Raw genomic sequence first — 288,358 nt, 5'->3', positions numbered from 1 at the left:
TGCAAGTGACAATTACACTGATTCGAGGGTGAGAGACCCCAATCTTATGCTCCCTGCCCTAGTTAGATTTTCTCTTTTGTTATATTTGTGCTCACGCCATCCACCGTGCTTTCCCACTGGCCTTTTACAACCTCTGTTTTACATGTAAAGCTCATAAAGATTCACGCCTAGCAGGAGAAGGTAAATTGGTTGCATATATAAATCAAATGGTTGTTTTTGTATAAATGGGAGGACAGTGAGAGCTGAGGCTGCTGGCACCAAAGTGATGGGGAACAGCACGTAGCGGGGAGAGGAAGGGATCACTAAAGCAGTACAAGAGGCACTGTCCTTCACCACATCATCATGTGTCTGCATGCTTTGATCTATGATAGATATTTCATGCATGCAAATCTTGACTTCCTGCTGCAGTCATCAAATGATGAATGCATATGCGGAAATTAGTTTCACAACCATAAAGATCTAAGGGGATAAAAAGAGGAGCACTCCTTTATTTGTGCGGCCATTTCTGCTTGGATGCTTTCCTTGATATAATGCTTTCCCTTTGTCATATATTTGGAGATGCAGGTTTTCTTTGTCAAATCTTAGGAAGCACAACAATGGCATTATCATATTCAAGCCAGAAATGCTAAAGAAAAAAAAATGTAGCCTTTTCTGTATTGAAGAAACCCCCTCCCCCCTTACTTGTATCATGATTTATATTCATTTTTACAGAAATCATAATTTGTTGGATGAAAATGCTGTTCTACAAGTTCACCTTTAACATACTAAATCTCTACCATTCTGGGCCCAGTGCCACAATTCTTTTTTTTTTTGGCTGCAAATCCATTTATTCATTGAAATCATAGTACATTCAATCAATTGACACATGCTGTGGCTCCCTGTGGCCTCGTGGGTTTAAAAATGTTCTTGTATATCAAATGATTATGAAAAATCTGTGAGTTAAATATGTTTCTTCAGTGTTCTCTATTTATAAATTCTGGAGACGTGCATGCTCCTTTAAAGGATGAATCAAATGGAATGAAGCTGGCCATTAGAGGGCACTTCATACTAATTGGAGCAATGACTCATTCGTTTGCATTTTTTTTTAACCTTCTCACTAGAATGATTAACTAAAAACAGTGGCTTTTTCAGAGAACATGGAAACTTCGTTATAATTGCCAGCCTCAAACAGCTATTGGTCAGGGTGGTCTTTCAGCAATTTGAAATGTCATCCTCGAGTGCCAAAAATGCTCTGTCATCACTTTTGCAAAATAAACAATTACCTTTGTTTTGTCAGAAAAGGCTGCTCACTGCATGGAATGGAGATCCCTCTCTGGGTCATGTTTCGTGAATGAGGCACCTTGGTCTTCCCAGACCCCTGACAGTTAAAATTGCCTGCCATAATTACACTGTTCCAAAATGAGGAGTATAGTCAGGGCTGAATATGGCACTAAATACATGAGAAGCTGAGTGAAGACACATTGCAACAGGTGGCCTGCCAACTGAGAGAAAAAAGAACTAATAGTGCAAGTTGAAGAAGAGTTATGCCACTCTAAGCCCTGTGAGTTCGAACTTTGCTTATAATTGCACTGTAAGCCTTAGAATTTATCATATTTTCTGGCCAAAGCATCTTTCACAATGTATCTTTCTACCCACTTCATTGATGCAATGCCAGTTTACTGGGACAATTGGTTACTTGGGTAGGGTTGCCTGACTGCCTGGTGAAGGTGCGAGTCCCCCAGTGTCAGGCCCCACCTCCCCGCCTTTGATCAGCTGGCCAGTGCAGGAAAATTTACTCTGAAAAAGAGAGGAAATTCTCCCTTGTGCAGTGATGTGTCTACATAATTGCCCGCATGACTCAGAAGAAGAAGACTATAGATTTATACCCCGCTCTTCTCTCTGAATCGGAGTCTAAGAGTGGCTTACAATCTCCTTTATCTTCTTCCACCACAACAGACACCGTGTGAGGTAGTTGGGGCTGAGAGCTCTCACAGAAGCTGCCCTTTCAAGGACAGCTCTTATGAGAGCTATGGCTGACCCAAGGCCATTCCAGCAGCTGCAAGTGGAGGAGTAGGGACTCAGACCTGGTTCTCCCAGGTAAGAGTCCACACACTTAACCACTACACCAAACTGTCACTCTCTCAGAGTGACACTATCACATCTGGGACATTGGGGGTGATGCTCTGGTATTTGGGCAAAAACTCTATGGGTAGAAGTCAAATATACTGTAGAATTTTTGTGCAAATACCAGAGCATCCCAGCATCCTGGAAATGGCAGCATTATTTCTGGGTCATGTGGGTAGACATAGACATAGACACATCACTACAGTTGAATGGGCCTCCCTGATGCTCGCAGTAAGTCCTCTCCCCATCCCCTGCTAGTTGCCAGGAGGAACCTGGCAAATCTATACTTAGGTGAAGCAGACAGCATTCACATTTCAAATACTAATTTGCTTTCATGTTTTAGGATTGGGAATTAAGATCATAATAGCAGCTCTGCTGAAACACACCAGTTGTCCACCTAGCCCAACATCCTGTTTTTGCACAATGGGCAAGCAGATATCCTAGAAGTGGAACCCAAAGCCGCCTCCTGTAGTTGACTTCCAGATGTTGGAATTCAGCTGTTGGTATTCTCTGAACACAGGAATCCCTTTGTGGCTAATAGATAAAATAGATTTATCTTTCATGAATATGCCTAATTCTCCTTTAAGTCCCTCTGCTGAAAACCATGAAGTCTGGAGTTTCTCCTCACCATCCTTTCCAGAATTCTGGGCTGTATCCATCACCTGTCTGCCTCTCTTTCTGTTGCTGACCCTGCCTTGTTTTTTCTCACTATTAAGCTGTTTTGCTTGATGACAGCGACTCCAAATGTGGGAATAATCCAGTTGAATTGGAACATTTCCTTACATTCCTTCCTTTAGTTCTATCCTTTAAAAATGTTCCTAAAATAGAGGTCATAGAAATTGATTCCATGAATGCAATTTTTTAAATAGATCTTTTATCCATCCTATAATATTCAAGGGGAAGGACACCACCAGCACACTTCTCAGGTTGCTCATACTGGAAAAGTAGATCATGTGGCTTTCATGCAGTCGCTGCACTGAATTTTCCTTCCTGTGCCATTTTTTCTTTCCCTTTTTGCCAGCACAAACTTCAGGTTGCTGCATTCAGCTTGGGACAAATCTTGATGCAGCCCATTATCTAACTGGTAAACACTGCAACAGTGGGGACTGTGACTTAATTGGAAAGATGCATTGATGCAAAAAAGGGTACTTGGAGCTGTTACTGAAACTTTCTACACCTACTTTTTGTAAAGACAAAAGAGTCATTGCTGATATTAACTATTCTCCCTGATCTATATTCCCATTTTTTAAAACCAAATGTTGGACTGGGAATAAGAGGCATATATGGAAAGCAGGCAGGAGTGAAGTCTTAGATTTCTTCCTGCTACGCCATTGAATGAACAGTGAATGAGCTAATTTAAGCAAGCACCAGAATGGATTTCTTATCCCAAAAAGTGCATTAATTGAAGTCTGATTTAGAAATACAATACATCTTTTACACTCAGCACCTTCCAAATTAAAACATATCCCCCAAATATTTCACAAGATTAGACAACCTAGTTGCAGAGATAAATAACTGCAAGAGGGAAGAGTTGCTGCTAGCTGATGCTTAGCAGTGAATATGGCACAATTACATTACTATGCAGGCATTATAGTGACTATTCAATGCATGCTGAAAACTAAGAAACCATTGCCTATGTTGCTGCCTGGTTCACCACCAGCTTGTGGTGATCTGGATGTGTGTATCCACCAAGAAGTGCAGTTGGAGGATCTGTACAGGCATGTAAAAATGTTGACCTCTTTGCCATCCTCCCCAGTTGACTCTGTATGGCCAAGTCACACTTGGAGCCTTTTAGCCTGAACACACTTCATTGATACCATGGTCATCATGATATGAGCTTCTAGGTGAATCTGGTATAATGGGGACTTAATGGAAATTCTTCTGCAGGGTCCTCTGAATGCTTCTCAGTTCAACAAGTGGATCTGGGTGAGTTATGCTGTGAGATTCTCCGAAGCAGGATAAAAAGTTTGCTCTGCTCACATTTTGTTTTGTTTCACTACTTACTCATTATCTATGAACCAGTTGAGAAAGACAAATCACAAATGTGGAAAACCTTCAAGTTTTCTAGTCTAGTGTTTCTGGTTTAAACACTTGGAATTTTTCTGGGTGGAAGGGTTTTATATCCAAACATGCTAAATCAGCAAGCCACATGGACCTGTGACCCAATGCTGAGTGTTTGCTGGACCAAAAAGACCAGCAGTTCTCAGCAACTGTACTCAAGGTACCACTTCTTCTACATCTGTTTTACTTTGTGATTACTTCTCCAGTTGCTGGGGAAGTGCTGTCTCAATATGCCATTAAACACATACTCCTCTAGAGAAGGAAATGTGTCAGCCTGCTATTTTGGATTTTTGTTTTGTAACTGTGCAGAACCACAACTGATTGTCATCTGCAACACCTGCTGTTCTGTAACGTCTGAACTGTGCCTGTCATCAGACTGAAAACCTCACTATGAGCTTGTCCCAGTAGAAGTCATAGTGTTCTTTATGTTAATAGACCATATGCAATACCATATGTTCAGTGATGATATCTAGCTCCCCACACATACTGAATAAACTCACGTTTGCTTCCTCTCTTTGTTACATGGTATACTACCACAGATTTGCACAGCATTCCTCTTAAATCTGTATGATTTGATGAGATCCTCTGTGCCTGCCTTTCCTGACAGCTATTCAGATTAGTAATGGGCAAGATATTTTAAACTTAATTGCTACATGTATAGGTGTTTTCATGGATGAGTTCACCCTTTGAATTGTGCTAGGAAAAGAAAGGACTTCTGACATTGCTAATTTTTACAAATTCCCAGGCTCTCCGTGAAGAAATCTGCTAGAAGTAAGGTGACAAAAATCAGTATAATTATACTATAGCTTATTTGGGATTTCAATAGAGCTTTTGTGGAAATCCACAATAAGAACACTTAAGCTAAAAGGAAGCAAGGTTTTGGTATGGTATATAAAAAGGCCTTACAGAGGATAAAATGCAAAAATTAATATTTCAATCAAGGGACATGGTTGAGGTTATTACTTGGGTCAGATCCATTTCTCAGTTACTCCAAGGAGACCAGTATTTTGCGAGGCAATGAAGGTTCACCAGTTTATCTCACAGGGCTAGTAAGTTTTTGGTGCTGAGAACTTGACAAGATATATTTTCAAACTACCACCTGAAGAACTAGATCAGCAAGGCAGGTAATCTAGGTGTTTTCCATTCTCAAAAGGGGGGGGAGAGTAGGAAGAGGGCTCTATGGACTGTTTGGACCATGACCACTGATGGAAAGATGTTGATACTTTCTAAGGATAAAATGAAGCAAATACAGATTTCATGGATTTCAACATTCAATTTGAGCTGCCTGCTCAGTAGTGGAGATGATGGATCCAATTCTCATTAGGCTGCATTTGGGTGGTTGCTCTCTTCACCTCCCCCCCACCTTTGTGTGTATTTAAGTCTTACTGATTTCTCACAAGCATTGCTCCACCCCCAGGCTTCTGTTTTCCTCTGGTGCAAGTAATCGATTTCCCAGCAGTTGTTCCATAGGCACATTTAGATGTGCGGCTCCCTCCAGTTCCCCTCACAGTTTCCTAATCCTTAAAAGATAACATCACAAAGCTGCAAAGGGAACTGAAGGGAACTGTGTTTCAAAATGTGCCCAACGAAGCAACTGGTGGGAAATTGCTTGTTTGCGCTAGGGAAAATAAAAGCCTGGGAACAGAGTAATGTTAGTGAGAAATCAGTATCTCTGTATATATATACATTAAATACTAATGTCTAAATTTGACATGACTTTTGTCACAAGGTATTGGCTTCGATTCCGCAGAATATTTCTGGGGGGTTGAAGAATTTCTGCTGACGGAGCACGACTTACTCTTCTTCCACCTCCTGCTGCAACCCAAAATACCCCTGAAATGTATTCTGGGTGGGGCAGGTCCCCTTGTTTCTCAGGAGTGGAATGTTGGAGGGCATTTTGGGCTGTTGTGGGAGGGGAAGTAAGAAAGCCAACTTCTGTGGGTGGAAATCCTTCCACATATGGAAATTGCCCTGCTAGATTGAAAAACAATGTTTTTGAACAAACAGAGTAAAAAAATTCTAAGGGAGGCAGAAGTTCTACCTCATGGTGCTCTTTGCGTGGGCTTACTACAATGGGATCTGTCAGCTGGGCACGTAGTGAAGAAGTGTCTATGGTTGCTTCCCTTGGCAGTTCACCAGAGGTACAGCCTGAAGTTTATTGACAATCTAGACAGTATCTATTGGTATGTATGATGCCAAAGGATGGCTCTTCAGAGTACCATTGCAAATGACAGAGATAGGGAAGAGATTCCAAAACCCCCAGTCTGCTTTAAATTCTACCAGGAGACTTGATGTGTCAAAGAAAAACAATATCTAGAAATGATTGCAGATGTTCAAATGACATTATATGGGAGGACTGCAATGGAATGGTTTTCCATTTTCTTGCAAATATATCTTTGGCACTTATGTTTCCCCTCAGCAAAAATAAAAAATAACATAAATGCTTGGCTTTTTATAGAACACTGTCTAATCTGGTGGCAACCTTTAGGTGGTTTATTGATTTAATATTTCTTCGGAGACACTATGAAGTACATGGCCCATGGACTGTCCTGGGCTCTGAAAGGTGATTTTGATGGTCCTGTTATGCCTATCTGCTCTTGGCACACAGGCTCCAGTTGTTGTGGTGTTGCTTTTAATTTAAATACAGCTTCTGCTGTGTTTATGAGCTATATTTTCTCTCAGTATTTGGCAAAGGTTCAGCTCTGCCGCCTTTGGTGCGCAGTCCTCATGTGCGTGCTGAAGCGAGCCATTTCACGGTGAAGTAACCCGGATTTAATCGAAGACTGCCTTGGTGGAGTGTTGTAGTTTAGTATATTGCAGCTATAAAGGGTGGGCTGGCAGAAGTTCTAAATTCTGCTTTATTTATTACTGAAAGCTAATGAAGCAAAATGGATTCATGTTAAAGTGCCGCATGAATGTTAATCTTCCCAGATGGCAAGAAGTGGAAAGTGATAAGTGGTTAACTAAGACTTACTTAAGATTCATTTAAAATTTTCAAGTAGACAGCTGAATGGCTAAGTCAGAGGAAGAGTTATTTAGTTTCAACACTGCTTAGTGAAAAAAAAGGAATAAAACTTTGCATGGCCCCAAACCACAACACAGGTCCTCTTCCTGGGTCCCTCTCATCAGCCTCTTTCCCAGCTGCTACTTGTGTCTCACCAGATTCCCACCCTGTACGCATCTCCCCATGGACCCACCTGCTGTGCCTGTGTCTTCCTCTATGATCCTTGGCAACTACCAGGGCTTTTTTTGTAGCAGTAACTGCTTTGCATATTAGGCCACACACCCCTGATGTAGCCAGTCATTCCAGAGTTTACAGGGCTCTTAGTATAGGGCCTACTGTAAGTTCCAGGAGGATTGGCTACGTCAGGGGTGTGCGGCCTAATATGCAAAGGAGTTCTTGCTACAAAAAAAAGCCCTGACTACAAAAACTACAAATTGGTTGCTGCTATTTGCGACTTCTTTTCCTTTCATTTTCCCTTTAGCATGAATGTAGGCAAAATCTGAGTGCTAAATGCAAATCTTGATTGTGTCCCTAAATCTTCTTTGGGTTCTGCCCAGCAGGAACTCATTGGCATATTAGGCCACACCCCCTGGCACCAAGACAGCCAAAGCTGTGTTCCTGCTCCAAAAAAAGACCCCGATTCTGCTCCTGTTCACTTACTTAGGGACCCTGAAAAGCTACTTGAAACCTATTGAAGAGATATCTCTTCCCATCAGCCATAGTTTAGTACCCTTGTATTAATCTATGAGGGATTCGAAAGAATGGAACACCGGTATGGTTATTCTCATGTCAGTATTTCCTTGATCTTCGATGAGTTTGCAAGCTGATTTCAAGAGTGCTTGAGTGCATAGTATTTCCTAGGCTTTATGAGTACATCACCAGTTTTTGACAACAGTTATGACGCAGGAGATTATGATCTCCTTTAAAGAAATATTTTATTTGAGCAATAGCTGTAACAATGGGAACCACTGCATTCCACAGTACAGAGATAGGGGATTCATATATAGTGGGTTGGAAGGGAATTATACTGGTGGTAGAAACATATAGAATGCAGCTCTCTTATTTGTTAAAAAACCATTAGATCCTGGGGTTTATTAACACCTGTACTGATGTACATTAGGTTTACAAGTATTATCAGCATTGCAGTGTTGTGTCTTTAAGTTTTGCTCGATGGGCAGGAATAGGATTACAGCTGCATTCCACAGTACAAGTGAAACACTGTCATGCTGGCATAGTAGATTTATGTCATTGTTATGTACTACCCAGGGCTGGTCCTAGATCAGATGGTGCTCCAGGCAAATCTGGGTTGAGAAATAGCTGGAGATCTTGGAGGTGGAGCCTAGAGAGGGTGGTTTAGGGAAGGGATGGACCTCAGCAGGGTATATTGCCATACAATCCACCCTCCAGCCAAGGGTCATTTTGTAGAAAATAGGTGGTGGACAATGTTCCCTCTAAGCTGCAGAATCTTGTGAACAAAAATTATACTTTGTGAGCGACTGACATTAAAGTTGTGAGCCACTTGCATTAAAGTTGTGAGCTACTTGCATGAAAGTTGTGAGCTACTGCATAAACTAGTGTGCTCTGGGGTCATCCTTCCTGAGCTGAGACAAAAATGTGGGAGCTGGAGGCTAAAAATCTGTGGGCTAGCTCACACTAACTCAGCTTAGAGGTAACACTGGTGGTGGAGTTATGCTACTCATTAGCATATGCCCCCTCAGCCAAAAGCAATCTGATGCAAGAAAGGAGAGCCTGGGTGAGCAAAGCCTGCTTGGGCTGGCTAGAAATCCAGCCAGCCCAAGCAGGCCTCACTCGCCTGGGGCTCTCCCGGGCCGTCCTCCCCCCAGTCAAAAGGCCAGCAAGCCACCCACCGCTCAAAATCACATAAGAAGTGGAGAAAGGGTGGAGCGCGGACTTTTCCAGGGGTTAATGAGGGCTGCAAGGGGCATGATAAAGCTCCTGATGGCAGGCTGGCTGCCTGCTCTCCTAATTAGGGTTGCCAATCCCTAGAAGGGGGCAGGGGATCCCCTGGTTTGGAGACCCTCCCCCCGCTTCAGGGTTATCAGAAAGCAGGGGGAGGGTAGGGAAATGTCTGCTGGGAACTCTATTATTCCCTATGGAGATTTATTCCCATAGAAAATCATGGAGAATTGATCCGTGGGTATCTGGGGCTCTGGGGGGGCTGTTTTTTGGGGTAGAGGCACCAAATGTTCAGTATAGCATCTAGTGCCTCTCCCTAAAATACCCCCAAGTTTCAGAATGATTGGACCAGGGGGTCCAATTCTATGAGCCCCAAAAGAAGGTGCCCCTATCCTTCATTATTTCCTATGGAAGGAAGGAATTGAAAAGGAATTGTGCCGTCCCTTTAAATGTGATGGCCGGAACTCCCTTTGGAGTTCAATTATGCTTGGCACAGCCTTGATATTGGCTCCACCCCTAATGTCTCCTGGCTCTGCCCCCAAAGTCTTCTGGCTCCACCCCCAAAGTCCCCAGATATTTCTTGAATTGGACTTGGCAACCTACTTCTAATCCAGGGATTGTTATGCAGCTGCACCTACTATTCAATGGACAAGGTAGGTTGGGAGGAAGAGGGGAAACCCTCAGAAAGGCTCAGGAGCTGCACTCCTGTGAGCTCCTGCTGAATGTGAGGCCTGCCTCCAGCCATTTTCTTCAGGGGTGAAAGTAACTAGGGAAATCATGGGATTGGTAAATGAAAATTAAACAATAACAACCATGATATATTTACAAAAACAATTCAATTATTTCAAATCTTTGACAAATATTAGTACAGTTCTGTGAATTCAGATGGGCATAAATATCACTCAACAGTGTTTAACAAGCACGGACCAATAACATGATATTTTTCTTCCTGGTCCTCTTCATATCAAGCAATTTAAGTGCAAAAAGCCAAGAAAATGTTCTTTATCTCTTTCTTACTCTTGTATTCAAGAAGCATAAAGAGTTACAATTCTGCAGACAGATGTTCATAGCTATTCATGCTTATGAAAGAGAACATGCAGCCAAGGAACTTAGTAGGACAAGATTCTGTGGAGTCTCCTCTCCATGTATTCTGCTCTTAGGAAGCTTATTGAAACAGGCATTTGAGCTAGCCTGTCTGAGAGGAGATGAGAACAATGGCATCTTCAGGATTTGTCTTCCATTACTGCATGCTGATTTGCCATCTGGGTATTGCGGTGACATCACTGGTGCACAAGACCATGGTTGGCAGGTAGTGATGAAGTTGCCAAGGACACTGTGGTGAAAGCTGACAGTGCTGTACTACTGTTACTTGTTACTGCAAGTATTCTGCTTCACTGCTGGAAGTGCGTATGATAGTGACTATGTCACACTGGCAAAACAGCAGTGAATTCATGGCACAGCAACTGCTGGAATTGCAGAATCACGGGATCAGCCTGCCTATCTAGTATAATTATGAATTCTTCTGGGATGGGATGTATTTGTGCAAAGCAAAGACTAATGAGGATCTACATCTTGACAGGCACTTCTGGGCACTGTGCCAGAAAATAATTGTTGTGCAGTATAAACAAAAACACTAATTAATAACAGGGCCTGTCAAAAGTGGATTAAATGTAGAGTCAGTAACAGTGTCTCAGGAAGAAACTGTTATTATGCAATGGATGTTACAGATACAATATCAAATATGCGGCCAGGTGCCAAAAGCTATTAGCCACATAATAAGTGGACGCATTGAACCACTTTAAAACAAGTATATAATTCCTTCCGAAAAATCTGAAGAAATGTGGGTGGCGTTTTTTTAATGTCAGATGAATCGTTTGTTGGCAGAACAGAAATGCTGCCCTGGTAGGCAAGATAAGGCTTTCATTATGAAGGGTCTTTAAATAGTCCCTCATAATGAAGCATGGATGCTAAAGAGAAGTACCTGTAAGGACTCCTTCATCAGCTGACACAGCAGCTCCAGGTGCACAAAGGGATATGTGAAAACAGTCCGTCCCCTGCCCCCAAAAGTTAGCAGGTTCCCAGCTGTCATTTAAAGCAGTTTGTAGAGATGGGTCTTTTATAGTTTTCTGCTCTTGGCTTCACCCACATAGGTCTGGGTTGGAAAATACCTGGAGACTTTGGGGTGGAGCCAGGAGAGGGCAGGATTTAAGGAGGGGAGGGGCCTCAGCATTGCACAATGCCATAGAGTCCACCTTCAAAGCAGCCATTTTCTCCAAGGGAACTGATCTGTGCCAGCTGGAGATGTGGAAAAACTCCAGGCCTCACCTGGAGGCTGGCAACCCAACATCCACCCAGTGACATTTCTCTTTGTTGCTTTCAGTGGAGCATCCATATATATTTACATCTAGAATATCTCTATGCTGCCTCTTCAGAGTCCTGCTTGAGGCAGTTTAGGATTAAAAAACCACTGTAGAAATCACAAGCTATTATACACAAGCAGCATAAAAGCTATCTATACAACAAAGCAGACCATTACAAAGTTGATAAGATAAAAGCCAGAGTGAAAAAGAGATGTGTTTTAGCCTGGTTTCTCAAAGAAAGTAAGGTAAGCACCGGGGGAGCCTCAAGGGGGAAGATGCTCCAAAGGTAAGGTGCCACACCACCCACCTCACCACTGGTGGTGGGGGCACAGAGAGCAGGGCTTGAGAGGCAGATCTGAACTGGAGACGGTCCCTCAGGTTCCCTGGCCTCAAGCTGTTTAGGGGTAAAGGTAAAAACCAGCATTTTTTCGTTGCGCTGGCTTTCTGCACACTTTCCTTGCCTCAGTCCTTTGAAACCACCATCCTGCCCTATGCTGCTAGAGAGATGTTTCCGGCTTAAAAAAGGTAATTGCTATAGTATTATAATGCCATAATGATCTTCTTTTACTTTGCTACTGTTTATATGCCAAACAGGAGAAAACCTCCATATGGAAAGGACTAGCTTTGTGCAAGAGATACTCATTTCTCCTTGCATGAAAATGGGAATTACGTCTCCCACCTTGCCATTTTGTGAAGGCTGTAACATATTTTCTCACTGAATGCCAGGCTATAACATTGTAAAACAGTAGCTTAGCACCCACTAAATTATTTTTAGCTGTTTATTTCCATAAAGAGAGTTAAGCAACTGCTTAAATTTCTGCCACTGAAATCAAAGAATGTCTGATCCTGCTTAAAGTGATTTGAGCATGGAAGCTGATTCTAAACCTCTGTTAGTCCCACTTTGGTTTTTAATCTTTTGGCATGAGGCAGCAACAACAGCTATGAAAATGTAATCAAACAGAAATCTGGCTCTGCTATATAAACAGATAAATCTTTCTGCTGTCTTTGTGGTTTATTCCAGCCCAAGTTTAAGCATCTTCCTATGTCACTTTTAAAAACTTCTTCTTGTGATCTGCTTGAATCCAGAATCCAAACATTTCTAGCCTTCCAGAGTTCTGTTTCTTTGTAACTAGAGAATTCCTTCTGGAAATTTTAAACATGTTTTTCAACTATTGTGTTCATTTCAGGTTTTTTGTGAGAGTCCAAGCTTATGAAGACTATGTAATGCCTATAGGGTAGTTATAAATTTTTATGTTCTGTTCTGAGGGTATATATATATATAAAATCTGTATCCAGGAAAGAGAATTATATACCCCACCCCTGCATTGTTTCTTCTCTCTGTATCCAGAATGAGAAATGGCATAGTCTTAGTATGGGGGATAGTTTACTAATATAGCTAAGGCGATCTGAAAAAGAGGAGACAACAAACAAGGTTGTATCCACACACATTGTACGATTGCTGAATGACAGCAATCATTTGCAACCTAGTTTTTCCCATGTGGACAAGCAATCCAGTTGAAAATGACTGATAATGCACAACAATGAGAAATATCCAATGATATGTGCTGCCCAAGTACCGTTTCATCGTGAAGACTCTCTTCCCTCTCCCTACCAACACCCATTAACAAGGGCATTGGGGGAAAGCAGGAAGCAGTCAGACACACTCCCAATGTCCCTGGATCACAAGCAGCTGAGACCCTAACTAGATATTACAAACTGCTCTAGTTTTCCATGTGGATTTGTAGCTATACTTTAGCTGCTAGTTCCTGGCAACAAATCATGAGTAAAAGCACAGCAGGGCCCAATTTGGATCAGGACTGTTGCATGGGAGGAGGAATTCTTGCCTTCTCCCCTGTGCTAACTGTGGTGACTGAAACAGCTTGGGGTGTGTATGTGTGGGGCGGGGGGGGAGCATAACTTTTTCTTGTGGAGAGTCAGCACATGCATTCATGCTGGCTCCCAATAGAGCAAACAACATTCCCCTTCCCAGGGCACCAGAGTGGTTTCAACAATTGAAAACAGCACAGGGGAGAATGCAGGAATTCCTCCTTCTCCCATGCAGCAGCCCCTATCTGAAATGGGTCCTGCTTAGGGTTGCCAACCTCCAGGTAGGGCCTGGAAATCTCCCACTTTTACAACTGATCTCCAGCTGGCAGAGATCAGCCCCCCTGGAGAAAAAAGCTGCTTTGAAGGGTGAACTCTATGGCATTGTACTAGAGCCCCTCCCCAAACCCCATCCTCTCCTGGATCCACCCCAAAGTCTCCAGGTTTTCAATGCGGATCTGGCAACCGTAGTATAACAGCAAGTCCCAGCGGCAAACTTGTATAGTTTTTAATGTGTAGTTAGGCTCAGGAGCCTGCAGGTCCCTTGCTGTAGTGAGAGATTTCACTGTCACTAGGTTCTCAGCTCCTGCTTCTGCTCAGTGGAACAAAACAGAGAAAAGTGCTGTTGCACCATATGCCATGATGTCAGCCTGTCTCATCCGTAAAAGCTCCCGGGGGCTGCCAGCCAATGTCTGGAAACCTTAGTTGAGACTGCCATTATGAATGAATGCTTTTATTACATTTTGTTGCTTGTATTGTTTCTGATTCCTGTGAGATGCAGCGGGTGCCAATTTTGGCTGGAAAGCAGGATAAATATATAATAAATAAAATATAGATGACTTACAGAGTGAGTCAGCAGGCTTAGAAGGGTATAACTGCATAGGATTGTACTGTTAGTTTATATACCACCTTTCAACTAGAACAAGGCAGTTTACAATACAGTATTATACAGTAAAATCAGCAGAAAGCTAACAATATACAATACACATCGATTTAAAAACAATTAAAAATCAATAAAATACAATAGGTTCTGCTGTGGAGACTAATTGCCATCTCCTGGGTTGGCAAGTAACATGTCATCTGCAAACTTGATCACCACACTGTTGCCCCCAGTTCCAGATCATTATCAATCTTAAGCCATTAACATTTACAAACTAATGTCTCAGCATAGGTACTCCTAAGACACAACCACATGTAGCCTGAAATGCAGAAAACATTAAAAGGGCACAGTTGCCCTCCAGGAAAAATTGGTATATTCAGTGGTAAAACCTTAACTATTAATTGTAACAATTAGTGGGCAAAGTATTATTGCCTTTGTTAGCTATGCTTTTTTGTGACCTAGAATCTTTTTTTTCACAGACTGTTTAGAAATAAGCAGTAATGAATCTAAGATTAAACAATATGTTGTGCATGTCCTCTAAACACTCAGCAAGCATAAGTACATCTAAGAGCAAGTAGATGTTTTCTAAGGTTGGGCACTGCACATTTATTGCAGTTTAAATATCATTAAATGGCACAATTGTCTGGAACATTGGCATGACTGTTTCTATTCAACCCTGAATGGGTTTGAAAAGATTTTTGAACCTATTAGTAACAACATGATCGGCCTGAAAGAATAGATGATCTTTCTTTGTTAACTGAAATGCCAGCAATACAAGGTGTCTTGATTAAAGACAAAACATTAGTAAACCTTGGAACCATATAAAGCATGCAACAAGATTTCCCCTTGTACACACAATCCCTTTTTATTTTTTTTTAACTGTCAGTTCGCTCTGTTTTTGTGCCCATAAGCATTCTGATTGAATTGACAAAAAAAAAAACCACCTTCAAAGCAAGTGCAGTGTTATACAATATGGTACCGTTGTGCATGCAAAACAGTGCAGAGACACAGCATGGAATACTCTTAGCAGATCATTCCTCACAGTCTAATAGCTACCATAGTTAATGTGCTGGACTAGAACAGGGGTCCCCAATGTGGTACCTCTAGGCACTGTAGCTCCTGCTGACACCTGATAAGTGTTTTCAGAAAGTGAGAAGGGCCATGTGGGGCATTTACCCAGCAAGGCTCCTGATTGGCCATTGGAGATTTGATTGGCTGTGTAGATTTTTAAAAATATTGCATTGGCAGCAGCTACCACCACAGCATAAAGATCTTCACTGTGCAGGTACCTTTAGAATTCTGACACAATGTGGTGAGAACAGCCCAAAATGGCTGCCACAGGAGCTGAAGTTAAGCTATGAAGGTTATTTTGTGGCTGGCTTCAACTCCTGCAGCAGCCATTTGGGGCTGTTCTCGCCACATTGTGTCAGAATTCTAAAGGTGCTTGCAGGCTCAAAAAGGTATGGGACCCCTGGACAAAAATCTGGGAGACCCAGGTTTGAATTCCCACTCTGTCTTGGAAGCTAGACCTTGGGCCAGTCATTTTCTCCTTCAATCGAACTTACAAGGTTTGTGTTGTGAGGAAAGGAGAAAAGCAGAGTATAAATATCCAAGTAAATTAATGAATCATCACAAATGAAGCCACGATATAGACAGAACTTCTAGTCTGCACATCTCAATGATAGTTCATAGAATGATGTTGTTTCTTTTTAGATTTTAAGATGAGAACAGTACCATCCCTCATTTTTGATCTGTAAGTTCTTTCAAAGCAAGCAAGCCCTACTTCTAGGCTTCCCAACCCTCCCGCCTTGGCGGGGGACCCCCGAATTTTCAGCCTCCTCCCCCGCTCTTAAAAAAACTGGGGGCGGGGGGAGAGAGAACATACCTGTAGGCATCATGTTGTTTTACAGCTTGGGATCCGTTTTTAAAATGTGTCCCTTTAAGGCTGCACAGGAAACAGGAACAGCCCCTCCCTTTCTTTTCCTGTGCAGCCTTGCTTTCGTTTTCACAGTGAGCAAATTCTGCTGGAAGAAGACCAAGTACGGTAAGTATTTGTGTGTGTGTATGAGAGAAAGGGGGGGCAGGGAGGGGGGATTCCCTGGTATGGAGGCCCTCCCCCCCTTTAGAAAGCATGGGGGGGAGGGAAATGTCTACTAGGCACTCTATTATTTCCTATGGAGAATGATTCCCATAGAGAATAATAGGGAATTGATCCATGGGTATTGGGGGCCCAGGGGGGCTATTTTTTGAGGTAGAGGCACCAGATTTTTAGTATAGCAGCTAGTGCCTCTCCCCAAAATACCTCCCAAGTTTCAAAAATATTGGACCAGAGGGTCCAATTCTATGAGCCCCAAAAGATGGTGCCCCTATCCTTAATTATTTCCTATGGAAGAAAGGCATTTAAAAAGGCGTGCTGTCCCTTTAAATGTGATGGCCAGAACTCCCTTGGAGTTCAATTATGCTCGTCACATCCTTGTTCCTGGCTCCACCCCCAATGTCTCCTGGCTCCACCCCCAAAGTCTCCTGGCTCCGCCCCCAAAGTCCCCAGATTTTTCTTTAATTGGACTTGGCAACCCTACCTACTTCAGAAGATGACACAAGACCTGTGAACAATTTAACTCGTCCCTTGTTGGAATTCAGATCAGTCAGGCTGATAGAGTCTTATGGAACTGTCAGAATGTGCTTAAGATCAAACTTGGGTGAGTTCACCAGGAAAAACATGTGATACATTGAGAGAGACACTAAGGAAACAGCTTTCTCTTTGGCCTTGCCATATAGGTTCTGTAGACAAATACTATCATTAAGAGATCATTTGTGTCGAAACTGTGTGACTGAACATAACAGATTAGGTGGTTTCTAAGCAGGTCATAAATCTTGCAGGTAAAGGTAAAGTTGCCAAAACTAGCTTGGAAAATTCTTGGAGATTTGGGGGGGATGTGGAGAGAAAGAACTCAGCAGGGATGTGAGGCCACAGGGCCAACCCTTTCAAGCTGCCGTTTTCTTCAGGGGGACTGCTCTCTAGCCTGGAGATCAGTTGTAATTCTAGTTGTCCCTTGAAGGTTGGCAAACCTAGCTGGAGGACTGATCGTGAAGCTACTGCATTATCCCCTTGTTGCATCCTCCCACTCCACAGTGTGCAGTAAAGCCGTATGTACATATCACGACCATGCATTTCTATGCCACTGCCCCACATAACTAGCTGCTGCTGGCAAGGGCAGGGAGATGTCCAGAAGTCTAGCTACATACTAAATTGGAGGAGAATTCAGCACTGGGGGGTGTTGTTTAAAAGGACTGCTCCATATTCCTTGTAAATTATCATTCTAGTCTTATATGCTGAGGAGGGAACATAGAGCCAGTTTAGATGATGGAGTATTAGTGTGAAAGATGACTGCCCATCCATACCCATCAAAAGGTAGACATCTTCATTCCACACTACTACAAACTTCCCAGTCATCTTTTTTCCCTATCCTTGATTTCATGTGATTAACCAAATGGCTCCTGAGTACCATTTTTACTTTTCAAATAGTCATGGAATGACAGTCTCTGTATATCTCTTGAGGTGTTATAAAGAATGGCTGACAGATGCATTCCTTGCAGAGGACCCAATTCACATCTGATAAAATGTTTTGTTTTAGATTGCAAGGCTTACCCAAGAGGCATGCTCACTAAATCAAAAAAGGCACTGTCCAAGAATGCTCTGTTCCTTCTTAAGTTGTTTAGAATTTTGCTGTCCTTAAAAATAAACAAACAAAAAATTCCAGTTCTTGGACACCCTTAATAGCCAAAGACATTAGCTCTATAATGATATGTGCAGACCCAAGCATGGTGGTGATGATGGGGTGAAAGCGTACTTTACCTGGAGTCTGGAGGGCCTGGTGGTCCAGGCTGTATGCTCATTACTATAATTTTAGTAATAAAATAAAATTTTTATTTCATGTAGCATTATGTATGGCATGGGGTGTGTGAAATTCAGGTATCAGACAGCTGCTGTAAAAAGTCGTAGCTGAGCCTGTACCCCACCTCTTCCTTGCAGGTAACCTTTGAAGCCTCAGCTGCCTCAGAGTAAGGGATGAACTTGCGTTGTGAGCCAAAGGGTCTTCAAGTTAGATCTGCATTGCACTTGAAAACCTCCCCTCATTTTTTTTACATTGTATTATAAGCCATTAAGGAGGCCAGGGAGGAATGGTGGAGAAATGGGAGAGGATTGTCTGCTGGAGATGCCTGTTTGGAGCCCTGGCCAGAAGTTTGTAGAAATCCCAAGGAAATGATATGCAAAATCCAGGTTTACTTAGAAGGAGATTTTTTAAATAAAACATCAAACTTTATTAAAGCTAAAAAACCTAAACATCTTATACACTAGTTGCTGGCTAAAAGTCAAGAATAGCATCATCAAACCTACATCCTAGACACAGAGATCTTGCACTTAGTACTCCATGGTGGAGTACTAAGAGATCTTGCACTTAGTACTCCATGGTGGAGTCTCCCTTTGAGGTTGGCAAGTCAGATATGAACTTGGGAGGAAATATTCTCATATTTCTAGATATGAACTTGGGAGGAAATATTCTCTTGGGAGTGGCCTGGCAGCCATCCTCCCAAGCAAATAGAGCTCAGGAACTAACATAACTCCAGGATGGGGTAACAAAGGCTATACAATGCCATCATGTCACTTGCAGTGCAAATTGGAAGTGATATTGTTGTGTTGGGATGCTATAGCATTTGCCAAAAACTCTCTGGAAGGTGAGCCAGCACACACATATTAATCTTCCTCCTAGTTTCCATTGGGCAGAATAGTAACTTCATAAATGCTTAAATCAGTGGTACTTACTCCACAGATCACAGCCAGCCACATTAGCAAGTACCAAAAGATCAACCAAAAAAGCTGCATTATACTTGCATCTGTGACACCAGGCCTTCACCCCAGGGAGGCTTGCAGCTTACCCATTCTACAGATGACAGATGTTTCAAGGTGAAAACTAACTGCCAACTACATGATCCACTGAGAAAGGGCCTTGTACACTGTAATGTACTGGGATCGGCGCAGTAAGAGACCAGAGTCGGAGAGTGATTTCAGCAAGCTTTACTTCAGGAACACACACACACAGACTGAGCTCTGTTCAAACTTCCCGCTCCTTTATACAATTCTTCCCCCCTTCTGATTGGTCCTTAACTATCTACATGGCTATTTACAGGGCCCTAAGGGCCTATCAGGGTACAGTATGAGCCTGGATGTTGATTGGCTATTTATGTTTCAATCCTTCCCCTGATTGGGCACGCTTAGGCCTTCTCTGGAACCCTGGTGTGGAGTTAAAGCTCTGGCTTGTTCGGCTTCCCTCCAAAAGTAACAGTTCCCTCCAAAAGTAACAGTTCTCCCATTTGAGCCTAGGACACAACACCCCTCCCCCCATAGTTCCAGCTATCGGGTGACATAGTCCTGGAGATATGCCGGAGGGCGGCGGTCTCGTGTCGAGCGTCGGAGCTCCGAGGGGACTGGGCGTTCTGACTCGGTTGGTGGTTCCGCGGCTGCAGAGCTGGAGACATCTGGGACGGCGGACCCAGGAAACCTGGGTTCAGCTGCGCAGTCGGGGGTCTCCTCCTGCTGGGCCGAAGCGGGCTCCACGGAACCATGTTCTGTGTCAGGCTCTCGGGGACTTACGTTGTCCGGATCTGGAGCCTCTGACCTTGGCTCCCCGGCAGGCAGGCGACCTCGGAGTTGGTCGATGTGTCGCCTCAGGAGATGTCCACCCTCCAAGGTCACTGCATAGAAGACCGGTCCGGTGACGTGGTCCACCTTTCCAGGGAGCCAGGCAGGGCCAGTGGTGGCATAGTTTCGTGCCCACACTGTCTCACCTGGGTAGAACCCTCTGGGGGCTTTAAGGTGTTCCGGTGCCGGTCGCCTGTCTGGGGCTCGGTCAGGGTGCAGCTTGTCCAGCAGGGTGCTGATGCGGCGGCCCATGAGGAGTTCTGCTGGACTGTGACCTGTGGAGGCGGTGGGTGTGGTCCGGTAGGCCATTAGGAAACACGCCAAGTCTTTTGGCCAGTCTGAGGGGCCCAGACGGTTCAAGGCCTCCTTTGCCTATCACTGTATGTTTTGTAATATGCTGTTAGCCGCCCTGAGCCCGCTAAGGTGGGGAGGGCGGGATAGAAATAAAATTTATTATTATTATTATTATTATTGCCGTGCGCACCATCCGCTCTGCCTGGCCATTGGTGGCTGGATGAAATGGGGCAGAGCGAATGTGCCTGATGAGGTTCCTGGCCAAGAAGTCCTGGAACACTGCGGACGTGAATGCTGTGCCGTTGTCGGTGACGATGGTCTCCGGCAAACCGTGGGTTGCAAAGATGGCCCTCAGAGCCCTGATGGTCGCCTGCGACGATGGCGAGGGCACCTGGACCACCTCCAACCACTTAGAGTATGAATCCACTAGTATGAGTAGAGTCCGCCCATGGAAGGGGCCAGCAAAGTCCATATGCAGTCTTGACCAGGGGGTTTTGGTGGATTCCCATGATTGCACTGGGACACGTGGAGGGTCAGGCCTTGACACCTGGCACGTCGGGCACCTTTTAACCCAAGCCTCAATTTCTGCATCGAGGCCGGGCCACCAGACATAGCTCCGTGCGAGAGCCTTCATGCGGACTATGCCCGGGTGTGCCTCGTGCAGGGCTCTCAGCACTTGGTCTTGCAAGGGTTTGGGGATGACGACTCTGTTGCGGCAGCCTTTGTGGGTGGATAGTTCGTCTTTCCAGGCTGCAAACGGAGTAAATTCCGGCCCAGTCGAGCCCTTGGGCCACCCCCTCCCCACCCAGTCCAAGACACGGGAGAGGACTGGATCACGAGCGGAGCGGGCAGCAACGTCGCGGGCGAGCAATGGCCTGTCCGGAAGCATGTCCATCAGCAGGATCTGATGAGCCGGGGCTGGATCGGGATCCACGTCAGGGAAGGGCAAGCGGCTCAGGGCGTCAGCATGGCCCATTGCCTTGCCCGGGTGATGCACTAGGGTGTAAGTGTAGCCGGCTAAAAAAATGGACCAACGGAGGACCCGTGGGGACAACACCTGAGGGGTCTGCCAGTCCAATGCAAAGAGGCCCAAGAGGGGTTTGTGGTCCGTATAGAGGGTAAAGGGCTGGCCGTAGATGTAATCATGAAATTTTTTGACGCCGGCCACGACTGCCAACCCTTCTTTGTCGATTTGGGCGTAGTTCCGCTCCGCCGACGAGAGGGTCCGCGAGTAATACGCGATAGGGACTTCGGTCCCATCAGGGAGTCGGTGGCCCAGAACTGCCCCCACGCCATAAGGGGATGCGTCGCATGCAAGGACCAAGGGCAGGGTCTCGTCGAAATGGGCAAGGACGGAGTTGGACATCAGGAGGCCCTTGATATCCTGGAAGGCTTTAGCGTGCTGGCGGACCAACGCCCAGGGTCGGTTCTTGTCTAGAAGCCGGTGCAGGGGTTCGGCCACCGCTGCCTTGTGGGGGAGAAAAGCATGATAAAAGTTTAGGAGGCCGAGGAAGGCCTGGAGTTCTTGCTTGTTGGTGGGCGCTGGAGCATCTCTGATGGCACGCAGCTTGGCGTCGGAGGGGTGGACCCCCTGGGCATCGATGGAGAACCCCAGGAATTCCACCCGATCCATGCCCAGGAGGCACATCTCCCGTTTGACCTTGAGGCCGGCTGTTTCAAAACGTTGTAGGACTCCTCTAAGGCGGGCGGCGAATTCTTCCAGCGAGGCTGCCGCGATCAGCACATCATCGAAGAATGGAGTGACTCCGGGGAGTCCTTTTAAAAGAGAGTCCATTAGTTCCTGGAACAACCCTGGAGCCACACTCACACCAAATTGCAACCTCTTTACTCTAAAGGCCCCCCGGTGGGTCACAATTGTTTGGGCATTGGCCGTGGCCTCATCCACCGGCAGCTGTTGGTAAGCTTGGGCCAAGTCCAACTTGCCGAAAATTTTTGCGCCGGCTAGGGTGGCTAGAACGTGGCTGACGATGGGCACAGGATATGCGTGGGCCTGAAGAGCCTTGTTGAGGGTGCACTTATAGTCTGCACAAATCCGCACCTCCCCACTGGGCTTGACTGGAGTCAAAATGGGAGTTTCCCAGGTTGCGTGGGTGACAGGCTCTAGTATTCCCTGTGCAATCAGTTTATCCAGTTCCTCCTCAATTTTAGGCTTGAGCCCGAATGGAACTCGCCGCGCTTTAAGCCTAATAGGCCGCACTGTGGGGTCAAGGTGTAGTGAAACTGGGGGACCCGTGTAGCAGCCCAAGGTGCCATCGAAAACGGCCGGGAACTCTTTGCAAACCTTGTTAAAGTCCACTCCGCCAGTCTTATTGACCCCCCTGATCTCTAGTCCCAGGGGCTTGAACCAGTCGAGACCCAAAAGGTTTGTAAGGTGGTTCTTGACCACTAGCACTTGTAGCTGGCCCTTGAACCCCTTGTATTGGACTGGGACCGGGCCCACTCCCAAGATAGGCACTTTGTTCTTCTGGAAGTCCACTAAGGTAAACCCCGAGTCCCTGAGACGAGGCCTCAGCCTGGTGGGAATTTTAAAAAATGTCTCTGTCGCTATAATAGATGATGCTAACCCAGAGTCCACCTCCATTTGGCAGGGCACCCCCCCCCCCGATCTCTACATTGACCCGGATTTTGGAGGGCCTGACTGGCGAGGGTAGGTACTGTACCGGGTATTGGTGGGCGTGGAGAGCGTCGATCTCGAAGTCTGGCTGGCCTTCGGAGTGCGCAGATCTTTGCGGGACGCGTGCTCTGGATTTGGATCTGCAGGCGCAGGCGATGTGGCCTTCCTTGTTGCAGAGTCGACAGGTGGCATTCCGGAATCGGCAGGTCTTCCGCTCATGCTGGCCCCCGCAACTTGCACATGCAGGTGGTGTCTTGTGTCTCATGCCTTGTGGGACGTGGGTGGTCTTCCTTCCTGCTGAACGATAGCCGGTTTGTAGAGCTCTGTCCTCGTCCAAGTCCTCAGTAGATGGTTCAGGGTTGATCTGGTGTGCCGCAGCCTGTCTTGTCGGCCGTGGCTCTGCTGATCTGCCCTTCTCCCAGCTGGTGGCCACGTCGATTGCCTTTGTTAGGTCGCAATCGGAGAGGGACAGGAGTTTCTGCACTAGTTTTTCATCCCTCAAGCCCCATACAAACTGGTCGAGAAGGGCTTCGTTGAGGTCTGTGAAACTGCATTGGCTTGCCACCCGGCGCAGGCTTGTTAAGAACGCCATGGCGGTTTCGCCTGCCTTCTATGTCCTTTGTCGGAAGTCCCAGTGCCGGGTGAGCTTGGTTGGCTGGGGCTGGAAATACTTCTCCAGAGCGCTGATGATGTCGTCTACCAGCGTCTCTGAGAGCTTCCTGGGTTGGAGAAGAGCCCTGGCTAAGTCCACGGTCTCCATGCCACACGTACTGATAAGCAGAGCTCTCTGCATGGTAGTCTCTGTAATCTTCCGGAAGGTCAGGTATGACTGGAAGCCTTCAACCCACGAGTCCCACAGCTTGGGGCAATCGATGCTAAAGGGCTGTAGGAGGTTGGATGGAGCCTCCATTCTTGGCAGCGCGTCTGGGCGGCTTGCGAGCTGGGGTGTGCGCAGAGCGGAGGTGCGGACCCAGATGGCTTGGATTTAGCCACCTTTCCGTGTTCCTGGTTCTGTTGCTGGTTCTTACTGGCATCCCATCCTCGTCGCCAGTGTAATGTACTGGGATCGGCGCAGTAAGAGACCAGATTCGGAGAGTGATTTCAGCAAGCTTTACTTCAGGAACACACATACACAGACTGAGCTCTGTTCAAACTTCCCGCTCCTTTATACAATTCTTCCCCCCTTCTGATTGGTCCTTAACTATCTACACGGATTGGCTATTTACAGGGCCCTAAGGGCCTATCAGGGTACAGTATGAGCCTGGATGTTGATTGGCTACTTATGTTTCAATCCTTCCCCTGATTGGGCACGCTTAGGCCTTCTCTGGAACCCTGGTGTGGAGTTCAAGCTCTGGCTTGTTCGGCTTCCCTCCAAAAGTAACAGTTCCCTCCAAAAGTAACAGTTCTCCCATTTGAGCCTAGGACACAACATACACTTTCCTAAAACAGGGACAGGTCCCACGTTGGGCCACAGGTGGCTCCTGAGCTAATGAATGGGTATCACTGTCTTAAATAAATCAATAAATGTGATAGGGAGGAGACAGACCATGTTACAGAGAAATTCTACTTAGACCCTGATGACCAATATTCCTTCTAAGCCATGGAGTCTTGTGAGCAAAAATTCTACTTTGTGAGCTACTGGCATTGAAATTGTGAGCAGGTGATTTGGCTACTGCATAAACTCGTTTGCTCTGGAACTAAGACAAAAATGTGTGAGTCAGAGGCTAAAAAACTGTGAGCTATCTCAGCTTAGAGGGAACAATGCTGATGACATATCTAGTGTGTTAATGAATGTGCATGTGCGACCAGTTTGTATTAGCAGATCCCACCCTCTACTTATTTATATTCGGTTTTAACATCTGCATAGAGCTTGTGCATGTACAAGTGCTCAAGTAAATATGCATAGGTGCCCCTCTTCTACCCTGGATCTAGTGTTTGAATGGGGCTATAATTTAGGAAATCTCAGAGAGATTGATCGAAACAAAAACAAAAGGAGACTTGATTTAGAAACAGGACAGTGTGGAAGAGCAGGTGAGTCTATTGACCCTGGAAGTGGCACATACACCCACATGAGCATGGGTACAGCTGTGGACTGTTGTGCTGCTGGTACTACCCCAGAGTTGCAGATGATGTCTAGACACCATTATTATCTTTATACAAGTCTTTGAAGCCCCGTGGAAGTGTTTGGCATTTTCTCTCCCTTTTCTCTTCCTTGTACCTTCTATTAATACTCTTTTTATGCTGTTGTTGTTCTGCCTCATCCATTCTTTGTTCTTTCGTAGGTTAATTTATCTAATTCTCAGTCAAACAGGGACATGGAACTTCTCATTAATCTCTTCCAGTTATGCTCAGATCCTCCCTCCCTTGTTTGCAATTTCTGTTGCTGAGAATGAAATACTTTTGCTTCTCCTATCACTTGTCACATGTAAAGTCAGAGTTCTTGCCTGCTGGTCATTTGACCAGGAAATAATGGTGATGAGTTTGGTTTGTTTTTATGCAGAAAAACACTTATCCTGTTTTACCCATTCTAATGTGTATTTGCTGTTCTGGGCCTAGAAACAGTGCATTGTACTGTTTCCACTCTCTTGTTTTTAACCTGAAATATGTTTTAAGTAGCAGTCACGTTAATATCCATGTGCTGCATATACCCCTTCTTCTAGAGTAGCACTTCTGTTACAAACATGGGGCAGCCTTCTGAGTACTCAACAATGGGACTGAATTGTGGGTGTCTGACCCTTCATTTTTAGGCATAGTTTCTTAGTCCATTCCTAATGAAACATTTCTGGAGTCAATCCTATTATTTTATATTTATTATTTACAGCATTTCTTCCATAAATTCAGTCAAGGCTGGTCCCACTATGATAGGGTTGACAGCCCCCCCAGTGGAGGTGGAGAACCCCCTGCTGCCCGACCCCATCCCCTGCTGCCCACCAGCTGGCCAGCAGGGGGATTTATCAGGAGAAAGAGGAAGGGCCCAGGCAATACCACTGGTGACATGATGACATCACTTCCAGTGTGCACAAGACATGATATCATCACACTGATGATATCCACGTGATGCTCTGAAATCTGGGCAAAAACTCTATGGTCAAAGCCATTTTTACCATAGAGTTTTTGCCCAAATAGTGCAGTGCTGTGATGTCACAGCATAATGATATAACGTCTAGTGCACACTGGAGATGATGTAGCCATGCCACTGGCAAAGTTGCCTGGGCCTCTTTTCTGCTCCTGGTAAGTCTCTCCTATCTCCTACCTGTTCCCAGGGTGGACCTGGCAACCATACACTATGAAGAAATGACTGACAGTATAATTATTTCAGTAAATAGTATGAACAATGAATTGGAAGTAGGCATCCCAGCCCCTCCCCCCCTTAGGGGTGGGTTTTCCTCCAGTTTCAGGGGCCTCAGCCTGCTGGCATAGAGCTGGCCAGCATGGGGATCCCTGCCCCAAAAGAGCTCTGTCACACCCAACATCACCCAGAAGTGATGTCATCATGTCAGGCCCATTGCGAGGGGAATTTGGCACCATAGAGTTTTTACCCAAATTTCTAGAGTGTCCCCCCCACAAACTGCATGATGATGTCACTTCTCCCCACTGGGAAATCCTAAAGTCACTTATAAATCCATGTATGGTTTTGACAAGTTAAGGCATCCAACTCCATATCATTAATTATGCTGGCCTTCTTACATTATCCTTGCAAGGACTGCTGTATATTAAGAGCTTGAATAATATTTACCATCTCAGATCAACTTCTGCTTACAAGTAAACAGGGACTACATCCTACAAGTGACCTACTGACTAGGGGCCTTCTTCTCTGTCCATTAAATCTGGTGTGTTGGTTTGAAAGGATTTGGGAGGTCATAAATTATATCCCATTTCTAAATACTTCACATGGTATCTATGCTACCAAGTCACATTTCAGTGTCAGCTGTTCCTTTTTGCTAGCTGATGAATAGAAACATCTCTAATACATGTGCAAAGGAATCCATAAAGATGAAGGCACCATGTAGTATTCAGTGTGTCATTTAACAAAGGTGGGGTTTATTTTGAAATGTCAATAAGATCAGATTGTAAATGGTTTTTCTTACATATAAAGAACATTTTTCTTGGCTTTTATAACAAGACAGGCCAAACAGTTTCCAAATAAAGGAATAAAGGAAACAGTTTCCTTCTGACAAATGCTCTTTACAATAAGATTGTCTGACATACATTTCTGCCCTGACATACATTTCTGGCCTAGGCTAGCCTGATCTTGCATGGTTGGTCCTGGTTGGATGTGAGATTGCCAAAGAAGTCCACCTCTGATAGTCTCTTATCTTGAAGACCCCAGGGGGTCACTATAAATTGGATGTTAGAGTTGCCAATCCCTAGTTGCCAAACCTCAGGATTCCCTGTTTTGGAGGTCCACTTCAGGGTTATCAGAAAGTGTGTATGTGTGTGTGTGTGGGGGGGGGGGGGATGAATATTCTCTGGGCACTCCATTATGCCCTAAGGAGACTGGTCCCCATAGGGTATAACAGAGAATCAATCCATGGCTATCTGGGACTTTAGGGGGCTGTTTTTGAGGTAGAAGCACCAAATTTTCAGCTTTGCATCTGGTGCCTCTCCTCAAAAATCCCCCCAAGTTTTAAAGAATTTGGATCAGGGGATCTAATTCTGTGAGCCCCCAAAGAAGGTGCCCCCATTCTCCATTATTTTCAACAAAGGGAAGGCATTTAAAAGGATTGCAGTCCTTTTGTTTAGGGTGGTAAAAACCAGCGATGATTGTGAGGCACTCCAAAGGGATCTGTTGAGGCTGGGTGAATGGGTGTCAACATGGCAGATGAGATTCAATGTGGACAAGTGCAAAGTAATGCACATTGGGCCCAAAAATCCCAGCTACAAATACAAGTTGATGGGGTGTGAACTGGCAGAGACTGACCAAGAGAGAGATCTTGGGGTTGTGGTAGATAACTCACTGAAAATGTCAAGACAGTGTGCGACTGCAATAAAAAAAGGCCAACTCCGTGCTGGGAATTATTAGGAAGGGAATTGAAAATAAATCAGCCAGTATCATAATGCCCCTGTATAAATCGATGGTGCGGTCTCATTTGGAATACTGTGTACAATTCTGGTCACTGCACCTCAAAAAGGATATTATAACATTCGAAAAAGTGCAGAAAAGGGCAGCTAGAATGATTAAAGATTTGGAACACTTTCCCTGTGAAGAAAGGTTAAAATGCTTGGGGCTCTTTAGCTTGGAGAAACGTCGACTGCAGGGTGGCATGATAGAGGTTTACAAGATTATGAATGGAATGGAGAGAGTAGAGAAAGAAGTCATTTTCTCCCTTTCTCACAATACAAGAACTCGTGGGCATTCAATGAAATTGCTGAGGATAAAATGGATAAAAGGAAGTACTTCTTCACCCAAAGGGTGATTAACATGTGGAATTCACTGCCACAGGAGGTGGCGGCGGCTACAAGCATAGCCAGCTTTAAGAGGGGATTGGATAAAAATATGGAGCAGAGGTCCATCAGTGGTTATTAGCCACAGTATATATGTGTGTGTGTGTGAATATATATATATGTATATGTATATACATGCAACATATATTGGCCACTGTGTGACACAGAGTGTTGGACTGAATGGGTCATTGGCCTGATCCAACATGGCTTCTCTTATGTTCTGTTTTCACCCCCAGAGTTCCCAGATATTTCCTGAGTTGGACCTGGCAACCCTAGACTTGATGGCACTTTACACTACCACATGCCTTTCTAAATCAAGTCAGTGAAGCATTACTTTTGTTGGTGGACAGTGCCAGATTTATTTTGTATCGTGTTAGTCATCTTGAGTCCTCCCATGGTGGATATAAATGTTTTTAGATATTTTTTTGAGCAGGAACACAGTTCCAGCTGTCTTGGCATTAGGGGATGTGGCCTAATATGCAAATGAGTTCCTGCTGGGCTTTTTCTACAAAAAAACCCCTGAATGTGTGTGTGTGTGTGTGTGTATAAAATGCATGTTTATAGGTGTAGTTGAAGTCAGAAGGAAATTTGCTATAGTACGATAATGTATGAAACAGGTAAAGCATGCAAAATGTGATACATAAAGTTTGCCTCATGCCCCAAGAATGAAGCCTATGTTTTCCTTATGTTGATAGTCCCTAACAGTTAGTGCTAAACAGAATTACACCTTTCTAAGTCCACTGACTTCAATGCATCTAGAAGGGTAAAACTGTGCTTAGAATTGCATTGGGGCAGCCCAATCCAGACATAAGTAGTAGCCGGCCATGGTGTAGCTGCTGCACCGTTAGTAGACTTCCTGAGGACTTCAGCATGCTGGAGCATGGGGAGGGGAGAGGCGTAGCTTGCCGTGAGGGAGATGGTCGCCATGGCAACACCACTGGCATAGGCACGCAAGGGAAGCGGAGGCAGAGAGAGGGGAGGGCCAACCCACCCCCCCATTGGACAGTCCTGGCGCATGCGCCGTGGCTCATGACAGTCAGGGATGGAGAGAGGTGGCCCCAGAGAGGCTGATAGCCATCCCCAACCTGCCCCCAAACAGAGAATGGAGCCAATGATGGGCAGACCATCAAAGGCAAAGGAGAGACGTTCCACCAACACGGGGAGGGAACAGGAGTGAGACTGGGCATGCGTGCACAAGAAGCCTGGGTTCGTGGTGAGGTGGGGGTGGGGGCGAGACAGGCCCGCATGGGACCACGGAGAAGCCGTCAATCCCCTCACACCCTCCCGCTGCCAGAGACTCTGCCAATGGCAGGCAGACAAGCAGGAAGTACCAAATGCAGGAGTTCGCTGTCATAGACAGTAGCTGGAATGTGTGTCTGGTAGTGAGCAGCCCAGCAGCAGACACCCCCCCCCACCCAGAGACACCCTGTGTTGCCCTGACGCCCCCTGTCACATGCGCAGAACACCTCCCCCAGGGGCCGCAGAACTCAGTGCGAGTACATAACCTGCAGAACTCTGAGTCCACTTCATAAGCCACCCCCCCAGTGCTCTGCGCACAACAGCCCTGTGGAGTTGGGTAGGCTGTCAGCCTAGGCAGGCTGAGTGGCGGCACTCCCCTCCCCTGTCCAGCCACACAGGGGGCAGCGGCTCATAGACCAGACTTTATTATTCCAGAACAGAGTGCAACAGTCTCCCTGGTGCATGATGGGCAGTCCTGCCGTGGGCAGGGCTCCATTCTGAGCAGCGGGCAGAAACAGCTGAGGGAGTGGGGGGGGGTGGAGCGACACACACAGAAGCCTCTGCTGAAGTCCCACCTGCAAAACAGAGATAGAGATCAAGAGCACCTGCAGGGGCGGCGGCTGGAAGAGCAGACAGCATTTCACCCAGGCGCTCTCTTAAAGGGACAGTCTCTGATCCACCTCCCTGCATCGGGGCAGCTGCCACACACACACACACACACACCTCATGCCCTTCCAGGGTTTGGGAATATGGCAGAGGGCAGACCAGGGAAGGGAGCAGGCGGTAGCACAGGGAAGTGGGGTCAGCAAATGCCCACTGCCGGAGCCCACTGCCTGGTTCAAGTGCTAGAGACGCTCGCACACCAAGCAGTTGAGAGCGAGGGGGAGGCCGGGGGGGGGCAGTGGAACTTACCCAGCCATGGGCGACTGTCCTCGCATGCAGAACCTCCAGAAGCCCAGAACCCGTGGAGACCTGGAAACAAGAGCAGTTAGCCCCAGGGGAGACACCTCTCTTTCCCCCTTGCAAGTCAAAGATACTGTCAAAGCAACCGCACGGTGAAAAACCCGTCACCAACGTGCCTGCCTGTCCCTCACTCTAAGTCTGTATGGCCGGGAGCTCACCAGCAGAACTTGCCGCCATGTGCTCTTCTCCCTAACAACTGAGTTGTGCAAGGTCAGAGCGGAAGTATTTCTAGGAGGGGCGGCGTGATTGGGTGCCGGGGAGGGGGCTCACCAGGCTGAGGTGCGAGGGGATTGGCGACACAATCACACTGCTCCGCAGTGGTGGAGGCAACCTTTGTTTTTGGTTTCAATGAGTGCCTATGGGACACACCGCTATTTTTCCAGTGTGACGTTGCGCCTCTTGGGGGGGTGGCGTGTCATGGGCCAAACTGCTCAGGAAGCTGCCTAAGCCTGGCCACACCCCCAACTCCACCCCTCCTCTGCCTGAACGCCACGCTGCACCTCACTTGTGCCCGCGCTCAGGCGCAGCCCTCAGGTGCTGCTGCCCTCGGGTGAAACGGCGCTTGGGCAGCCGTCCTCCCACGTATCTCCCCTCCACTGTGGCAGCACTGGTCGTACGTTGGGGCACACACTTCCTGCGCCCACGTAGCGACTCGTCTGCTCCCATAAGATTTTCCGCCCCCCCCCCCCTCTGGATTGTGCTGCAAGTGTTTTAGATATACGCAGCTCATTTGGAAACAGATGAGACTGATAAATTAGGATATTAACCCACACATTTCAAACATCACGAGGTTAAAACACATAGGTGTTTTATAATCAAAAATGTCATTTTAATAAACAGAGGTTAAAATATGTTGTAGGATCTAGAGAGAAAGGAAAATATCAAAAGGGCAGGATTCATCACTAATGAAAACCAATGAAGCTTCGGCCTAATTTATGCACCAATTAAATTGGTGCCCCTTGCCGATTGCTGTAATCTCTTTAAAGCTAGGTAAGCAAAAAAGATGGCCTTAATGGCCATGTTGATGACTCAGGAAATTTGTAACTCTGAAGGTGAGCAAGCAGAAACATTAGTCTAACTAGCACCACCCAAGCGACTCTCTCATCATTTGCTGACATGAGATATCAGAACAGTGTTTATTTAATTTGTTTTTCCTTATCCCCCCCCCCACCCCAATATACATGTGCAAAAGTTAGGCAGTTGTCAGGCAATTTGTCACCCCAGTCGAAAACGACTGGTGCTTGCACAGGGGACTATCTTTACCTTTTTAATAGATATTTTAATGGTCTTCTGTAGGCTATAGAAGTTCAGACGATCAGGTTAGCTGCTTCTTTGACAGACTCTAAGTGACACACTTAGCAGTTTTAACAAGTTTGACATCATTGTAACATCCATTAAGCCCTTTTATCCAGATATTAAGTATTTTTAAATTGGGCTGTAGTGTATTCAGATTTTTTATTTTTTTATTTTGCTTTTTGCTTTGCTAAGTTTTTCAGATCATGTAGTGTGAGATGTCATGGGCAATTATGTGGATGTCATGGACACTTTATTAAACTACAAAATAAAATGATTTAATTTTTAAAAAATTATTTAGAGGCTGAGAGGTATTTTATTTTTCAAATGCAAGAATGCAATCAAGGCTAACTCCTGTTCCCATATCAAGTACATGTCATGGTGTGAGCCATTAAAAAAACATTTGAAGGCTAAGCAGTCCTTGTCTCCAATGATGAGAGCTACAGAAGCAAATTATGGTGGGACTATCATTATGAACAAGAGGTTTTTTGAAAGTTGGGTGACACTGTGTAAAGGGAGGATCCTACCAAATCCATAACACAGTGATATTAATATTATTTTGAAGGATGATCTCAGTATAGATTGTATTTTATACCAAGAATGTGGTAATTATACAATTAGAATGTCATATTTTATTTTATTTTTACATTGGACCAAAGATTTATAGAGTGGATTCTAGCAATGATATGTCCTTTAGTCAGAACTAGAACTATTCTTGTTAGGGTAGCTAATGCCAAGTTGGGAAATCCTGAAGATTTGAAGATGGAGCCTGGTGAGGGAGAAGTTTGGAGGAAGGGAGGGGCCTCAGCAGGGTACAATGCATGGAATCCACCCTCCAAATCAGCAATTTTCTCCAGGGTAAGTGGTCTGGAGATCAACTGTAATTCTGGAAGATCTCCGGGCCCCACCTGGCAACCAGATAACCCTAAATCTTGTAATATGTTTCTTTAAAAAACATTGATACCCAATATTTAGATATCGCATATAGGACTCTCCTGATTTTTCTCAATAAATAGGATAATATTAAAAATAGTAAGGAAAGTGATAATTTGGTGACTTTGAATACCAGTGTTCCCCAACAAAAAGCATTACAAATCACTGAAGGTATTGGGGGCGGTGGGAGAACACAGTGGATATTTCCCCTTGCATTTTATATCTCTAGTAGAAATTATTTTGTGCAGGTATCCCTTTTCTTTTCCCAGCCAGATGTTTTGGTAGACAAGTGAGGAAGTCTTGGATTCTACCACAGTATTCATTGCCAGTTTGCATATGGCAAATTAGGAAATATGCAGTTCATATTCTTAGAAGGATCCTTTCCTCTCTGTCTTTTTTTCTTTTGGGCAATCCAGTTTCCCACTGTGGCATGGGAAAATATTTACTCTTTTGGAAGTCAGTTGGATCAACATTAAGGATGATAAGTTTTGAATTAAATTTTTATACAACAATATATTATCTGGAAGTATCTGTGAAACAACAATGTCAGGATGAATCATTTCCACTTACATGAAGCCAGCATATAGGAATGTATATCTGAAATATGATAGGATCCACCCTTAATATATATATTATATATATTTTATATATATATATATATATATATATATATATATATATATATATATATATATATATATATATATATATATATATAATATATATATATATATATATATATATATATATATATATATTAATATATAATATATAATATATATATATATATATATATATAATATATATAATATATATATTAAGGGTGGATCCTATCATATTAATATATATATATAGAAGCAACTCTCTTACAGACAGTTCTTGCAGCTGAGCAAAAATTGTTCTGAAACTTATCATTTTCTTGTACAAATAGGTTGTACAGTGGTTTAAGAGCCAGAGGATGATATTATTGAAGCTAAGAATAGAGCACTAAGTCAAGAAACACATTATCTGTTAGAACCCAATATAAGAACTCTCACAAAGAGAATTATTTGTACCTTTGATCGTATCAATTTGGCTTTGAAATGGAGTATTTTTGACATTGCCATTTGGTAAGTGCTATTCTGGGCATAAGAAGAAGCCAATGCCTGTATAAAAGAAAAAAAAAACAACTTCAAAGATTGGCTAGTCCATAGTGACACTTATCCGAAACCACACAGCACACAACAATTTGTTTCATGAATTCCCCTAGAGGACATTTTCCATGTGAATGCTATCTGAGTTGCAGATGTAATATCTTTTATTAAGACCAACCACTGGTAGCTCATTATCCTGCGGGTATGCATAAATCAAAAGCCTCAGTTAATTAGGGGGAGGGACAAGTGCTTAATAACCTAACTGTTGGAGTGAGTGATTCTGCATGCCTAAACATTGGGGGGGCGCTACATCACTCTATGTGCAAAAAACTGTTTTGCCCCCCAAGTCAGAATGAAGAGTCAGACACAATGCATTGGTATAAATAATGGCCCACTTTATTAATCATCATAATAAAACGGCAAGGGCACCCAAACTGCAGCCTGGTCAGGGCTAGGGGTCTCAACAGACCGCTCCCCTGCCATTTGCGGGCGAGAGACCCAGCCCCCAGCCAGAGCTGTGTGACACAGCTCCTGCCAGACCAGCCCAGCTGGGAGGCACGCCCCAGAGGGCCCAACCACCAGACGCACGTCTCAATGGAAGGCACCCTCTAGTCGAGCCTCCGGGACAGTCTGCATTCTCCCCACCCCGGGTCATCAAACCCCAAGATTGATCATGCCAGACACCAAATTCCCCAAAAGGGTAATGCTTCATGGTCCTCCTCTAGCCGCATAGTACCCTAATCCAGAAACACCTGCCAAACTAAAGTGACCATGCTATGTAGGGTAGGCAAAAAACACACCCCAGCAACTGCCAATCAGCTGGGGAGCAAAAAATTCCTACCTGGCCCCCCAAACATGAGACAACCAGCAATCGCTTACATAACAAACAGGGTGGGCGGGAGGGCCGATCGTCGTTGAGACTGAAGCAGGGAACGGAGGTCTGGCCGTTACAACAGCCTGCCCCCCCCTCAAATACATGCCCAAACAGGCTGTAGATCCTCCCTTCTCTCCCAGGGAGGCAAACCTTGCTACTGCAGCCTAGTAGCATTGCTGCAGGCTGCAAGCATCGAAATCTCCTTGAACGGGATGCCTCTCTTTGTCTTAACCTGGGAGCTGCCCTCTAATCTCTCCTCTCTTTCTTGCTTTGTCCTCTCACTTTCTACACATGGCCTTCTATGGAGACACATGTCTCTGCAGGTGTGTCCTGTAGATACAGTGCCTTCATACTGCCATTAGGGGTGTGCAAAAAAAAAAAAGGAATTACACGGATTTGGAAATACACGGGGCCAAAAAAATACAGAATACCTTGTGTTTCCTATTACCGTACTCGGAATAGCCGCATATACGCTAGATGTGCGGCTATTTCCGAATATGGGCCCCATTATACCCTATGGCCATTGAAATCAATGGCAAAATAGGGTATATTGGAAGCCACCTGGAGGAGAGGGGGTTGGAGGGAGAGCCCCCAAATTTGCAGGAGACCTGCAAGGGTGTCGGTGCGGACGCTAGCAGAGTGAGCGGTGTGATGAGCCCAACGCTCCACTACAAATCCCCCAAGTCCCAAAAAGATTGGGCCAGGGGGTCCCATTCCAGGGGCACCCAAAGAGGGTGCCCCTATCCCACCATTATACCCTTTGGGCCATTGAAATCAATGGCAACATAGGGCATAATTAGAGGCTACTGGGGGGCAGGGGGTTTGAGGGAGAGCCCCAAAAACTGCAGGGCAGCTTCAGGGGACTCCCCCCGCATGCAACCCCCCTGGCCCAAAAAGACTGCACCCATCTGTGGGCACCCCAAAAGGAACACTGCACCCAATGGTGAGAAAAAACCAATTAGAGCCACTTCCTCACTGTAATTGTCGTGGGAAAAGTGGCTCTGGGGAGCAGAAGGTTTTGAGGAGAGCCCCCCAAACTGCTGTGCAGCTTCAGGGCACTGTTCCACACAAAACCCACAAGGCCAAAAAAAAAAAAAAATGGACCAGGGGGTCCAATTCCTGGGGCACCCAAAGCCAAACCTAACTTCACACCAGAGAATCTCTATAGGACCCAAATGCACTACATCCCTCTATCTACTCTATGAACCCTGCAGGCCTGGAACCAATATAAATCCAGTTGCCAACGTCACTGGAAGCCCCACCAAACAATGGGCACATCCACAAAACAATTGCCCTTTCATCACACCCTCTCCAGCCTACAAATAGCAGCTCTCCAGCAGCCCTGGCCCCACTCAATGCACAGCAGCCAAGAAGGTCTGAGCGCCTGCTCCAGCTGCAACGCCTCTGAGGATGTTCTCCGCAGCTGAGAACGAAACGTCTGGAAGGAAAATTTTCTCCAGTAGAACACGGCACTTGATCCCGAAAGATTCTACAAACCCTAATGATGTTACCAGCCGTGAAAACTTGAATTCTTTGATGTCTCTGTATTGACCAGGAACTGGGCAGCAGGAGGCACAGGGGCAAGACCTCAGAACTTGGAAGGAAAGCTGTGAGTCCTGACCCTTCCAGTGGGCAATTACTTACAAAGGTCAGGTGGTGGTGGTGGTGGGCTACCCAGGAGTGTAAGAAAAGCCTCTCCAGGTGTTGAGAAAAATCTAGGAGGACAGGGCAGAATAGAGTCTGCAGGCTTGTTCTGCCACCACCTGTTTTAGTTGCTGTTTTATTTTGTGATAAACAGACCTGAGGATAACTTAGTTTGTATTTTGTGTGACTAGTTGTTCTTGACTGTCTTCATCTCTCTATATTACTACAGTTCTTAATTCTCTTATGACTTAGTTTCAATTATTATCTAATTTTTTAAAAATCATAGCGACATATGCATTATGGGTTTTTTTAAAGATATAGACTCCATTTTATTTGTTTAATTAATCTTTTCTCTTGAATGGGAACTCAAAGCTCCTCTCAACATTCTCCTAGGGTTGCCAGCTTCCATGTGCGGCCTGGCGATCCCCCACTTTTACAACTGATCTCCAGCTGGCAGAGATCAGCTCCCCTGGAGAAAATGGCTGCTTTGAAGGGTGGATTCTGTGTCATTGTACCATGCTGAGGCCTCTCCCCTCCTCAAACCCCGCCCTTTCCCAGATCCAACCCCAAAGTCTCCAGGTAGTTTCCAACACAGATCTGGCAACCCTACATTCTCCCCTTCTGCATTTTATTCTTACCACAGAGTTGTGAGGTCAGCTAGATGACTATGTGTGCAACTGGCCCAAGACCACCCAGTAAGCTTCCATAGTAGAGTGGAGATTTGAACCTCACTACATAAAATGGGCTTAGATTGTTCCTTTAGTGCTCTTGAAGAAGATTCTTTTTAGGTGATTTTAAACTTAATTTTGTAATGCCATTTTAAGATCTCTTCTTGTTTTTCTTATGCCTTTTATTGCTTCCCCCCCCATGCATACATTCATTCATTTTTGCTGCTTCCATTTTTAGCAATGTGTCAACTCAAAGCAAACTTGGCTATTGCCCTGAGTCAGGATAACCATTTCCTTCCCATACATGAAAAGACGTCTCACAACAAGCACTTTATGGGGTTAGGGAGAGTGAAATGTTAAAGATAATGGCTGAAATCCAGTATACACTACAATATACTTTAGGTCTGTTTAATTTCTGTGGGACTTAAATACATCTAATTGGGTAATGGATTACAGCCAATATCTATCACTTTCTATGGTCTAAAAAATCCCCAAGCAGTGGTGATTTTTAATATGGGTACAGATGGTGATTCTCTAGAGGTAAATACTATTAAAATGTTTAATGTAGTATGTATGTAAGGCAGAGACAGCAGTTTTTCAGGGCAACTAGTATTTGCATCCTGTTTTCATGTCTTTATGTTGTTATGATAGAGCTTCTCACTAGAATTCCCATAGCTAAAGTTCCACCATGAACAGGCATGTCCCAAATGAACATTCACTTGAGACGTTTGGTTGGGAGGTAAGCAAACAGACTGCTGCACCTCTGTGGACAAGAAGCATCAATATCTTAAAATGAAAGCTGAGTTTAATGAGTTTCAAAGGCACTTGTTAGTTTGGCACAGTGCAGCAAATTCCATCCAATGTTTCCTACTTGCAGAATAAAATCAGGCTAACATTCCTTGTTTTGTGAAATATAATATAGTGCTTTATTTTTTTTTTCACAGTAGAGTGTTTTCAGCCTGACACTTCCGTATTTTTTTTTTTTTTGTTATTTATAGGGTAAAATGCCACATGCCGGCTTTGTTCTTCAGACAGCCTTCTCCCTTGTGGTGCTCTCCCTTAGGATGGCCTGTCTGCCAAAAGTCAGGTCACAGACCTTTTCTATGATAGGTCCAGTCCTCTAGAATGGCTTACTAGAAAAGATGTGATGAACACCTTCATCTACTGCCTTCAGGAAGGCATGTAAGACCATTTTATTTCATAGAGCATTTGGTGAAGCCATAAGCTGTTTTGGCTGATCTGGCTGCATGTTCAACCCATTTTTATCTTACCAATGGACTGTTATGTTATTGTGTTCTTGCACACTGTAGTTGCTTGCTAACTAAGTCTAAGACTGAATGTAGTATTTTAAATAAATAAAAACTCAATTATGTCAGAGCAGAGTGTAAGAAAGGAAAAGTAAGTAAGGGAAGGAAAAGTGGGAGGGATGGAGGTTGATATTCAGTAATTTGGGTGGAGAAGGCTGTGTCTTGGAGATAGGGGTAGACTGGGCAGAAAAAATGCCCCCCCCCCCCCCGGGAGAGTAAAGAGTGAAAGAGCTTGCACAGACCCAGGGCTTTTTTTTTCGTCTGGAGCCCCCAGGAGTAGAGCTCCACCTAGGCTGCCCAGGACTCTGGCTGACCCAACATGTCATGCAGCAGCCACGTGCTCCCAGGCCAGGCAGTGTGGCCTAATATGAAAATGAGCTCCTGATGTTTTTTTTCTACCTAAAAAGGACTGCACAGACCATCCTGTGCTGTGTTGTTGCAGGGCTCAGCTGGACACCTCATTTGCTAGGAGGGGCAAGGGCTGCCCCTAGCTTGGGGTTGGGGGGGCAGCAGGGAAGTAGCCCCCCAGGCCATTGAACATATGAAGCTGCCTTATACTGAATCAGACCCTTGGTCCATCAAAGTCAGTATTGCCTTCTCAGACTGGCAGCGGCTCTCCAGGGTCTCAAGCTGAGGTTTTTCACACCTATTTGCCTGGACCCTTTTTTGTAGATGCCAGGGATTGAACCTGGGACCTTCTGCTTCCCAAGCAGATGCTCTACCACTGAGCCACCGTCCCTCCCCTGAACTTTTTCCAGTGGCCTTAATGGCCTATCTTCCCCACCTGATAAAACACAATAGAGCTGGAGATTTTTTGGGTGGAGCCTGAGGAGGACCAGGTATAATGCCATATAATCCACCTTACAACGCAGCCATTTTCTCCAGAAAAAAATGGCTGCCTTAGTCTGTAGTCTGTAGTTCCAAGAGATCTCCAGGCCTCACAAACAGAAGATTCTATGTCAATCCACACAAATATATGAAACTGTGAATCAGACTCTTGGTCCATCATGTTCAGTTTTGTCTCCTCAGACTAGCAGCAGCTCTCTAGTGTCTCAGATAAAGGTCTTTCACATCATATAATATCTGATCCTTTTAGCTGAAGATGCTGGGGATAAAACCTGGGACTTTTCCCATGCCAAGCAGATGCTCTACCACTGAGCCACAGCCCTTCCCACCTGGTATCTCCAGTTATAGAGGGCATTAGGAAAAGCCTTTCTCTGCCTGAGGCTGCAGACGTCTGCTGCCAATCAAAGTGAGCAATATCATACCAGGGCATTTCCCAGATTGCCTCAATATTCCATTTTCATTTCCTGATGTTACCAGGTTTTTTTCTTGTATCCAGACAACTGTCCAAGGTCTCTTCCTCCCAGGGTCTCTTCCTCCCAATTCTTTCTTAAACTAGTTTTCCATACCTGTTTTTTCCCATTGTGGAATGAATTCACAAGATAGCCTCTTGTTCAGAACCTGAACATTTCTAAACACCTTGTAGATTGCTGCCCAGAAAGGGCAGATTTGGGTGGTGAATCTTTTGAAACTATTTGCATGCCAACGCTGAAGCGTTTCAGGCCTGGAGGGAACCTATGCTGAAACAGTCCCATTTGGAAGGCCTGACATTAGCTCCTGCAGTTCTGCTTACGCTGGAAGCTGACTCAGAGTCAATCTTCAAGGTGAACTTGGCAGGGGGGGGGGGAAGAATTCTGCAACTCCAGTTGTTTAAAAACTGGCTCTTGAGATGCTAACAGAATAATGCAGAGAGAGACTGAAGAAGATACAGAGCCTCCATCGGTAAAGGGACAGGGGAGGAGAGAGCAATATTCTGGCTACTTGGAATGCTCTGGATCCCACATCCCCTTGCTTTACACTGCAGTAGATGTACTGAAGCCATAGTAGATGTACTGAAGGGGATCACACTCTGCCTGTGTGTTCCAGAACAAGCTTGGGCAAAACTGACATCAAGTGACACTGCTTAACTCTGAAGTAAGGCCCAGGGAAGGGAACTGGATCAAAGAGGGGGCTTTCATGGAGTCTCTCCCCCAAGAAAGTGCACAGATGCTGGAGACTGGGGCAGGCTCATCCTGGAAGTGTGATAGTGTGTGATGGGCAGGGAATGTACTTTAACACTGCTGAAATGCTGCAATGCTTCTTTGTACGTATAGGGAGGGAAGCCCTGAAAATCAATCCTCAATGTGAATGTAAATTGACAATGTGAATGTAAACAGAAATGCGAATGTAAACAGACAGAACAGTGACAGGGAGGGAAATGGGGGGAGAGTGTAAGTGTGAACTGATTGCACCAATAGCATGATCATCAGAAATGCCTTGAGTGAACATCAGAACTGCCACAAAATCCATGCAAACCTGAAAGGTGGCTGCAATCTGGAAAATGCCTAGATAGACCAATGTTCTTAGTTTTGTATGAAGCAGCTTCAAGTTTAAAAATGAAAATGTTTTTAAAATAAACCTATTGAAACCACTTCCTCTCATGGATTGCTGCCTTGTCGTGGCGAGAGGGCTTGAGCGGTTCAATGAGGCTGTGGGCTATGCCATGCAGGGCCACCCAAGATGGACAGGCCACAGCTAGAACCCAGACTAAATGTGATCCACTGGAGAAGGAAATGGCAAACCACTCCAGTATCCTTGCCAAGAAAACCCCATGAACAGAAACAAAAGGCTAAAAGATATGGCGCTGGAAGATGAGCCCCTCAGGTCAGAAGGTGCCCAATATTCTATTGGGGAAGAGTGTTCAAGTAACCACAGAAAGAGTGAAGTGACTGGGCCAAAGCCAAAGCTCAGCTGTGGATGTGTCTGATGGTGAAAGAACAGTCTGATACTGCAAAGAACAACACTGCATCGGAACGTGGAATGTAAGATCTATGAATCAAGGTAAGCTGTATGTGGTCAAACAAGAGATGGCAAGACTGAACATTGACATCTTGGGAATCAGTGAACTAAAATGGATAGGAATGGGTGAATTTAACTCAGAGGATCACTACATCTATTATTGTGGCCAAGAGTCCCATAGAAGAAATGGTGTGGCCTTTATAGTTAATAAGAGAGTGAGGAAGGCAGTAATGGGATACAATCTCAAAAATGACAGAATGATCTCGGTCCATATCCAAGGCAAACCATTCAGTATCACAGTAATACAAGTCTATGTCCCAACCATTGATGCAGAAGAGGCTGAAGTGGACCAGTTCTATGAAGATTCTATGAACACCTTCTAGAATTAACACCAAAAAAAGATGTCCTCCTCATCATAGGGGACTGGAATGCCAAAGTAGGAAGTCAAAAGGTGACCGGAACAACTGACAAGTTTGACCTTGGAGAACAAAATGAAGCCAGGCAAAGGCTAATAGAGTTTTGTCAAGAGAACAAACTGGTCATAGCGAACACCCTCTTCCAACAACCTAAAAGGCGACTCTACATGTGGACATCACCTGATGGGCATCATAGAAATCAGGTTGATTATATACTCTGCAGTCAAAGATGGAGAAGCTCTGTATAGTCAGCAAAAACAAGCCCTGGAGCTGACTGCAGCTCAGATCATGAGCTACTCATTGCAAAATTCAGACTTAAACTGAAGAAAACTGGGGAAGCCATTAGGCCATTCAGGTTTGACCTTGATCACATCCCTTATGAGTATACTGTGGAGGTGAAGAATAGGTTTAAAGAACTAGAGTTGATAGACAGAGTGCCTGAAGAACTATGGACGGAGGTTCGTGACATTGTACAGAAGGCAGCAATCAGCACCATCCCAAAGAAAAAGAAATGCAAGAAACCAAAGTGGTTGTCTGATGAGGCTTTACAAATAGCTGAGGAAAGAAGGAAAGCGAAAGGCAAAGGCGAAAAGGAAAGATTCACCCAACTGAATGCAGATTTCCAGAGAACAGCAAGGAGAGATAAGGAAGCCTTCCTGAAGGAACAATGCAAAGCAATAGAGGAAAATAATAGAATGGGAAGAACAAGAGATCTATTCAAGAAAATTGGAGAAATCAAGGGAACGTTTCGTGCAAAGATGGCCATGATAAAGGACAAAAATGGTAGGGACCTAACAGAAGCAGAAGAGATCACGAAGAGGTGGCAAGAATACACAGAAGAATTATACAAGAAGGATCTCAATGTCCCAGACAACCATGACAGTGAAATCGATGACCTTGAGTCAGACATCCTGGAGTGTGAAGTCAAATAGGCTTTAGAAAGCATTACTAACAACAAAGCGAGTGGAGATTATTGTATCCCAGTTGAGCTATTCAAAGTCCTAAAAGATGATGCTGTTAAAGTGATGCACACATTATGTCAACAAATTTGGAAAACACAACCGTCGCCACAGGATTGGGAAAGATCAGTTTATATTCCAGTCCCAAAGAAGGGTAATGCCAAGGAATGTTCAAACTATCGCACCATTGCCAGCAAGGTCATGTTAAAGATCCTACAAGCTAGGCTTCAGCAGTATGTAGATCAGGAACTACCAGAAGTTCAAGGAGAGGTAGAGGAACTAGAGATCAAATTGCCAACATTCGATGGATTATGGAGAAAGCACGGGAGTATCAGAAAAACGTCTATTTCTGCATCATTGACTATGCTAAAGCTTTTGATTGTGTGGATCACAACAAACTGTGGCAAGTCCTTAAAGAGGTGGGAGTACCAGACCACCTCACATGTCTCCTGAGAAACCTATATAAGAATCAAGAAGCAACTGTCAGAACGGGATATGGAACAACTGATTGGTTTAGAATAGGAAAAGGAGTTCGACAAGGATGTATATTGTCACCCTGCTTATTTAATTTATATGCAAAATACACCATGCGGAATGCTAGCCTGGATGAAGCACAAGCCAGAATTAAGATTGCCAGGAAAAACATCAACAACCTCGGATATGCAGATAACACTATTCTAATGGCAGAAAGTGAAGAGGACCTAAAGAACCTCTTGTTGAGGGTGAAAGAGGAGAGCACAAAAGTAGACTTGAGACTCAACATCAAAAAAACTAAGATCATGGCATCTGGTCCCATCACACCTTGGCAAATAGAAGGGGAAGACATGGACGTAGTGACAGACTTCACATTTCTGGGATCCAAGATCACTGCAGATGGTGACTGTAGCCATGAAATTAAAAGACGTTTGCTCCTTGGGAGGACAGCTATGGTGAACCTGGGCAGTGTAATAAAAAGTAAAGACATCACCCTGCCAACAAAAGTCCATATAGTCAAAGCGATGGTATTCCCAGTAGTGATGTATGGCTGTGAGAGCTGGACCATAAGGAAGAATAGATGCTTTTGAGATGTGGTGCTGGAGAAGACTCTTGAGAGTCCCTTGGACTGCAAGAAGATCCAATCAGTCAGTCCTAAGGGAAATCAACCCAGACTATTCACTGGAAGGTCAGATGCTGAAGCTGAAGCTCAAATACTTTGGCCACCAAATGAGAAGGGAGCACTCCCTGGAGAAGATCCTGATGCTGGGAAAGACAGAAGGCAAAAGAAGAAGGGGGTGGCAAAAGATGAGATGACTGGACAGTGTTACTCACAAACACGAATTTGAGCAGATTTCGGAGGATGGTGGAAGACAGGAGGGCCTGGTATGACTTTGTCCATGGGGTTGCAAAGAGTTGGACTCGACTGTGCAACTGAACAACAACAGCATTGAAACCACTAAAGCCCAGTTCTGATATATGAACTCCAAATGGCTCACAAATGCAGAATGGTTGTAAAGCCTAACATTCCAAGAGACCCACAAACATAATCAGTGTACTAAATCCATGCAAATGCTTGCCTTAACATAAATGACTTGCAGGTCTTCAATAACTGTTGCAGCTGTTTCCTGCTGTTGAGATCCTATCGCATATTATAGCACATGGATTTCAATTACCTTCACACATCTCTGACTTGGCACATTGCGCTTGGGAAGGCAGAACAGATGCTGATCTGATAGTCAGCATTTCTGTATAATAAGGCAGATATCCAGATGATAGGTGGGGGACTCTTAGATTGGAAAGCCAAAAGAGAGTTGATGTGGAACAATGATTTGCATGCTCAGTTGTTGACATTCTGAAATGAGGACACTTGTTTAAAATTATCTTACTTCTGACAGCCCTAGTGGTATAAATTCATCTATGGAGAGCAATGCAAATGTGTTAAGTGTGATTCTTGTCTGAAGAGTTAACTTGGGGGCTGATTGCAAAATACAACAAGGCACCTCTTGAAGGTTTTTGTCTTTATTCATAGCTTGGATTTTTGTTCTTGCCAAACATGCTGTCAGTGCTAGAATCTCTTCCAGGTGGTTGAATTCTACTGCTGCCTTCCATTCCAGGCATATCAAAAACAGCCAGATGTTCAAAAGATCTCCCTGGGGCACACAGGGAATGCTTTTTTCCGACCTTTCCTGCAACTTTCAGTGGTGTAAAAGCTGGAGGAAATAGAAATCCTTGGAGTCCATGTACCTGAGAAATTCAGGGCTGACGTGCTTGTTGATTATGCCTCCCCGAGAAAATCTTTTAACTGTGTAGGAGGTGCTCAACATGGCCAATGCCATATTTAACATTTTCTTACTGACGTATATCTTTTCTGGATCTCCATATCAATATAATGTTCACCTAGGCCAAAGATTGGTGGTGTGTGCATGCTGAACATGTAAAAACCTTTAAATGTGATCCTGGTCACAAGACACTCTCTTTATGCACTGCTCAGTCATGTCTTTTCCACATTCAGCTGCATGTGGGATAGCAGCACACAGGATCATGCCAAAGGATACTGCATCATTGAAATCAATTGCCTCTCAGACTTTCTCCACCTACACAGGGGGTAATTCTGTTTATAATGGCTCCACCCTTTCCCACTGTTCACTGTTAATGATGATGGTTTTGCTCCATGACATTTAAAATAATTGAGTTGACTTGCTGTGATGGACCACACTTTAAAACTTCATCAGTGCTGTGTAAACATGTGAAGGACTGTGAAGGATTAATGGCTCACAGAGCCAGAGACCCTTGAGTGACAAACTGCTCAAAGGATTTGATTGGTTGAACAGTTGAGTAGAAAGATTTGGGAACTGACTGCTGAAGAGAACTCAGTTTGAATTTAGCACTGACTATGGAAAGTTTAATTCTGACTGAGGAGAATTTAGCTTTGGCTGAAGAAAGTTTAACTCTGACAGAGAACTGGGGAGGTTAGCAAGGAGGAGTGGGTGGATCATTGATGATTCCAATTCAGGCGAGGAAAAGGGATAAATCTTCTAGTGAGAGAAGTGATTCCCTACTCAGGTGAAAGGAAGCTAGCTCCAAAAGTGGAGTCATCCCTGGTCTGGTATGCCTGGGGAAGGAATCTGGGTACTTGGTTGTAACAGAGTCTGCCAATCTGCAGGCTGAGTTTTGCTGGCAGAGCTGTTAACTGATAGCTCAAACAGAAACAAAGTCTGGTATTTCACCCCAGAAGCACCAGGAGGGTAGGCTGCCACCAAACTGAGTTAATCTCTAGCACAGAGGCCCCCAATCAAACCTCTGCCTAATTGAGACACACTAGAGAAAACCAACATCAAAATACAATAACATGACAGAGTGTAACAGCCACAGATCTTCAGGAAAGAAGAAAATAGAGAAAGGGGCTACTCAGTCAGAAAGGAAGACAAAATAGAGGGGAAAATCCTTTCTCTGAGGGAAGGAAGTAGATGAGATCATCATACTTGCCTTATTAGTTCATGGCACTGTATAATTCTTCCCCTATTCCTAGTAAGTAAGTAAGTAAAATTTTATTTGTATCCCGCCCTCCCCCGCCACAGCAGGCTCAGGGCGGCTAACAGCATCCAAAGATAAATAGTACAGTAATAAAACCTTGAATTAACATTAAAACATTAAGACATTAAAACCAATCAATACTTAATTAGAGCAATTCTAAATCTAACAGTACATCTGGCGGTAACCTTTTTGTTTGACGCTATCTCTGTCGGTTGGCATATCAATAGCAGATCCCTGAGCTGGACCATTTTAGCGTGCTGTACACTTATAGTTCAGTTGTTCATAAACGCTAACTTAAAGAGGGTAGTCTTGCAGGCCCTGCGGAACTGATCAAGGCTCCGCAGGGCCCGCACCTCCTCTGGGAGCTGATTCCAAAGGTATGGGGCCACGGCAGAAAAGGCCCGTGTGCGGGTATTTCGAAGTTTAACTTCTTTTAGCCCAGGGATGGTCAGTCTGTTTTTCCCTACTGACCTCAGTGCTCTCTGGGGCTCGTACGGGGAGAGACGGTTCCTCAGGTAGGTCGGTCCTCGGCCATATAGGGCTTTAAAGGTAATGACCAGCACTTTGTACTGGACCCGGTATACAATCGGCAGCCAGTGCAGTTCGCATAGCCCCGGCTGTATATGCTCCCATCTTGGGAGACCAAGCAACAGCCTGGCCGCCGCATTCTGCACTAGCTGCAAATTCCAGGTCCGGCACAGAGGCAGCCCCATGTAGAGGGCGTTACAGTAGTCCAGTCTTGAGGTGACCGTTGCATGGATCACCGTTGCTAGGTCCCGACGCTCTAGGAAAGGGGCCAACTGCCTCGCCCGCCTCAGACGGAAGAATGCAGACTTGGCAGTGGCTGTTATCTGGGCCTCCATTGATAATGAAGGCTCCAGTAAAACATCCAAGCTCTTTACCCGTTGCGTCGTCTTCAGCGGGGCACCGTCAAAGGCCGGGAGAGATATTTCCTTCCCCAGAGCGCCACGACCGACACAGAGAACCTCTGTCTTCGCTGGATTCAGCTTCAGCCCACTCAGTCTAAGCCATGTTGCTACAGCCTGTAAAGCCCGGTCCAGGTTCCCCGGGGCAGAGGCGGGCGGGCCGGCCGTCCATTAGCAGATAGAGCTGGGTGTCATCAGCGTATTGATGGCAACCCAGCCCAAACCTCCGGGCAATCTGGGCAAGGGGGCGCATATAGATGTTGAATAACATCGGGGAGAGAACTGCTCCCTGAGGCACCCCACAGTCTAGTGTGTGCCTCTGGGATCGCTCGCCCCCGATCGCCACCCTTTGTCCCCGACCCATGAGGAAGGAGGAAAGCCATTGAAGGGCCGACCCCCTAACCCCTATGTCGGCGAGGCGGTGGATCAGCAGCTGATGGTCGACCGTATCAAATGCCGCCGACAGATCTAGTAACATCAGCACCGCCACACCGCCTCGATCCAGTTGCCGCTGGAGGTCATCTACCAAGGCAACCAGGACCGTCTCCGTCCCGTGGCCCGGCCGGAAACCAGACTGGCACGGGTCTAGGACAGAAGCGTCATCTAGAAATTTTTGTAGCTGCAGCGCCACTGCCCTCTCGATAATTTTACCTAAAAATGGTAAATTAGACACCGGTCGATAGTTTGCTACACAACTATGAAACAGAATAGCCATTAATTCTGTTTCCAGTTTCCAAAGAACAACATATGCAACACCCTCTCAATAAGACTCCATCTCAGTCACAACAAATGGTGGATTAATTTTCAAGCTCTCCCTCTCAAATCCAAACATTCCCCTCAGAAACCACATGCTGAGAGTGGTGAAAATTTTTAATTGTATTGTAGAACCAACATTTTAAAACAAATCAAAACAGAAAAGCAGGCCCTGACTTGGATAGCCCATGCAAACCCCATCTTGTCAGATCTTGGAAACTAAGTAGGGTCAACTATGGTTAGTATTTGGATGGGAGACTGTCCTTGAAATACTCAGTTGGAAGGCAGGGGCAGGCTTATTCAGCCATCTCCCTGAATATCCTCCAGGCCGCCAGTAGCAGTCAGTCACCAGAAGTCAACATGACTTTTAGGTTCAGACACTCATGGGGAGAAAAAGCTGTACTATCTATTGCTGCACCTAAGGCTGCCAATCTCCAAGTTGCCCCCTGGAGATCTCTCAGAGTTTTTACTGATTTCCAGATTACAGAGTTCAGTCCCCTTGGAGAAAATGGCTACTCTAGAGCATGGGCTATATGGATTCATAGCCTGGTCCTTTTCCTCCCAAAATCTAATCCTCCCATGCTTCTCCCAAAATCTAATCCTCCCATCTCCAAATCTCCAGGAAATTCCCAGCTTGGAGTTGGTAACCCTAGCTGCACTGCTTGGATGCTGTGGGTGTAAAACTCTCTATTCCCTGCTTGTGATAATTCATGGGCCTTCAGCATGTCAACAGATATCCTGTTACCTACTGAGCTTGCAACAATGCCAGAATTTAATGAGAAGTGGCTCATAATTTGTGCTCTGTAATGTTTTCATGTTTTGAATTTTAGGTTCTTGTAGATTGCGAGCCAAAATACTGTTGCTTGCTTCCCCACTGTTAGCAATATTGAAATGTAAACATTTTTCTTCAGGCGAATTCCAAGTTCAAATGAGCTTTTGACTCCTCTTCAAAGCTGTCTATGCTTTCCTGATACTTCCTTTCAGCTCAGCAACTGGGGAGAACTGTCTTTAACATCTTTTCTCCTGTACCCTCTAGCTTCACAGGGAGTGTTGGATCCTGGCCCGTATTAAGGTCACCCAAGTCTCAACAGATGGGAGTTTTATGAGCCTTTGCCCTTTTTAGACCTTTTCTTTGAGCATTTTCCTACATACAAGATGCCTTGTCTTTGATTAACCTTGATATTTCCATGAGCTTGCAGCTATTCAGTTGACAGCTTTCCAACTGATCCACAGATTCTAGGGTCTTTGAACAATCTGTTTTTAGATAGGATAAATATACAGATATTAGTTATTTCAGGGGATCTACATGACTTCCCTATATGGAAGCAGGGATAACATTAATCCAGGACTCTGAATTCAAAGATCAATCTACAGGATCATCCTTGATTCCTCCAGATATGAATGATGTTGCTCCTGAAGTGTTGTATTTCAGGATTTTTTTCATTTTGTTTAAAAAATTGTTTATTTATGACAATTTATTTGGCTTCTACTGCAATTGCAATGTTATCCTTGAGGTAACTGGCCAGCCATCTGTTTACAGGAAACTGAATTACTCTGTTTTTAATGTTTTTAACTGTTTAAATATTCAATTGTTTTATATTTGAAATTGTTTAAATTTTAAGTTTGATTAATTGTTGGAAGCTGCCCTGAGCCATTCGTGGGAAGGGCGGGATATAAATCCCAAATAAATAAATAAATAAATAAATAAAAATCCTTTCAAGTGTGAGCTGGCAGAAGGCGATTACTACACCTGGTACAGAGGAGGAGATGCTGACCTGCTTTTCCTTCCTCCTCCTCCATCATTCCTTTGATCGTTCTCACTCTTCTTTGACAAGAGTCTTTGTAGGTGTGCGTGTGGCAAAACTGACAAAATGTAAGGGAAAGCTTGTTCAGTCTCAGTGATGTCCTTTTTCTTATCAAAAAGAAAATGTTAGCTGATGCACCAGCAATAATGTGCATAATACCACTTGGGAGAGATGCTTCCTATGAAAAAGCATTTCCCCAGGCAACATGGTGGCTTTTAGAGTAAGAGACCAGGATTTTTAAAGGGACACTGTGTACGTCAACTGACTACTCTTTGCAACAACCCGCTTCCTGCCCGAGAGGGGCTGTGGTTCATTCATAGGACACCTGTTTGGTATGCAGAAGGTGTCAGGTTCAGTCCCTGGCATCTCCAGTTAAAAGGAGCAGGTAGAAAGTGGGACCTTGGAGAACCACTGCCAGCCTGTGTATACAGTACTGACCTTGATGGACCATGGGTCTGGTTGAGTATAGGGCAGCTTCATGTGTGGGAAGGGACAGTGGCTCAGTGGAAGCACATCTTCTTAGGATGAAGAAGGCCCTTGGTCAATTCCTGGCATCTCCAAAAGAAAAGATCAGGTAATGTGAAAGACTCTCTGCAGGAGACTCTGGTGAGGTACTGTAAGTTTGAGTAGACAATACTGACCTTGATGGACCAATGGTCTGATTCAGTGTAAGGCAGCTTCATGTATTCATGTTCCTGGTCTTTGGTTCTCCTTGCCAACTCTTAACTCTCTAGGTGCTACTGCCTTGCCCCCCTCCGGACTGTACTTTCCTGTTCTGCTGTTCTGGATGCTCCCCAGCTTTTTCTTAAGCCTAGCCTTTTAAATGAATTGTATTTATTCACTCTGTCACCATGTGTGGATTAGAGAATGTGTAACTGAAACAGAGCAGAGCTAGCACTGCTGTAACATTTTAAGGCAAAACATACTTTATTTGGTTTGCTTGTCTAGATTGTCCCCAATATTTTGGTGCTGAGGAAAATCCAACAATTCCCTTCTCCCCTAGTGTGCTGATTGCAATATTTTGTGCAGTTCACACTGAGGCTGAATGAGCTCAATCATATGTATTTTCTCTCCTGTTTTTTCCTTACTAAAGTAGCCTGCTGCAATCCCAAGCAAATAACAGGTGATGCTTAACTTTTTCACATCTGGCTAACTTTCCACTCAGTATCATTCTCCCTTTCCACATCCTTCCCCCCACCCCAATGCATTTCCAATAACAGGGGACACTTTTTGTGTGTGTGTTTTACCACACAAGGTAGAAAACAATGTAAGGACAGCAATCTGGGGTGGAAAAACTGAGAAGAAAGCAGACCCTTCCTCAGTGGTACTAAACTGAAACTTGTAGCTTTAAATTACTGCTTTCCATTTTTAAAAAGCCAGGGACAAAATGAGCAGCCTGTCTAGTTTGGGCTTTTCAGGGCTTTTTTTAAGAAAAGCCCAACAGGAACTCATTTGCATATTAGGCCACACACCCTGACATCACCATTGTTTCACAAAGAGCTTTTTTTGTGGAAAAAGCCCGGCATGAACTCATTTGCATATTAGGCCACACCCCCTGACATCAAGCCAGCCGGAACTACGTTCCTGTGCATCCCTGCTAAAAAAAAGTCCTGACTTTGGTATTTTGGGCATCTCTGCTATTTCGCATGGCATGATGACATTTCTTTCCTCCTCTTTCTCATTCATATCATTTTATAAAACTACCAACCAAGAATGCAGATAATATTGCACTCTGTTCCGTAAAAATAAAGTCTGAGCTGTGCCCTCTGTTGTTTCTCCTGCTTGGCATCTGCTGCACGTTCCCTGGGCAACCCCCCCATCAGTGGCCTCTCCGAGGGAGTGCCTGGGAGGGTGGGCAGACTTGGTTTTGGCAGGGGGAAAGGTCTATGAGCCGCTACACTGCCCCCCGCGTGGCTGGACAGGGGAGGGGAGTGCCGTCCCTCAGCCTGCCCAGACTGATAGCCTACCCAACCCCACAGGGCTGTTGTGTGCAGGGCACTAAGGGGGGCTGATGAAGTGGACTCAGAGTTCTGCGGGTGATGCACTTGCACTCTGAGTTCTGCGACCCCCAGGGGAGGTGTTCTGTGCATATGGCAGGGGGCGTCAAGGCAACACAGGGGGTCTCTGGGTGGGGGGGGGTGTCTGCTGCTAGGCTGCTCACTCCCAGACACACATTCCAGCCACTGTCTATGACAGTGAACTCCTGCACTTGGTACTTCCTGCTTCTCTGCCTGCCATTGGCAGAGTCTCTGACAGCGGGAGGGTGTGAGGGGATTGACGGCTTCTCCGTGGTCCCGTGTGGGCCTGTCTAACCCCCACCCCCACCTCGCCACCAAGCCAGGCTTCTCATGCGCGCATGCCCAGGCTCACTTCTGTTCCCTCCCTGTGTTGGTGGGACGTCTCTCCTTTGCCTGTGATGGTCTGTCCATCATTGGCTCCGTTCTCTATTTGGGGGTGGGTTGGGGACGGCTATCAGCCTCTCTGGGGTCGCCTCTCCCCATTCCTTACTGTCATGAGTCACAGCGCATGTGCCAGGACTAGCCAATGAAGGGGTGGGCTGGCCCTCCCTTCCGGCTGCCTCCGCCTCCCTTGCGTGCCTATGCCAGCGGTGTTGCCATGGCGACTGTCTCCCTCACAGAAAGCTACACCTCTCCCCTCCCCACACTCCAGCGTGCCTCAGGAAGTCTACTAGTGGCGCAACAGCTACACTGTGGCCGGCTGCCACTTATGTCTGGATTGGGCTGCCCGCAACAGAATCCTTCCAACCCTGACAATGCTGGCAACCCTCAGGAGACTTTGGGGGTGGAGACTCACTGGAATATCATCCCATGATGTTGGAAGGTCATTTTTAGCCATGTAACTAGTAGGAACATCACCATGTCTATGGATGGTCTAGTATTCACTTGCAACTCTATGATAAAACTCTGTAGAGTCTCAGGTGAATTGCAGAGTGTCTGGCTGTGTGGTGATGTCACTTCCAGTTATGCAGCTGAAAATGATGTCATCACATTGCAGGATGGTGTTCCAGACCTGATCACCAGAGTGGAAGCAGCCACTGTTGGGAAGGTGGGAGAAGAGCTCCCCTGCCATCCCTATTGGGAGTACTTTTTCCCATAAGCACATAGCCTGCAATGACTTCCTAGATTTTAATATCAGTAATGTATTATATGCTATAGAACCTTAAATTAGGGTTTGCAAATAAACTATGCTAGTGTTGCCTCCTACATTAAAAACTATAAACGGTTTTCTTTGTCTTTTGAAAACCATGTTAACCCTTTGTGGAAATATGAGTTGTCATCTTTCTTCATAGAAAATTATTATTGATTTCAGCATCAGCACAGAAACTAATAAATGATAGTGACTTTCATGTCATGTGCTTTCAGCCACTGCAGTTATTTTTGTGGGAAACCCACTAGTACATAATACATACATGTAGAACTGTCAGCACTGGCTTTTCTATGGTTGATTTGATTGAGGTTAAAAATGAAATTGTACTTACTACAGAAGCATTTTCATCCTCCACAAAGCAAGCAAAAACACTGCATTTCTCTTCAGTCCTTTCCTGTTTGTATTTGCTGTATGGTGTGGGTCCCCTTAAAAGAGCTACATAAGGAATCCCTTTTGTTTTCAGAAAACACAGCTTGCACTATTCAGCAAGACAGTACTCTAAGGCCTGCACCCAATTATGGTCTAATTATAGGCATATGATAGACTTGGCAAGTAGGAAGGCATCTAGAAAGGCTGGCAGTTCAGTTTAGGAGGTCAAATCTGGAACATCTTACCTGTTCACACAATATGTCACCTCCTGTGTTCTAGAGTAGTTGGATTGGTTTTGTAAGACGTTTTTGACATCATGGCAGTTGACTTTGGAGGCTATAACTTCTTATAGCAACAGTTCTCAGAACTGCAAGGAAACCATTATCATTTGGGTAGAAGTTCAACTATTTACGGACAAACTGTACCATGAAACACTACATTGCTAAGAACAGGGACATCACTGATGAGTATAATTATCTACTCCCACCAGTTTCAACAAGCAGGTGGACAGCAATGTACAGTGCTATGGGACCTAAAGGGATGTAAGGTGGGAATAAACCTGTGCATCACCACCAATCTTTACTTAGCGCAAGGTATTACAGGGCAACAAGCTGGACCGTCAAGGAAGCAGTTTAGATATTACTACAAGCAGGAGACCTACGAATGCTCACTGGAGAGGAAAGTTCCATCCCTCCCCTGACCCCTGATTTCTTTCCTCTTGCTCACCCCATCACCACTTTCTCCAACTCCACTCTGTCTCTATGCCACTATGTTCTCTACCCCATGCTCGGTCCTTTTGCAACTATTCTCCTCTATTGCCTCTTTCTTCTCTTTCCTTCCTTCTGAGATAATTTTAAATTCCCACCCCCCAGCAATGTCTGAATTGCAAGACAGTCTTATAAGGCCAACCATGATCTGGTGAGATCTGTCAACATTATTTGGAAGTTGTGGTATGTGTACAGATACACACGTTGTTTCTTTGTTGGCAGACAGTTGTGTTGGCTTTGGCTTGGGTAGGGACAAAGGATGCAAAACTGATGTACACCAAAAGGTAAAACAGTCAACAGAAAGAAGTCCAAGAAGTCACCCAAAGGTCTGAATATATGAACATTTGCTTGTGAAAGTGACATAAACGACTTTGACATCAATGGATGGAAAACTCTGGCAAGCATTAGGAACATCTGGTGTCGCAGACTCTGGGCTGGCATACATCTGTGATGAGAAATGGCTCTTCTAGGTCCAGAACAAACACGGATGTACGATGCTGAACATTCATTATGACTTTTCTACTGCAGTCTTGCCAGTCTAGGGTGGGACTCTTAAGATACTAGAGGGAAAAAGAATTGCCAGTTAATCTAAGGGATGCTGTGTGTTTACCATTGTGCAAGGCAGATAGCTGCTATAGGGAGTACCTCACAGAGCTAGAACTGGGCTACTTAGAACAATTTTATGCTGCCTCTTCAGGAACGTACCCAAAGCAGCATGCAAAATAATTAATAATAATAATAAAAAACAAAGCATCAAGAACACAAGAAGAGCCCTGTTGGATCAGACCAGTGATCCATGTAATCCAGCATACCATTTCACACAGTGGCCAGCAACAGGGCATGGAGGCTGAGGCCTCCCCCTGATGTTGCCTCCTGGCTATGGGATTCAGAGGTTTAGTGCCTCTGAACATGAAGGTTCCCCTCAGTCACCATTTCAAGCAGTCAGTGATAGACGTATCCTCCATGGATCTATGTAACCCCCCCTATGTGTATTGCTGTGGCCATCACTACATCTTCTGGCAGTGAATCCCACATTTTAATCACTCTTTGTGTAAAGAGGTATTTCCTCTTGTCCTTTCTGAGTCTACTGTCCATCATTGAATGCCCTTGAGTTTTAGTATTTTGGGAAAGGGGGAAAAAATCCCTTTTTCCACTCTCCACCCTATGCATAATTTTATAAACCTCTATTAACCTTAGTAATATCTTTTCTAATCTTAAAGCTCCCAAACTTTTCAGTCTTTCTTCATTAAATGATATTAATTAAAACCCAGCATTAAAAAAAAGTTTGTAAAAGCGGCAACCATGTTAGACTGCTGCAGCAAACAGACGTACTTAGCTAAGCATTTTATTTTTAATAAGATCACTGTAATTAAGTAAGCAAACCACTGGCATGATTGGCCATTTTTTCCTGTTATGCCAAAGATGCAAAGTTAGGATCCAGACTCTACTTCACCAGGTTTTGGGCCAGAAACAGGAGACTGGTTGTATGGCTTGAATTGTTATTGTTTATTTAGTTGGTTCATTTGGTTCATTTGGGTTCATTGATGTGAACCCAAAGCAGTTTACCTTGTTCTCCTCTTTTCCATTTTATCCTCACAACCCCCACCCTGTGAGGTAGCGGGGGGGGGGGGAGAGAGACTGGCCCAGAATCACCCAACAAGATCACATGGCAGAGTAGAGATCTGAATCTACATCCCTCAGATCATAGTCCAACACTCTAACTGCTACACAGCCCTAGCTTTTTGTAGGAGGACTAACCACAAAGAAACAAACCAGATGAAAAATTCAGGTGTGAGGGTCTCCCATTTTTTCATACAGAACTAACAATTTGGGATTGGGCCATTGTCACTGATCATAATGTGCCTCATTGCACCAGATCAAATGTATTTATGCAAACTACAAAAATGAAATCCAAGAAAATTGCCTTCATTAAGGTATATAAATGAAACCATTTGCTGCACTGACAAAGACATTTTCAACCTGCTTTTGGCATAAAAATTTGTCTTTTATAGCCCATATTGGCATGCATGATTCCTGCCTTTCAATTATGAATGCCTTGGGGTGGCCAAGCAAGCAATAACTCCAGATGCTCCTGACAGCGGAAGATGCTGCTCTGCTGCATTATAGTGCTCTGATGGATGGATATTCCCAATATGCTAAACACCCTGCGTGATAGTAGCATCTGCAACAGCAGAGATTTTGAAATTAGGTCAGGTAAATTTGCAGGACTGGGGGAAAATAATGAAAGCTGATTGGGTAATAACACATAAATATTCATCAGAGTACACACTATACATAGGTACTCACTGATGAGCATGCTTCTAATTTTATAAAACTTTGGCTCATCCACATGGATCATTCATATCCTTCATTCCTTTCTGACTCAGCAGATTTGTAAATCCTTGATGCATTCAGACGAGGATTGGACTTAGCTCAAATTTCATATGGCACTTATTCCCACATCAATATGAATTTTGCTTCAAGTCACTCTTAAGTGTACACATACCAAGAGTTGCAGACAGTGGTGCTAACAGGAGCCATTTGTCCCAACACTGATTCACCCCAAGCAAGCATAAAACAGTTTTGAAGCGATGCTGTTACCAGAGCAGCACATTGGATCAGGACTGTTCATACAGCAAGGAGAAGGTAGAGTAAAAGAAAAAGAAAAGAAAAAAAAAGATGAAGATTATATTGCAAATAATAACAGCCCAAGAAGGACACAGTTGCTTTAAACCTCAATGAAACCAGTAAAGAATCAGCATTAAAAGGCAGCAAACTGCCAAATTACAATCAGGATTATTACCATCCTTAGGGAGGGAACATTTGTATTTTGTGTCTTAGACAACAGAAGGACAGCCTCTGCTCTAATACCATATTCATTTATTGCAGTGCCTTTGACATTTGAAATGAAAGACAATGGAACGTTTTTTGTCAAGACATCCACTATTTATTTCAGTATCTGATCTTAGAACAGAGCTCCTTGATATCTTGTTATTTGTCCAGTTGCTGACAGAAGTGGCCAAGGGGTGTGTCATCATTGCATACTATGGGGCTAAGCTCTGGATATAGCATTGTTTTCTGTAAGCACTGCTACAGCAGAATAAGAGGTAGTCTGTATCCTGACAGGATACACAGAATGTATCTTCTTCAGCTCCATCTTCACCATCCCTCAATTGCCATGCTCATACAATGACTTCTAAATCATGCATAGTTGTTCATGATCCAGAACTCTGACTATAATCCCCCCCCACCAATACAATGCAGGGGAGGATGTGGGCTATGTTGCCACAAATGGTGATACTTGCATGCAGTCCTATCACACTCCTGTAACTGATGAATGAGATTATTCTGTTAACATCAAGTTACTTTTTGTATAGACCTATAATGTCCAATGATTTTCATTGAATAAATGATACCAGCAATCATGAATTTAAAGACAACAATAGAATACTGATAGACCCTATTCTTTGAAGCAATTAACTCTTTCCTTCCTGATGTATTATACGAAGTCACAGAATTTATCTCCTGTGGTTCTCTGACTTGTGAGCTCCCACACCCTATCATTCAACGCTGATTGTGCCTCCTTCTCAAGTACTTATTAAAATCAGAGCATCCCGAAGAGCTAGACAGTCTTTAGAATCCTTCAAGCTCTGAATCATAAGCCACACACCCCCAGACAAAGAAAGTGCAGAACTAAAGACACTTCTACCCAGTGATCAATGGAAAACACATTCTTTTGACTACTGCTTTCTACCCCAGCAGTGTCACGTTCATTACCCCTTATCAGAAAGAGGCTGCATGATTCATCCGAAAGATAGTGTACTTTGAACTGGGGCTTTCAAATCTTAATTGTTAGCATGCAAGTGGCTATTAATACGTTCTAATTTTCTGCCAAAGTTTTCTTTTTCCAAAGTGTGAATTTATTTCAATCTTCAATGAAGAAGACTGCAAATCATTGGAGAGAACCTTCGAAAGGGTATAGGAATGAGACCTCATGTGTTGCTCCTAGAGAGGAGATTTTTGAGGCCTAAAAGAAGAAGATGAAGAAGTTAGTGGATTTATATCCCCCCTCCACTCTAAATTTCAGAGTCTCAGAGTGGCCTACATGCTCCTTTATCTTCTTCCCCCACAACAGATACCCTGTGAGGTGGGTGGGGCTGAGAGAGTTCTCATAGCAGCTGCCCTTTCAAGGACAACCTCCGTCAGAGCTATGGCTGATCCAAGGCCATTCCAACAAGTGCAAGTGGAGGAGTGGGGAATCAAACATGGTTCTCCCAGATAAGAGTCCACATACTTAACCACTACACCAAACTGACTCTACACCAAGCTGAATGGGAAGAACCTGGTCAAATCAAACCAGATGCCTTTTGGTCAGACCACATCATGCAGGGCTGAACTAGATGAGAAGCTGGAGATTCTGTGAATGGGTCTCTGGTGCATTTTTTCTGTGGTAAATATGGAGATCTAATTCAGAATGAAGCTGTGGAGTGATGGAAGGATGTTAACCTCCTCCCACTGTCACAGCCTCTAAGGGCTAGCATAATCTTGTTTTTTTCTTTTGCTCTTCTTGTCTTTCACCTCAGTACAAGAATGAGAAATTTGTCTCCACTGGGCCACAGTCAGACATACGTTTTTATCCAACACAGCAGTGGATGTTCTTTGGATTTAAAATACACGTCCATATGACAACATCTGGAAGTAGTTTGTGAATTGTGGGTATCCTGTCATACTGCAACTTACTGTCGGACTTCTAAAATAATGGATAAAATCTGGTCCTAAATGCTTGATGACGGGTCAAAAACAGATTTTCCCTGTCTGATCGCACCAGCGTTAGTGAGTCATTGCAACTTGTATCCCAGATCAGTGCCATTTTAAAAATTTTTTAGTGATACACACATAACTGGAGAATTAGCTAAAGGCAGCAGGGGCTCCCAGGTGCCTTAAGCACCACAACAGATGCATTCTGAGCAACTGCAAATATTTATTTTCAAATTTTTGGGTTGAATTCTGTGACACAATCATTATTTAGTCCATGATTCTAGAAAATAGTCCCTACAAGGTTGAGACAATCAGTGGCATTGTTTATGTGCATGCGCAAAGACTAGGCTGTCTGATCAGTCAATGATGGGACAGGCATTCTGCAAGGCAGATTATGTTTGGGATGTCTGATTGGGCAACAACGTTTCAAATAAGGACAGACAAAACAGGAGTGCCTTTCTGATGGTGCGTCTGACTGTGGCCATGGTTTTTTTTTTTTTTTTAGCAGTGGAAAGCCTCCCTATAATAGTATTTGTGAATCTGTATTCTAGTTTTCTAAAGGATAAAGTAAAGAATAAATGGATTGCTTAATGTGGAAAGCAAATAAGTTTCCCATGCCTGCATTCTAAGTTGCTAAAATATGCATTAGACTGAGAATGGAAGATTCCAGGCACACCTTTCTTCCTCTAATATATTACAAAATTTGTCCTCTAGAGAATTCTGTCTGCAGACATCTGTATAATCTTTGCAACAGAGCTGCCATAGTGAAGCCTAATTATTATTTGCATTAATAATAGACCTAACTCCAGTGAATGAAACCATCTATTATATTTTTAAGCACATATAAAGAAAGATTCTTGCCCTTCTTTCTTCTACAAACCCAAGTGATAAAATAACATGACCAACTGCCATTTACCTTAATATATGTTTCTTGCATTTACAAACAGTGGGTGATCTTTTCTCCAGCTGCAATTGTTACAGTATTTTGCTACATTAGCACCAAAGTCAGTTCAGCCTGTTTTTTCCAAATTGCACTCAATCTAAAGCTTCACGTGTACTCTGATGTTCATAAGGAGCTCTTGCAAATACAATTTATCTAAATATTCCTTTAATTAGTGCAGATTGTTTAGAAGGAATGTGATACTGAAATGAAGTGAGTTCTCGTGCGTGGATGGCTGGAATACATTTGACTGTGCATTTGCTTTCTTTTTATTAGTGATTTATCATTGCTTGTCATTATGCTTTAGAATGACAACATAATGCAGTCAAAGCTGATTAACCAATCAAAAATTAGCTATGTCTTTTAATTGATTGCTCCAATTATGGCAGTTCTTCAATTGTAGAATCCTCTTCCTGGAAACTAGCTAAAGCTCAGATCAAGTTCTCTTATAGAATTTTTGTAAGAGCTTGTCAGCTATTAGCAAAGAGATGAATGGTATTGGACACAAGGTTTTAATATTTGTTTCGTTCAAATTAGCTATTAAATGTCTGCAACATAGTTGTCCCAAGACAAAGGTATGGAGCAACAATCAACAATCTTTTCTTTAATGAGCACTACTTTTAAGTAATAAAGAATAATCCTGAGCTATTTAAAATATGAGGTGCTGACATATACACACACATGCACACCTGTGAGGCCAGCTGATAGAGCTCTCCTGGGCTTTTGAGTCTTCCAAGAGCATTCTCTTTCATGATGTGGCAGAATCTGGGTTTGAGAGTGAGCCTGGGCCTTTTCTATTCTATGCTATCTAAGGATTTGATATACCTGACTGCTGCTTTGGGTTTGCAGTTCCATAAACCTTTGCTCCTTTCCAGGCAGCCAAGGTGTAAAAACTAAAGCCTTGCCCTGTAGATGTTCCTTTGCCCAAATTCATATTTGACATTTCTCAGCCTTAGGGTTTCCAAGTCCAATTCAAGAAATATCTGGGGACTTTGGGGGTGGAGCCTGGAGACTTTGGTGGTGGAGCAAGGAGACATTGGGGGCGGAGCCAGGACCAAGGGTGTGACAAGCATAATTGAACTCCAAAGGAGTGCTGGCCATCACATTTAAAGGGACAGCACACCTTTTAAATGCCTTCCTTCCATAGGAAATAATGAAGAATGGGGCACCTTCTTTTGGGGCTCATAGAATTGGACCCCTTGGTCCAATCGTTTTGAAACTTGGGTGGTATTTTGGGGCGAAGCACTAGATGCTATACTGAAAATTTGGTGCCTCTACCTCAAAAAACAGCCCCCCAGAGCCCCCGATACCTCCAGATCAATTCCCCATTAATACCCTGTGAGAATCGATCACATAGGGAATAATTAAGTGCCCAGCAGATATTTCCCTCCCCCACCCTTTCTGGTGACTCTGAAGTGAGGGATTGGCATCTTTACTCATGAGTTGCTGCCAACTTCTTCAAAGTAACACAGACATACCATCCCAAGAGGAAGCCTTTCCAATCGGAGACTGAAGCATCCGGAGGTGGAAAGTCACATGGTAGCTGTGGGGGAGGCGATTCCCCCTACCGGCCAGCTGACTGGGGAAGGAAGGAGCCTGGGAAAGCTGTAGAACCCCCGCTGGGACCTGGGGATTGGCAAGCCTACTCAGCCTTCCAAGCACCAGGCTCCAAAGTCTAAACAGATCTGTCCAGGTCTTTTTGACATTGCAGTTAATAAAATACATCTGGGCAAAAGTTCTTACTAGCAAAAGTTCATCTTATCAACTTAGGATGGGCTGGTGTTTGTCAAGTCTGGTACATTTTTAATTCACTCCACCCTTGATTCCTATAGGTTGAAAAGAGTATAAAAGGGAGGTTTTGTACTTTGTCAGAGGATGTTTGGCCAACACCTCATCTAGGCTTGAATGAGGTCTTGGTCCACCGTCTGGGAATATTCTTCATTCTTTCTGAAGTGTACACTATATAAGGTTTTTTCTATAAGCTATTTTCTATATGCTATTGAGTGTTGATATTGAATATATGCTACTAAACATTATTTGTGTATGGTTTTAGAATTAATACATACTTTTAGTTAAAGGCAACTAACTGTTCTTTCTGTGTTTCTCTCCCTCTAGAGGCCTGAGTTTCGTAGCCAGACTTCATCCACCCACAGAAAAGAACCCTAATGGTGTTGGGGATCCCAGGCAGAGACCTGGACCCCTAAAACCCCCCTACACATGATCATTTCCAGGGCCTTCTAGGAGCTGAATGACCTAGCTTGCAATCTACCTGTTAGATGCTCTTGAATAAAGAATGTGGCTATGGAACATGATTCTTAAAAGAAACCTCCACCTCTACAGACAGTATGCCACTGACCACCAGTTTCTAAGGAGGTGATAGTGAGGAAGGCCGTGTGCTGTTGAAGCCTTCCTGAGGGCATCTTCCTGGATGCTAGAGTACATGCAACAATGGTCTGATTCCACAAACATGGAGTTGCTGTTATAAATAGATTTTTGATTTTCTTTAAAGGAGAGACATTTTTTAAAAAAGAATGTTTTAAATCTATATGTATTTAGGAGCAGCTCTTATATAGGCACGGCAGACCCAGTCACATAATCAAAAATTGGCCCTTGGTAGGAAGTAAATGCAGTATTCCCCCAAAAGGTCCCTAATTGCTCTTTGGAAATGCTCTGAATTTTCATTAACTGCTATCTTGCTTAATTTGCATAACTCAATTAGGTAAATTTAGATAATAATTTACCAAATGGTAATGTACAACCCTGTGCATATAACCAACAGACTCATACCTTGATTGGCAATGTTATCATACAGAAGAACCTCATTCTCATTCAGATTAAGTTTATTGGCTTCTGTTCCCCCATCCCATCAGTGATTCAATAAATCTACTGCATCACCTATTTCTGATGAAAAGAGGAGCTGAGTATCATCTGAATACTAATTGCATGTAACTCCAAATATCCAGATGATCGTTCCCAAGCAATTTCATGTAGATATTAAAAAAAGGGAGAAAATACAGGATTTCATAAGTGCCACACGTTCTTACAGTAGCAGCATCTTAGCCAGTGAGTCACAGAATACCAAGGTGAGTAGTTTTAATATGTGTCAGGAATACTGACAGAGTCATACTTCCCTAATCTCTCTCTCATGAAAGACCATCTTGTCCCTCAGGATGACCAAGGTAGTTTGTGTTACAAAGCCCAGTGGCGTAGCTAGGGCTTTGGGGGCCCGGGGCCCAAGATTTATGTGGGCCCCCCATGTGTGTGCACGCCTCCAGAACGTCTAATCACTTAGATTTTCTCCCAAGCTAGGATTTCCCTTGCCTTTATGCTAGTTGCTACTATCAGATCTTTCCAGGGATCCCTGGATGTCCCATAATAAGAATAAGCCAGTCAGCACTTGATTGAATTCAGCCAGACCTTCTGATCACTTGAGAGTTCTGTTGTTCACTTTCCTGGGCCAGGTCAACTTCCAGTCCGTGTTTTTTAGGCCTCTTGTAAATCATAGACAGCTTCATGAGGGGACTGAATAAACATATGGAGCAGAGGTCCATCAGTGTCTATTAGCCACAGGGTATAGATGGAACTCTCTGTCTGGGGCAGTGATGCTCTGTACTCTTGGTGCTGGAGGGGTCCACAGTGGGAGGGCTTCTAATGTCCTGGCCGTATTAGTGAACCTCCTGATGACACCTGGTTTTTTGGCCACTGTGTGACAGAGTGTTGGACTGGATGGGCCATTGGCCTGATCCAACATGGCTTTTCTTATGTAGCCCTTATCAGCTGAAACAGCTCAGCTGGGAGAGTCATAAGAACATAAGAGAAGCCATGTTGGATCAGGCCAATGGCCCATCCAATCCAACACTCTGTATCACACAGTGGCCAATACACACACACTATGGCTAATAGTCTAAGATCTAATCACAGGTAGCATCATCTGTACCTGTACTGGCCTGCTCCTTGCCTTTCAAGAGAACGGATCCTAAACCAATAATCTCTGCTGACTACAGAAAGGCCTGTTATTCAACAGTAGGACACAAGCCCTGCATACCAAAAGGTCCTAAGTTCACTATCTTGCTTCTGTAGTTACGTCAGATAAAAGAACAATTTTCAGTCACTTGATATTTACATATACTTACGTGTATGAAATTGCCTCCCCTCTAAATAAGCTAGTTTCCTGACACATGGAGTCTCTGTAATACACCTTCAAAAAATTGTAGGCCTCTAAATGGTCAAATGTGATATGCCACCATTTTCAATAAAATCATTCATAATATTCAGACATGCTGATTTAGAAAGCAAAATTAATTAACTACACCCAGTTTAATGGATTGAGCATATTTTAATAGATATCAATGTTGCCAGAACATCAATACTTTCAGAGATAAAGACTTTTGTTTTAAAAATAAAGTTTTCTACTTTCTGTTCATCCTTATCTCTTATGTAAATGATGACTAAGGCTGCAGTCATATAAGAATTCTTTCCTGGAAGTAAACCCCATTTAATAAAATAGGACTTACTTCTAATTAAATGGATACTCTGTATCTGTCACTTCATCCATGCATGGTCATCGCCTGCTTATTTTGCCTGTCTCTTCATCTTTGTGTTTTATTTCTCTCACTGTCAGAATTTAGATAGCACGCTCCTTGGGGCACAGCCCTTCTCTTTTGAATATTTTGCTTAATAAAAATTATGTATGTTAATGGTACTATAAAGTTATACAACAACAAAGAATAGTTTTTAAAATCTTTAATATTTTTCACTGCCTGTTCGAAAAAATGATACAAACCAAAATCATTTAACAAAGTAAACCACAGCTTCATTACAGAATGAGACCGCTAGTCCAGTACATCACACCTCTTTAGCAACCAAGACTGTCTGGGAGAGTCAGAATTCAAATCCTCACTCTGTCATGAAGCTTACTGTATAGAAATGAGCGGGTCATTCTCAGCCTAATCTACCTCACAGGGTTGTTGTAAAAATAAAACGATGTATGCCACCCTGAGCTTTTCAGAGAACAGTGGGATTAAAAAAGGAAGAACAAATAAACTACATAAACAAAAACCAGTTTCAGCACGATTTTAGCTACCAAGCCAGCATACCTCCCTTGACACCACTTTAACTGTTTTACATGTCACGTTGTACTATTAGTCCATTTCACTTGGTACACTGTACTCAGATTTGCAACAACTTTCTAAAGGATGTTTCTCAGCCCCGAGTTGCCACAAACTAAACTCGGGATCCTCAGTCTTGCAAAGCAAGTGTGCTGTTCCCCACTCCCAACATACTAGGATTGTCAACCTCCAAGCAGAGCCTGGAGATCTGGAATAACAACTCTTTTCCAGACCCACTCCTCTGGGGAAAACTGGCTGCTTTGGCAGGTGCCCTCTATGCCACTATCCCCTGCGAAGCTCCCTCTCCAGGCTCCGGCCCCAGTCCCCAAAAACCGTCTGACCCAGAACTGGCAATGGCAACCTTAACAATTCTAGCCCTTTGGAGTGAGACGCTCTGCGAGCATCCAGCGCTCTGCAGCTCCGCCTTTGCTTGCTCCAACCTCGCAGCCGCTCCGCAGGACCTGCCCACCTTTGCTCGCTCCTTCATCTGCGTATCGTCGGGTGTCATCCCCGCCCAGAGCATAACCCCGGCTCCCAACGAGGAGCCCCGAGGTGCGTGCGTGCGCGCGCCCCTCCCCACCCCCTTCTTCCGCCGTGCGCGCGCGCTTCCCCTCGCTGTCGGGCGCCGCGGGCGCTTCCATTCTTTTTCAGCAACGTCACGGCCATTGTTTGGGGGGCCCCCTTGCCAACGCGGGGCCCCAGGGCCTGGGGCGGTCCGCCATCCCCGCCCCCCCCTCCCTACGCGTCTGACAAAGCCTGTAAGAAGCCAGATTGAAATGGAAGCAGGTAATGCCACATCCAAGAAAGCCTGGAGTTGCACAGCAACCATATGTTTGAGGCCTCTCCTCCAAAGAAAATATTTGCCACCAACTATTGAGGGCCCTTTTAGAAGGGTTCTGGCAACCACTTTCATCAAAGTGGGTGGAAATTGCTCCCATCTTGAGGAGAAATTAACTACTTCCTGGACTGAACTACACTGGTGTCATGGGTGCTGGGGACCCTTCAGAGGAAGTTGAGTCTGATGAGGAAACTGTGCCCCTGCCACCTGCACCAGTGCCCCTGCCTCCTGCTGGAGAAGATCCCAGCCCCCCTGCCTCGCCCTCTCGGGTGGCTCGTGTGCGTGACCGCCTCCGGCAGGACCTCAGGGATCGGAGGAGGGCGGCACGCTCACAAGCAAGACGCTCCCTGAGCCCTGAGTTCTGAGAGGATTCTGGCCCTTCTAAGAGCAAGGATGCTTGAGTGGTAACAGGATCCTGGCTGCCTCCCTGAGCCAGCAATTAGCCCAAACGGGCAACAGCCAGCAGAGGGCTATATAGCTGTGGGCTTTGGGAGGAAGCTTTGTGGAAGCAACTAGTCATCTCCCTGACATTCTAGCATCCACTCCGGCTTGACTTTGGTTCCTGACTCCCTGACTTTGGCTTTGGACTTCTGGACTCCCTGACCTCGGCTTCTGGACCTCAGACCTGCGATACTTCTACAGTGATTCGGATTTGGCGCCTCGGACCCTCCTGCTTACTGGCTACAGACCTCGGACTGCCTCGGGACTTTGCCTGACCCGGCCCCAGCCGTGACAGATTGCTTCCACCGACAAACACCCACTCCACAGGATGGATGCTGAAGCAAGTGAAACCACAGAACTACTGGCTGCGCTCCAAGCCCAGGTACAGCAGCTAACACAGGCAGTAGTGCACTTGCAGCAACAACCTGCGGCCAGTGCTCCAGCCAAGTGCCCAGTTCCCCCACCTGACAGATTTGGGGGTGCCGTGGAAGAATTTCCTGCCTTCCTAGCACAGTGTCGGCTGTACTTTGAACTGAGAGCACGGGACTTCCTCAATGACAAAACCAAGGTGTGTTTCGTCATCAGTCTGTTAAAGGGGCAGGCGGCCAAATGGGCCACACCCTTACTGGTCGCGTCCTCTCCCCTACTGACTGATTACCAGGGGTTTGAGGCCCACCTGTCTGCTGCTTTCTCAAACCCAGTCCAAGCAGCCACAGCCAACCGGAAGATCAGGGCACTGAAACAAGGCAACTCCTCGGTGGCTCAATATGCCACTGAATTCAAGCTCCTGACCCAGGACTTGGCGTGGAATGAGGCTGCCCAGATGGACCAGTTTACTGAGGGGTTGGCAGAGGAGGTCCTGGATGAACTGGCCAGGGTGGAGCAGCCACCCACGCTCCAAGAACTTATCACCCTCTGCCTCCGCATCGATGGCCGCCTGGAAAGTCGCCGCCAAGCCAAGACCAGAGGGCGCCAGCTCCCTGCGCCGTGCTACCTGGCTCCTCGCCCGTCCCCAGCTAGTACCAGCACCAAGGATGAGCCTATGCAGCTTGGAGCTGCTCGACCCCGCCTGACCCCAGAGGAAAAGACCAGACGCCGCACGCAGAATCTGTGCCTCTACTGCGGCACGGCAGGCCACTATGCCTCTGGCTGCCCTGCTAAGCATCGGATACCTGGACCTTCGCTGCCACCGCCGCCAAAAGGGCAGCCCCAGGCGTAAGTGGACCCCCCAGCCTGGGGCGACTAGCTGGGTCCTCCGAACAGCGGGCTGATACCCCAGGGCCATTCCTGCTACCAGTCAAACTCCGTCTGCCTGACGAACGCTGGCTGTTCGTGTATGCCATGCTGGACTCGGGAGCGGCCCACTGTTTTATAGATGCCGCCTTTGTGAAGCAGCACCAGATCCCTGTGCAGACAAAAGGGATTCCGTCGCTGGTGGAGGCTATTGACGGGCGCCTCCTCCGTTCTGGCCCCGTCACCCAGGAGACCTGTCCCATCACCTTCCACGTCCAGCAGCACCAAGAACAGCTGCGGTTTGATGTCGCCCGCATGCCTCGCTTCCCGCTGATTCTAGGCCTTTCCTGGCTGAAGCTGCACAACCCCATCGTGGACTGGGCCCAGCAGGAACTACGCTTCCGAGACCCATGCCCCCATCTGACTCCTCCCACCACTCTAGCAGCTGGCATCCCGAGTGGTGGTCCTCAGCTCCCTCAGAAGTATGTGGACTTTGCTGATGTCTTCGAAGAGACAGGAGCTGATCAGCTTCCCCCTCACCGGCCCTACGACTGTGCCATTGATTTGGTACCTGGGGCACCACTCCCGGTGGGGCGTCTGTATCCAATGTCGGAGCCGGAGTTGGCAGCTCTGCGAGACTTCCTGGACAAGAACCTGAAACGCGGATTCATCCGACCCTCAACCTCTCCCCTATCTGCTCCAGTGCTCTTCGTGAAGAAGAAAAGTGGGGAGCTCCGGCTGTGCAATGACTACCGGGCCCTGAACAAGATCACCATCCGCGACCGGTACCCTCTACCACTGATCCCTGAACTCTTGGATCGCCTAAAGGGGGCCCAAATCTACACCAAGCTGGACCTCCGTGGAGCGTACAATTTGGTGCGCATACGGCCCGGAGACGAATGGAAGACCGCGTTTGGGACCCGATACGGGCAGTACGAGCACCTGGTAATGCCCTTCGGACTGACCAATGCCCCCGCTGTCTTCCAGAGGTTCATGAATGACATATTCCGGGACCTGCTCGACCGCTTCGCGATCATATACCTGGATGACATTCTAATTTACTCCCGCAATCCTGCCCAGCACGCCGAGCACGTCCGCCAGGTCCTGCAGCGCCTACGAGCCCATGGTCTCTACGCCAAGCTGGAGAAGTGCGACTTCGACCTGCGCTCCGTCGAGTTCCTTGGGCACATCGTGTCACCGCAGGGGATCCTCATGGACCCGAAAAAAGTAGAAGCGGTCCTGACCTGGCAGGCTCCTCAGAATCGCAAAGACCTGCAGCGGTTCCTCGGTTTTGCCAACTACTATCGGCAATTCATCCCGGCCTACGCATCCCTGACCACACCCCTGACTCAACTACTCCGCCCCAAAGAACCCTTCCACTGGTCCCCAGAGGCCGATAACGCCTTCTCCACCCTGAAGACTCGCTTTGCCACCGGGCCACTCCTGAGATACCCCGACCCCCAGCTTCCCTTTACGGTGGAAGCTGATGCCTCCAACGTGGCCCTGGGAGCAGTGCTGTCCCAGCGCGAGGAGCCGTCCCAGCCACTACAGCCCTGCGCCTATTACTCGCGGCAGCTCACTGCTGCAGAGAGGAACTATACCATCTGGGAGAGGGAGTTGCTCGCGATCAAGGCGGCGTTTGAGGTTTGGCGACATTACCTCGAAGGGGCTCGCCACCCTGTTCAAGTGCTCACCGATCACCGGAACTTGGAACACCTCCAGACCACCCGCCGTCTCAACCAGCGCCAGATCCGGTGGTCCCTATTCTTCTCTCGCTTCGACTTCCGGATCTCCTACATCCCCCATACCCAGAACCGGAAAGCAGACGCGCTCTCCCGGAAACCGGAATACGCCCCTGCCTCAACTGAGGCCGCGCCCGCTGCTCCAATCCTGCCGCCCTCAGTATTTGCAGCCACCTCCACTTCACCAGCACTCGCGGAGGACATTCGGGCTAGCCAGGCCAATGATCCCTGGGTCCAGCAACACCTCCAGGCTCTCCAAGATGACCCAACAGGGGAGTTCACGACTCGAGGCGGCCTCTTGCTACACCGCGAACGCCTCTATGTGCCGCCCGGGCCCTTGCGGGCAGAAGTGCTACGCCTGACCCACGACTCGTTACCCGCCGGGCACTTTGGACAGCATAAGACCACCCACTTGCTGACAAGGGAATTCTGGTGGCCACGAGTTCGCGCTGATGTTGCCCGCTATGTCAGCTCCTGTGACGTCTGCCGACGGGCCAAAGACATCCCAGCCAAACCCTCAGGGTTGCTGCAGCCCTTGCCCACATCTTCAGGACCCTGGGATACCATCTCGATGGACTTCATCACGGAACTTCCACGCTCCAAGGGTCAGACTTGTATCTGGGTGGTCGTCGACCTATTTACCAAGATGGCCCACTTTGTTCCGTGCCCGAAACTCCCCACAGCTCAGGAGACAGCCCAGCTTTACCTGCAACACATCTTTCGTCTGCATGGACTCCCAGCCCATCTGATCTCCGATCGGGGCCCTCAGTTCTCCTCTCGGTTCTGGCAAGCCCTCCATTCCAGCCTGGGTACTCGAGTGCACCTGTCCTCGGCCTACCACCCACAGACAGATGGCCAGACAGAGCGCACCAATGCCACGCTAGAGCAATATCTCCGCTGTTACACCTGTTACCAGCAGGATGACTGGACCACTCTATTGCCCCTAGCGGAGTTTGCATACAACAACGCGGTCCATTCATCCACCCAAATGACCCCGTTTGCTGCAACCTACGGGTACCACCCTCGGTTCTTCCCAGCGATCCTACCACCCACGAATGTCCCCGCCGTCGATGCCTACCTGCAAGAACTCCGTGCCAGCCAAGACTTGCTCCGAGAGCAGCTACAGCAAGCCAAGGAGGCATATAAACGGGCTGCGGACCGAAAGAGGCAAGAAGGCCCTCCAGTGCAGCCGGGGGATCAGGTGTGGCTCTCAACTCGCTACCTGCGCCGGCCTGGTCGGTCTCACAAGCTGGATGCACGGTTCATTGGACCCTACCCCGTCGTTGAACAAATAAACCCCGTCGCCTTCAGGCTCCAGTTGCCACCCCACCTCCGCATTCACCCCGTGTTTCATCGCTCCCTCCTTGTTCCGGCTGCACCCCCTGACCCAGCTCGGACTCCTTCCCCACCGCCGCCACCACCAGTGTTGGTGGATGACGAGGAAGAATATGAGGTGCGCCAGATCCTGGACTCCCGGTACCATCGTGGAGGCCTCCAGTACCTGGTGGACTGGGAGGGATATGGCCCAGAAGACCGGTCTTGGGAGCCCGAGGACAATCTTCATGCCCCGGACTTGGTGCACCAGTTCCACAACGACCACCCCGACCTTCCAGGTCCCTCGACGGAGGGGGGCCCTGGGGGGGGGGATAGTGTCATGGGTGCTGGGGACCCTTCAGAGGAAGTTGAGTCTGATGAGGAAACTGTGCCCCTGCCACCTGCACCAGTGCCCCTGCCTCCTGCTGGAGAAGATCCCAGCCCCCCTGCCTCGCCCTCTCGGGTGGCTCGTGTGCGTGACCGCCTCCGGCAGGACCTCAGGGATCGGAGGAGGGCGGCACGCTCACAAGCAAGACGCTCCCTGAGCCCTGAGTTCTGAGAGGATTCTGGCCCTTCTAAGAGCAAGGATGCTTGAGTGGTAACAGGATCCTGGCTGCCTCCCTGAGCCAGCAATTAGCCCAAACGGGCAACAGCCAGCAGAGGGCTATATAGCTGTGGGCTTTGGGAGGAAGCTTTGTGGAAGCAACTAGTCATCTCCCTGACATTCTAGCATCCACTCCGGCTTGACTTTGGTTCCTGACTCCCTGACTTTGGCTTTGGACTTCTGGACTCCCTGACCTCGGCTTCTGGACCTCAGACCTGCGATACTTCTACAGTGATTCGGATTTGGCGCCTCGGACCCTCCTGCTTACTGGCTACAGACCTCGGACTGCCTCGGGACTTTGCCTGACCCGGCCCCAGCCGTGACAACTGGCCCCACTTCAGCTAAATGTAATAAGACAGTATTGGGCAAGAGATAAGCAGTGACTTCATCCAGACACACTAAATGCAGTAGCTCAGTGGCAGAGCATCTGAATGGCATGCAGACGGTCCCAGGTTCAATCCCCAGCATCTCCATTTAAGAGGATCAGGTAGGAGATGATGTGAAAAACCTCAGTCCAAGACCCTGGAGAGCCACTGCCAGTCTGAATAGACAATACTGATCTTGACGGACCAAGGGTCTGACTCAGCATAAGGCAGCTTCATGACCTCAGACAGCACCAACAGAAACTCATCCAAACAATTGCAAGTAGATTGGCTTTTTGTTAACATTCTGATCTACAATAATGGAGTCCAAGTCTTGGCAGACACAAACGATTTTTATCCACAAAATGCAGCAAACAGTTCACAATGCACTATAGAATTAATCTCATTGATATCATCAGGCCCCAAATGAAGGAGCCCCCCTAAAAAAAAAAAAAACCCTCCACCCACCACTTTTTGCAGATGCAGTAGTGGTAGAGAATCTCGCAGGTGCTTGGCTGTCACAACCACCTGTATATTCTTGTTAGCAGGGCTTTTTTTGTAGAAAAAGCCCAGCAGAAACTCAGTTGCATATTAGGCTACACCCCCTGATGTCACCATTGTTTAGCACAGGACTTTTTTGCATATGCGTCCCTGTTCAAAAAAAGCCCTGCTTGTTAGTCATGATTTTTCCTTTACCTGCACTATAGTCATCTGTTATATGATCTCTGCTATTCTTGAAGTTCAAGCTTTTCCACTGCCCATGGTATATTATCTACTCAGCAACCAAAGTAACTAAGAAGAATCAAAGATGCCACAGCAATTTGAGAACACAACAATTTCTTCGGCTTATCATACACTGTAAGTGACTTTAGGTGGACTTCAGTGTCATAACAATGTGACTCCTCTTTGGTATGAGAAGATAATGGTAGCCTTTGACCCCTTGCCGCTCTTCCTCTTTCTCAGTTACTTGCTTCAGACTGCAAATTAGGTGCAGGATGACAGGTTTCATAGAGAAAGTGGCAGTATAGTCATAATTAATGAAAGTCCTGCATTTTCTCTGGGTGAGAACCTGGGCAATACACACTCCACAGAAAATGACCACCAGTTCTTCTAATTCAGGACCATAGTTTTCTAATGTGAGCAAATCTACCAGCATCTCAGACAGTAAAAAAGTATCTAAAATCTAAAAAATATAAGTCCTCAGGCTAGAAGCAGACCATAGAACAGCTAAGCCAGTGGAACCCCTAGTCTGGGTAAAGAGAAATGTTTTGGCCTGGCACCCAAAGGAAAGGAAATCAGATGGCAGATGAACCTCAAAGGGGAGGGCATTTCAAAGATGAGGTGCCACTACCAAAAAAGCCCAGTCTCCAACCAGCTTGTCTCGGAAGGCAGGAGGCACAAAGAGGATCTTGTGAAGAAGATCTTAATTGGCAGACTGGACAGTACAAGAAGTAAGGGTTCTTCATCTATGATTTCTATGTAATAATTTCAACATAATGATACAAACATATTTGGCATTGGTTGTGAAGCATGGTATACATGCTGGTTTTGTTATGAGTATAGAAGCTAGTTACTGGATGAACACTTGAGACCTAAAGGTGCTTTTGGAAAGGCAACATGATATAAACCAAGTTTTCCATACACTGCAAAGCAGTAACATAATTCAGCCAAGCATTACAGCTTGCTTTCTGGCAGTAAGGTATTACTTATCTGAGTCAACCTCTGTTGCATAGCAGATCTCATTATAGAGGATCATAGCCTCAGCACCAGTAACTGAATCCATTAATTCACAAGTTAAGGAAGCCATACATAAATATTTTAAATAGGTGCTTATTTACTAGTGTAATATTGCACTATAGCATTAACTGTCAGCTTCTGTCTAGCAAAATTCAGGGAGCAACATCTTTTTAATTGCTTTGTGCTAGTGACCTACCTCCTGCAGCTCTTTTGTAACCTTTTCCAGCCAAAATGAAATCTAGTCCGCCTAGCATAACAAGATAATACAATGTGATTGTCTTGATCAGGGCAAACCTCCTAGATTAACGAAGGGCTCCTTTTATGCTGCTAGAATTCTGTGCTCTGAACGCTACTATAAGTCACAGTTAGGGGACAAAAATATTGTCCTGAATACACTTTCCTTAAAGCACAATAGATTGTTAATAATCTCTATAACACTTTTAAAGTGCACAGTATTTATAACCTTTCATTCTTCCTTGGAACAATGGTGTGAGGACATCATTATTTCTCTTTTACAGATAGAAGACTGATGTTTAGAGTAAAGCCTATGCAATTAATCAATGCCTGAACAGCAAGGTTAAATGACCTAGCAACAGAATGATGCTGCTTCTGACTGCCACCATTGAATATAAGATGGGAAGGGGAGGACCTGCTGCTCTTTGCTGTGGGGCAATGAATGATGAAATACCAGTAAGTAGTAGGATAAATGTCTTCAGCATAGAATGAGCATGGTAGCACCTGAGCCAAACCACAAAGCCCTCCTCCGTTCCTCCTCTGTCATCATTTAGGAATCACAGCTGGAAACAAGAGTACCTTGATGAAATGCAGCTTCCTACGAGTTCAATATTCTGTTGAACTACAACTGAATAGCTTTCATGGTCTACTTGGCCACCTTGGCTGGAACACATGTGCAGAGTCTATCTAATTCTACTGTGACTAAAATGTAGAACCCTATCCAGAACCCTGGCTTGATTTTCATGGACTACGATTGAGTTTCATGGAACAGACTAAGCAGACTGAATCTCAGACACAGTTGAGAGGGGTAAAAACCTACTTCTGACTCCAAAGATCTGCAGTCACCAGGTGCAGGTTTACCCTCAATCCATTGATATCTCCACATGCATGTCCCCCCCCCCCCTTCCATACAGAGGTATGGCTAAAACAAACAGTAGTTTTGTAGCATTTTAGGCACTTAACTTTTTTTTATTATTCCACCATAAAATTCTGTGGACTAGAGCCCATTCATCATATACTCTTCCCCACAAAATCTTATGCTGCTACAAAGATTTGTTTGTCTTTTAAGTCGTTCATACGACTCTTGTTTGCCGTGACACATTAATCCGGCTACCCTTCAAGGACACTGTTGTCATGGCTGTTCAGCAGGGGTATTTTTGTAGGAAAAGCCCAACAGGAACTCATTGGCATATTAGGCCACAACCCCTGATGCCAAGGCAGCTGGAACTGTGTTCCTGCTTTTTAAAAAAGCCCTGCTGTTCAGTCTTCATTTCATCGGCATCAATTTCTACACCTGGGCTGTGACCAGCCCACCTGTCATTTCAAACTCATGAAATTCCAGGAAGCCCTTGCTTAGAAAAAGAAACACACATCAGGAATATTTGTAGGATAAGGAGATGAACTGGGCAGAAGAACAGGCAAATACAAGTCATGTTATGTGATATAATTTTAACTACAAAGAAACAACAACCAGTCAAAGACAGGTAAATATGGAAACAAAGATAAATCACAAAAGACTGACTCAGTCAGGCACAGCCTGCTCCATGAAGCTCAGGCCTCAGATTCAGTGGGAGCTCACAGGAGCACAGCTCCTAAACTTTTATGAAAGTTCCACCTCCTCCTTCTGAGAGTTCCACCTCCTTGTCCATTGAATAGTAGGTGCAGCTGCATAACAATCCCTGGATGAGCTCCACTACCTATTTTTCTACAAAACGACCCCTGATGAAGCTTATTCAAAACATTTCAAGGTGCAGCACTTTTGTCTTGCCAAATAAGAGGTCCCACAGTGATATCACTGTGCAACAATTACTTTTATTCTCAAACCTCACCCCTTGCTCACGTCTATCCTGGCTCCTTCCTCCCTCAAGCCTCCCTATACACTCATCAGAAAGTTTCCCTCTCATTTAACAATGTGCACTTCCCCTGTACCTCTCCATACCTAGAAACATTAAATCATTGTTTCTTTTACTCCAGCAGGAACTCATATGCATACTCAGCCACACACCCCCGATGCCAAGCCAGCCGGAACTGCGTTCCTGTTTGTTCCTGCTAAAAAACCTCCCTGCTTCTTGGGTTCTACTGCAGGAACAGCTTTCATCTTCATTCCAACTTGTGCCAGGCTTTGACTTGCATATGCTGGCTATTATCTCACTTGCCAAATCCAGTCTATTCTATGGCCGTTTTCCCACTCACGTTTTACTGGCGCCACGACCATCCTGACGCCGGCGAATCTGCCTGGATTTCGCATCAGAAGCTCCGGCGCTCCCAGAAGCGCCGGCTACTTCCGTCGCTAAGCCAGCGCAAACGGAAATCGCAAAGATGCAGGAAAACGTTTGCGCTGGCTTAGCGACGGAAAGCGCCGGCGCTTCTGGGAGCGCCGGCGCTTCTGTTGCGAAATCCAGGCAGATTCGCCGGCGTCAGGATGGTCGTGGCGCCAGTAAAACGTGAGTGGGAAAACGGCCTATGTGTTTTTTCTCTGGGTCTCCCTTGTATTATTGCCTCAATCATTGTCTGGATTCCTGCGGATGGCAGAACAATGGCCCTGGTGATCCCTTCCTGGAAATCTGAGCCTCTGGATTTGTGTAGGTCCAAGTTGATCAGGTTCCTGAGCTACTCCTGATAAAATCCCCATGCAGAAAAAAAGGTAATTATAGTGAGCTGCCCAGCAATGACTGGGCAGGACATCCCTTGGGTGGGTCTCCCTTGGAGTAGGCTGGGACCAGAAGTATGAGGGTGCAGTCAGGGTTTGCCTCAGTAACAGGGCAGCTTGGGCAGTCTGCTCCAGCAAAACTCAAAAGTTATGGGGGCAGTGAGCAAAGCTGGATGGCAGAACAATGGGTCTCTGTGGGCACTGAGACTATGAACAGAAGTTACAGACAATTTAATATTTTGTGCTGTAGTGTATTTGGATATTATAGTCAAGTACTTGTATCCCTGTTGCACCTCAATAAACTATCTCTGATTATTCTGTTACTTTCCAACCTCTGTTTTCCTTCCAGGTTGGTCACAGAACTAGAAGTGTACATCATTCCCTTTGGCCAAGTATTAGAACCTGATCTTGCATGCGGTTCTTTTAGAGCAGGAATGAAATATAGTAGAGGAGAATTTTCTTTCTTACGCTTAGTTTCCCCAATGTGAATTTGGACTTGAGTAAAAATAGCTGTATTTCATAAATATGAGAGGAGTACAATATTGTGCTTGGGACCCATGCCACAAGGTTAAAATCAGCCCATAGCCCTTGACATTGGATGATTTTTTAAAATTGTTGCTTCACTGCTGAACTAAGCCTTGCTCTGATACAGTCTAGTTCAAGGGTGATAGTGCAATTAATGCATGGCTATCTAGCTATTTGTTTAACCTGGATAGCCTGATAGCTACCGTATTTTTGCACCATAAGACGCATTTTTTCCTCCCAAAAAAGTGGGGGGGAAGTGTGTGCGTCTTATGGAGCGAAGGTACCTTCCTCGGGGGGGGGGGGGTGATCCGCTGCCTCCGTCCCGGCGCTTCCTGCCCCTGCCTGCCTGGCTCCAGCTCTGACGCTTACAGCAAGCGCCAGGATCGCTCCCTCCGCCCTCCAATCCCAGCGCTTGCTTTAAGCATCAGCGCTGAAGCCAGGCAGGCAAGCAGGGAGAAAGCACGGCGCCCCCTCCACAGCCAGCGCTTGTGAAGCGCTGGGTTTGCGGAGGGGGCGGGTGCTTTCTCTGTCCCTGTCTGCATGGCTTCAGCTTCTGCTGATAGCAAGGGTTGGGTTCGGAGGCAGCCAAGCCTCGGATCCCAGCCCTTGCTATCAGCAGAAGCTGAAGCCAGGCAAAGAAGAAGCCCCCCCTTCTGCAAATGCAGCGCTTGGCGAAGCGCTGGGTTTGCAGAGGGGGGGGGGGCTTCCTCTGTCCCTGTCTGCGTGGCTTCAGCTTGTACTATCAGCACAAGCTGAAGCCAGGCAGAGAGGAATCACCCCCCCTCCGCAAACGCAGCGCAGCACAAGCTGAAGCCAGGCAGAGAGGAATCACCCCCCCCTCTGCAAATGCAGCGCTTGGCGAAGCGCTGGGTTTGCGGAGGGGGGGCTTCCTCTGTCCCTGTCTGCGTGGCTTCAGCTTCTTCTGATAGCAAGGGCTGGGTTCGGAGGCAGCCAAGCCTCGGATCCCAGCCCTTGCTATCAGCAGAAGCTGAAGCCAGGCAAAGAGGAAGCCCCCCCCCACAAACACAGTGCTTCGCGGAGGGGGGGGCTTCCTCTGTGCCTGTCTGCGTGGCTTTAGCTGCTGCTTCTAGCAAGGATTGGAGGCAGGATTGAGAGGGGGAAGGTGGCCAGATCTGGGTGCACAGCTTCAAAATTTTTTTTCCTGTTTTCCTCCTCTAAAAACTAGATGCGTCTTATGGTCCGAAAAATACGGTATTTTGTTTAACACTGGGTAGCCTGATCTTCTTGGAAGCTCAGCAGAGTCAGCCCTGGACAGTATTTGGAGATCATCAAGGAACACTACACAGAGGCAGACGATGGTAAACCACCTCTGCTAATCTTTTGTCTTGAAAACCCCATGAGGGGTGACATAGGTTGACTGTGACTTTAACACCCTTTAAAAAAAAATCTAGCTACTGATTGCTGAACCACATCTTCCTCTTTCAGGATTCTCTTATATTGCTTAATGAGGAGTGAACTATGATGACACATCTAAAGTGGGCAGCTGGTCACAAGGCACTCTCCCCAGTGTTCCCTCTAAGCTGAGTTAGCGTGAGCTAGCTCACAGATTTTTAGCCTCCAGCTCACACATTTTTGTCTTAGCTCATTAAAAATGGCCCCAGAGCACAATAATTTATGCAGTAGCTCACAACTTTAATGCCAGTAGCTCATAAACATGTTTGGATACTAAAAGAAACATTATAATGTACACTGCAATCCTAGGTACACTTTCCTGGGAGTATGCCCTACTGAATACACCTGAAAAGGATTCTGAGTAGACATTCTTAGGATTTTATTGTAAAACACTGAAATCTTTAATGTATTATCATTAAACACATTATGGCATATGAATTGCTGCTGAAATTATTTACATTTGAACAAAACTGTTGAAAAATTTCTTTGTATACAGGAGGGGTGTCAAACTCATTTGTTATGAGAGCTGGATCTGGCATAAATGAGACCTTGTTGGGTTGGGCCATGTGTATCATAAAATGTAATGCCAGGTAGCTGAGATGTAAACTTTATAAGGGACACAGACAAACACAATAAAAGATTATTTTTAAATTAAAATAAAACATGCTTAAATTTAAAATAAAACATTAGCATTCTTGCAATATTTATTTATTTAACAGGCACCACTTGCTCTGAATTATTTCATCAAAATCTGGAGACAATGTCTGTGCTGTAGCAATCTTGCATATGCAGTTCAGATGTTGTTCAGGTGTGTATCTGTAAGTTGTAAACCTACTTCTGATTTATTGCAATCATTGCAGAAATCTCGTGGTCAATACTCTGTACCCTAGGACTCAGGGGAAAACATGTGAATGCACCATGACACAGACTTCAACTCCTATGAGACAGTGCAAGAACAGAGAGAGAGCAATGTATAGTGTTCAGTATTAGCCTTCTAACTGGGAAGCCTAACTTCAAAATCCCCAGTCTCCACCTCACTGGCTTCTTGTTGTTTTTCATATAAACTGTTCACATTGCTTTCCTACTGAGAAGGATTGGATCATGAGGGCATGAATACAGTGAAAAGGACGAAGGAACCCCATTGTACCCAGGAGACGTTAAGCAAAATTAGCTTAACAACAGAGGGGGGGGGGGGCAAAGTAAAAAGCTCTTACTTACCGTGAATAAATTGTGTTGGTCTTACAGGTGCTTTTTGTATTTCTCCCATGGTATTGAGGCAGCTGAGCAAAACAGCATCTCTCTCTTCCCCCAGGGAGGGGGAGGGGGAGTGAGAAGGAGTCTCAGCCAATGGAGGAGCTTGGCTCTGTAGCTCTGCTGAGTGATTGAGAGAGCCTGGCAAAGCTCTAGCTTTGCTTGAGAGAGCTGTTGGGGAATAGGAAGGGGGAAGATGGAAAGAGTGAGGAGACTTGGAGAAGCTGCTTGGCTGCCTCAATCCCACGGAGAAAAACAAAAACGGAGAAAAACAAAAATGGTGATGACAGAAGCAGGAGAGAGGGAGAAGGAGAAGGAAGCAGACCATAGGCAGTTTCTTGAAGGCTGGACAGGAACCCTCTGGACTGATACCCCTTGTTTATAGCATACATAGGAATTGTCATTATCTAACATCAGGGCTTTTTTTTTTTTTTAGCAGGAACACAGTTCCAGCTGGCTTGGCAGCATGTGTGGCTTAATAGGCAAATGAGTCACCGCTGGGCTTTTTCTACAAAAAAAGCCCTGTATAACACTATAGATTATCTTAAATTAAAAAATATTAATATTACACATCTCAAGTAAAATTTGGTTTTTCATTTTACTCATTCCACAAGAAAAAAAGAGGTTTTTTGAATGTTCCCCAAAATTTCTTAATCCCCCCCCCCTGGAAAAATTGAAAAGTTCTCAGACTTTTTCATGCTATATATTTTGAGTGTAAAAACCCTTACCTCAAGTAACATTTTAGTCATTCTGAGAAAGGAAATATTTCATGGTAGGTTGCCCCCCACCTCCTGGCTGGTGCTCCTGCAAACTTCCCAGTTTTTCCACAAGAAAAAAGTTCTGGGGGAAGGGGAACACCCTCCATGTTGTCCAGTCTCTTCCCCACCCCCATGGCTTCATATCTTTCTGAGCAAGAAACATATGCTGAACAAGGCTAGGATCAACCTCACATTGAACTGAAGTTAGGGTTGCCAAGTCCAATTCAAGAAATATCTGGGGACTTTGGGGGTGCAGCCAGGAGACATTGGGGGTGGAGCCATAAACAAAGTTGTGACAAGCACAACTGAACTCCAAAGGAAGTTCTGGCCATCATATTTAAGGGGACCACATGCCTTTTTAATGCCTTCCCTACATTACAAATAATGAAGGATAGGGGCACCTTCTTTTGGGGCTCATAGAATTGGACCCCCTGGTCCAATCTTTTCGAAACTTGGAGAGCATTTTGAGGAGACTCATCAGATACTATGCTGAAAATTTGGTACATCTACCTCAAAAAACTGCCCCTCCAGAGCCCCAGATACCCCGGAATTAATTCTCCATTATACCCTATGGGCCAGCAGACATTTTCCTCCCTCTTTCCCCCCCCCCCGTTTCTGATGACCCTGAAGCTCCAGAGGGCCTCCAAACTGGGCTCCCCTGCCCCCACCTAGGGATTGGCACCTCTACTCATGAATTGCTGAACTTTCAAATTTTTCACAGTAACATAGGGCAGCCAAAGGTTCAAGTTTACCTTCACACTATGCAAACGACCTCTGCAAGGATTGTGCAACAAATGGAGGGTCTGGGCTCCTTTCACAGCCATGTTGTTCTGCCTCCTCCCCCCTTCAGCCTTAGAGATGCAGACACCCCATCCAAAGAAGAAGGCAACCTTCGAAGGAGGAAAGGCACTTGATGGCTGTGGGGGCGGGGCTTCCCCCACCAGCCAGCTGACTGGGGGCGGGAAGGAGCCTGGGAAATCCCTGCTGGGACCTGGGGATTGGCAAGCCTAACTGAAGTTCACTAGACAGTAGGGTTTAGTGCCATTAATGGGCATTGAAAACCAAGGGAGCAGAGGAGACATAGAGAAAAGAATGAGATAAGGAAATAATTCACAGAGGTCTAGAGTGGTGGTGGAGGAACACTTAAGAGGAAATAGCATTACATAGGGCTTAGAGACTGCAGGACAGTACTCTGTTAATAAGATAGGCTGAATTTCCTTATTTCAGAAACCCTGATCAATTTTTTATGTAGAAGATCCATACCCATAACACAGATGCTGTTTTATAATGCCTCTAATTCAATTTAACTTGAAAACAGAGAGTTCCTTACTAGATAGAATTTATTATAGTAAGACCATTGAATTCAGTATAGTCTATTTTGACAGGTAGCAACTCTCTGGAGGCCAGCAGAAAACAAAGGTCTTTCACTCACCAAAGCCTGCAACCTAAGATCCTTTTAATGCCAAGAACTGGACCTGGAATCTTTGGTATATAAGGCATGTGCTCTACCACTGAATTACTGCTTCACCTCTCCATGTTGATAAGGTTTGGCACAACTAATTGACATTTGATTACTTTCAAACATAAATTGTTACAACCCATAACAAATATTTGTATTATATCAACTTAAAAACAACTCAGGCTTCCACTCATTATTAAAGATTAACTTTAATTAACAAAAGTACTCAATTAGGCGAGAGCCAGACACAGGAAGATTAAAAAGGAATAGAAAACTATTCAATGAACTAGCATGGCAAACCTAATAGCAATTTGGAATAAGAAACAATTACAAAAGGCATTCTGCCTTAAATCAGCTTGTGTTTCCTCCTCTTAGCTTGTTTAACCAATGCTGCAAAACCTGCTGTTGAGAAGAGAGCCATTTCCATAATCCAGAATGTGTTTTAGTTGATTTAGGAGAGAGTGAAAAAATCCACTATTATGCTGAAGAACAGTGTTACTTGCAGTTTCCTGAGGCATTTACAAGGTAACTCAAAGGGCAGTAGAATGGGATTAATTTGGGATTAATTTAAAAACATGCTTTCTCCCCTAGTGATAAAGGACCTTTGCTTTGTGTGTGCTTTTAATCACTTGGCTACAGTAATATTCTGGGATTCCCCCCCTCCAAGCACTTATGCAGGCTGTTCCCAGAATAGTATACCCACCAACTTAGCTGTTCATTCTACAAGCATGCATGAAGCTAATGCTTAACTTCATTGTTCAACACCCCACCCACAAAAACATGGAATGTAAAACTGCCCACTCCTGGATATTTGTTTGAGAGAGTTGGGCTACTTTGAACAATTCTTGCTTGGTAACAATGCAGCATAAGTTAGAATGACTGCATCTACAGTTCACTACAGTATTGTTGCATTATAGCAGTCTTTATAACATGATCCTGTGTAGACAAGCCACTCCAGTTGTGAATGATTGCTTTAGTGTAACGGCAGCACAATATCCAATGGTTTGTTGCTGCTGCAGTCAATGTTATAAAGGATAAATAGCATCAGACCACCATCTAAACAAAATCATTCCATTTCAGCTTCAGTTGTCAATCTATAAAATGACAATGCATAACACATATACTGATTCTGCCTAAATCCCTGATTTCAGTATGCTTTGACATGTTTAATTTTGCATTGGACCAGGCAATTACTGGAGAGTTACTTCTGAATGGAGCTCGAGTTACATATGCAAGATATGATACAGCGAGTTACATATTGATATGATACAGCGAGATCCTGAGGTGAAGGAACAGACTGTGCTATGTGAGACTAGAGCTGAAAGACTACATTTTGGAATGTCCTTCTGCGATATTAGAAACTGTAAGCAGAAAAACAGCACAGCATGCAAACCAAAGGGGGCAAAAGCTTTTTCCATACAGAGCTTGTTCTCTGCTTGCATGGAGATTTTTATGCAAAGGAGCATTCAAAACTGAGATCCATTACTTGCAGGTGGAAGTGACATAGGTTCTTTCACCATATCATTCTCCTGCACATGTAAGCCAGACCTCAGAATCAGACTGTTACTTGACATTAAATCCCACTGAATTCACTGGGACCTCTCCATAGAACAGCCATAGAATCAGTTCATACAATGCTATAGGGAACACTATTAAAACACAGATGTAAAGACTGTTTTATATTGTATATAGTAAAAATAAACAGGAATCTAGTGACACCATGAATTAGGGTTGCCATGTGCCTACTGGCAAGTGGGAGGAAGAAAATGTTGTTTTTTTTTAATTTCTGACAGTGATGGTGTGATCTCACTGCTAGAAAAACTGGAAGTGATGTTAGTCCTCTCTTGGAATTGCTGAAAACTTAGCTTTCAGGAATTCCTAGAAAGGTGCAACATCACTTCCTGGATTTCCCAGAAGTGATGTCATGCCATCACTGACAGTGCTCCCCCCATTCCCTTGCCCACTCAGTCTCCCTCTGGAAACTCTACCTTGAAGACTAACATTTTATTCCAGCACATGTTCTTATAGACTACAGCACATTTCTTCAGATGCCCGAGTCTCCAACCCATGGTTTGTAATTCCCAAATGGGTTGTGGAACTTCACATATCCGATGGGCTGCAAGTCCTAGAGAGCAACCATATATAGGTGTGTGTATATTGCTGCTTTTTAGAAGAACTGGCTGCTGGTGCACATGTACAGAAAGGAAGGCACCACACTTCCTGTTTCCCTTCAAACACTTGCTGAGATGGTCAGCAGGGTAGAGAGGCAGGGTCACTCAGTGGAAGAGCGAATTCCTCCATGGCCATAACTAGGTTCCTCACTTTGGTACACCTGCTGCTGTTCAATCTGTTTTCTGTCCCTGGTTCTCTAGATCTGCTGCCCATCATTCTGACCTTGGCACTACTTTCTCCGACTCTTTATCTCCCTATCATTCGACTGCCTGTCCATGTTTGAAGCTCAGTGGGTTCCATATAGCTGCCTGGGGGCTAAAGATGTTGGTGGGTTCCAGCTCCAGAAAAGAGGTGGTCCCTTGCCTAGTCCACAAAAGCTTATACATAGTCTTTAATATTCCTGTATATTTTTGCTGCAATAGACTAACACGGGGAATTGTCCCTCTGAACAGCTGTGTTACTCTTCTATATATAAAAAAATAAGCTTGAGTTCAGAGGCATGTTAAAGTCTGAAAATTTTATTCCAGTTTCAGTTTTCATGAGTCAGAGCTCACTTTATTTTAGGTATTGGAGTGAATATCCATTAGGTTGATGCTTTTATTGTCACAACAGCATAGATTCCCCACCACCACCTTTCTGTTGTGACTGTAAAAGCATTGACCTCATGCAGGGGTCTTCTTTAGTGAAAGCTATTTCTGAGAAATGGAAAATATCCCAAGCTGTTTTTCTGCTCCATCATGTTACCAAAGTTCATTTTGTTCTAGAAACAAAACATAAAACTTGGATCAAGCAAGGAGGACAGAAAGGTTTATGAAATAAAAGCTTTTTAAAAAATGCCCAGAGCACATCTTTTTGTGATATTTTCCTTGGTCCTCCAGGGAATACACAAACAACTCTGCAGCAGGCAGTGAGCTATCTTTGGGGGGCCTTGTCTTGTGGATATACTCTCAGGTGTATATGATGCTCTGGACAGAAACACCTCTGGGAAAGGCATGTTCTCAGTTTAACCCAAACCTGCAAGCAACAGAGCAATGAACAGCCTCCATTTATTGCCTTATGACACTCTCACCACCATTCTCCCATTCTGACATGTTACTATTTTGTGGGTTTCCTAAGCAAATGCTATCCAGACCAAATGTTCTTGCAGTTTGTTAATTTCACTATGAGTTGTTTTTTCTAAACTAAAATCTCAGTATTCAGGTTAAGTTGCTGTGTTGGCACTTTACGATAATTAAGTGGGTTTTGGGTTGCAGTTTGGGCACTCAGTCTCTAAAAGTTCACCATCACTGAGTTGGGTACTCATTTTACTGACATCGGAAGGATGGAAGGCTGAGTCAACCTGAGCCAGCTACCTGAACCAGCTTCCGCTGGAATCTAACTCAGGTCATGAGCTGAGGGCTCTGACTGCAGTACTGCAGCTTTCCCACTCTGTGCGTTTAAGGTACCATATGGCTCCTCTTATAATATTTGCTGTAATAAACTAGTATGGCTACCCCTCTGGTTAGAGCTAACTCTGGACTGGGAAATTTCTGGGGATTTCAGAGCAGCTTGATGGGAAGTAGCTCAGCAGGGATATGAGGACCTATTAGTAGAACTGGTACCTGTCTTGTGGAAAAGAGTTTTCAGGGAATCATCGGGCCCCACCTGGAGGTTGGCAACACTAGGAATTATAATAATGAACACTATACTGGCTGGGATATGATGCCCTTCCCCAGTTTTACATATTAACCTTTGGGTATTGTACTACAATTTTATTTAAAAAAAAACATTGGGAGCGCTGTCCCCCATGCGTGGGGCCCCCCGCGCCTCCCTCCTGCCCTCAGTTCACCCAGTTTCAGACAGCAGCTCAGGGTCGCGTGAGGTATTTATAGCCCTGCCCACGTCGGAGCAGCTGCAGTCGCCTCCGCCGGCCTGATCCGCTCTGCGAGCCAAGCGCCATCGCGCCCGGTAGGCGGAGGCAGCGGAGGGGCGAGTCTTGCGCGCGTGCGTGTGCCTGTACCGTGCGAAGCCCCGGCGTCGGGAGGCTTCCACCTGCAGCCATTTGTCAAAGGCGTCGGCGGCCAGGGCGACGGAACGGGAGAGCGGCGACCGCAGCCAAGCGCCTCGCTCTGCCCAGGGAGACGCACCAATGAGCGGCGACGCCAGCTGCGAAGGCGGGATGGAGGAGGGTAAAAAATAAACCACCCAAACCCCACTTAAACCCTAAACAAAGCCTCGGAAGCGTTTGCTGCCTGTGTGCCCCTCTCCCCCCAGAGGCGCGCGGCCGAAAGCGGGGGAACCGTTTCATATTTTTGTAGGATGAAGGAGCGGGTGGCGCGCTTCCTCGGGGTGGCTGGTGGCGAGCAGCTCTTGGGATGCAGCTCTTTTCCCTGAGCAACGGTCACTTCTTTGTTCTTGGCGAGAGTTGTCCGCTCCCCGCCGTCGCCGTCCAGTTCTCGGAGACTGCTTTACCTGGCCAGGCTTGCACCTGCGGTCCACCCCCCTCCCCCCTGCTGGTAGCATCTTCTCTCTTGCTTTCTGATAGACAGACCAGCAAGGCGAGTTGGGACAGGCGCTTTCTTCCCTTGCGCTCTCAAAAGCGAAGGAGGGCTGAATTAGAGATCTTTCCCCTCCATGAAGTGACTAATGCTTTTCTCTCGCTCTCTTTTCCCCTCTTGGTATACTTATCAGTTGTGACCACTGACGAATTTCTAGCAGTGTACAGCTCCCTTGGAGGGGGGCAGGGAGGGAATGCCCTTTTTATACATATAACAACAACAACATGAAGCCTTTTGTGCACTTCCACTCAGTTTTTAATAATTTTTATAAGGGGAAATGTGGCCTAAAATCAATTGCTGGAGGAATTGGTAGCAGAAATAAAACAGGAGGGAGTCAGTAATACTTTGAAGGCTAACAAAATTTATTCCCTCCATAAAGCATTATGCTGGAATTAATTCTGTTAGTTTTTAAGGTGCCAATGGACTGTCATTATTTTTTTGCTTCTATAGCCTAATGCAGCTATCCATCTGAAATTCTCATTTAGGTTTCTCAGTGTCCTCTAAATGCTTAAAAATGAACCAAGTGATGTGTATAAGAAAATAGTAATAGTTAAGCAGTGCTCTGGAGTATGGTAAACAAGATCTTTTTGGAATATCTGTTGCTTAATTGAAAAACTTAGCATGGTTGCTCTGAATTTTTTTGCTTAAGTTGCAGCAGATTCCACGGAACTAGAGCAACAGCCCCTCTCCACATTTACTTGGAAGTAAATCCCTTTGAACTTCTATATAAATGTATAGCATGGAGTTACATGGTCACGAAAATCCAACTTGTGAATGGAAATGGCTCAGGGTAAACTATTGTGCAGAGTAGAATGAGAGTTCCAACATGGTTTTACCAGAGCCTAGTCTGGCACTCTAACTGCCACACCATACTGTACTTGATATTGCCATTGACTTTCTTGGTTTTCTACATTTACAGTCTTTGCAAACCTTTGCAACTAACATAAGGGTTTATCCATTTATAGTATTTATATCATGTTTAATAATTCAAGTTCTCAAGGTGACTCAATGTATAAAACCACAATAAGATGTGTACAAGATTTAAAATAAAAACCGGCTACAAGACAAATATCATGGGAATTATATCCAAGCAGGGCTCATGCTTGGTAAAACAAAACAGAACAAACCTTCCTTTAAGACATTTATATGTTGTGCTCTCAGCCACACTGATGCCCAAGGTGACTCCCAATTTTCATATGAAAGCAGTGTAACTATCAATAAACAATTATAATCACTAGCAGTAAAGTAAGTGTTAACAGCCATAACATGATAGTGACACTAAACAATGAAACAACTCATAGTTCTTTTTTATTTAAAAAACCAGCAGTATAACAGACAATGTTAAAAACCCAGTTAGCTGCAATGAATGATGTTAAAAGGAAAAGTCGATTTGAGGGTTTTGGATTTTTCTTTCATGGAAATTATGATCAAAAACATGTTATTTGACCGTGACTTGCAGCTTGAAAAGTTCGTATGTTGGCATCTCTTACTTCATGTTCAATATTTAAATTTCGTATTATTGTAAGAGCCCCGTGGCGCAGAGTGGTAAAGCTGCAGTACTGCAGTTGGAACACTCTGCTCACAGCCTGAGTTGGATTCCAGCAGAAGCTGGTTCAGGTAGCCAACTCCAGGTTGACTCAGCCTTCCATCCTTCCGAGGTCGGTAAAATGAGTACCCAGCTTGCTGGGAGGAAAGTGTAGATGACTGGGGAAGGCAATGGCAAACCACCCCATAAAAAGTCTGCCGTGAAAATGTTGTGAAAGCAACATCACCCCAGAGTCAAAAACAACTGGTGCTTGCACAGGGGACTACCTTTACCTTTTTTAAGATTAAAGAGCTGTAGCTGTTAGTTAAAGCTTAAATTTGAGAAGTAAGATCATGTAAATATCCTCATTGTTGTGCTACAGCACACAAATAGAAGGTTGTTTGTTCGTCTGTTTAAAGAAAGACCTTCACACCAGAGTCTGAACTGCTTAGGTGAATGAAAGGAATTTATTCTAAATGGACTATAATTTCTGGCCCCCTCTCCCTATAAACAGTTTGTGCATGGTTACACAGCTACCTGTCTTCCCAAACAATCAAATGAAGTTAGTGTGTTCAGTTTTTGACAGCTTAATTTCTTCTAATTTGTTTATCATAAATATTTATATCCTACCTTCAATCAGAAGGCAGCTAACACAATACTAAAAGCAGTTACAATCACATGTACATAAATCAAAATTAAATTTACAAATCATAAAACTGGGCAGAAATAACAGTTTAAAACAGCAGTTTAAAATTAGTAGAATAACAGTTTAAAATCAGTTTAAAATTAGTAGATAGTTAAAATTAGCTGATAATCAACAGGAGTTAAAGCAGAATAACTATTAAAACTAGCAAGATCATCAACAGATTAAAAACAAAACCATCACCACAGAGATGGGGGGATATAGAGGTTAAAAGGAGAGGTCCCCTAAGAGCTTGACCAAATAAATCTTTAACTAGTACCAGATATAAGACAGATCTGGTGCCGGGCAAACATCTAAAGAGGGCAGTCTAGAATCTCGGTGCCACAGTTGAAAAGACCTTGCTTCCCCCTTAAAATGAGAAAAGATACATGAGATGAAAATCTCAGTGGCTAGTCAGGAACATATGGGAGGAGATGATCCATTAAACAATGTGCAGATAGGCCATCAAAAAGATATGTATATCTCCTTTGCATATTAGGCCACACACCCCTGATGTAGCCAATCCTGGAGCTTACAGTAGGCCCTGTACTAAGAGCCCTTGGAGGATTGGCTACATCAGGGAATGTGGCCTAATATGCAAAGGAGTTCCTACTACAAAAAAAGCCCTATGTATGTTCTGATCAATTCAAACCTAACATTACTGTTCATGGTGACTCTGTGTGCCCACTCTGGATGCAGCAGTTTCAATTGTAATGTTAAACTCCAAACAGTACATAATGTATCATTTCCTGGCGCATTTCCCCAATATTTCACAATTGGTTCAGATGCATAAGTTTGGTCGTGTTCAAGTTGATAGTAACCTTCCTGGACAGTGAATTGGAAATGGATGTTTTATAGAAGTTTATAAAATTCAGTACCAGTCTGGCCCTGATGGTGATTGAGGTTAACACTACTGTTACTCTCTATTGACTAAATACATCAGGCAGTAATGTGTCTCTTGCAAAATGCATTTCCAACCATGTGGGAGTACACTTAAAACACACACACAAACACACACACACTTTCAATGAAAATGGTGACTAACAGTACAATTCTATACAGAGTTACTTTGGCCTAATCACATTAAAATCAACTGGCTTAGACTGGAGTAACTCTATGCAGGATTGCACTGCATGGATCTTCAGTGGTACATGCTAGCTACTAGACAGATGGCACATTAATCACCGTTGTCCTGTATTTCAGTGCTGTCTTGTTAAAATAAATGTATCTATTTTTACTTGGGAAAAATTGGAATGTTCTATACTGTTAATATGTGTGTAATCAGAAGTGTTGGGTTTTAGCTGGGATTCAATTTAAATTTTGTGTTGGAGATGGCACTTCTCTACTTTGTTTTCTTGTGATGGCAAAGGAAAGTAATGACTTTTAAACTGTACAAAGAAGAAAAAGAAGGCAGTGAACAATTGCATATTTATGGAGGGAAGGGTTGGTTGTCTCTAGGTGCTTCGGTATAAGTTGCCTTTAGAAGTATTTGGACCGAAACTTGTCTGAATTGGTGAGAGTCAGTGTGATATAATACAGCCTCCTTTCATTCATAGGGACCCTCATCTGGGTCTTACAGCTCATCTGCAGGGTCACAAGTCCCTAGGTTGCCATAATAACTTTTTTTGGCTGCTTTTTGGAGGATCTTTGCTAATGCATACATGTGGATAGCAAAGGTGCCTCATGTCCCTCTTCTCATTGCATTCACACTGTCACTACTGATTCCGCATATGCCTTTGTCCTGGTGTTGTTCTTGGCTCTCAAGTTTACACAGGGCAGGGAGCAAGCAGGGAACATGCAGTCCCACTCCAGAGATGCAAATGCAGAATCCAGGAAAAAGAGCTGCTGTAAGGAGCCTTACACAGAAGGGAGGCAAGTGCTAAATGTGGAATTGGTCGCTTAGTGATGGAGACATTTCTCCATGGCTTTGACCCTTGGCTTTTTTCTCAGTATGATACACCTTCTAGCTCTTAGCTTGTAGCCCAGGTCTTGATTTCAGTGAGGTAATAACTTTGACACCCCTCATCATGTCATGTGACTGATGTCACAGTTATGATGTCACAAAACTTCTTATCATACGCTTGCAGCTTGTGGGTCTCTTGCTGCCTCCTTGGGATTAAAGTGCTCTCTCTTTCTTCCCCCTCTTCTCTCCTCTCCTCCTGTCTGTCTCAGGCTTTTCTACATTTCAGGGTTGTTGTAAGCATGAAACAGGAGCAGCATTTTATGCTAATCTGAGCTCCTGTGTGGAGAGGTGGAATAGAATGTAATTAAAAAGAGGGGCCTTCTACTGAGAATTTTCTAATGAAGTTAAGTAGATCTTGCAAAAGTGTTTCTTGTGTAAGGGAATTTTCCAGTAGCCTAAAAGTTATGCTGTCAAACTTACATTAGGTAACTGTATCTGTGCAGGAATTTAATATCCTTGCTCCTAGAAGGTCAATCTTGGAAGGTGCTAAGCATTTCACTCTATTCAAGCATATGTTTTACTTCAGCACAAGAATTTAAATTGTGCACTCAGTCTGATAAGAGACCTTTCATGAGACAAGTTATATTTTATTCACACAATGCTTGTGCTTCAGGCTTGTACTTAAGGGCAAATGTGGATCAGGTTATAGAAGTGACCTTTTCCTTGTAAGCTTAATATAGATACTAGCAAAACAGGGATTTGTTCCATCTCTTCCTTGAGAGATGCTACTGTAGTCTGATATTCACTCCTGTCTTTAAAGAACAAATTGGTAACTCCAGAGTGCCCAATTCTGGCTCTTTTCCACCATCATTTCACTCTCCTCCATATTACTTTGATTCTGAATCCTCGATGGAAAGAACTTCCTAGATTTTAGTAGGTGTGGATTTTTAAGGTGCTGCTCATGTGAATGTAGGCAGTACATTCCATATGGTGGCTATGGAAAGGAGAACGTAGACTGTTTTGCAGGGGAAATAGCTTCAGTTTGCAGCTACATGATATACTGTAGAAACCACTTAATAATCTACTATTGATTCATTGGGTTTATCCATGAGAAAAAAGGAATGCCCTTTCCTCCATTGAGAAGGTGCTACTGTGGACAGATTCCAGAGCACTGTGAATAATTTGGGCCACAAATTTCTTTGGATTTGATGCTATAAAGTAGGAATCAGCAACTGGAGAGATGGGGCTAAAACTGTCTGCTTTAGGAATAACCCTTTCAGTTTCCAACACATAAGCAACACATAAGGGTTGGTGATATTTTGGTGGGGACTGTCTCTTCATCCTCTATCCATGTCTTCCAGTTAAACTACTTGCTGACCCAGGTTACAGAGAAACTGTGCATTGTTATCTGGATGAAATCATGGTCCTTACTTACCTTGAATGTTACCACATAAGCTGAAAGACAGGCAGACACATCTGAACCTCTCTTTTTTCGCAGGTTACATGAGATTGCAAAAGCAAGATAGGTTTGGGCTTATCAAATCCTGAAGATGGTGTATATTTGGCTTTGTGACTTGGGCAGCTCTACCTTATTATATATGGGTTATGATGTTTTGTTAGTTTGAGTTGATCAGTAAAGAAGAAAGTGTGTGGAAGAAATCAGGGACTGTTTCTCAGGGTAAAGAAATCCTACTTGATTTCACATTTTCTAAGCACTGAGGCAATGGTTAATAAAAGAGTGTTCAGTAAGCCTTGTGATGAATGACAAATTAACACCTTATACTTCGTTAGACCATCTTGTCAATTAATCTTCTAAGATAGCGTTCATATTAATGCATTAGGAACATTATTTCACACTAACTCATTTTTTCATGCTTATTAGACAAGCTGTATTTTATGTGCTGGGATTTTTTCAGCTTTAAATAATTTAACCTAAATGTTTCACTTTGCATCTTCATTTGTCTCTCAATCAAAGTTTACAGTGTACACATATAGTAAATTCCACTATATCATGTATTACTTTTGTTCTTCCATGCACTAGCCTGTGGAGTTTCACAGGGATTGATTCTTTCCCCAATATCATCTAACACCTATATGTTCTCTCTGGTGGAAATTGTAAGTAGGTTTGAAATTGGGTGCCATCAGTATACAGGTGACACCTGTACCGATTTCGCAATAGGGCTTGTTCCGTGTGGAGAGCCCTTTTGTCCCTGGTGCTTCTAACCATTCTTGCACAAGCTACTGCGGAGCAAAAGGGCTCTCCACCCAGAGCAAGCCTAGTGTGAAATTGGTCCTGGTTCTACCTCTTATTTAAGGAGTGACTGGTAGCTGGCATTTCAGTCTTGGCCTCTTGCATGGATGCAGTGAGAGAATGGCTGGGTGAGAGTTGGTTGAAGGTAAATCCATCTAAGACAGAGATTATGTGGCTGGGGAAGGCTGGGCCTCTGAGGTGGCCACTTCTACCGAACCTTGATGGAGTCTGACTTTCTATGGTCGACTCTGTCAGGAGTCAATTCTTTGCTCTCCATGGACAAATATGTGTCCTTGGTGACAAAGACTGTACAGGGCCCACTAACTGGTTCTCTGTCTGGCTTGGGAGGATCTTGCCATGGTCAATTTACTTAACAGTCACCTCAAGATTGGGCTACTGTAATGTGCTCTATGCAGGGCTGTCTTTGAAGATACTTTGGAAACTGCAAATGGTCCAGAATGCAGCTGTCAGATTGCTGACAGGAGTGTCCTGCTCAGCACATATAACACCTATTCTACAGCAGCTGCACTGGCTCCTAATTAGTTTCTGGTGCCTATTCAAAGTCTTTACTTAATTTTAAAGCTCTAAATGACCTAGGACTCTCATAACTTCCGGACCAGCTCTCCTGGCATGATCCTCTCCATCTTCTCTGATCTTCCTGTTGGAATTCATTGAAGGTCCCTGGTCCATGAACTGTCTGCGTCAACAATGATGAGGGCCTTCTCAGTAGTGGCCCCTGTCTTGTGAAATCAGCTGCCTAAAGAGTTGAATGCCTTGTGGGACCTCCCTAAGTTCAGCAGGGCATACAAGGCTGATTTTTTTCTTCAGGTAGCCTTTGGATGATTGTGATCCACCAGGCAAGTATATTTCAGCTGTGTCTTCACCATCCACGCATCATACCTGGATAGATAGGTGGTAGATTTTAATGGGGAAAGATTTTAAACTGTTTTATATTTTAAAGATTATGTATTGTATCTTTGTACTGTTTTTATTTGTATATTTTAAGTGCTATTAGCCACCCTGTGTCCTGTTCAGTGGAGAGGGAATGGGATATAAATTTGATAAATAAATAAAATATTCCAGAAAAGCTTTCCTCTAAATGTTTATCTGGTGGAAGAAGCCAAATAATAACAGCCAGAACAGAGTTAAGAGGCAGTCCTTGATTAACCAGGGGTCCCTGTCATTGCTCTTTGCTGAGTCTGTGGGCACTTTTGAAATTCTGAGAATAGGTAATGGACAACACTCAGAAAATAATTATTAGTATGGGGTCTAGATCCAGTCAGAAAACATTGGGAACTCTCACAAATGTTTGGATGTTGCACACCAAGTGTCCTTCTATGCTAGAGGCAGTTGTTTCTGAATGGATGCTCCCTTGCAAACATAAAAATGATGCCTCCTGGGCTCTTCTGAAGCACATTCAGCTCCTTTAAGGTGGAAGAAAGCCAGAATTGGCTTAGGGAAAGATGATAGTGGGTACTGGACAGCACATTTGTAGGTGCCATAGTGCTCACAAAAGCACCCTCTTGGAGTTCACTGGGCTGGATGAACTAGTCCATAGACCATATATTGCCCACTTCAGTCTAGCACTGGCAGCTGTAAAAAAATACATTTGACTGTAGACAAATCACAAAGTATACAAGTTTTTGAGTTTGCAAGATGTATTCTTCAGACTGGAAGTGAAACAAAAGAAAAGAAACAAGGAAAAAATATTGCTGGATGTGATGAAAGCCCCAATAAGTGGATTTGGCGATCTGCGGATTGTGGCCACACATAGTATATAGATGGATGGACAAAGATCTTGGATAGTAATTAATATGCTGGAACAAGGACATGATGGCCCTTCTTCTTGCAAAAATGGAAATGCTATTGGTAGTTTACATGTAACACTAATTTGGAATTCATAAGAAGAAGAGAAGCAAACAAAATATGATTAGTAGATTACGCCAATGAAAAACTTTTATAGATTTTAACATTTATATTTTATGCTGAAAATTAAATAAAATGAGGAAGTTGTTCCAAAGATCCTGTATGTCATTTAAAATCTCACATATTTCATTAAAATCATATTGACTATGCCAGTTCACAAATCTTAAACTGCCATTTTTTCAAAAGATGGAATATTACCTTTATGCCACTTAATGGTTGGTCACTAATATTTATGTTTCAATTAGTGCTACCCAAAACTAAATGATCATTCATCAACTTCTTTCAGGTGTCCAACAGTGCCATCCTGAGCAGTTTTATTCTTCTAAATCAATTGCATTCATTAGGCTTAGAAGGGTGTAACTCTTCTTAAGGTGGACTTGTAAGTAATATATTAATTAAGAAGCAAATTATCTTTAATCAGAGGAGTGAAAACATATTATTTTTCTGAAATACCTTTATTTTGGGACTTCTAAATTAAATGCATATGTAGGAAATATATGCTAGTAACATCCCCAGCACTTAGAACTTCCATCATATTTTGCCTAATTAATTGGCACACAGTTTTGTATCAAACATACACAAATTTATACCTTTTACACATTAACTGAAATGCAAACTGGTGGACTTCTTGTTTTAAAAATTTGCCTAACCCAAATTGATGTATCTGTTTTTTTCTCCACAGCTAGCATTACTATGAACTCCTTTGAAATCATCAGGATTTAATATTAAATAATTTAATGTGTCTTTTCTTGTTGGTTATTAAAGTTTCAAAAGGAATCATTGTTTTAATTTTACATTGGTATTGTTTAATGTATAATTTTAACGTGACAATGGTGAAAACATTGAAGTAATTCATTTGCTGCTTGCTGTCTCTGGTTGACTCAGGCATGTTCCCTCTTACAATTTGTCTTAGTATCTAATTGTATCTGTCTCTTTCCTTGTTGATTTATTTGCTGAAAACTCTTAACACATCTGCCATAGAGCTTCTGTGCACGAGGGGGTTTCTGTGGAAGGCTAGGAATCCTGGCCTTACTGTTGTCCCATGTGAATCTGAAGACACCAGACACTGTTACTTCCTTGAAAGATACACAGTGGTAGACAAGCTGTGTTGAGGACCACAATTAGTCTTCTCACTCAGAAACCCCTGAGAAACAACTAAGAAACCTCAGAATTCTCTGCAACAGAATTTGGAAATTATTCTAAGTGATGGTTTAGAGCAGGAGTGTCAAACTCATTGGTTTGAGGGCTAAATCTGTCATAAATGAGACCTTGTTTGGCTGGGCCATGTGTGTTCCTATTTAAGATTAGGTAACAGAGATATAACTTTATAAAGGACACAGACAAACACAGTTAATTTGTTTTTTTAAAAAACCCTTTAAAATAAAACATGCTTAAAACATTAGTGCTCATTGGTCTTAAAGATGCTTTTCCTGTATTTCTCCCATGGGATCCATGGAACTGGGCAAGGAAAGCTCTGGCTCTTTCCTTCCTTTCCCAGGGGATCAGGAGTGGGAGGAGCCTCAGATAATAGAAGGAAGAGAGACTTGGCTCAGTAGCTTTGCTGTGTGATTGAGAGAGCCTGGCAAAGCAAGCTCTGCCTCCCCCTCTTTCTCCCCAAGGGAGGAACCTCAGCCAATAGAGAAAACAGATTTTGCAATTGAGCAAACCTTGCAAAGCAAGCTGTTATGCAGAAGGAAGGAAGACAGAGGGAGAAGGAAGCAGATGGCGCCCAGTTGCTCAGGGGCCTGATAGGAGCCCTCTGGGGTCCTGATTTGGCCCCCAGGCCGCATGTTTGACACTCCTGGTTTAGAGACTGATTTTTCTCCTCCGCTTTTGCAGTTTACTTCAAGTAATGGCAGCCCCTTGAATACCCCATGTATAAGGAGAAAAACATTTAAAATAAATTAAATAAGAATTATAGTCCAGAAGCAGCACTGTAATAATGCAAAGCATCTATGTGAAAATACTATGTTGAACTGGGCTGAATCCACACCTTGCTCTGCGCCAGGCTTCCGTTTCTCTCTGGAGCAAGCTAATGATTTCGCACCAGCTTCTCCATGTCATCATTTTGCATGAGGAAAACCCGCAATTTGCCATGCCTCAGCATAAACCTGTTTTTTCAGGTTTACACTCCAGCATGGCAGATTGCGGGTTTTTCCCATGCAAAATGGCGGCATAGAGCAGCTGGTGTGAAATCACTAGCTTGCTCCGGAGAGAAACAAAAGCCTGGCGCAGAGCAAGGTTAGTGTGGAATCAGCTTTGGTTTACAGTGTTATGGCTGTTGCCAGGACAGATAGCACAATTAGGTTTTTTTTTAAAAAAATCTGTGAACTAGGCTTTTGATTACAGAAGCCTTTAGACCCCATTGATACAACTAAGCTGAACAGCATTCTCAGTTTTTCTTTGTGCAGTTTCTGTGTCACAATTTGTGAGAATTATGAAGCATGAGGGGCATGAAATTTCACTATTCAGTGGATATTTAAAGACTGATCAACATTTATTTAAACTCTGTAGTAAGAGGCCCAGTCGAATAATCTTGGCAAAAACTATTGTTTATCTTACAATATTGGTATTGTTGTAGGTTGGCTCTTTTTCTAAATTTCTAAAAAGGAAAGGCTGACAGAGGTTTGTAGCTACATTGTGAAAATGTGTATGGTTCAGTGTGATTATAAGATTCTGATCCCGCAGAGCAAGTTACTACAGTTCAGCTCTAACTGTTTGAAAGAATAGAAGGATATTTAATGTTTGAATGAATTATTATTGTTACTCTTGATTCTCTGGAATTTGGGAGTCTTTTACAATGTTCCATTTGAGAATGATGCAGGTATGAACCTACTGCACAGTGGATAAGCCGGTTAAAATTACTTTTGCCCCTTGCACGCCATAAGGAAGCATGTTTAGGTGATGATCAGCTCTGAAAAGCTCTTCATCTGCAAATTCATCCATAAGCATTTCAGTAGAAGTTAGCTGAGCACTCTCCTGCACTTCTGTGATGGGAAAGACTTCAAGAAGACAAGATTCTGCTCGCATTTATTGTTCTAAAGGAAATATACTGGACTTGTGTTTTTCCAAATCTCAGTATGAGCTGATGTTGAAATCCTTGCATCTTGGCTATCAACAGCAAATAACCCATGTAATGAACATTTGTAGGCATGATTTGAATATTTGCAGCCATGTAATATCAAGGGATTGCAAATGCTGGTCATTGCTATTAATCCTTACATCAGTATTTAGGAGTTTGCTGCTAGCCTAGAAATGTTGTACATTTGTAGTAAAAAGAAATGAAATAATTGCAGGAGCTTTCCTCCTCTAACTGGAAATTATTAGCTTACATTCCAAATAAAATAATGATTAAAGTATGTTTTACATTAAAATTCTTTGTGTCTCCTTCCTTTTTATTTGCCATCTTTTAAATGTCCTTCTTCCTTTTGTGCTCATTTAAAGAATTATAATTGCTTAGTGTCAGAACTTTGAGTGGACATAAAAAGGAACTTCTTTTCACAATAAAAATTCAATTCCAGTGGCATTTTAAAGACCAATTGAGTTTTATTCAAGGTATAAGCTTTTGTGTGTACCTGCACTTCTTCAGATACATGGAAGTTACCAGTCCATTTATATAAGTAGTGGGTGACTAGTAAATTATACCTTGCTGTTGTGCTCCATCTGTCTCCTCTCAAGCATGGAGATAACTAACAGCATCCTTTTCTTTAAGGTGGGGTTATCGGTTGTTCAGTGTTATCTCCTCTTTTACCAGACCAGAAAATACACTCCAGTCTATCATTCCAAAATGCATTACATTCAACTGTTCATTACATTACATTACAAATCACTATTCCTATCTACTATTCCAAATAAGAAATATAATAAAATGAAGAGGATGTAGATTCCCTCTTGGTGAGAATACAGATGTAAAGGTCTAATTTAATTTCTGTCAGTATTCTACAATTAAGGATACATTTACACATCAATCTCCAATTTTGATATTTGCTTCACTATGTTTCCCCTCAGAACTAAATCCAAATAAATTAAGCTTGTTATTCCTGCATGGAACTTGCATTTGTTAAACATCTTCATTATGTTGTATGCTAATTTGCTGCTCACCCTCTACCTGTATGAATGGACTGATAACTTCCATTTCAATGTATCTGAAGTAGTGTGTGTGCACACAAAAGCTTATATCTTGAATAAAACTTATTATTTATTTATGTATTACTTTAATCTTATATCCTGCCCTTTCTGCAAGCAGACTCAGGGCAGCTGACAGTCAATTCAAAAACATTTACAATTACAATTTAAAATACATTTCAAGGTGCTGTTCAGTCTCAGTATAGGCGGGATCTTCTTTCTTCTGGCAGTGATCCTATAATGGTTGTAACTTTGTTGGTCTTAAAAGTGCCACAGGACTCAGATTTTCTTCTGTTGCTTCAGACCAACACAGCTATTCACCTGAATCTATATTCTTTTCATTATGTTGTTTTAAAGCAATTTTGTTCCTATATACTTTTGCAGAGCTTGTTAAATGTCTGCTTAAGAATTTCCTAGTGCTGAGAAATTCTGGTGGCAACCTGATCTTTTTAATAGGTAATTTCCCTCCCCCCCCCTCCCATCAAGTTGCAGCCAACTTACCTGTAGGGTTTTCAAGGCACGAGATGTTCAGAGGTAGTTTGCTGTTGCTGTCTCTGAACAGCAACCATCTCTTGGAGGTCTCCTATCCAAGTACCAACCAGGCTTACCTTGCTTGGCAGCTTCCAAGATCTAACAACATTAGGCTAGCCTGGACTATCCAGGTCATACCAAAGTTCGTATCACAGGCAGTACTAAAGTTCAAATCACAGGTGTGTGATGGAGAGGAAAAGTGGAATAAAAAATTACAGTAAATCCTGGTTTGTTCAAAGAAATTACGGTGTCACCCTAAGCAGAGCTGCATCCTTCAAAGTCTGTAAAGCCAGTGGGTTAGAAGGATTTGATCTGGTATTGATTGATTGATTTTAGATTTTTTTTAAAGCCTCCTCTCCATTCAATTTAGGATCTCAGAGGTGGCATATGATAAAGTTGTTAAAATAAACTTTTAAAATTGGAAGAAAGGTCTGTGAGAATGCTAAAGAACAAAGACAAGCCTTTACCTACTGATAGAAGGGGACAGACAAATCTCGACAGAGAGGGAATTCCACGGTTGTGGTGTCATCCGTCAGGGCACCTGAAATAAGGTCCTGAAAATGGCTGTGATGATTGGATAGGTTCATATGGCATTGTACTGTTAGGATCCTGACTTTCAGTTTCTCGCTCAGGCACAATGAAATGTAGCACTAAAATCATCCTGGATTGTTTGTATTTTGATACACACATAGTTCGCAAAGTACATATAACATTCAGAGCATAGATGTTAGTCTACCTTCAGATATCTTTTAAATGTACTCCTCCCAACAATTTAGCTTTCTCTAAACACATACTGCTTCACCTATCCTTGTCACACAAACCCTTCAGCTCCCCTTGCAAATTTGTTTTAGACCTCCTCCAATATTATTTCTCTACCTCAGCAACGTTTTCTCTACTGGATTGCTGGATGAGATTTTATGGACCAGAAGCAGAGCTTTCAAGTTCATATAATTATTGAGAGTATGGCTATGTGCCATTTTCTTTCCCATAAGCTTTACAATTTAGTCTTAAAAATATGATTTGGAGTACTGTATCTGATTCCTAAATCTCTCATCAGCTGTGGGTTATGCCTCAAACTGGTTCACAGAAAGAGAACATGTTTTCAAAGTAAGATATAGCCCTAGAATCTGAAGCAGGAGACTCCAGTGGGATGCCCATGGGTGCAATGGAGCCTGCCTACCCCTTTCCTGTTGAATGTCAAGTGTTTGCAGAAGGTGGGTGGGATTATGTCGGTTCTTTTTTAGTTTTGCTTTTGAGAAGTCCTTGGAGATCTGATTTACTGTGCAGATTATATAGTTTCTTAGTGCTACCACAGCTTTATTATCTCATCCCCCCCCCCCACACACTGTATTTTTAAAATTACAACTCTTTCCTCCTGCCCTTGGACTTCCTTTGGGCATGTGTGTGGTTCTGCCACCCACAACAGCCATTTTGTGTTTGCAGCCACCATCCTGTGTTAGAATTCAAAAAATGCCCACAAGTTCAAAAAGGCTGGGGATCTCTGCTCTAAAGAGTACAGGGATTTTTCAGTCCTCTCTTCCTACAGATGAACCCTGGAAAAGCTTCTTTATATGGGTAGTGAGCATGGCTGCTTAAGTTGGTGGTGCACCAGAAAAATTTCTACTGGTTTGTGGCTCCAAAACATGTTTTTTTTTTTTTAAATGTGCACTACTTTATGAGGAGTTATTGTCCATGCCTACTGATTTAACTACTAACAATGAAGACATGAATTTGAAGTTTGGATGCAGAGTGTGGGAATGGGTCACAGAGATAGAAATTGTGGACTAGAGTAACACATGCCTCTTCATTTCCAGCTTGAATGGCAAAGTAATCGCTGCCTGATCTGTCCACTGGCACAATGTGGGGGGTGGGAACAGCCCTGATTGCTGGTATTCTGGAAATTTGGTAGTACAGGGGCACAGGTATGCAGTATTATTGCTATGCCTATACCCTTGGAGGTGGGAGAAACTTTCTGCAGTTGTGTCCCATAAAATATTAGAAATGGCTAGAAAGCAGAAATCAGCAGAATGCCCTTTTCCCTTACGCATGTGTAAGTACTTTGGAATTCTTTGGAGCCTGGCCACAGTTTTAAAAACAAAATCCTTTTTCTGGGCTACTGGAGATTGCCATATTTGCCCATAGTTTATATACTAATTTTTGACCCACGTTTCCACGTGGTGAGAGCATTCCTTAGCTGCCTTACCAGTTTTTGCTTGTGCTGGTTGGGACCCCATATGGTGACAGAAGGCAGCTAATGTAATCTAGTACAGGTAAATTGAGTTCCTGATCAGAACCCAACTGCTAGTGTGGTTAGATGGTTACTGTGTGGCTTCCTGGGAGATAGACGGCAAGCAATTTCATTATTTATTTATTTAGAATATTTCTATACCACCTCTTCAAAGTTCTCCTTGAAGTGGCTTACAATTAAAAACAGCAGTATTAAAATACAAGCTATTGAAAAACAAGTAAGTTGTTCATCAAGCAGAGGCTGCTGACTGTATAAGCCATGCAGCTATGAAGCAGTTCTTCTGTTTATGATGAAGAGCTACTTGGTTGAGCAGGGAGTCACCAAGATCTGAAGAAAATAGCATTTCTTACAGGTATGGTGCTTGTATGGATCAGTATTCGGAAGTATTTTCCGCATTTTCAATTTGCTCAAGTTCTAGTATATGAATTTAGGATAGAGCTATGTTTAATACACCCATAAACTGCCGTGCTGGATCCTGAATTTGGTGACTTTCCCACACCAATGGAAAATTCAGGCCAGTTCAGATATACACTAACATGACATGATGCTGTCCTTTCTGTCCTCTACAACCTCATTTTATTTATTTATTTATGATTTATATCCCGCCCTTCCCACCAAGGTGGCTCAGGGCGGCTTACAACAGATAAATCAAACATAAAATTTTAAGTTAGATATTTAAGATATTTAAACATTTAAAACATTCAAAACATTTAAGCATTGCGGCAGTATGCAGAACAAGAATCTGATAGAGCTACATTTAATTTCCTATGTCAGTTAGGTGTAAGCCAGCCGGAAGAGGGTTGTCTTACAGGCCCTGTGGAACTGTGTAAGGTCCCACAGGGCCCTCACCTCTTCCGGCAGCTGGTTCCACCATGAAGTGGCCATAACAGAGAAGGCCCTGTCCCTAGTAGATTTTAGGCGGGCTTCTTTTGGCAAGTGCATTTGAATGTTTTTTTAAACAAAAGCAAAACTCCCTCCTCTCAAAAAAGCTAGCATATCAGAACAAAGTTTAGGGCTTGACTGTTCAGTTTCCAGGAATGTTTTCTCAAGAATGAGGTGGGGAAGAAAGGGAAACATTAACCCTTTTCTTTCAGGTAGAAAAACACACCCCAGAACTGTTTTTACCCCTGTATACACACACCCCATGGGGCAGTGTATGGGTACTTGAAACTTTTCCCCAGCAGGAGTAAAAGTAGCATGTTTATGCCCTAACCTGGATAGCCCAGGCAAGCCTGATCTCATCAGATCTCAGAAGCTAAGCATGGCTAACCCTAACAAGTATTTGGATGGGAGACCTACAAAGAACGGCAGAGTCAGGAGGTGGAGGCAGACTTCTCTGAATGTCCTCCATGCCACAGCAGGAGTTGCCAGAAGTCACCATGATTTCCAAGCATGGGAGCACACAAAATACAGAAATTCAGAAATACAGAAATTCCAAAACAACAATAAAAGAGTAACATGTTTGTGCGGGGGCTTCCCCCATGCCCCATGAGAAAATGGTGGGGAAGAAAATGGCTGAAGTTTCCTTCTCTCCCCACACCCATTCTCTTCCTGGACAAAGCAATCCCAGGGGCTGCATTAGCAAAAGGAAAAAAAAGTACTGTAATTGAAAATAAACATGGAAGAAATTGTAATGTATCTTCAAGCCCATAGTATGAAGTCCTTGCTTTTCGTTGCCTGGGATCCTTCTCTTAATTTGGTGGAACAATCAGATCCTTACCCCAATCCTGGAATAATGGAGTACAGCTAGTACTGTTGGGTGTGCCATTTCTGAACTTTCAGAAATGACTTTTTGTGTCGCAGCATTCTCACCACAGAGAGACAACTTAAGTGCCTGTGTGCTATCATCAACACAGTTTTTGTCTTACCTTTGCATTTGTGCCTTAGTGGGCACAGCAAATGGTTTTGCTAGGGAATCATATTTACTCTGTATCTGGACTGACGATTATTTCGGTAGGGTCCATTCACAGAGGGGTGATTACATAAAATCAGTAGGGAAAGTGAATTCTCTGTCATCCAGAAGGAATAATATAATATAGAACATGGGTTTGTTTTTTTAAAAAACCTGATTCACAGTGTGATGGCAATGAAGCAGTATCCCTTATAAGGCGTAAAATCATTACGGCTTGTCTTTAAAATTTAATTTGGTACAGCAGGAGTTCTGTTTCGTCTATTTTGGCTATTACAGGTACTAATAAGTGCTGCTAGATGAAAATATTTCGAGACAAGTTGAAGCTCTGGAGTTGAGAAGTGGCAATGCATTTGTGCTTATTGATTTGCTACAGTTTGATTTTTTGTTTTGCATTGAATTGCCAGCGTACTTATTTGAAAAAAACTGTGCAGAGTTTGGTCTTTTATTGCAAGATGTAGCCTGTTCTGTACCAAGTTAGTAAAGCTTCCTGCGATAACAGGTTTTGTTTTAACTGCTAAACAAACCACATAACCTTTTGGTAGAACACAAGTCTCTCTCTCTGACTCACTCATGCTGATGTTGATAAACTAGTACTGGTCACCCCACCCCATGCCATTGATTTCAAATGACATACCAGCATTATGGATCCTATTTCCTTGCATGAAAGCTGTTTCAGGCCTTTTCTGTAAGCTATTTTTGTGCCATCAATAATCCATAAGCTCAGATTTAGAGCACTTCCATTGGGTGATATTAAATGCTGCTACGAGCTCACAGGCATGTTCCAGAAATCTGTGTTTGTCCTAAGATGCACTTAGGACGAATTCATACAGTAGCATTTAAAAGTGCATTTTAACTGTCACCCACTGTTTGGGTGCATCTGTGAAAAACAGAAAGGCACTTTTATATGCATGCACATGAGATTTCTGACCTGTGAAAATCAGACAGTTTTTAATGTGCTTGTGTGTTTCCAAGTTGATCAATGTCTGAGCAGGAAGGTTCATTTAGGGCCACATGTCAACCATATTGTGCTTTATATAGGTCTTTGTATGCATATTCTGCAGGGAAGTCAGATATGACTGCTCTGGTGTACTGAGAGTGTGAGCTGAGCAGATCAGGCAGAGTTTGGCAAGGGTTTGGGCAAAACCCAGTTTTCCAACTCTCAGTCTATGTGTGCTGTGGTGCAGTAAATGTGTACACAACCAAGTGAGGCCAATCACTGCTTGATCCCCTTGCCCCACATTCTCAGTGCTGAATTTAATCTGTCTGGTTCTCACCTTCTGTAATCACACCCCTGTAATCCAGATGGGTAGGTGCTTCAGTTTGTATAAATTGGTGCTACTCTAGGGTGACATCACATCGCATATTTATGGCAAACTTTTTACGGGGTGGTTTGCCACTGGCTTCCCCAGTCATCTAACACTTTCCCCCCAGCAAGCTGGGTACTCATTTTACTGACCTCAGAAGGATGGAAGGCTGAGCCAGCTTTGAGCCAGCTACTGAACCCAGCTTTTGCCGGGATTGAACTCAGGTCATGAGCAGAGCTTGGACTGCAGTACTGCAGCTTACCACTCTGCGCCATTTGTACTTCTTTCTAATTTAGCCCTACCTATGAGAGCTAGGTTTAACTTTGAAAATTACACAGCTTCTCTCAAATGTTTGGAATTTGGGAAGCCATCAGGAAAGGGACAACCTGAGGAGATTATTCCTCTGTATATCCTTTGCTGTTTGAACTTGGCTCTTTTCTGATTTGGGTGGTGTTGGTGTTGGAGCAAAGGAGAACGAATGGTCTCTTTGGTGTGTGGCATTTAATCAGTTCAGGGCTTTATCATGCACAAGCAGCCTCTTGAGTTTCATAACCTATAAAGATGCTTGAGGACTTGTGTCATGAGTCCCTTGCAAGATATTCTCCATGGCAGACAAACTACTGAAACTTCCAAACAAACCTTCAGGGCCGTTTCAGATTAAGCACTTTTCAGATTTCTGGTATCAAGGTAACAAATGCATGGATAACTTTGCCAATGGTCAAAATGCATACAGACACAACTGTTTAGAGAGGAGAATTTCCCTTGCGAGTCCCATTTCTGTCCTACAGTGAACATTCTTATAATGCATGGACAGTGTACACTTGATTTTTTTTAGACATGAGCTGAATAAATAGTTGAAGCATGTACAGTGTGAATGTGTAATTTAAATCCCACAGTTATCCAGGTACTGGTCTCTAGTTTTATTTTTAAAGTATGTGAATTTTCTCTTTCTTACAAAGCGGACATATGTATGCACATACAGAATGTACATATGTTCATTGTAACATATGAACAGAATTGCTGACGAAGACCCTATCAAGGCCAGTATTATCTCTTGGCAGTGGCTCTCCAATGTTTCAGGCAGAGATCTTTCATGCAGGACCTACACATGTATGCTCTTGTGCATACAGGAGTTTGACCATATTGGAAGAGCCAGCAACTGCAAATCCAGTGCCCCCCCCCCATACACATCTGTGCCCAGTGACTGGACTCAGATTCAGTTTTAGCATCTCTCTTTATTAAACCGAGTTCCATGTTAATCCTCTCTAGAGTTAATAGGATTTCCAGGCATGTGCTTTTCAGACTGGAAATATGGAAGGAGGTATTATCTTTTTAGTATTTCAGGTTTCCTTAGAGAGAGTCAGAGAATTCCATTTGAGAATTGGTGCTAACATTCAATATCTATCTGAGCTTAACTAGACTGCTCTTCAACACTACAATCATGCATACACTCACACACAGCATCATCATCCTTTCTTTACTTTTTAATATGTGGAAGAAAAAGTTGTTCTGTTGGGATAAGCCTGAGATAGTTTCTTAGTAAATAGAAAGCACAATCCTAGGATGGCCATTTGAGAGATCAGTTTAATGTACAGGTATTGCACAACTGAGAGAATAACCCAAACGTCAGTCCCACATGTAGCATCTCTGTTGTGGGAAAATAATATTTTCCTAGCGTGTTTTGCCACAGTAGTTGTTCCTAGTAAAGTTAACTGTTGAAGGCACAATAGAATTGCAGCTGTAGGTTGCCAGAAAGATTGGAAATAAGCACTTTCTCGGTGAATCTTTTGCACAGTTTTAAAGTCAGGCCTCTCTTAATGACTAAAACATTATGAAAGAGCAGAAGAGTATGATGTTCATGAATGAGATTGCCTGTTGTTTTACTTTTTAACAAGCAAAAATGTCAGAGTACAATAGTGTACTCTTATTGCATTTTTCGTACTTATCTACAGCTGAAACTAGCAACCAACGAGAAACATTGCAGAGAAAGAAGAATGCAATCTTAGTGGATGGTGTAATTTTAAATGGCCCAGTAACAGACTCCAAGGCAGGAGAAAAATTTGTGGAGGAGGCCAGTAAGATAATCATGGAAGAGGTGATCAAGAAAGCCACTGATGTAACAGAAAAGGTTAGTTGCCATATTTTCTTATATATAATTAGCAGTAATCTCCACACTTCCATTTTATTGTACTAAACTTATAACTACTTTGCTTCTTATATGTGGTCTTTCTTCAACAAAACAGGGCTTTTAAAATATGATTTGATAATTTATGGTTGACACAACTTTAAGGAGACTTTCCTGGTCTTCCTTCCCAGTAGACTTGCTCCCAAAGAAAACATGTTTCATAGGATATCAATGGTGGAAAATGTTTAATCCATTATAGGCCTTGTTTTTTGTATGCATTATGGTGCATTCACATTTGAATAATATGGAAAGGAATGAGAAATTAGAAAGTGTGAATTCAGAATCTTCAGACGGAACACTGTGCTTCAGATCTATTTACAAATCAGAGCAATTTATGCTGGGAGATTCTGGAAGATTCTGCAATGTTAAAAATAACCAGAATCACTTTTATTTAGATCAGTATCAAAAATGATTTTTTTCATTCATTTTACAGGGAATATTGGAAATTCTGTAGATAATGTCATGATGATTTAGGCTTTGTCGTCATCAGTATTTTCCTCATACTCCAACATTTCATAAATGATATTTTTTCATAACTAGGTGTGTGAATGGCAGCCTCCTGAAAAACTAAAAGCACTACTTGATCTGGATTTGAAAGACACTGGAGAGACCCATCAGAGACTCTTACAGCTTTGTCAGGATGTTATACGATTCAGCGTCAAAACCAGTATGAATCTTATCCATGTATTGATTGTTTTCTTTCCTTTGATTCTCTGAAGTTCCTTCAAGCAGTTGGGTGGGATGGTAGTTCTTATTTTTAACATTTGAGAAACAAGATGACAACTTGACATACTGTGTTCTCTTTTGGGCTAGACCCAGCACAAGACTTATAACTTGCACTAGAGCTCTTGCACAAGCAGAGGCACAAGAAAAAAACACTGTGATAGCTGTTTGTGTTGTCAGATGTATTCTATTCCCATCCACCTTTTTCCTGCACAAAATCTTGCACAACTGGTTTCTGGGCACTATAATATATGAAGAGAAAAGGCACAAGAAATGCAAAAATCCATCACTTAGTATTGTGTGAAATCTTGCACATTGCTGGATCCAAGCCACTAAGTCCAACCAGAAGAGAATATATGGCATGTTTAGATATAGCAGTGATTTGTAAGTTACAATCACACTCTAGCACAGATCTCTTACCCTCACCATCTTGTAGGGTGAGTGACCCAGGTAGACTTCCCAGGCCTCAGGTGAGGGAAGGGATTGCAGTACTTTGTTCTTTCTCCTCATCCTCTCCATCCTCCTCAGCACTTGTGAGAGTCTGCATTTAAGATAGCGGGCTGCCCAGCCCTTCTCCCAGCTGGCCCTCAACACTATGTTTGGTGTAGTGGTTAAGTGTGCAGATGCTAATCTAGGAGAGCTGGGCTTGATTCCCCACTTCTCCACATGCACCTGCTGAGTGACTTTGGGTCAGTCACAATTCATTTGTTCTACTCAAGAGGAGTTGTTCTACTCAAGAGGAGTTTTCTCAAAGCTCTTTCAGTCCCACCTACCTCACAGGGTGTCTTTTGTGGGGAGGAGAAGGGAAAGGAGATTGTAAGCCACGCTGAGACTCCCAAGTAAAGGGCATAGTATAAATCCAGTCTCCTCTTCCTGTCAGCCCCAGAAAACTCATTGAGCTAATGTCTTCTCTTTCCTCCTCACTCCAGAGTTGACAGCTGATGTCTCCTTCTCCTCCCTTGTGCCATTGGTCAGGCAGGGAGATGGGCAAGAGCAGGTCCCCCATCATTCGGGGCCTGCCTAGACCTCTTCCCATCTGTCCTCTGCCAACTTGCTGAGTCAGGCACATTGCCTTTGGACTCAGGGTTAGCTGCTCCAGGGTCAGGCCTTCTTCCCAGCCACAGAGTCAGCAGTTCCTGGGTTTCTCTTGAACTGGGCCACTACTGCCTGCCATTTAGCCTACTCTTCTGTCCCTGATCTTGTTGGAACTATCATGGCAGTGGCACCAAGGAACCCAGACAGCATTGAGGCTGCCCCTAGGTGAAAAGCCAGATGCTCTGCAGGCCACAGTGATACTATTAGAGGCTGCCTGGGACATGGTGTTGTGGACCAGCTGGGAGAGAGCCACACTGCTCGCTATGGCATTGGTTAAGGTGGAGGAACCATCCAAGAAGCCACCCGCAGCCATTTCAATTGCAGTGCTGGTGAGAAGCAGGAAAGTATGGATATATCCAAGTAGGCCCATTCATGGACTTTGCGGATGCCTCCAGCCTTCATGTGAAGCAAGATTCATTATGTGAATTAGGCCACTATATGGTAGGCTTCCCAGTTTCTCCTCCATGAGTTGGACTTCTTCTTTCAGTCTCACCTAGTTCCCTTCCCTACTACAGCCCCTGTTCCACAGTTTTTATAACTAGTAAACCTCAACATAGGGAGAGGAGGAGTAACATAGAGAGAGGAGTAGTCAGAATAACATGTAGCCAAGTTTATAGTAAGACTTTTTTGACAAGTTAACAGAGTTGCCTAAATCTGAACATTGCATCTGAGAGCATCCATCTCACGTTATTTAGGACCAAAACAGATTTTTGCTGGCAGTTATTTGTTGGGAGCTTCAATAGATTTTTTTCAAGCCCAGTTCTCAGTCACATGATGACTTAATTCAGATTCAAATTAAAACAGAATTCAACTGGCAATTTTATGTCAGGTGCTCCCAGGGATTTTTCAAACTCTGTTCTCAGGTGAATAAGAATCATGTGCAGGGTGAGGATAGCCCTCTTCACCAGTGTTTTCTTGGTCTGAAAAGGTGGTTCTTCAAAGTGTGATGGGGGAAGGTTAACTTCCTCTCCCAGTGCCATAGTCTTGAGAATTAAGTTTAAAAAATCACTCTTTGGCTGCTATCACACACACTAAATAATGTACTTTCAATGCACTTTCCAACTGGATTTTACTGTGTAAACTGGCAAAATTCAGTTGGAAAGTGCACTGAAAGTGGATTGAAACTGCATTATTTAGTGTTTGTGATCACAACCGCCCCCCCCCCCCCACACACACCGTGTCCAGGCACACTGTGGCTTGGATGGGAACAGTTTTCCCTCTGTGCCATTTTCCTGTGCTGAAGCAGCTCTGTGGAGCCATTATTTGCCTTGCTGGGACCGCACATCTCATTTGCATTGGTGTTTAATGTGGATTTGAGCCACAGTCTCTCTAGCCTTGCCCAACATTCCGACTATGAAACCATACTTATGCATCTCTATGAAACCATACTTATGCAGAGTTAAAACTGCAGAGAAGTTCTGCATGTGCTTTTCACATACCACTTACTCTGTCTCATTTTCTTGAATTTACAGATCATCCAAGATTTTTTAATCAGTTGTATGCTGGTATTGATTACTACTCTTTAGTGGCGCGTTTCATTACAGAAGCATTAAATCCAAGCGTGTAAGTGCATTTTGTTTTTTTAATCAATGCATGGAGTCTGGATTGCTATTTCATTGTGGCACATCCTATTTCCTGTGGGTTAACATCTAAATTAACGTGAATGCTGCTGCAAGTTTTTCAGCTGTCAAACTAATTGTAGCTTGCCTTTCCCTGATAAATACTCTCCATGGGCACTTAGGTAAAGATGCAGAGGGAAGCTTCTTGCCTTAAACCTGATTTGTCATTAATGTTCTGTGTTAATAAAATGTCTTTGATTCCTCTTTCTTCTTTATTGCAACAAATATTGGCCCAGATGATTGATGGTTTTTGCACCAGTTTCCTCTCTATGCCTAATAGGTGAATGAAATCACTACTTTCTGTTCCAGCTACTGAGGTGCTTTTCCTATTGAATAATCTGTTCATAAAATCCAATGCTCAGAGGCCTGAGAAGCACAACTGAGAAGCACATCATGCCATTGAGTGGCTAATACCTTTGAGGGAATAACATCATCAAAAGGCTTTGCAAGGATTTTTTTTTTAAAAAAAAACATCCCCAGGCCATTGTGCTAAAATAGCAATTGATCTGGATTTATAGGATTATGATTTAAAGGCTGATATGTGGAGCACTCCTAAATTGATCATGTGAAAGACCACTTGTTGTGTCTAGGTCTTTGAGTATTAGGGACCCCTGAAAATTTCTAGGGACTTGATGGAAAGATTCAGACTTGGGTCACGTTGCATGTATCCTGCCATGTCACTCCCTATACTCCCAGAATTCCCTTTATCTCCCCTCCCCACAGTTTATTAAAAACTGTGGGACTAGCCGGTAGCTATAGATAGTGTCTATGATCAGAGAATGGATCATGCAACTTGACATTGTTAGATTCCTCTTATTTATAGAGCCATTTTATGCTGCCTACTCTGTTTTCCTTTCATTTCGTTTCCCTCAATGAACTTTGTCAAAATGCTGCTTAGATGGTTGCCTTTTATTTCCTGTTCATTCAGGTACACCTATGAAGTATCGCCAGTGTTTTTGTTAGTGGAAGAAGCAGTCCTAAAGAAAATGATTGAATTTATAGGGTGGGAAGAAGGTGATGGCATATTTAATCCAGGTAAGAATGTATTTTTAACATTCCATTTTAGTTTAAGATGATTTCTCACTACACATACCAATAGTATGTATGGGAGCAAAATCTTGACCAATACAATGCTGGCCCCTTTGTCATGTCTGCACAGCCTCTGTTGTGCTTTGGTGGTGGAAAGTATCATCAGGTCACAGTTGTATTATGGTGACCTGGTAGAGTTTTCAAGGTAAGAGCCATTTAGAGGTAGTTCACCATTGCCTGCCCCCATGTCACAATCCTGGTATTCCTTGGAGGTCTCCCATCCAAATACTAGTCAGGGCCAACCCTACTTAGCTTCCGAGATGTTATGAGATTGGGCTAGCCTGGGCTGTCCAGGTCAGGCTGTGTTGTGCTTTATGAAAGTACTTTGCCCAGGTAAGCAACAAACCCTTCATTACGGTTATGCATTTGAAGGTTTGTGTGTGCTGCTTGCGCACATATGCCTGCAAAACATTTTCAATAAAGTTACTGTTGAACACTCAAGATAATAAAAAGTTCAAATGTGTTTTATGTTCTTAGTTTGTAGAAAGCCTTAGTTATAAATACTTTCTTTCAAATAGCTATTGAGTATAGCAACAGCTTGAAGCAAAAATTTTTCAAGTGATTCTTTCATGTCGTTGTGTTTTGTAGTATTAACATTTGAGCACCTTTATAATTACAATTTGAAAACCTGAAATATTAGTAGACATGTATATTATATGTCGGCTAGAGCCCTGTGGCACAGAGTGGTAAAGCTGCAGTACTTCAGTCTGAGCTCTCTGCTCATGACCTGAATTTGATCCCAGTGGAAGCTGGGTTCAAGAAGCCAGCTCAAGGTTGACTCAGCCTTCTATCCTTCTGAGGTTGGTAAAATGAGTACCCAGCTTGCTGGGGGAAAAGTGTAGATGACTGGGGAAGGCAATGGCAAACCACCCCGTGGAAAGTCTGCCATGAAAACGTGATGCGATGTCACCCCAGTGTTGGAAATGACTGGTGCTTGCACAGGAGACTACCTTTACCTTATATTATATGTTGGCTTTTCCCCCCAGGTGGCTCTGTTTCTAATATGTATGCTATGAACTTGGCTAGATACAAATACTGTCCTGACATAAAGGAAAAGGGACTTTCAGGGATGCCCCGACTGGTGCTGTTCACATCAGAAGAGGTAATAAATATTTATCTACTGGTTTTTAAAAAAGGTTTTGGCTTTTTTTCATGATTACATGCATTGCTTCCTTGTAATTATTCTAGCAATGCATTTGTGAGTTGAGGAAGACTGTAGCAACGATCTAATATCATGCCAAGCATAACATGGCATATTTCTGGCTTACCAATGAGACAAGAGACTGCAAGGTCCAGTTTGCATATTAAAAATTATGCAGAGATCCCTACAAAGTTATTTGACCAACTATTCCCTTGCCCAGCTGTTCTGAACTAGCTGTCACACTTCTTTAGGCTCTTTGATCCCCTCCTTGCTCCACTTCCAAATGTATATATTACCTAAAGGGGCTGGAGCTGAGAAGACACATGGTAGGCATTGTTCCCTCTAAGCTGAGTTAGTGTGAGCTAGCTCAGTTTTTTAGCCTCCAGTTCAAACTTTTTTGTCTCGAAAATGTCAGGAAAAATGGCCCCAGACCACAATAATTTATGCAGTAGCTCACAACTATAATGCCAGTAGCTCACAAAGTAGAATTTTTGTGAGGGAATGTTGGTGGTAGGTTCCTTGGCACCCCGTGCCTCTCCCTCCCATTCTTCATCCTCTGCTGCAGATTGGCAAGGTAGCTTTCCTATACCGAGAGGGTTAAATGAAGAAAATAATAGTTTACTTTTATTTTTGTCGTTGTAGAGTTGAGGAATACAGTTTAATTTTAAAGAAGGATTTCATGCTCATTTTTCAGTAAAAATGTAAGAACAATGACAAAATAAAGTCATCTGTTTTGTGCTTGAAGAGGCTTTCTTTTCCGCAGTTTAAGTGGCTGTTGAATCGATAATAAAAAATGGCCTTTTGCTCTTTTTTTTAAAAAAAAAGGCATGGTAAAAGCAACAAGACCTGGTTTTAATTGTTTGTCAAGGGGGAACAGGCCAGTCGAGAAACAAATGGAAATACTTTGATAGAATGTGTTGTTTTATGTTGCTGAAAAGGCACACTCTGTATTTTGATGGTGGTATTTAAGCTCCAATCTGTTTGCACTTTATCCACATTTTTCACGGCAAAGCAGTTTTTAACTATCTGCTTCAATACCCCTGGTAAACTTCAAGAGCAACTCTTTTCCTCTGCCCTTGTCAGTAAATTTGGGAGACTTTAATTTTTTGTGTGCGGTTAAAATAGTTGGCTATAGAATTACTGTGTTACAAATTACTAATTACAAATGATCACTTTTATGCATTAATCTAACTTCTGTGAATGCTTAGAGGCTCTGTGTTAATGGAGCCATAGAAGCAGACACAACTTTAAAGCACAGCTCGGCCTATGGCAAAAGTTAGGAACAACTAAATTTAAAAAAATGTGTATCCTAAATAAAACCTTTTATGAAAACATGCGTATTCATGAATGACTGTCTAAGGTTTCCAATTCAGACCACCAGGGCAAGAAACTCCAGCTGCATTTGGGAACCCTTGCTATTTATCTTATACATTACTAATATAGTTGCTTTATTGGTGGCAGAAAGTGCTGTCAAATTGTAGTCTACTTAATGAGTTTTCAAGGCAAAAGATTAACAGAGGTGGGTTGCCATTGCTTGCCTCCACACTGCTATCCTAGAGTTCTTTCGTGATTTCTTATCCAAGTACTAACCAGGGCTGGCTCTGTATAACTTCTGAGGTCTGATGAGATTGAGGTAGCTTGGACCATCCCAAGCAGGGTAGTTGCTTCATTAAAGAAAGGGAATGGTTTGTTCCCATTTAGGATGGATGGTCAGGCTTTCTAAGTTTTGCATTATACCGATGACATGATTTTACAGGCACATAATAAAGTTGAGCTTCATTGTTTGCAAGATAAACTGACTGTGAATTATTGGGTGTGATACAATCCGTTGTCTTTGCTCCTCCTGAATAGATTTAAAGTGCTTGATCAGACAGCAACATCTGGTTCCTATTTCTGCAGCCATCAGCCTCTTATTCTTACCCCCAACTTCCCTGACACCGTAGAAAGTCCGGTATTTAGGGATCCTACTGGTCTCATAGCGCTTCTGTGGGTATCTGATTGCTCTCTTGTGGGGGGAAGTCTTTTGGGGCAGCCCATCTTTCACTTCCTGTTTTGATGCAATTTCATTTTAACCTTTTAGCAATGAGCATATAAGCGGTTATTTGCCCACGGCTCATTTATGTGAGTGGGCAAGGATGGGCAGGACAGTGGATGGGAAGATGCAGCTGCTGGTGGCTGGGCTAAGGCTATGCCTGATGATGATGATGTCTCTAGAGAAGGGCTGAGCACTGAACCAGCAGGGCTTGGTAGGCAAAGCGGCCAGTCCTGCTCAGGACTGATGGTGGGACAAGCAGCACAGTGAAAAGAGGTGAGGCAGACACATAAAACTTGAGCAGGAGGCCAGCAAGAAGGTGGCGGCAGTGGGCTTGATGCTCAGGAGGAGCTTCTGATGTCCTTGGTAATCAGCATGACACCTGCTGTCTTCTCCCCCCAACTTAATTTTTTTTTATTAAATTGAAATATAATTTTACATAATGATAACATCAAAAACACATCAAAGCAAAATCCAGTTTTGCTATTTCAAAAATAGACAGAGTTCAAAAATAAAAAAGATTATTCCACTGTGACCTAAAACTAGAAGGTTATAAATATTAAAAAATACATCATTCTCTGATAACAACTGATTTGCTGGTATGACCTCTTTTTCTGTAAGGTATTCTACTATTGGATACCATATCACAATTAATTTATATTCCTGAGCTTCTGATGTGAGTGTTGTTACATTAGATGTAATTTTATACATTATAAAATGTTCCCATAATCTATTTTACCAAGATACAATGGTTGGGAACACTTCATGTCTGATTATGATTATCTCAGTACAAAAAATCTTGGACCAAATTAGAGGCTTGGCTGAACCACGCCAAGACACCTATCTGATCGCAGCCATTACTCTCTGCTTTTTCATTATCTTCTTAGCATGATGCACAGACAAAAGAGTGAGACTGCCAAAGATCCCAGAGGAGAGCAAGCTGGTTATGGAATAAAATCCAAACTACCCCACTGTATCCAGTTTGCCCTTTTCCTAGGTGATTGCTGTGGTGATGGTTGTACTCTCTTGTCTCTGCAACCAGCTTGCTCTCCTCCTTATAGCCCCCCAGGTTTCTGGGATCTGAATGCAAAGGCTATAAGAAGTAGTAGCTGTTGAAGAGGATGGACCCATTCCTGGCATGAGGCCTGCAGCTCAGGAAGGCTCACAGGGACGGTAGCTCAGTGGTAGAGCATCTGCTTGGTAAGCAGAAGGTCCCAGGTTCAGTCCCTGGCATCTCCAAAAAAGGGTCCAGGCAAATAGGTGTGAAAAACCTCAGCTTGATACCCTGGAGAGCCGCTGCCAGTCTGAATAGACAATACTGACTTTGATGGACCAAGGGTCTGATTCAGTATAAGGCAGCTTCATATGTCCAAGGCCGGTGGTCCTGAGTCAGCTTTCTGGCATGCTCATGCTGAACATGCTGAGCCACTGGAAAGCTGGCATAGGAACCGCCGGCCTTGGTGTGGCTGGAACCGCTGATCAGTGGGGTGGGGGCACCTTGAAAGAGCCCCAGGAGCTGTTGCTTCACTAGGTGGTTGAGTGGGAGGGAGGGGGAGGCACCGTGGAGGGGGGTGGGGGCCTCCAGAGTTGCAGGGAGTTTGGGGGCTGCCAGAGCAGTGGCCACGGAGAGAGTGGAAGCCACCAGAATGGGGGGCCCCTCCACCCAAAAAATTTTTCCTTGTCCCCCCCCCCCCCCAACTAATATTTTCTGGCTGTGGACCTGGATTTTTGTTATAGACCTATTTATCGTTTGTTTATTAGTTGTATATGAAGAAACCATTATAATGAAGTGAATCAATAACAGCATGGACACAAGGTGAAAATTGTAGTCTTTGGGACAGCATTAACCTGAGAGAGCATGATTTTTGAGTCAAGAAGATTATGCTTTGTATAATTTACAGATGCAAGAAATATTTTAAAAATTACTTTGGAATTACTTGTGAAAATATTCCTACATGTCATTATAAATCCCATGGAAAAACTATAAATTTTCAAAATCTAATGGACAGAACTTCTCCAGAGCTCTTTAACAGCTCATTTGAATAAAGTAATTTCTTGTAGAAATTACATTTGTGGTTACATGGCAATGTATGGGGTGAGGGGAAGCAGAACCCAGTGTCTGTGCATGTTGCATATAGGATCCATCCCCAAGCTCAAGTTCTCGCTGCTTCTCCCTTTCCCAAAAATACATGTTTTGTGACAAAAGCTTATGATTCAGTGGTCTGCCTTTGTTTCTCAACATGTAGATTTTGCTGATAGGTTATTTTTTGAGCCTGAAGAGGTTTGACATTTCCCAGTGATTATTCGATGGATCCTAATAGGTGACCGTTAGTGTACTTAATAAAGAGCTATTTTGTGAGAATGGGTTGCAATTCAAATGAAACTCTGCTGCCAGAATCCAAATCTCTAGTGAATGGTATGCTGCTGCTCTGCAGACATATTTCGAATTATTGATGTAATTCAGTATAACAGAAGATTGATTATCTACCTATGTATGTTATTATTCCCGTTACATTCTGAATGAATAAATTCTAAAGGCTTTGTGAATGTGTCATGTTAGAACAGATTGGCTGATGGTACCTGATAGTATATTCCGTGCATTTAGATTTTAAAAATGAGGAAAGAAACCTTTCTTGTCAAAGAGAGAGGGGGGGACTCTTTTTGAGGTGATGCATATCCTCTGAAAAAAGCATGACAGGCTTGAATACCCTTAATATATTCATGCCCACACATTAAAATGCTGCAGATTTTTCATAATTATGTTTCTCTGTAACTGCATTTGTGTGAACTCTCTGGAAGAAAACTGAATTAATTAACCACCTGGTTTTACCTGCTGTATGCAAGGGGACAATTTAAGGCATTTTCAGGGTTGTTGGCAAGTATATTAATTTAACTCTTAAATAACATTGAGTATTTTCCTCTTCTTTTCTCAAGAAGGATATAGATTTTTCTACTGAAGTAAGTCAGTTCATATGGTTTCTTTTGCCCAGGCACTGAGAATGCAGGGGCATCTTCTCTGTTAAATTGCACAGAGCTTTTCAGAACTGAGTCCAAAGACAGAGATAAACATTAGAAACTTATCAGAAAATGAAAAGTTGCTGCCTGGTTTCATGTGCTACATTATTCATTTGAAATTTTTAGTTACAACTGAATTTGACCTGCGCATCTGAAATTTCTGCAGATAGGGCCTGTTAATAGGCTGCACTTTTTCAGGCACAGGCTCACCCAAGGAACCTGCATTTGTACAGCTGAACATAGCATGTTGATCATATGGATTTTTCTCCTGCCAGCCAGATTTTTCTCCTTTATACTCCAGAACTGATCAAGAGACCTGTCCTTGTTACCCATCCAGGCACATTATTACACATTTACACGTTACTGTCTTGTGACTTTTTAGCAGAAGGATTTCTCACAGTAATAAATTAATGGGTCATTTCTGATATTCCAATTCCATGTTCATATTTTTGAATGTTCAGAAGTGGCTACAGATGCCCAAGCACATAAGTCTTTCTGTTGTGATGTGTGGCTAGGGTCATAGGTTCTGTGTGGACATGCTTTCAGTTGGAGTCCACACCAAATTGTGCAGTGTGAAAAACAGACCTAACAGACCTTCCTCCCCATAACTCCATAATCCTTGCCTAAGTAGAACAAAGTAGGAGTCCAGTAGCACCTTTAAGACCAACAAAGTTTTATTCAGACTGTAAGCTTTCATATGCGTGCATACTTCATATGAAAGGTTACAGTCTGAATAAAACTTTGTTGATCTTAAAGGTGCTACTGGACTCCTACTGTGTTCTATTGCTTCAGACTAACCCTGCTATCCACCTGGACCTTGCCTAAGTACTGATATATTTTCATCTATTTTCCAGTTAGTTCCTTTGATTAGTTTTCAAAAGGGGAATAGGATGTATAATATCAGATGTTTCCCAGGGGCTAAAAATGTAAAATGAATTCAGCCTTCAGCGAATGTTTTCATGTGGAAGTGTGAGGAATTTTTTTTTTGATCGTACCAAGACCCATCTATATAGAAGCTGCCAGCAAGATGTCTCTGGAAGGTCACAAGCTGGGAATGGTGCTGACGCCAGTCCCCTGATGATTGTCCCCACTAAGAATATGGTGTTCAGAAGTATAGTACTTATTTATACAGGTTCCATTTAGCTGTTTTGGTTAATATCTGTTGAAGAGCTCTCTTCCACAACAATTGGATGGATGAATGCAATGGAATTCTAGATTATCAGCACCTTCTCATTCATTTAGCTCCAGAGAACGTTTTGTAGATATCTAAATCCAATGCAGCATTTTCATTTTAGGAAGTCTGTCAGTGAGCACACATAGGGATGGGCATGAACTGGCTCAAAAACTAAAGTTCATGACAAATTTTGGCTGGTTTGTGGTTAATGAAGTAAAGCAAGTCAACCAGCACAAACTTTCCATTAACTTTCAAGCTGTTTGTGAAGCTTTGTGACAGTTTGAATACGGATACATTTCGAGACAGACTGTCTCCACTCAACCTAAATGTTTACAGAACTTCAAAGCATTGTGGGGAGGAGAACTTGGAGGGCATGTAGAGGAGCATTGGGGGAGCTCCCCTTCAACTTTGACATCTGTAGCTTGCACAGGATCTATTCTATACCCTCATGAATCTCCTGAACTTTCACCTGTCAAAATGACCATTTTGACAGGTGCAGGTTCAGGAGGCTCAGGAGTGTATTTAGTAGATTCTGTGCATGCTAAAGTCACCAAACTCACAGGAGATCTTCAGCTGACTCTTTTCTACCTGTCTGCCAAGTTTGGTAAGGATTGGACTTATAGGATCCAAGTTATGGCCCTCCAAAGAAGGTACCCCCAGGAAAGTGCTTTCTGGAGAAATGACAGTCTTTTCTGGGGGCACCTTCTTTGAGGGGCTGTAACTTGGACCCCATAAATCTGATCCTCACCAAACATAGTGGGCAGGTAGAGGAGAGTTAGCCAGATATCCTCAGTGAGTTTGATGTTTCTACTGGGTTACAAACCTCACAAACTGAAACAGTTCGTTAGCTCTTAAAAGTTTGTGCCAGTTTGTGGTTCGTGAACTGGGCAAGCCATGAACTATGAACTGAATCACATTTCCCCGGTTTGTGCCCATCCCTACTGATTAGTAACAGCCATCTTATCTCATGAAATTACTCAAAATTTTTAACCAGTGGGTGAGCAGAAAAGCCAATCATGAACTGTTGCTCTAGGACACTTCTGATTTACTCTTAGCTGTAATTGAGCTCCCCAAGACAGTAAGTGGAATAAAATGTTTGGAATATAGTAGAAGGTATGATTTTACTATATTCCGGAAGTTATAGAAGGTAATAGAAGATATGATGTGTCTTTGACCAAATACTGTGAGTAGTTTAATTAATTAGTGTATCCAGCATTTTTATGTTTGTTTCTGTAGCCTGACAACCCATTTTAGTAATAACTTAGACTTGAGATAGAACAAAGTTTGAGTCCAAGTGGCACCTTTAAGACCAACAAAGTTTTATTCAAGTTATGAGCTTTCATGTGCACGCACACTTCTTTGGAGTATCAGTTCCTCAGAATAAAACTTTGTTGGTCTTAAAGGTGCCACTGGACTCAGATTTTGTTCTGCTGCTTCAGATCAACATGGCTGCCCATCTGGATTAGATTTGGATACCTATTTCACCACACCAAAGACTCCAGGTTTGAAAACCAGTGTCATTTTCCTCTTGTTTTCAGAAAGGAGGAATCCTTTGTTTTGCTATTCTGTTATTGCAGTCAGACTCCTGAGGTCTTGTTTCTGTTCAGAATTTGTAACATTTGCCTCAGGATACATCTCTAATGATATGTCCATTGTTAATTGCCTGCTTAATTTACTCTTTCACGTTCTTTGCATTTGTTTAGTGTCATTACTCCGTGAAGAAGGCAGCATCTTTCCTGGGAATTGGCACACAAAATGTTTACTTCATCAAAAGTGATGAAAGGTAAGGAAGCAAAAGCTGCTGAAGTGATCAGCTTGGTTTTTTTTTTAAAAAATGCAGTAGTGCTGTAAAGAGAGTAACCTATTTAAAACATAACTGAAAAGTTTTAAATCTGTGTCCCATAGAGGTAAGATGATACCTGAGGAACTGGAGAAACAAGTCCAGCGGGCCAGGAAAGAGGTGAGAGGGGGAGAGAGAGTGAAAGGGAGCAAGAGTGCGCATGTGTGTGTGCACCCATGCAAGGTGTACCATGGTGGATTTGTATGAGGAAATATATGGAAAAAGAAGAGTGAAAGTGAAAACAGGGCAGTTCTTATATATACAAATGTTTTTCTAGGTGCAGCCTGTGTGCTGCATTTCCAGTTGGCTAACTGTGTCCAGTGGTTACTGCAAAAACAAAGATGTATGTTTACTTAACTCTTTTATGTGCCACAAGAATCATTTTTAGTTATGCTACAGATTGTGGAGAAAGTCCTAACTATCAAGTTATTAGGTTTCTACAATTTTCTTTTGTCACTGTTTGTAATGAAAATGCGGCCCTAAAATATTTTTCGTTTATCTTTTCTTTAAAGCCAGTGTGGTGTAAACTAGGAGTAGGGGATGGGGATGGGGGTGTGTGTGTGTCCAAGTTTGAATTCCCACTTTGTTGTGGAAACCTGCTGGGTCACTTTGGGCCAATCACAAACTCTCAGCCCAACCTGCTTTATATGATAGTTGCATAAATAAAATAGAAAAGAGAACAGCATAAACTGTCCATTGGGGAGAAAAGCGAGTTATAAATGAAGTAAATAAACACATTTAATATTATTTTTTTATTTCCAGATTGTGACAAATTACACTTGTATTACAATTAGGGTTGTCATGACCCAGAATTACAACTGATCTCTAGGCCACAGTGAACAATTTCCCCTGAAGAAAATGGCTGCTTCAGAGGGTGGACTGTGTGGCATTATACCTTGCCCTTCCCAGGCTCCACCCCCAAATCTTGTGGAATTTTTCAAACCACAGTTAGCAGCCCTAGCCACAATCCTAAACCTGGTGCCTTAGAAGTATATATTGTGCCAATGCCTGGATTATACCTATTGCTAAAACCACACTGTTGTGCATCACATTTTATGAAAGTACACTACTGCTGGTATATTCTTACTAGCAGTAACAGTTTGTGACACACTTCAATCATTTTGAAAAAATAGGAGAAACAGGGAGTAAAATAAAACTATAGAATAGAATGATAGATCAGCCCTGTTTGGGGTGAAATGATTGTTTCCAAGGGAATATAGCATTTTCATAATCTAAAAAGGCCTTTGATTAAAAAAAATCTTATTTTATGGTAATGGATGTGTTTTGTGGCTAAAGCACTGCTTCTGTTCTATATTTTTTAAAATAATTTTTGCTGAAATATAGATACGTGTGTCTGTTCTTTTTAATATGGTTTCATTTCCTTGAAATGGATACTATAACCATTTGAAAGGTTCTCTTATCTCACTTCAATGTAAGTATTCTTCCTAAATGCCATTTTTTGATTTTTAGCCATTTGTTTATACAGATTTGCAAAAAGGTTTAATATGGTTGCTGCGTGTTTGGTAGAAGTGATCCTACAGCTTTTAAATAATGTTTTATAATACTTGAAAGGGAATTGTAAACATGTGGAAACATAAGGGAAACACGTGGTTTGGATCTTCTGCCCATCTGTGGCAGGTGTTTGGATATATATATCTGCCTCTTCAAACAGTACAGTCAAACAATTAAAATGCACATTCTGTGAGCATGTCTTCTCTTTGGTTACTTTTATGCATCAAAAAGAGATAGTCTTTTAAAAACTGGGAAGAGTTTCATGCAGAAAAATGTTTCTGTTGGCTTCACTGCAGTGTTGCTTGGGAAGTTGTTGTGTCTCTGCCTGTAAATGGCAAATTTGGCAGATTTCTGGCAAATTTGGCAGCTGTAGCATGCTTGCCTTCATGAATTGGAATGAAACGTTTGGATATTTTTTTCAACCGGGAATATATTTTTGTACTATGATGTGATATGTATAGGTGGCACCAGGGCCATTTTTATTGAAAAAGCCCAGCAGGAACTTATTTTCATACTAGGCCACACCCCCTGACATCACCATTGTTTCGTATAGGGCTTTCCTGTAGAAAAAACCCAGCAGAAGCTCATTTGCATATTAGGCCACACCCCCTTATGTCAAGCCAGCCGGAACTGCGTTCCTGTGTGTTCATGCTCAAAAAAATGCCCTGGGTTGCACCTTAACACAGCTGCAGTACACGTGCAGCAGACCTCCTGCACGTATGGCCTTTCTTATTGATTTCAGTGGAGAAACAGCTTTATGTACACATGTCTGTCTACATAAAGGTGCATTCTCCAATGAAGTCAGCTTTAGCCACAAGAATCACTGGGCTGGAAAAAAGTCTGTTTTTGTTTTAAATGGATACTGCTATGAGATTTGTTTTGCCAGAGATTTACATCATTTACTCAACTGTTATGAGTGAAAATACATGAATTATTTTACTTCATGTAGAAATTATCCAATGAATACAGTACATTTTTTCAGTGATGCATTTCGACAGGTTTTAAAAATGCTCCAATATGGCAGCCATTTTCAACTAGTTCCTTGTATTGTATGGCAAAGTAAAAAAACCCAGTTTTTGAAATTTAGTTTTCATCATCCACTCCACTCTTAGCCAAGTATAGTGGGATTTGTCAGGCTATTCTGTTGGCTGCAGGACATGTTACTTTATGTGGTGTTTTGATATTTTAAGGTTAATAACAGAAAAGGCACTTTAATCAATACTTCAATGTAATAAAAAATCTTACATCTGTTGTGTTGGGAGGAAATCTTGTTTTACTTAGTATTTTTCTTCAGGCTTCTAGGGAGAGAGTGTTTCTGGCAAGCTTATTTTGTAGTGAGAGGAATTTTATAGTCAGACATGAATACTAAAGATAGGTGTGTTGTTATTCCTGAAACTGCAGTATATGTATATAAATAAATAACCATTTTTTCTCTGCTAAAATACATCTATGTATAACTAAATGGATGTGACTCATGTAAAAGCTTGCTAAGAAACAGTACTTAGGGGCAGTTGCGCATTGTGCTGTAGGAAAAATAAATCCAAGTTTTTGTCCTAAATTTAAAACTTTGGATCAAAAGCCATACCTGGCAAAATTAATAGTGGCTTTCATAGATGTGTGATAAAAGCCTTAGACGTAAGAACATAAGAGCCCTGCTAGATCAGACCAATGATCCATTTAATCCAGCATCCTGTCTCAGAGGCCAACCAGTTCCTCTGGAGGACCAATAACATGGTATAGAGGCCAAGGCCTTTCCTTAATGATGTCTCCTGGCTCTGGGATTCAGAGGTTTAGTGCCTCTGAATGTGGAGGTTCCCCTCAGTCACCATGGCTAGTAGCCATTGATAGACATCCTCCATGAATCTGTTCAATCCCCTTTTAAAGCGGTTTACTCCTGTGGCCAACGGGTAGCAAATTCCACATTTTAAAATTTTTGGCGTAAATTAATATTTTCTTTTGTCTGTCCTGAACCTACTGCCCTTGAGTTCTAGTATTTGACAAGTTGATAATTTTTCCAGGGGGAACCCGAATACCACCCCCGCAGGCTTTAACCAGCAAGTAAAGACATAGGTCAAGGAGGCAAGTGGTTGGCCTCTCAGCTGCCAGAACCCTGTCGACATCCTCCTGAGAGAGTTGGTTGAAGTGGTCCCTTAATGTTATCAACTGTGGTTGGGAGGTCCTAGTGGCGCAATAAGATTTTATCAGCAAAATGTCACAAATGCCTTACAGCTGGTCTTCCATTTTGTTTGCCTTGTGGCAACAAAGTTAATGATCAGGTTGTTCTAAACAATTGACTTTGCAGATGCAATAGAGGGCACATAGAATTCTTGCTTAGTGGACTTCACTGCCATCTCATAGACCTTCATAAACGTTCTATAAGATGTTCTCACTAGGGGTGTGCAAAAAAAAAATAATTCCGAAATAATCGGATTTGGAAATATATGGGGCCAAAATATTCGGAATACCATATATTTCTGAATACCGGTACTCGGAATAGCCGTATATATGGGAGATATACGGCTATTTCCGAATATATGGCCCCATTATACCTTATGGGCCATTGAAATCAATGGCAAAATAGGGTATATTGGAAGCCGCCTGTAGGGGAGGCGGTTTGAGGGAGAGCCCCCAAATTTGAAGGGGACCTGTAGGGGACTCTCCCCTACCAATCCCCCATGTCCCAAAAAGATTGGACCAGGGGTTCCCATTCCAGGGGCACCCAAAGAGGGTGCCCTTATCCCACCATTATACCTTATGGGACATTGAAATCAATGGCAAAATAGGGCATAATCAGAGGCTACTGGGGGGCAGGGGGTTTGAGGGAGAGCCCCCAAAACTGCATGGAACCCTCAGACTCCAAAAATAGCTTTATAAAAACATGAAAGTGACCCACCCCACACAGCCCACACACCAACCCGCTCACACCAACCAGAGGTAATTAAAAAAAACCAAAACATGACAGAAAAAAACTTAAGTTTTAACTGCGCCCCCCCCCCAAAAAAAAAACAGAACCAGGAAAAGGGACAATAGGACAGGATGGAAAACCAACAGCTACAGATCCAAACAAATCTGAGAAAAGGCCAACAAACTCAACTGTTAAAAAAGAACTTTTTAGCAATAAAAAACCTCAGGTCAAATCAGTCAACACCCCTCCCCCTCCAAAAAAAAGAAAAAACCAGAACCAGGAAAAGGGACAACAGGACAGGATGCAAAACCAACAACAACACAGATCCAAACAAATCCAACTGAGAAAAGGCCAGCAAACTCAACTGTTAAAAATGGAACTTTTTAACAATAAAAATTAGGCCAAACAGCCCCCCCCCCGAACCAGAACCAGAAGATAAAAGGAACAACAGCAGCAACAAATCAAACAAAGAATCCTTTTAAAACAGTAAAAAACTTGACTTTTAACAATACAGGAACTTAACCAACCCCTCCCCCCAAAAAACCCTTCACCCTAACCCCAAGAAATCCAAGCCACCCAAATCAGGAAAAGTAAAAGGACACTGCACTTTTAAAAGTCCTCTCACTAAAGTTAGATATTTTCAAATTGGCAACCCCCCCACCCCAGACCCCCACCCACAGCAGAACTCCCTAACCCTAACCCCAAATAAGCTACACCCACCCATCCAAATCTGGATAAATAAAGGGGACTCTAGTCTTAAAAAGTCCTTTTACTTTTATCCTAACTAAAATAAAAACAAGAACCCCAAGACTGTCTTACCTTAGATGTCTTCTCCAGGCAGGTCAGGCAAGGCTGTGAGAGAGCAGCAGCAGCTGAGGCCAAGGGCCAGCGCAGCACAATCTCTCTCACACACCAACACAGCAGCAATGGAATGGAGTCCAGCCAGGCAGACTCCTTAAAAAGGTTCTCTGGCCCTACACAGAGCAGTTTCAAAAAATACCACTGCTCTATGATTGATCAGAGAACAGTGTTTACTTGGATACCCAAGTAAACAAAAGAACAACAATGTTGCTGATGGCTGGGGGATTAGCCCAGCCATCAGCTACACAACAGCCCTGCAAAGCATGCTTTGGATTGGCTGCTGGGGCTCCTCTCCCCCTCTCCCTTCCTCCCTGATCCCAGGGAGGCTATGGGAGAGGTGGGAAAAGGCTTCCAAAGGTGGGAAAGGAGGCAAGCAGCTTCCCTGAGGCTGCAGAAGCTCCTTTCCCTCCTTTTACATTGAGTTCTGTATATTTCCAAATATTGATTCGGAAGTATACGGGAAGCCGTATACGGCTCCCGTACAATGCCTTCTAATTGGATTCGGAAGTATACGACGCTGTATACTTCTGAATCGGGGTATTCGGTGGTCTATTCGGTTCGACTGAACCGAATGCACACCCCTGGTTCTCACTTCTCCATCACATATGCTGCCACACCCACTCTAGCTATCTCAGCTCTCATTTCATCCGCTGCAGCTCCAGAGTATACCATGGGGCTACTTTGGCTCAGGGTGGAGAGGGTGCCAGGGGTCATATCATCGATGGTTTTAGAAAGCCAGGAGCACCAGTCCTCCATCAGCTCATCCAACAAATCATCAAGTGGCATCAGATCTTGCAGAATGCTTTGAAGCCGCTCAGGCAAGCATAAATATGCTTGCTGCCTAATTGGGTGTGCCCAGCTGGACTTTCACGGTGAAGTGGTCTGACCATGGGTCTGCATCTACAGCCATTGGATCCACATTTATCCCCATCCCAGAAATCAAGTTTAGAGTGTGGCTAGAGTCCCAGAGCCTCCATGGATGATACTAGGTCCTTGGCTTGAGAAAATGCTGCATCATTGACATAGCCATTGTTCCGCCAGGCCTTCTGCTGAGGCGGTGGATGTCAATCCCCTCCAGCCTCCCATGTTGAAGCTCATCACCTTTATGTGGCCCAGATCAAGAAGACTTTAGAGGCCCAGTGACATCAGCTTGGACACTTTGCACATATACAAATAACACAACCTGTTTTTAAATTATGTTGCTTTAAATTGTTTTTAACTACCTCATTAATGTTTGTATTTTGATGTGTTTTAGAATTTATTCTGTGCTCTGCCCTAAGCCCACACATGGGGAAGGCAAAATATAAATTTAAATAAATAAATAAATATTTGGGGAAAAGGAGAAAGATTCCCTTTTGTGCACTCTTTTCATCCCGTCCATAATTTTATAAACCTTTATCACAGGAGTGATCAAAGCGTGGCTTGGGAGCCGCATGTGACTCTTTCACACATATTGTGTGGCTCTTGAAGCCCCCACTACTCCATCAGCCAGCTTGAAGAAGGTATTTGTCTCTCTAAATCACTTTTCCAAGCCAAGCCAGCCAGAAGCTTGGAGAATGCATTTAAAGTTAAAATTTCTTTATTTCCACCTCCACCTCCCTCCCCCATCTATTTGCTTTCCTTCCTTCCTTGCTGCTCTCAAACATTTGACATATATGTCCTGTAGCTCTCAAAGATCTGACATTTATTCTCTGTGGCTCTTATGTTAAGCAAGGTTGGCCACCCCTGATCTATTATGTTCTCCCTCCACCCCCGCCCTTCCCCCCGGTCATATCTTTTCTAAACTTAAAAGTTTGAGACTCTTCAGCCTTTCCTCATAGAGGAGGTGCTCCAATCCCCTAATCATCTTGGTTGCCCCCTTCAGTACTTTTTCCACACATGAACACACACATAAACATGTGATGCTAACTTATACTGAATCAGGCCATCAGAGCCTGTATTGTCTGCTCAGACCGGTAGCAGCTCTGCTGGGTCTCAGGCAGAGGTCTTTCTTCCTGGTTGATCCTTTTAATGGGAAATGTCAGGGATTGAACTGGGTACCTTCTGCATGTCAAACAGATGCTCTGCCACTGAGCCATGGTCTCTCCCCTTGGTTTTGCAGACTGAGAATACAATCCTAAAGGCAGAGCTAAACCCTTCTAAGCCCACTGACTTCAGTGGCCCATTGGCCCTGTGTTAGAAGGATATAATTCTGCTTGGAATTTGCACTGTGATTTCTGCACACCATAGAACAGGGGTGTTGAACTCATTTGTTATGAGGGCCAGATCTGACATAAATGAGACCTTTTCGGGCTGGGCCAGGCCATGTGTGTCATAAAATGTAATGCCAGGTAGTGGAGATATAAACTTTATAAAAGACATAGACAAACACAATTAAAGATTTTTTTAAATCTCTCCTGTCCCATGTGATCAAGGGAGCTGGGCAAAGGAAGCTTTTGCTCTTTCCCTTTCTCCCCAGGGGATAAGCCAATAGAAGGAAGAGAGGCTTGACTCAGTAGCTCTGCTGTGCAATTGAGAGAGCCTGGCAAGTTCTCCCTCTTCCTCCCCAAGGAAGGAGCCTCAGTCAATGGAGAAAATAGAGACTTTGCTCCGTAGCTGCTGTGCGATTGAGCAAACCTTGCAAAGCAAGCTGTGATGCAGAAGGAAGCAAGAGAGAGGGAGAAGGAAGCAGATGACAGCCAGTTGCTCCAGGGCCTGATAGGAACCTTCCAGGGGCCTGATCCGGCCCCCAGGCTGCATGTTTGACATAGAAAGTATGAGGCAGAAATCAGTAGAGAACACATACTTTACATACAGGTCCCCATCCCATCAAGTTGCTACTGAGTTACTAGCACAGGTGGTCTTCCACCAAAACGTTAGGATAGTTAAAACAATGGCAGTTTCAACATGCATACTTGTGCAAGCACAAATCTAAGCACATAACATCTGGACTCCACAGGCTACTTTTCCAGCTGCAGCTTCAACTGCTACGTCAACATACCGCTCAGATATTTGGGTTGCAGCAGGCTACGGTGAGAAAGTGGTGAAACCGCCCCCCCCCCCACCATGCATTGCTGCACGGAGTGGTTGTTGGGCTCAAGGACTGTACTAGCAATTGCTGACACATCTTGGTTCTTGTCACTGCTTGGGACTGGACTCTTGCTTTCTCAAAACTGCCGTTAACTGTGATCACACTTTGCTGGGCTAATAATGCATAGCCCATCCCTGTTGCTCACACATGCTGATCACTGCAGGCTATAGTGTTTCTTCACCATATACACCAACTGGATCAATTAAGTGAAACACATAAGCTTTAGCCTCAGTGGCTTGTCCACTTTGGGGCTTCACTGTTTTCTGATACTAATTGGAAAGTTGCCTTATGGACATCTTTTGTTTTGTTTTTGGCTTGGCAGATAAGCAGAAATCATTCACATTTAGTGATAAATATATTGCTGTTCCCCTGTATGTTAAGTAGGCAAGAAAATGTTATGGAAATACAAATTATGTCATGCAGGTTGGGTCTCCTAGGGATGAAGAAATTCTTCCTCCCACGGGTAGCTTGCTGAACGAACTAATTAGCTTTAGAATCAACAGTACTGTTTGTATTATCACGATGCTCCTATCTCATGCCTGAAAACATAATTTGGGAGGGATAAATAAATGTAACCATGTTGTGCAAAGGTGTGGATATTGCAAATAGTATTCTACCCAGTTATGTTTTTATCTGTCCCACATGATGGTTTCTCCAGCTAAGGAATGTCTTATAAAAATACCACTCTGCAAACCAGACGGTAGGCAAAGCTTAAAATTGTCCTGGGGTGGCCATGTCATAACACCACTTAAAAGCTGCACACTTTTAAAAAGTATTGCTTAATATGTATGTCGCTGGGGCTACAATCTGAATTTTCCACTTAATGTGCCAGAAGGACTTAGGCAGTCCCTGGGCCTTTTTTTGTTTCTCAGAATTTAATCAGTTTCCTTCCAGCATGTGTGTGAAGATCTCAAGACTAGAACCTATAATGCTGCAAGAGCATTTCAATTGACAGGTGCATGACATTCTGTTCCTTGAGTCACAGGTTTCTTTCAATTGTGTTTCAAATAGAATACATTTCAAGGCATGTTCTCTATATTTTTTTCTGCTGAGAATGTAAAATGTAGACATTGTTAGTCCTGTCCCAGATTCCTAGACCTTACTTTATTGAGTATATCACACTTAACTGCAGAATCTGAACAGTGCAAACACCCTCTCTTTTGTTTTGGATCATTCCGCAGGGAGCTGTACCATTTTTTGTCAGTGCCACATCTGGCACCACAGTATTGGGAGCGTTTGATCCTCTGGATGAAATAGCTGAGATTTGTGAAAGACATGACCTTTGGCTGCATGTGGACGTAAGTTTAGTTTAAATAAAATTTATTCTTCTGTTACGCTTTGTTCACCCGTCTCTTAGCAGGGAAATTGTTTTCATACAAATGTAAAATAAACAGAATTGAGCGAACAGTTTATAAATTCTACTAATGGGGTTCTGGAAGTTAAACTTGATTTCATTTTATTTTTTATTACGTTTATTATATTTCTCAAGGTGTAGTGTACTCTGTGGTGTGTCAGATTAAGCCTACCTATCCAGTTGGCACACAGGAGACTCTGACAGCTTCAGCAACAGGCTCCTATTATTGCTTCATGCACCCATGGAACCACAACCTTTGAAATGAGATCTGTCTATACATTTTTATCTCACCATTTCCTCTGAGTAGCTCAGCATGGAGCACATCATTGTCCCCCTCCCCTTTTGTCCATAAAGTAAAGTAGCCTGTAAAGTACGGTAGATTAGATTGAGAGAAACTGGCCAAAGGTTGACCTATGATATCATACCTTAAGGCTGGCCTTTGAGCTTTGTGGCAGGGTGTGGATGTGAACCTGAATGTCTCACGTTCACTTACATCATGTTGGCTGTCACAGATGGGTAGTGACTTTTCCCAGCTAAAGGTGGAAGTGAAAGGACCCAATCCGTGCACTCTTAGCACTGCACTAAATCCCCCCTTTTGCTAGATTAGAACTTGTTTGTGTGGTTTTAAATACCTGACAGTTTGTTAAAGTTATTATTGTAGTAGTATTATTATTTATCCCACCAGGTTTACAGGATGGCATACATGGTTTGGACTCTCACCATTTTACTTTCATTAACACCTCCATAAAGTAGGTTAGACTGAGGGAGACAGAAATTGGCCTGAGGTCACACAATGAGCTTCATAGGTGACCAGGATCTCTTCAGTTCATTTTAATCACTGTGCCACATTTGCTCTTATTTAGGCTTTGACAATGCTGGACCCAGGACACTTTTTGTAGTAGGAACTCTTTTGCATATTAGGCCACACACACCTTGATATAGCAAATCCTCCTGGAGCTTACAGTAGGCCCTTTACTAAGAGCCCTGTAAGATACTGGAGAATTGGCTACATCAGGGGGTGTGGCCTAATATGCAAAGGATTCCTGCTACAAAAAAAGCCCTGGGACCCTTGTTATATTAGTCCTCTCAGAAGCTTAGAGCTCTTCTAATAGCTCCTTAGAAGAGAATGGTTTAGGGGGTTGAAAACTGATCAGAGCCAGGGTTCCCCAACATTGTGCCTTGAATGCCATGACACCTTTAAACACCTTTCTAGGTTTTTAGAAAGTGGGCAGAGCCAGGTGGGACTGTTATCTAGCAGGACTTCTTATTGGCTGTTGGAGATCTGAGTGGGTATGCAGATTAAAACAAAGTTGCTTCAGCAGTAGCTGTCACCACAACACAAGGGTCTTCACTGTATGAAAGAAGATACGTTGTGTGTATGCAAAAACAATGTTTTCATTTTAAAAGACATCCTGTTATGTAGAGCTTCTGCCTGAAATGTTGAAGAGTTACTATTAGAGTTGTGCATGACCTCACTTCCTGAGATTTTGTGGCTGGCTCCATCCTTTGTGGCAGCCATTTTGTGCTTTCACCCACTATTCCATACATAAGAATGCTGAAGGGGCCCACATGCTCAAAATGTTTGGGACCCCTAATCTAAGAATTGTATTCCCCTTTCATCTCAAAATCAATGTGCTGCAAAAACAGAAGGTGCCACCCATTTGTTACTTAGGGGAGACCCTGAATACAGCTGTTCCAGTTCTGAAGGTTTGGTGTCAGATCTCTTTACTGCAAAGTAGAGTCAGCACTGACTCTTATAAAGGGCAGTATCTGTAGTGGTCTTTCCATGGCCTCTCAGGTATTTTGAACAAACAGTATTCCAGAAGGCTAAAATCTAGAAAATGTTGATTTCTCTGATAATGTGTGGAAACTGTCAACATTTATCCTGTGCTTATCTGTGAGATTACTCTAGGTTTATATTGCTGTTCTTCAGAAATTCATTGCTTTTTAAGGTGGGGGTGGGAAATTCATTTGTGGACATGCTTGTTTAACATTGGAACACTCCAAACTGACACCTTGTCTATGACTTACAGAAATCTGTTTATGACAAATGACTGAGTAGTTTTACTATTATCTGAACAATATTCCCATATGACTAGGTGGGTGGGTTTTTTTAAAACAAACAAAACTGAGGAGGATTAATATAAAGGATAACTTTGTCACCTTGCTTCCCTTGTATTTGGTAGGCAGTGCAGATTTTCTGCCTTCTTGTAGATGGGCTATTACACATAATATGTGAATCGGCTCATTGTTATAAGCCCCTTGTGATCAGTTGATTGCTTGGCAGTAACTCTAAGTCTCTTCATTTCTTCTGCTTAAATCTTTCAGAGAAGCTAAAAATAAATGGCTTCCCTAGTATTATCTTTTGGGTCTGCTACTGATGTAGTTGTCATAGGGATGTTGTTTGCAAACTATTGGAAGAGGAAGCACCATTCATAACCATAGGTAGAAGAATTTATCTGTGGCGGCTGGTCTGTGCAATATCTTTATGTGTTTTAACATATGGAAAATGCCTTGCAGGTATGCCATGATCTCAGATGGATGGATGCAGAATTCTGCAAGGGCACCTTTGCTGTAATTTATCACTCCCCACCCCCCTTGTTCAGGCCCTCTGAGAAAAGGCTATATATAAAAGGAGACAGATTCAGATCACCAAATATAGGTTGTTATTTATGACCTAAACTCACATGAAGCAAAATGTTGGAAGAGTGTACTAATTCTCTCTAACTTTGTGAAGCCGCTATATTTTATTAGTAAGCAACAATAAAAAGGTAAAGGTAGTCTCCTGTGCAAGCACCGCATTGTTACCGACCCATGGGTGACATCACATCACAACGTTTTCTTGGCAGACTTTTTTAATGGGTTGGTTTGCCATTGCCTTCCACAGTCATCTACACTTGACCCCCAGCAAGCTGAGTACTTATTTTACTGACCTTGGAAAGATGGAAGGCTTAGTCAACCTTGAGCTGGCTACCTGAACACAGCTTTCACCAGGATCAAACTCAGATTGTGAACAGAGCTTGGACTGCAGTACTGCAATTTATCACTCTGCGCCACGGGGCAACAATAGCAAGTGGCAATTTTGGGTGGTGCTAATATGTTAGGTCATCCATGCTGTCATTTTGTCTATGGACCCAAACAAGTTCTTAACTTTAGGCATATTCTGGGAGTCTTCCAGGAAAAAAATTGATTGATTATTAGAGGTTCACACTCAAATACTTTGCTGTTTGCTTCATATCAATAAATGAAACTCATGCTATTCTTTCCACCATTTCCTTGGCCTGCCTATTTCATAGCTGTCTGGTCTCCAGAATGTCTTGTCTGCCATACCCTCTTCATATCAACACCATTGAGCCCTCTGTGGCCCTGCCCAGGACCCTTTGTGAGCTTTTCACGGTGCTCTTCCTGAAGCAGCATTTTTTCCTTGTTGCTGCTCTGCCTTCACCCATCTTCTTTCAGGCTCCAGGCCTCTAGGCTTTCCTCCCCTACCCCTTTGTGTTAACTTTATGCATTCCTTGTGTAACGTTTTCTCTCTATTCCTGTAGCTCCTTATTTCTTCAGGAATCTATTTCATCCTGTGTTCTTTCTCCAAGATGTCTACTTCCTTCACAAATCTTTCTTGAAAATCTTGTAGCTCAGCCAACTATCTACCAATTCCCCCTTTTCATCCACTATCCTGTGCCTCTTACTGTCAGTCAGTCAGCTTCTAAGATCTTGCAGTCTTGCTTCTGTCCTCCAAAGCTTCTATCCCCTAGGCCTTTTCATTTCTTGCTTATAGGTTCTTGCATAGAGATTTACAGATGTCCTGTTGTTGATAGCTTCTTCTTGTATAGCAAGAATGTTTGTGAATATTCTGTAGCAATATAGCAGTTCAGTCAATGGCTGGGTATGGAGTTGGCAGGCAGTAGGACATTGCATATGTATAAGACATCTTATGCATGTGTATAAGATGAAGCCAGCATTTTGTCTGAATTTATTATAGTCTTTCAATTGATGGTGATAGCAGGTTACAAAGAATAATTGAAGGATTTCTTTCTGCACAAATATAGGAATCTAATAAGAGGATGATAAAATAAATTTCACAGGATTCACTTTGAAGATACTATGTGATTATGATTAATCTCCATGGTATTCAAAGGAATATCTATGAGTATTCAGCTTGTCAGAGATCGTGTGGCATGCAGTCATTGCTACCTTAGTTTTCACCTGTTGATAGCTATTATGATGAAAAGGCTATAACCAGACACTCAGAAAACTCAGCTATCATAATTATGGTTTCTTATTAGAAATCTGCTCATGTGAATCCACCAGTGAATCCATGCTAATATTTAAGTCCTGAGTGCTTATCTGCCCTATCCCCCAACCTAAATGCAGAGCAACACAATGAACTGGACTGTCATCCCCTGTTTATATTCCTGCAATGCTACCTGTGCCTCGGTTCTACAAGATAAGAGTTGTACTCTATGTAGTTTGACTCCTCAGATGCCCCCCAACCCCTTAGAACAATTGTAAAATTTTCAGTGTGCACTGTTTGTTGATATATCCTTTTATATGAAATGTATAAATGGCACAGTTTACACTAATCACTTACAGTGCCAGCCCTAACAGTTTGGACTAGCCCAGTCATGTGGCTTGAAAGCTAAGCAGGATGAGTACTTGGGGTCCACCAAGGAAGACTGGGGCTGCTATACAAGGGAAGGCAATGGCAGACCACCTCTGCTCATCTTTTGCCTTGAAAACTCTATGAGGTGGAACTTCATGGAGTCATCATGTGTTGGTGGCATACCTTACCTTGCTTTCCTTTTCTCGATGGCACACTTTACCATGCTTATACTAGCATGATAGAATTGGTGGTGCATTTAGCTGTTGAAGCAACATTTGTGTCTGCGGTGCAGAGCCCTGGCCAAAGGAATTCACTTGTGTCAAGGGATGCTCTCTTCTGCCACTGGTGACAAAGGGACAGCCTTTGCGTTTCTGTATGGGAGGCTATATTGCTAAGTCCCAGCCAATATACTGTATGTGTGTATTCTTTGGATGGCATATTCAGGAGAATCATCAAGGAGTTATAAGTTCTGTCTGTCCTGGGGAAACTTTTAAAATCATCCGTTCAATGATTAAAATATAGGCTGCTAGACTCATTTTCTGTCTTTCGATAAATATCTACACAGGCATCCTGGGGAGGCTCAGCACTGCTGTCAAGGAAACATCGCAAGCTTTTGCACGGTGTCCACAGGTAGATAATATTTAATACGGAAGGCCTAATAACTTTTATTTATTTTATTTACTTGCTTCATTGACAGTCTGCCTGTCTTGCTAAAACTCAAGGCAGATTAGACAAGGTTTTTTTAAAAAAATGCAATAAAACAGTATCATACATACAGCAAACAATGCAATAAAATGGGATTATGAAATTGGAGAACAATGCAATAAACTGATAAACTGAAACAGAAGCCAACCAAATGTGAGCACTTTTAAGGTTTTGTTTGTTTGTGTTTTAAATTATTTGAATGGAAGTTGAAAGGCAATGAAGAAATGTCAAGTTTAATGCATGGATGTTTCAGCTACCGAACACTGACTACAAGATAATTATCTGTTTTCTTCTAGGGCCAATTCTGTGGCATGGAATCCTCATAAGATGCTTATGGCAGGGATCCAGTGTTGTGCTCTTTTGGTGAAAGACAGTTCTGTAAGTCCCCCCCCCCCCTCTCATTTTGAAAATGCATTTCCCAGTAGTGTACTCTGAAATGGCAGAATGTAACTTGCTCTGATGGAAAATATTATGAAGAAGCAGTTAAGAACATAAGAGAAGCCATGTTGGATCAGGCCAATGGCCCATCCAGTCCAACACTCTGTATCACACAGTGGCCAATACACACACACACACACTGTGGCTAATAGCCACTGATGGACCTCTGCTCCATATTTTTATCCAATCCCCTCTTGAAGCTGGCTATGCTTGCAGCCGCCACCACCTCCTGTGGCAGTGAATTCTATATGTTAATCACCCTTTGGGTGAAGAAGTACTTCCTTTTATCCATTTTGCATCACGTAGCAGAAAATATTGACTGTGTATTAGATTTTGACAAAACATATCTGAAGTCCGTATAGTCAAAGCGATGGTATTCCCAGTAGTAAAGTAAGGCTGTGAGAGCTGGACCATAAGGAAGGCCGAGAGCAGAAGAATAGATGCTTTTGAGATGTGGTGCTGGAGAAGACTCTTGACAGTCCCTTGGACTGTAAGAAGATCAAATCAGCCAGTCCTAAAGGAATTCAACCCAGTCTGTTCCCTGGAAGGTCAGATGCTGAAGCTGAAGCTCAAATACTTTGGCCACCAAATGAAAAGGGAGCACTCCCTGGAGAAGATCCTGATGCTAGGAAAGACAGAAGGCAAAAGAAGAAGAGGACGGCAAAAAATGAGATGGCTGGACAGTGTTACTGATGTAACAAATACAAATTTGAGCATACTTCGGAGGATGGTGGAAGACAGGAGGGCCTGGCATGACATTGTCCATGGGGTCGCAAAGAGTCGGAATCAACTGTGCGACTGAACAACAACAAAATCTGATTAGAGTGTAACTTCATATTCAGTGGTATGGCTGCAACCACTCATGTGTGGAAGGCACACAGAGGGTTTCCTCTTCATTCCCTCTGAGCTGTGGAAGGATCATTCTTGGGGTCACAAGATCCATGCAGAGCAATAGTCTGTGGTTTGATGGGCTGGAGTGAGGAGGGACAAAGGGATGAAAACTATGCCTTTCCTCGGTGGAGTTGCATTTGCAGAAGAAGAAAGATGAGCATTTTACTGCTTTGTCCCTCCTCAATCCAAGCTACTCCTCCATGCAAACCTGAGAATGATGTTTTCAGGGATCAGAAGGTATTATGATCCCTTTGACCAGCTCAGTGACTCTAACTCGCAGTCCTTATGAGGGGAGGCCAGGGAGCCAAGGTTGGTAGCTGAAGAGAGCAAGAGAAATCTGGGAGGGCCCAGCATTGCAGAGGTGCCTACTGGTAGTGTACCATCAGTGTCAGAGGCCACCCTGCAAGAGCCTGAAAGGGAAACATTGTCATCAGCCCCGCAGGGCAGGGCTCAGACCCTCCACAGGAATGGTGGTGGTAGAAGGACTGGGCCAGGGTGGCACAGAGGAAGTGAAATGACAGACTGGCTGTGTGGAACCTTGCTGTAGATCGAGCAGAGTGCTGAGAGTGGTACTTCCTTGCAGGATCCTGGCAATTACATCACACAGCCTCAGGAACTCTGGAAATTTTGGGCAGTGCAGCTAAGCCTAATTACGCTGAGCCCTGGTCCTGTAAGCACAAGCCTTGTGTTACCAGCTCCCAGGATGTTGAAGATGCTGAAGGGAAGGAACTAAAGGATTCACTGCCCAGCAGCTGCCCTTTCAGATAACATCTGAGGCAGAGCAGCAGGAGTTAATGTACTGAGAATGGGAGGGGGGAGCGAAGACAATACTTTTAAAATGTTTTTACCTACTTTGAGGACTTTATAGCTGAAAAGTGGGGAGTAAATCTAATAGTCAACTAATTTACAGAATAGTAAAAAGAATTAGAGGCAAAATGGGCAAAGGATACAGGAAGAGCAGTTGGATTGTTTGTTTAGGGATCTGCATCCCACTTTTCTCCTCATTAGGGACTGTATCTGATGAATTGCACATGCACACAAAAGCTTATATCCAGAATTAAACTTTGTTGGTCTAAACGGTACCACTAGACTCAAACTTTGTTCTGTGGGAAATATAGTATGAACATATGAAGCTGCCTTATACTGAATCAGACCCTCGGTCCATCAAAGTCAGTATTGTCTACTCAGACTGGCAGCGGCTCTCCAGGGTCTCAAGCTGAGGTTTTTCACACCTATTTGCCTGGACCCTTTTTTGGAGATGCCAGGGATTGAACCTGGGACCTTCTGCTTACCAAGCAGATGCTCTACCTCTGAGCCACCATCCCTCCAATAGTAATTGCCCTGTTGAAAGAAGAATTTTAAAACATAAGCTTTAGATTAATGTTCAGTTGTGTGTTTGGTGCTCATTGCTAGGGGATGGCTATTTTCTTTGAATCTCTTTTCTCTTTTTTAAAGTGATCCAAAGTCACTTGAATACAGTAGCAAGTCATCGCACCGGCAACATTGCATGCTTGCCACTCTGGGCATTTCTGGGAGAACTCTATGGTTTTCCTGGATGCTCTAGCAGTTTGGGAGGGAAAACTCTATGGTACCATGGTAGAACTGCCAGAGCACAACGTCGCCAGCATGATGACGTTGCAGGCAATGTAGGGTGGGGATCCCCCCTGCCGGCCCACTGCAGGCTGGCAGTTTGGGGACCCCCAAAGCGGGAGAACCCCCACCTGGCCCGGGAGCTTGGCAGACCTAGAGGAGTTGCATTTTACCAGTTTCTTCCTTGCTTCAATCTGGTGTGGGGTGCCAGGTCTAACTCAGGTCTATCTCATATCTAGGGACTTTGGGGGTGGAGCTGGGAGACTTTCCCATTCCAAACAAACAAATAAAATACAGCAGTGCAGTTCCCCTGAATGCAGTCTTCATTTCCCCATCCTCTTTTTTTTTGCCTTTTTTGTTCTGTGGCAGCTGCACTTCCACTTAGTAAAAGTGAACACATACTCACAAAGCAGCCAAAGTAAACAGTTTGCACGACCACACTTTTGTGATCTCCCTGCGGCAAAGGTGTAGATAGCTTTCCTCACTGGAGTTGCTAAATGTGACAATCTGCTGCATTTCAACCCGCTTAAGGAGAAAGAGGTGAAGGGGGTGGAGTTTTCCTCTATCCCATAATCAGGTTCTAGTTAACTCTTTACTATCCCTTTCACTATACAAGCAGCTTCTGAAAGGAACGCAAAATGAACGGAGGGACTGTGCTTTCTCCTTTTCTCTCTCACACATGTGGCTCTGCCCACTCACCCTTCCCCCATGAGCTTCAGTATTGCTAAGATTTAAAGGCACACACACACACATCTTTCAAAACACAAGCAGCTTCTAAACATGCATGAGATCTGGCTGGCAGCAGGGAGGAGCCTGCAAAACTGAGGGATCCCCCAACAAAATCTGGGACTCACAAGCCTAATCTGGCATTGTGCTAAAAGTATGCTTATAAACATTTTCTTTCCCATAAATATTTTAAACTGTTGATGTGAGGAGCAGCTCTCTGTACCACACCCCCCACTGTTTCAGACACACTGTTTTTAAAAGGAGCTCCAGGGGAGTTGGTAAGCAGCTATTCCACCAGGGATGCCAAAGGCATTAACTGAGGTGAGGCCTTTGAGCTGGGAAGGGAAGTTGAGAGTCCTGATCCCTTCATTGGGAAATCCCTATATTGATCAGGTGGTGGTGGCAGCTACTTGAGAGAAAAGGGCAAAGCCCTTCCAGGGAGGGCAAGGCAGAACAGGGCCTGCAAGTCAGATCGAGCACATTCTGCCACAATATCTATAGATACAGGTATGGGTGTGTGGGTGTGTGTATAAACTCACATATATACATATATATCAGAGTCTGCATTTTCTCTTGCTAGTGCAAAATATCTAATGTTACATTTTATGATTTGCAAAAAAAGCTGTCTATACTTTTTGAATTTGTGAGACTAGTTTATTAGGTGATTTTATTGTACATAGAGTAAAATGTTACAAGGCATGTTTTGAATGTCATAGAGCTAACAAAGGAGAAATGTTATATTCTCAGTTGGCGGGGGAGTGTTTAACTTTATTGGAATGGGAAAGCATTTGGACTACAGAGACAGTGAAATGGAGAGATTAGTAAACCAACTGTAAAAGCACAGATCAATCAAAGGAATTGCTGGGTGTCCTCTGTGTTGACAAGATGCACTGGAAAACTGCATAATGGCTCCCTCGCTTCCCTATTAAAAAGCCTTTTCTTGAATGAACCCTGTCACCCAAGCTTGAATTAAAGGGTCTGCAATTCTTGTTAGTAAAAAAAACCCATTATACATGAAATAGAGTTTTCCTTAATTCAAGCAGAAATGCTCTGTTTCTGAAAACAACCAAATCTTAAAACTGACATGCGAGGATACTCAGTAGAACAGTGTTTTTTTTCTAATATGTAAATCTTTCAAATATATAGAAATCTGATTAGAAACTCTCAACCAGTGTTTCCTCTAAACCAAGTTAGCGTGGGCCAGCTCATAGATTTTTAGCCTCCAGCTTACACGTTTTTGTCTTAGCTCAGGAAGGATGACCCCAGAGCACACTAATTTATGCAGTAGCTCACAACTGTAATGCCAGCAGTTCGCAACTTTAATGCCAGTAATAACGAAGTAGAATTTTTGCTCACAAGACTCTGCAGCTTAGAGGGAACATTGCTCTTAACTAGTTGTTCTCCTGACACATTGGTGCAGTGAGCAAGAGGTTCTAATTGGCACTTGTGCAAGTATTTGCTTCAGAGTTTGGATGCTCCAGGTGTGCAATCCATTATGCACATGGATTGTTCCTGTGCGTTGCAGCTCCTTCTTAAATGGGTTTCTGGGAATACCTCAGACTCGGTAAGCATTGGCTGGCATTGCCAAGGACATTTTTAAAGGGAATATTTTTCTGTTTTTTGTTTTTTTTTAAAAAGGAAAAAAGAGTTCTTTGTGGTACAGCAGTGTTAAAAATCTCAATAGAAAATCTACTCCTTGTCCCCAGCAAGTCATCATTGTAGAAGCAAGTGATAGATGGGCAGCATTCGCCCTGGAAGTATAAGAGCATTTATATGGGTTGTTAAAGTCACATTTTTTACAGATAGTTAGAAAACTGCCTCCATCTTTGCAGGCATCTGATCTGGCCGTGCTAAGCCATGCTTTCGTAACCTCAGGGCTAGATTACTGTACTGTGCTCTACATAGAATGGCTCTTGAAACCAGTCAGAAAACTTCACCTAGTGTAAAGTGCAACAGCTCATCTGTTATCTGGAGCCAGCTGATAGGATCACATACTCTGCTTCAGAGGTCCCTGTTAGCCGCCCTGAGCCTGCTCCGGCGGGGAGGGCGGGATACAAATAAAATTTTGTTGTTGTTGTTGTAATTTCCATGTCAAGATGTTGCTGCTCACTGTTAATAATCTTCATGACCTGTGGCTCACAAACTGGAAGGACTCCCTCTCCCTGCATGTTCTCATGTGGCAGCTCCAATAATTCCAGAAAGGGCTGTTATCAGTTCCCCTTCCATTGTCTACTCCAAGGCATGTTCTGACACAGTTCAGACTCAAACCTTTTCAATGGTTGCCCCATGTCTCTGGAGCAGCCTCCCAGAAAAGCTCAAGGGGGTTCCTGCCATCCTGGCTGTCTGTTTTAGCTGCAAAACAGAGGTGATGCGGAGAGTTTGGGGGGCAGTCTGAGCCTGGACAAGGAGTGAGTACCTTTCATTTCATTTTATTCGATTTATATCCCGCCCCCCACCTTGTTGGGGGGCATGTTTTTTTAATGTGTTGTTTTTGATAGTTTTTTTTAAATTGTATAGGCTGAAAGAAAAGCAAAGTTGGATTGATGCCTGCCCTTTCCCCCTGTAGGTAGCAACATGAAATAGCATTATATGAATGCTGTTTCTCACAATAATCAGTGTGAATGATTTGCCATTTGATCAGCATTCCCACCCAATTCTTTTTCAGGTGGCCACAATGATTGAGTCGGCATGGAAAATGCCACTGGACTGTTCAGGGAGCTAGTCTTTTAATTGGCCAGTGGACAACCCACATTGTTCATGAGGCTTGTCATTGGGTCCAATAATGGAATCTTGGACCTCCAGGGTCATCTAGTCCAACCCCCTGCACACCACAGGAACTTCATAAATCCCTCCCTGTTCTGCTAGCAGAGGCACTTAATTCCAGTGGAAAGCTCCTATTTCTTGAGAAGAGTGTCTATGTAAGCAGAAGGAACCTGTGGGGTCCAACACTTTGTATCTGTGTAGGGACTTTTTATTCTTTTTGCTGTATATTAGGTGTGCTGTATACCGGTATATATTTCAGTAATATTGATTGTACCGGTATATATGTACCGGTATATATTTCAGTCATATTGATTGATACTCAAAAGGTCAGAAAACCTAATAGAAAGACACTGTCCCAACTTCCCAGGAGCCATATAAGGACATAAAATGGGAAATTTGGCTCTTTTTTGATATAAAATTTATTCTGTATGTGATGTTAGATAGCTCATGTCAGATTCACATGTTTCTCTTCTGGCATATTTTCCCTCTATTTTTATGGTGGTTTGACAGCGTTATCTATGCTGCATTGTCATGTAGATTAAACTCTGAACCTATAGTTATAGAAATATGGACAGTTTCATTAAGGGTATTGTCAGCCTCTGCAACAATTCCTATATCAGCCAGGCAAGAGATGCAAAAAGAAGTGGCATGAAATACTAAGCTTATTTTCTGTCAGCTCAAACTGGCACCTTATAGTCAATTTAGAAATAGATTGTGTTCTCCATATGAGATGATATGTGGTGATCTTTTGACATGCTGTGTGGCTCTGTAACCTTCATGCTCTGCAAGAAATGCCACAGGGTATCTTTAACCTGAACCCTCCGCAGACCAATTATATTTCTGAGAGCATTTGATGGAACTGAATCAGGAATGCCCTTTCTCCTCATCCTGTCTCTGACTTCTATTCTTTTAGTTTTTCTCCCTTTTTTCCGGATTACATGCTTGCTTCTCAGCTACCTACTACTCGTTACCATTCTCATACCATACCTTCCATTCTTCCTCCAGTCCAGAACAGATTGGTCAAAATAAACATGTGTACTTATCATAGTTTGAATTTCTCTGATACAGAATTGTTGGATGCCGACTGCAGACACCTCTGGTACTTCTTGTTCTTTCATTGTTCAAGGGCTTCTACATACCTGTTGTCATTATCTCTTTTAATAACTTTGAACTGAGCAACCTTCTCAGTTGCAACAATAAAGAGCCTTGTGGCCACTTGAAAACTAGTACCTTCATTGTGGCATAAACACCTGTAAGAGTTATCAAATGCATGAAGTGTTATGCTCAGTTGAAAGATAAATGCACTTATTACAAAGTGAGGCCAGAAGATCCAGCATTCCAAGATGGTAAATTACATTACATTCGAGAATACAGATGAAAGAACCACAGTAGAAATTAATTGCAATCCAGAAGTCCCCAGGATGTTTTCACATTTTAATTGCACAAAAATCACTTAACCTGAACTGATATAGTAGTGGCTAAGATGTGAGCCAGAAAGTCCTTGGATCAAGTTTCAAATCATCTGTGAATTCAATACTGTGATGACTGCGCTCCAGGGCTCAATTTATAGCTGGTGAGCTGCTGACAGGGCTTCAGATGTAAGTGGGAGGAGTGGGGTTTTACAGTCACCCTGTAAAACCCCACTCCCTTATCTCTTTTTTTGAGAAAGTTACTACCTTGTTGGATCAGGGGAATGCTGTAAACATAGTTTATCTTGATTTCAGTAAGGCTTTTGATACGTTTCCACATACTATCCTTGTTGACAAGTTGGTAAAATGTGGTTTGGATCCTGTTACCGTTAAGTGGATCTATAACTGGATGACAGATCACACCCAAAGAGTGTTTGTGAATGGTTCCTCATCCTTTTGGAGAGGAGTGACAAGTGGAGTGCCTCAAGGATCTGTCCTGGGGCCTGCTTTGTTCAACATCTTTATAAATGATTTTGATGAAGGAATATAGGAAATGCTTATAAAATTTGCAGATGATACTAAATTGGGAGGGGCTGCAAATACAGTAGAAGACAGAAACAAGATACAGGATGATCTTGACAGGCTGGAAAAGTGGGCTGTAACTAATAATATGAATTTTAACAGGGATAAATGTAAAGTTCTGCATTTTAGGTAGGAAAAATGATCCAATGCATAGTTTTAGGATGGCTTGGTAGTATGTGTGGAAATGATTTAAGGGTCTTAGTGGACCATACACTGACCATGAGTCAACAGTGTGATGCGGTGGCTAAAAAGGCAAATGCAATTTTGGGCTATATCAACATAAGTATAGTGTCCAGCTCACGTGAAGTGATGGTATTGCTTTACTCTGCTCTGGTAAGACCTCACCTGGAGTATTGTGTTCAGTTTTGGGCACCACATTTTAAGAAGGATATGGACAAGCTAGACAGGTCCAGAGGAGGGCAAAAGAGATGGTGATGGGGATAGAGAACCAAGTCCTATGAAGAAAGGTTGAAAAAGCTGGGCATGTTTAGCCTGGGGAAGGAGGTGGCTGAAAGGTGATATGATCACCACCTTCAAGTACTTGAAGGATGGTGCAGAATTGTTTTCTGTGACCCCAGAAGGTAGGACCAGAACCAGTGGGTTGAAATTACATCCAAAGAGTTTCCAGCTCAACATTAGGAAGAACTTCCTGACAGTTAAAGTGGTTCCTCAGTGGAACAGGCTTCCTTGGGAGGTGGTGGGCTCTCCTTCCTTGGAGGTTTTTAAAAAGAGACCAGATGGCCATCTGACAGCAATGCATCCTGTGAATTTAGGGGAAAGTACTTATAAATTTCCTGTGTTGTCTGCCACTATATTTGGAGTGGCAGCTCTTAGAATTTTTTAAATTAATGTTTTGTGTTCAGACTTTTTTTTTCGCATCAGCAAAGAGCAGTCTCAATGCATTGTACCCTTTAATTTTACATAATTTTATTTGTTTAGAAATTAAAGCAAATTCATAGCAGACCCCTGGGTGATCAAAAACGGACACTGCTAAACAAAAATGCTGAAATCATGAGGTTATAAGTCAAGGATTTTGAAAACAGAATTTGTGTGGTGTGGCGTGGCTCTGGGACAAACTTTTCTGTAATTATGTAGAGCCATAAGGTCTAGAAACAAAAACAAAAAAAAATCGAGACTGCAGCATTCTAACAACGCTTCAGAAGCCAAGAAAAAAAATACATAATGGGTTCCTGCATCCGATAGATTTTATGTTTCCTAACCCTATTGACCCCTTTTCACTCCAGCTGCCTTTCTTTCAATTGCTGTGCCTCACACTCTTTCAAAATTCTTTTTACTTATGTGTCATATGACTTCGCTGTTCTTGAAATCCATTTTCAAGACACATTCATTTTGGTTTAATATTCCAGTGCTCATCACCAATCTGATGTTTTGTAATGGCATTTTCTATGGAATTAATTTTGGAAGTAAAAAAGCCTATGAATCACTGAGTGAAATAATTTCGTTTTAAGATGGGAATTATTGTGTCATAAAACGGTTTCTTTTCTATCTAGTTTTAAATGCAAAGACTTTTTGAAAGAGGTTTAAGTCGATGCTGTTGTATGTGTGTCTTTATGATGTAGAATGGTATGAGTTATATGATAACATTTAGAGCTGGACATGGATACAATGAAAGGTTTCACTGCCTGGTGGGGTTTGTGTTGGTAGAGTAACTTTATAAATATGACAGTGCATTTGACTCCAGAAACCACTGACCTTTTGTGGGGAGGGAGATTTAATGTAACTCAGAAATAGGTTCAATAATAATTCACTGAAAACTGTAATGGGGTGAATCTGGAATATGAACTCCCCTGTTTCAGAATACTTTACTCCATTGCAAGCCATGGCCAGCTTCTTCTGAATTTATATGATAATGAGCATCTGTCAGTAATCCCGGTTGCTTCCCCACCCCACAAATCCTCATTCTAGAGAAAGGGAAGAATACATTTTGGAACACACACATGGAAGCCTCAACTAGAGCATCCTCAGGTGTGTTATTTCCTGACAAAATGTCAGTGTATATATTGTATCAAAAGTAAATGCCTAGCTTCCTGGTAGATCCAGGTGGGCAGTTGTACTGGTCTGAAGCAGTAGAACAAAACAAAAGTCAAGTTGCACCTTTAAGACCAACAAAGTTTTATTCAGAATGTAAGTTTTTGTGTGGTAGAAGCACACTTCATCAGACAAAAGTATGGAATGGCAAGCAGTCCTAAATATAGAGAAAGTGGGCAGTGAGTTAGTATGCAGAGTCATTGAAATGTTTTTTTAGCAGATTAAGAGTTACAAGCTGGGGTCTGGTGTTTGTTAGTTTATGTTAATTGGGCCGAAACAACAGTATTTAAGTTGGAATAGATTGATGTCCATGTACTAAATCCTTTATGTATCCTGGGTGTGAAGTGCAATAAATGAAAGTCTGTTGTAATGTTAGCTCTGGGTTAAAATGAGGGCATAGGTTTCTCAGAGGTTTGATTTAAATGTGTAACAAGGAAGAGGAAAGGTATGTGGTGATAGGTACAGCTTGTTAGGGAAGATCTTATTTTATTTTTTATTTTATTTTAAACGTAATTCTAGTTTGCTGTTAGAAAAAAGAATACATTAACATATAGTGGAAGATGAGTTAGTATATGTAATGAGATAAACAGCCAATATTCCTGAACATGCTCTGGAAGTGTTTCCAGTTAAGATTAGGATTTTTCAGCTGCTCTGATCCCATTAGGGGACGGCAGGATATAAATATGATAAAATAAAATAAATGATAAAAAATAAAATAAGATCTTCTCTAACAAGCTGTACCTATCACCACATACCTTTCCTCTTCCTTGTCAGAGTCAAGTTTGGTTTTCCATTAAAAATGGGGAAAGTGACAGAGAAGGTTTGGAGAGGCTTTTTTCTGTGTGTAAGGATACTTTGGTAAAACTTGTAAACAGAATCTAAAAAATAGATTCTGCCCCAGAAACATATGAAGAAGAGTTGGTTTTTGTATCCCACTTTTCTCTACCCAAAGGGAGTCTTGGAGCAGCTTACAATCACATTCCCTTCCTCTTCCTACAACAGGCACCTTGTGGGGCTGAGAGAGTTCTGAGAGAACTGTGACTAGCCCAAGGTCATTCAGCAGGCTTTGTGTGGAGGAGTGGGGAACCAAACTTGTTGTCCGTATTAGAGTCCACTGTTCTTAACCACTACATCACACATGAAAATGGGCATAAAACAAACAGGTCTCCCTGGCCCTTTTCTGCCTGCATTGGGTGGATGGGAGGAAATGACACTCTTCTGCTGTTGTGAACGCTCAGGAGTCTGTTTCCTCCACACACTATTTTGAAGGTCAGTGCTGGTCACTTGTTCAATGTAAACTGAATTAGGGGTTTCCCCAACCAGCTCACTTTAACATATCAGCTAATCAGACCCTAATGCTTATTTGTCATTTTTGCAGCACTATGTACTCCAGCTATCCAGAGAGAAAAGTCCTTAGTCTTATATTCCCAATCTACAAGGCAGACAAAAATTCCACCTTTGAACACATCTGATTTGCACAGACTGAAAAACCAGTTTGTGTAGGCATGCTCTGCATTAAAATTAACTTACTTCAAATCTCGTTCGTTAAACAAAATTACGTACCTAATGAGAGCAGACAGATGCTAGCCTCCAAAAATACTGACTAATACAATTTTTCATGAAGCTGCACTTCAACCTTCCATCTCTTCTGAGTTGGTTTTCAGAGTGGATGAGCTCATTGTTACAGCCAATATCTTTTTAACCAAGTGTCCTGTTCTGAAACTTTGACTTCTGGTAATACTAGTGTTTAAGGGCTGTGTCCATATAACTGTTGACTATCTTGTATTCCTACATGCCAGCAATGCATTTTTTTTGCTTATAATGAAAATACTACACATTTCTAATTGCGTTTCATCTTGTGTTGCATCTCAAATAGGGCCTGCTTAAGAGATGCTACTCTGCCAAGGCTTCATACCTTTTCCAGCAAGACAAGTTCTATGATGTCAACTATGACACAGGAGACAAATCTATCCAGTGTAGCAGAAGAGCAGATGCCTTCAAATTCTGGATGACATGGAAAGCACTAGGAACAACTGGTCTGGAGGAGAGAGTAAATCGAGCCCTTGCTCTCACCAGGTACTGCCCTTTAACTCTGAATGTTGCAATACTGTGTCTAAAAACCATGAAATAACACCAGCTTATTATTGCACAGTTGTTATTGCACAGTTAATATTACTCTACTGAGATGCTCAGGAGAAAATAGGAAATATAAATATTTTAAATAAAGGAAGAAGAAATATTAAGCCATAGATGCGCAACGATGAAAGCATATGTGTGTGTGTGGGGGGGGGGGGCGGGGATTTCATATCTGTTCATTTTGGATCCTGTGTTTTTTCTACTGACATATCTGAAAGTTCTTTTTAAAGAATCTAGGATGAGACCATATTGCACCAGCCAGATTTGTTGTAGCCACCAGATAATTCCACATTGTTTGGAGCAGAACATTTAAGTTTCTCTTAAAAATTTTAATGAATAAAATGTGGTACTTTGCAGGTAATGTCTGAACTAACTGAGTCTCATCAAGGTGAGCAGCTAAAGCCACATGGGTGAAGAACTGATATTACTGCAATATAGGAGACAGCAGAATTTTACCAAAAGTTTCTCTTCTGCGAGCTTAAGGGTAGTTCCTTTTGTACTTGGGAACAATTTTTGACAGTCCTCCTTTCCAGTGCTATTTACCAAGTTGCTCACCATACTTTACCTAAGGATATCCCAGCTCCCAGGAACTGTTCTTTGAGGAGTCGGGGCAGGGGGGAGGTAATGGGGAAGATCCTTTCTGCTGGTGGAACTCCAGAAGTGGTCCATTGTAGTGCTTAACATTTCATTGGTGCCATTCAGTTCAGAAGTCCCCATTTAACAATTTAGCAGAATTGTTCCTATTTAGATAATGTGGCAGATGGCAATAGGTCTTTCCCCTTTCTGTCAATTAAAAGCAATAGGTTCTACCCTTTTTTGTCAGTCATCTCCTGTATTCATGTTTTGGAGTGTGTGCAGAGCAGCTAACTACCAGTCAGGGACTGTGGATGGCTAAAGGAGCCAGCTGGGAGCGGGGAGTGAAAGAGAACAATCTGTTACACTGTCAGCTCTGGTCAAATAACAGTCTGAGTCTTCAGAGAGTGAGAATGGAAGGATTCTGTCTCAGAGGCTGACTTAAGTGTAAGCAGCTAAAATAGTACATGGGTTGAGATAAGGTTTGTGCTTCCAGAGGGGTTGACTGGAAGAAATCCTGTCTTGGTAGATTTTGTAGATCTCAGAACCTCATTTTCTAGGAAATGCTGACTGAAGATTTAGAGTTTCCAGAGGGATCTCAAACTTACATTGTGAGAATCTTAGAGTGATAGCAGATGGCATTTAGGGGTGCATCGGAGATGTCCCAAATTGGGCCGGCTCAAAAAGAGCCATCCCAAATCTTCCACATGCTCCATGGCGAGGTGGCCCCATGCCGTCTGCAAGACAGCTTGGTGTGATCAACTGGTGTGTGCCTCAGAGGCTGCTCTTTTTTCTCCCTCAATGAGTCAAGCACTCTGGGTAATTTTTACCCCCCCCCCCAAAGCAGGAAACAGGTTGGGGCAGCTTGGCGGTTTCACACCGCCAAGGCACCTTGCTTGCACTTCCCCATCCAGATGCTAAAGAGGCGACTGGTGTTTGGCTCAAAAATGTTTTGGCTCTGAGGCCACTGGAGGATGGGATAAGTACAGGATGGGGCCGAGCAGTAGATGTTCAAGTTAGCAAGGATTTTTTGGGTCGGTTTCTGAAGCGTCTCTAAGTCACCCCTAACTGCCCATCTGTTATCACTCCTAAGGTGCTAGAAAAGTCAAAGATTCAGGAACAAAAGTGTGGCTGCCCTCTGCACTCCTAAATTGTCACCTGAAACCTTATAACTGTATGGCCCCAGCAAATGCTACGTGTTATACTTGTATGTGATTTCAAGCCCCTTATTGAGCAACCTTATTTCATCTAAGAAAATTAATAAAGGTTACTTTTCCCCCTGTTTACCTCAAGTAAGTTTACCTTACTGCTTTCAGATGCCACTTAGGACCTGTTTGTCAGGTGAAGGTTGGGGCAGAGATGGTATTGGTCAAACAACACAGCACATTACCTCTTTTTAAATGGTATTTAAAATGCTAACCTTCACTAAGTTAAAAAACACTTGATTTCTTTTAATCATAAGTAAAGATTACATTTCGTGAACAAGCTTGCCAAGAACGTTACTACTCTATGACAAAACTAGATCTATAGATGGTGTGTGCTGGAGAGAAACTCCAGTCAAGATGAGCTGTCTAGATGTCCCTGAGTAAATGGGTGGTCGTTGGCAGCCCATTTCATCAGTCTGTGTGTATACAGTGTTTATTACTTGATTCACCTCTCACTGAAAGAATTGTTCCTCATCAAGGTCACTCTCCCAAGTTCACATTGCTAAGAATATACAGTTTAATTATCCTGTTGGAAATCAATACATCCCTTTGATGTGTTAGGGTTTAGCTGATTTTTTTAAAAATCTAAGTTAAAGTGGCACTGTTCTAAAAAAAGAGGGGAAAAAAACCCAGAGTTGCCTTCATCTAATAATGACCAGGAGTGATATTCAGTACTCCACCTCTTTTGCTAGCTAGAACATTAGTCACCAGGACTTTGTAGCTGAGGCATCAGTTTCTCTGGGCAACAATCCAGGTACTATTTGGCTAACTGTACAGCATGTTTTCTGGTATGTTACAGTAAGGTTAACTCTGATGCTGCATGGATAATATTTCAGGGTTCCTGAATATAGCCTTGTCTTTATTCTGGAGCTAGCCTACTGACCTTATAACTTGAAAGCAAGATTCCCACCCCCAACGGCCAAGCAAAGGTTGTACTTGGGTTGCATTTTGCTTCAGCCTTTGCACATTCAACATACATCTTTCTGCTTCCTGCTTGCTAGGAATATTGCATTTTCCTATATTTGCATTAGATTAAAACCCAAGCCTTTTATTTATTTATTTGCTTTCCAAGACTTAGTATTTTATAATAGTGGCAACAGAGTGCTCAGCTGATCCCTTAGGAAATGGCATGTATGCTTCTGCACCAGCATTGCCAGAATCATATTGTTAATTTTTGCCTGACTGAAGTTCCAAGGCACTGTTTGCCTTAGTCTTTATGCCATAGCATTATCACTGTGTGTTCCTTAGAATACCCTCGGGTAAGCACCAGTATCTCTCATTTTTTCTGCCCTATCTGTAAAATGTGATTAGTAGTGACCTAGAGTGCTTCGAGGAGGAATGTATAAAGAATATTAAAGTGCTCCACACTTTAAAAGCAATAATTATATTCTACAAGAGCTGAAATGATGGTCTTTTATGATAGGGACTTATTCATTCATTCATTCATTCCAAGAACGTTGGTGCTCGTGACAATAGTTCACCATAGCAATTTTGTTGCATGGATATCTGTTGCAGAGAAAGAAGTCACACACGCAAGACTTGCTTGCAACTCTCTGTACTCGGACATAAATGCTCTCTAGTGTTCTCTTTGGCACAAATCGCTAGACAAAATTCAGTCTTGGCAAAATTTCACATAAACTTCAAGAGATGATATACATGGGCTGTTCTGTAGATGCAGACCAATGAAGGGAACCAAGTTTTATTTTGAATTTATACCCTTGTTTGTGTAAATACTTTGCCTTCCTCTCTTACTCAGGATACGTATAGGCCAGACCACAAAAGCCACAGGAAAAAAATGGAAATGTACCTATCCTGTTTGGTTCAGACTATAAAAAGATCTTCTTCTTGGAATTACGCTCAGGAAAACTATTCTGGATATTTGTAGGAAAAGCATGCAGTACACAGTGCTGACTGGCTAGTATCTGTGATCATGAAACTGTCACCACTTCCCTCCCCAAAGCAGTTTAAAGTATTTGAAAATTGTGCTTTGTTAAACTGGAAACTGATACATGATTTTTTAAAAAAAAACTAGACTGAAATGTGGCTAGACAGACAACTGAATAAACACTCAAATCACTGGTATGCACAGCTGGGATTTGCGCTGCAAAGGCAGGAAAGCTGGACTTCCCCTGTAAGGGATGAATGCCCTTCATCTCCTGGTGATTTTTTAGGCCACCTTAATTAACCGAAATCTAGGTAGCAAACTGCTGCCATGACTGACAGATCAAATAGCAATAACATAGTGGATGAGAAAGAATGCCATTTCTTTTAATAGTACACCGTTTCAAGAAATCATTGGCTGAAGTTTGTTTGATGGCACTTTCATGAATGCACTGATGAGACCTTCATCAGATAAAAAATCTCTCTCCCTTCTGACTGTTCTGTCTCCTGTCCCTTACCAAATGTGCTTTAAATAACTATAAAATACCCTTCTTCACAGACATCATGCCACTGTGACAGACATTAGCATAACTGTATTAACTGAAGCAGGGACTGAAACAGTGGGGAGACAGTGTGGCAGTTTGAGGGGTAGAATAGGATCCAGGAGACCCAAGTTCAAATTCTCACTCTGCCATGGAAGTTTGCCAGGTGGCCATGAGCAATTCACACACTCTCATCCAACTTTTTCCAATTTTTGTTGTAGAAAATATGCCTAAAAACACTCTGAATATAGATGTAGGCTTTTTTTTTAATCATCTATGTTTTTTAATCATCTAAAGTTCTTTTGGTCCATATTGGGATACATTGTTAGAATTCCTTGATTGTTTCAATTATGACTGGAGAATAAATTTCATTATCGAGCCTATCCATTATTCTGTTTATCACAGACAAAGGAAAAAAATTAGAAATTAGAACTGTGACTCTATTAAATAAACATTAATTGATAAGCATTCAATTTTCTGTGTGAAAGATGGGAAAGAATCCCTCTTCTAAGAAGATGATCAAGATGGATAGCCGTGATATCCATCTGTAGCAGTAGAAAAGAGTAAGACCGATTTCGCACTCACCTTACTCCACCCTCACGTCTGTCTTCTTCGCACGGCATCCTCCTGTTTTCCCACTATTTGCACCGGGGCTGCAGCAAACATTGCGGTTTTCGCGCAACATGCGGAAACTGCTAAAAACCAGTTTCCATTTGCATTGTGAAAACCACAATGCTTGCTGCAGCCCCAACACAAATAATGGGAAATTGGGAGGATGCTGCGCAGAGAAGACGGACGTGAGGGCGGAGTAAGGCGAATGCGAAATCGGCCTAAGAGACCAGAAGCACCTTAAAGACTAATAAAAGTTGTGATAGAGGATGAGCTTTCATGACTCACTGCTCACTTCTTCAGAGGCCACCTTCTAAGAAGGTGGATGCCACCAACAAACTTCTAAGTCCTTACAGCAAAACCTTTTTTCCCTTGAAAGATCTGCTGCTGGTATCAAAAGATTTTAAACGATTATATCATTTAATAAATCAGATTAATCCCATTTATTCAATTAGTTTGATTAATCTACTAAAAGTTGTTATCTTGTGCACATTTATCTAGAACTAAGCTCTATCAGACACTGCCTAAGGCAAATTGCTATATAGTTTGAGGAAGGGAGTAAAAGATTATGTTACATGGTCTTTCCATATGTGGGTGGGCTTTTGTAGTTTTCCTGTTGTGGCTGCCAGTACAGTGGAGCACATGGCAGGTTTCCGCTTATTTCCCCTGCTTCAGCTTCCCATAGTAGCCATTTTCACCCTCATGCCCTTTTCTTTTTAAAAAATGGTGATTGGCAAGTCATCTGACTTTTTGACTTTCATTTTTTTTAAAAAAATACGTACCTCGCCTCTTTTGTTGCTGATTTTAGGAGAAAAGCATATATCAGCAGTGAAACATTGTAAAGCAGGAGTTCCCACCATGATGCTCATGGGTCCTATGCTGCCCCTTTCCTGGTGCTCACCAAATGTTTTGAGAACAATTGGCAGGACCAGGTGGGGCTGTCCCCCAACAAGACTTCTGATTGGTCATTGGAGGTTTAATTGGCCATGCAGATTTTTTAAAAACAACAACAACATTGATCTGGCAACAGCTACCACCACAGCAGAAGGATCTTCACTCTGTGACTCAAGCCAAGTTATGGCAGCCATTTTGTAGCTGGCTGTGCCTCCTGCAGCAGCCACTTTGTGTCAGCCATTTTGCAGCAGTGCCCACCATGTTGTGTCAGGCTTCTAAGGGTGCCCATTGGCTCAAAATGTTGGGAGACTAGGGATATGCAGGAAAAAAATAGGCATTTTGGAGATAAAGATATATTAGAGTCAAAAATAGTCATATTCCTGGTTTTCTAAGTTCCAAATACAAGTATGATATTTGGATCCAGGGTGGTTTTGTGTGTGTGTGTGGGGGGGGGGGGGTCCAATACTTTTGTTCCATTATACCCTATGGGGAATCTTTCCAGGGGGTTGGGAGGCTTTTTTTAAAGGTACTGGCACAAAATTACAGGGGACCTGCTGGTGTCTGTCCTTAAATTAACACCCAAATTTGAAGTAAATTGGAAGATGGGGCCCAAATCTATAGGCCCCTAAACAATGTGCTCCCAGCCATCCTCCATAGTTTCCTATGATGAAACCATGAAAAATTTAAAACTTACAAATCTGTCCCATAGAAAAGCTATTGCTATGTCCAACCAATGTAACATCCAAGAATCTGAACATATATAAATTGCACAAATTTCAACCTATGTAAAAGACAAGAATCTCAAAAATAAAGTGCAAAAATCCACCAAAATTGTGAACCCAAAATAAACCAACTCCAGCAAAGGACATCTGCTAAAAACAAACAAACAAACAAACAAAAAACCCTGAAAGGGATAGGATCTTACCTAAAACAGACTGACAAGTTGGTATGAAGTCTCAGAAAAGAGGAAGAAATGATAAAATAGTCCTGGAAGCCTGCAAATGCTGGCTCCTGATATTCCCAGTTAATCCTGAATATTTCCAGGATTTTGTAGGACCCATTTTTCAGTATCCTGAATATATTTGGGAGAGCTGAATGTATCAGAAAAATATCAATAAGGTATTTTCAAGGTGTATTTTCAGTTTAGTTATACCAGATTACACATCTGTATTGAGGACCCCTGTTCTACAGATTTACATTTTTAAGAACTGTGAATGTTCTGCAGTTCATTTATGGCACTACAGATAAATTGTTGTGTAACAAGTTCCTTTTCACATGTCTCTTTTTGATCCCCATCCTCCCCAACCTAATTTCAAGCAAACAAATTATCTTTAGATCTTGGATTGATAGATCAGAAACAGATTTGTGTTGATCAGAAAAGGAATGGGAAAAAGTAAAGTATATAGTAAATATTTGGAACATTGATAACCTATGTTATCATTGATAACCTATGGTATCATTGATAACCTATGGTATCATTGATAACCTATGCTATCAATGTTCTATACCATATATTTATTTATGTATGTATGTATATATGGTAAAAGTAAAGTATAAGTAAATAGTTTTTAGATATGGATGCAAAAATATGTATGGTCACAGTTTAGTAGAACCTTCACATTGCCTATTTTTAAGATTCCAATTTAAGATTGGAAATTTCTAATTGATGAAAAATTAATTTTTAATGCCTTTTGTTATGTTTCATTACAGATATCTAGTGGATGAAATTAAGAAGAGAGATGGGTTCCAACTGCTGTTGGAGGTAGGTTGGTACCAAATGCAATTTAACATTGTGTGCATACATTTTAACAAACATTCTGAAGCTGATGATTCAAAGAACACTAAAACTGATGTAATTTAGTTATTCTGTCTCTTTGAATTTGAAGAGCAAGCCTTTGGAACATGATCACCTAGTACTGTATGCAACTTGATACAGAAACAGATGGGCTACTCTCCTCTTGCCACAGATAGAGATGGAAACTGCAGTATGTTAAAAAAAAATTCTTCTGGCTAAAAAAAAATTAGCCTTTACTCATAAATATTTTCACACACTTTAGTTATGCATGAGAAATGACAATGTGCAAAAAGCTCTGGGCTTTCAGCAAATGTTTTCTCTGGACACGTTAGAGTCTAGCACAAGGATCACTGTGAAAACCCTCAGTGAATTCTTTACAGATGTCATCCAAAGTGCCATCTGCATGAGCTAAAGGCTGGCCAGGTCAGAAGGGTTCATTTGGCATCTGTTTCCAGGGTGAGACAATTTGGATTGTTGAACAAGTGTAAGCTGGAGTCAGTCTCCAGGGGATCCAAGCCATAAAAGAATGGAAGCAGCTGACTTAGGAGGACAAACCAGTCTCCCTATATATACTTTGTGATGAATTAAAATTATTTTCCAAGGAAATCTAAATGTCATAGATAAAGCTGCCTTACCTCCAGAGAGTCGTCAGTCCATGTATTAGTCAACCTAAAGTACAATCTAAACAAAGTTACAGCTTTCTAAGGCTATTAAAGTAACTGAAGGGTGTAACTCTGTTTAACATTGCACAGCCAGCTGGCATTTGGTCTCTATGTTCTCTTATATGAGTCATACCTGTGCATACAGAACATATGTTCTGTCAGTCCATCATCTTATCTGGATGTGCTGAGGTTTGAATCTGCAGCCTTTGCAAGAAATTCATATGTTCTCTCTTCCGTTCTGTGCCAAAACAGGCCAAATTCTACAATCTGGCTTTATCCCCCCCTTACAATAGCATACAGAACTGACTTTTCCCAGCAGCTTTGTCTAAGACATTTAGCCAGTTGGCAAGGTAGTTTTGAATCCACTTAAAACTCATGGGGGGAAATCTTCAGGAAAAAAGAGAAAATTCCAGTGTACACAAAGTCTCCTGGGCCTCAGAACCCAAAGGAATCAGTTCTATTGCAATTTATTTCATCAGTTTACCTGCAATGATGTGGTATGTGTCTAAGATTTTAGCTGTTCAGGTCACCAAGAAATGTTTTGGAAAAGGAGACTTATGGTGCCACCATTGTGCAGTGTTCATTCTATCTGTTTGTGATGATGTCACAGTGCTGTAACCTAGACTGATGTCATGCCTTCACCATGGACTATGGTACCAGATCAGAAATGGGTATGAGTAGGAATACCTGTCAGCAAACATACATAAGTTAGGGCCACATTATTGGTCTGGTCCAACTATATTTGGTTTACTCTTATAAGGCAATCACATAGTTTGTCTTTCTTCCAAGATTATTGTTTTCTTTCACATAGTTTTTGAGAATAGTTGGTCAATTATTGCAGAACACAAAATCTAAAAATGTCAATAGTTTCAGTTTTTGGGGAATAATATTAAAACTCCAGAGTTTTTTGTATGAGAATTGCAAGAGTCTCATTTTAGCAGACATCAAACTTACCTTGGCATTAGGAGTCCAGGACAAAGTGTTTTCATAAATATATAAATGCAGTATATGTTATATGAGTTTTCTGCCCATCTCCTTCCCCAATAAAAGTTCAGACATACAGGTTATACTGTCAAGGGAAGAGTCTTCTTTTATAATGCAAGAGTTGTGAGAAAATAGTCAGCTTTGAAGGAGACATTCTGAACAAATATTAATCTCGAATTTTTCAGGCAAACTAGCTGTTGAGATACCCAGGTTTTTTTTAGAACCTATAAGTCCAATGACTGATCTTTTAAAATTGAAAATTAATGGGTTGCCAGTCCTTTTAGAAATTCAGAATACAGAGGTGGGAAGCAAACTGAATATTCTGCAGTTTCAAGCAGCACAATCACATTTGATTTTAAACTAGAGCAAACATGGGCACAAACATGAAGAATGACTCGGAAATGTGTGACAAGAAATGAGGTGAAATATGAGAAATATGAGTGAAATATGAAATATGAAAGAAATAGGAGTGAAAATAAGATAAAAGGATCAAGGATAGTTGAAGAAAACAGAGATTATGTGTATAAATAGGGAAAACATAGTTTTATATATATATATATATATATATATATATATATATATATATATATATATATATATATATATATATATATATGCATATTTACATGTCATTTATTAAATCTGCCAAGGACATTTGAAACATAATGAACTCTGTGAGCATCTGATTTTTTAAAAAAATGTGTGAAGGGGAAACCCTTTCAAGTTTGAAAGGCTCAAAGGAAAGACTGTGAACCTCAGAGAAAATACTTGAAGGGACTAAATATACATCTGATCACAATGTTTGTGGGTTCTCAGTACTTTGAATTGGAAATCTGTGGAATCCACAGTTCAGATATCTAAGCTCTGTCTGCTACTCCAGATCAGAACACTTAACTGAGGTATCAAACCAGATGTGGCATTTCTGAATATGGCAATTCTTTTTAGGTACTTTTTGTTTTATTCTCATCCTTTGCTATCATTGCTTCTCAGAAAAATGTCTGGAAGCACTCTAAGGAAACAATTAGGGCCAATTTTGCACAGCCACTCTGTGATGGTGGCTAGTAGGGATATTGCAGCTGCTGTATACCAAATGTCACTTTGATTGCTTGATTATGAGAAGCTTTCCTCTTGTGACTGGCCGCCCTTGCTAAGGAATAATTTGAAATGAGAAGGAAAGAACATCCAGTGACAGAAATCCATGCTATTAGTTTCTACACAATGTAGCAATCAGGTGATTGTGACTGTTAAAGAAAAACAACCACCTTGTAGCAGCTACGTAAGTCAATTGTATGAATTGGATCTGAATGAAGAGCCAACAGTGTTTGCTATGTGAGGAATGCTGCTCAAGCCTAAAGGACTCAGTGGCTGGCTGTGCTGAGTGGAGGATCATCTAATGCTACCCTCTTTTGTCCCTAAAATATCTGAATGCGAATGGTCTGCATTCAGCAAAAAGAAACTGATAGCTCCCTGGACCTGTTCACGCCAGAGAAAAAGCTTAACTTCATCTCATTTTGAAGCAGTAGGTGGCTTGCTTGCTGATCGCTTCCTGCTGACAACTGTATTCTCCTTGATGATTAAACTGTATTTAAGACATTCTTTGAAGAGAGGGAGAAAAAGATATTATGAATAGTATGAGTGCCCTTTCATGAAAGAATTTGACACAGCTGGTCGTTTCTACCCAATTGGGAGGAAGATTAGAACTGTAATTGAGGTAGTAGTCGTGTTTGGAGGGAAATGACAAGTGTGGTATAGCTATTTTCCTTCTCCACCACCCCCAAATCCCCGCTTTGATTCCTTTTTTATTTTTTTTTAATGCAGCCTTTGAGAAAGAATGGTGCTCAGTTTGGAAGATTATAGGAGATTGTGTGTATCATTGTTAATAAAAGTCAATTAATTTTGATATTGAATTCATTTGTGATTATTTTTGGAATGGAAATCCTGTCACAATAGCAGTAGAATTCTAAGCAGAAAGATACAGTAGAAAAATCTAAATCAAGTGGAATGTGTTGCTTCCCTGTTCCCACTTCCCGACAGCGGTCCTTTTTCACATTGCCTTTTTTGTTTACACAATTTTTTTCCTTCTTTCACTCTGAAGATGGCTCTGAGCAACTGGGTTATGAGTGTGTAGGAAATAAAGTGAAAAATTCTACAAGGTGTAAATACAGGAGCAAATGTTTTTGTTTTCAGAGTATAAATGACCCATCACATTTGAAAAATCACCCATCACATTGCCTGGAATTAATTATTTGCTTCACACCCGGTAAATATCAATTGCCATTTACCAAGAGATAACTTACAAAAGACTGTATGGCAGTCATCTGTAATGTACTGTCAAGCTATGGTGAGAATTTTACCACTCCTGCTGTCTGTGGAGGTAAACTTGACAGATGTTTTTTCTCACATCTTTGTGAGAATTTCACCCCCTCTTTTCTCTGAGTGCACCTATGGGTCATTTGTTTCCCACTCTGTAAAACAGAACTAGTACACAGCAGCTTCATATATTTTATTACTTTTTAAATTCATTCATGTTATTTATAGTCTGCTTTTCTCACTGAGACTCAAGGCAGATTTTATAATGTGAGTCAATACAGTCAATATAGGACATCCAGTAAACAATGTAAAAGAGTTTGGATTGCGGAAACCTGAAAACAAGCAGAAATCTGAAACAGACTAGAAACAAAGTATAAGCATTTAAATTTGACATGTAATTAAAAGGTGCTTAATTACATAGAAGTTACATAGTAGCATACTTACAATAGATGCTATGGTTGTTACTATTTTTGAAAATTCAATAAGGCTGAAAATTTGTCCAAAGTAACTTAGTGTGTCTATAGATCCAAGTGGGTATCCGTGTTGGTCTGAAGTAGTTGAACAAAGCAGGAGTCAAGTCGCACCTTTAAGACCAACCAAGTTTTATTTAAAACGTAAGCTTTCGTGTGCTCTCTAAGCACACTTCATCAGACGAGGGGATCAGGGGATCGTCTGATGAAGTGTGCTTAGAAAGCACATGAAAGCTTACGTTCTAAATAAAACTTGGTTGGTCTTAAAGGTGCAACTTAATGTGTCTATGAATGGGGTAGAATTTGAATTCAAACTGTACTAATTTTGTAAGCTGTAGATGGGCTGATTCTCCTACTGTGACTTGAAAACGTCTCAAACTTTCCCCCTCTCCAGCCAGAATATGCCAATATTTGTTTCTGGTACATTCCACCTCGCTTGAGAAACAAGGAGAAAGGACCTGAATTTTGGAAGCAGCTCCATCAAGTGAGTATTGCATGGCATTTTTCGAGTTGTCAGTTGATTTCCGATAAGACTAATGCAAATTCAGCTCGTGACACTTTCTAAGAATTTGGTATATCAACTAGTAAATTTTCTGTGGGTCATGCACATGCTCTTCCAGGCACTAGAGCCTAATCAGAGGAAAAACATTTGGCAGCTCTAGCTGAGGAACAGGTAGGGATACTGATTTATGTACCCTTTTGTGTGCATTGAAATAAAAATCTCTCTGAAAGCAGCTTCTATATGCTCACAGAACTAATCCATCATCAGAGTGCTGTTTTGATCCAAAGATAGGCATTCGTAGGATTTTAAAGTTTACTACTATTTCAATTTAGACAAGGCTAATTAAGTTTTCCTCTTAATATAATAGATGCAGACATTATACAAGCCTTCCGCTTGCTATCAAAGCTGCTAACATATGGCAGAGCTGAGGGAAGATGAACAACGTTGTCTGTCTCCGTTGTCTAGACAGAGCATTCATTACCTTGTGTTTAGACATTTAACATTGTCCTTGGGACTTGCTTTGCATGATCAATGGATAATATACACGAAAAGGTCGCTTAAGAATACATTTCTGATGCTAAGCCTGCCTTATAAAAGGAATTAGAATCAGAATGGGGTAATTATTAATAGAGTCTTTTCGCAGTCTGGTGGAAAAAACCAAAACCTGGGAATAAAGAGTAAATAATTCTTTTTTTTTTTTAAGTCCAATAAGGGCTTCATTAAGACAATAGTTGAAAAAAATTGTGAATAAATAACTGCAAAAAGAGGGGGCTGGGTACTGCTTAAACTGCTCCAAGTGGCCTGTTTGGACTACCCTTCCTCCTGCAGTTCTAATCTTAGATATGAGTGCTAGAGATAGCAACAGAAGTGAATGTGTGTACATCTGGTGGCCTGATCTTGTGCTCTCTGTGTTGAGGCGAGGTGGGTTTGTAGCATCTGGGAGAAGGGCCTTAAAGCAGCTGGCACAAAACAAAACTGTGCTCCTTGACCTTACTCCCCGATACAGCAGCTGTTCAACAAAATCCTCTATTCATCCTTTTTGGTTGGTGGCATTGCAGGGTTAGGAAACCTTCCAGTCCCTAGGAGTGTGTTTCGTTTCATAACATACACAAAGCTTGATGCGAGCTCATTCTAGCTGTTTTTTATAGCAATGCAAAGAATAAGCATTTCTGGAAAGTGGAGCAGATCACCAAGGCTCTATATGACTGCTCCCCCCCCCCCTTAGGACTGTACTTCATTGGGAGTAGCTGCAATTTTATACTGACCCTCTATAACTGAGTTCTAGGAACAATTCTCCTAGCAAAGTTAAGCTGAGATATTATAGTTTGTTTGTGTCTAGCTGAACCCATGCTTTCCTCTTATTTCAATTGTTGACAGTTCTTTTATGAACATCCAGAAGGAAGATCAGGATGATCAAGCTGGGTTTAAATGGTTTATGACCCTGAAACAACAGGCAGTCAGGGTCTGTGCTGCAATAAAAGCTGCATTGCTCTGCTATAAAATATAATTTGATACTCTGGATCCCCCATATGGCATTATAATTGGAGAAGCCATGGCCACTGAGACCTGATGGACATCCCTATTCTTTCCCTTCCCTGCCTGACACCACTTGAGGGTAGAGGAAATCAGTGCAATCCATTTATGTTGTCACTGCTTGATTTGCAACCCAGCAGTCAAAAATAAATAAACTAGTGCCTTTTCCCAGGAGAGTTCATTCCCTGGAGACTTTTAAGATGTTAAGCCTTTGAAGGGCACTGACTCATACACTCTAATTTGGTGTGCCAGTTGTTATTGTTTTACCTTGCTAAGCAAAGATGGAAACTTCTGGTAAGTGCTGCGTGCACGTGCAATCTTATCCTTAACAGCTTATATCACTTGCCATTACTTGTGGGCAATTAGATACATGTAAATCCCTTGCTGAATAGGGCATATTTAATAAGATTTTGCATATGAAAGAGGAAGTCTACTTGTCTATCATCTGTCTGAGAGAGGAGATATTTGTGTGCATATAACACCAAGTAAATAGATAACAAATATGATCCACTGGTGTGTTGGATGTATGATGATATTTATTGCTAGGTATGTGACGAAAACTGTTGCTAAACATTGAGATAGCTTTAACAAATGGGATGATAACCTGCTTTTGCTAGTACTGTACAGGCCTATTCCCTTTTGTTTTTGTTTTGGCTCTTTCTCACTTGACTACATCTTATAATCAGGTGGAATTAACTGAAAGGAAGCTTTGAGGATTTTAAAGATGTATATATCATGTGTCCTTCCCTGTGAGACTTGTGTTAGACTTTCCTCCAGTTGTGTTGCCATCAAATTGTTATAGGATGATGCATAAACTATTCACCATGAGGTGAAACCCTACACTTTGAAACCTTGATTGCAATCCTCCATTTAGTTCATGCCTGTTGTGTCAGCATATTGTATCATGCAATAAAGGGATGTTGTGATGTAGTTATCCAGGTGGCTGGGTTGCTTTACTCTGCTCTGGCAAGACCTCATCTGGAGTATTATGTTCAGTTTTGGGCACCACATTTTAAGAAGCATATAGACAAGCTAGAACGGGTCCAGAGGAGGGCGACGAAGATGGTAAGGAGTCTGGAGACCAAGTCCTATGATGAAAGGTTGAAGGAGCTGGGGATATTTAGCCTGGAGAGGAGATGGCTGAGAGGTGATATGATCACCATCTTCAAGTACTTGAAGGGCTGTCATATAGAGGATGGTGTGGAATTGTTTTCCATCGCCCCGGAAGGTAGGACCAGAACCAATGGGTTGAAATTAATTCAAAAGAGTTTCTGGCTCAACATTAGGAAGAACTTTCTGACCGTTAGAGCGATTCCTCAGTGGAACAGGCTTCCTCGGGAGGTGGTGGGCTCTCCTTCCTTGGAGGTTTTTAAACAGAGGCTAGATGGCCATCTGATAGCAATGAAGATCCTGTGAATTTAGGGGGGAGGTGTTTGCGAGTTTCTTGCATTGTGCAGGAGGTTGGACTAAATGACCCTAGAGGTCCCTTCCAACTCTATGATTCTTTGATTCTATGAAACACCATTTTGTTAAGATGCAAGGAGCGAGCATTGTAGCAGGCACAGTTTGGTTTGTTTATCCCCTTTAACTCAGCAAGATTATTGTTAGGACAGCTGTTTCAGTGAATGAATGAGTAAAAGGCAGACTAACTGGGAAAAATTCACCCCACATCTCCTTGGCCTGAGACTTCCCACTGTAATCTCTTCTACTCTTAGAAAGCTTGGCCGCCCAGCCCATCTTTCTCTCTTGTAATGTACTAAATAGCTGTGACATGGACAGCTCAGGATACTCTGATCTTGTCAGATCTTGGAAGCTAAGCAGGGTCAGCCCTAATTAGGATGTGGATGGGAAGCACCAAGGAAATCCATGGTGGCTATGCAGAGGCAGGCAATAGCAAACCAGATCTGTTCATCTCTCTCTCTCTCTCTGATGCTCATCTCTGAGAATGATGAGTCTGCGTATAGGAGGGAAGTTCATCAGCTGTCCCTTTGGAGTAAAGTAAATAATCTTATTTTTAATGTAAATAAGACGAAGGAAATCATAGTGGATTACAGGAAGAGTAGTCTGGATTTTCAGCCATTGTTTATTGATGGTGTTATGGTAGAACAGGTGACAGAATGGAAGTTTTGGGGAATTACTATGAAACAGGATCTAACATGGGGGGCAAATACTTCAGCTCTAGAGAAAAAGGCCCAGCAACGACTATACTATTTAAGACTCTTAAGATCACAAAAACTCTCAGGGAGTCTGCTGGTTGCCTTTTATCGTAGTTCCATTGAGAGCATTATATCTTATTGCCTCTGCGTGTGGTTTGGGAGCTGCACGGAAGCAGAGAGAAGGGTGCTCCAAAAAGTGATGGTAAGAGCACAGAAGATTTGTGGATGCTCTCTCCCCTCATTGGTGGATCTGTATAATATGGGATATAAAAGGAAGATGCAAATGATCTTAAAGGACCCTTCACATCCAGGCCACTTGCTATTTGAGATCTTACCATCGGGCAGATGATATAGAGTGTTGAAGGCTAAGACAAATAGATTTAATGGCAGCTTCTATCCAAGTGCTGTGGTTAGGCTAAGTGCAGAGCTATGAATGGTTATTTGTTTTAGATGTAGGCTAAATGTAGGGTTATGAATGGTTATTTGTTTTAGATGTATTTAAATGGTTTATGTATATGTCTTTTCTTTAGTGTTGATGTGTTGGTATGTTTGTGGAAGAGCACCTCATTTCGTTGCTCTCATTTTCCTTTTTTGAGAACAATGACAATAAATTTATCTATCATCTGTCTGTCTGTCTGTCTGTCTGTCTGTCTGTCTGTCTGTCTGTCTGTCTGTCTGTCTATCTATCTATCTATCTATCTATCTATCTATCTATCTATCTATCTATCTATCTATCTATCTATCTATCTATCTATCTATCTATCATCTATCTATCTTTCTTCATCACTTGCATTGAAAGACCCTCCAGGTCAGCATAAGTTGGCTGCAGCTTGATGGCACCTCCCACCACTAGTGTGCTAAATTGAACCAGAAACTTCCAGTCCAAAGTGAACATTGGGTTTTAAGGTGGTGGTGGGGAAGGCTAGTGCAGAACAATGGAAGAAGGGGGGGGGGGGATCCGCTAGCTCATGAGTTTGCTGCTACATATGATGGCACACAAGTCAGCCAGCCTGTATCTATGTACAGTTGGCCATGTGCAAGGGAGGAAAGGGATACCGATTTCTCACTAGCGTTGCTCTGCCTCCAGGTGTCTGTTTCCCCCCAGCACAAACTGTCAATCTCCCACTAGTTGCTCCATGGGCACATTTTGAACTGCGGCTCCCTCCAGTTCTCCTCACATTTTCTTAATCCTTAAAAGACAGCATCATAAAGCCACGAGGGGAACTGAAGGGAGCCATGCTTCAAAATGCACCCACGGAGCAAGTGGTGAGAAATCGCTCACTTGCATCAGGGAAAACAAAAGCCTGGGGGTGGAGCAATGCTAGTGAGAAATTGTTTGGAGATTCACGCAGCACTTAATTTATTTAATCAAGTATGGTATAGTAGTGATATGCCAATAAAGGTATACAATACAATACAAAGTATGATATAATAGCAATGACATTACTTGAAATGAAAAGTACATGAAGGTTCCCCAGTTAATGTAAATGGTGCCCCCCCCCCTCGATTGTTTGAGGTTGGGAAAATGATATGGGTAAAATCTGAACCTGCTTCTTCCCATGTGCCGTGGTCGCAATTTGAATCAGGTGCCACATGTGTGGGAACTGACGGGGAAGCTGCAAATCATTTCTGACTGAAAGATAAAGTATGGAACAACAACAAAAACCTTCTGTAAATTGTAACGTGAATGAGCCCTTAGTTAACAAACAGATGGATGAAGTAGGGGAAAAAAGAGAAAACAATATGTTAAGAAATATAAAGTGAAGGTCAACAAAGGCATTAATTTATGAAAGGACCTATTCTGGAGCAATGTATACTAATTTTGTCCTAACTTTATCTTTAACATTCTAGTCTGTTTCTTGAAACCAAACTGCTTGTAACCTTAATACTATATAAAAATCTGCATCCCACCCCCCGCCCCAAGATGGAAAGTTGCTTACATTTATTTCATATGCCTTCATTTATAAAGTGAATGTGTGTGCATTCAGAATGTTTGAAGTTCCAGAATATCACTTTGGCAATTACCAAAGGTATATCACTCTACCTTTTTTAAAAAAGGGATTACATGATATTAGGTAATTACTATATTGTCTGAGAAGATCAAAGAGAAAAAAATTCTATGAAGTGCCTGATATGGCAGTTTAAAAACTAAACTCATTCGCAAATAAATTGAAAGTGCTGTATATGCTATATATTGGTGCTGATCACTTTGAAAGAGTCATTTCATCAACACCTGACAGACCAGTTTTTAAACTGCCATATCAGGCACTTCATAGAATTGCCCCAATTGAATACTATAAAAAAAACCCGACACTGTTTTTAATTCTTAAGAAATCTGTGGTAAAATTATTTTATTTCTGTTTTAAGTATGATCATTCTTTTTTTGAGTTAATAGTTGTATTTTTACCCTGCTTTGATTCAAAATTGACCCTCAATTTAACATGGAAATAATTAAAATATAATACTAAGGTAGCTGCGTTCGGGGGGGGGCACGTGTCTCAATGGAATCTGGGTCCAGCCAGCAACCTGTTTCAACCTCTGGCCACAAAACTGGCAGTTGGTAATTAGGGATCTTTCATCTTAGCTGTGAAAATTAAAAATGGTTATGTGGAAGGTCTTTGAAAGATAGTTTTGTTTTGCTATAAAAAAAAGAGATCCTGTAACAATCTACTCTGAATAGGTAAAAAGAGACTTTTTATAAGACTGAGAACTGAAGTCATGTAAGAAAAAAACAGGCTTATCTGTCTTATCCTATGCTTAGGTCTGGAGTAGGGCCTTTTTTTTTCTTTACAAAGAAAAACTTGTTAAGAGTACAATTGGATTAGGTTAGAGATGTGAAATGTAATCTTGTCCTCCTCTTGTGCAGGAGCTTTGGCTGTTTTAAATATTTCATGATGCTGTTTGATCGTTTGTGGTGGACAAAGTCACAATCTCATTAATGAATAATGAATGTTAGATTTGTCTGTTAGTACTTGTGGGTTTTAAAAAACTTCCACAGTAAGTACTTTGTTGGTTTTTTCCTATAAATTTCCAGGCCTGTTGTGATTGTGCATTAGCAGATGCCCTCTGTAGACATGACAGTGCATTCCATTCAAGTGCTATGTGACCCAATGAGTGTGTTTCAGGAGCACAGGCTTGCTCCTGAAACACACTGGGCTGGGTGGGCCTGCTGGCATCCCAGAATTACAACTGATTTCCAGGCTACAGAGATACAGTTCCTTGGAGAAAATGGCTGCTTTGGAGGGTGAACTCTATTGTATTATTCCCCACTGTGGTCCCTCAACAGATTCTGCCCTCCCCAGGCCCCACTCCCAAATCTCCAGGAATTTCTGAACCCAGAGTTGGCAACCCTACAGGAGCATGATTTGCATAGTTGCCAAATGATGAGTGTTGGGGCTGCAGATGGATTTTCCATGTGGGTAGTTTACATTCACATGGAATATTCACTCTGATTTTTCAGAGTTCTGGTTCGGGTGAATGAAAGCTGTAAGCATACAGAAAACCCAGTTGCCCAATTAACACAATATGGTGATTGCATAATTTGTGCACCCAAAACATGTGACTGGCAGGCTTTTACCCCATATGAATGGAATGCAATGTAATATCTCCAGAGAACTATTTTCAGCCACATATATGTGGTGATGTGATGAATCTAGCCTCTACTATTGCTCTTAAATTTTTATACGATTTTTAAAAGTGTAATATCCTGCATTTCCATTTACATTGTTTGGAGAATCATAAAATCTGGACCAATCTGTACAAAATCCTATTAGAACATTCAAAATATTCCAATCTCAGAGACAAACTAAATACCATTTTCTAGGAAATTTATTCAAAAAGCCATTCATTATTGAATGTTGGAATTAGGAGAAATGGCTAAACTTCTTTAATTAAAGAAAAGGCATTATTTATTTCTATTGCTAGCGGAAAGCCCATTATTGACTTTCTGCATACAAAGGAAAAAATGAGTTGACTATCTATGGATTTGATGAGTAAGGGTATATAATACGTTTGTATAATATAGAAGAAAGATGTTGGGTAAAAGGTTATGATTAAGTTGGATTGTTGTAATAAGTGATTGTATTTTGCTTTGTTGCCGAGATATTTTTGAAATTGGGTAAACTGAAAAGATATGTTTCTCTGCTTTATTTTCTTTATTTTTCTTTTTTTCTTTTTCTATTGTTCATATTCTTTCTTTTTCTTTAATATATATACAAGGTGTCCTCACCCAAGCAAAATCTATTTTAATTAATTTGATTTGATTTAATTTGAGATTGGAATATTTTGAATGTTCCTTTTTAATTAAATTTTTATACATACATATAAAATTGTATTAAATTAATGTATATATTTTTTCATACATACATACAGTATACATACATGTATGTATGTATGTGTGAAAAACATAATTTAAAAAGAACATTCAAAATATTCCAATCTCAAAGACAAACCAAACACCATTTTTTCAGGAAATTTATTCAAAAGACCATTCATGATTACAGTTAATCAGAGGCCATTTTAATTAAAATAGATTTTGCCTGGGTGAGGACACCTTGTACGTATCCCTGGGAAGGACATTCTAGCAGGTAGGGGAACAGTCTGTGAGAAATGTGTCAGACTTCCAAAAAAAGATGTACCCAGATTTGAGATGATCTTGAAAAGTAGACATGTGAGAAGCTAAACTATTTTGTTTTGGATTACCTGCTGTTTCCAAGCATTTCCCATAGCAATGCTTATAATGCTAAATTTGCACTAATCTAAGGCTCAGATTACTGTGACAACAGTATGTTTCCCCAAGAAAGCAATACCACTGTTGAAATGTATATAGGGTTGTCAGGTCCTCTTTGGTCTCTAGCAGTGGGTGGGAAGGAGCTCCCTGGGAGTGGAGAGGGCAGGGTGAAATCACAGCATGCAACATCCCTGGTGTGGTGATGTCATGCAGAAGTGATGTCATCACACTGGTGATGCTGTGGTATTTTGGGCAAAACCCTATGGTTACCGTAGTTTTTCCTAGAGCAGGGGTGGCCAATTTTGCTTAAAGTAAGAGCCACTTAGAATAAATGTCAGATGTTTGAGAGCTGCAAGACATGAACAAATTTTATGTCTTTATTAAAACTCTGAATTTCTTTGCACAGAAAGAAAAAATACATATGCATGCACTTTACAATGCAACCATGCTAGAAGGAGAATTTTTTAAAAAACAAAAGCTGGGAATAACAGTCCCCATAAGACCAGCATAGAGACAAGTTTGGGAATTATTTTTTGGCACCAGTGGGGAAAGGAAACACACATGTACCATAGAAATCACTGACCACCATTTGCATCATTATAATAATAATATAATAAGTTTTTATTTATACCCTGCCCTCCCCGCCAAAGCAGGCTCAGGGCGGCTTACAAGGCATGATATAAAAGATCATGGTATAACAATAAAACAAAATAATACAGTCAATAAACAGAGCAATATAAATTATACAATATATAAGTTAACATTAAAATCATTAATCTAAAAGCAGTATAAAGGTGCTACAGTCGCAGTATATACAAGATGGCTTGATGATAATTCCAGGTTTATCTTAAAAGGCTAGTTGGAAGAGGGCGGTTTTGCAAGCCCTATGGAACTGATTAAGATCCCGTAGGGCCTGCACCTTTTCTGGTAGCTGATTCCACCATTGGGGTGCCTTTATAGAGAAGGCCTGCTCCCTGGTTGTTTTTAATTTGGTTTTAATTTAATTATGCATCTCTCTCTACCTTAACACCAAAGGTAGTAAATACAGTTAGTAAATACAGTGCCTACAAGAACTATAAAACTAAGGGGAAACTGCACCACCCTCTTTAATTTGTCCCTCCTTCCAGTGGCACCCTTGGCTATTGCACTCTCTTTCCCCACTCTAGGCAACCTCTGTGGTGAAGGAGAAGAGCTTGCAAGCCTGCCTATTTCCCCCTCCTTCCCTGCTTCACACACGGCAGAAATAGTCATCTACCTATGAGTCAGTGAGCAGAGGCTGACTGAGGTCCCAATGCTAAGCACGCTTACTTGAGAGTAAGCCTGCATTAAGCTTCTGGACCTCTGGGAGCTGCACAGTATGTGTGAAAGAGCCAGCAGGGAGGGCAGGGTATAAACTGAATTAAACATAAACATAGGCATGTGGCTCCCAAGCCACAGTCTGGCCACCCCTGTACTAGAGTGTCACTGTACATTGTTCCCAGCATCATGACATCACTTCTCCAGCATGATGATGTCATCACACTGAGGATGTTGTGCTGGGTTGTGGGGGCCAGGACTTCCTCCCACCAGCCAGTTGGCTTGTGGCGTATTGGAGCCTGCCAAATTGAGGGATTGCCAGCTCCCACCTGGGGGCTGACAGCCCTAAGGAAATATAGTTATTCACCTGTCTGTATTTGAAAAATAGAAAACTCAATCAGAGCATGGCACTGGTCATTTTTTGGTGTATGGTAAGTGGGGCCACTTGTGTACAAAGTAAGAAATCAGCCCCACTTGGAGCGTTCCCTTCTTTATGTACCAGATGGAAGAGAAAAATGTCAAAACCTACAGTCCCTTCCTGATTTAGAATACCACTTGAGTTGTTGCAATACAAATTGTTGCTTGTTCGGGGCCTATCCTTGGGGAGGAGGAGGAGAGAGAGTTGTCCAAAATATCCTTTTTAAAAATCTCATAAGAGATTTCAAAATAAAATTGTAAGGGTTTTTTTTTTTGCTGTTAAGTTGCAGCTGACTTATGGTGACCCTACACAGTTTTTAAGGCAAGAGACATTCAGAACTGGTTTTGCCTTTGCCTGCCTCTATGTGGTGATCCTGGACTTCCTTGGTGGTTTCCCATCCAAATACTGATCAGGGTTGGCCCCGCTTAGCTTCCCAGCTCTGACTATACACACATTCAAATCTTTAAGTAAAATGTATGAAATGATTGTGCAAGTAAACTTGGAAAATTAGATGGTAATTTTCATCTCACAATCTTAATATTCTACTACAGAATACACAAGACTTGCATTATGTTTGATGTTCGGTGAATCTTGCAAAGAGGCACACACGTGGAACTTCTTTCTCTTAACCTTTCACTACTATACTTGGCAGGCAGTGAAAGAATGTACCATTGGGGGGCGCCAGTGCAATGGAAATATACTTGAGCTTCTAATTAGTGTGCCATCATTAATATCTTCTAGGTGTCATCATGCAAATCTACATCTTTAAAATAAAAACCTGACAGATCCTTTAAAAAATGAGAACATCAGCATATTTTTCTCCCTGCTGTATTTACAGGTCGGTTTATTTTTCTGAGCCGCTAACATGCTCCCAGAGAATTTTTTTTCCAGCTTGTTTGAATTGCCTCCTGTCCTCCTGCAGACTAAATCTGCTCTCCTTTTTAAAAGAAAACTCTTATCTGGAGGATTACATTACCTGTAAAGATTTCCAAGTCTTAAAGTCAAATATTTTAGAAGAATGTGCTCCTTTGAACTTGCTTCCTAGTAAAAGTGCTTAGAATTTCAGTGATAGAATACAAATATATGTGTGAGTTTATTAAAAGCAAGTTATCAGGAAAGTAGGTAGTTCTGCTTGTACAGATCAGGAGGAATGCATTTATTAAAAATAGTGGTTGATAGAGATAAATAGACCTTCAAAAATTGGTAGATTCCAGTGTGCAAGAAAGCTGGCCTGCTAAGGATGTTAATAAATTTGAAAGCATTATATTTGGGAATAAGAATTCTGTGCTAGAAAAGTTCTTTTTTTAATAAGAAGGATACACCAGCAGGATAATGAAAGATTTTTAAAGATGTACTGAATATGCTAGTAATAATAATTGTACCAGGAAGTTCTAGTGTGCCTTGAGAGAACTATTAAGTATGTGTGACATGTCATTAGTATTGGGTGAAGTTTCCTCCAAGCTGAAAATTTCCTCCAAGTTGAAAGTTTTACATGTTACTGCAGCTATATGTGTACCACATTTTAAAAACTTTTTACTCATTATTATTTTGTTATCATTAATGTTCATATTAATGTTCTACTTGGAATTCGGGGTGGCAGTCATTGCCTTCTCACCCTCCACCCCATTTTATTCTCCCAACAACTCTAAGAGGTAGGTGAAGTTGAGAGATGATAAGTGAACTGTATGGGTCAGGCAACCTTTCAAGGAACAGCAGCCTTGTGGAATGCACCTAAGGTTTGCCACAAAAAAGAAGCATGCATTGCCAAATTTTGAAGAGGGAAGGCTGTGGGTGTCTAAAATACACCTTTGTTGAGCAAGTATCATAAGTTTAAAGGAAGAAATGAGTGTGCCTGTAACTAACTCTAGCTGTAACTGTACTCTAGTTGACAGCTTTTTATTCAATTCCAGCAGGAAAAATATCCCAAAGCAAAACAAAACCCTTGTGGAAAGGTTGGTGGTCTCTTTTTCCCCCTACCTGACTTTCCTCACATTCAAGAATCTCCTTCAGTGAGGAACCAGGTACCTCTTTGCATTAGTAAGGGTTCTGTAACACTCTGAAGCTTGCAACCTTAGAATAAGCTGAAGTCAAATTTTAAAATGTTAATTTACCCAGAGTATTTTATAAATTGCTTTCTTAAAGAAACTAAATTAAAACACAAATTAAGACAGCTTTATGACCCCACAAAATCTTGCATGTCCAGTTGTATCTAATATATGTAAACATCTGTTGTGCAGAAGCCTCACAACATGCTATCTTTCTAGGAGCTCATTTGTAAATATTAAAAAACTACAATGCGATTGTAGTTAAGCTATGAAAAGACTTGCCAGCATTTCTGCAGTTCTTTAATTCACTCACTAGATGGCGATCAAAAGCAACCTAAACAGTATTCTCACCTCCCCCTGGTCACCACTGACACAACAGAAAATGAAAATGATATTGGTTACTTTGCCAAGTTTTAAAATTTCTTTCTACTCCCACAAAGATTAATCACTCTTCCAGTATTCATTTGGAGATTAAAATTAGAAAGGGAAGGTTTTGAGTGATCCTGAACTGTTGAATTGTTACTACAATTATTGTGTTGTTTTTGTGGTATACAGGAAATGTTTCTGTCCTGATTGTTAGAAGCCAACCATAAAATGACTCATAGCTGTGGAACAGGATTTGTTTAATGACAAAATTCTAATCTATAACTGTGTGGTAAGACTCTAAGTTTCAAAGTTTCAGTGTGCAACATCTGGCCGGTTCATTTTGTATTTTTGCCCTGTTCTATGTAAGCCGGTGTTTGAAGATGTTAGGAAGGAGAAAGTTTTGCAAAATCTGGGTGGAGAAGTTAGTGCTGGTGGCAGCAGCAACCTGAGACCCCAAGTTTAAGGTCTCCCACAAATGCATCATAGATCATGGGGAGTGTGCATATGAACGAATGTGAATGGACAGAGAACTAGGGAAGACAAGAAACAGTGCTTGAGAACATGGTAAGAGCAGAAAGCAGAAGGGTGAAGTACTGGTGATCAGGGAAAGTGCGGAGTGTCATATGTGGATGATTCTCAGCTACACAAAGTTCCTGTTTTGTATTTTATGTAGAAACCTAGCCCAGGAGGAGGGTAAGTTTGTTTTAGAACAGATGTTAAGGAGCTGATTCAAAGAAAAAAATAATAACAGTGTTTTTGAAATATAAATATTTCTCAAGAGCTCATAATAGTTCCAGAACATTTTCTTGGCATTTTGAATGCTATTGGAGCAAAATAAGTGTTCAAATATTAGCATTAGCAAGGGGTAGTCAGTGCGCTAAAAGTGTTCTTAATTTGCAAGGGAAAGTGAGCAAAGCAAAGTTGAGATAAACAGCTAGAGGATCTGTTAGTGAAAGGTTTTCCCTACTGGAAATATAAACTTTGCGTGCATTGAAGGAGCTGCTTTGGACTGAACACCTTCAATGTGGCACATTTCCTACATATGAGGCATTTCCAAATTGAGGGACATGAGTGATTTGTGCATTGTTTATATGCTGCAGTGGGAAATATGTTTTCCAGTAAGTAAATAAATAAGCTGCAGGCAAGCATGGTTCCTACCATGGATAGTTACGAGGAAAGGGACTTTGAGTCAGTACTGCAGTGTGGCAGGTCCTGACCCTAAAATCAGTAAGGGAGTAAGTAATGTTATACCATCAGCTTAGCTGAGGAGGTCTCAAAATGCCTTTGGCTACTGTATTTCATTCATCAGAGCATTGCTACAGCATTGGGGAAGCTCATTTCTCCATAATAGTCTGTGTTTGCCTGTAACTCTTTCCAACAGTATTATCTTATATGCATATTAAGTAATTCATTGTTGTACTGTTGACTTGACACTACTGCTTTTTTGGAGAATATCTGCTTTGTCTCCTAGGTGAGAAAAAAAAGTGACTATTTCTGGAATTTAGCAAGATACTCTGCAAGATACTGTTCTATCTAATTATTTATGCCCAAGGGGAGAGAAGCAGTTTCACTGTATTTATTAAAATAGGTATATTCAATTCTTTAGTTTCCTCTAAGTGTCTTATCTCTCCATAAAATCCAGTACATAAAAATCTTAAAATGACTCCTAAACTGCTCACAGTGTCTTTCAAGCAGATCAAAACAGCCTGGGAAAGAAGCAGAAACTTAATACTGAGCAACTTCTTGGCACTGTCTTGGAAACTTGCCAATATGAGTGCATGCAATGTTGTCAGAATGAACCCTGTGCATTATAGAAAAACAATAATGCTGCTTTTCCCCAAGTAGTTTGTTGTATGTATGTTCTGATGACAGACCAACTGGTGACAGACCACAAACTGAAGTGAGTAAGCTCCTCAGATCCTCATTTACTAGAAGAGAGCAAATTAGAGTTTGTGATCTGAGTTATTGTCACATGCTAAAGTTTCAAGCAGTTTTTTGTTGTTGTTGTTATCAAACTACACACGGAGAGGAGGGAAGGAGCAAGTGAGCTGAAAAAAACTCCTCTGACAACAAACTGTGCTTTTTGTCTAAGATTATATGAAACTGTCTGCAACATTAAGTCAATAATAGCTCCTGCATCCATGCAAGCCATCATCACTGGTAATTTTCATATTCAAACATTTCCTTTTCTTTTTTTGAAATGTTGCCGTCATTCAGTGGTAAACATGAATCCAAATCTACTCTTACAAATGGATAAAATCAGACAAAGGGGGCTGTGGATCTGACTACCTGTATCAATTGGAGGAACTCAAAGAAAGTTTAATGTACACATTAAAGCAAGGGTGTCAAACATGCAGCCTGGGGGCTGAATTAGGCCCCAGGAAAGCTGTCAGGCCCCTGAGCAACTGGTTTTTGTCTGCTTCCTTCTCCCTCTCTCTTGCTTCCTTCTTCATCTTGCTTTGCAAGGCTCGCTCAGTTGCACAGGAGCTACAGAGCAAAACTTCTATTTCTGAGCCAGCCCTAGTGCATGTGGTACCCCAGGCAGACTTACTGCCCGCTGCCCCGAGCCCCTGGGGCCTTAGGCATGTGCACACACACACACCAGGCTGGGCTACCCCCTCCTCCCACCACCCCCATCCCCTTCCCTTCCTTTCTTTTCTGTGGTGCTGCAGTGCAGTGCCGCACTCCGCCATGGTCCGCCCCACGCCCCCCCCCCCAGTGCGCTCAGAGGAGCACTGCTAGCCTCGGCCCTACCTGCTTTGACACAGGCATCTCAGCATTCTCTCTTAAGAGACTTCTGGACAAGGCTTTGCTCCCCCTCCTTGCCAGAACTGGAAGTGAGGGGGAGCAAAGCCTCGTCCAGTGCTCTCTTAAGAGGAGAATGCTGAGATGCCCGCATCAAAGCAGGTAGGGCTGAGGCTAGCAGCATTCCTCTGAGCATCGGGGGGGGGGGAGGTGAAGAAGGTGGCCTGCCACCGCCAGCCAGTAGATAAATTAGGCATTTGTCTTGGGTATCAGGAGGGGGGGAGAACCCAATTCAGTGCCCCCCTCCCAGTGCTCTAAGCAAATGCCTAATTTGCCTAGTAGGCAAACCGACCCTGCTCTATTTTCTCCATTGGTTGAGGCTCCTCCCCTCCTGGTACCCTGGGGAGGGAGGGAAAGAGCCAGAACTTCCTTTGCCCAGTTCCTTGGATCCTATGGGAGAAATACAAAGAAAGTACCTTAAGAACAATGTGCTAATGTTTTAAGTATGTTTTATTTTTATTTTTTTTAAAAAAAAAATCTGTAGTCATGTGTCATGGGTGCTGGGGACCCTGCAGAGGAAGACGAGCCTGCCGAGGAAACTGTACCCCTGCCACCTGCACCAGTACCCCTGCCTCCTGCTGAAGAAGATCCCAGCCCCCCTGCCTCGCCCTCTCGGGTGGCTCGTGTGCATGACCGCCTCCGTCAGGACCTCAGGGATCGGAGGAGGGCGGCACGCTCACAAGCAAGACGCTCCCTGAGTCCTGAGTTTTGAGAGGATTCTGGCCCTCCTAAGAGCAAGGATGCTTGAGTTGTAACAGGATCCTGGCTGCCTCCCACAGCCAGCAATTAGCCCAAATGGGCAACAGCCAGCAGAGGGCTATATAGCTGTGGGCTTTGGGAGGAGGCTTTGTGGAAGCAACTAGTCATCTCCCTGATATTCTAGCATCCACTCCGGCTTGACTTTGGTTCCTGACTCCCTGACTTTGGCTTTTGACTTCTGGACTCCCTGACCTCGGCTTCTGGACCTCGGACCTGCGATATTTGCACAGCGATTTGGATTTGGCACCTCGGACACTCCTGCTTGCTGGCTGCAGGCCTCGGACTGCCTCTGGACTTTGCCTGACCCGGCCCCAGCCGCGACAGATTGCTTCCACCAGACAAACACCCACTCCACAGGATGGAGGCTGAAGCAAGTGAAACCACAGAACTACTGGCTGCGCTCCAAGCCCAGGTACAGCAGCTAACACAGGCAGTAGTGCACTTGCAGCAACAACCTGCGGCCAGTGCTCCAGCCAAGTGCCCAGTTCCCCCACCTGACAGGTTTGGGGGTGCCGTGGAAGAATTTCCTGCCTTCCTAGCACAGTGCCGGCTGTACTTTGAACTGAGAGCACGGGACTTCCTCAATGACAAGACAAAGGTGTGTTTCATCATCAGTCTGTTAAAGGGGCAAGCGGCCAAATGGGCCACACCCTTGCTGGTCACGTCCTCTCCCCTACTAACTAATTACCAGGGGTTTGAGGCCCACCTGTCTGCTGCCTTCTCTAGCCCAGTCCAAGCAGCCACAGCCAACCGGAAGATCAGGGCACTGAAGCAAGGCAACTCCTCGATGGCCCAATATGCCACCGAATTCAAGCTCCTGACCCAAGACCTGGCGTGGAATGAGGCTGCCCAGATGGACCAGTTTACCGAGGGGTTGGCAGAGGAGGTCCTGGATGAGCTGGCCAGGGTGGAGCAACCACCCACGCTCCAACAACTTATCACCCTCTGCCTCCGCATCGATGGCCGCCTGGAAAGTCGCCGCCAAGCCAAGACCAGAGGGCGCCAGGTCCCTGCGCCGTGCCACTTGGCTCCTAGCCCGTCCCTAGCTAGTACCAGCGCCAAGAATGAGCCTATGCAGCTTGGATCTGCTCGACCCCGCCTGACCCCAGAGGAAAAGGCCAGACGCCGCACGCAGAATCTGTGCCTCTACTGCGGTATGGCAGGCCACTATGCCTCCGGCTGTCCTGCTAAGCATCGGACACCCGGACCTTCGCTTCCACCGCCGCCAAAAGGGCAGCCCCAGGTGTAAGTGGACCCCCCAGCCTGGGGCGACTAGCTGGGTCTTCTGAACAGCGGGCTGAGACCCCGGGCCCGTTCCTGCTACCTGTCAAACTCCGTCTGCCTGACGAATGCTGGCTGTTCGTGTATGCCATGCTGGACTCGGGAGCAGCCCACTGTTTTATAGATGCCGCCTTTGTGAAGCAGCACCAGATTCCGGTGCAGACAAAAGCGATTCCGTCGCTGGTGGAGGCTATTGACGGGCGCCTCCTCCGTTCTGGGCCCGTCACCCAGGAGACCTGTCCCATCACTTTCCATGTCCAGCAGCACCAAGAACAGCTGCAGTTTAATGTCGCCGCATGCCTCGCTTCCCACTGATTCTGGGCCTTTCCTGGCTGAAGCTGCACAACCCCATCGTGGACTGGGCCCAGCAGGAACTATGTTTCCGAGACCCATGCCCCCACCTGCCTCCTCCCACCACTCTGGCAGCCGGCATCCCGAGTGGTGGTCCTCAGCTCCCTCAGAAGTATGCGGATTTCGCCGATGTCTTCGAGGAGACAGGGGCGGATCAGCTTCCACCTCACCGGCCCTATGACTGTGCCATTGACTTGGTACCTGGGGCACCACTCCCGGTGGGGCGTCTGTATCCAATGTCGGAGCCTGAGTTGGCCGCTCTGCGAGACTGCCTAGATAAGAACCTGAAACGCGGATTCATCCGACCCTCAACCTCTCCCCTGTCTGCCCCAGTCCTCTTCATGAAGAAGAAAAGTGGGGAGCTCCGGCTGTGCAATGATTACCGGGCCCTGAACAAAATCACCATCCGCGACCGGTACCCTCTACCACTGATCCCTGAACTCTTGGATCGCTTAAAGGGGGCCCAACTCTATACCAAGCTGGACCTCTGTGGAGCGTACAATTTGGTGCGCATACGGCCCGGAGACGAATGAAAGACCGCCTTTGGGACCCGATACGGGCAGTACAAGCACCTGGTGATGCCCTTCGGATTGACCAACGCCCCCGCTGTCTTCCAGAGGTTCATGAATGACATATTCCGGGGCCTGCTCGATCGCTTCGCAATCATATATCTAGATGACATCCTAATCTACTCCCGCGATCCTGCCCAGCACGCCGAGCACGTCCGCCAGGTCCTGCAGCGCCTACGAGCCCATGGCCTCTACGCCAAGCTGGAGAAGTGCGACTTTGACCTGCGCTCTGTCGAATTCCTCGGTCACATTGTGTCACCGCAGGGGATCCTCATGGACCCGAAAAAGGTGGAAGCGGTCCTGACCTGGCAGGCTCCTCAGAATCGCAAAGACCTGCAGCGGTTCCTTGGGTTTGCCAACTACTATCGGCAATTCATCCCGGCCTATGTCTCCCTGACAACACCCCTGACTCAACTACTCCGCCCCAAAGAACCCTTCTGCTGGTCCCCAGAGGCCGATAACGCCTTCTCCACTCTGAAGACCCGTTTTGCCACCGGGCCACTCCTGAGATACCCTGACCCCCAGCTTCCCTTTACGGTGGAAGCTGATGCCTCCAACGTGGCCCTGGGAGCAGTGCTGTCCCAGCGTGAGGAGCCGTCTCAGCCACTCCAGCCCTGCGCCTATTACTCACGCCAGCTCACCGCTGCGGAGAGGAACTACACCATCTGGGAAAGAGAGTTGCTCGCGATCAAGGCGGCTTTTGAGGTTTGGAGGCATTACCTCGAAGGGGCTTGCCACCCTGTTGAAGTGCTCACCGACCACCGGAACTTAGAGCACCTCCAGACCACCCGCCGTCTCAACCAGCGCCAGATCCGGTGGTCCCTATTCTTCTCTCGCTTTGACTTCCAGATCTCCTACATCCCCCATACCCGGAACCGGAAAGCAGATGCACTCTCCCGGAAACCGGAATACGCCCCTGCTTCAACTGAGGCCGCGCCCGCTGCTCCCATCCTGCCGCCCTCAGTGTTTGCAGCCACCTCCACTTCACCCACACTCGTGGAGGACATTCGTGCTAGCCAGGCCAACGATCCCTGGGTCCAGCAACACCTCCAGGCCCTCCAAGATGACTCGGCAGGCGAGTTCATGACTCGAGGCGGTCTCTTGCTACACCATGAACGCCTCTATGTGCCGCCCGGGCCCTTACGGGCAGAAGTGCTATGCCTGACCCACAATTTGTTGCCCGCCGGGCACTTCGGACAGCATAAGACCACCCACTTGCTGACGCGAGAATTCTGGTGGCCACAAGTTCGCTCCGATGTTGCCCGTTATGTCAGCTCCTGTGACGTCTGTCGGCGGGCCAAAGACGTCCCGGCCAAACCCTCAGGGTTGTTACAGCCCTTGCCCACACCCTCAGGACCCTGGGATACCATCTCGATGGACTTCATCACAGAACTCCCACGATCCAAGGGTCAGACTTGCATCTTGGTGGTCGTCGACCTATTTACCAAGATGGCCCACTTCATTCCGTACCCGAAACTTCCCACAGCTCAGGAGACAGCTCAGCTCTACCTGCAACACATCTTTCGTCTGCACGGACTCCCAGCCCACCTGATCTCAGACCGGGGGCCCCAGTTCTCCTCTCGGTTCTGGCAAGCCCTCCATTCCAGCCTGGGTACTCGAGTGCACCTGTCCTCAGCCTACCACCTGCAGACAGATGGTCAGACAGAGCGCACCAATGCCACGCTAGAGCAATATCTCCGCTGCTACACCTGCTACCAGCAGGACGATTGGACCACTCTGTTGCCTCTAGCGGAGTTTGCATACAACAACGCGGTCCACTCGTCTACCCAAATGACCCCTCGTCTACCCAAAAGAACCTACGGCTACCACCCTCGGTTCTTCCCGGCGATCCTGCCACCCACGAATGTCCCTGCCGTCGAGGCCTACCTGCAAGAACTCCGCGCCAGCCAAGACTTGCTCCGAGAGCAGCTACAGCGGGCCAAGGAAGCATATAAACTGGCTGCGGACCGGAAGAGGCAGGAAGGCCCCCCAGTCCAGCCGGGGGATCAGGGGTGGCTCTCAACTCGCTACCTGCGCCGGCCTGGTCGGTCTCACAAGCTGGATGCGCAGTTCATCGGACCCTACCCCGTCATGGACCAAATAAACCCTGTCGCCTTCAGGCTCCAGTTGCCACCTCACCTCCGCATTCACCCTGTGTTCCATCGCTCCCTCCTTGTTCCAGCTGCACCCCCTGACCCAGCTCGGCCTCCTTGCCCACCGGTGTTGGTGGATGACGAGGAAGAATACGAGGTGCGCCAGATCCTGGACTCCCGGTACCATTGCGGAGGCCTCCAGTACCTTGTGGACTGGGAGGGATACGGCCCAGAAGACCGGTCTTGGGAGCCCGTGAACAATCTTCATGCCCCGGACTTGGTGCAACAGTTCCACAACGACCACCCCGACCTCCCAGGTCCCTCGACGGAGGGGGGCCCTGGGGGGGGATAGTGTCATGGGTGCTGGGGACCCTGCAGAGGAAGACGAGTCTGCCAAGGAAACTGTACCCCTGCCACCTGCACCAGTACCCCTGCCTCCTGCTGAAGAAGATCCCAGCCCCCCTACCTCGCCCTCTCGGGTGGCTCGTGTGCGTGACCGCCTCCGTCAGGACCTCAGGGATCGGAGGAGGGCGGCACGCTCACAAGCAAGACGCTCCCTGAGTCCTGAGTTTTGGAGGATTCTGGCCCTCCTAAGAGCAAGGATGCTTGAGTTGTAACAGGATCCTTGCTGCCTCCCAGAGCCAGCAATTAGCCCAAATGGGCAACAGCCAGCAGAGGGCTATATAGCTGTGGGCTTTGGGAGGAGGCTTTGTGGAAGCAACTAGTCATCTCCCTGACGTTCTAGCATCCACCCAGCTTGACTTTGGTTCCTGACTCCCTGACTTTGGCTTTTGACTTCTGGACTCCCTGACCTCGGCTTCTGGACCTCGGACCTGCGATATTTGCACAGCGATTCGGATTTGGCACCTCGGACACTCCTGCTTGCTGGCTGCAGGCCTCGGACTGCCTCTGGACTTTGCCTGACCCGGCCCCAGCCGTGGCATCATGTTTGTTTGTGTCCTTTAAAAAGTTTATATCTCTGCTACCTAATCTTAAATAGGTACACACATGCCCTGGCACAACACGGCCCAGCCCGGCCCGACAAGCTCTCATTTATGTCAGATCCGTCCCTCATAACAAATGAGTTTGACACCCCTGTATTAAAGTAAATACATTACAAAAATCAAGCTGTGATACAAAAGCATTCCATTAATTTTTTTGATTTATTCAATATTATTAGTTTTAATTACTAAATTACAGTAATTATGCTCTGTTCTAGTAACGAATATTGGCACATGGCTCACATGTGCATTGAATTTAATTAGCGTTAATTGAATGAATTAAATAATAGAAGAATTAACATCTGTTACACACAGTCAAACACATAGATTTATAGCTCTTTGAATAAATATTGGCCTCCAGGATATCTGATCAATAAATCTTATGAAAGACCTTCTTTTAATTGGCATCTGAACCTATACATGGGAATCTTTCAGTGTAGTTCAGTTGCCCGTCTTCTTTTCCTTTTGCTTGGCTGAAAAATCAATAGGTACCTTTGAAACATAGCTACTGATTACTTGCCCAATCTTTCAATCTACCAGCAGTCAGATTTGTCAAGAGATTGTACTGTACTCGGTAAGTAATGAAAAAAGGGTTGGTACTGGCATAAAGAAGTCTTGCTAGCAAATGTCTGCATCAATAGCTTTGATACCAATATCACAAATAATTTGTTCTTAAATTTACTACAGACTTCTTCTATAATTTGCACTTCACCAACTCCAATTAGTGTTCCACTAATAAGTTTTGTGGGACTTTTAATACCATTTTAATGAAGTACTGTCTCTTCAATGCATTGTAGTGTACTGAATAGACATCACGGGAACTGTAGTTTCTGTTGCCTAGAATGATCTCAGATGCATCATGTATAGATGGAACATAGATCAAACATTTGGAAACATGGTGTAAGTTGGAGACTCCACTTATGAAATGTTTGTTCTACTTTTGTTCCAAGGACTTTGGAATTGTGTATATATTTCTCCTTTTCTCCATATTATACTCACAAAAGCCCTATGATTAAGTTAGCCAGTTACAGCTTCAGATAAACTTAGCAAAACCAGTAGATAAGCTTAGACGTCTCCAAAACCCTAGCAGTTGCAAAAAATTTTAAACTCCTTTTGTCAGTTATGTAGTAAATGATTTATTATAATTATTCACTGCTCAGTATCTGTGCATCATGCTGTGGAATTATTTTCTGTGGTCCCAGAAGGTAGGACCAGAACCAGTGGGTTGAAATTAAATCAAAAGAGTTTCCGGCTCAACATTAGGAAGAACTTCCTGACTGTTGGAATGGTTCCTCAATGGAACAGGAGGCTTCCTCAGGAGGTGGTGGGCTCTCCTTTCTTGGAGGTTTTTAAATGGAGGTTAGATGGCCATCTGACAGCAATGAATATCCTGTGAATTTAGGGGGAGGCATTTGTGAGTTTCCTGCATTGTGCAGTGGGTTGGACTAGATGACCCTGGAGGTCCCTTCCAATTCTATGGAACTTCTATTGATGAAAGGAAAGAACAAGTACACTGTCAAAAACTGTAAAGCCCAGGCATAGATAGATTTCTTTGTCTCTGCCTTTCACCTTCAAAGTCATTTGCTGAAAGCAGTAAAAATAAAGTATCCTTCTGCATTAGGATTCAAGTCTGTAAGTTAATATACTATGTGGTGAATTCTTAATACTGCTTAAAATATTAACAGTTAATCAACGGCAAACCCTTATTACTTTCTCAGTTTTTAATTATAATATTTGGATTAGGATGTTCACACATAACAAAGGACAACACTCTTGTATTTTTAGGGCAGCATTAATTGTAAAAATTTTATAGGAATAGCTGTAAAATATTTAATGAGAACCATATAACTGCATTTAATAAAATTGTTTATTGGCAATATAGCTATAAAGTGACTTAGAGTTCCATCTGGTGAACAGCTTTTGCTTTTTAGTTTGTTTTTGTTTTTTTAAAAAATACTTCATGAAAATGGTCTTGTATTTTGAGGTAGATATCTGTTGATTGAGACGCAGTTCCCAACATGATGGCCCTTGCGAAATAACTTCTTCAAACACACATGTGAAAGCAATATATCTGAATTATCCTCATAAATGATCCAGGGGCCATCCTAAAATCATTTTAGATGGAATTTGGAAACTGACATAGGTTTATCCTAGGAAATTATAGACTGTTTCTCCCACAAGTTTTTGCATGATTGGGGTCCATAAAGTAGTCTTATGAATTCTATATGTGTAAGGAACAATGAATAGTCTTATTAGATCCCTTGCTTAATAACACTTGAATGAATTATATCAAGTTATGTTAGCAAATACTACAGCCAGGGCATCATCTGAAGGACAGGTTTACAACATTTGACAGCTCAAAGGGAATCTGAGGGCTGGTCTACATATAGTGACTTTGATCCACTAGAACAGAGGTGGCCAAACTTGCTTAACATCAGAGCCACACAGAATAAATGTCAGATGTTTGAGAGCAGTAAGACATGGACATGTCTTTATTTAAACTCTTAATACTTTCTTTACACAGAAAGATAAAATACATATGTATGCACTTTACAACATGACCATAATAGAAAGATAGATCCAAGTGAGCAGCTGTGTTGTTCTGAAGCAGTTGAACAAAGCAGGAGAGCACACAAAAGCTTACGTTCTGAATAAAACTTGGTTGGTCTTAAAGGTGCACTTGACTCATGCTAGAAGAAGACTTTTTTAAAAACAAAAGCTTGGAATAACAGTCCCCATAAGCATAGGGAAAAGTTAGGATTTTTTTTTTGCACCAGTGGGAGAAGGAAAGAAATGTGTACCATATAAATCGCTGACCACTGTTTGCATCATTCTGCATCTCTCTTTGCCTTGACACCAAGTTAGCAAATACAGCTCCTACAAGAGCTATGAAACTAAGGGTGAACTCTGTGCTACCCTCTTTAATACTACCTCTGCTTCCAGAGACTCCCTCAGCTCTTGTGCTCTCTTTTCCTGCTCTAGGTTTTCGGCCAACCTCTGTGGTGGTGGAGAAGAGCTTGCAAACCTGCCAATTTTCCCCTCCTTTCCCACTTCACACATGGGGGTCGGGTAGTCACCTACCTATTGGTGAGTGCTAAAAGGCTGACTGAGGTCCCAATGTTAAGCATGTTTACTTGAGAGTAAACCTGCATTAAGTTCCTCCTCAGCTTTTGGGAGCTGCATAATATGTGTGAAAGAGCTGCATGTGGCTCTCGAGCTGCACTTTGGCCACCCCTACACTAGAACGTTTCCACAGACCACAGGTTTTCTGCAAAAGAGATGTGTCTTATCTTGCTTTTTCCACTCTCTGTAGTGCAAAATGCCCCCTTTTAGAGGCTAGGGGACTCCAAAGGAATAGCTATCGAGGGGACATTTTAGGGGAAGTCATGTTCCATGGCACAAATTCTGCTTACCACAGAAATGATCTGGTAGATCCAATCCTCTGACTTTTGTGGTCTACTTGAAGTAGCATCCACATATCTCCATATGTAGCATGTCTTGCTGCATAAATCGCTCTTGTGTGTGGAGAATTTTCATGCCCCCACCAGAAATGTCTTGTGACGTGGAAACTCTGTGTTGTGGTGGCTCACACATTTGTTGTGAGAAACAACCACCACGTGGGGATTTTTAAACAGCTGCTCCCCTGTGACAGTTGTGTTTCATAAGCCAACCCCTGGAAACACAGGGCAACATATTGTTATGGAAGGAAAGCTGGGGAGCATAAAAAATATATGGACAAAATGAATTAGGGAAGTGCTGGTTCTACTGTGGTATCTGCCAAGAAAAAGGGGGGGGGGGTATCTCAGTGTGTTCAAGAAACCGTGAACAAAGGAGAACCCAATAAGGACAGGGAAATGTGAAAAATTGTCTGTATACACACTTGAGAAGAGTATTATACAACCCCTCTCCAAATAATAATGGTCAATATCATACAGATGATGAAGTTCTGGTAGGACCAGTTTCCAAATTATGGAATACCCAAGTGGCGTCCAAAGCCCGCATCCTGTGTAAAAATTGCACACAAGTTCTTGAGTACCTATATGAATGGTAACTAGTTCAGATTACAGCTGTGACGATTGTTTTCTCTAAGCTGCAGAGTCTTGTGAGCAAAAATTCTACTTTGTGAGCTACTGGCATTAGAGCTGTGAGCTACTGGCATTAAAGTTGTGAGCTACTGCCTAAATTATTGTGCTCTGGGGCCATTTCTTCTGAGCTAAGACAAAAATGTGTAAGCTGGAGGCTAAAAATCTGTGAGCTAGCTCACACTAACTCATCTTAGAGGGAACACTGGCTGTGACATGCATAAAGAAAGAGTTTAGCTGCCCACCAGTTGGGAGAACTCACAACATTGGTCCATTGGGGAAATTTATGTTGCTGTTGCAGAAGCTCATGAATTTTCATGTGGATTTCTCCAGTATGCAAAATAGTGTTCCCCTTAAACTGTTTTAGGTCAGGAAAACAGTCTCATGGGGGGGCAGAGATTGAACCCCCTGTTCTGTCTGCACTGCAGTTGCTTTCTGAATCAGTCACCATTTGCATGAGAATTAAGGAACTTCTGACTGGTACACAAGATACAGTGTGGGCATCTCAGTTCTAACCCATGTGTTCTGGAAATCAGTTCTAGCCTCATATTTGGAAATTCTCTATATGCAGAGAGCTTTGGATTTCATTTAGTTTTATGGGATATAAAAATCCTTGCTTCTAGCTGTACATGGACTTCTATAAACTTTATTACAGAACAACCTTTTGCTAATGCAAACAAACAGAACTGAAGAGGAATGTGATATCTGGCCCTCCTAAACCAGAGTTTAACATAGGTGGTGTCTCAGTGATGTCTTGGTGAGCTTTTTAAAATAGGTTCATTTCCCTTTTATTAATGAGTTTAAATGGACAGTTATTATACTGCTTCTTCAACTTGGCTTTGAGTGTTCTACAGTTTCAGTGAAGAACAATGAAATAATTTTATGCTAAATGATATACATTGCTTTTGAAATTTGCTTAAACATTAATGTTTCCCTTTATCTCTGCCTAAAACAGAAGAATGAAAGCATCATTGTGACTCTTAATAACTACAGTAATACAAATCTGGAGAATGCTATACATGAGGGGTGGCCAACGGTAGCTCTCAAGATATTTTTGCCTACAACTCCTATCAGCCCCAACCAGCATGGCCAATGGCTGGGGCTGATGGGAGTTGTAGGCAAAAAACATCTGGAGAGCTACCGTTGGCCACCCCTGCTATACCTATATTCTGTGCCTGATGCTAGCTCAGGCAATGGCAGTAATCTCTGTGAATAGTGGGGAAACATCCCAAATGTCTCAAGGGACATTTATTTTTCTACTGCAGAATTATGCCAGTTTTATAAAATAGCGAGTCATCAAATAATGTATCATTTCCCTTTGAATTTCTTAAGTTGTACTGTGATTTTTTCTTAAGTTGTACTGTGATTTTTGTTCCCCTAGAGGAAAAGAACAAAAGCTCTTCCTGATGCATATAAACTATAAAAGGATTCTAAAACAAACTTTAGAGATGACATGCTGCTGTTTCATTCCTCTTTGTGGGGGGGGGGGGAATCACACTGCAGTGGCAAAATGCATTCCACTAAAGAATATTTTAATATTGTGCTCTCAAATGAATTTTTTATTGCTGGTGGAAAGTGCCATCACAGTTGACTTATGGAGACCCCAAGAGACATTCAGAGGTTGTTTGCCATTGCCTGCCTCTAGGTTACAACTCTGGTATTCCAAGGAGGTCTCCCATCCAAATACTAGCCAGGGTGAACTCTGATTAGCTTCCAAGATCTGATGAGATTAGGCTATCCAGGTCAGTGAATGAATTATGTAACCCTATTTTTTTTTTTTGAAGTTGTAGAACTTTCAAAATCTCAGTTGGAATGCTGCATTTCTTTTATATTGATGATACCAATGATACATTGGTGTAACAACTTTGGTTGTTGTGGAATCAAATGGGAGGAGGGTACCATATATGCACCCACCAGTTAATTCCAAAAATGAAGAGTAGGATTTTTTTAAAAAATCAAATAAAAATAAATAAATAATATATTTTTTTAAAAAGTTGCCATTTATTTATTTAGGCAATTCACAAGGTATAATCAAATGAATGACAAAATCATAAAAGCAATAAGAACATAAGAGAAGCCATGCTGGATCAGGCCAATGGCCCATCCAGTCCAACACTCTGTGTCACACAGTGGCCCAAAAAATTATATATATTTATATATGTATATACACACTGTGGCTAATAGCCACTGATGGACCTCTGCTCCATATTTTTATCTAACCCCCTCTTGAAGCTGTCTATGCTTGTAGCCGCCACCACCTCCTGTGGCAGTGAATTCCACATGTTAATCACCCTTTGGGTGAAGAAGTACTTTCTTTTATCCATTTTAACCTGACTGCTCAGCAATTTCATCGAATGCCCACAAGTTCTTGTATTGTGAGAAACGGAGAAAAGTACTTCTTTCACTAATCTCTCCATCCCATGCATTATCTTGTAAACCTCTATCATGTCACCCCGCAGTCGACGTTTCTCCAAGCTAAAGAGCCCCAAGCGTTTTAACCTTTCTTCATAGGGAAAGTGTTCCAACCCTTTAATCATTCTAGTTGCCCTTTTCTGGACTTTTTCCAATGCTATAATATCCTTTTTGAGGTGTGGAGACCAGAATTGCACACAGTATTCCAAATGAGACCGCACCATCGATTTATACAGGGGCATTATGATACTGGCTGATTTGTTTTCAATTCCCTTCCTAATAATTCCCAGCATGGCATTGGCCTTTTTTATTGCAATCGTACACTGTCTTGACATTTTCACTGAGTTATCTACCATGACCCCAAGATCTCTCTCTTGGTCAATCTCTGCCAGTTCACACCCCATCAACTTGTATTTGTAGCTGGGATTCTTGGCCCCAATGTGCATTACTTTGCACTTGTCCACATTGAACCTCATCTGCCATGTTGACACCCATTCACCCAGCCTCAACAGATCCCTTTGGAGTGCCTCACAATCCTCTCTGGTTCTCACCACCCTGAAGAATTTAGTGTCTTCTGCAAACTTGGCCACTTCACTGCTCACTCCCAACTCCAAATCATTACTGAACAAGTTAAAGAGCATGGGACCCAGTACTGAGCCCTGCGGCACCCCACTGCTTACCGTCCTTCACTACCGTCCTCCATTTATACTCACTCTCTGCTTCCTATTACTCAGCCAGTTTTTGATCCACAAGAGGACCTGTCCTTTTACTCCATGACTCTCAAGCTTTCTAAGGAGCCTTTGATGAGGAACTTTATCAAAACCTTTCTGGAAGTCAAGGTAAACAACATCTATTGGGTCTCCTTTGTCCACATGTTTGTTCACCTCCTCAAAGAAATGTAACAGATTAGTGAGACAAGATCTTCCCTTCCAGAACCCATGCTGAGTCTTCCTCAATAACCCATGTTCATCAATGTGCCTACTCATTCTGTCCTTGATAATGGTTTCTTCCAACCTTCCCAGTATTGAAGTCAGACTGACTGGCCTGTAATTTCCTTGCTCTCCTCTGGAACCATTTTTAAAGATGGGGGTGACATTTGCTATCTTCCAGTCCTCAGGAACGGATGCAGATATCAATGAAAGATTACATATTTTTGTCAGAAGATCCACAAATTCAACTTTGAGTTCTTTCAGAACTCTTGGATGTATGCCATCCGGACCTGGTGACTTATTAGTTTTTAATTCATCTATCAGTTGTAGGACCCCCTCTCTTGTCACCTCAATCTGACTCAGGTCTTTCAACACCCCTTCCAAAATTAGTGGTTCTGGAGTGGGCAAACACTTCTTGTCTTCCACAGTGAAGACGGAGGTAAAAAATGCATTCAGCTTCTCAGCCATTTCCCTATCTTCCTTCAGTAATCCTTTTACCCCTTGGTCATCCAAGGGCCCCACTGCCCCCTGGCTGGTTTCCTGCTTCTAATATATTTGAAGAAATTGTTATTGTTGGTCTTTATGTTTTTTGCAATATGCTCCTCATAGTCCCTTTTTGCCTGTCTGATCACAGTCTTGCATTGATTTGCCACAGCCTGTGTTCCCTTTTATTAATCTCACTTGGACTAGCTTTCCACTGCTTAAAGGAGTCCTTCTTACCTTTTACAGCTTCCATTACTTTGTCTGTTAACCATGCAGGCCTTTTCTTATACCTGTTTGTGCCTTTCTAACTTGTGGTATATATTTTATCTGAGCTTCTAGGATTGCAGTTTTAAAATAGCCTCCAAGATTCCCCAAGGGGTTTGACTGTATTTACCTTTCCTTTCAGTTTCCTCTTCACATGCCTCCTCATCTCAGAGAATTTACCCCTTTTAAAGTTAAACGTGGTTGTGTGGGTTTTTTGGGGCAACTCTCTATTTATACAAATGGTGAAATCAATAACATTATGGTCACTGCTCCCAAGCGGTGGGATCACTTTTACATCTCTCACGAAGTCTTGGGCATTACTTAGGACCAAATCCAGGATCGCCCCACCCCTGGTAGGTTCTGAGACCATTTGCTCCATGTCAGTTATGCATGTCAGTTCAAATAATAAAACAATACAGTTTCCATCACTATCAATAGTCAACCTACACCCCGCCCCTCACACACACATAATCCATACAAGCAACTAAAATGCAGCTCAACAGAAAGCCTGTTAAAACAGCACCATTTTACAAGCCCTTATAAAGTTTTGTTGTTTTTTTTTAAATTCTTTTTACTCACTCCAAGCTTCATGGATAGGGTAGAACAGAAATTGTCATCAAATAAATGCACAGCATATTCCACAGCATATTTATGTACCTTCAAGGCCACACATCTCTGTGCTTGTTATGATTAATGTGCACTGTCTGTCCTTAATAGACACATTGAAATTTGAACCATAGCATTCTAGTGTTTCTTTTTAGAGACAGTGCTTGTTTATGCTTATTTATTTATTTTAAAAAAAACCCATTTGGATAGATACATTCCAGATCACACTGTGATGACTACGTAAGCAAGCAGCCTGTTAAGAATGACATATATTTCAGGGCCACGGAGCTCCAGATTATAGTCCCCAGAGAAGAATTAGTCTGATTGGGCATCAAGTTTGCAGTTGAGGGAACTGTGGGGTGAAGCACAGGCAAATACAGACATTTCTTTCTTCCTGTTAATAATATCCAGACGCTGTGAGGAATGTGGAAGTGGTTGCAATTATTTTGACAAATGCATTTATCTCTCTGTTTTGTTGTATGATATGGCATAAGGGAAACTCTGGTGCAGTCATGCACAGCAGTAATTTATTGGTGGTTTAGGGATGTGGGCCCAGAACAAATTCTAGACAAAAGCAAAACATGTTTGGGTTTTTACAGACTGCTTTGGCAAAAGGACCAAAGCTGTGATTTGGAGCGCCAACATTTGGTTTTTCATTTGCCTTAGTCGCGGTGACAGCTGAGGTGACCTGTATTAGCTTTTAATTACCACCAAAAAAGAAAAAAGACCCTCACATTCATCTGCAGCCAGTTTCACAACACAAGCAATATAGTTGTGATGACTGAACTAGCTTGCATGCTTTTTTACAAAAGTAACTCAGTCTGTACTCATGAAGTGATGGTCTCTTTTGGGGCTAGGAGTAAGTTTTAGAACTGAGGCCAAAGATTAAGCCTCATTGAAATGAAGAGCAAAGTTGTGAGGAAGCTTCAGTACTTTTTTTTTGTAGAAAAAGGCCAACAGGAGCTCATTTGCATATCAGGCTACACCGCCTGGCCTGGGAACATGTGGCTGCCACATGGCATGTCGGGCCAGCAAGTACTTGGAAGCTTCATGCATGTATGAGCACTCCCACACCAGAACAAATTGCAGGACTGGGACAAAAAAATGGGGGAAATTGAAGGGCAACAAAAACTAGGGGTGGAGGTGGTAAAAGATTCGGTTAGGGAAGGTATTGCTTTACTACAGAAGAAGAGCCAGGGTTGTGGTTCAGTGGTAGAGTATCTGCTTTGCCTGCAGATCTTTTCAGGTGGTTGCTTAGGAGTGCCTCTGCTCCACCCTCTTTGCATTTTAAGCTGCGCCTTGCCAAAGGCGCGAGCCTTTGGAGCGAGCTAAAGGGCTCTTGGCCTGTGGCTCTTGGCCTAGGGGCTCCCGAAGGACCAGGGACCCAGATCCCTGATTTCCTTGTTCTCCCAATAAGGTAAGTTGACCCTCCAGAAGGGGAGCCACTTAAACAAACAGTATTTAAAGAGGACTGTATATTTATATTTATATTTAGAAGATAGAATGCCAGCAGTTGGGTTGGGGGCTTTCCAGTGTATTGCACTGAGTGTCACATGTATGACTATCTGCCCAAAGGACAGAAGTCTTGGTTCGTACCCTTGAGACCGAGGTGACTTAGCTGGAGAAGCAGAAACAGTCAGTTAGGCACTTGAAGAAGACTCTCGGGGATGTATTAGATGAGCCCCACTCTGAACGTGGCAGCCCCGTTGCTGCCAAGGATCATGAGGATCGAGAGGGAACAGGGCACCGTGCTGAGGATAAGGGGAATGCGCCCTCAGAAGGGACCTCTTCTTCGGTTGGTGAGCGGGAATCCTTTCGCGCCAAGGAACCATCCCTGGCAGGGGGAGAGGGGGGGGTTGGTAGTTGGTGATTCGATCCTTAGGCAAGTAGACAGCTGGGTGGCAAAACCATGTACTGACCGTATGGTGACTTGCCTGCCTGGTGCGAAGGTAGCAGACATTACGCGTGTAGTAGATAGGCTGATACAGTGCTGGGGAGGAGCCTGTGGTCGTGGTGCATGTTGGCACCAACGATGTGGGGAAATGCAGTCATGAGGTCCTGGAGGAAAAATTTAGGCTGCTAGGCGGGAGACTTAAGGCCAGGACCTCCAAGGTAGCCTTCTCAGAAGTGCTACCTGTTCCACGTGCAGGGCAGGAGAGACAGGCACAAATTAGAAGTCTCAATGTGTGGATGAGACGATGGTGTAAGGAGGAAGGGTTTAAGTTTGTTAGGCACTGGGATGCTTTCTGGAACAAGCGGGAGCTGTACAAAAGAGACAGTCTCCACTTGTCCCCAGATGGAACCAGGCTGCTGGCGCTTAAAATCAAAAAGGTGGCAGAGCAGTTTTTAAACTAAATCTTGGGGGAAAGCCAACAGGAGATGAAATGTCTCTGGTTCGGGAGGACTCGTCTCAAAGAGATGAAGGGTTGGCTGCTATTTTTCTACCGGGTAACGGATCTGAGTTGTCCACTGTGATGGTGACAAACAGTATGGACTGTCTGCCAGAGTCTCGAGGCGGCAGGAGGAAGGTGGCGGGCCTAGCTTGCCTGGGAAATTATAGATGTTTGTATGCAAATACTAGAAGTGTTCGAAGTAAAATTGGTGGATTGGAATGTTTAGTGTTGGGAGAAAACATAGACATTGTGGGAATTTCAGAAACTTGGTGGAATGAGGAGAATCAGTGGGACACGGTGATTCCTGGATATAAGTTATATTGGAAGGATAGGGAGGGAAGGATTGGAGGTGGGGTGGCTCTGTATGTCAGAGAGGATATACTGTCCAGTAAGACTTAGGTCAGAGAATTAGATTCCCTTTTAGAAATGCTTTGGGTTGAAATAGAGGGCCCAAAAGGAAATTTAGCTATGGGAGTTTATCATCGGCCACCAAATCAAAAGAGAGAGGACGATTATAATATGATGGAAGGCTTAAAGATAGCGGCTAAATGTAAAATCTGTGTCGTAATAGGTGATTTTAACTACCCGCAGATTGATTGGGTCAATATGTGTTCTGGTCAATAGAAAGAGATTGAGTTTCTTGATGCTCTCAATGACTGTGCTATGGAGCAGATGGTCTCAGAACCCACCAGGGGTGGAGCGATCCTGGATTTGGTCCTAAGTAATGCCCAAGACTTGGTGAGAGATGTAAAAGTGATTGCGCCGCTTGGGAGCAGTGACCCTAATGTTATTATTCACCGTTTGTATAAATAGGGAGTTGCCCCAAAAGACCGCCACAACCACGTTTAACTTTAAAAGGGGTAAATTCACTGAGATTAGGAGGCATGTGAGAAGGAACCTGAAAGGAAAAGTAAATACGGTCAAACCCCTTGGGGAAGCTTGTAGACTATTTAAAACTATAATCCTAGAAGCTCAGATAAAATACATACCACAAGTTAGGAAAGGCACAAACAGGAATAAGAAAAGGCCTGCATGGTTAACAAGCAAAGTAACGGAAGCTGTAAAAGGTAAGAAGGACTCCTTTAAGCGGTGGAAAACCAGTCCAAGTGAGATTAGTAAAAGGGAAAACAGGCTGTGGCAAATCAAATGCAAGACTGTGATCAGGCAGGCAAAAAGGGACTATGAGGAGCATATTGCAAAAAACAAAAAGACCAACAATAAAAATTTCTTCAAATATATTAGAAGTAGGAAACCAGCCAGGGAGACAGTGGGGCCCTTGGATGACCATGGGGTAAAAGGATTACTGAAGGAGGATAGGGAAATGGCTGAGAAGCTGAATGAATGTTTTGCCTCCATCTTCACCGTGGAAGATGAGAACTTTTTGCCTGCCCCAGAACCACTAATTTTGGAAGGGGTGTTGAAAGACCTGAGTCAGATTGAGGTGACAAAAGAGGAGGTCCTACAACTGATAGACAAATTAAAAACTAATAAGTCACCGAGTCCAGATGGCATACATCCGAGAGTTCTGAAAGAACTCAAAGTTGAACTTGTGGATCTTCTAACAAAAATCTGTAATCTTTCATTGAAATCTGCCTCCGTTCCTGAGGACTGGAAGGTAGCAAATGTCACCCCCATCTTTAAAAAGGGTTCCAGAGGAGATCCGGGAATTACAGGCCAGTCAGTCTGACTTCAATACCGGGAAAGCTTGTAGAAAGCATTATCAAGGACAGAATGAGTAGGCACATTGATGGACATGGGTTATTGAGGAAGACTCAGCATGGGTTCTGTAAGGGAAGATCTTGCCTCACTAACCTGTTACATTTCTTTGAGGGGGTGAACAAACATTTGGACAAAGGAGACGCAATAGATGTTGTTTGCCTTGACTTCCAGAAAGGTTTTGATAAAATTCCTCATCAAAGGCTCCTTAGAAAGCTTGAGAGTCATGGAGTAAAATGACAGTTTTTGTGGATCAAAAGCTGGCTGAGTAACAGGAAGCAGAGAGTGAGTATAAATGGGCAGTCTTCGCAGTGGAGGACGGTAAGCAGTGGGGTGCCGCAGGGTTCAGTTCTGGGTCCCATGCTCTTTAACTTGTTCATAAAAGATTTAGAGTTGGGAGTGAGCAGTGAATTGGCCAAGTTTGCGGATGACACTAAAGTGTTCAGGGTGGTGAGAACCAGAGAGGATTGTGAGGAACTCCAAAAGGATCTGTTGAGGCTGGGTGAGTGGGCGTCAACGTGGCAGATGCGGTTCAATGTGGCCAAGTGCAAATTAATGCACATTGGGGCCAAGAATCCCAGCTACAAATACAAGTTGATGGGGTGTGAACTGGCAGAGACTGACCAAGAGAGAGATCTTGGGGTCGTGGTAGATAACTCACTGAAAATGTCAAGACAGTGTGCGTTTGCAATAAAAAAGACCAACGCCATGCTGGGAATTATTAGGAAGGGAATTGAAAACAAATCAGCCAGTATCATAATGCCCCTGTATAAATCGATGGTGCGGTCTCATTTGGAGTTCTGTGTGCAGTTCTGGTTGCCGCACCTCAAAAAGGATATTATAGTATTGGAGACATTCCAGAAAAGGGCAACTAAAATGATTAAAGGGCTGGAACATTTTCCCTATGAAGAAAGGTTGAAACGCTTAGGACTCTTTAGCTTGGAGAAACGTCGACTGCAGGGTGACATGATAGAGGTTTACAAGATAATGCATAGGATGGAGAAAGTAGAGAAAGAAGTATTTTTCTCCGTTTCTCACAATACAAGAACTCGTGGGCATTCGATGAAATTGCTGAGCAGACAGGTTAAAACGGATAAAAAGAAGTACTTCTTCACCCAAAGGGTGATTAACATGTGGAATTCACTGCCACAGGAGGTGGTGACGGCCACAAGCTTAGCCACCTTCAAGAGGGGTTTAGATAAAAATATGGAGCAGAGGTCCATCAGTGGCTATTAGCCACAGTGTGTGTGTGTGTGTGTGTATATATATAAATTTTTTGCCACTGTGTGACACAGAGTGTTGGACTGGATGGGCCATTGGCCTGATCTAACATGGCTTCTCTTATGTTCTTAATTCCGCAGCATCTCCAGTCAAAAAAGGATCAGGTAGGAGGTGATGTGACTGACATGTACCAGAGACCCTGGAGAGCTACTGCCAGCCAGAGTAGATAGCATTGACCTTATTAGGCCAATGGTTTGGCCACTGTAAAGGCAACTCCATATACTCCTGTGACTACTCTCAGTCAAGAATGGGGCAGCAGGAAGCATGATTTGATCTAGGCTTTTCCCTCCTCCCTCTAGTCCCCCCCCATTTACTGCAGTTAACTGATAGCAAGGCCAAATGTAGTCTGGCATCACCTGAAAAGGAAAGGGATTTGGGGCTAGAATCTGGGGATGTGGCTTGGAGGCAAGAAAAAAGACAAGCAGCAAGCAAACTAACTGGGATTTATGAATAAATTGGCCTGTTATGTAAGTCTGGTAAATGATCGATGGCTTGTAAAACAAACTGGTATAAAAAAACCCAGTCTGTTGTGATGTTTGAATGCACCTAAAAACAGGTCAAATGCAAGAATAGGACAAAATAAAATATTAACATCTTACAGCATGATGGTGGTGTAAACTGCAATCAAATCACAGCAGACATCTGGTGACCCCATAGGATTTTCATGGCAAAAAACCCAGAGGTGGTTTGCCATTTGGTCTCTGCACTTCCTTGGTGGTCTCCCACCCAAGTACTAACCTTGGACTTCCTTGCTGATCTCCCACGCAAGTACTAACTAGGGCTGACCCTGCTAAGCTTCTGGGATCTGAAGTGATCAGGTTAGCCTGGGCCAAACTGATAGGTAGGTCACTTGCCCATTCAGACTCCCAGTACACCCATGCAGATTTTCATGTGGATTTTTGTTTTGAAGGCAGATATAGTTTGCATGGATTAAGAATATAGCTACTTGATCCTGAAGTTTTCAAACAGGTATTGTGGAACATTCTAATTATCATCCAGCTTCATTAAGAAATGTTCCTAATCTTTCCTAAGATCTCTTTAATACCAGTTTGATAACCAGTCCTATTTTTTCTCTCTTGCCCCCCTCCCCCCTCCACATTAGAATTCAAAAGAAAATTCTGGTTGCTCGTTACATTCTTGATTGACATTCATTCAAGCTTGTGTCATGTTGTGATCTTTAATTAATATTTGGAGTGTGTCAGCTTGTAGTAAAATGCTAAATAAAAAGTTAGACTTTTATTGCAAAGGCAAGCAGGAATGAGCAGAGACAGATGAAAGTGAAAATATGCTAACTTTTTGAATCCAAAATTGATTTTAAGCCAATGAATTTCTTCACATCACATGCTAAAATACTGAGGAGGGGTGGAGAAGAACTACAGTGTGATAGATTAGATGATGTTTTAAGTAATTTTGTGACATTTATGTTGGAATTAACTGCAGGGGCTCTATCAAGTGTAATGTATCTTGTAAATGCTGTGAGAAAGAAATAAGACCGTTAAGTAAAAGGAGACAGCATCGTCTTTCTTGAGTACCTCAAGCGGCTGAGTCTGCCACTGGCTTTTTGAGACTCAGCAAATGAGTGCAAATCCAAGTCAGTGGTACATTTGCTCATTTCAAAGAAACACCCCAGAGCAGGTTGAGAGAAAGCTGTGTTTTTGGAGGTTATATTGCAAGTGTTTATTTTCTCAATAAGTACTTGTCAGGCCAAGGTTCCCTGCACAGTCCTTGAAGACCTTCAGTCTGCCTCTCAGGAATGAATTTCTGATTTCAAGAGAGCTGCATAATGAATCCTAAATGTGCTTATTTTAGTGGAGCACATGAGCAAAGAAATGTGCTCGGATTGCAGACTGTTTAATTCAGGGCTGGGGCTTTAAGAAAAAGAGGTGCTAGGGTTTTTGCTTGCCTGTTATGCCCTGGACAGCGGTTGAGCCCTTCCTGGGTACAGCACCTAGCAGCTTTTTCATCATCTTTAATTCTTCATGGCAGAACGTTTCGTCTTTGCAGATTTGCAGCTATGCCCATTTCATGGCAGATACTGAAGTCTGGATGTGATTATGCCATGGCAAAGGAAATGTTTAACGCAAATGCTCAGAAACAGTCTAATCTTTTATTACCTGGTTTCTTTCAAGTTTAATTGTAGCACCAGCAAGAGTGCTAAAATATGGCCTGGATTAAACCCTGGAGACATTATTTGTGGAAGAAAAAACCCCAAGAACAAATGTTGTCCTTTTCTATATGATGACCAATCAGAAGGCTTAGAAGGGTGCAACTCTACTTAGTATGGTTCTACATTGGGCAGGTCTTAGCTGAGACATGTAATTGGATCTCCCCCATAGTTTCTGAAGAACAATTTCAACTGGCTATAGCACCACCTCAGATAAGGGCCATACATAGAAGGGAACAGACTGTGTTTAACTCCTTTAATCCCTGCAAGATTGTTAACTGAAAATGGTGTCTCCACATTGTTAGCCCATTAAAGACAAAGGACTGGTGTCCATCTCCTTTCTTTAAAAGGCTAACAATGGTTTAGGAGGGCCTGATTTTGATGAGCAAAACCTTATTGGGTAAATGGATTAAATCTCCTCTCTTTTTCTGTGCATCAGCCAATGTGAATCAGGGCCACACAGGTGAAATTTGTATGTAAAATGAAAGTCTGTGATTTTTGTCATTTCTTATTTTGACCCTAAGAGCTGACTTCGATAAAATAATATCTTTAAACTAAGGGAACATTAAAAAAAAAAAACAGTTGAGATACTGGCTATGGGACATCTGAAGGGGAAAACATCCTGAGAAATCAAAGTATGCTAGGGAGTGAGGAAGTTGTAGCTCATGGTTTTTTGCAAAAATCTACTTTTTTAGACCTAAGAGCATGAGCTAACAAGAAAAATCAGTTGCACGCTGTGCCCAACATGACTAGTAATAAAATTGCTGTTGTTTTTAATGTAAACTGGGATGGAGGGGGTGTCAAGAAGAGCATTAGATATTGGTTTTCATTGTCTCACACCTAAATCTAAAGTAGCACTGCTGGGTTTGAAGATTGATGATATCAGAGAATAGAATCTAACTCTTGTAGTTTTTACTTTTTAAAGTGATTCTTTTCACCCAATATTCATGGGACGCTTCTCTGCTCAGTACATTAGCTAATAAAACACACCCACACAAATCCAATTACAAAATAAGCAGTGTACCAGAAAAATATAGATTCCTATCTTGATGTTGATGTATTGCTCATTGCAATGTTTCATTCTTACTAAATGACAATGCAAGTACAGAGTAAAAAGAATCAGACTTCAAAAGAATCTTGTTTTGCTGGCTCACTATAGGTGTACATGTTAATTATAGCTCACCTGTTGCATTGATTTTTATACATTGCTACTTATAAAGCATCAGAATTTTACCATACACCCAAGTTACCCGTTATAATAGGCTTTAATGTTGCTTAGTAAATTAGGCAAGATCTAGCTTACGCTCTGCTTGGCAGATGCAGCTCTCTGGTGCATGCAGGCATCCATATGTGGGAATGAGGCAAACTGAAATGATTGGTGAGAGAAAATTTGTTATATGAAAACAGTAGAAAGTAATTCATTGGGCATTGGATTGGGGTTTAAGAGTTGTATCATATGTTCCTCTGTTCTGCTGAATTTTCCTTCAAGAAAGAAAGCATTAAACTGTTGAAGGATGTCTTTCTGTGTTGGAAAGAAGACTTGGAGGACCTGGACGACTTCCTTCCACTGGAGGAAGACTTGGTGAAAAGGAGTCATGGGACCAATGCTAGGAAATCAAATACATTTGGTTGGATGTAACCACCATTTCCACTGGTGGTGAAAAGAGGATGAGAGGGTTTTCCCTTTGACTGCAAAAAAGACTATGCTGGGAATCATGAGACTGGCAAAGACAAATCCAGCTGGGATGAGGGTTATTGTGAGGAAAATTAAGTGAGACTGAGTGGTAAAGATGTCAGGATGCAATTCAGTGTTTACACATTCTCACTGTGGTTCCCTTAGACAAGCATATGTTTGAGGCCAACTGAAACTGTTATGTTGTGTTTTTTCCTTCTGTTTGAGAATGAAAATTTGATAATGACTCTCAATCTTCCAAAGTCCTCTTTATGTACCATGTTATCCTTCTAAATGTATGTTCTCCCCCACCATCTCAGGTTGCACCCATTGTTAAAGAGAGGATGATGAAAAAAGGCAGTATGATGCTGGGATACCAACCTCATCATGACAAAGTAAACTTCTTTCGCCAGGTCATTATCAGCCCCCAGGTGAGCCGTGAGGACATGGACTTCCTGCTTGATGAGATAAACTTACTTGGCCAAGACTTGTAGCTGGTATTCCACAACACAAGAGATCCCTTGTGTTTGTGTGTGTGTGGGGGGTAGAGTTTACAGATTAAGAATGCATGAAGGCTAATGGTACTAGACCATGGAACCCATAGATCAATGCTTAAGTAACCCAAAAACACAGTCCAAAACAATGTTTGGGGAAAGGGACAGCAGGGGAAGGGATTCTTTTGAAATAAATATTCTGTGTTCAATGTTGGCAGGTATTAAGTTGATAATTGATGCTAAGATGGGCCAAATTTTAACCAACAACAAATTGTTACAAGGTATTTGAAGTCAGTGTGGTTCCCATTGTGTAATATTTCAGCCTAAGCTTGGGTAAATGAGTATTTTTAAAACGCTAATGTGGTGCAGGCTAAAATGTAGAAATTTAAAGTCAGCGGGGCAGTACAACAGTTGGTTGACTGAGGTATTCCCTTGTCTACCCACTTTTCTTCAAAAACACCAGTAATTTTTTTGGAGATCAAAATGTTGCAATTTATTCATAAGCCTTTTTTTGATTTTTTGAAAAATATAATTTAATTCAGATTAAATCTATATTGTTAATGCATAAGCAAGGTATTTCTTAAGCATTTTAGAAATATTCAAGCTTAAAATGACATGTGTGTATATATATACATTTATATATATATTTCTCATAGAGTTGTATTTTTTTAATACTGTATGGCTATTTAAATTGTTACAATTATTCAACCAATGATGTGTTTCAAAATATGTAAAAACTATCACATTTCACAGGAGCTGCATGTATCTTTAGGAGATGGTCTGGTAATAATGTGTGTAATAAATTGAAATTTGCTCATAATATTCAAATAGAGACATAACTTATAAGGCAACTAAATATTTTTGTGAAGCTAAGACCATAATGGATTTAACCTGTTTAATTTTACTGAAAAAAGATTCAGGTGGGTAGCTGTGTTGCTCTGAAGTAACAGAACAAAGTTTGAATCCAGTGACACCTTTAAGACCAAAAAAGTTTAATTCAAGATATAAGCTTTTATGTGCATGCAGAATTAAACCTTGTTGGACTTAAAGGTACCACTGGACTCAAACTTCGTTATTTTATTGATGTTATGATCTGTTTTAGAAAATAAATTTGTTGTTCATGATCTTTCATTACTGTAAGTGGAACTTCTATTCTATCTGTACACTGAATTTGGAAGTTAAATTTGTGACATGGTGTAATACTAGAGCTCTCTCTCTCTATATATATATATATTTTTCCTGTACCCTCTAATTATTTAATATCCATACAGAACAGCCTCAAAGTTCTAGGGGCCCTGTGTGCTTTTAGCTGAATATTGGAATAAAAAGTGAGCAACAACTAAGTGAATAGACTTTTTATTTTTAAAATCAACAACTCCTCCTCTAACACATTGTCCAGTTCATGCAAAATAGCCTGTTCACAAATTGTCCCTGCCTTCTAATCCAACACAACCATGCTTTAATTCTTGGTGAGCTATTTTGCTGTTTTCAGAAGTTTTCAGAAGTTGTGGAAGTTCAAATGGCATCTTCACCTTCTCCTTGTGAGACAGCAGACTCACTTCTGAAGTACAGTGACTCTGTGACCATCACAATTTGACCCCTACCTGCAGCTGGCCATCAGATGTGCTGCAGGTGGGCCCCCTTTGTCTTCTCGGAAGGTGGAAGAGCGGGTCTTCAAACTGCAGCTGGCTTCCTTTCAGGGAAGTAGTCAAAACAATGGACTGCAGTGTGAAGAATCCAAGGCACAACACCACAACAATAAGAGTAATTTATTGATAACCAGTCATACACAACAAGACACTAATTCCAATTATACATTGCTAATATATGGATACACAAATTCCAGAAATGAATTCCAAATATATTGACACATATATGGACAATGGTGGGTTGATCCAAAGTGCACCATTTCAAATCTTCAGGTCCAAGATGAATGGATAAATATATAGTCTTGGTATCACTTTGAAATAGGACATTTAACCTGGATTCCAGAGAGCTTACAATCTTAATAATTGTTATCATTTTTGGAGTGGGGTCAAAGCAGGCTCCAAAGAGCTTGTAATCTTATAAACAAGAACATGTGTTTGTATGGGAATCACCTCAAACATCCACACGTAGCCAAAGTCTATACTAATTACATAGTGTAGGAATGTATATTCGAAATTAGTGTTTTGTTGTGTATGACTGGATATCACTAAATTATTCTTATTGTTGTGCCTGAAAGAAGTGTATTTTTTATTTGAGTTTCTTGCAGGGGGCAGAGCCAGCATTGAATCAGCTGGCTTTGCCCCCACCCTCTCAGTCTTGCCTTGTGCCCGAACTGAGAGGGAGCAAGGAGCAGGCCGGCTCTCCCCTCCAGTCTGAATTGGGACCCTGTGGAGAATCAGAAAAAGCATCAGGATGGCTTGGAACACAGTGCGGGCCTTCTCAGGGCTGCGGATGAGCCAGGGTGGCATTGAATGCTCCTGGAGGCTTGCAGCGATTGCAGACTTGGCAGGATGGTGCAGATCATCAGAAGGCCTTCACAGCTGCAGCTTCTTTTTTAATGGCCTGTTACCCTGCCCCCTCCCCAGTCTTGGCTTTATAGGAAGGGTTAGGGTGGCATGCTCCACTGTCCCTTTGGGGCTTCTGGGGTGGGGGTTTCATCCCAGGTTTGCACTTAGGTGCTCAAGAGCCTTCTGGGGATGTTCAGCATGTGCTGGGAAAGTCCTATGTTTCCTAGTGAGAGCAGCAGCCATTTTATTTGCTCTGTCTGCCTTTCCCTCTCTCCTTACTGGGGTCAATCTGGTTCTATTTTTGAAGGCTACTGGGACTTGGGAGGCAGTTTACAGTCTTAGAGTTTCACCCTTGCCCCACCACCAGCACCGTGGTGTGGCTAATTACAATTCCTTTCAGCCCACCGGCTTTAGGGATTGGCAACAGCCATTTTTTTCTTGATTGCTGAAAATGGCCATTTTGCAGCAGTTAGGAGGCAGGACTTTCCCTTCTTGTTAGTGAGATGGTAGCCAGTTTGTTTTTAAGGATGCCCATTTTTGTGGCTGAATTGGGAGGCAAATATTTTCTTTTTGGTTAGCTATTGCCCCAGCCTAGATATAGCCCCCCAAAAGGGACAAGGGAAATCTAAGTGCAAAGGGCCAGCCCCTAAGGTACCTAAACCTGCCCTGGTCCTATCCCCATTGGATGAGGCTGACCAGGCTGCTGGCATGCAGGCCATTTTAGCCCATCTGGCTGCCCTGAAACAGGCTCAGAAGGCAGTGCCTACCTTTGTTGCTTCTGTGGGTGTAAATGGGCAAGATAAGAATGTTATCTGAATGCCTTGCTCTAGACCTTAGGGGCATTGAGAAAGCCTGGCATATGGCAAATAGGAAACTCCAGAAGGTACTGGAAGTTGGGTTGGGCCACTATCTGCCTCATCCTCAGATTCAGGCAGACTGCCCAAAGCTGTACAAGGGTGATGGCATTCATCCCTCCAACCAGGGAAATGATTTGTTTTTGGCAGACTTACAGCAAGGACTATGGCAAGATTTAGAGGTTTAGGTGGGCAGAGGGGTCTAAGCAGAGACTTGGCCCTTGTGATGTCAGTGTTCTGGTTATTGAATTTTGTGGCTCAGTGAGCACCATGCAGCAGCTCCATTTGGGCTGTGTAAGCCAAAATGCCCTCAAAACGAGGTTGGGGAATTGTCAGATGGGCACCTGGCTCACTCAGGATCGTTTTACCTGTGTATACAGGATTAACACGTCCAGAAAAGTAATGCTTAACAGATTAGGGACTCTAATTAAGTAAAAACAATTAAAATTTATTAAGAAAAATATAGGCTTCCATACAAGATAAAATACTCATCAAAACACACATTCAGTCCTAGGAAACATAGATAGAGAGATAGGGGAACACATGGGTAGACAAACAGGGTGATATTTACCTATCGTAGTCTTCAGTGAAGGCTCCAATGGCGACAAGCGAGAAAGTGGGAGAAGGGACCCGAAACTGATCAGGAATCAGGGATGGAACTATGCAGCGGAAGTTGGAATACTTATAGAAGCACACCTGTGGGTAGCTAGTCCACAGAATATAAGGACTCTCTTGAGCCCTTGGGGGATGGGTGGTACGAGGGAGGGGGAAGGTGGTCAGCTGGTGCATGACCTCATGAAAAGGGGAGGTTTCGCAGTGACCATAAGGGCTGGACTACTGCGACAACCAATAGAAAGTTCATTGGTGGCACCTAATTGGGTGCTTGCTCTTGACCAATGGACTTGCCTGGATCCTGGATACCTGAGAGAACTTTCAGGTTGAAACGGACCAGGGGGAGGCTCCAAAGTGACAGTTGGGGAGAAGAATAGAAAGATTACTTGGGTAAGGAGATGCTTAAGACTATTGGATTTATCTAAAAGGGTGACAATAGAGAGTCAAATCATGGCCTAGGTAACACCCAGTTTGTACAAAGGAACTTGGCGCTGGCTGAAGATGGTCTTCCTCTTCTTCTGTCTTCTCCTGGGCACCAGTCTTTGTCTAGAGTTCCATTAAACAAAGAAAGTGGTGGTTGGACGATTAACCACTCCTGGGGTGGGTAGGCTGCTTGTAGGCCAAAGGTGACATCTGGTGTGTACATGAGCTTCGATGGAATGGAGTCAAGCCTGGTAGGAAGATGGCTGCGTGGTGTTAGCCCTCCACAGTGGATTCCATGGTCAGAACTTCATAACCGTTCGCCTGGATAGCTCCTGGAGGCGCAGTTTCCTTCGCTCCAATGCTGGGATGGACGTCATATGGAACGATGGGAAGCCTTCCATTCTCCTTGTGGGCACTCTTGTACCTTTGTAGCTATAAGGCTGCTTGTACTACATAAGTCCCTTTTGCCCCTGGATAGGTTTACCCACACTCTCTGGCCAGATGTGTGCGAGTCACTTCTCCAGGTGCTCTGGCAACCAAGCTGGTAATCATGATGTTCTGTAAGGGGGCTTTTCCTCACAGCTGAGGGGTCTTGCAGTATTACCTCTGTGGCTGTGTGGCATGAAGCGGGAGAGATATGCAGACTGCCTTTGGGATGGCCGAGATAGATCTCCACTTTAACTGTGTGGTTTGGAGGGAGGGATCTCTAGGGCTTATCCCGAATACTGTGCTGGCTGGACAAGAGCCACTTGGAGTTGGTTCCACTCTGGACAGGGTGTCTTGCCCACTGTTCAGCAAGGGAGGGTCTAGGAATGTCCCCTGGCTTTGACTGTGCCACCAATTAATGTTTGCCCTTGCCATTTGAGTTTTAAATAAAGTGGCCCTTAATTTACCCAATGTCTGGTTGTCTGTCTCTTTATTCAAACTGGGAAGGAGGAAAATACAGATAAACAGAGGTAAGGGGAAAGAGTCTTCATACAACCAAGAGAACAAATGAGCAATGGGAAGGGAGAGATCTGATATCCATGTGAGCAACTATTAGAGACCTCTGATTCTGATAATATGGAGAAAGAAGACAGTCATATGTATTTATTTATTTTAATGCCACCTTATCAGGGTCCCTCAGAGGCACAGGATTGACATGTTTACCTGTTACAATGTCAAATTCTTATTTCTTGGTTGTTTGTTGAAATGGGTACTTGCTTAAGTAATAACAGGATATGTCAGAATTCTGGGGATTCATCTTTCAAACTGTGGTTAGTGCATTGTTTAAAACAATCTATTGTGTTTGTGAATAAAGATATTGTGTTGGATTCAGTCAGCTCTTCCACTCAGTCACCCCCAATTCCATTCTACTGCAGACTCCATTCCATGATTTTTGTACGTGTGGCTCCTGTGATCCTTAGCATAACATTTTTGGATGGCCAAAGGGGACCCCTCCCTTCTTTTTCACCTGCAGAAAATGTGGTTGAATCCAACCCATTCTCTTCCTGAAGGAAATACAGGGGAGTCATTTGTTCCTTTCACTGGAAACTCTTCAGCACTCTATTGGAAGAGTTTCAGAATTTTGTCTCAGGGTTTGTGTGCCTGAAAAAGCCCTCCTTAAGCGCCTCTCTCTCACAGCAGGATTGTCGTTTATTCTCATTTTTATCCTTAAATGATACACCAAAATGCTCTCTAAACAATCTATGATCCTGACAGGGCAAAGCCATAGAAGCTCAGTTGATCCTGTGCCTACCAAGGCTTGCCCAAAAAGCTTCTGTGATCACAACATTAGATGGAAAAGGAAGAATAAAGCAGATATCCTGCACTCACATGTATGCTATAGCCAAGGGCTCTCACAGTTCAAACACTTATTAGAGTGAACATGCCTTTTCTGCAATAGCAGAATAGCAGAACAGCAGAGAGTCTGAACTACACAACAGTCCAAATTTCACTTCTTCAGTTAGTGGCTTGAGCAAGCCAGGTTTGGAGCATTGTTGTAACCATCACTAGTACTAGTAATGTTATCTGAATGTTCAGCTAGGGTTACCTAGCGACCAAAAAGAGCTGAATATACTAAGTTGCCTTATAGCGACCAAAAAGAGCTGAATATACTAAGTTGCCTTATACCAAACCAGACCATTAGTCTCTCCAGTTCAGTATTCTAACTGGCAGTGGCTCTCCACAGTTCCAGATCAAGATCTTCCAAATTCCCTACTACTCAATCCTTTGGAGATGCCAGAGATTGAAATTGGGACCTTCTGTGTGCAACAGAGATACTCTACTATGGAGCTACAGCCCCTCCCTGCTACCAAGTGATTGAATCGAAGTAGTTCATCTGCCACATGTACGAGTAAGCATTCAGAATCAAAATCTGGGCTGGATTTGTTATATACAGTCAGCATTGTGTAACAGGGTGTCAAATTCTGATACTGGATTCCCAGCCAGGTTCATAATCATCAGTCACATGAACACACACCATCTAATTTATCTCATGAGGTTGTTGAGAGGATAAAATGGGACAGAGGATCATGTACACTAAACTGTGTGCCTTGGAAGAAGGATGGGAAAAGGTGATTGATTTGCAGGATATGGCTCAATTGTACTTACTGCCAAATGCTGCCCAGGAGATCTTATTGTTGCAAGGAATTGCATGACAGAAGTCTGCTGTAAGATCTTCTGCAATGCTGATACTGGAAAGCAAGGCTGGGCTGCCCCTCAGCATCCTCCATGTCGATGGTAAGGATCAAAGGGCATCCCTCGGGGACTGTATGTTGCTTTATCAGTGCCCCTTACTAATATTGCCTTTTGCAATTGGGTGAGACCTGATTATCACAAAATGATATAACCTGGGAATATAGTGCTGAGAAGTCATAAAAGGAACATGCGAATGCCCCTTTGTGAAAGCTGTGCTGTTCTGTTGTCATTGAGGCTACCAGAATGCTAATCAGCTGAAGCCACAGAGTGCCCCGGTTTGCAGGGACACAGATGGTCTTTGTGAGCTGATTTTCCCATTCACTGCAACAGAGAAGGCATTGATAATCCCTTAGCTAGAGTTCCCGGTGACCAACCATCTGAAAAGCAGAATCACCAACATAGTAATGGTACAGCACAGTGGAATAGTTTTTAAATTTTAATTATATTAATGTTTGATAGATTTTATTGACATTGTTATTGTTTTAAATCATGTAAATGACAGTTGTAAGCCGCCCTGAGTCCGCTTGCAGAGAGGGCGGGATAAAAGTCTAATGTAAATAAATAAATTAGCAGTTCTCTCCCTTGAACTGAATGGGAAAGCAATTGTGAACAAAGATAACAGCCTGTGTGCTCTTTTAACGCTTCTATGTCTCTTAATAAATGGCTTGAACAAGTTGACTCTCTGCTTGAGCTTTATCTTAATCTTCATGGCAAATTTTAACCTACATTTTATGGGTTAATTAATTTGGGACTGAAGAGTAGATGATCCAGCCTTAAACTAAGAGTTAGATTAAACAGGAGAATGGGAAAACTGAGAAGCTTTCAGTCTCACTGGCTGTTTGCTTAATAGTTTATGCTATGTACAATTTTGATTCTTGAAGCACTATAACACAATTATGTGTCCATTCAGCAGCTGAGACCAGCCATACTTTCTCCTCTTTTGCTTTTCCCTATGGTCTTGAAATAATTTAATCACTTCCTATTAGGACAATCCACACAGGTTATCAAAGCTCCGGGCAATTACCAGCTTTCCAATGTATTTGCAGCTGCAGAAAAGCCAGAATCTTATGACATATTAGAATAGCTGTATTCTGAAATATTGTAGTTGCATGAGTAATCTACTTGGACATCAGGGCCGGATCTAGGGGGGGCAGGGGGGGTGCTTGCCCCAGGCACTGCCAGAGGGAGGGGGGTCACCAAATTGGGTATGGAGTCCATTCTATCTATGGGCCCATAAGATAGAATGGGCCCATAAGGGGGTGTCATTTTTTAATTCTGCCCCCCACCCCTCAAAATCCGGTCCTGTTGGACATATTCAGTATGTCATGATTAAGCATGCTAACTCCAGCTTGGGTGTACTTAGGAACGACTTCAGTTGGCAAATGTGTTGTAGTTTTGTAAACTTCTGGGGGAAATTACAATGGAAAGGGTTTTCCCTACCATTTTTAAATTAAAGTTTAACAAAATTGCATGCTTTTGCTTCTAACAATAACCTTTTATGATAATTCTGTTAACTGCAGAATAATAAGTAGGAATGTTATTAAAATTCGGGGGAAGGGGAAGTTAGCTTACACATAATAGAATTAATGAAATAACACTAGACTGTATGAAAATTAAATATAACACGAATAGATCAAATGTTAACGATTTTTTGACACTATTGATGAACATCTCTGTGTGCTAAAGAGACCATACAAAAGAAAGTTTTGCCTGTGTGTGTCTGATTTCAGTTGGAGGTGGATTAGACCCTTCAGTGCAGTAGTGATTGCAATTTTTAGCTCACTAAACCATTTTAGAAATGTAACATGTTATTTATGTGATAAAAATATTTATACTCTGTTTGTCAACTGATACACTTTACAAGACAATTGACAAACCAAATGCCCATTCACCAGTTCGTTTTGTATAAATGTTTTATTCTATAGATCCCCTAATTCTGGGGGGCACATATTTATTTATTTATTTATTGAATTTCTATCTTACCCATCCCACCAAAGCAGGCTCAGGGCGGGTTACAGAGTAAATACAATATATTATTAAAACATAAGAATATAAAAGATAAAAATATCTCCATATAAAACAATATGCATAACCAGGCCTTTTTGGGTTTTTTTAAGTAGGAATGCAGTTCCGGCTGGCTTGGCATCAGGGGGTGTGGCCTAATATGCAAATGAATTTCTGCTGGGCTTTTTCTACAAAGAAAAAAAGCCCTCTGCATAACAGCGTAAAACAAGGTGATAGCTCCCTTAGTCTGCCTATCAATATTCTAGATTTAATTTAGTTCAGCTTGTATTGTTTATGAGCAGTTAGAGAACAGGTCTGAGACTATTGCAGCAGAAGGGGCCAATCTATTGTGTCCATGGCCTTAACTAAAAGCCTAGCCAATAAGCTCTGTCTTGCAGGCCCTGCGGAACTGTGACTTGTTCATGTTTCATGGAAGTCTTTGGATTCATTTGCCAAAGGAAGGGCGTAAAGCACCTTCTTGGGCAAGGATGAGGAAGTTGCATTGGTTCACCATTTGATTCGTTTTTATAATTAAGATGAGTTTTCCATGGGGCATGTGATTAATATTGTATGTGATCCCTATACCTTTTGAAGTTTGAAATTATGTTTTGTTAAGGTGTGATTATTTTATGAAGTTCTGAGGTTTTATCCTTTTGAAGCAGCATGGTATAATAATTTATAATACCAAATATTTTAAATTGGAATGGAAACAATGTATGGCCATTAAAACCAGCTATATATGGGTAAAAAGTACAAAACAGGCCTCAGCAGAGAAACCAACTCCAGTAACCAATCAGATAAAATTGATAAGTGATATAGAAGCAAAAAACAACAGTGAAAGTAACCAAGAGCCCCAAAAGCTCTCCTTGGATGCATGCACACATCACTTGTTCCAGGAACATTTTGTAATGGCGCCAGGGGATTTCTGTGAAGAAAAATCTCTTTCCATTCATTCATTGATTGTTTGCCTTAAGGCAAACATTAAGTTTAATAACTAAGGAGCAAATTAATCAAAAATGATGGACTTTCATAAAGCTCCCCCCCACACACACACACAGCTTGTTGCCCTGGATGTGTTAAATTCTTTTTGTAAGTAGAAGTTACTGACAATATCGTATTCTGGTTAATACCCACCTACTGGAAATGAATACCAGTTAGAAAATTTCATTATGCAGCGGACTCCAAAACAACATGAAGAAACAAATACTGTCATTTTAATGAAAGTACAGTGTACAGCTCACAGCACATGTAATTTATTCTTCATTACTTCTGGATGTCAATTAACATAGTCATTAAAACAGAATTCATGAGAGAAACATGGCAAAAATGGAATTACAAATGTACTCAGATGCTTCAGCAATTCATTTAATCTGATCCTACAAAATAATTACCAGTAAAGTTTGTGGCTCTGCATGCAGGTAAGGGGTGCTGGAGGAGCTACGATAAATCCACTCCAATAATTAATGCAGTAATTACATGGAATCATATTTAGAAGAGAGATGGAGCTCAATCCATTTTTTAAAATTATCTTCAAAATCTATACTTTCATCATATACTCAGAGGCAACTTTCAACCAAAAAAATAGGAGAGTAATTAAAATACAAATTAGTTACAAGCTAATTAAAAATAATTAGAATTAAAACTCAAGTCCTCAAGCAAAGACATTGCACATAAACAGTATACCCATAGTTCGGTAAGTTTGCCAACATGGGCTTGTATCCATTTCTAAAAATTTAGCATCCACAAGCACACCTCTGTTTAGGAGAGAAGTTTCCACTGTATCAGCATATGCACAGAGCAGGCCCTACAGTTTTCATACTCTCCTCCTCTGAAAGCAGAAGTTAAAAGAGACACTAATCAATATGCAAAACTGAGTGCCTTCCACATGACCATAGTCACATTCAGACAAGAGAGCAGGCTTTTCTTAAGTAGATGAGAGAAGGAAAAGTGGCCAGCTATTTGCTTGAGAAACAGTTGCTGAGATCAGCCTGGGAAGGAACCTGATTATAAACAGATGTATGCAGATACACACATACATGCATGTGAATAGGGCTACTGTCACTACTGCAAAGGACCATGCATAAAAGTGAGAGTATAGAGGCAGAAGCTGCATTTGGAGATTTCTGTTAATGAGATGTACAATACCAGAGCCTGAACTGGCTTCTGGAAGAAGGGAGCTGAGAGATGAGAAGATGGACCATGCATTGCTTTCCTCAAATGGCTGCACCAAGCACCTAAGAATTGTGCATTGGACAAGTCTTCAACAACAGTCAATCATGTGCATTGGACAAGTCCTCAACAGCAGATGAGATTCTTGAGAAAAATGGTGTCTGCTCAAGCTACTGTAGTTCAATCTTTGGAAGGCATTTTCTACCACTTAAGGCTACAGTCAGGAATTTTTCTTGGGGGGTCAGGCAGAGGGCAGTTTAGCGTGATGGTGTTTACTTCCGAGGAAAGTTGCTAAGTGGATAAGGCTGTGCAAAGTAATGGAGAAGCTGCTCTTATTTTGTTTCGACTGAGCAGCAAATGGGTGTCTCATATATAGGAAGCTTCATATTAGCTTTATTTGTGGAGTACTTTAGAGGTTTGGATTGTTCAATATTGTCACCATCTTTTTTTAAAAAAAGGTTTTCTCATAGCCTCTAGCCTCACCCAACAACCCTCTAGAAATGCTAATGACCTGTCTGGCGAGAGTCAATGAATAGTCAATTCACACCTCCAGGTAGTGGATTCTTTTCAACCCAAAACCCCTTTTGAAATGCTGATGACCTCCTGGCCAGGCAATGGTGGTCATTTCACACCTCCAGATAGCTAGCAGGGAAATTAAAACAGCTTTTACCTACAAAAAGGTCACCCCCCCCCCCTTTCTCTCCTACCAGAGAAGTCAAGGCGCAATCAATCTTCTGGCTGGACTGGACAAATTGGGGAGGGGGCTTTGCCTGGTGAGAGCTTTCTCATAGCTTCAGGCCAGCTGTCTCCTCACTTTGTCCCCAGGAGATGAGTGGAGAGCAGGCCTACCTGTCACATTTTTAGTCATCCTTCTAGGAGTTCAGGACAATGTGCGTGGTTTTCTCCTGTCCAATTTATCCTCCAAATATCCCTGTAAAATAGGTTAGGCTGAGAGTGTGGGAAGAGCACAATATCAGCTATTAACTTCAAGGGTTTCCCTAGTCTGACAATCTAATTTAGGGGCAATGTGGTCTAGTAGTTAGGGTAGATCCAAGTAGGCAGCTGTGTTGGCCTGAAGTAGTAGAACAAAATAGGAGTCGATTGCACCTTTAAGACCAACTTAGTTTTATTCAGAACGTAAGCTTTCGTGTGCTCTTAAGCCCACTTCATCAGACGAGGAATCCGGCACAGTGACCAGAGCCATACATAGCTGGTAGGCAGTGGCCCAGAATGCAAAATGGTACAGATTTAAGATCCAATGACAGAACGGTAAAATTAACAAATTGAGCTAACCTTTGATCTGACTAGCATGAGCATGCAAAAGCAACAAAACTCTCTCTCAAATGTCTCAAACTCTCTCTCAAATGTCTCAAATGTCAAAATTCTCTCTCTCTCTCTCTCTCTCTCTCACACACACACACACACACACACACACACACACAAATTTAGTCTAATGAGATCTCACCCAGAATTATGGACTAGAAACTTGCCCTTTTCCTCATTTAGTCTGAGGTTGCCACTATATGTTCAATTTATTCACTATTTAAATCTAGATGGCATTGTGCTTAACATTTCTTGAACCCTCTGATCCCCTTCGATCATCTCCTCCAACTCATAAAACCATTATTGGTCCAAGATGCTTCTGTTCAACATTGTAGCTTCAAAAACGTCTCCAAGCCCTGGTTCGATAAAGAATGCAAGCAAGCAAGAAGAGATCTAAAAATAGTGTATCATGCATATAAGAATTCCGTGGGCCTTGATACTCTGTGTACACAACACCATCTCTCACCTTCTAAGAAGTTTTATAAAGAACTAATTGCCACAAAGAAGCGTGAGGCCATGAAAGTGCTGTGGAATAGCATTATACAGTCATCTAAGGAGAAGATCTCGACAGGGTTTTAGAAATTGATCTCGAGTCATTCCTACAAAGATATCTCCCCCATTGACTCTTTTGTTACCCCCAAGAATTGGGAATCATTCTTTCAAGAGCTGTATTCTGATCCCCACCATTCTGCAGTTCCCCTGATTCATGAAGCCCTTTCAGACCTGCCACCTTGGCCTCCAGTGACGGTTGGAGAAGTCAGATCTCTGATCAGCAAACTCAAGAGAGGCAAAGCTCCAGGCCCGGATTTCATAACCCCAGATCTATTGAAAGATAATATTGACTGGTGGGCCTCTCTCTTGGCCACATTCAACTCTAGGGGCACCAAAGAAGGCCCTTTCCCTCTATGATGGAGGTGTTGTTGGTCTGCATTGTACTGTGTATTTGGTCACAGACCATAATAAAGCAAATTGAATTGAAATGAATTGAATTGAATTAACATGGTTATTTATTTATTAAATTATTTTTATACCCCCTCCCCTGTAAAAAACAGGGTTTGAGCAATATACAATGATTTAAAAAACCATTCATAAGAAACCCACAATTTAAATACAATACAACATAGCAATTGGCCTAAGCTTCTGACTTACTGGGGGCAGAGATATGGGAATGCCAGATAGATGGAAACTGTCACTGCCCTCAACCAACCCCCTGGCATAACATCTCTGCAATATTAGCCCTGCAGAACTGCAATAAGTCCCACAGAGCATGGATGTTATTTGGCAGAAAGTACTACCAGATTAGAGTCCTGACTCTGGTTGAGGGCAGTCAGAAGTCTCTCAATCCAGGGACCAGGCATTGCTCTTTGGTGGGTATACCAGAAGAGCAGACCCAAAGATATGTTGAAGTCTTGTATTTGCGTGTGTGTTGCTGTGTTTTTTCCCAGAACTGTGTTGTTATCTGTCTTTAACTTAAAAAGTCATTGTTGCACAAGGCTGCCCAGTGTGGAGATTCAAAGCACTACAGTGGATTCCCAGGGCTACTTCCCCTTTAAGTCTTCTTTTTCAAGCTGAATTTACTCCTGATCTCTGCCAACTGCATCTCTCTTTGGGATGGGTGTGTGTGGGGATTTAAGAACTGGTTTTCTGTTTTGTAATAGCAATTTGCCAGGACAATATTTTTTTAAAAAATTACAAGCTTTTTAAAAACAGCACCAAAACTTAAGCCTCTCCAGTAGAGTTTATCATTCCTCCATTTTTACAAAGGATGACAGAGCATATAACCCAGAGTATAAAGATGGCCCAGCTGGTTTTGGGAAGAGTGGATTAGAAATCAAATCAAATGAAATAAATAAAATAAGACAATCCCCCTTAAAGCTATTATATCCACCAACTGTACACAACTGTAACGCACATGCAAATACAAGGTACACACATTCCTAGGGCTGCCAGGTCCCTCCTTGCTGGTGTGTTGTGGGGGGGGGGGGAGTAGGGAATCGGATGCCAGCTCCTGGAGATTTGGGGGTTACGTTTCATTTCATTTATACTTCACCCTATCCCATGAGTTGGCTCAGGACAGCTTACAGAATAAAAACTCATCAATAATAAACCAGTAAAAACAAAATAAGTGGCATAGATGACAGATCATACCAAAAATTCCACTGGAGACGGGGACCTCAGTGGGATGGAATGCCATAGGGTTTACCTTCCAATGGAGCTATTTTCTCCAGGGGAAGTGATCTTAGTAGTATGGAGATGAGCTGCAATTCTGGGGGATCCCCAGGTCCCACTTGGAGGCTGGCATCCCTATTCCTGCCTGATGGTCAGTGTGAAAAAAAAGACCTAGTCTTCCTTTCAGGAAAACAAGGTAACCATCTATTTATGAATACCATGAGAGAATGTACCCAAACAAAGGCACAAAACAAAAAGGTTGGCTTTTGTTGAATATTAGTTCCAAGTAAACACAGTATCTTGAGCAGGAGGGAACAGGTATTTTCAGATTTTTAAGAAGAATCTGGAGTCATATCAAGTGCCATGTGGAGCACAACTTGGCTGCTGGCTAATTACAGAAGGATAATATTTGAACAACACAAATTGACACTCTGCTGATAGCCCCTGAAATGAAAGCACCCGGCATCAGATCGTGTGAAGCTGAGGGGAAAGGTGCGAGGGGGGGGGGGGGGTTAGCTAGCGTAGAATCACAAAACACACAAAGCTTTGCCACGAAGGCAGTAAAAAAATCCATGACCAAAGCTTCACATTTCTGCCATCTGCACTGATACAGGAAGAAATTTTGCATCGCATTTAAATTAAGTTTGCAAAGTTCTTCATATCACTAACTCTTATTTGCTTGTATTATAAGACATAGATATATAGAATAAACCACTGTGACTGACATGCTGATTAAAGGCAACTATCAGAAAGGTTTGGAAGTCACCAATAGGATAACCAAGCATGCAACTGAGTTAATTAGAAAGTATGCAAAGAGAAAGTGTTACCCTTTTTTCCCTTCAAGGCTGAAAGAGTTTATGGGGTTGTTCCCAAGCAGTGCTTTAATATACTGAGTTCATTGCCGCAAAACTTACTATGTGATGCTAATGGTTTGACAGTAATCCATTGTAATCAGCTACCATCAGATGCACACCTCTGAAAAATGCACAATGATTTTCAAATTCCCCAATAAATAAATATCTGCCAACATACCACCGTTCTTATAGAAGGGATTAGCAGGATTATCATCTGAGAACCCAAAAGAGCGGGGGAGCAACCCTGTCAATCCAAACAACACAGTCGGCTCATAATGTTGCTATATTTTTGAGAGTGTCCTGTATATCTTACATTTACTTAAAATATTTCTGCCTTGTCTTATCTCCTTAGTCTCAAGGGAGGCTTCTTATAGAGAGGTAAAAGGGCATTGATGGGCAGTTGTTGGCAATCTTCCACAGATTTATTAATTAGACATTTTGAGTTTATTCCCCAACCCCAGTTCAACATGTGTATGAAACTTAGAGACGTGGAATTTGCCACCAGTTGAAAACTGATGACACCCTGACCTTGTTTGCCTGATCACATAGGAGTAGTTGTGTTAGTCTGTTGTAGCACCTTGAGTCCCAGTGAAAAAGGTAGACTATAAAGAAATAAATTATAGTGTTAGCTACTAGGGGTGTGCATTTGGTTTGGCAGAACCAAATGCAACCCCGAAAAACAGTTGATTTGGCTATATTTTGGTGGTATACAGCCAAATCAGATTCTGTGATTAGCTTCAGCTGCTGAATACAGCAGCTACTATTCAGCTCCATTATACCCTATGGGGCATTGAAGTCAATGACAAAACATAGGATGATGTATGGGTGCTGGGGAGGAAGGAGTTTGAGGGATAGGCCCCAAATTTGCAGAGCAGCTGCAGGAGCCTCTCCCCCACAGGACCTCCAAATTCCAAAAAAAATGCACCAGGGGTCCAATTCTAGGGACATCCATGGTGGAAAATTGACACTGGGGAGGAGGGGGTTTGAGGGAGAAGCACCAAATTTGCAGTGTAGCTGCAGGAGCCTCTCCCCCAATGAACCTCCAAGTTCCAAAAAGATTGGACCAAGGGTTCCCATTCTATGGGACCTCAAACTGGTTGCCCCCATACCTCATTGTTTCCTATGATGGGAAAAACCTGCACACAGGCAGCAGTCAGATTCTCCTAGAGAATCTCTGCAGTGGAAAGTCAACTGTGGTGAGGATGCTTGTTTGCAAGGAACATAACAGTGCTATGGGCCCAGCAGAACAAGTGCCACTGTGGCAGTGCCAGTGCCACACACAGGACCTTAGTTCAAATCTGAGAATCTCTCTGAATTACAAACCTAGGGGGGTGCTTTCTACAAAGATGACAGCACAGAAACAGTGCATTGAATGCACTGGTGCTAAGCAGCAGAGCCCGGTGTCAACATAATTGTGACCAGTCCAGTGCCACAACCCTACCAACTACTGCCCGTGCCCAGCTGCTGAACCCTGTACCCTTGTGGCCTGGGTATACCAAAAGATAAATAGACATAAATCTGAAATCAAGATTCACAAAGCTGAGCAACCTGTTTTACTGCAACATCATTTCAGAAACAGTCTGGAACAAGTGATTGCTAAAACCCCTTCCCCTCCGGAGTCACTTTTCCTTCTGTAAGAGTGGAGAAAGTAACTAATTGCTTTTTTCCCATCATAGGGGGAAAGGGCCTTCTTTGGGTGCCCCTAGAGTTGAATCCCCTGGTCCAATCCTTTTGGAAGTTGGGGGTTTTGTGGGGGAGAAGCACCAGAAGCAGCCCTGCAAATGTGGTGCCACTCATTCAAGCCTCCCCGCCCCGTCACTTTTCCTACAGTGGGAAGTGACTAATTGCTTTTTTCTCCATCATAGGGGAAAAGGGCCCTCTTGGGTGCCCCTAGAATTGGACCCCCTGGTGCAATCTTTTTGAAACTTGGGGGTTCTGTGGGGGAGAGGCTCCCTCAGATGCCCTGAAGATTTGGAAACTCTACCTCAACCCCCAAGCCACCCGCAATTCATTATACCCTATTTTGCCTTTGACTTCAACAGTCTTTAGAGTAGAATGAGGCTGTATATTCGGGAATAGCCAAATATCTTCCCAATCAGATTCAGTAACTGAATCTGCTATTAGGAGATATTCCTCCCCCCCACCAAAAAAAATTAAGCCCTGAATAACCCTGAATCTGAACCCCCTCCCCTTTTTTTGTACATCTCTATTAGCCTTTTGGGACAAATATATATCTCTTGTAAAACCATTATAACTTTTTCTCCCTTTCTCTCTGACATGTGAGTTCACTGAAGGTCTTCCTGTAAGGGAGAGAATGCAATCCCTGAAGACTGGGTTCCAATTAAATTGAAATAGAAAGGTGGAAAACGTTGTTTCACACTGATGCCATTGAAATTAAAACTAACCCATTAAACCAATTTAATGATTCATTTAACAAAACAATCCAAACTTTTTTGAGCATGTTGCTAATTCATGACTTATCCCATAGTATCCAATTTTGACAGTGATTTGGAAACTTCTGCTGCCACAGAAGTTTCTGCTGCTTTTTGATTGCGATCTGAGGTAAGGTCAGTCCAAACCAAAACCAAAAGCCATGTAATAGCTTTTTTATACAACTTTTTTATGGAACAACACAAACTAGTGTACATTATTTTGAGTTGTATGTTGTACTTCCTGTTGTTTTTGAAGTTCACATTCAAGATGTTGGCTATGTCCAACATAGTTTGGGACCAACAGTATAAAGGACACCACTTAATCTTAGTCTGTAAACAACTTAACACTTGACTTCCACCAAAAGAATACAGCAGGAGTACTGAGAAATCTTGGCTAGTGATTGCTGGCCTCTTCACTGAATATACTTCCCAAGATTCTTAGCTGGGAGACAGACTGGGTCAACAGATTTTAAAAAGACTTACATGTTTGTAGATATGAGCCTTCAGATACTGCTTTATGACCCCTACAACTCCTACTCACCCTTTCATTACTCATACTATCCTCTCAGCTTGATTGAAGGAATTGGGTCTTCTATGCGTACAGTTGTGGGTAATGAAGGGGAAGGGGTCATCTATAGACTCCCCTACACAGATACTTCAAAAGGGGTTGATATGCTTATGTGCATACAAATTCCTCCTGGCTTAGGCAGCTGGAACCCTTGTCACCTCCTCTCATCAATGTTTAAATACAGCTAACTCACTTGACCATTTAGGCTTTTTCTGGACTTTAAGGAACACAGTTTTGAAATATCTCTGGAACAAAGATGCTGAAACGTTGCTGTAATAAGCCTCTGTTTAAGCAGCTGTAAAGAAATTAAGTGTGAGTGCAGCCTAAGCATTATTCTTTGTGAAAACTTTTGTATATTTTTTGATATGGGTAAGATTTTTAAATCACACAATTGCTTAATCTAAAACATTTTATTTATACAAAAACATTTGTAAGTGCTTGAAACATTTGGAAAAGCAAGATTATATGTTCACATTCCTATTTTTATACACGATGTACAATGTAAGTGTTCCATGGAGGAATTAACATTTCCTTTTATATATAATAGTAAAAAAAAAAAAAAGAGTTGTCAGGAACTGTTGGATTCTCTCACTCTTTAAACCAAAGGTAATAGGGTCATGTCATGAGAAATATCAAACACAACATAGTGAAGGTCCAGGGTATACCACAAATTTAAACCAGTTTCAACCTTGCTTGACTTTCACCACTGTCTACTAAGGAACTCTGGGAATTGTAGTTCTATGGCACAAACTTTTTTAAAAAAAAAAAGTCTATGTCCTCCTAAAACTATGATCACCAGAGTTCCTAATGGAAGGCATGTTAGTCAAACAGGTTTTGAAACTATTGGTTTAGATCTTAAGTGTACATACTCCCCACTTTCCAGTTGGTGGTAATATTTCCTTTTCCTTGTGCAGTTATAATCCAAGGTGCTACTGCAAGAAACCACCACTAGAGGTCACAAGATCCTAGCTCTGTTTAGGAATGTTATTATCGCAATATACTCCCAGTTTGCCAGTGAGCTCCACAGTTCAAAGTCTGTTGCTATTGTGGTTAGAATTTCATTTTAATTGTTGATCTCCTGCCCTCTGGATGCGGAAATATTTCTTTTTAATATAAAAGCAAATGCAAAAAGCTTTTTAAAAATAAATATTTTTCATCATAAATTTTAACTCCTATGTGAATATACATTTTCTCCTATTGGCTATACAAAGCAAATGTTCCTAATTTTTTTTTTAAAAAAAATCAATGTCCTATAAGATAAAAAGATTTGGGATTGCACTTGATATAAATCTTTTAATTTTGCAGGATTGTTTCTGGGGTTGAACAGTTCACTTATGTATTGGTAACAATTTCCTTAAAGACTTTTTAAAAACAAAAACACCCAGGCACTGAAGGCACTTGATGACAACCTCCATGTCCTGCTCCACCAAGCTAACTTGAGCTCCAAAGTTCAGAGACCCTGATGATCAAGCAGGAAAGCATTGACTGTTAAAATTCCATCAGTTAAAATCCCTCAAGAGGCCAGCTCCAAATCTAAATATTTTGGAAGACTGAAAGAATGTAATCCATGCCCTGTGGGGATCAAGTTTAGGAATGTAATCATATTGCCAGCGGTTCTGAATGACTGCAGGCTGGCTGGGGAGACCGGAATTCAAGTTAAAAGAAAACTGAAACACACCTTTAACGTGTAGCAAATATTTTCCACAGCATCATGCACCATCCCCCCTTCTTATGCACCAGGCATGAAATCAAGTGTGAACGTAAGGGGCTCAAGGAACCAGACATGATGTTACTGATCCCAGAAAAGAGGGAGGAAGGAGAAGTCTCATTTTGTGTCAGAATGCACAGCAAATGCAAAACATCTGTTTCCCTTCTAATTGGCCCTGCCTGATTTCATAAAGCAGGGAAGCCTCCCTTCTCCAAGTCGGAGAGGCTGCTGACATGAAGTGCAAACTCAAAGAAAGACAGAAGAAATTAGCAATTCTCTCTACAGGAACTAAAAGTATCCCCTGACCCATTCCCCATTCTAAACTCAGTAAGATTTTGAAGAAAATTAGACCCAAAAGGTCAGCTGAATGTGCACTCTGGATGTTCAAGAACCAGCTGAAACATCATTGCATAGTTGTAACAAATGTGCTAAAAAGGGCTCTAGCACAGCGAAACCCATCCCTATCCCTTGCTTCTCAACTGCACAAAAGGAGTGCAGCTGTGTACAGTATTCATTGTTTAGCAGCACCTTCCCACTGTTCCTTTGCATTGGGTGAGGCACATAAGGCACTGTTGCTGCCAGCGTCTTGGCAGACATCCTAACCATCCCTTCTGCAATTCTTTTACCTATCGTTAGCTTCCTGGAAGACTTCCTGGCAGAGCTTTGCTGTGTATGTGTGAGATATATATATCTTCCATAGTTATATACAGGCATTGATAAAGTGCAAATATAATTGGCATTTTGTACAATCTTGTTCTGTGAGGAAACACTAACATAGCTTATCCTATGACACAGTCAAAGCAGCCACTGCTGTGGCATGACACCCTGCCCCATCACAGCTTCCCATAAAATAAGAACTTTTCTTGGGAGCAGCAGAGTAAAGGGAGAGGTGGGATTCCTCGATGCCACAGGAAGCACATCCAAGACTAAGGACCAGTGTCTCCTCCTGTTGCAAATTTATGCACAAAGCCAAGAGCAGTTCCTCTTTTCTGTCCAAGTTTGTATCCATTGCTACTTGGCACTGTTCACAGAGCTGTCTTCTGGGATCTTCTCTTCTGAGCTGCTTCTTCCTGACAGCCTGTCCTGGTATTCGAGATCATTGAACCGCTCTGCTACACACTGTGCAGTGAGACGGGCCTCAGGATCATGGTCCCAGCATTCAACAAGAGTCTCACAGACCTTCTGGATGCCCTAAAATACACAAAGATTTGAGAGTTGCAGCACTCACCAAGTACAACCAAAAAAAGGTGGGAGAATTAACTAAAAGTTTCTAAGAGGAATATATTTACTTGCTCATGTAACATTGATTTTACTGTGCAGAAAGAACAATAACATTTGGGAAAATGCAATGTATTGAATTTACACCCTGTATGCTTAGCTGCTAATGAGGGACATGGCTTATATGACTGATGGTAGTAACCTTCCACAGACACCTTTTTATGCCACAGAACAAGAGTCTGCTGCACCAAAGGCTTCAGAATTACTTTTGTTTTACAGACAAAGCATTGAGGATAGAAAGCTATCCCCATGAACTGACCTTGGTTTCTACCCTAAGAATCCGCAGTATACATTGACAGCATTGGTCATATTGGAAAAAAAGATGTGAGGTAGAAATAATTTCAACAGGACCAAATTAAAAGGTGTCCAAGAGTGTGTGCATGCACACAAAGAAACTATCTGCTGTCCAATTGCAGGAAGACCATAGGAGCTAAGAGGAGTAAACATCTACTATTTGAAAGACGTATTCAGAAAGGCAAAACCTTTTGTGTGGAATGTCTGTCCCAGTGAGGAAGAACTGTGAGCCACAATGGGTAATATCAACTCTGATTTACTGTTGGGGGTTTAGAGAACACCTGAAGAAGTGTGGAGGACCCTTAAGAGCATCAGCATGCCATGGTGAGTCTTCTACTGTGGGTGCCTTAGTCTATGTAATAGCCCATTACCCACACAAGCACTTGTTGGACTGTGCTCATATTAATTCATTAAGTGGTAAGTGTTTGCTCCCCCTCCTGCCCCCCAGTAGAAATTATACACCTAAATCTAGATAATATCAGGAAACAAAATATTTTTTTTATCCTCGGTCACAAAAAGTGACACTAAACAAAGCTACAGTACAAATTATTTTCATTTTGTAAAAAGAAAAAGAAAAAAGCTTCAAAGCAGTATAATTGACTGTATAATTTACCTAATGGATGATGTTGACAGATGTCAACAGTACAACGATATTGTAAGTATACAAATAATATTCATTTTCTGTTGGCACTGAAATTACCGACATTAAAGCTAAATTAAATATTAAACATTAACATGAAATCAGTGGTGTAACAAATCTCATTACAAAGTGAAGGGGGTGGGGGAGAAGAAGCACTGAGTAAAATCCATTTCAGAATTTAGCATTATGAATAATGGGTTCATTACAAAAACACAACTGCCGAGGAGGAGAATGAATATGAAAGAACTAATATCTTATTAGCATCTGCTGCCGATTTTTAAAAGGTCTGCAGAAGTCTTAAAGAGTATTCAGGGGTACTTAGCAAACACTGAAGGCAGTTTCATACTGTAGCTTTGACCAGCATTTGACAAGTCCAGTTGCCAAATAGACCAGCTGGGGCTGAGGGTCACAAGATTCCTATGGAATGCCCTGCAGCCACCATACAAATTTAGAAGGTTTAATCACATTAATTTATTCATAACTGTGCTAACACAATTATATCAATTTGAAACCTCAGTGAGAAATACGGAAGGACAAGGTGCAGACCTGGAACAATGTTTGCAGTTCTGTCATTCTAAGCCATTGGCGCTACCCCACACGGAACAACAGCTATGCTACACAGTCTGATTCTCTTACCTGATGGTTGAGCCATGAGCTAGGTATCTCTGGTCGACCTCGGTCCCTCAAAACGTTGTCCTTCATGCTTTCAACGCAAGGATGTTCTCGCACCTTAGATCCAAACGGTGGTTCATAGTCTTTCACCTCTGCCATGAGAATAAGTGAACACAAGGATATTCAGTGCTACTGATAAAATCATGAAAGTGGCTGCAAGCCCAGAGTGTAGCACAGCAAATTCCTTTCCCTCAAATTTCCCTAAATAGTTAAAAACTAGCCTCTCCATTCTATCATAAATAAAACCTAACAGGGCAATAGCAGGATAAAACACTCATGGCCAGTCAGACTGGCCAGCTTGCAACCATAGCTTCAAATAATTTTCTTTAAATTTCAACTAGAGCTCAAAACTAGACTATTACCGGAAAAGTCTTAAATAGCGAGCACATTTCAAATGTCTATTGTATTATGGCTTGATTTGGTTGCTATCATAAGCAAAAGGAAATGTATGCTAGGAACAGATGAAACATTAGGAGGTTCATGATCAGAGTTTTGAAATGCCCAATAGTGGACATACTATTGGATTGAGGCTGTAGAATTGGGGACAAGTAGTTTAAACCTCTGCTCTCTCTATGTTCTTTCATCCCCTTTCTAGGGCAGAGTTTTGTCAATCAACAATGCCACACATGTGCTGACATGGGTGGCATTGTTGACTGACAAAACACAGCAGGGTAGGAGAGTTAAATTACTTCTCTCCCATGCTCACTGACCCAACCCAATCAGGATCCCACTCAGCAGCTCTAAGACTTTGAAGGGCTGTTTTGGTTCTTCAAAATGGAGAAGAGAACAATGTAAGCTACTTTGGACCCTCACTGCACAGAAAGGTGTGGTATAAATGAATACATTTCAATAAAGTCTACAGCATTTCTACAGTACAAGCAAGATTTATGTGGCATACTGGAACAACCCAAAAATGCAAACCTCCACCACATTAATCTGGAGTGGCCTATGTACAAAACTCCCTTTCTATCCTGATTTCTAGAAGTTATTTTCTGAATAGGGAGGGAAGGGTTGGAGATGGGGTGACTCTGTATGTCAGAGAGGGTATACAGTCCAGTAAGACTGAGGTCAGAGAATTAGATTCCCTACTAGAAATGAGTATAAATGGGCAGTCTTTGCAGTGGAGGATGGTAAGCAGTGGGGTGCCACAGGGCTCAGAACTGGGTCCCATGTTCTTTAACTTGTTCAGTAATGATTTGGAGTTGGGAGTAAGCAGTGAAGTGTCCAAGTTTGCAGATGACACTAAATTCTTCAGGGTGGTGAGAACCAGAGAGGATTGTGAGGCACTCCAAAGGGATCCGTTGAGGCTGGGTGAGTGGGCGTCAACGTGGCAGATGAGGTTCAATGTGGCCAAGTGCAAAGTAATGCACATTGGGGCCAAGAATCCCAGCTACAAATACAAGTTGATGGGTTGTGAACTGGCAGAGACTGACCAAGAGAAAGATCTTGGGGTCGTGGTAGATAACTCACTGAAAATGACAAGACAGTGTGCGATTGCAATAAAAAAGGCCAATGCCATGCTGGGAATTATTAGGAAGGGAACTGAAAACAAATCAGCCAGTATCATAATGCCCCTATATAAATCGATGGTGTGGTCTCATTTGGAATACTGTGTACAATTCTGGTTACCGCACCTCAAAAAGGATATTATAGCATTGGAAAAAGTGCAGAAAAGGGCAACTAGAATGATTAAAGGTTTGGAACACTTTTCCTATGAAGAAAGGTTAAAACGCTTTGGGGCTCTTTAGCTTGGAGAAACGTCGACTGCGGGGTGACATGATAGAGGCTTATAAGATTATGCATGGGATGGAGAAAGCAGAGAAAGTAGTATTTCTCTCCCTTTCTCACAAAACAAGAACTCATGAGCATTCAATGAAATTGCTGAGCAGTCAGGTTAAAATGGATAAAAGGAAGTACCTCTTCACCCAAAGGGTGATTAACATGTGGAATTCCCTACCACAGGAAGTTGCGGCAGCTGCAAGCATAGCCAGCTTCAAGAGGGGATTGGATAAAAATATGGAGCAGAGGTCCATCAGTGGCTATTAGCCACAGTGTGTGTGTGTGTGTGTGTGTGTGTGTGCCACTGTGTGACACACTGTTGGACTGGATGGGCCATTGGCCTGATCCAACATGACCTCTTATGTTCTTATGAATTTATATACACACTTGCAGTTTCTATGCATTCTTGTGATAAAGTACAGATCAAGTTTTATTATGATCACCACTGTACTAAACCTATCATTGCCACAGAACATACTAGGGCAGGTTAGAGAAGATAATTCCACATTAACTATTTTTCATATGAAGAGATGCAGGCCAAAACTGGAGCACATTTCAGAGACAGGCGATGAAGACAAACTATATTATGTGGAAACTGTCTAAGGAAACAGCTATGGCTTGAAGCACAGTATAAGGACATTACAGGAAATGTGACATGTTTAGACCTACCAAAGAGAGCAAAAAATATGCCAACCTTTGCCCAGCTATTACTTATGAACAACTTCCTTCTAAAGCAATGGGGCTTATATATTCTACTAAAAGTGGAAGCCAGAAGCAACACTTTCTGAAAGTAAAATTATGTGGAAAAGGTATGCATTTTCTTGCTCCTTGGCATAATGCTAGTTAGGTATTGGCATTAAACATAAGTGTAATTTGCATAGGTTAGCTTTTTATTCAGCTGTTCAGGGGCCAAGCATTAATCCTGTAAGCCATCTTGAAGCTTATAACATGGACTCCAAACACACACAATCCTATTCCACAGTACAATTACAGCAATGGAAAAAACTCTCCATCTGACATGGCATAAATGGACCATATCTTGGTACTATGCTTACAGCACAGGTCTGGCCCTTGGATGAGTCTAGTTCCTAACAAAACCCTAAGCTTTGGGCTCCATCTATTATCTGTCATTTTTAAAAAGGTGCATGGTGTCCTTTCTTCCATTTATCCTCACAACCACCTTGTGAGGGAGGTTAGGCCAAAAGAGAGTGACTGGCCCAAGGTTGCCTCCCACAGGCAGCCTCACATTGTGCCCTGAAAAAAGAGGACCTGAAGAAGCCTAGAACTTGTCAGAAGTACTGGGCTTTTGCTCCCTACTCCAAATACAAAACAAAGCACTTTCCCCCACCTCCCCACTTTTGTAGCTGTTGAAGGTTCCTCAATTTAACCAAAGGAGTTGTTTTCAAATCAAGCTAGCTTCTCTCTCAAACAACACAATATCACTTAGGACAGTCTTGAGAAATAGAAGCCATTTCAAAAGCTATTTTCCTGATTATTCTCTGATAACCTTGGTTATTCTCACTAATGTCATGTACTGGCAACAAAGGTCTTGAAAATAAGTGGCTTTTAGAGGGCTGTCAGATCACTTAACGCCTGCCATGCTTTCCTTTCTCACAGTATCCATGTCGGCTGCAAAAGGAAAATGCCTGGATGGAAATGATATTTCTCACAAAGCATAACATCTGGTACACAGCTGCTGTGCCAACTGAAATACCAAGTTAACAGGGTAGTGGAGCAGTTCAAGCTTTCTCAAAAGCAGCATTCCTGAGTTTCTAAATATGACTTCAAATTATACTCCAGTGAAACATCAAGGAAACTATACCCTACTTCCCACACACCAGATTCTCAGCATTCGGGCCAGCTAGCCACAGACTGGCCTGTTTCTTCAGCTCACTCCCCACCCCCACCTGTAACTACACTTCTGTTTACAACTGCAGCATACAGATTAAGACTCCATGCATTTTAACTAAAAGCAGAGTAAAAAGGATTTGGGATACTGTGAAGACAGTGTTCAGCAAATCTTTGCTTCACTACATAGGCTGTGCAAGAACACCTGTACCTTTCAGTCTCATTCCCAAGCATAACATAGTGCTTCCTTTGTTACAGAAAGGTGAAAGCCATCTATAAACACACCCTATTCTGCTAGCCAAAGAAACAGCTGACATCTTTAGGTCTTCCTTGCCACCAAGGTCTTGCACCTCTATAAAAACCCTGCAAAACTTTTCCACCTATACCCCTTCCCACGGTGAGCCACTGTACGCTCAAAAAGCTGCTCTTGAAGGTTAAGGGACCCTCCAGATTGGTATCACATACAGCAATGGGTCTACAATAAGAAGGAGGAACTGGAAATCGCTTTTTGCTTCTGGAAAAGATAAATGCCTTTCCATTCCAAGGAGAAACAGTTTGGATCCCTGAGTAAAACTGTTGCTGATACAACAGCTGATGCTAACTTAGCTGGCTAGTATCTTTGTTTTCCAATAAATATACAGCTTATGGTGTATTGGACTGTTTTCCAGTACTATACGATTTTGTGGATGTATTTCCTGTGTGTGATGTAATGATTAGCTGTTGCCACAGGCTATTTTTAAAGAGACCTTTGTAAGGGGCCCCACCTTTTTCCTAGCTGGAATAGTACATGACCCTCCCTCCCCCCACCGGTTAAAATCCTGATTCTATTCATTATAGGCAACTCACTTTCTAAGGAGAGCTGCTGTGAGGGTGGTTCTTACCACAGGCACTATTCCTGTGTGCTCATCAAAGAGTAACAGGAAGAGACTTCAGGCATCGCCAAGGACGGAAGAGTCTTCCTGAGGAAACAGCTAGCTCACACATGCCTTAAAAAGGAAAGCTGCTGAGAGCAATAAGCCAAAATTCCAGAAAGGCAGGCACAAATCTGATCAACTTTTAAATCTCTTTATAGAAAGGATTACAAAGGTTGAGCTTGCGGGTTGACACCTTGGAAATTAAAAGTTCCATTTTATCAAATGTTTATCAAACAGGATATTTAAATAGTCACCCCCACAAAAAGTTTGTGAAACTGTCTTTAGAGACTCCCAGATCCCATTAAAAAAATTAAAGCAAAGCAATGGTAAGACACACAGACCAAATTTTAATACATTTGGTTCCCTCCAAGATGCCAAATCAACTAGGTAGCAACAGATGTCCCATTTGCCCAGAGAAATTACTCTTTGTACAGAATTTCCTATAGATATGGAACTGCAAACTATCTGGGTTGCCAGTACAAGATCAATGTCACATTTTATGAGTAGGAATAAACTTGCCATACTGGTGGCTTCTGAACAGCATGTTTGTATGTTACAGTACAGTTTCAAGGTAAGCCTAAACTAATTCTTGCTTTGACCTGGATGGCCCAGTTAGCTCAATCTTATCAGACCTTGGAAGCAAAACTGGGTCAGTCCTGGTTAGCGGTTGAATGCGAGCCTACAAAGGGGACCAGAGTTGCTATATAGAGACAGGCAACACTTTTCTCCACCAAACTAATTCCCCTTTGGAACATACAGATTGCATTTATAATTGCACCTTGATTCCTTCAGTTTTACTCAATTAAGCAATGAACAAGATGCAAATATTATTCAGTACAACATTCAAGCTCTCTTTCGCCATGCTACTGCCTCTTCACTAGAGACTACATCAACAGGACTGGAAATTATCAGTAGAGGAATGGATGCTACAATCACATGGGAATAAAGACTACAAGGGTAACTGGGAAATCAGCATCTATTCTTGGTCTTATGTGGTCAACAATGTAAACACTAAAATTTGAATGATAGAGATAGAGTGTTCATGCTGGGGATTCCAGAAAAGCCCTTCTTGATGCTGTTTGGATGTCTTTTGTAACATATGCAGCTGGAAGAATTTGTTCTTCAGATTGCTTAGTGCCCACAAAACTTGTGTGTATTGGTATTTACAACATAATACTGACTTGTTGACCTATGTAGAATCTATACAAATCTGGTGTGATACATCTTGTTCCCTCCTTTACTTACAGCACATTAATCTGCAAAGGCTGTTAGTTTACCAAATGGTTAAAATTGTACTCTGAAATGTTACTTAATACATATAATATTTATTTGCGCATTTCAGCTTGCACTCTGCTATTCCCAAAGTAATCAGAGCAAGTTTCTCCCTGTCTGATTCTCCCTGCCCACTCTGTACAAAACAGTCTTCTATCCAGGCAGTTCTCAGGAGCTAACTGGGTTTAGTTTCCAAAGCAGAAGTTAGATGCATTTTGTCAGTCAAGACAATATGATCTCAGCAATATGAACTGGTTCAATTATAGAAGGAAAAATTGTTAAAAGAACATCCAGAGCAGCTGACAGCAGGGTACAATGCTGTTCCTGAAACTAATGTTTACCTCTGGAAGCTACTTGGATGGTGGGACAAGGTATGTAAGCACAATACAAAACAAATTCCTGAAACTTTTAGAGCTCAGTATTTAAATACCACCTTAAAACAAACTGTTGTTCACAGAAAGAGGCTGCCTCACTTACCTCCAACACTATTGCAGCGAGAGGTCATTTCCCAGAGAACCAAAGCCATGGAATAGACATCCGTCTGCTTGAAGGATTCAACATTATCCAAGTTCATTCTGGATTCCAGGACTTCAGGAGCCATGTACCTCGCTGTGCCAACCTATAAGCATTTTACAAAAGGAACAGTAAAAAGGGCAGTTTGGACAGTTAATGTCACACAGTAATCCATTCTGGAAAGTAAAATGTGTCCAGTTTCCATATGGGTAAATGTAATAATCTGTGGCAGAAATGTGAAAAGGAGGATTGTGGCTGTAAACTGCTTGTGGGGACAAGTAAACAACAATACTAGGTGACACTACAGCAGTGAAAGCAAAACCTGCTCTCTAGCCCTGAAAAAAGGGTCACCCAGCCCTCAAAGGTACTGGTCCTGAAGGGGAATACAGAATCTTTCCTATGATGTGCAAGGCTTATCTCCAAATGCAATTTACCCAACACAATGGCAGATATTTTGCTAGTTTTAAACACTTCATTTTTTTTAATACCATGCCCTCAGCTCACCTGCCCACTGTTAGCCAGATCATCTACAGAGAGAGTAGGGTCCAGCCTCAGAGATAGCCCAAAGTCGCAGAGGCAGCATGTTAGATCATTTTTCACCAGAATATTGGAACTCTTTAGATCTCTGTGGACAATAGGCGTCTTGGGTCGGCCACAAGGTGTATGGTCACTGTGAAGGTGGGCAATCCCACGAGCCAAAGAGCCACCCAGTTTCCAGAGGTCCTCCCAGCTAATGATGTGTTTTATGAGGTATTCTTGCAAGTTTCCCCTTGAGTGGAAAGCAGTGATCAACCAATACTGTTTGCCTAAATCTGTTTTGCGCTCCTCTGCTGTCAAGAACTGAAGGATGTTCTCATGCTTCAGGTTTATGTCTGAGAAGATGTCTTTCTCGGTCTTCCAAGAGGCATATTCTTCATAGGGGAAGATCTTGACCGCCACTGTTTCAAACTGTTCTGATGTATTTTGCTTCAGTTTTGCTTTATAGACTTCTGCAAACCTCCCTTTGCCCACAAGGGTGTCCAATTCAATGGGCAACAGTTCAGTATTATGGTTAATGTTGTTAGCGCAAGTAGAACTAATGTCAGAATGGTTGTCATCTAACATGGCACAAACATCGCTACAGTCTTTATGCTTCTTGGATTTCACATTCTTCTCCCATGCCTTGTTGAGCTTCCTTCTCCTCTGAATACGGTAGCAGTAAAAGATGAGAATCACAGCGACAGTTACCACAAGCAATGGGACAAGGCTTATTATTGCAACTTTAGAAATCACATCTTTTACTTCTTCTACACTTGAGTTGAATTCTGGAAGAAAGAGAAAAAACTGTGCTTAAATATTGTTTATAGATATACTTTATTTTCCTGACCAATCAGTAACATGATACTTTAAAAAAGTGCTGAATAATATTTTGCACAAGCAATGGATTTTATTTCAGCAAGACCCAGTTTCCACATAATCATGCAACTGGAATCACATTCCTAAGGGGGAAACCATGAGCAATTGTTTCTTAAATCGCAGGGTCCTTTACCACATGGCAACTAAAAAAGAACCTTTAAAGATCAGAGAGCCAGTGTGATATAGTGGTTAGAGTGCTGGACATGGATCTGGGAGAACTAGGTTTGAATCTTCACTCTGCCATGGAAGCTTGATGGGTGACCTTGGGCCACTCATATGTTTTCTGACTAACCTATTACAAAGGGTTCATGTATTGCCACTGTCATTTATTTTTTTAAATGCCTCAAATTGGCTCTTATTGTCAGTTGCCTTGGAAACCCGTAGGCAAGATTTTTAAAAATCACTGCAATTGCACTGGATGCATAGAAGTCACTGAGATGACCAGAAGTTCTTTAGATCTTGGCCATGTTTTACTATTATAATACTAATACATTATGGTAAAACCCACAAAAAGCACAAGAAAGTTGGTCTACACTAGGGTAGTGTTACACTTTTGTTTTTATTACAAAATTAAGTTATTAAAGCAACATACTTTGAGATGAGTCCTTCCCTTTTGTGCAAAAAGTTTACTAGATAAGTGAAAATCTAGACTGCGTGAGACAGACAATGGAATTGGTAACCACAGTGGAAAGAGTAGCTTGTTTAAACAAACTCTTGGGTTGTCTATACCAACGCTTTTACAATCAGAGGTTTTGATATTGAGGGAAAAAAGTCAGCATAGAAAGAAAAAAAGATACCCAAAGTTGACAGTGGACTGCAGGCTGTGTGGTGAGTGTTCTGTTTTTTCAAAAATACTCAACGAACATCTGAAAAGCCACTTAAAATGTCACTGTAGCATGAAAAGGTGAACAGGTAGGAAACCCAAGTCCAAAAAGTAAAGAGGAAAGGTTGACAAATCATCTGCTTTCCACAACGAAATACTGAAGTGTCAGTGCCTCCCAATTAGGGTCAAGATGTCTGTTACAAGTATAACCCTAACCCACTAGAAATTTTTGTACAGGAAAAGCCATTTCTGAAGAAATGGGAGAGAACTCAGAACTAATAAGCTGAAAGATGCATAACCTTTTACCTACAACACATCACCATCTCCCAGCTGCTCTTGAAGAGTTTCACACAGTTTTAAATATCACCGATGGGGGCAGGGGGACAGATCTGTTCAGGGAGAAAGTGGGTAGAACAAATGGTTAAACTACTACTTCTACGCTCTTATTATACCACAGGAACAGCTTTTTCTGTACTGTATGCATGTGGTTTGGTTCATCAAAGGGAACTATGTTGAAATAATTCTAGTCATGCAGTGCTCTGCATATCACACACTTTTATGTTGCTAAGTCTGAGAAAGTTGCATTTTGAAAACAGTGCTAGCCTGTCTTGTTGAACATTGTTGGACTTACAATCTGAAATGTATACAGAGAACAATTCCTCATTGCAGCTATAAACACTGCCAATCAATGGGCAATATATTTTCTATAGGCATAATGAAACAATGGTGAAAGTCACATAAACTTTGTCATAAAGAACCACCCTCAGGATGGCTGAAATTATTAGCAGGCAGCTAACACCAACAGAAGAAAAAAGGCAACTTGAAAGCAGCATCAAACTCATGAACAGATGACTAAACAACAGTGAAGTGATAGGAGTACCTTGCTGAGGATGAGAATAATGCACAATCCAAACGATGCTGAAGAAACAGAGAAGCAGGCAAGGCATAATTTTTAAAAATGCTCTTGTATGAACACAAAGATCAGCAGGTTCTGAAAACTATGGGTTTGTTCAATAATAAGGGGAAAGATATATCAAACTTCAAGAAAAAGTTTTGTGGCATATTTAACATCTAACAGATTAGAGTGAAAGTCAGATGCAGACAGGTGTAAATATTCACCCAATTTACAGGAGTCCCTTAATGGAAAGCTTCAGTAAAATTATAGGACCCATTTTCATGTAAAACAATTTTTCTGTATTTTCTCAGTTGCCTCAGCATTTTCAGCAGAAGTGCTATCATAAATTTGCTTCCGGATGGGTTGCTTTATTTTGCTTTTTCTGAGTTGGGCTTTCACTTGCACATGATATAGTGAAGGATCACATTTTAGTTCAATCAGCTCTTTTTCACTGCAAAGGTGGTGAAATACTGTCTCCCTCTTTATATATGCAGCGGCCCCGTGGCGCAGAGTGGTAAAGCATCAGTACTGCAGTACTGTGGTCTGAACTCTCTGCTCACGACCTGAGTTCAATTCCGGCGGAAGCTGGATTCAGGTAGCCAGCCCAAGGTTGACTCAGCCTTCCATTCTTCCGAGGTCGGTAAAATGAGTACCAAGCTTGCTGGGGGGAAAGTGTAAAAGACTGGGAAAGGCAATGGCAAACCACCCTGTAAAAAGTCTGCCGGGAAAACGTTGTGAAAGCAATGTCACCCCAGAGTTGGAAACGACTGGTGCTTGCATAGTGGACCTTTCCTTTTCCTTTATATATGCATGATACTGACACAGCAGTATATAATTAGGTGGTATGATGCTCCCAGGGGAAAGGCAATTTCTTCCTTATTGAGACCCGTCTGCATTTCTAAACAGCCCCAGCCCCAATCCCCAAATAAGCAAACTTCTGCAGGCTTACTGGTTCCGATTCCTCACTAGTAGTCACTCCACCCCCAGGTTGCTGCTTTCCTCAGAGTCACTGCACAGCCACATTTCGACTAGCGGCTCCTTCCAATTTCCCTCACAGCTTCCAGATCTCCAAAAAATGAGACCAAGTCACCGCAGGGGAAATTGGAGGGGGCTGTGAGTAAAAATGCTTCTGTGTAGTGACTAGTGGGAAATCAGTTGTTTGCTCTGAGGAAAGCAGAAACCCAGGGCGAAATGACTGCTAGTAAGGAATTGGTATGAGACTCCTATTAATGCCGGAGATGGACCATGGCTTGAAGGCTAGCAATCCTTTTATGGTTACTTAGCAATGGTCACTGAGTTTCTTAAAGCTACAGTGCTGCTTCTATTAGTTGTGGGAAGTTAACGTATTTGTTCAGATTTTTTTTCTTCAGGTTTGTAGAAAAGATCTGTTTTATCTCTTAACGGTTTCAGTCTCTGGATTAAGCATCCACAAATATGGGCATTATGAGAATTAGATACATTTTTAGTCATATCAGATTACCAGTAATCACAAAATTTAATAATATTTCTGCAGGCCTTTCAACAATACATTGTGGCTCCAACCTGGCATTTATACTTGCCTTGTCCCTTCATTTTTTTTTCTCCAAAGACATTTTTTCAGAAGCTCAGATAGAGGTGTCAGAGGTAACCAGAAGCCCCTGCTTACTCTGTGCCCATCAGTTTATTATTTAAAACATTATTAGCCTACATCTTCCCCACCCCCTCAACAAGGCTTAAATTAAAAACAAATAAACAAAAACACAAAGGCAACAAGTTAAAACGCATCTGGGGCAGATTTCTTCTCTTTTTTAAAAAAATTAAAAACAAAGGTGACCAAACCTTACCATACTCTTGAGACCAAACCTTACCATACATTTAAAAATTTTAGATCAGCTTTGCAGTAGAACCAAAAAGCCATCAAAGCCAACCTCAGGAAGACTCTCCCACAATACCAGTACAACCACCACAGAAAAAAAGCCACCTTAGCCTAGAAAGCCAAACATCCCACCAGTGGAAAACAACAGAAGATTTTGTTGGACACAGCATCACTGTTACTGGGAAGTAGCCAGTAAGAAGGTGGTCTTGCATATATGAGAGCGCTGAGCCGTGCATGGAATTCCAGTGTGGTATGGTAGTTAGGAGTGGTAGACTCTAATCTGGAGAATTGGGTTTGATTCCCCATTTCTCCACACAAAGTCTGCTGGGTGACCTTGGGCTAGTCACTGTTCTCTCAGAACTCTCTCAGCCTCACCTGCTTCACAAAGTGCCTGTTCTGGGGAGAGGAAGGGAAAGGCTGCCTTGAGACTCCTTAAGGTAAAAAAAAGTGGGATAAAACCCTACTCTTCTTCATCCTTACATGTTCTGCTTTCAGTTGTCCTACAAATGTGAAGGGAATTCCTCATATTTCTGTGGCACAGGACTACTAGAACAGGATACAGAAGCCCATGCTACAGGTTAACAAAATATAAATTCCACAAAACTGTAGTAAAACAGTCTTCTACCAATATATGAGAAGAATTAAAGTTTAAATTACTTAATTATGTGGACATTTGTTTAAAAGGTAGTCTCTCTTAAGCCTGCTAGACTGGCTAACATTCACTTAGCTCACCAGGGGTGGGAAATGAAAACAAGAAAACAGAAATAGCTATCCTGGAGTTGCTTGCCCTGAATAAATATTTCAGTGTATACAAAGACACCCACCAGATTTGCTATCCTGATTCTCAACATGCTGCAAACTGGAATGCATTCAGAAACTTACTGGAAGGGTTATATTTAGAAACTAGAGCCACAGTGTCAGCTAAGATGTTCTACACAATTGATTCGTTTCTATCTGAGCTCTTGGAAAGACTAGTAAATAGTCCATCATTTGAGATACACTCTTATGTTTATAACATCTTAAAGAGATTAAAGATTCTTCTTTGAATGTTTCAGACTTTGGTTATAGTTCTGCACCCTGTTAGGTCATTGAATGCCACTGACTTGTACACTTATGAATAATACTACCGGATGAACATAGTCTATATAACTCTAAGTCACAATTGTAAACAAGGTGTAATCCATTTCAACTGATTGTAAATGGTGATTATCCAGAAATGATATCCTAATTTTAAAAAATTATCTCATGTTTTAACTTGGATATTTAAGCTCTTTGCTACTGTTTCTTGGCAATTTTCTGGAACAAACCCATCACTCTATTGGCTTTGTTCCATTAGATTACAAAAACTAACCATTTTTATTACATTTAGCAAGGGTTAGATTCTGCCTCTTCAAGTTCTGAAAATTACAGTTTTGCTGCAATGACTCAAATCCCTATGAGGCAGTCATAAAAAGGTAGTTATGTCCCTGCTTTACAGAATTTGGCAACCAAGTTCTGTAAACCTTTCCTTGAAGACAAAAAATTATTGTTGTAAATGCTCTTGCCACCTTCCTTCTAGATCTACAAAAAGATTGAAATACACAGAAGTGAACATTTATTGCAAGTACATAAGGCCAGAACAATGAATTTGATTTGCTGTGTTGTGTTAGCAATCATGCCCAGTTCACAGCTGCCAGGTCCCGGTTGGGAAATACCTGGAAATTGGAGTGGTAGTGGTGGTTTGGAACCTAAAGAGGATGAGGGTTAGAGTGGAAAGGGACTTCAGTTGGATATAATGCCAACTTCCAAAGCAGTCGTTTTCTCCAGGTGAACTGATCTCTGTCATCTGGAGGCTGACATCCCTAGTGGGAATCACTGGAATAAAATGGTGTGTGTCTATGTCCCCACGCTGCTAGTTTTTCTCTGAGCTATGCAGATTTTCATATACATTGGATTTTCCTATTTTACAGAATTTAGAGACAAGGTTATGCAAATAGGATTCCAAATAATTTCTTCAAGTTATTTCCTATATTTTCAGTTATAGCACATTTATCCAGACCTGCTCTTAGCTTAAAAAGCAGAGTGGCAGCCACTGGCTTCAATGAGCATAAAGGGTGTAACTCTTCTTTTTAAGAATTGCATTGCTAGTATATACACACTAAATACAAGAAGCATTCTGACAAAAGTTGAACTCCAATAATAAAAGTCAAACCCCATTTTTCCTTTCTCTGCACTTGCAGAACTAGGTTAAATTAAAAGGCCAAGGAAACTCTCAGAACCAAAGTATGGAAGTGCACAGAAAAAGTGGTTTAAAATTTATTCCCTTCCCTTTGAAACATTTTCCTGTCTTTTAGCTTTCCATATCCTTTTAGCTTCTAAATGATAGTATTTGTATATAGTGGTTTTTCCTGAAGCTTATATTGCCTAAAGAAAGAAAAATCATAACACATTGGAGATGAATTGCATTCTGTAGAATTACTGCAAATCGATACACAAGCAAGTAACTTGTGCTCCTAATGATTTGTAATGATCCAACAGCTACAAATGAATAACACATATTATGCTTAGTTTGCACCAGACTCCAACATGATGTTCAGGGATCAATCCCCTGGCTTGACTGATATACCTATAAATTCCATTTGCCAGCATTCCTTGCAAGTTAAGACTTATGGGCAGAACTACACACTCCAAAGTCATGTAGCATGCTCTTCCAAGACCAATTTAATTCAGATATCAATGTGGATGATCACATGTTGGAATGCTCACTCCATTAAAAAAAAAAAGAGGGGGGAAATGCACTTAAGGCAAGGCTGGGCCAATAGCCAGAAGTGTTACAGCAAGGGGGACATACAGATACTCTGAGAAGGACTCTTATGAGTCAACCTGAACAGTAACAACCTAAATGCATGAAGTTAATAAACTTACAATTAAACAGAATTTGATTTTAAGTGCCAGGCACAGAAGTGCTCATGTGAACCCTATATTCTGTGGTGATCACTGACTGATGTTCCATTAACTACAGAACATTTTAACTTCTCCAATGTAGTACTACTTTACAAAACAATTTTTGTATTTTGGAACATAAAATCATGACCTTATTAGAGGCAGAAATCATAGTTTACTCACACACACTCAGCCTCAGAGGGTTGTTGTGGGGATAAAAATAAAAGACAGAAGGATGTATATCAGTTTGGGTCCTCATTATAGGGTTGCCAGGCCGAACTCAAGAAATATCTGGGGATTTTGGGGGTGGAGCCAGGAGACTTTGGGGGGTGGAGACAGGACCAAGGGTGTGACAAGCACAATTGAACTCCAAAGGAAATTCTGGCCATCACATTTAAAGGGACCATGCACCTTTTAAATGCCTTCCCTCCCTTTGAAAATAATGGGCACCTTCTTTTGGAGCTCATAGAATTAGGCCCCCTGGTTCAATCTTGTTTGAAACTGGGGGAGGGGGGTGTTTTGAGGAGAGGCAGTGGATGTTATGCTGAAAATTTGGTGCCACTACCTCAAAAAACAGCCCCCTCGGAGCCCCAAATACCCATGGATCAATTCTCCATTATACCCTACGGGGAACTATTCTCCACAGGGTATAATGGAGTGCCCAGCAGACATCCCCCCCCTGCTTTCTGATAACCCTGAAGTGGGCGAAGGGCCTCCAAACTAGGGGACCCCCTGCCCCCAACCCTACCTCACTAAGATAATAAATAAATTACATCTTTGACCCAAGGGAGCATTTAAACATTTCATGGCTTACTTTGTATGCTGAAGTTTATATAATTATTTAAATATTTTGATAAACAACTGAACTGAATCAATTCCTGTGCTTAGAGCTTAGTGAAACATATCTTAAACAAGGTATAATGTTATTATTTACACCCTGACTTCACCCCGAGTTTCTCCTCAACATCATTCCCCTCTCCTCCATTTTATCCTCACAACAACCCAGTGAGGTAGGTTAGGCTGAGTGCATGTGTGACTAGCCCAAGACCACCCGCTGAGCTTCTATGGCAGAGCACGGATTCATACCTGGTTCTCCCAGATCCTAATGTGACACTCCAACCACTACACCACAATGACTCCTGAGTTTGGCTTTGATAATCAATTAGAAATTTCAGCTCTATGGTTTTATCAATGATGTTGACTGGTTCTCATTCCATCCCCATTCCCATTTTTCTCCCGCTGCCCAATTGAGCAGGTAGTGGGAAGTCCTCCCTGAATAAGAGACCTAGGCACTTCCAACTCCTCTTCATCTACAATCATGGGAGTTGGGGGGGGGGGTTCAACTTTTCTGCAAAACATTGGTTTTATATATCATACTCTCCCTTCCCTTTTCTAAACTAATTGAGAAATGTTCCCATCTTGAAATTGTGATAGTTAGAGAAACACAGGACAGGCAAGAGTTGGAAAGAGAGACCTCCCAATAACCTGTGTATCACACTAGTGCAGACTTTTAAATAGTCACTGATCATTCTTCTGTGTGTACAAGTTTGTCATCATTCAGCCATAAAATACTTTGATGTTAAATCCTACTGAAGATAAAAATCTATCTACGAAAATATTTCTAATCTTAAAGTACAGACAGCATCCTTTATGCCTTATTTTCTACATCTAAGTTTTGGTTTTTTAAAAAACCTAAGATTTTGGATTGTCATACTCTTTGTTTCTCCATTAGACTTAATTATTCCTACTGAAAGTAAGTACTGCATCACAGAGTACAGACTGGAATAATACTTCAGTTCTTTAAAAAAAACCCACTTTAATGTCGCTAGACACAAAATTGCAGTATGTGTAGATTCCCTGCCAACCTGACACAATTTTGTGATATTTAAATCACCATATGCTAGTAAGACCCAAATCTGTTTCCCATTAGGAGTCCCCCCCACCTCCATATACACACATGCCCCTGGAGCTTTTAATTTTAGATTTCGATTACACAAATTGAAAAAACTTCATTGCCCCATCCAAAATATGATTTTAAACTTTGGTTATCAAAATAAATGATATATACATTGTAAGGTACACATTTGTTTTCACTGTGCTTCTTCCCTTCCTTCGTTGTGGCTGTTTAAAAATAAAAATCCATAAGAAAAGCAAGCTTTGGGTTTAATTCTACCCATTGTGAACATTTTCAAAACCAGGTTTCTTGGGGGCTCTCAATAACCATTACTGACAATCCTATTTAAGTAGGGAGAAATGTGCCTTTAGAGACTGAAATTAGCAACCTCAGCTTTCACAAGATTAAGGACGACAGTTCCTTAAACTAACTTGCCTGTAGCTAAGAGCGATTTCATTAGGGGCTAGTGTCTAGCTTCTTTGGGAAATTAAAACCTGCTATGTTCACCAAAGTTCTGCCTTTAAGTCCCAAACAAACATGCCTTTCTGTTTTTTAAAGACATGAATCCAATACATCTTTAACAGTCTGGCATTTACAACTGCTGGTGAAATGAAAAATTCTGCTAACAGTTGGGGAAAAAATGCAAGTGTACTAGGACCTAGCAGCAAAACCCATTCATATTAGTTTAAGTCACTTTGCTGATACTGGTAGGTTACAGCTGAAATTCACAGACCACCATTACCTATACAGCAGAAAGAAAATCTCGAATTACATACAACAAGATCCACACTTCACTATACAAGCAGATGCATGCAGCGTGCTTGCATGGGACACAAGCCACACAAAGGGTGCATCTGGATGACAGGCCAAGAGACAAAATTATTACAGGCTATTATCTAGTTGTCTGGAGAAGAAGTGGACCAGCTGGTCATGATGTTCTACTCAGAGTTAAACACAGACAGGAAACCGCATGTCTGATACTGTAAAAATCGTTTGTCTTCCTGCCATAGCTAACCAGGCAAGCAATCCAAAGGGGCTGTTTTCATTTAAAAGGAACACTAATCTACAACAATAAAAAAGGAATGATGATGCATCACTTGTGTACTGAGCAAAAATGTGTACTGCACAGGAAGTTTTGGATTTCATTAGAACATGCTCTAATTAGCCAAGCTCTCCTTTGGAGGCAGAAAGATCAATCCTCCTCTGAAATGTGGGCAAAAACTGTTCAAATTTGCAAAGACTGTTTTTTTAAAACAAGAGAAGAATTTTGCTGGATGTTTCAGACATAAATCCAGCCAGCAGGATGGTTCAAACCTTCCCAGTAAAGAATGAGAGAGAACAATGAGATCAGTTAGGAACAAAACTGATCTTCTCCTCTACTACATAGGTTGCCCAGAGACCTAAAGTGGGGAAAGAGAGCTCAAGAACTGAGAGAATCACTGGAAGGAGGGATGGAATTACAGAGGGCGGTGTAGGGTTCCCCCTTAGTTTCACTGCTCTGGTAGGAGTTGTGTTCACTAATCTTGGTGTCAAGGCAAAGAGAGATGCATAATGATTCAAACAGTGGTCAGTGATTTATTTGGCACACGTGTTTCCTTCTCCCACTGGTGCAAAAAAAAAATAATTCCCTAACCTTTCCCTAAACTGGTTTTATTCCCAGCTTTTGTTTTTTTAAAAAGTCTCCTAGCATAGTCATGTTGTAAAGTGCATACATTTGTATTCTATCATCTGTGCCAAGAAAGCATTAAAAGTTTTAATAAAAACATGTGTGTGATATTTGTTCATGTCTTGCAGCTCTCAAACACCTGAAATTTAAGTTTGGCCACCCCTGGGTTGGATGATAAAATAAAGAGGACAGGTGGTTGAGTGCCACAAAGGAGATTTTCAACCTGTTTTCCAGTGCAAATGATTTTAGCATACAGACTGACTCCACTGCATCCATAGACGATAACCACCAATGGCAGTTTTCATTTGAACATATAAGTTTCAGTTTTGTGTGATGCTGACCTTTTCATTTTATATGAGCAGCTCTGAATGTTTTTTGAAACCTCTGCCTACCTCTGCTCAGCTTTGCTCCAGTTAGACATTATTAACCAATAAATAAGTTTCCTACTGTTCCAGTGCAAAGTCCCTTCCAGTTGAGGAGTCAGGACCTTCTGAGCTTTGGCTCTAGTCTATAGAATCAACTGCTCTCTGACACCTGACCTTCCAGGCCATGCACAGACTATATTAACATTTCTCTTAACTTTACTTTTGAAGTATAACTAATGTGGTTCATACTGTATTGTTTTGAGCATGCAGGAACTTCCATGTGGCATTCAGTCTTTCTGTACTCTTTGAAAGAGCATGACAGGCACCAGTGAGGGAGAAAAGAACAAATTGGAGATCCATGAGAAGTATTAAAACAAAATAAGGGTCCCCAGGGTGCTAAGATTTGAGAACCATTTGAGAACCATATTAAATGATCCACTGAACCCTTGCCAAGCTTTTGATTCTTTGAGATCAGATGAAGTTACTTGACTTAGAATAATGACACTCACACTGCGTTCTACATGACACTTTGACTGAACAAGATGTTCTTCCTGGAAATAAGAAAACAGCTTTTGGTATATTCCTGGGGCGATATTTTGTAAGAACAGAGACAGGAAATAATTCCACCATGCTGACTGTATTTAGTTGTATGTTTTAAGCAAAAACAAGTACAGTATGACTAACTTATAAGAAATCAGCCAAAATCCACAAGGGTGTGTTGGTTGGCTTTGGAATGTAAATCCTCCAACACCGACATATGATTACAATTACGGTATTATTAGTCAACAGTGAAACAGTGATTAGTTATGGTGATGAGTATTGCTATACTGGGTTTCTAATGTGTAACATGTCAAGAAATGCATGCATTCTCTGTTGTGTATGTGTGGGAAAAGTGAGAAGTTTTTGTATGCTCTGCACATAGCGCACAAATCAAATGAAAACAGACAACATGCTTTGCACTTCACTAACAAATCTATTCAGCAGAGAAAGGAAAAGCTGTGATGATTACTAGGGAAAGGAAATATAGTGCACAATCCACTTATGATAAAATAAGAGTAATAGAGATAATGTGCATGTCTAATGAACTAGCACAAATTTGCATCAATGAAAACGTGCAGTTTGACAATCCATGTACTTTTGCACTGTACATGGACTGCAATGACAATCCATGTACTTTTGCATGGTTTCTTTCAATTTCACTCTGTAATCTCACTCAACTATAGTCCAGCCAAGACTACACACTGCAAGATTAGCATCTGATTTTTCCAAGATTTTAAAAGATGAAAATTGCAGTCACAAGAAATTCCAATTTGGATCGTGAATTCCAATGCATCCCCTGGAAGGGGAGCTACCCTTCCTAATCCCTGTGGATTTGCTAGTCAGAACCAAGCTCTTACTATTATATTAGCCCTAGAAAAAGGGTGGGGGAGGTACCTTCTTTTTTGCTGGTATTTAAAAAAATCTTCCAGGGTTTATAAGAGCTGAAAAGGAGATAGTTTTGATTGATAAAAACTGGTTTGGAAATATAAACCCCTTCCTTCTGCTGTAGCCCCGATTCAAATTAGAGGACTTCATTACTCTATTTCCACTTAAGGAATGGTGGGAAGATTCTAATAAATCTTCTTGTCTGATTTGGTTGTCTTTCATTTATGAATAACTTACCTAAACACATGGTGAGAACCATGTGTGAGAGTACTTGAATTAAAAATATCAAACCAGTATAAAACTACCCACTCAACCATCCAACACTAAAAATATTGTCATCAAAAAGAAAAAAATGCACCAAAGCAAATTGACTTACATAGAGCACAACAGGAGAGCAGCAAATTACACACAGTAATCAGTTTAACTAACCCCAAGCCCCCACTGTGGTGGCAAAAGTGTGGAGAACCCAAAGAGAAACATTTTTTCGCTAACTTCTGAAATTAACTAATGATGATAGCAACCTTTGCTAGGGAAAGCATTCCCTGACTCTGTACTGCTGTTAAATGTACCTGTCTCAGGACCTGGACCTGGAACAGTCTTTGTCCAAATGATTTCAATTGTCTGTGTAGCTCAAATGGGAGAAGGTAGTATGTGTGCGTTTGCGCTTGCATGCACGTACAGGTATGCATGCATATACATGGTATCCAGAACATATTGTGCCACATTTTAGGTCATGTTACCGTCAGGCACAACACTTTGTTCTTCTACTTATTCATTCATACATCACCTTTCAAAAGTGGCTGGCTCCTAAGCAGGTTTAATCAGAAGTAAGTCTATATGACATACACATGACAGCTCACACCTCAAATAAAACTTTTTATTTATTCATTATTTTTATTATATTTATATCCCACCCTTCCCAAACAGGCTCTTGGCAGGTAACGTCAGAATATATAAACGTTAAAGTTGCCACTGGACTCTAACTTTGTTTTATTATTTTCTGACCAACCCACCTAGAAATAAGCCTGTTATTCAATGGAACTCACTTCTAAGAAACTGCCCACAGAATTGCAGTCAAAAAGAGAATTAAGTCAACTGATCACTCCAGAAACCCAGAAGAGCATGGAGATTAACACTGTCCTAGAAAGAGACTTGGATCCACATGGTTCAGATCAGAGGGTGGATTAAGAGGAAAGGCTTGAGAAGATTTTAGCATATATGCTTGCCCGCCAAGCAAATGATGCAAGAAGTGCCCACTGGTGGGTCCTTTAGCATTAGCAAAATATTTATGAACACAGACCCACTATCTTTAGTAAGGCTACGACAACCTCCTGCCTGTTATTTCTCTGGCATGTATTTGATAACAGTAATACTGACTTGGTTTCAAGCATGATTCTTGTAGCATTTCCACAGCTTCTGCCACTGCACTTTCACTGCCACTTTCTTGCCACTGAAGAGAGTAATATATAAAGATCAGACTGTTGTTTGGCAAATGGCAAGTTGTGTTATCACTCTGGCAAGCTGCTCAGCCAGTTTATTTGCACTGAAATTCCAATAAACCCCAGATCCAAACATAATACAATATTATAGTCCATGTCCAGTCGAGAAGTAATGAGTGCAAGCTGAAGCTGAATGAATTCAAGGCCAAGATCAAACCGCAGGAGTCAGCATGTATCTCTTAGATTTGCCTAGACCCAGGAATTAGCACAACTGAAGGTCAATGATATTAACATGGAAATCTGTAGTAAAAACATAGATTACTCTGTTGCAAACTTTGTTGCTACCATTTAATGCCGGTGCATAAATGTCACTCCAATATTGTCATAGTACTGGGAACCATCTATAAAAATAGCTGTATAATCACAATACATTAAATGGTGTTTCAGGGAATATCTTGCTGGCAAGCCAGCAGCAGTTGAGTTCCATCTGGGCTAAATTCTGTCTTAGTAACTCTGCAAGTACTTAATAATAATAATAATAATAATAATAATAATAATAATAATAATAATAATAATAAATTTTATTTGTACCCCGCCCTCCCCCGCCGAAGCAGGCTCAGGGCGGCTGAGAATTGCAGTCAAAAAGAGAATTAAAACCAAGGTGAGGTTAAAGGAATAATCCTTGAGTGTGTAAGTGGTAACTGTACCACTTACAAAAACCTGTATGCATACAGCTTTTTCGTAAGTGGTACAGTTGTCTTTACAAAACTTACTAAACTAGAAAATAAACTACTGACTTGGGAAAAGGCAGCAGGTCGATGGCACCTTTAAGAACATAAGAGAAGCCATGTTAGATCAGGCCAATGGCCCATCCAGTCCAACATTCTGTGTCACACAGCGGCCAAATATATATATATACACACACACTGTGTCTAATAGCCACTGGTGGACCTCTGCTCCATATTTTTATCTAACCCCTTCTTGAAGGTGGCTATGCTTGTGTACGCCACCACCTCCTGTGGCAGTGAATTCCACATGTTAATCACCCTTTGGGTGAAGAAGTACTTCCTTTTATCCGTTTTAACCTGTCTGCTCAGCAATTTGGGATCCCAAGAAGATCCCAAGTTTAAATCCTCTGCATCCCCACTTAAAAAGATTAGTTGGCACATGATACGAAAGATGTCTACTAAGGACTGCAATGAACCACTGCCTGAGTAGTCAGTACTCACCTCAATAGACCAATGGTATAAGGCAGCTTCATGTATTTGTTTGTGTTAAACAAGGCCATTTCAAATTTGGCAAGGATGTGGCTATACAGGTGGCTTTTGTCAACAGCAGCAGACTTTAATTCAGTCAAATTAATTCCATTAACCAAACGGCTTCCTATTTGTGTCTCAGCAGAACCTCTATATTGCTTCTGTATATGGGGACATCACATCAACATGCTCCACACAAAGGTGTTGTCAAAGTCTAAATTGCCATTGATTTTAAAATGCTATAATTCTCATTAGTATCTATAAGCACTTTTTTACTCAGTTTTTACAGAGGAGGGTAAACAAGGCACAAGGCATGAATGAAATCATTAGAGTCAGCTACTTGCCTATTATCTACTTGACTGCCCTACCAGCAGTGAGATAATGGACATCATTAAATAGGCAAACAAGATTTAAAAAAAAAAGCAAAGAAAATTACAGTAAAAGATCAAAGCCAAAGCCTCTCTAAAGTAGTGTCAACAAGTATCTTTATTGGCTGTGTAAAGACATGGGGTTTAAACTTCTAAAGAACAAGCTTACACCAATCCAGGTAAACCTAGCAATTTCACCGTAAGTCTGTTTCTTACAGAAAATGTATGGTCTAGTGTGGTTTCATGCTGTTTGGAGAGTAAGCAGGAACATAAAAAACCCTACCCCCCACCTCCCCAAGGCTGGATGACTGACAAATCTGCACAGGTGCAGAGTGCTTTACTTTCCCCTTTCCTCCCCTCCCCCTTCGTTCATACCTACAAGAAAACTATTTCTTCCCCACTCCAAATAGGATGCTTTAGGACCAAAACTGCAGGGAAAGATACATATAACACAGAAAGCCACCTTTTCCTCCCTGTTGGTGGGAAAACTAGTGCTAGATGAAGATGTGCTCAGTGTTTATGAGCAAGTGGTAGCAGATGAACCAGACCAGAGTCCTTGAAAAACAAAGGCTCGTGTAAATGCCACAAAATACAGCAGTCATCTTCCTCAATCCCATTACCAAGCACAGAGAACGTCGACAGATAATCCTTCAGAAGGAAACAATTTGGAAGGAGAATGCACTGCCTTCTCCTGGAAACTGACGTGTTTCATTAAACTTTCTAGGACAGGGGTGGCCAACGGCAGCTCTCCAGATGTTTTTTGCCTACAACTCTCATCAGCCCCAGCCAGCATGGCCAATGTGGCTGGGGCTGATGAGAGTTGTAGGCAAAAAACATCTGAAGAGCTACCATTGGCCACCCCGTTCTAGGATATAGCTGCTAGAGTATAAACTTGAAGCCATTCCAATAGGCTGATTAGCTGCAACTCTTAAAATGATGCAATGATTTCTCAATTTCATTATTCCCTCTAGAACACCTAAAGCCATTTTTCTCCTTGTGGTGGAGGAAGGTCAGAATTTCACAAAACAGGGAATTCAAAAATCAGAGGAAATCTTCAAGTAGTAAAAAAACCCAACAACCTCAACATAATTTTCCTGTCAGTATAAAGTGAAGGGTGAAATGAGGGAAGGAAATTAAAGCGGCACACACAGAATGAAATCTCAGGCACTTACTGTCTGAAAAAATAAGTTCATCATTGCATTCTTCATCACTGCAGGAGCACATGAACAGCAAGCCACCAGCATCCTTCATTTCTTTCATCACACATTTCTTGGAATTGAAGTCATCCAGTTTGTACCCATGAAGGTCTTGTTTAGGATCATGACATATTGTTTCCAAGGTTATGTTTTCATCATTCTTTCTCCTACAAAGGGGATGGAAATTTTTTAAAAAAAACCATTAAAGAGCAAACCAAGTACATTTTCTAACACTCAAAATTTAAGTCCCACTTAAGCTTTGCTGTAGCTACCATCTTCCTGTCACTTACTTTCAAGTAGCTTCTTCAACATCACTGAAACATATACCGTCAGTACTCAAGAATGAATTATTAGAAAAGTGCCTTACTGGGCAGCTGACGAAAAGGTACCTGGCTGAATATTCTGCTAAGTCCCTTTCAGTTTGGTGGACTACAGCTTGTGCTGGCCTGATATAAACTAATTTTGGGGAAAACCTTTATATGTCCAAATAGCTGCTGGCAGACCTACAGTGCAACCTAAGTGCAACGTAGTAAATGGACTTAGAAGCCTGCAACTCTGTCTGGTGCGATATATCTTCTTCCTGACTGTCCCAAATCCTGGAGCACTGGCATTTTGTAGAAGGGTTAACTAGACTGAATCCATTACCCCTTTTGGTATTCGTTCTACCACAGACAAATCCCATTCATAAATAGGATAGCAGATGGCTAGCTATGTTCTGTTACAAACTAGAGAAGTTGGTGCTGAAACTCAGATTCCTCCCTGCCAAAAAAAGATAATGGAGACTTCCAAAAAATTGAAATATATGCTATAACTAATCAAGCCTAAACTTATTTTACTGCTTTAGCATAAAATGCATCATTTATAATTTAACATATAAAATAGTACTGTTTGGGATAGTCATGCTATATGCATGCCTTGAATTTTCTCCAACATTTGCAAAAGAGCTACAACTATTACATTCTATGCTACTTTTGCATATGTATCTTCATTCCTGTCACCTCAGATCTAATAAAAATTAGAAGTTGAAAACATAACAGTTTTGTGGCAAACAAAAGAAGGCAGCATTTGTACAAAAAAAGCAGTATTACACAGTCTTAATGGTTCTGCTAATATATGAGGGTGTCAAGTTAAAGTTTGTAACATCAGGTGTTTCAAAAATGTATCAACATACATATTGTAATATACAAGTGGGAAGCCCATGAGACTTGCGGGTCGGGGAGATCCGGTAAATGCGTTGTCTGCACATGCACAGAAAATGCTATTTTTGTTATTTTGTGTTTGTGTTTGTGTGTATGTGTGTGTATAGAGGACACATTTTTTAAAAAAAAATGCAGGGAATGTAAATCCCCGGTGTATTTTTAAAAACTTTTCTAATTTTTCTGCAAACTAGGGGGGTATCCCAGGTTGGCAGAAAAATACATTTAGTATTGGTGTGATCTTCAAGATCCATGGATCTCAGTACCCACAGATGGGGCCACACATTGCTATTAGATATATAGATTAATTATATACAAAGTTACCAAGTTCTAATTTAAACAATAAACATAGCCTTGAAATTATGGTGTTCACTTACAGTACATCTTTGAATTATTACCTCATAGATGGCACACATTTTCATACTATATGCTTTTGAGTGAGTTAAAACTTGTCCTTAAAGTATTTTCACTTATTTAAAAACAAAATATTTGTAAGTTTCTTTTTCAGTGCTCCCTAAAATTTCTAAATTTTTCTCTTGCATTAAAAAAAAAGTAAGTCTCTCAAGTAAAAAAGAAAAATTGTTCTCTCCCTCTACCCCAACAATTATTCTAGATTCTTTCTAGATTTTCACATTTTTGGTGCCAAAATCCAATGTCCAGTCTTTCCTTCACCAAAGTGGAAAAGAGAATAATTGCATTTTGACAAATGGATAACTTTGCTTTTCCATGTTACAGTACAGAAGGGTAACATCTCTTCTGTAATCTGCTACTGCACAGTAACAGCATAATCCCACAATACATAGTAAAGCTTTATTTTTAAAATTAAGATATCAACCAATTCCATAAGCTCTCCAAAGTAGAATTGTCTAATTTCATTTCAGAAAAACAGATGACATTATCTATAAGAAAGCTCATTTCTCAAATCAATGTTACCATTATGTTGTATGGGGCTGTGATGTACTCAAACAGCAATAATTTTTTAAAAAATAATTAATTAGAAACGACAATTCTACTCAAATTTTGCCTCCAAGCTCAGTACCTGGGCAGAAATGCTGATAGGAACAGCAGTGGACTGAAATGACTAGCCTTGCACTTTCTCACTGTGGAATCAAAAGAAGTAAGAGTTTTATGTTAGGCTATATGCATCAAGTATTTTTAAGGGCACTACAACTAAGAATTTAGGTTGATGCTCAAGCCATTTAGTTCAAAGAGCAGCAATGTATAAACATATACTAACATCACAAATTAACAAAGAATCCTTCCAATCTTTAATAGATTAACTCTGGCTAAAGTCATAATGAAAAACAGTTCTAAATAATAAATCTTTTATATGCCATTAACTGAGCTGCAGTCACATTTACTTACTTAAAATATTTTAACCCACATTCTGAGCGAAAATGCACAAGATCACACAGATTTCTTTTAGGAATTTTGTACCTCAAACTCTTCATATTCAGAGTGTTGAAATGAAGAAACTCTTGTTAAATGGAGTATAGAAGGTCTAGCGAAAATGAACTTTTTTGGATCCAGAAAGATATCTGCATCAATGAGAACTAATGTGTGTAAGTGTTCTGAATTTCAGATGAATGCATTCCTATTGAAGGGTTCAGATCAGGAGTGGCCAAATTTGCATAATAAAAGAGCCACATAGAATAAATGACAGATGTTTGATAGCCACAAGATAAACATGAGAAGAAGGAAGGAAGAAGGAAAATAAATGCGGAGGGAGAGGTGGGAAGAAACTAACTTTAAATGCATTCTCCAAACCACTGGCTGGCTTGGCTTGGAGAAGTGATTTAAAGAGACAAATGCCTTCTCCAAGCCAGCCAATGGGACAGTGGGAGTTTGAAGAGCCACACAATATGTGTGAAAGAGCCACATGTGACTCCCGAGCCAGTTTGGCCACCCTGGTTCAGATCTAAGGTTGGAGTGAATATTCTGGAGCCTGATACTCTGATTTACCATATACCTTAAATGGGTTTTTTTCAGGGGTTTTTTTTTGCTGTTGCTTTTAAGTTCCATGAGTGATTCCATCTCTATTATTGATTAAACTTTTATCTGCAGCAGCCTACATTATACAACTCTTTGATTATTGTGTGCTTTTCTTAAATGCCTTTTTTTTCAAGATACAGAACATGATATTTGCTTCGAAATGATGTAAAACTCTGATGTACTTTAAAACAAAAAAGGTAAAGGTAGTCCCCCTGTGCAAGCACCAGTTATTTCTGACTCTGGGGTGATGCTGCTTTCACAACATTTTCATGGCAGACTTTTTACGGGATGGTTTGCCATTGCCTTCCCCAGTCATCTGCACTTTCCCCCCAGCAAGCTGGGTACTCATTTTACCGACCTCGGAAGGATGGAAGGCTGAGTCAACCTGGAGCCGACTACCTGAACCCAGCTTCCACTGGGATCGAACTCAGGTCATGAGCAGAGCTTAAGACTGCAGTACTGCAGCTTTACCACTCTGCGCCACAGAGCTCTTGATGTACTTTTAGCTATCCTTATTTATACCCTTATTTCGTCCCAAGATGCAAGTATACTATGAATTTGAGAAATGGTACCTATTTAATATTTATATCCCTGTAGCCTCCAAAGATGAAAGTACAATGCAAATTTGAAAAATAGTACTTATTCAAGATGGGCTCCTAACTTTAACACTATTCCTGTATAGAAACACTGCTTATTCCCAAATAGCAGTCCATGGCCAAATTCCTGTATGGTGTGACAGAGCTGGAATGTGATTGCAGCTGGAGGTGTGTGTTTAGTTTACATGAGCAGCAACAACCCCTTCTAGCCCTGAAAAAATAACTTACCACCAGTAAGCTACTGGTGTTTTTCACGTTTTAAAACAAAAAGAAATTAAAGTTTCTTTTCAGCTACTGATATAGCTGAGCCTGAATAAAAGCTGATGTTATTCATCTTTAATTTAGGCACAGCTATGACAAGGCATTTAAAGAGACTGTATAATGGAGACTGTATAATGGAGTCAATAAAATTCAGGACTCCCAAATATAATCCAAATACCATGCTGGGATTTGGGAATATTGGGTAACACTGATATTTTTGGTGTTCAATATACCCAAACCTGAAAAGTGCTGGGCTTTCCTCCACATCCCAAATTGCAGCTTCCAGCCAAGAAGAATAAAAGAACTGGAGGGGCGTGGGGTGCACACCTCTAATTGCTGCTTCCATCCAAGGATGAAAACTTGTGCAGACAGGATGACCCTACACAAAACCTGAACTACACAACATTCAATTTTCCAGCATAGCATCAAGTCCAAATGCAGTCCAAAGTTTTATTCCTTCCTATGTGCTTCGATCAAGATACAAACTGAAATGGCACATATTGTTCCTATGTTATATGAAACTCAGCAAACAGTGCCATAAATAAAGCTATGATGAATCATTTTGAGAAAAACAGCTAGCTTGAGTCAAACTGGAGAAGTCCCATCTGCTCTCCAGCCCTCCTCAAAAGTCAATGAAATATTTTAAACAGAAGGTTAAAAAAAATGGTAGAAGTTAAACCAAATAGGGAGTATTTTCAAGTGAACTTTCTTTGTTACAGAAGATACAACATGGAACATTACCTTCTCAGTCTGCTTAAAGACAACTTCTGTGTAACTCAAAAGGTTATCAAAATAAACAGGTCTGATTAAAAAATGTTTCATTTATCAGCATGTTTTTGTATGTATTGAATAGAAAGGGTCAGTTGCTTTTTAAACTGAATGGAATTCATCCTTGCCTGGCAAAACCTGCAGGAAAATATTGTGTTGACATGTCACTACGCATTTTCCCCTGTATGCACTGGAGTTGCAAAGTTTGGAGGCATTAAATAAGAACGTGTGGAAGCACTCTCACTTGCACATATAGCTCTTTGCTGGATATGATCCATGCATGGAACACGGTACAGCATATGTCTTAGAGTTGCTAGCTCTTGGTTGTGAAACACCTGAAGATTTTGGGGCTGGAGCCTGAGGAGGTTTGGGGACTTTAACAGTGTATAATGCCATAGAGTCCACCTTCCAAAGCAGCCATTTTCTCCAGGTGAACTGATCTCCGTCACCTGGAGATCAGCAGTAATCCCCAGAGATCTCCAGATACCACCTGGAGATTGGCCACCCTACTCATGATACCTTGCAAACTGGATTAGTCACTGCTGGACTGGATCTACATGGCGATCCCCTAAATCTATCCAGCTCAGATGGGGAATATTTGCTTAAGAGCTGTATGCTACTGTATGCCTTTGGAGGGGTGTATATACAGCAGCTAACCACCAGTCAGGGTCTATGGCCACATGAGAGTGGAGGAGAAAATCTGTAAAACTGCCCATTCTAGCCAATTAGGGTTTGAACTGCCAGATAGAGAGGCTGGAGAGATCTTTTCCCAGTAAACTGTGTTGTTTCAGAGCCTGGCTTTGGAAGAAAGCAAACTAATACAGTCAATATTTTAGGAGACAGGTTTTGTGCCACCAAAGGGTTAGGCTGGGGAAAATCCTTTCTCAGGCAGCTATGTAGGTCTTGAAGCCAGCCTCTTGGGGAAAGCGGGATAATTCAGTGAACGCTTTAAGAGGAAACTGTACCTGTCAGTGACAGAGCCTAACTTCAGGGAAGAGCTAGCTAAAGATCTGGAGTTTTCTAGAAGGAGCTCATACTGTGGAATTTATGAAGCTATGGAAAAGCCAAAGATTCAGAAGAGTTTAAACTGAATCAGTCCAGCAAATACTGTGAGTTACACTTGAAAACAGTTTCAAGGCTCTTTTAATCTCCTCCTTAATCCCCCTCTCCGAGAGTGTGCATAAAAGCCACTCCCTTCCCCACATTTCTGACCTTTCTCATCTGATGTTCTAGGGAGGGCAAGGCATTATTCCTAGGGAAGTACTCAAATGCCACCACAGTAGCAAGCAAAACAAAAGCAAAAAATGCATGGGTAGACCATCAACAATGTGAATGCTCTTTCTGATATTTATAAACAATTAATTATTGCATAAACACAGATATACAACACAATACCAGCCGCAATATCAGACACTAATATTATCATAATAAAGTCTCCATAAATGCAATAAGGAAGAAAGTCCACAATTATAAACAAAATTACAAGAAGATGTGGGGAATTCCTCCTACAATTGGTAATGTCCAAAAGACCTCAATAGTTTGTAGTATATAACTGAGCACATTCCCAAGGTAATAGCAGCTGAAAATGCCCTTCCCAGGTATCTTTCTTGGCATTTCAAAATATTTCTTCAGTAACAGCCGCCCTGAGCCTGCCTTGGCGGGGAGGGCGGGATATAAATATAAATAAAAAGTATTATTATTATTATTAATGGAACCTGATTTCACAAACAGGTAAGGCTCAGCTCAAAATTACAACGGAATCAGTAGGCTCTGTTTTACAAATACAAAGTTTCTTTAGCATCTTATCTATCACCACAGTAGCAAGCAGCAACATTCATTAGGATGTAGTAAATTTCCTTGAGTGTACTTGAATCACTGTATTCAGGTTCCGTCTATCAGGTGGAGGTTGGGATAGAAATCACACTGTTCAAACTTCACACCATTCTACTCTAAGGTCATTAAAAAGCCGTAACCTTCACAGTGACCTTGGGACAGTCATTCTCTCTCAACCTACTTCATATGATTTGTGAGAATAAGATGCAGGAAGGAACAACTATGAGCTCCTAGGAAGAACAACAGGATAAATATGTAATAAATTAACTAGAGTGCACATGCCATAGTCCTCATCAACAGCAGCAGCCATAGCAGAGAAAGATCTGGGCAAGTCTGTTAAATTTTACAAGAAAATTGTTCTAATAAAAACTGAAAGAGTGGATTATATACTTATTTATTTCATTTATACCCTGCCTTGCTCCCCAGTGGGGACCCAAAGTATCTTATATAATCTGCCTCTCATAACCACCCTATGAGGTAGGTTAGCCTGGGAGTGTGTGACTGGCCCAAGGTCACCCAGTAAGTCTAAATGGCAGACTTGGGTCTCCCAGATACTAGTCCAGCATGCTAGCTCCAATACCACACTGGCCCATGCCTTTCATAGTTTTGATTAAATACATATTCTGTCACTCAAACTCCATGATTATCTAAAACAGTGGCCCCCAACCTTTTTGGCACCAGGGATTGGTTTTGTGGAAGACAATTTTTCCATGGACAGGTGGGGGTGGAGATGCTGGGGGTTTTGCTGGTCCACAGAATGGGGGTTGAGGACCCCTGATTTAAAAGACTCAGATATGTTACCACTCTGATAATGCTGTGGACAAAGGCAGTCAAAATATGAAATGTTTTCGAAAATAATCATTGCTAGAACAAAGCAGTTCACACAACACAGAATTTTTGGCATCCAACTTTTAAAAAGCTCACAACTATTATAGGAATGCAAAGTGAAGACAAAATAAGGCAAAATGTATTTCAATGAGTAGATCTAAAAAAGTCTGGAATCTCTTGGGAACTAAAACAATATTATGAGCCAAATACAAATCCACTCATGTAGCTAGAATGAACTTACCATACTGCGGCACATACTTCATTCACATCTTCACAAATCGAAGTGATGTTGCAATCACTGAAGCAATGACCTTCATTTGTGCAGGTTGTTGATTTAACATCACAAAACTTGCAAAGTCCCCGTAGTGGGACTGCACCATGAAGCATCTTAGCTGCATGCCCTTCAGCTGAAAACAAGAAAAATATTATGCATTAATTAATAAAATACTCTTAACATGTTGATCCTGTATATGTTTGGAAGCAAATTTCACTGAAATAAGGAGAAACTCTGTAAGACTGTGAGGACTTGAGACCAGCAAGCACCATACAAACATTTTAAAATGTAATTTTAGCATGTTTTAATCACCAATAGCTAACTGAATTAAGCATTCAGATGTATTCAACTGAAAACTCTTGTGACACATTACAGACTAACAATGTGGCATAACCTATCACAGGGCACAGCCCGTTTGATAAATATGAGTTATTTACTTTATTTATAGCCTGCCTGTCATTCTCCCCAAAGGGAACCCAAAACAGTTTACACCATTTCCTTCCTATCCACCACCTTGTAAGGAGGTTAGGCTGAGTGGCCCCAAGGCTACTCAGAAAGCTCCCATTGCAGAGTGAGGATTCCAACATGTGTCTTCCAGATTCTAGATTGACCTCTAACCATTTCACAATAGTGATGAAATGGGCTCTAGGCCAGGGATGTCAAACTCATTTGTTATGAGGGCCAGAAATGACATAAATGAGACCTTGTCAGGTCGGAACATGCATGTCATAAAATGTGATGCCAGGTAGCAAAGATATAAACTTCATAAAGGACACACACACAATTTAATGGTTTTTAAAAGAAAAACTTTAAAATCATTAAAACCTTAGCACTCGTTGCTTAAAGGTGCTTTCTTTGTATCTCTCCCATGGGATCCAGGGAACTGGGCAAAGGAAGCTCCGGCTCTTCCTTCCCTCCCCAGGAACCAGGAGGGGGAGGAGCATCAGCCAATAGAAGGCAGAGAGGCTTAGCTCTGCTGTGTGATTGAGAGAGCCTGGCAAAGCAAATTCTCTCTCCCCCCCCCCCAGAGAGGAGCCTCAGGCAATGGGAAAACAGAGGCTTTTCTCTGTAGCTCCTGTGCAATTGAGCAAGCCTGGCAAAGTAAGCTGTGATGCAGAAGGAAGCAAGGAGAAAGAAGCAGATGACAGACCGTTGCTTGGGGGCCCAATAGGAGCCCTCTGGGAATCTGATTTGGCCCCCGGGCAGCATGTTTGACACTCCTGCTCTAGGCTATAAAATGATTAATCTTTAAAGGATCTTCTGCTGAGGAAGGCAAATAACATTAAGCTTCTTTGTAATTATCTAGTTATATTTCAAACACAATTCTTGAGCTTTTACATTTTACTTACAAAATTTTCCACAGAAGAGTTCTCATTCTATATGTCGTGCATACAGATTTACATACATTATATAAACAACAGCTTTTTTTAACTACCAATTTCATATATGCTCCTAGTAACCATATCTGATATTATCCAACAATATGAAAAAGTATGTCTCAGAATAGACTGAATGATTGAGAAAAGAACTATTCTATATTGCAATTCAATCATTAATTCATAATTACATACAAAATCCAGAAGAGCAATAGTATTAAAATGTAAAATCTATTTACTATAAATTGTAAATTTTAACAAGGTTGTACAAAGTTTCTTTAGCATCTTATCTATCATACAGAATACCAGATGGTTTTCCTTAGGCTCTGGATTCCCTCTACACATACAATTTGTACTTTTGGAGACCATTTTTCTTTTATTCCCTGCTCATCAAAGTAACATTTTTGTGACTCTAACAGAGTCTATAAACAGGATAATAAGAGAAAATTCCTGACTAAAGCAAGGCAATACATCAGCAAAAGTATCAAAAATATTTGAAACCTATTTTTTATTTCAGAGGCACCATAATCTTCACAAATTTTCAATTAGTTGCTGTGGAAACATTATGTACTTTTTGGTTGCACTAAAAAAAGTAATAGGAGAAATCCACAACCACACGGAAAAAAAGAGCAGAGTGGTACAAATCAACATATCTCCTACAGTATTTAACAATATCTGACACTACTAGCCACAAAAAAATGACATGACAAACTATTGTGTAAATTCACATAGTTTATAATGTCATTCCAGAAGTACAGTGCAGGCTGTTCAAATACTGCAAGAACTTACATTATTTTGAGTCTGCAGCATCAGCTGCCTCCACAGCTGTGTTGTTACTTGATGCTCGTGTTGTTACTTGATTACTTACAATCAAAGTTTCATCCTTAAAATATTCATTCAGTGGCACCCCTTGGGGGGAAGACAGGACACATGAATATTGTCAAAGTAACTTAAAAGATTTAAAAAAGGGTTCCAGTTGAATGACTGTGTTGGTCTCAAGTAGTGGAACAAAGTCTAAATCCAGTGGCACCTTTAAGACCAACAAAGTTTTATTCAAGGTATCTGAGGAAGTGTGTGGGCATGCAAAAACTCATATCTTGAATAAACTTTGTTGGTCGCTGGACTCAAGGGGCCACTGGACTCAAACTTTGTCCTTAAGAAAGGGAAGTTCTTCAAGTGGGAGTGGAGTCCTTTGGATTTACTTAGGCCATTTTACATCCCTCACTACTGTTCTGAGTCGCAACAACTGGTATATCAGGTCATCTGGCTCCTGATTCCCTCCACACTGCATGCTTAACTACTTAACAGACCAAGACTATTTGGTTGAAGTAGAGGCAGAGAGTAAGGGAAAAACTATTATGAAGGACAATAGTTATTTTAGCATGTTTAACACTTAAAAAAAAAAAAAGAACACCACATTCACTGCTTTCCAGGCATTTGTTTAAACCACTTCCATCACACTTCAGAATATGCATCTTCACACTATGTTCACACTATTTTAAGAAACAATGTCCCTATGCCTTAATGAGGTTTATGGAAAAAACTACCTTAGTAAACAGCTTTGGGACTAAGCGGAAAAAGACCTCTATATATAAACATTGAACACATGTTTACATAACAGTGCAAGAGTGTAACTTAACAGCAGCTTTCAGCATAATGACAGTCAATCAGCAGAACTTTTTATTTTGGAGTAGCTGCTGGAAGAAGGAATTTCCTCTTAAAGAGTTTAGAAATTCCATAGGGTCTAACATATCAGCATGAACCCCACCCACCTCAAACACAGACCAAATTAAGGCAGGTGACACAGGAACATTATGAACAGACATAGATTTTCCACCTGCATGGGGAGGTGAAATATTTGCAGGGGAGAATTTGCAGATAGAACGGATTTAATCCTTCCCCAGTTGATTAATCTTTCCTTGAAGATACCCACAGGCAGTTTCAGCCTATTTTCACTCATTTTGCCCCCAGCCAGCCTTCCAAGACCAGAAATAATCTCTCAGGGAGAAACACAGTTTCATGGAATCAGATCTGCAGAGGAGAATCCTTGAAAGAACCACCACTTCCTCTTTTCACCTATCAATTCCCTATGTATTTCCCATGTCCTCATATCAGCTCAGCAAACTGATGTAGGGAAAAACATTTGTCAGAACAACATATAGTTTTGCCCAGAGGTCGGGAGGAAATATTTTTAATCAATTCCATATTTTTAATAATTTTCACAAGGAAATATTTTAATTAATTCCATAGAAGGGTACATATACCATTTTAATGGTATTGAAAGTCCACACATTTTCCCTGAAACTTCATAAGCAGGATAAAGTCCTGCTAGTATTTGCTCAATGATCTTTCATGGATAATTCCTGTGAATTTTGAATTATGATGCAAAGGTTTTGCATGTCTATTCCCCCACGAATCACTGCAAAAGCATTCCAGCAGTGGAGAACGTGGTATCACAAAAAAGCGTTCTGATTTGCAATTTGTATGTGCCAGTTGCATGGAAAGTTTTTGCAGTTTTACAAATCAAATCCACCCTACATTTTTGTGTCTTTCAGTTCTCTCATAATATCACACAGATGAGCTGGATTCAGACTGAAATGGGCATGCATGACAAGATCGTACTAGCAACTACCTAAATCTAGTACAAACACAAACAGTTCTCAAGTTCTGGAAGAATGTTGCTGAGATTTGAAAAACAGAGGGCTTCTTAAAGGGAAGGAACACATTCTTGAGCAGAGGAAGAAAACCTCAAAGATACCACAAAATTTATCACAGTACCCATGGGGAAGTTGAATCATCTCTTTGGAAACTGGCATATTTCCTGCTTTGTCTATGTTCTCTTTCCCTCCAAGTTACAATTATCCATATCCTACCAAAAAGGAAAGTAGTAGTAGTAGTGGCTTAGTAGTAAAGCATCTGCTTTGCATGCAGAAGATTCTAGCCTCAATCCCAGAAATCCCCAGTTAAAAAGATCAAGTAGTAAGGAGGTAACATGAAATGAGAGGCTGCTGATCAAAACAGATCTTGACTGAGCACTCTGATTCAGCAGCCCTGTGCAGACAACCCATTAGCTAATCCACCAAGCAGAAAGGAACTGCAGGTATGCTGGCCCCATGTTGCCTCCAATGCAACTATCAAGTAACCTGCATAATGCAAAAGCATGGAGACCCAAGCACACACACCCCTTCCCTGTGATGTGCAACGTTCAGAAAGCAAAATCACTGATCATAGGGAGAAGACATACCTGTGGGCACTCCCTCTGCACTGCGCAGACGACTTTGCATTCACATGGAGGTAGGGGGTGCAGCTAGCACCCTTGCGCCTACTCTCCCTCCCCACACTACCTCATGTCACCATTTTTGGACAAGTTGTCTACACTGGACTAATATAAGCTTCATGTGTTCAGCATCATTCACTTCCATGTAAACACACTTCCATATTGGGCAATCTGCTGTTTAAACCCCGGTGTAGCAAATGGGCCTGCTGAATAAGGATCCTTACTTAATAAATAACAGTACATTCTTTGAAAATAAAGCTTGGATGGTTCGCATGTGAGACAACGATTATAAAACAAAATAAATATTTTGTATACTAAAATATGATTCAGCCTCCTATTGAGGCAGTCTTACTTTTAATCAGCAAATAGTATAATAAATAAAAGATTTCGTTCTCTTACTAAAATATTCTAGATTCTAATCCTCTACATCAGTAAAGCCAGTTGAAATATTTATGAGTTTCCCCAGTGTAAATATACACCATGCAGCTTTAAGAGAACCATGACACCTTAATACACCCTGCACTAGTTGTCCAAAAAAGGTACACCGCTTTAGCTGAATTTTCACTTCCAGGAATTTACTAACTCCAGTGTATCCTAGAATACAATTAGAATTGAAGCTGTATAGTGCAATGTCTACAGTCCTAAAAAGCAAAAATAAGCAAACATGTTCCATGTTTACCAGCCTAAACAAATTAACCTTTGAACTGGTTACAATTGGCTGGAGTGGATTCAGTAGTTCCACTCTGCTATTGGCACAGCCTCCCCCACTGGAAGAGGTGCATTACACTAGTGAAAGGATCCTTGTGCTGAAGTAACACTACCACTTCTAAAATGCAACTTTTGGATCCAACCAAGTTCCTCTAGCTCACAGTTTATAATGGGCTATTGAAGGAATTCTCCTGTGAGAGGAAAATTAAGAGGGACCAGCTTGCTCCTGGACATCTAATCATTTCCTTCTCTGTGTGACTTTCCACTTTTGAGCATAAGAACAGACTGGATTTATACTCCCCTTCATTACCCGAAGGAGTCTCAGGGTGGCTTACACTCTCCTTTTCCTTTCCCTCCCCACAACAGACACTCTGTGAGGTAGGTGGGGCTAAGAGAGCTCTCCAAGAACTGCTCTTGAGCAGAACAGCTTTGAGAGAACTTGTGGCTGACCTAAGGTCACATCAGCAGGCGCCTATGGAGGAGTGGGGAATCAAACCCAGTTCTCCCAGATAAGAGTCCATGCACTTAACCACAACACCGAACTGGCTCTCTAAGATGCTGGTCATCAGAGATAGGCCTTTTCAGCATTGGTACCTCTATTGCAGAATATCCCCACTCCATTGTAGAATATGCCCCCCCTTTCACAGCAGCTCACTGGGAGCCTAGCTTGTCCAGCTTCAGATGCAGGCCTTTTTCTTTATATAGGCCTTTGGATGTTTTATTTCAGCCTTTCATTCTTAACCTGCATTATGGAAATTTCTGTGTGTTTTGCTGGTTTTTATTCAATGTTATTTTTAAGGTGATGTTTTTATCCATAATTGTGATTTTATGTTGCTGGAGAACACTCTGTATACTACTAGCCTAAGTTTTTGTCATGTGGAAAGAAAAACATTACATAAACGAATGGTATGTAAAATGTAGGTAGATAGAATGGGGTATTTAGACACAAATCACCTACTTCGCTCATAAGATAAAGTGTACATGATAATTTCTTCCAAACATAGTACAAAAATAATCATTCCTCAACCATTTAGGATATGAAACAAAGCAAATGAAAAAGACAGGAAATTCAAAGCCGGGGTGGTGGGGGTTTTTTTGTTTTGCTTTACTCACAAGCCCACGCGCTGAAGATGGGATGTCAGCCTTAACTTTGAATTTCCTGTCTTTTGTTGCAACCATAAAGTTAAATATGAGTATGCGCTTCATTTCCTTCGTGGTTCTTTTTAAAGATCATGAAAGGTCATGAAATGCTTATAATATTTCTGGGCTAAAATAATTTGTCACTTATCTTTGCAGTCTCTTGAGAAAGTTTGATTGTATACATAAATACACAGCTATGGCAACCATTTGTAAGAGTCAAGTGCTTTAAAAAGACAGATAACATAAAACTGCTAAATATATATGATTGTGATTTGGGGCTACCATGACAAAGTTCCTCTATGAAGATAAGACTTATTGGAGACCTCCTAAAACACTGGCATGACATTTAACAAGCCAGGAGTGGAGGCCTGACATGGAATTTAGAAAGGGATTCTCTTCCCATTAATAGATTCAGAAAAAATAATTTTATACTAATACAAATATAAATTTTAATGGGGAAAATATGATCATTCCAAGGAAATAAAACCACTTTTCAACCTTGTATTTAAATCCTGTATTTGAGAAAGCATCCAAAAACAAAACAAAAACTCAAGGATTTGGTCAGCAGACTGCAATATGTTTTTTTCTAAACAGGTCTGCTGACTAAAGAGGCCCTTCACAAGAGCCATTGTTTGTGAACTATCTCAGTGCTGAAAAAACAACAGCCTTAGATTATAAATGGAGACATCTTCTCTGCCAGGTTGCAGAAAAACACCTCCTCAGAAAAGTTAAATTACAACTTAATCTTTTAGGACAGGCATCCTTCAATATATATTTTGGGATTAAAAACTGAATGAACCCTTCCAAGGATAAGATTGTATTTCCTGACAAAGGCAAACAGAATAGACTCTTAAAGCCTTTGAGAGATACTTCCTTGATAGATGTTGCTATCGAAAATTAATAAAATAACAGAACTTACATGGAGAAACTTTTAATGTAACTTGCATTATTCTCAAGAAACAGTCCACATAAATATGCTTACTTGAAAGCTCTTACGTCCCATGGAGAATCATAAATACGATCAGTGTCTTTTTCCTCCTTGTTATTAGTCTATAGTGGTTTTAAATTATTTGTAATTTGTTTTGTATTTACTGTCTTGTTTTATCTTGAGCTTAAGACCATTGGTCAAAGAAGCTAACAAATAAAAGGGAAGGATATGATCAGTGTCAAATATCAAGATAGGAAATTCATTAACACTTCATCTGCTGCTTGTTTGGCTACCAGCAAACCCATTTTATGTCTCTTTGCTTGCATCAGAAGTTTCCTTTTCATGTTGTTCAAAAGATGGACCTTTGAGCAATCTAATACACTATGAATTAATATTGTGCAGTTCATAAATAGAAATGTAAGTGTAACTTCATTTTTAGCACTGGTATATCCCCCTCCAAAATGATATGTGGCAAAAACAGGAAACCATAGTGTATAGAGTATAGCCAAGATGATTAACATCATGTAATAATTTAAACAATTGCATTCAAAGTATAATAAACAATATATTTAATAACCACTTATTGTCTTATTTTGTGTACACAATGTCAGTACCTAATCCAAAAATCATTCCATATCACATCCAAGAATCTAGCAAAGTTCACAAAATACTAAAGACCACACTACAATTTCACCCCAAAAGCTGAGTACAGCAATCTGCTGCCTAACTTCTAGATGAAAGGTGACCTCCACAATGGACCAATACTATCCAAATGATAAGCAAGGGAACACACACACCTTAAATCAAGGAAGATCTCTAAGGGACACATGGAGCTCACCTGAATAGCTTCCCCATTCACTTCCACAAGAAACTGGTCCATCTCCTGAAATCAATGGGACACCTACTCATACAGGGAAACTATGTAATTATTTCATATTAAGCAAACAAGGAGCAAACCACAGGGAGCCACATCCAATGTATTTAAGATCATCTTCCAACAACAGTTTTGAAGTAGTAATTTCAAGACATACAACCAGTAATCATTCACATGTATTAATGTGGTGGTCCCCAACCTGTGGGCTGCAGAGTTATTGCAAGAGGTCCACAGCTGCTATCTGGACCATAAAAGATAGGAGGATTGCATCATCCTCAGCCTTAAAGAGAGGAGAGAAAAGCTAGGTTCTTCCTCACCACCAAGCAGGCCCCTCCCATGGCAGACATCCTGCTATATGTTTGGGCTTCAATAAGCCTGACGAAGAGTCAGGCACATCCAGATATTAAGCACTATACCCATGGCTTGTTCCACAGACCTTCTTAATTGCTGATTGACTTCTGTGCAGTCAGTGTTCCTCCCCAGCCAGAGCATCTGTGTGCGGGGTGCTATAGACTCAGTCAACCCACCACAACTTGAAGCAGCATGCCACCTGCCTGCTGCCCCCTCCTTCCAATCTTTTGGTAGGTGAGACGTGGAAGTGTAGAACTGGGACAGGGTTGCCAAGTAAGGAGGGTTCAGTTTGATTTTTAAATAGTGAGTTTACACTACCTGTGGGAGAAGGACCATTGTGCTCCTTCTCAGTTGGTGCCTCTGTAAAGAGGAGCAGTCAGTGGAGAAGGGAAGGAAAGAGTATATAAAGAGAGCCAGTTTGGTGTAGTGGTTAAGAGCGTGGATTCTAATCTGGGAGAACTGAGTTTGATTTCCCAGTCTTTCACATGCCACAGTTCTCTCAGAGCTGTTCTCTCAAGAGCAGTTTTGGAAAGAGCTCTCTCAACCCACCAACCTCACAGGCAATGTTCCCTCTAAGTTGTGGACTCTTGTGGACTTTGTGAGCTACTGGCATTAAAGTTGTGAGCTACTGCATAAATTAGTTTGCACTAGGGTCATTTTTCCTGAGCTGAGACAAAAATGTGTGAGCTGGAGGCTCATAAATTGTGAGCTCGCTCACACTAAACTTAGAGGAAACATTGCTCACAGGGTGTCTTGTAGGAAAGAAAGGATATTTTAAGCCACTCTGAGACTCGAGTGTAGGGCAGGGTATAAATCCAATCTCTCTCACACACACACATGCACGCACACACATGCACGCACACACAGCTAGTCTTGTTCAGGAGGGATGCAACATATGTTTGACATCTAGGTGACCAAACACTTGATTTTCATTACAATAAAGGGTTACAAGTTGGCATTACTTAAAACCAGAATACACTTGCTGTTGAAAATCAAACAATTCCTGGAAAACCTGGTTTCCAGCTGTTCAGATCCATGCTGAAGAGAGGACACTGGCTTATTACATTTAGTTGCCTTTGTCAGAGAACTGACTAGTCAGTGCTTATGTATTCTGTAATGTTTGTCATAATTATGTTTTCAACTATTTTCAGCTTATATTTATACTCTGTCCAATGTCTACATGAATATGTGTACCAGTACTCAAAATTACTATTCATATTTAGAACCCTATTCAAATGTAAATTTCTCATTAACAAATGATGTGGTAACTTTGGACCATCAACTAAGGCCCAGTCAAATTTTCCATCTAAGAACAGAACATTCACAAACATGGTTTTTAAAAAGTTTGTAATGATAAGCAATTAGAATATGTAGATGAACAATAATGCATTGATTATTGCCCCTCAAATCCTGAGTGAATTGCCTTTTTCCACTTTCATTTATGGAAAATACAACATATGCTCCCTATTTACTATTATATGTAGTATTAATTTTCACTCCCAGTCCCTTGATAGAATGCCTACAAAGTGGAAGCTCAACACAGTTGAATTCATAGCAGTCTTATCTAAAGTATGAATCCATGAAGTTAGTTTTCCAAAGCAGAAGTATACTTGGCCATAAATAAAGCAGTTTTCATCCAGCTTTGCTGTGGCCTTTATAAATATCTCCAGTTAAATGACATCTTTCAGGCTACCACACACAAAATCTTCTCAGTAATTAAATGTTTCTCTTTTATTCTCCTGCATCCATTTTCTTTTTGCTTCCATTCTACCCTTTTATAGCACGCCAATATTTGAGTTACTGGAATCAGTAAGCGCCAAATCTTCTGGGAAGCAACAGTTTAAAGGCTTCATCACATGACCAGCTCACAACTCAATACACCATTGCACATGTTTTGAAATATTAGAGCTGCAAAGACTTGCGAAGTCGTTGTGTGATGGTATCAGAGCCCACAAGCCTGTCACACTAAACTGGTTACATTAGTGACACATACTCCAAACTCTCACTCTCTCCCCAGATTCAGAATCACTAATGGCGAAAAGGTAGCCTAGATGGAGACATACATACTGAACTTGCAATGCCCAGCAAGATTCTGTGTCAAACACTGCTCAAGTGGTCCCAAAAATTGGAGATCCTACTTTCTTTTTTTAATTCTTGAACAATTGGGCCCAACTAATTGGACAGGACTCACAAACGGATTAGATCCTGAGTAATGGTGGGTCAAATCAATGGCCCAGATTTCTTTTAAATTAAGGAAGTATACAGGAAAGGCAACAGAAAAAGGTACAAGAACTTAAACTAACAAGAGAAAGAATAGTTATGGCAAAAAACTGCATACTAAAGAAGGATTGCTGGATTGAAAAAATTAAAAGTCTTTTTAATGATAAGAACGTAAGAGAAGCCATGCTGGATCAGGCCAATGGCCCATCCAGTCCAACACTGTACGCCAGAACAGAAGGAAACAGATCTTGAATAATAAAATGAAGGTCTTTAATTACCTGAATGAACAACATTAGGATTGTTTTCAGATTTTACAAACAAACTGAAATTTGTTAGTGGTGGTGATAACAGTGTTGGCTTCCTCCTGAGCTTCCAGACGCCTTTCTCCTCTCCTTCCTCACTTTGCAGCAGAGCAGAGATTGAAAAAAATCCTGGTTTAAGTCTAAGAAGATCAAACTGCCGGCAGTTGTAACATAATTTGGGTACTTTGACTAACCGGTAGGTGTTTCTAGTCTAGGGACAAAGGTTCTAAATCCGGGTTAAGTTATGGTATAGAACCTCAATTTGTTGGTAACAAACAAATCCTGCATTGTTACTGCCTCCAAATTCAGACATCACAATTACAAGTCATGGCTATTAGCACAAGAGAGAGAGCATACAAGCCCAGAGTAAAGCAAGTTCATTTTCATGACATGCAGATTTATATACAATACCTGAATACAGTCTTGATGTAAATTCATATTACAAAATAAAAAAGAACCTTGACACATTAATGGCTATCAAATGTCTTAAATAAAACTGTGTGCATTTTAAGTGCCCTTAAGTCATTTCCGATTTATCATGACCCTATGAATTAATGACCTCCAAAACGTTCTATTGTTGACAGCCTTGCTCAGTTCTTGCAAACTAAGGGCTGTGGCTTCCTTTGTTGAGTCAATCCTATTCTCATTTTGGATCTTCCTACTACCTTCAACTTTTCTTAACATTATTGTTCCCCAGTGATTCTTGTCTTCTCATAATAAAATTATAGCCTGCTATATTTTGAGCTACCTTCAAAACACAAAATATTATTAACAATGACCTGAGTTTGATCCCAGCGGAAGCTAGTTCAGGTAGCCAGCTCCAGGTTGACTCAGCCTTCCATCCTTCCGAGCGGTAAAATGAGGACCCAGCTAGCTGGGAGGACAGTGTAGATTACTGGGAAAGGCAATGGCAAACCACCCCGTAAAAAGTCTGCTGTGAAAACATTGTAAAAGCAACGTCACCCCAGAGTCGAAAATGACTGGTGCTTGCACAGGGGACTACCTTTACCTTTAGAGTAATATAGACACTGTATTTGCATGTGTGTATATACACATATATATGTATGTGTATATAGATGTGTATATAGACATGTGCATAGATAGATATCTGTTTAACAAAAATTGTAACAAGAGAAATCAGTTTAAAATTACTTTTTCAAAAATAAAAATGAAATAAAACTCTCAAAATGTTAAACTCTCTAGTGCAAATATGTTGGAACACTTCACACAATGACAAACTTGGCATCATTTTTTCTCTTTAGGCTATACCAGATAAATATCCACCATGCCTTCTCACACATTTTCCCATTCACATAAATATTTTTCCCCCATTTATTAACTTTCTACCCAAGTACTATGTGCTGTTCTGGAAGCCTCACTTCAGAAAAGATCTGGATAGAATGAAGTAGATTTTGCTCTATAGGTCCTGTGTGACTGAGCAAGCCTGCTGTGATGCAGAAGGAAGCAAGAGAGAGGGAGAAGGAAGTAGATGACAGTCAGTTGCTCGGGGGCCTGATAGAAGCCCTCCAGGGGTCTGATTTGCCCCTCGGGTCGCATGTTTGACACCCTTTCCCTAGTAGCTGGTATTATTCAGACTCTGGAGGAAAGTGGTAGCCACCTGGAACAGCTGTTGAGCCAACCAAACCGTTCCAATAGCTAATGATTCACTGCACAAAAGATAAGAAGAAATAGATCTGAAGATGGCTCCTATATCTGAAGCCCAAGTGCTTTCAACATGTAATTAGGATCATAATTAAATTAAGTTTCTGGACATTCTCTTATGTCTTTCAGCAACATATCTGGATGAAAACTATTAGCGTTTAAAAACAAACAAACAAACACTGCCAAGTTAAATTAAAAGCTCAACAGTAAACATACTATTTTTTTGAATGCGTCACTTGTAAATCTATCATTTGTTCTGTACATTTAGGTTGGTGCACAATTCTACTTAGAAAACATACAAATACAATATGCAATATATTTTTTTGAAAAATAACCTCCTGGGGCTAGTATAACTTTCTTCTACAAGTTATAAGGAATGGTGGTCTTCTCTGTGAGCACTAACCCCTACTCTACCATCCTGCACAGCTGTGCTTTATTTCCTTTTAACACAGCTTGTTGAGCAATAGGTTTGTGTTATAAAGTCACACAGCTGCCAATAACATAAAGACCAAAACATCCCAATAGTTTGTTTCCTGACTATGTCTACATGGTAAGAAAATGCTCCAAGCATGCTGGTATTAAAGCTTCTTGGGAGAGACATTAAAAAGAAGAACTGCTGACAAATAAAGGTATCACAATGGGAGGTAAAAAACTGGAACAATATATGACTGTGGCCTGTTGTAGACTGTGTCTGTCAATTCCAGCAGACCGTGAAACAATTTCCTCCAAGAAGACTGTATAGGCTACATTCAGATGTCACAACAAACTCTCATTAAACAGAGGTCTTGTTGATGTTGGGCACAACCACTGTTTGGTACACTGACACATTCACCTTGCTCCTGTGGCTTCTTTCCCCTGCAGTGCGCAGAGCCTGATCCAACAGTTCCTGATTTATTGGAACTCCAATTTGCCGTAAGTTACAAATGCAGGCCCCTTGACAAATTAAAGTCCATTGCTTCTCACCAGAAACCTGGATATCTCTCAAACACAATAAGTGGAGTCCTCCGGTTATGCATGTTATCTTTTCTATACCAGATTACTGTTTAAAGCTCCTTTGGAAAGCCAAAGTATCCCTTTTAAATGAGCATGAGCTACCAAATACCAGACTCCTTTCAGATCTATATACTCATATTTAAACTCAATTCTCAGGAATAACAAATAGTTAAGCCAAGCTGCTAACGAGCCCCCTGAAAGGATATTTCAGATGTTTGCGGGCTACAAAGTTTTGCATTTGAGAAATGTTAAAAATGTCTGTCTTTCTGTAGAATCTTGCTTTTGGCATAAACTAAAACACAGGAGGCTTACGTTCCTTTCCCTCTTCAAATGTTCTAAGTCCTTTCTGTTTACATTTTGAATTAATTAATGTTGTGTTTGCAGAAAAATTCCAGGTAATCACTCCAGATATTCACCAGACACACGAAGGAGGGAAAATTTTGATTACTCAGAGTAGCTCCAGTCCAAGAATAGTGTCAAAGGCCTTTCACAAGACACTTTTAAATGTGTCACTCACATTTTAATGGCTGCACAATACCTATCATTAGAAACAAAATGGTAGGTGGCCTAGTAGTAAGCATGCACAATTTTGCCTTCAGATACTCTATAGATTTGCAAGCACACTTTTTAGAAACCCCTGCTCCTTTGAACTAACTATGCACAGGGTTACAAGCTCTGAGTTCTTCCAGAATGACAGCAGATCTCCAGATCACAGAGATCAATTCTCCTGGATGAAATGGCAGCTGTGGAGTGAGCACTATGGGATTACATCCTTGTTGAGCCCCCTTCCCTCTCCAGGCACTGTCCCCAAATCTCCAGGAGCCTTCCTGGAAACCCTACCTATGAAGTACCTGGTAGCCAAAACATGTAGTACTGCATGCAAGTCTTTAAGCCATTATATTGTGATGACATCCTGATCCTGCTAAACAGTGGGGAATTACAGTTTGCAGGAATTTAAAGTATAGACATGCTGCTACTCTGGGTGGGAGAAGAGACAAACTCACCTGGGAAACTACCCCTTAGGTTTTAGCATCTTTCTGAGGTGCCTGGAATATGACAAGATGATTTCAGTTTCTCCCTTGTTCAGTTAGTCATTCAGTGCTAATTAATAGTTCTTCCATAAGTAAAGGCAAAATTACTAGGCTTGGCAATAATTTATGTCTACAAGCAGCATCAAAAGTGCAAACTTACAGCAATTCTGTGCTGTACTCAAGGTACATTTAAATGGACCAGACAAGATGGGGAAAGCATTCTAACTGCAGTAGTTTCTTTAATGCAGCTATTTTAAAAAGTCAAAAGATATGTACCCCTTAAACTGGGGGAAGTGCTATAATAAAGCATTTTGTTGTTGTAAATTTTATCAGTTTGTAAGGAGCTCAATGCAAGAGCCCCATGGCACAGAGCGGTAGAGCTGCAGTACTGCAGTCGAAGCCCTCAGCTCATGACCTGAGTTCAATCCCAGCAGAAGCTGGTTTCAGGTAGCCGGCTCAGGTTGACTCAGTCTTCCATTCTTCCGAGGTCGGTAAAATGAGCACCCCAGCTTGCTCGGGGAAAAGTGTAGATGACTGGGGATGGCAATGACAAACTACCTCGTAAAAAAGTCTGCCATGAAAATGTTATGAAAGCAACATCACCCCAGAGTCGGAAATGACTGGTGCTTGCGCAGGGGACTACCTTTTTCTTTTTTTTAAAGAGCTCAATATCTGATCTTAGTCCTTTTACTTTTCTCCCTTTCTCACAATACAAGAACTCGTGGGCATTCGATGAAATTGCTGAGCAGACAGGTTAAGACGGATAAAAGGAAGTACTTCTTCACCCAAAGGGTGATTAACATGTGGAATTCACTGCCACAGGAGGTGGTGGCGGCCACAAGTATAGCCACCTTCAAGAGGGGTTTAGATAAAAATATGGAGCACAGGTCCATCAGTGGCTATTAGCCACAGTGTATGGAGCACAGGTCCACCAGTGGCTATTAGCCACAGTGTATGTGTGTATATAACATTTTTTGCCACTGTGTGACACAGAGTGTTGGACTTGATGGGCCGTTGGCCTGATCCAACATGGCTTCTCTTATGTTCTTATGTTCTTAGTCCAAACATTTTCTAAACATCAACAATTTATAAAAACACTAGTTAACGGAATGTCTTCCGAAAAGAGAGATTATTTAAAACTGATTCCTTCCTCTCTCTTATTTAATAATTTTTTTAAAAAATTAAAAAGAAACTGAAACAGTCCGATCACTATGCATGCACAATTTTGTATTGTCTGCTTCCAATTTGTAGTCCATTCAGGCTTGATTTACTTGTGAAAAACACTCCCCACTGTCTTCTGCAATTTATCCTGCACTAGAATACCAACAAGCATATTTGAAACAATCTTGTTATAAGAAATATTTTTACTAGAGAATCTTCATCAACGTGCACAGATTCAAGCAGATTTTGTGCTGCAATGCAGATCAGCAGACAGTGAATCTAGATCAGCGATCTCCCCAAGCTTTTGAGCCAGCAGGCACCTTGGAATTCTGACACAGGGTGGTAGGTGTGACCACAAAGGGAGTGCAAATCCTTGTCTTGTGGTGGCAGCTGCTGACAATGCACAGGAAAATTATGTGGTATAATCACCTTAGAATGATTTCACCCTCTCAAGGAGCAAAACACCACCGCCACCTCTTTAGGACCCAGTGCTGTTATACTGTTTTTCTAAAGCAGTGATCAACAATTTTATTAGTGCATATGGCCTAAAACAGAATACAGAAATGAGACAATGAAACCCATCCCTCTTCTTATGTGTCGCTAATAATAAACGTCAGAAAACAGTATTAGAAACGGTTCTTCTTGGCCATCCTATCTTTAGGTGACATTAGCTCAACCCAATCTATATAAATTTAAGAACTCCACCCTCTGCACATATATCTTCTAACACCAAATTCATCCAAAAGATGTTCTGATGGATTTCATTTTGTTTCCAATACCATTGATAGACAGTCTTGAACAATGGAGGCAGGTCACTCAGGCAAGCTGAAGATCCTTACCAAGGCTAAAATAATTCATTGGCTTCAATATGCTATGTGTCAATTCACAACATATATCTGCACCAAGCTCAAAATACACTTCCTATCATTATCAGTCATTATAAGTGCTTTCTTCTAGGAACTGCTGGAGTCTATTACCTCAGGATGCCTTCTGATCTCTCAGGCAATGGAGTGCCCCCACTTGGAATGCCTCCAGTCTCTTCTACAGAGGTGAGAAGTAACTCTTCATCCCAAGGAAGCATACTAAAAACTAAAAATAGGTGATTTGGCAGATGCAAGGTGGGAGTGTTGAGGGAACTTCCTGATGTCTCTGAGCCACAGACTGACTGAAAGTTCTTCCTTAACAGCACAAAACAGCATTACATGCTTCCCACTTCCTTGACCAGGGAGAATTTTTCACTGCCACCATCTCTTCATTCCTTTGGATTAGAGTACTAGAAGCATTTGATGTCTTTGCAGTATTTGCATTATTTACAGCATAACATATTGGAGGCCAACGCTTCAGTAGACAACCAGAAAGTAATTTGGGCTGTCTTCAAAAAAACATATTTTTTTCACCTACTTCCAGATGCAAACTCTGTCCTTGCCTAGTTCCTGCAACTGCTACTTTTACCACACTACTTTTACCCGCACTGGTATCTGATCCACTCTGTAGATTAATTACCCATTCAGGAAACTTCTGTATCCATTAAAGGATTAAATCTCTTGACACATACCTGGCACCTCTTTATGCCTAACGTAAAGCAGCCCATTCACAATAATCAAGACAAAACATGCCTTTCCAAGAATTTGGTTCTAAGCAGCTGAATCAGAACAAACTACTATATGTTCACTAGAGCTCTGAATAAATATTAAGTAAACTGTAAGTAACTAGCACTGACACAGCAATTTTACTCTAAATAACCAAAATAATATCATGGTTATGCATACTATTATAAATATTATTATAAGTAGTAGTGCTCCACTCAGCCCACAAAAAGTAAATCCTAGCATTTAATTGCTACTACCATTTCATTCTGTGGGAAAGGAAGCAGATTTACTTATTTAAATCCCACTTTTCTTCCCATGATGATATGAAGTGGCCTTTAGTTCAGAAACCAAATAAAAATACAATGAAAAATAGACAAACTGGAGAAGGTGAAAAAGTACCTTTTGCTTGAAAAAGCAAAGTAGGTCTTCCTCTCTCTATCTTTCAGAACTACATCTTGAAGTTATGTTCTAGGCCTGGGGTAGCCAAACTTGCTTAATGTAAGAGCCACATAGAATAAACATCACATGTTTGAGAGCCACAAGACATGAACTTTAGATGTTTTAGAGCCACAAGGAAGGAAGGAAGGAAGGAAGGAAGGAAGGAAGGAAGGAAGGAAGGAAGGAAGGAAGGAAGGAAGGAAGGAAGGAAGGAAGGAAGGAAGGAAGGAAGGAAGGAAGGAAGGAAGGAAGGAAGGAAGGAAGGCAAACAGATGGGAGGGAGAGGTGGAAAGAAAGCTGCCAGCTGGCTCAGCTTGGATGAGTGATTTAAAGAAAGAAATGCCTTCTCCATGTCAGCCAATGGGGCAGTAGTGGCTTCAAGAGCCACACAGTATGTGTGAAAGAGTCACATGCGACTCCCGAGCCACAGTTTGGCCACCCCTGTTCTAGGCCTACCAGCCCTTGCTGGGGGCAGGGGATGCCTCACCTCTGGCACTCGTGGTGGCAGGAGAATTTTTTTTAAATGGCCAGATGTAACTTCTGTGGGAAACCAGTTATCTCTAGGAATTGCCAGAAACGATGGCTTTACCCTAGAGTTACCAGAAACTCCTAGAGACTTGTAATATCACTTCCATGTTTTCCCAGAAGTGACACTACACTGTTGCGTGCCCCCTATGTCACTGTCCCTCTGGGTTTCCTGTTGATTCCCAGGCATGCCTTGCAACCCTATGTAACAATGCAATTTTTTGTCCATAATTTTAATACTTTGGTATAAGATATAACAACTTTTTTATTTCACTACGCAGTAGTAGAAAATATTTCTAAGTGCAAGTTTTTAACTCTTTCAAGGCAAGATTCAAGGAGAATAATGTGATTCCCAACCCTTCCTTAATAATAATAAAAAGGTTCTGTTGTTTTAGTACAGTCAAGATATTCAAATTGCTAAAATATGGATGTACAGACTAAGATTTCAGAAATGCTTTCCCATTCATCCTCTAACAGCAAAATGCATCAGTTCTCAATGTTTTGCTGACGATCCTGGGAACTGAATGTGTATATTTGATACAGCAGCAAGGGTGTTTAGTTATCCGGTTACCACAAAGCCACCATACAGACATCAGGTAGCAATAACAGGTGGTACAATAAAAGGACAAATAAAGATATACGGCTAGAAGTCCACCTAGACTCTGACATCAGTTGGTAAGGCCATAATAACAGCATTCCTGGGCCCAGTGCAATTTTTTTTAAACAGCTTCACCTTTACTCCCCCAGCCTGACATACTGTTCTGTGAGGAAACAGGGGGTGAGGAGAAAATGTAACAATTGGCTTGCATTACTGGATACAGGCACACAAACACTTAAGAGCCAGAACAAGTTCCCAAAACTCTCTCTCCCTTTCTGTGCCACAGCAAGTAGTATTTTTTGTCCTAAGGTTAAAAAAAAATCCAGTATGAGTATAATTCCAGTATGAAAATATGGAAGAACACGAGAAATTATAAAATACCAAGAGATTCAAGCGAAGATCCACTGCAAATTTAAGCAGTTTTCAGAAATGATTTTAGCTGGAGATAGAGACTGCCCCCTAGAACTGATCAAGAATAGCTTATACAGTAAAGTTTTAAAACAAAGGATTTTCACATAGGCCTACAGACACACAACCAACCTGCTGTTACCCCTTATGTGCACAGATCTGTAGCCTTTATATCTGCCTTTAAAGAAAACAGCAACACTGTACTTTAGGGGAGGGACGGTGGCTCAGTGGTAGAGCATCTACTTGGGAAGCAGAAGGTCCCAGGTTCAATCGCCGGCATCTCCAAAAAAAGGGTCCAGGCAAATAGGTGTGAAAAACCTCAGCTTGAGACCCTGGAGAGCTGCTGCCAGTCTGAGAAGACAATACGGACTTTGATGGACCAAGAGTCTGATTCAGTATAAGGCAGCTTCATATGTTCATATATGTTCAAAAGACCATTTTAAATGATTTAATCACTATATTTACTATCCTTGAAAACAGTCTATTTAATATTCTAAGTAAAAGCCATTTGTCTACAGCTCACTCAAAACACAGAAAGGTGGTAGTGGGTGGAAAGAGCCATAAAGTTTTCAAGGCACAAGATGTTCAAAGACGGTTTGCCATTCCCTGACTCTGTGTAGCAACCCTGGATCCCCTTGGTGGTCTCCCATCCCAATATTTACCTGCTTAGCTTCCAAGATCTGAGGAGACTGGCTTAACCTGGGTCACCCAGGTCAGGGCAACACAGTATACCTTATCATAAATATTAAAGGTCTTTCAGGAAATTTTATCAGCTACGTGTTTGTACTTAACTATCCATCTCAAAAATTAGTGAAATCGTACTGTTGTTATAATAAATGGTTTCTAACAGGGCTTTTTTTGTAGAAAAAGACCAACAGGAACTGATTTGCATATTAAGCTACACCCCCTAATGGCATCATTGCTTTGCAGAGGGGTGGGGTTTTTCCAGGAAAAGCCCAGCAGGAACTAATTTGCATATTAGGCCACACCCCTGGGCCTCAAGCCAGCTGGAACCGCGTTCCTGCTCAAAAAAGTGCCTTGGTTTCTAAGCATTTTTGCAATGCAGTTATTAAGGTGTACTCATAATTTTGTAAAATAATTTAGTGCTTCCTAGCTTTTCCCCATCCATTTCTTAATTCCGTACATCAGGGTGAAGTGAGGGGAAGTAGTGGAAAGGGAAAGTAAGTGATTTGAAATGTAACCTATTAGGTCTAATAGATCTCAGAGTAAATAAAAACCAGAGAAAAATGAGCATATTTTAAAAGGTCACCACATTTCATTTAATGTTTATTAAGCTAGTGTCCAAAGCACTGGCCAGCACAGCACGCAAACAGCAGCATGATGAAAGGAGAAGATTTTGCTGCCTGCAAGTGGAAGTTACCCACTTTGCTTTCCAACTACAGCACTTTGTTACCATGCTGATTCCCACTGGGGGATCTCCCAACCTTCAGAAACAACTTTCAGCAAGCATAAGAAGTAGCAAAGGAAAAGAGGTGGGAGAAAGAAAGCTACAATGTACAGGACTGCTTCTGGTCACTGACCACAATTTACTGCATTAAGTTTATACCAAATCTTACACTACAGAGTATTAATATTTCATCATCATATGAATAGAACGTGAATAGAGTTAAGCTGCAACCACATGCATGGTCCACAACATTTTGCATTTTACCCAGATATGCAAATATTTACAGGATTCAAATTTTAAATGATAGAAAGGATGTGTGACTATGATTCAAGCCAAACACTATTTTTAAATAAGAACTTTCACATTTCAATTGCAAACTTAATGATTAATGGATAATATCAGTATAGGCTACTAGTATTTAATATATTACTGTTTTTCAGCAGTTTTCTTTTAAATTTCTTTATAGAAAGTCGACAATAATAATACAGAAGTTTTGTTTTTATATGTGTGTGTTTGGGGTTGGTTGTATTCATAACAGTAAAGGAAAGTAACTACAAAATATGCAATAGAACAAAGTAGGAGTCCAGTAGCACCTTTAAGGCCAACAAAGTTTTATTCAGAATGTAAGCTTTCGAAGTGTGCATGCACATGAAAGTTTACATTCTGAATAAAACTTTGTTGGTCTTAAAGGTGCTACTGGACTCCTACTTTGTTCTACTGCTTCAGACCAACATGGCTGTCCACCTGGATCTATCTACAAAATATACAGTTAGGCATTGGTATTATTACAGATTCATCCATGCATTTGACACAGATGGACATAAATTGAGACAAAACGTCTCTGCCCAACAGAGTTTACAATCTAAATTTCTACAGTGAAAGGAAGCTAAAGGATTAGAATGAGGCATGAATACTATGAAATGCAGTTACACATTCTTAGGTTTGAAGTGGATTTTGAAGAGGGATCTAAAAGAGAAAGAGATGGCATGAAGTAAATATTAAGAGATAGAATTCCAGTGATAAAGGAGAAAGAGTAGTACCATTTAAGGGATCGAGAGACTTATGCTGTTATCTTTTTAGCTAAAACCCTATATTCCAGCAGTTTATTTTTTCAAACTGTGCATAATCTCATAGCAAAATCTTAGTACTAGCTGAATAAATCAATTTGCAGTTAACATAATACAGCACATCCTGAGATACAAAACAGGTAGAAAACTATCCCATGCTGCCCTCTCTCATGCAGCGACTATTGTTAAACTATGAATTGACTTTAAGAAAGTTCACAGCACTCAGAACCAGCACATCTGTAGGCAGTAAAAAGGCTTAGCTCATCAATTCTCCATTTGAAGCAGTATGCAGAGATGAGTATTAAAGGAATGCAGAAATTCACACATAAACAACACAGAACATACATAGAGTCATACATTATAACACTGATTTCAACATCACAGCACACTTAACATGAGCATTCTTAAGACTTAGGGGGCCGGGTTGGTCCACAACAAAACCCAAAATACAGAAGTCTCATAATACCTTTTTTTAAAGCCAATCCACATATTCTGTTGTGTTATAACAGCTGGTCTATATAAAAGGTATTATACAGCTTTTGTCATCAGTTTTTAAAGTAAGCTTCACACCTTGCTGACACTATCATCCCATGTTTGTGAGCTTAACATGCTTCCATGTACAAAAAGAGAGAGAGAGAGAGATAACAAATGCAGCTCCATGCAAGTTCAATTTGCAGGTGCTGCCAACAGGCCATAAAACCCCTTTAGGTAGCAGGGCTTGAAAGAAGAGTTCTCTGAAGTGCTGCTCAGTCACTTTTGCAAAATTAAGGGAACTGTGAAGTTCTGAAATATCAGATCTCTTTTTCTCAGGGGAATTAAGACTTAGGAGCTACTAGCACATGACATAGTTCCTTATCCTAGGGCCAAGTGTCCCAAATGCCAAGCCCGGCGATGCCAGGCACAACCCACCATTTCCCACCCAGCACCTCACCCTGGGCCAGGTGTGGCAACAGCTGCAAAGGGAAGCAGCTGCTGGCTGCTCTCTGCCAGATAACCCAAGGCCAGGATTAAAGCTTCTGAGCGACTCTTCCCCAACGCCAGCCCAGCATTTGGACGAGAGGGCTATTCCTCCGCCCCCCCCCAACCACTTTCCAGAGTTGGGACGCTTTCCCCCTCTCCCTCAGAGGAGGGGTGGTGGTGGGAACACATTTACATCCTCCAAAGTTTCTCCCCGGTCCTTGGTGCAGCGCCGTCCCCAGGGAGGGCAAGAGGAAGAGAGTGCCAAGAGCTGGGAGGGAAAGCCTTTGCAGAGAAACACCGCCCGAGCCCGAGCTAAAATGGAGCGAGGGGCTTACCTGTGACCCGGATCAGCGGGTGAGCGGTGCTGTTGAGGAGAGCCCACAACAAAACGGGCTTGGGAAGCCAGCTCATTGTAAATCCCTTTTGCCGCCCAGCGGCGACGCTAAGGCACGGAGGGTGGGGTGGGGGGAGCCGGGGCTCTTCCGAGGGGGGCGAGCGGGGAGCGGCAAAGCTCTTGGGGGGCGGCGAGAGAGAGAGCCGGAGAGGCCCCGGCCGAGGCTGCAGCTCGGCTGCTTGTGGAAGTGCGTGTGACTCACTCCCCTTCGCTTCAGCCCTGCCTGAGGGGGAAACAGGAAATCTTAAAAGTTCGCAAACAGTTGGGCAGGACTTTCTTAACTCTTACCGGAGTTCCTTCTCTGGCCCGCCGGCCCTCCTTCCCCCTCCCCCCCCTTTGCTGGGCTTCAACATGAAACCTCCTCACCCGGCTCCGTGTCAATCACGGGCCTTGGGCCAACCTCCCTCGCCTCGGGTCCCTCACGCGCTGCAAAAAATGAACTGAAAATGCTGGCAACGGCCGTTCGCGCGCAGACAGGCGGCTTTGCTCTACTCTCTGTAACGCCCAAAGCAAGGGCATGACACGAAGTGGGATGCTTCCCACGGTGCATGCAAGCGGACACGGGAGTGAGACTTGCGGGCCTGGGTTTGCTTGACGCTAAATCAATGAGGTCCAGGAGGCTTAAGTCCCATGGGACTCGGACTCCCCCCCCCCCCCCCGCCCCACGTCTCAGTTGGTTGAACAAGCACATCCCAACACGTAGATACCTTGCCCATAATCCACCCACTTATTCTTGGGAAAGTCATATCACTGGAATGGAATGTATGACTGATCCTCTGAGGCCTTTTTTTTTTTTGTAGAAACAGCCCAGCGGGAACTTATTTGCATGTTAGGCCATACACCCTGACACCAAGCCAGCCAGAACTGCGTTCCTGCTCAAAAAAAGCCCCACCTTTGACTATGGAGACAATGGCTGCTTTGAAGGGTATGGCTATGACACTGTACCCCACTGAGGTCCCCCCCTCTCCAGCCACCCCCCCCCCCAAGTCTTCAGGAATTTCCCAGCCCAGAGTTGGCAGCTTTAGGTGTATTTATGTGCCATATGTTACCTGAATGCATAAAACTGCCTTAATGTCTATTGGTCTATCTAGGCCAGCTCATCCACTCTGACTGGCAGCAGCTCTCCAGAACCCAGGCAAAGGTATTTCACATCATCTATTGGAGATGCCAAGGACTGATCAGAGACCTTTGGCATGTACAGTTGATGCTCAGCCACTGAGCCATGGCCCCAGTGACACTCAAAAGCTTTTTGTGGAGCGTACTGTGGGCCTAGTTCAAAAAGTGACATGGAAAAAAACCTTTGAATTTCTTTCAAGCTGCTTGGGTCTGTGTAAATAGTATCAATATGGAACAAAATATGGGCCAAGTCTCAAACGTACACTAAATGTACGTGCAGTAAATGTACTTTGCAGGTTTTATGTGCGCATTATGAATTGATTTAAATAATCTCTCAGGTTGTATGCCTGCTGCCAGTCTGCAAGAATGCAGATAAAATGGTAGTGGACACATAATTCAGTTTTCTGAGAATCTCTTCTTTCAATTGTGTTTAAAGGAGCATGTTTCTAATCCTTAGAGCTACAGATAAATGCTTGAAATAGTTCAGTACTTGCTGCAATCTCCAAAAGCTGTAGAAGAAGCTGAATAAAATTTCTAGTTATTGAGGGTGGGCTTCAGTGGCCCTGCCATTCTCGTGACTAACTAAACCCAAATAATTCTGCAAAATTAGAAACATGCAGAACAGATAACACAAAGCAAAAAATACACACGTTTTCAAAGTGCACATAGTTTATGTAGTTCACAGAATGGAATGGGGAGGGGGATAGAGCTAACTGAAGTCTGTGTGAAAATGCTCTTAACTTTTTGCAGAAAAACAGAAATGCAAATTGAACCTACCACATGGTAGTCATCTTATGAATGGCTCTTAATAATAATCATAAATAAATGGGGGTAGGGAGTGTTGATGTCCACTCAGGTGAACCAATGAGAACCGAGGCATGTGGACCAAGTCAAAGGAGAGTCATTCCCGATCAGCATTAGGCCTGCCTCATTAGTGACAGGGCCTGATTCTAACAGGTGGCTGTCAATGGCCTCCACCAGGGCAATACTTTCCTTGAGCTGGGTAGAGATCCTGTTCTGGCAGGCAAACTCCAGATCCATGAAGCACTGGGAAGTGCCTGAGTTGGTCATTGTCTGCATCTTCAAGTATTGATTGTTGGGCAGGAACAGCTCTATGGGGAGAAGGAATTGTCCATTTCCAGGGTTGAGGCCCCTACTGGATCCAGTTGCTTGCCCCAGTTCATGTAGGCCATGGTGAGTAGAGGCCAAGCATTTAATGGACCCTCAGGACATCGATTCTTGGGACAGGAGCTGGCAAAATGCCCATTACCTCCATAGTACAGGCAAAGACCCTGGGGTCTCCTCCTGTTTTTCTCTGCATGTGTCAAGTAGAGCCAGGCTGCCAACAACTGCATGGGCACATCTTCACTTGCCCCCACCACTGCTGGTGGCACAGGGCTTTGCCTTCCAGAGCAACTCTTCCCAGGTCCACTTTTGGCTTCCAGGCTGTGGTCAACGTGTTGACCTATCACCACCCATGCCCAGAGAGTGGCAGGCCATTTGGTATGGGCCAAGTCATCCAGGACCCTATCTGTGAGGTCCTTCACAAATTTGTCCAGCAGGTCTGGCTCATTCCAGGTTAGGTCCTGCATCAAGAGCTGGAACTCAGCAGCATAAGCTGGCACAGTACCATGCCCATCACAAATGGCAGATCCATCTATTGGCATTCTCCAACTGCACCAGGTTGGTAAATGCCATCTCCAGCTCCTCCAGGAACCCATCATAATCCTGTAAGAAGAGGGACTGACTTAGGAGTGAGGAGAACTATTTGGCCACCTGACCCCTAAACAGGCTCAGGACAAATCTGACCTTTGTTCAGTCATTAGGAAAATCCTGTGGCTATAGCCAAATATGGAGTTGGCCCTAAGCCAGTAATGTCGGGAACTCCTCAGTGTTCCTGGGCATTTTGGATGCAGGGCCATTGGCCTGGGGGGAGGGGTGGCTGGAGCTGCTGTTGGACCAGGGCCAGTGCATTGGCCAGTTGATTAATCTGCTCCTACAGCACCTGGTTATGAGTCACCAGGACTTCTGCAGCCTCAGACTCCATCCTTCTGGGGGTGGAAGCAACATGTCACATTCAAGGCCAAGCCTGGCATTGTTGTTCTACCCAGGGTTTCTGGGATACACAAATACAGAAACAGTAAGCACAACATTAGGTACAGAGGCTACATCTAGAAACCAGTCTGGAGTCAGAGATCACAGGTCTGGTCCCAGGGTCAGGGTAAGGAGGGTCAAGGGTTCAAGGGTCCAGTTCCTGGGCTGGGGAATAGGTGCAGGATGCAGGGTCTGGGTCCCAGGCTGCAGGAGCAAGCATAGGTTACCAGCAACAAGTCAGAATAGAGCTCTGTTTGCTAAACAGGTCAGCTTCCACACCAAACCTTCCTTGGCATGATCCTTTTACCTGCCTCGATTGACTCCTCTATCAGGGCCCAGGTGTTGTTCATAACAGTCATGTTCATCTTCCAACAGGTGCAGGTCTTTACAGTTTCTCTATCAGCCATTCAGTCCTGCGCCTGCAATCAGGCGAGTGCTTTGTCTTGTCTCTAGAGCTGTCAAGTGCTCTCTCCTCATTCTACACTCCACTAGTTTGGGAGGAGAGGAAGGCACTGGCTTCTGTGGCATCTCTTCTCCTGGAAGACTGTGCAACTTGGCCATGACTGGGAGGTGTTCTCGCCTCCCGATGCTTCCCCCATTAGGTCTGCCGCTGGATCCAGCTGTTCAGATGGGGATTCCATCCGTGTGAGGCCCGATTCTTCTGATTCCGAGGAGGAGGAGGTGGCAGCTGGTTGGCCAATGACATCCTACTTGGAAAATACCTGGAGATTTGGGGGGTGGAGCCTATAAAGAGCAGGCTTTGGGGCATAATGCCAAAGAGTCCTCCTTCCAAAGCAGCCATTTTCTGCAGCCAGTTTATTGTAGTGATTAAGTGTGCAGACACTTATTTGGGAGAACCAGGTTTGATTCCCCACTCCTTCACATGTACCTGCTGATGTGACCTTGAATCAGTTCTCACAGAGCTGTTCCTCTCAAGAGCAGTTTCTGTTAGAGCTCTCAGTTCCATCTACCTCACAGGATGTCTGCTGTGGGATGGGGAAGGGAAAGGAGATTGTAAGCCACTTAGAGACTCCTTCGGGTAGTGAAGTGCAGGGTATAAATCCAATCTCTTATTCTCTTCTTGTTTTTCTTCATCTCTCTGGCCCCCACCCAGAGTTTAGCAACCCTGGCAGATTAAAGATTGTAGAAATACAGAATCTGCTTTTAATTGTATGAAAGCGCTCTTATACCTCCACTGTGAGGAACACAGCCATGCCTAGGGAGGCATGATTTGGAATGCAGAAATGGCCTGGCAGGGAAGGGTTAAAATTTGCCCCTGTTTTGCTGTCAGGGATGCCAGCCTCCAAGGGGGAGCTGGGGATCTTCTGGAATTACAGCTCATCTCCAGACTACAGAGATTAGTTTCCATGGAGAAAATGGATGCTTTGGAGGGTGGACTCTGTGACATTGTGCTCCACTGAGGTCCCTGTCCTCTCTAGGCTCCATCTTCAAATCTCCAGGAGTTTCCCAACTTGATTTGGCAGTCCTATCCCCCATCCCCCACTGGTGACCAGAGGGGACCTGGCTGTTCAAAATCCTATAGTTGTTTTTGTTGATAAGAGTTTGACGCCCTCAGACATATTGTGCATATGGTGTAGTTAGTGTTTGTTTCAGCCATTTATTTTCCTAGACTTTCACAACAAACTTAAATAGCTGATTAGTCAAAATGTTGTTGATAGTTTGCTTTGAGCAGAGCAAGGCTGCAGTGAGATCATGTTTTCCTGTTTACAAATAGAAATTGATTACTCAGTTCTTTCTGGATTCAGATTTTGAATCATTAACTTTATAGAAGAGGGAGGAAAACCAATCTAATATAGCTCAGTGCCAGCCCAAGTTTGGAGAAGTACTTCCATAATATCAAGGAGTGGAACCCTCCCCCCGAATCAAACAACAACAACAACAATATTGTGGAGTATGATTTAAATGGGCAGACCAGTGAGAATTGATAGGAGAAGGCCTTTTTAAACTCATTTCCTATTTCCTATATGCTACTTTCTTGCCAAGGTTGCTTTTACCCCTGCTGGGAGAAGTTTATCTGTCCTTGTATTTTCCTCCAGCATGGGGCTGGGAGAAAAAGGAGTATGGTTTTCAGTATATAAATTGCATCAGGAAGAATAGCTTCTTTACAAGTCTGCCTCTTTAAATCATAGCCCCACATTCTGCTAAAAGTAAAACCTCATGAAAGATATATTTCATAATCAATACCTCGTGCCTTTTGATGCAAATGTAGAAGTAAAACAACAGTGTCCATAGAGATCTTAAAATCTTGCAATGTAATACTCAGCAAACCTATCCTGGGACAAGCCTACTGCTTTAGAAATCATGTACATTGTAAACACTTGTACACTTGTAACCACTTACATATGGTGTTCGTGTTCAACAAATTGTACCACAAATTCCACTACAAATTTTGGCACATCACTTGTTTTGCCCTTTGAATAATCACTTCAGCTAGTTCAGGCTTGCTCTTAGGAATTCATTAATCCTTTTTTTTAAGTTCTGCCTCAAGCAAGGGCACTTAATAAAGGTTACCTACTGAAAGGTTTTGTAAGTGTCTAAATTCAAACGGTCAGTAATGTGCACTGTATTATGCTGCTCTTAGACATACCTAAATTGGGACATCTGCTATGTATAATAATCTTTCACAAAAATATGTGATCTGTTTGTCTCTGTGCCAAACAAACCGGGTTCATCATCTGCTTCTCCATGTTCAGCACTTATGATAATTTAGCAAAAACACTATGATGTATATTAGAACAACAATAATACAGCAGCATAAAAATACATCACAGAAAAATAGCAGGGTGATAAAATGCAATACAAAATTGCAGATATAACAGCAAAGTAAAACATCTTCTACACTTGTGTAATTTCAGCAAGGCCCATACATAAGTATGCTAACGAAAAGGCTGAGCAAGTAAAAATATGTCTCTCTCCCCCCACCCTGGTAGCTAAATATTAAAAGACCAGGAACCAAGCAGACCTCTATAGGGAGGATTTTCAACTGCTGAGGTAGATAAGGTTGAGGTAGGGTGACCATAATGTCTGAAGGCCAGCCAGGGACACCTTGGGGGGGAAGGGGGGAGGCAGGGGTGTGCGCGCGAAGCGCGCTCGCCGCCGGAAACAGGAAGTGACGTCACTTCCTGTGATGTCATGCCACCACCGGAAACAGGAAGTGACACCACTTCCTGTGACATCATTTCCCCGCGTCACCTGCCGGAAACGGGAAGTGACATCACTTCCTGTGACATCACTTCCCCCAAATGACATCATTTCCCCCAAATGCCACTGCCGGAAACAGGAAGTGACTTCACAGCACTTCCTGTGACGTCCCCAAAAATCCCCCAAATATCACCGCCGGAAACAATTTTGTTCTCAAATCCTGTATATACTTCATCAGTATATGGGATAAGGCACTTTCTCAACTGTGCTGCATAATGCAGCCTATTTATTTTGTCCTGTTTGCTCTGTTGGCTCTATCTGCGCCACCTTCATCACTTTCAGGGTGTGGATCCCCCAGTGGGGTGGTCTCCCGACTCCCTCCGCCGGCTGTTTCTGATAGCCCTGCGCCCCCTCTTTCATTTGATATGTGTCCCGTGCGGGTGCCACCCTCCCGCCGGGAGATCCACACCCCGAAAGTGATGAAGGTGGCGCAGATAGAGCCAACAGAGCAAACAGGACAAAATAAATAGGCTGCATTATGCAGCACAGTTGAGAAAGTGCCTTATCCCATATACTGATGAAGTAAATACAGGATCTGAGAACAAAATTGCACCAGAAGACACAAACACAAAGCTCCCTTACACTGAATCAGTGCTTGGGTCCACCAAAGTCAGTATTGTCCACTCCAGTCACAAACACAAAGCTCCCTTACACTGAATCAGTGCTTGGGTCCACCAAAGTCAGTATTGTCACATAAGAACATAAGAGAAGCCATGTTGGATCAGGCCAATGACCCATCCAGTCCAACACTCTGCGTCACATAAGAACATAACAGAAGCCCTGTTGGATCAGGCCAGTGGCCCATCCAGTCCAACACTCTGCGTCACATAAGAACATAACAGAAGCCCTGTTGGATCTGGCCAGTGGCCCATCCAGTCCAACACTCTGCGTCACATAAGAACATAAGAGAAGCCCTGTTGGATCAGGCCAGTGGCCCATCCAGTCCAACACTCTGCGTCACATAAGAACATAAGAGAAGCCCTGTTGGATCAGGCCAGTGGCCCATCCAGTCCAACACTCTGCGTCACATAAGAACATAACAGAAGCCCTGTTGGATCAGGCCAGTGGCCCATCCAGTCCAACACTCTGCGTCACATAAGAACATAAGAGAAGCCCTGTTGGATCAGGCCAGTGGCCCATCCAGTCCAACACTCTGCATCACATAAGAACATAAGAGAAGCCCTGTTGGATCAGGCCAGTGGCCCATCCAGTCCAACACTCTGTGTCACATAAGAACATAAGAGAAGCCCTTTTGGATCAGGCTAGTGGCCCATTCAGTCCAACACTCTGTGTCACATAAGAACATAAGGAGCGAGGGAGGGAGGGAAGGAAGGAAGGAAGGAGGGAGGGAGGGAAGGAAGGAAGGAAGGAAGAAAGGAAGGGGGGAGGGAGGGAAGGGAAGGGAGGAGGGAGGGAAGGGAAGAAGGAAAGAAGGAAGGAAGGGAGGGAAGGAGGGAAGGAAGGAAAAGAGGGAGGGAGGGGGGAGGGAAGGAAGGGAGGAGGGAGGGAAGGAAGGAAGAAAGGAAGGGAGGAGGGAGGGAAGGGAGGGAAGGAAGGAAGAAAGGAAGGGAGGGGGGAGGGAAGGAAGACCACCCCCTCCCGCCAGCCCCCCCCCCGCTTTCGGCCCCCACCCTCCCCGCTTACCTTCTTCCAGGGCGGGTGACGGCCTCTCCTCCCGGCGGCTGGTGCTGCTGGCGAGGCTGGCGGCGGCTGCGGAGGCCGGGGAGGGCCTCCGCTGGTCTCTGGAGGACCTCCAGCAACCAGCGCCGGCCTCTCCGCGGCCTCCGCGGGTCGGCGCTGGTCGCTGGAGGCCCTCCAGAGTCTCTGGAAGGCCTTCCGGGACCAGCACCGGCTGCTGTGCGGCCTCTCCGCAGCCTCCGCTGGTCGCTGGAGGCCCTCCAGAGTCTCTGGAGGGCCTCCAGTGACCAGCGGAGGCCGCGGAGAGGCCTTCGCTGGTGGGCGCTGGTCCCGGAAGGCCCTCCAGAGTCTCTGGAAGGCCTTCCGGGACCAGCGCCGGCTGCTCCGCGGCCTCCGCTGATGTCAAAGTCTCTGGAAGGCCTTCCGGGACCAGCGCCGGCTGCTCCGCGGCCTCTCCGCGGCCTCCGCTGGTCGCTGGAGGCCCTCCAGAGTCTCTGGAGGGCTTCCAGCAACCAGCGGAGGCCGCGGAGAGGCCTCCGCCACCGCCGCCGGGCCCCGCGCGCGGGCGGGGAAGGCGGCGAGTGAGGGAGGGAGCGTCCCTGCGCGTGTGCAGGGGCCCTGCGCACGCGCAGGGACGCTCCCTCCCTCACTCGCCGCCTTCCCCACCGGCGCCCGCGGCCCACCGCCTCCGGGGCTGGCTAAACCGGGACCTCTAAATGGTCCCGGTATAGCCAGCCCGGGAGGCGGGAATAGGGGGCCAGAACCGGGACATTCCCGGGCGCCCGGGACGGTCTGGCCACCCTAGGTTGAGGATAAATTTGTGTAGTAGCCTAATTTGTAAACAATAGCACCAAATAAAGCTTTGACATCAGAATATCATTAAAATTAACGTTCCATTATCAATCCTTTTTGAATTTTTTCTCTTTCCTCTGATTTGTAGAATTATTTGTCCCTTGATTCTCTGCTTTTCTCTCCATTGGGGACCCAGAATGGCTTACTACATTCTCCCTTCTCCATTTTATCTTCACAAAACCCATGTGAGGTAGGATAGACTGAGACTGTTTGGCTCAAGATCACTCAGTGAGCTTTCATGGTAATTGTCATTTTTAACCCTTTCACTAAAATCCTCTATGCAGCTGCCTTTGGTAGATTCTGAGGTAGGCACTAATTCAAAATGTGATGATCTGCTATCTGATGGATTGCAAGAATATGTTACAGAAATGAGCCAGGGGGCCTGCACTGGTGTCCTCTTTTTTCTGTCCAGCCGTCTGCATAGTCTAGATTTGCTCCAGGAAGCACTAAATGGTTTGAGATGATCTTACATTTGACTGGCTGCATCTATTCCTAGTTATAATGACATTTAAGAAGAGGCATAAGCTTCTTTTATTGGTGCATCAGATCTACGAGATGAGGGCTTCATATTGGTGCATCAGATCTACGAGATGAGGGCCTTCTCGGTGGCAGCACCAGAACTGTGGCATGCTCTCCCGGAGGCCATAAGGGCCCTGTGGGATCTTTCAACTTTCCGCAGGGCCTGTAAGACTGAATTGTTCCAACAGGCCTTTGATATCTAGCCGGGAGAGGACTGCCACCCCACATCATTATAGAGTTACTATGTGATCACCATAAGAAAAGAAGAACTCGCGTATATTGCAGTGGTACAGCACCACGAAATGGTTTTAAATTGTAACTATGTTTTATTAGTTTTAACTTGTAGATATGAATGTTGTTAGCCGCCCTGAGTCTGCTTGCAGAGAGGGCTGGATAGAAATTTAAAGTAAATAAATAAATATTGTAGAAAGCTGTTACAGCTGCCCTTTTTCCCTGCTTATCTGAAGATTCATGTCCTCTGCAATTTCATGTGGAGGTAAAACATGGTACAGTACTTCCTGAGGACAATACAACCATGCAGAGGTAAGACATGGTACAATACTTCCTGGACAATACCATTTCAAAGTGCAGGTGAGAGATTATTTAGTACAGGGGTGACCAAACTGTGGCTCGGGAGCCACATGAGGCTCTTC

The 288,358-nt window shown here is 42.5% G+C and overlaps 2 protein-coding genes across 2 annotated transcripts; one reads left to right on the top strand and one right to left on the bottom strand.

Annotated features, from left to right (window-relative positions):
* Window positions 1-85,317: 85,317 nt before the first annotated feature.
* GADL1 (glutamate decarboxylase like 1) lies at window positions 85,318-201,323 on the top strand. The gene is made up of 15 exons (XM_060248825.1): window positions 85,318-85,499; window positions 106,228-106,403; window positions 107,001-107,127; window positions 109,751-109,841; window positions 110,826-110,932; window positions 111,973-112,088; window positions 120,052-120,131; window positions 120,254-120,308; window positions 129,718-129,834; window positions 135,059-135,123; window positions 135,495-135,576; window positions 147,523-147,722; window positions 155,197-155,248; window positions 160,102-160,191; window positions 199,934-201,323. The coding sequence occupies exons 1-15, from the start codon at window positions 85,460-85,462 to the stop codon at window positions 200,105-200,107; spliced, it is 1,572 nt and encodes a 523-aa protein (XP_060104808.1). The 5' UTR covers window positions 85,318-85,459; the 3' UTR covers window positions 200,108-201,323.
* A 17,761-nt stretch (window positions 201,324-219,084) lies between these two features.
* On the bottom strand, window positions 219,085-278,513 carry TGFBR2 (transforming growth factor beta receptor 2). The gene is made up of 7 exons (XM_060248824.1): window positions 278,206-278,513; window positions 254,822-254,987; window positions 247,083-247,273; window positions 230,112-230,911; window positions 229,572-229,713; window positions 223,246-223,373; window positions 219,085-221,588 (listed from the first exon to the last, which is right to left on the bottom strand). Exons 1-7 carry the CDS (start codon window positions 278,279-278,281, stop codon window positions 221,409-221,411), a joined length of 1,683 nt encoding a protein of 560 aa, XP_060104807.1. The 5' UTR covers window positions 278,282-278,513; the 3' UTR covers window positions 219,085-221,408.
* Window positions 278,514-288,358: the final 9,845 nt, after the last annotated feature.

The sequence above is a fragment of the Heteronotia binoei genome, chromosome 10, assembly GCF_032191835.1.
Source record: "Heteronotia binoei isolate CCM8104 ecotype False Entrance Well chromosome 10, APGP_CSIRO_Hbin_v1, whole genome shotgun sequence".
Taxonomy (NCBI): Eukaryota; Metazoa; Chordata; class Lepidosauria; order Squamata; family Gekkonidae; genus Heteronotia; species Heteronotia binoei.
The sequence above is the reverse complement of the archived record's forward strand: the minus strand, read 5'-3'. Positions and strand labels throughout refer to the sequence as shown.

What these genes read in the sequence shown, in the direction of transcription:
- GADL1 (XM_060248825.1), top strand. Translation starts at nt 85,460, where the DNA reads ATGAGCGGCGACGCCAGCTGCGAAGGCGGGATGGAGGAGG. An exon ending in TTCATCAAAAGTGATGAAAG is followed by an intron (nt 120,132 to 120,253) that starts GTAAGGAAGCAA and finishes TGTGTCCCATAG; the next exon opens with AGGTAAGATGATACCTGAGG. An exon ending in ACCTTTGGCTGCATGTGGAC is followed by an intron (nt 129,835 to 135,058) that starts GTAAGTTTAGTT and finishes ATATCTACACAG; the next exon opens with GCATCCTGGGGAGGCTCAGC.
- TGFBR2 (XM_060248824.1), bottom strand. Translation starts at nt 278,281, where the DNA reads ATGAGCTGGCTTCCCAAGCCCGTTTTGTTGTGGGCTCTCCTCAACAGC. An exon ending in CCCGCTGATCCGGGTCACAG is followed by an intron (nt 254,988 to 278,205) that starts GTAAGCCCCTCG and finishes TCTTGTTTTCAG; the next exon opens with CTGAAGGGCATGCAGCTAAG. An exon ending in ATCTGGCTAACAGTGGGCAG is followed by an intron (nt 229,714 to 230,111) that starts GTGAGCTGAGGG and finishes AAATGCTTATAG; the next exon opens with GTTGGCACAGCGAGGTACAT.